Raw genomic sequence first — 207,022 nt, 5'->3', positions numbered from 1 at the left:
TGGTGGAATTATACTTATGATGGGAATACAAGGCTTGAAGGATACAACTTATGTATAAGAAACAGACCTAATAAAGGGGAGGAGGTATTGTTTTGTATGTTAGGAGAACATTAATCTCCACACAGATTCAAGCTTCAGAGCATGGGAGTTCTGTAGAAACTGTTTGGGTAAGAATACAAGGAGAGAACAACAGAAAGGACACCATTGTAGGCATTTACTATAGGCCACCTGGACAAGCAGAAGATATGGAGGAACTCTTTCTACATCAGATGGCCAAGCTCTCAAAGGAGCACAACATGGTGATTATGGGAGATTTTACCTATCCAGATATTTGCTGGGAATCTCTCTCAGGTAAAAGTTATGGATCCAACAAATTCTTATCCGCTCTTGCTGACAACTTTATCTTCCAAAAGGTCGAAGAGAAAACAAGAAGATCTGCTATCTCGGACCAAAGTCTTACCAATAGGGAGGAAATGGTTGAGGGAGTAAGGGTGGCTGGGACCTTGAATTTTGGATAAAAAGGGGAGGAAGACCTGTGAAAACTCAGACCTCATGGTTGGATTTCAGAAAGGTAGATTTTAATGAACTCAGAAAGAGGATAGGAAGAATCCAATGGCTGGATGTTGTTAAGGACAGAAATGTCCAAGAAGGTTGGGAAATATTGCGAAATGAGATTCTCAAAGCACAATCGTTAACAATCCCTAAAAGAAGGAAGAATGGGAAGCATTTAAAGAGACCAGGATGGATGAACACAGGACTTACACACATGTTAAAAAAGAAGACGGAAAGAGGTAAAATATCTAAAAAAGAATATAATGTGGTCTGCAGAAACTGTAGGGCAAGTGCCAGAAAAGCTAAAGCTGATACTGAATTGAGGCTTGCAACAGAGGCCAAAAGCAATAAAAAGAAATTTTGGGGGTATGTCAAAAGCAAAAGAAAAGATGCTATTGGATTCTTACAAGATGGAATGATGAATTGGTTAAGAATTATGTTGAGAAGACTGAATCCTATTTTGTATCTGTTTTCTCTCAGAAAGTAGATGGAACATTAACTGATCTTCTCTGTGCTATTGGGGTTAAAGGAATGCAGGCTATCTATAAGCAGAGAGATGGTGAGGGAACACATGGCTAACTTAAATTAATTCAAGTATTAAGGTCCAGATGCATTACATCTAGAGATGAGCGAGCACACTCAGATAAGTCAGTTACTTGAGCGAGCCTCGCTCTTCTCGAGTAACTGCATTCTCATCCGAGCGTGCTCGGGGGATAGCGAGGGGGGGGGATAGCGTGGAAGAGAGTGATCTCTTCCCCCTGCTACCCCCCGCCGCCATTCCCCCCCCCCCCCCCCCCGAGCTCGGGCAAGAATGCAGTTACTCGAGAAGAGCTTGCTCGAGTAACTGACTTATCCGAGCGTGCTCGCTCATCTCTGATTACATCCTAGGATACTAAAGGAAGCAGCGGAGGTAATTGCTACCCTGTGTACATAACACTCGGCTTTACTATCCCGTATACATTAGACACACAGCTCTAGCCTATATTTATTATACACACAGGTCTACTGCATATGCATTACACACAGAGCTCTACTACCCCATATACATTACACAGACTACTCTACTACCCCGTATACATTACACACACAGCTCTACTACCCCATATACATTACACAGACAACTCTACTACCCCATATACATTACACACAGAGCTCTACTACCCCATATACATTACACAGACAACTCTACTACCCCGTATACATTACACACACGGCTCTACTACCCCATTTACATTACACACACGGCTCTACTACCCCGTATACATTACACACACGGCTCTACTACCTCATATACATTACACACACGGCTCTACTACCCCATATACATTACACACACAGCTCTACTACCCTGTATACATTACACACACAGCTCTACTACCCCGCATACATTACACACACGGCTCTACTACCCCATATACATTACACACACAGCTCTACTACCCCGTATACATTACACACACGGCTCTACTACCCCGTATACATTGCACACACGGCTCTACTACCCCCATATACATTACACACACAGCTCTACTACCCTGTATACATTACACACACAGCTCTACTACCCCGTATACATTACACACACGGCTCTACTACCCCGTATACATTACACATACGGCTCTACTACCCCATATACATTACACACACAGCTCTACTACCCTGTATACATTACACACACGGCTCTACTACCCCGTATACATTACACACACGGCTCTACTACCCCGTATACATTACACACACGGCTCTACTACCCTGTATACATTACACACACGGCTCTACTACCCCGTATACATTACACAAACGGCTCTACTACCCCATATACATTACACACACGGCTCTACTACCCCATATACATTACACACACGGCTCTACTACCCCATATACATTACACACACGGCTCTACTACCCCGTATACATTACACACACAGCTCTACTACCCCGTATACATTACACACACAGCTCAAACTCGTATATATTATACACACACAGCTCTACTACCTCATATATATTACACACATAGCTCTACCTACCCCGTTTACATTACACGCACAGCTCTACTACCCCATATAAATTACACACACGGCTGTACTACCCCGTATACATTACACACACAGCTCTACTACCCCGTATACATTACACACACGGCTCTACTACCCCGTATACATTACACACACGGCTCTACTACCCCGTATACATTACACACACGGCTCTACTACCACGTATACATTACACACACAGCTCTACTACCCCGTATGCATTACACACACGGCTTTACTATCCTGTATTCATTACACACACGGCTCTACTACCCTGTATACATTACACACACGTCTCTACTCCGTATACATTACACACACAGCTCTACTACCCTGTATACATTACACACACATAGCTCTACTACCCTGTATACATTACACACACGGCTCTACTACCCCGTATACATTACACACGCGGCTCTACTACCCCGTATACATTACACACACAGCTCTACAACCCCATATACATTACACACACAGCTCTACTACCCCGTATACATTACACACACAGCTCTACTACCCCATATTCATTATACACACGGCCCTACTACCCCATATACATTACACACACAGCTCTACTACCCCGTATACATTACACACACAGCACTACTACCACACCGTATACATTACACACACGGCTCTACTACCCCATATACATTACACACACAGCTCTACTACCCCGTATACATTACACACACAGCTCTACTACCCCGTATACATTACACACACAGCTCTACTACCCCGTATACATTACACACACGGCTCTACTACCCCATATACATTACACACACAGCTCTACTACCCTGTATACATTACACACACGGCTCTACTACCCCGTATACATTACACACACGGCTCTACTACCCCGTATACATTACACACACGGCTCTACTACCCCATATACATTACACACACGGCTCTACTATCCCATATACATTACACACACGGCTCTACTACCCCATATACATTACACACACAGCTCTACTACCCAGTATACATTACACACACAGCTCTACTACCCCGTATACATTACACACACAGCTCTATTACCCCGTATACATTACACACACAGCTCAAACTCGTATATATTATACACACACAGCTCTACTACCTCATATAAATTACACACACAGCTCCACTACCCTATATATATTACACACAGCTCTACTACCCCATATAAATTACACACACGGCTGTACTACCCCGTATACATTACACACGACTCTACTACCCCGTATACATGACACACACGGCTCTACTACCCCGTATACATTACACACGACTCTACTACCCCGTATACATGACACACGCGGCTCTACTACCTCATATACATTACACAGACAGCTCTACTACCCTGTATACATTACACACACAGCTCTACTGCCCCGTATACATTACACACACGGCTCTACTACCTCGTATACATTACACACAGCTCTACTACCCCATATACATTACACACACGGCTTTACTATCCAGTATTCATTACACACACAGCTCTACTACCCTGTATACATTACACACACGTCTCTACTCCGTATACATTACACGCGGCTCTACTGCCCCGTATACATTACACACACAGCTCTACTACCCCATATACATTACACACACAGCTCTACTACCCCGTATACATTACACACACAGCTCTACTACCCTGTATACATTACACACACAGCTCCACTACCCCGTATGCATTACACACACGGCTCTACTACACCGTATACATTACACACACGGCTCTACCCCGTATACATTACACACACAGGGCTCTACTACCCTGTATACATTACATACACAGCTCTACTACCCCGTATACATTACACACAGCTGTACTCCCCCGTATACATTGCACACACAGCTCTACCCCGTATACATTACACACACGGCTCTACTCCCCCGTATACATTACACACACAGCTCTACTACCCCGTATACATTACACACACGGCTGTACTACCCCGTATACATTACACACACGGCTCTACTACCCCATATACATTACACACACAGCTCTACTACCCCGTATACATTACACACGGCTCTACTACCCCATATACATTACACACACAGCTCTACTACCCTGTATACATTACACACACGGCTCTACTACCCCATATACATTACACACACAGCTCTACTACCCCGTATACACTACACACACGGCTCTACTACCCCGTATACATTACATACACGGCTCTACTACCCCGTATACATTACAGACGGCTCTACTACCTTGTATACATTACACACACAGCTCTACTACCCCGTATACATTACACACGGCTCTACTACCCCATATACATTACACACACAGCTCTACTACCCTGTATACATTACACACACGGCTCCACTACCCCGTATACATTACACACAGAGCTCTACTACCCGTATACATTACACACTCGGCTCTACTACCCCGTATACATTACACACACGGCTCTACTACCCCGTATACATTACACACACGGCTCTACTACCCCGTATACATGACACACGCGGCTCTACTACCTCATATACATTACACAGACAGCTCTACTACCCTGTATACATTACGCACACAGCTCTACTGCCCCGTATACATTACACACACGGCTCTACTACCTCGTATACATTACACACAGCTCTACTACCCCATATACATTACACACACGGCTTTACTATCCAGTATTCATTACACACACAGCTCTACTACCCTGTATACATTACACACACGTCTCTACTCCGTATACATTACACGCGGCTCTACTGCCCCGTATACATTACACACACAGCTCTACTACCCCATATACATTACACACACAGCTCTACTACCCCGTATACATTACACACACGGCTCTACTACCCCGTATACATTACACACACGGCTCTACTACCCCGTATACATTACACACACAGCTCTACTACCCTGTATACATTACACACACAGCTCCACTACCCCGTATGCATTACACACACGGCTCTACTACCCCGTATACATTACACACACGGCTCTACCCCGTATACATTACACACACAGGGCTCTACTACCCTGTATACATTACATACACAGCTCTACTACCCCGTATACATTACACACAGCTGTACTCCCCCGTATACATTGCACACACAGCTCTACCCCGTATACATTACACACACGGCTCTACTCCCCCGTATACATTACACACACAGCTCTACTACCCCGTATACATTACACACACGGCTGTACTACCCCGTATACATTACACACACAGCTCTACTACCCCATATACATTACACACACAGCTCTACTACCCCGTATACATTACACACGGCTCTACTACCCCATATACATTACACACACAGCTCTACTACCCTGTATACATTACACACACGGCTCTACTACCCCATATACATTACACACACAGCTCTACTACCCCGTATACACTACACACACGGCTCTACTACCCCGTATACATTACATACACGGCTCTACTACCCCGTATACATTACAGACGGCTCTACTACCTTGTATACATTACACACACAGCTCTACTACCCCGTATACATTACACACGGCTCTACTACCCCATATACATTACACACACAGCTCTACTACCCTGTATACATTACACACACGGCTCCACTACCCCGTATACATTACACACAGAGCTCTACTACCCGTATACATTACACACTCGGCTCTACTACCCCGTATACATTACACACAGCTCTGCTACCCCGTATACATTACACACACGGCTCTACTACCCCGTATACATTACACACGGCTCTACTACCTTGTAAACATTACACACACAGCTCTACTACCCTGTATAAATTACACACACAGCTCTACTACACGTATACATTACACACACAGCTCTACTACCCTGTATACATTACACAGACAGCTCTACTACCCCGTATACATTACACACACGGCTCTACTACCTTGTAAACATTACACACACAGCTCTACTACCCTGTATAAATTACACACACAGCTCTACTACACGTATACATTACAAACATAGCTCTACTCCATATATATTGCACACACAGCTTTACCTCATATACATTACACACACGGCTCTACGCTTAGGTTGGCTACTCCTGTCTGCCACCTTCTTTCTATTCCAAGCAGACACGGTCATCGCTCCTCCCCTCCTGTATGATTGGACTCCATGTTCTACTTTCCAGACTCTTGGACCAGTTATTTAGATATTCCTTGAACTCTGTCTGCCCTGACACGGATTTGTTACCCAGACTTGCTCAAACTTTGCCTGCCTTGACCCTCAGACTTGTGACCCAGATCTCCCTTGTACACAGCCAGTGGACCATATCCAGACTGTGCGCTTTGGTCTGTTTTGTTGTGCGTTGCTCCAGTGTCACCAGTTTCCGTGGGTCAGCCGCCAACTGCACATAGATATTCCTGAAGGTAGAGGCTTGTTTGGTTCCTCACTGTAAAGGACAGATCCCTGGACAGGGGTTAAAAGGTGAATGCTGGGGAGCCATTGGGATAACCTCTTAGGTCTAGCCCAAAGTCAAACTGGTTAGTTGGCACAGTGGGTCCACATCCACTGGTCATAACATCTACACCATATACATTACACACGCAGCTCTACGCCATGTACATTATTGAATCTAGAACATAGAGACATAGATCTCTATGTTCTAGATTCATTAGAGGTTGGTGCTATGGATGATCAGGAGTGCTACTCACCAGGAATGTAAGGAAGATGCTGGGATGCTGGATCATCATTAACACACAGCAAATCTCATGGCAAATAAGAAAAATGCATTTCATAAAATCGTAGAAAATGTAGAATTAGGTTTGGAGTTTTTATAGGCAAATTCTGCTGTTGATAAGTAGTCCACCCAATCATTCTGGAGGTGGGAAATAAAACAAAGGAGATATTGTTTAAGAGTCTGGTTAGTCCTTTTAGTCTGGCCATTGGATGGAGGATGGAACACAGAAAACAAATTAATCATAATTAGAGATGAGCGAGTATACTCGCTAAGGTACATTACTCGAGCGAGTAGTGCCTCATCCGAGTACCTCCCCGCTCATCTCTAAAGATTCGGGGGCCGGCGCGGGTGACAGGTGAGTTGCGGGGGGGGGGGGGGGGGGGGAAGAGAGGGAGAGCGAGATCTCCCCTCCGTTCCTCCCCGCTCTCCCCTGCCGCTCCCCGCAGGCCCCCGAATCTTTAGAGGCGAGCGGGGAGATACTCGGCTAAGGCACTACTCGCTATGAGAATCTTTCTTGTGAGAATGAAATGGGCCATTGTAGTGAGTCGGTACACCACAGCAAAGTTTCCAAAGCAACAGTTCCAGAGACTCCAAGATGACCTGCAAATTTAGCATGATTAACAAGTTTAAGGACTGCAAGTTGAATAGAATCAGAAATACACAGTCTGTTTTCCTGCATCCAAAGCCCCTCTTTAAAAGACAGATCTTCGTCCTTAGAAGTAATTTTGGTAGCCAATTTTAAACATTGTTAAGAATTCTTTTGAATCAAGTATTCCCAGGAAATTTTGGGAGGACACGATTGTACAAGCTGTGTTAGACCCCTTCTTTGGCTCAGCAAGAATCCTGGACAGGGCATCAGCCTTGCCATTTCATGAACCAGGCCAATAAGAAATGATAAAGTTAAATCTGGAGAAGAACAAGGCCCATAGTCCTTGTATTTCTGACAATATCTTAGCTTTGTGGATAAATTTTAGGTTCTTGTGGTCAGTAAGAACTACTACGAGTTGATTGCCTCCTTCCAAAAGATGTCTCATTGGGTGAAGGCAACTTTGATGGGTAAAAGTTTTTTATTTCCAATATCCTTGTTTCTTTTTGTAGATGATATGGTATGAGAAAGAAATGCACAAGGGTGTAGCTGCATTTCATCTCCAAGTCGTTGAGAAAACACAGCTCATACTGCAGAATCCAAGGCGTTCACTTCAACAACAAAAGCCAATTCAAGATTCAGATGGACCAGTAATGGTGCCGAAGTGAAAAGAGTGTTTAGTTTTTTTAAAAGCCTCCTGTGGCTCTGAAGACCATGAATATGCTTGGACTTTCTTTGTGAGAGAAGTGATTGGTAAGATTAATTTTGAGCAGTCTTTTATGAATCTTTTGTAAAAATTTGTAAACCCTATAAAAACGTTGAACATCTTTAAAATTTCTCAAGAGAAGGCCAATAAACCACAGCTCCAACTTTACTAGGATCCATACTCAGACCATCTGGGAAGATGATATATCCAAGAAATTGAATCCTGGTTTGTTCAAACTCACATTTTTCAAGTTTGATATAAAGATGATTCTTTTGGAGTCCCCTGACATGATTAGCCGGACATGCCTGCTATGTTCCTTCAAGCTGTCTAAAAATATAAGAAGGTCGAGATAAGCAACAACAAGTTAATCTAAGAGATCTCGAAACACATCATTAATAAAATGTTGAAAAGTGTCATTGATTGAACCCAGGCCCTCCAGTACTCCAGTCGGCAGCTCTCCCTGCTAAGCTATCTGATCTTCTGGACAGCTCCCTTGCTGGACCTTAGCCTTGTTCCCAGCTCCTGCTATCCAGTCCCTGTTTTAGCTCTGCCCCATTCCTGACTGGACATGCTATAAAAACTTGGCCTTGTCCCTCCTTCAATTGCATGATTATTGAGCTCCCAGCTTATAGTCAAGCCCCCCTGCCTGCTCCTCTGAACCAAACTGCTTTTACCTGTGTGGCTTCTCCTGTTACTACGCTATGTGCCTGCTCCTTTGCACCTGGGGAAGAAGCAACAAGCGAAATGTACGTCAGGGTTTTGGCACGGTTTCTGTGTTGGCTGAATGTGGTGGCAGTGTTCATTTGCACTGGATTTATATGTTATTAACCTTTCTATCCATTAATTATGATATATAACTTATATATATAGATATATATGTTTGGTAACCAGTCTTCAGACATACCTAAATTATGGACATTGCACTCTTTATTCCAAATTATTGTATGTAGTTTTAACTCTTTGTTTTCTGAATAAAGTATCTTTCTTTAACACTACGTGCTTTTTTGCCCTGTTTGCGGATTTTTCATTTGGTACTATATATGTATGTATGCACACAAGCAAGTTGTTGGTGATATATCAAAATTGTATGTGTAGCTTTCTGAAAGCAATACATATATATTTTATATAAAGTGGTTTCTAGATATGGGCATAGTCTAGCATAGCTGCATTAGATATTTATCTAGATGATACAGTCAGTAGAAACACCCTTCATAAGAAACGATTTGCATCATAGTGTGTGCTCGAATAGCAAAAATAAGATGACAAAGCAGAACAAATGTTCTATAAACATGTTTTTATTGGATAGGTAGATAGGCACACCCTTTGATATAAAATCATAAATGTTTGCTGTATGATAAAATAAATTAGAGATCATTCTGATTAAACCAAACTGATTGTGACATTTCATGATTTCAAGAGCAGCTATTTTTTTTTTATAACAAATTTGACACAAGCAAGGTATACCTGTTTCGTAGACTTTCTGCAAAATCCTTTTGGTGCCCAACGTGGGGCTCCAATACACATCCTTTGTCCAGCTGATAACCTAGAGACCTTACACCAAAGAGGATGGACAGATTTCTTGGAGATCCATTAAAAAGGTAAACAAATGTACTTTTTCTTACTTTTACTATACATCCCTTTTTAAGGCTGTGGGGGGCCCTAACCCCTGGCCAAAGGAAACACTGTTATCTCAGGTCCAAATAACCAGACAGAAAAGGTAAGGATAAATGCATGTACAGGGAAAAGGTGTTGTGTGCCTCTTAGGCCTCATGTCCACGGGGAAAATCAGGCCCGCTACGGATTCTCCATGTAGAATCTGCAGCGGGTCCCTCCTGCCCCGCGGACATGAGCACTTAAAATAGGAATTTAAAAGAATTAACTCACCCGCAGCGGACCGGGAAGGTCTTCTCTTCCTCACGCCGGATCTTCTTTTTCGGCCGGCGGATGAATTCGTCACGCCGGCGGCACGTCGCCGACGTGCCGCGCGCATGCGCCGGGCACATCCGCCGAGCCGAAGCAAGAAAGATCCGGCCGTGAGGAAGAGAAGACCTTTTCGGTCCGCTGCGGGTGAGTTAATTCTTTTAAATTCCTATTTTAGGTCTCCCGCGGATCCGGACGGCTTCCATACTTCAATAGAAGCCCGCGGGAGCCGTCCCCACGGGAGACCCGCACGAAAATGGAGCATGATCCAGATTTTTTCATGCTCCATTTTTTTTAAAATCCCTTTTATTGACCATCCGCGGGTATTTATCTACCCGCGGGTGGTCAATGCATCCCTATGGGGTGCGGATCCGCGTGCGGGAGAAGAGTTAAAATCCGCTGCGGATTTGAATTCTTCTTTTGCCCGTGGACATGAGGCCTTAGAGTTGTTGTGGTATTAATATTTTATGTGTAAATAACGTCAGGATTGTGTATGAAAGCATTCCTTTTTGACTAAGAATTATAAGACATTTTATGCAATGTAAAGAGACTGGCACACAGGGAAGAAGCCTGCAGACATAGATGGGTTGTGTTTCAGACTACAGGACTACCAGATATAAGACTTATAGGATCAAATTGAGCATCACATGGCACATGATTTAGGATACAGCCAGTAGTTTTGTTTGTTTTGAAGAAAGAGTAAAATATAGCTACCTGAATAAATTACTGTTTGATGAATGTTGCCTTGTGGCTGTTCTTTGCTAAAGTGATTAATGGGTAGGATATGAGATTAGAGTTAGAATTTACACTTTTGGTAATTTTTGGATTGTTGAGTGTTACTTTTATAGTATGGATAATGTGGAAAACTGCTGCTGATCAAAAGAAAGGTACGGCACCACTCGTTTTCCATAAAGTAGACACTAACAAAGTTAGTGTGATATACAGATGTTCCACCACTGGAGGTCTTGCCCCAGCACCAATACTTGCCCGATAGTGCCAAAAGTGGTGCAGTATAAGTCTGTGTTGTGATTCGCAGAGCTAGATGTTTTGTATTTTTTTCAAGTGCAACCAAAAAGACAGGGAATAAAACAGTAAGTGCTTGTATAGAGACAAGCCAGGCATGTGGCGTAAAATAGTGAGAAAAACTTAAGGGTAATTATGGGGAACATACAGGAAAAGGGGGGACAAAATGACAACCGTAAGACTGCTTGGCAGTTGGTGAAAGAGCACGAAGGCAAGGAAGCTGTAAAAGGTTGCAGAAAAATGTTGAAAAAGGCAGGTATGAAACCAAAATGTTCTGTAAAGAAAAGGCAAACATTCAATAATGAGCAGAGGGGGAGGCTGAGTGACAATGCTCTTACAGAAAAGATAAATACATGGATGAAAGTATCTGAGAAATTGATAAGTTGTGGATTTAGGGACTAATGACAACAATAAACTGACTTATGAATGGTGTAACAGTTCCCACGAAAAGACAGGAATAAACCCCTGTGCACCTCCCAGTTGTACTTTAGTGTTCACACTGACAGACGGACTCTACTGGATTTGCACATAACCCTGACTATATACAGACAAGTCTGGCCTGTGGGGCGACCACTTCCATCATGACCCATGTCAATATCCCCCAGATGTCTTATATGACATCATGGAGGACGTAGATCGTAAAAAAATATTACATAAATAAGTAAAATAAAATTACAGAATAAAATAAAAATATATACATAAAAAAGAAAATATCCCAAAGCAGACACCAACCAAAACAGTCACTGTATGCTCCCTGTAATCCAAAACAAAATGAGGAACCCATTCGCATACTTTATTTTAGAGTATACCAATTAAAAAAAATAACTATAAATGTTAAAATAATAATTTTTTTAGCTTTTTACCACCAATAAGGCTAGAAAATGCAGAAAAAATCACTGTAGAAGATATTTGAAAACTAGCCCTATACATCATGTAAAAAAACACAGCAAAAATAAGTTTGGTAGCTGAAGGAAAAAAATTGGGCAGTTAAACCACCACATGGGTAAAATCCCTAAAAAGTGTCTGGTCCTTAAAGTACAAAATAGCCTGGCCCTTAAAGGGTTAAAAAGGGTGCCAGAAAAACTATTGGCCATCAGTAAAACAGACATAGGATACCTTCCTATCCCTCCACCAATGGTAAAATTGCAGGTTGGGCGTAGGTCCCCAGTTGGCACAGTATCCTCTCAGTCCACCCCAGGAAGCAGCCATAGAGGAAGTTATTCAAGCGCTCCTACAGAGGTATATTGGATACCCCCTAATCAACACAATATATAGAGGATTTAGTAATTGTACTGACCCATAAAATAAAGCTATCATGTCATTTTTGCTGCAATGTGTACACCATAGAAACAAGACAAACCCCCAGTTGGCGAAATTTCATGTTTTTTTCCATTTCACTCCACTTGTAAGTTTTTTACAGTACTTCAGTGCATTACATTATATAGTGCCATTGACAAATGCAACTTTTCCCACAAAAAAACAAGCCCTCATACAGCTACGTCGATGGTTAAATAAAAGTTATTATTTTTTTTAAAGGAAGGGAAGAAGAGGAACCAAAAATGGGGGAAAAAAGGGCCACATCCTTAAGGGGTTAATATATAAGTCCATAAGTGCCTCTTCAGAACTGAATTGGTCCCTTTAAATATAGATTTTGGAGGTTTTCTAGGACTCTAATACTTATAGCCTATTCTTAGGATAGGTCATTCATATCTGATTGGTGTGGGTCCACTACGTGGGACCCTCACCAATCAGCCATTTGAAGAGGACATGGTGCTTGGGTGATTGCCATGGCCTTTTAGGTGCATAACAGGCACAGCGCCACACATTAAGTAGTGGTAGTGCCGGGTATAGCAGCAGATCATGGTGCTCGGTTATCTCGGTATTCCCATTGACAGTAAATTGAGCGCTGGTGTGCTTGCATGGGGATGCTTGCAGGAGATTGGTGGGGGGCTCAGCAGTTTGACCTCCACCGATCAGCACGTTATTCCCTATCTTCTGGACAGGGCATAATTTGCCATTTTGGTACAACTCCTTTAAGATTTAAACAAAACGTATGCCTCTTAAAAAATTTGGAACAACTCTTGGCAGGACTGATTGTCCATGTGAAAAACTCATCACAAGTTCTACCCCTCTCCGTATCATGGATGGATGACTATGCACTGTCTATGCACTCTGCCTGTGTAAATCGGGAGGCACACGGACACAACTCACACAGGTAAGTGTGCACCCAGCCAAAGGTGGATGCCTAAGCAATTTTGTTCTATGTGTTGCGTAAGCCTTTTCAGCTTTAGTGTGTTCTTTTGCTTTTCTGACTCCTCCATTCTTGACCTCTGCTATGTTTTCAGGACTGTGCAGCCTACTCTGACCCGGACTGTTTGTCATATCAAACCTGTTCTGCCAGCTCGACCTTCTGTCTATGTTCCATTTTGAAGTTTATGCTGCCTGTACTGACCTCAGATAGTTTCCTAATTATGTTTGCATTTATACCCTTGGGTATTGCCCCAAGTCTAGTGAAGCACAAGCAGCCAGTTTACTAAGACTATTTCTGTGAGTAAAGGCCTGAGGACTGCACAGTGAAGAACAGATCCAACTTGGCTCACTTGGAGAGATAGAGGTTGAATACTGAGGCACACCAGGTGCTGTCTCCGGCTCTAGCTTTAAGCCAAACCAGTAAGTGAAACGGCAGATCCAAATCCACTTGTTAGCAAAATCCTAAATCTGTTGGGCTGCAGTAGAGCATGCCTGTGTCTGCTAAGCCGATCCCTTGTTTAAACAGTGGAGAGTGTTGCATAAAATAAAAAACAGTCTCAGATTTTTGCTTGAAAATGAGTGGAACAAAGTGTGCAATATTTCCATCCTTCTCACAACTTTACTTTATTCTTATGCATTTGTCAAGAAAATGAGTTTAAAAAAGCTACTTTTATGCGTGAGTTTTTTGATGTGCAATTAGAGCCAACTTTTGGGTAAAATGCTTTTCACATATGGAACATGCAAATGGCTTCTTCCCAGCGTGACGCCTTTGATGTCTAATAAGATGTGTTTTACTTGAGAAACATTTCCCACATTCTGAACATGAATATGGCTTCTCTCCTGTGTGAGTTCTCTGATGATTAACAAGATCTGATTTCACAGTGAAACATCTCCCACATTCTGGACATAAAAATGGCTTTTCCCCTGTGTGAATTCTCTGATGTCTAACAAGATTTGATTTCAGAGCAAAAAATTTTCCACATTCTGAACACGAAAATGGCTTCTCCCCTGTGTGAATTTTCTGATGTCTAACAAGATTAGATTTTAGAGAAAAACATTTCCCACATTCTGAACATGAAAATGGCTTCTCCCCTGTGTGAATTCTCTGATGTTCAACATGACATGCTTTAGTTGAAAAACATCTCCCACATTCTGAACATGAAAATGGTTTCTCTCCTGTGTGATCTCTTTGATGTCTAACAAGATGTGTTTTTCTTGAAAAACATTTCCCACATTCTGGACATGGAAATGGTTTCTCTCCAGTGTGACTTTTCAGATGTCTAATGAGATCTGCTTTCATAGTAAAACATCTCCCACATTCTGAACATGAAAATAGATTCTCTCCAGTGTGAATTCTTTGATGGACAGCAAGACGTAATTTCTTTGAGAAACATTTCCCACATTCTGAACATGAATACGGTTTCTCCCCTGTGTGACTTCTCAGAAGTTCTCCCCCTCCGTGACTTTCATTCTGCTTATCAGTCTGAGATGAATCAGAAGGTGGGACTTGTATAAGAGGATCAGATGATGGATCTTTGTTGTGAAGGGCTGAGTGAATATCTGTGATAATGGCAGGTTCTTCATATGTATCTTGTGTGATACCACAGTCTTCTGTCTTAAAATTTGACAATGTCAAATGTCCCTCTGAGCTCCCAATACAGTCATCTGCCAAGAATAGAGCTAATTTTAGTATTTTTATAACATTTTCATACAAACTACAAATTATGTAGTAAAATTCAATTATTGACTAAGATGAAATGGCGGAGGCAGAGACTATATATTAATGACCTGTCAGATGCTAACAAGAGGCAATGGTTGCACTGCCAGTAACAATTAACAATACATACTTTTACAAAAAGATAGAACCAAGAAAAAAATCCATCCCAAGAAATGTGGTTAGGTTTGTGATGGGTGACAAAAGTGGCAAACTTGGTTTTTCAGCACAGTCTGAAAAACCATGCACATACAACCATCCCTTGCATTATGTTGCCATGTGGTACCTAATACACCAAGCTTCCGTACATAAACAGGGAATACTATGTTGAAATAACAGTCCCAGTCAAAAGTTTGGATACACTTTTTCATATTGTAGATTCATTTTGGAGACATGAAAATAGGGAAAAAACACATATGAAATTAAGTAGTTAACAAAATTCTCAGCTGTATGAATAATCCCTCAGAGTGTAATGCACTACAGGAAAATCCAAAGATTCTGCAACTAGAAATCAGTAGGTACATCAACAGGCCCTCCTAACTGGATAGAAGTGTCCATTTTCTGTTCACAGGGGTATATTTCAGATGCATTTGACATCCGTACTGTAAATGCTCATCATGCTATCCGTTATAACGCTATCACATTTCATCCATTTTTAAAATGCATTTTAGCTGAATGCAGGAGCGTAGAGTGGCCACTCCGACAGAACATGGAGCTTAAAGATCTATATAAATATCTGCAGCCGCTGACTGAGGAGAATCTGTGATCGTCTGCTGTCTTTAGTGGTTACTACTCACCTGGGTGGTTACCTGTAGGAATCTCCTCTTCAAACTCCTGTTTGACCATAACAATTGTCTCTATAGTATTAATATCGGTCAGATCTTCATCCTGATACAAAAGCTGTGAGACAAATATTGTAAAAGTCAGCAGGCGGTTGGAGAAGTCGTGTGGAAGGTTTTACATGACCAGAAAAGATCATTAATCATCATGATGACCAAAAGTGACCTGACAGGAGTAGTTATCTGAGCCACATGGCTGCAGGTCTAGAAGCCGGACATATATATTAGATGGTGGCTCAATGACCCCTCAGGATCCTCATACACATGTATATCCGGCATGGCTAGACACGCTGCACGTTGTCTCAGTGGAGGAGATCAGCGTCTACCAGACACATCCGCTGTTTGTCTCGGGGGACATAAAGGAGCAGATAGATATAAATCCAACCTGTTGGCTCCTTATTCCCACCAGCAGTCTCCACCGCCAGAAAACGGGAAGAAGATCCAGACAACATGTAATGTCTCTGGTCAGCGGTAATCCTGCCATCTCCACCGGCCTCATCACACAAGTAGAAGACATCTAATAAGACTGAAGACAAGAGCTTCACAGCCTTCTACAGATCAGAGGGACATCTCCATCTACCTGGTGGTCCTGTGGAAGAGGACGGGGACATCTCTCTGGTAGGCTTCTCTTACTGGATGGAACTGGAGGAAACACAGACAGACACTGAAGTCATTCTTTACATACAGATAATAAAGTCCCCGTGTATTTAGTCCTGTCTATTACCTGGTGATCGGAGCGGCTGGCGGGTCTCCATCATGGCCTCCTTGTACAGATCCTTGTGTCCTTCTAAATACTCCCACTCCTCCATGGAGAAGTAGACAGCGACATCCTGACACCTTACAGGAACCTGACAACACAATATACAGTCATCACCCAGACGCCTCCAGTGCTGTTACTGTATAATGCCCTAGCATTCAATGAAGCGTCACCTCTCCAGTCAGCAGCTCAATCATCTTGCTGGTGAGTTCTAGAATCTTCTGTACATTGATGTCCTCATGTATCAGGGGGTGAGGTGGGGGCCCTGGGATTGGGCTTAGGGGTCTTCCCCATCCATCACACACAGGGGCCCGATAGCCATCACTAGGGGTCTTCTTCACTACTGCGTAATCCTGTATATGGGGAGACAGTAATAAATATTACTATAGACATTTCAGGAGTCCATCACTTCTCAAGTGACATCATCTATTATTACCATAGATGAGAATGATGTAATGTGATATCATCACATTCTCTCCCCTCTCCAGTCATATCATCTGTTATTACCATATAATTATAGAATGGTAGAGTTGGAAGGGACATCCAGAGTCATCGGGTCCAACCGCCTGCTCAATGCAGAATCATTAGCTCATCCTAGACATATGTCTGTCCAGCCTCTATTTGAAGACTTTCATTAAAGGAGAACTCACGACTTCATGAGGCAACCTGTTCCAATCATGATTATCCTAACTGTCAGAAAGTTTTTTTCAAATGTCTAATCTGTTTCGCCTCCTTTTCATTTTCATCCCATTGCTTCCAGTCTTTCATTGTGTCAATGAGAATAGGGCTGATCCCTCTGCACTGTGACTGAACTTAAGAGATTTGTATACAGCTGTTAAGTCTCTTCTCAGCCTTCTTGTTTGCAAGGGAAACATTCCCAGATCCTTTAACCGTTCCTCATAGAACATGATTTGCAGACCGCTCACCATCCTGGTTGCTCTTCTCTGAACTTGCTCCAATTTGTCTGTCTTTTTTAAATTGGGGCACCCAGAAGTGGACACTGTACTCCAATCGATGTCTGACTAAGGAAGAGTAGAGGGGGATAATTACCTCACGTGATCTAGACTCTATGCTTCTCTTAATACATCCCAAAATTGTGTTTGCCTCTTTTGCTGCTGCATCACATTGTTGACTCATGTTCAGTCTGTGATCTATTAGTATACCCAAGTCTTTTTCACATGTGCTGCTGCTTAGCCCAATTCCTCCCATTCTGCATGTTCATTTCTTAATTTTTCTTGCCCACATGTATTACTTAGCATTTCTCCTTGTTAAATACCATTTTGTTAGTTGCCACCCACTGTTCAAGCTTGTCTAGATTTTTTTAAATACTCTCTCTTCCCCAATATTAGCTATCCCTCCTAGCTTTGTGTCTTAGTCAAGTTTGATCAGTTTCCCCTCAATTCCCTCCTCCAGATCATTTATAAAAATGTTGAACAATACTGGGCCTAGGACAGAGCCTTGTGGTACCCCACCAGATACATTGTTCCACTTGGATGTGCAGCCATTTATTAACATTTTTTGAGTACAATCACTTAGCCAGTTGTGAATCCACCTAACAGTTGCCTTGTCAATCCCATATTTGGTCATTTTTTTCAATAAGTATAGTATGAGATACTTTGTCAAATGCTTTACTAAAGTCAAGATATACCTACCGCATTTCCCTGATCAACCCAGTCGGTGATTCAGTCATAGAAGGAAATAAGATTCGTCTAGCATGACTTGTTTGTTACAAACCCGTGTTGGCTCTAGTTAATTACTCAATTACTCCATTCTCAATCAAGTACTTGCATATATGCTGTTTAATAATTTGTTCAAAGATCTTTCCTAGAAGTCAGGCTCACAGGCCTGTAGTTTCCTGGATCCACCTTCTTCCCTTTTTTGAAGATAGGGCCAACATATGCCCTTTTCCGATCTGCTGAGACTTCTCCTGCTGTCCAGGAATTTTCAAAGATTATGGCGAGTGGTTCAGCAATTACCTTTGCAGCTTCCTTTAGTATCCTCGGATGCAATTCATCTGGACCATGAGACTTGCATTCATTTAAGTTATCCCCCCAATAGCACAGGAATGATCAGTTGGTGTTACATCTACTATCTGAGAGAAAACAGATACAAAATACAAATGTAAAAGTTTGGCCTTCTCAACATCATTTTTAACCAATTCACCATTTTCATCCTGTAAGCATCCAATAGTATTCTTTGACTTTTCTTTTGCTTTTGACATTCCCCCAGATCCCTTTTTATTGTTTTTGGCCTCTGGTGGAAGCCTCAATTCATTATTGGCTTTAGCTTTTCTGACACTTGCCCTACAGTTTCTGCAGACCACATTATATTCTTCTTTAGATATTCCCCCCTCTTTCCATTTGATAAACATATTTTTATTCATTTTTAACATGTGTGCAAGTTCTGTGTTCATCCATCCTGGTCTCTTTAAATGCTTCCCATTCTTCCTTCTTTTAGGGATTGTTAACAATTGTGCTTTGAGAATCTCATTTCACAATATTTCCCAACCTTCTTGGACATTTCTGTCCTGAAGAACATCCATCTATTAGATCCTTCCTACTTTCTTTCTGAGTCCATTAAAATCTGACTTTCTAAAATCCAACCTTGAAGTTTAAGTCTACTCAGGTCTTCATCCTCCTATCAAAATTTCAAGAATAGCATGATGAAGAATGATGTAATGTGACATCATCAGAATCTCTCACCTCTCCAGTAAGCTGGAAGAGTATCTCTAGGGTGAGATCGAATATGCTCTCTGCCATCTTGTTCTTTAACTTCTCTATTCTTGTTGGTTCATTGAGAGAAATGTTCCTCTATAGAAGATAACAGAGGATCCTAAATGTTAGGAACCTGAATAGGAAAGATAATGAGACAATGTAAAAACCACACAAATTCCATGTACAAAAAAATACAAATACAGGAGATAATAAGGGGAAGCATTTGTGTAGATTTTGAATTTGCTCTCTCTCTACGGTTTTGGAACATGAGTTGAGCAGCTTCTCAAGTCTGTTCCTTCATCATTAAAAAGTAACTGTTACTTTTAAAAACTTTGGACACGTGCGAGTGCCATATCAATATCTTGATCAGTACGGTCCAGGTGCTGAGAACGCGGATGTCTGCCTAAATGAAGAAGCTGTCATTGTTGCATACAAACAGACTTCTATGAATATAGCGGTGACTTTTTTAGGGTTAGACCTTACCAGTATTTCAAAAACTGTGCGGGCTGTTCATAGCCGGTCACTTTTACTATAATTTATGCCAGAGTCTGGAGTAGCTTAGGCTATGTTCTCACAAGTGTTTTTGTTTCTGCCTAGTGGTTCCACTGTAATAGCAACTAAGTAGATAAAAAGTGGAAACGAAAAACGTAACCAAACTGGCTTTCAATTTTCTTCTGTTTTCCATTGACAGTAATGATAAAAAAGAAAAAAAACACAGAACCGTTGCAATTAGAGATGAGCGAGCACGCTCGTTTAAGGCTGCTTGCTACTCGATCAAGTATCAGTCTTATCGAGTAACTGTGTACCCGCCCGAGCAGCATGCGGGGGGGTGGCGGGGGGAAAGAGTGAGAGAGATCTTTTTCTTGATGATGGGTGACTAAAAAGAAGTTCTGGCATTGTGTATTTTTTATGATAACATTCACTGTGTGGGATGAATAACACGTCATTTGGGTAATTCCAACTTTTATGAACATGGCAATATCAAATGTGTTTCAAGGCTTTTTTGTTTTAAATTTGTTATTAAAAATATGGGTAAATGGGGGTTTTAAATGTTCATTATTACTTATTAGTAGAGATGAGCGAGCACCAAAATGCTCGGGTGCTCGTTACTCGGGACGAAATTATCGTGATGCTTGAGGGTTCGTTTCGAGTAACGAACCCCATTGAAGTCAATGGGCGACCCGAGCATTTTTGTATTTCGCCGATGCTCGCTAAGGTTTCCATTTGTGAAAATCTGGGCAATTCAAGAAAGTGATGGGAATGACACAGCAATGGATAGGGCAGGCGAGGGGCTACATGTTGGGCTGCATCTCAAGTTCACAGGTCCCACTATTAAGCCACAATAGCGGCAAGAGTGCCCCCCCCCCCCCAACAACTTTTACTTCTGAAAAGCCCTCATTAGCAATGCATACCTTAGCTAAGCACCACACTACCTCCAACAAAGCACAATCACTGCCTGCATGACACTCCGCTGCCACTTCTCCTGGGTTACATGCTGCCCCCCCCCCCCCCCCCGCACGACGCAGTGTCCACAGCGCACACCAAATTGTCCCTGCGCAGCCTTCAGCTGCCCTCATGCCACGCCACACTCATGTCTATTTATAAGTGCGTCTGCCATGAGGAGGAACCGCAGGCACACACTGCAGAGGGTTGGCACGGCTAGGCAGCGACCCTCTTTAAAAGGGGCGGGGCGATAGCCCACAATGCTGTACAGAAGCAATGAGAAATATAATCCTGTGCCACCGCCATCGGGAGCTGCACATGTGGGCATAGCAATGGGGAACCTATGTGCCACACACTATTCATTCTGTCAAGGTGTCTGCATGCCCCAGTCAGACCGCGGTTTTTTATAAATAGTCACAGGCAGGTACAACTGGGAATCCCCAACTCCGCAATGGGAATTCCGTGTGCACCCACAGCATGGGTGGCTCCCTGGAACCCACCCGCTGTACATAAATGTATCCCATTGCAGTGCCCTGGACAGCAGAGCTAACGTCAGATTAAATGCAGGTGGGCTTCGGCCCACACTGCATGCCCCAGTCAGACTGGGGTTCTTTAGAAGTGGACACATGTAGTTACAACTCCGTGTGGACCGACAGCATGGGTGGCTCCCTGGAACCCACCGGCGGTACATAAATATATCCCATTGCAGTGCCCAGCACAGCTGATGTAACGTCAGCTGTAATGTAGGTGGGCAAAAAATTAATTGGATTACACTGTAGGCGAGGGCCCCAAAAAATTGGTGTACCAACAGTACTAATGTACCTCAGAAAAATTGCCCATGCCCAACCCAACCAAGAGGGCAGGTGAAACCCATTAATCGCTTTGGTTAATGTGGCTTAATTTGTAACTAGGCCTGGAGGCAGCCCAGTTAAAATAAAAATTGGTTCAGGTGCAAGTTTCAACGCTTAAATGAGCATTGAAACGTATAAACATTGTTTACAAAAATTATATGAGTGAGCCTTGTGGGCCTAAGAAAAATTGCCCGTTCGGCGTGATTACGTGAGGTTTCAAAGCTGTCAAAAGCCTTAGGCCTCCTTCCCACGAGCGTGACGGGCTCCGCCGCGTAATATTCCGCAGTGAAGCCCGTCACGGCGCCCCCCAGAGACCCCATACTTACCAGCGGAAGATAGCGTGAAGACGCTTCCCCGCCCACCGCCGTCGCGTCATGTGACGCGCCCACCGCATCACATGACGCGGCCGGCCGTGTCACGTGACGCGCCGGCCGCGTCATATGACGCGCGGCGGTAGGCGGGGAAGCGTTTTTTCACGCTATCTTCCGCTGGTTGCAGCGGGAGATAGCATGAACGGACGGCTTCCATTGACTGCAATGGAAGCCGTCAGCGCGTACACCCGCAGCAAATAGAACATGCTGCGGGTGAGAACGGGAGATTTCACGGTGCGTAATTCCGCGGTGGAATTACGCATCGTGTGCATTGTGCTATTAGGTTCAATAGAACCTAATAGCAGGGGGCAACGCAGCGGATTTTTGCCGCGGATTTACGCGGCGTAAATCTGTTCGTGGGAAGGAGGCCTTAGAGAGTGTTCCCCTGCCTATGCTGTACATGCTGCCTGATCTCTGCGCCTCCCCTACCTGGCCCTCGGAACTGCGCCTTCGGCCACTAGCGCTGTCAGATGGGAATGTTACCATCAGTTTGTCCACCAGGGTCCTGTGGTATAGCATCACTCTCGAACCCCTTTCCTCTTCGGGTATGAGAGTGGAAAGGTTCTCCTTATACCGTGGGTCGAGCAGTGTGTACACCCAGTAATCCGTAGTGGCCAGAATGCGTGTAACGCGAGGGTCATGAGAAAGGCATCCTAACATGAAGTCAGCCATGTGTGCCAGGGTACCTGTACGCAACACATGGCTGTCCTCACTAAGAAGATCACTTTCAGGATCCTCCTCCTCCTCCTCAGGCCATACACACTGAAAGGATGACAGGCAAGCAGCATGGGTACCCTCAGCAGTGGGCCAAGCTGTCTCTTCCCCCTCCTCCTCATCCTCCTCCTCCTCAACGCGCTGAGATATAGACAGGAGGGTGCTCTGACTATCCAGCGACATACTGTCTTCCCCGGCCTCTGTTTCCGAGCGCAAAGCGTCTGCCTTTATGCTTTGCAGGGAACTTCTCAAGAGGCATAGCAGAGGAATGGTGACGCTAATGATTGCAGCATCCCCGCTCACCATCTGGGTAGACTCCTCAAAGTTTCCAAGGACCTGGCAGATGTCTGCCAACCAGGCCCACTCTTCTGTAAAGAATTGAGGAGGCTGACTCCCACTGCGCCACCCATGTTGGAGTTGGCATTCCACTATAGCTCTATGCTGCTCATAGAGCCTGGCCAACATGTGGAGCGTAGAGTTCCACCGTGTGGGCACGTCGCACAGCAGTCGGTGCACTGGCAGATGAAACCGATGTTGCAGGGTGGCAGCGTCCGTGTGGGACTTGCGGAAATCTGCGCAGAGCCGGCGCACCTTTCCGAGCAGGTCTGACAAGCATGGGTAGCTTTTCAGAAAGCGCTGAACTACCAAATTAAAGACGTGGGCCAGGCATGGCACGTGCGTGAGGCTGCCGAGCTGCAGAGCCGCCACCAGGTTACGGCCATCGCCACACACGACCATGCCCGGTTGGAGGCTCAGCGGCGCCAGCCAGCAGTCGGTCTGCTCTGTCAGACCCTGCAGCAGTTCGTGGGCCGTGTGCCTCTTATCTCCTAAGCTGAGTAGTTTCAGCACGGCCTGCTGACGCTTGCTCACCGCTGTGCTGCCATGCCGCGCGACACCGACTGCTGGCGACGTTCTGCTGCTGCTGACACATCTTGATTGCGAGACAGAGGTTGCGTAGGAGGAGGAGGAGGGCGGTTTAGTGGAGGAAGCATACACCGCCGCAGATACCACCACCGAGCTGGGGCCCGCAATTCTGGGGGTGGGTAGGACGTGAGCGTTTCCGTTGTTAAGTGGACGTGAGCGTGTCCGTTGTTAAGTGGTCCTTGGCAGTAACCGCGTTGGGACGGCACATCGGGAAAAGTAGTGGCGACTGGGAACTGAGTAGCGCGGGGCCGCCGCCGCCATCATACTTTTGAAAGCCTCCGTTTCCACAACCCTATACGGCAGCATCTCCAGGCTGATAAATTTGGCTATGTGCACGTTTAACGCTTGAGCGTGCGGGTGCGTGGCGGCGTACTTGCGCTTGCGCTCCAACACTTGCGCTAGCGACGGCTGGACGGTGCGCTGACAGACATTGGTGGATGGGGCCGAGGACAGCGGAGGTGAGGGTGTGGGTGCAGGCCAGGAGACGGTAGTGCCTGTGCCCTGAGAGGGGGGTTGGATCTCAGTGGCAGGTTGGGGCACAGGGGGAGAGGCAGTGGTGCAAACCAGAGGCGGTGAATGGCCTTCGTCCCACCTTGTGGGGTGCTTGGCCATCATATGTCTGCGCATGCTGGTGGTGGTGAGGCTGGTGGTGGTGGCTCCCTGGCTAATCTTGGCGCGACACAGGTTGCACACCACTGTTCGTCGGTCGTCTGCACTCTCAGTGAAAAACTGCCAGATTTTTGAGCACCTCGGCCTCTGCAGGGTGGCATGGCGCAAGGGGGCGCTTTGGGAAACAGTTGGTGGATTATTCGGTCTGGCCCTGCCTCTACCCCTGGACACCGCACTGCCTCTTGCAACCTGCCCTGCTGCTGCCCTTGCCTCCCCCTCTGAAGACCTGTCCTCAGTAGGCGTAGCAAACCAGGTGGGGTCAGTCACCTCATCGTCCTGCTGCTCTTCCTCCGAATCCTCTGTGCGCTCCTCCCTCGGACTTACTGAAATTACTACTACCTCACTGATAGACAACTGTGTCTCATCGTCATCGTCCTCCTCACCCACTGAAAGGTCTTGAGACAGTTGCCGGAAGTCCCCAGCCTCATCCCCCGGATCCCGGGAACTTTCAAAAGGTTGGGCATCGGTCACGACAAACTCCTCCAGTGGGAGAGGATTCGGAACCCTTGCTGCCCATTCTGGGCAGGGGCCCGGGAACAGTTCCTGGAAGTCTGCCTGCTCCTCAGAATGTGTCATTGTAATGGAGTGAGGAGGCTGGAAGGAAGGAGGAGCAGCAGCCAGAGGATTCAGAGTTGCAGCAGTGGACGGCGCAGAACTCTGGGTGTTCGATAGATTGCTGGATGCACTTTCTGCCATCCACGACAGGACCTGCTCACACTGCTCATTTTCTAATAAAGGTCTACCGCGTGGACCCATTAATTGTGAGATGAATGTGGGGACGCCAGAAACGTGCCTCTCTCCTAATCCCGCAGCAGTCGGCTGCGACACACCTGGATCAGGAGCTCGGCCTGTGCCCACACCCTGACTTGGGCCTCCGCATCCTCGCCCGCGTCCACGTCCTCTAGGCCTACCCCTACCCCTCAGCATGGTGTATTACCAGTAGTGCAGAAACAGAACGCTGTAATTAAATGTGCCGCTTATTGGCCTGTGGTTGGAGGCTGACTTCGCTTACGGAACGCACAGCAGAGCCAGGAAAGAATTTTGCGCAAGCCTGCTGTAACACTTAGCTGGCTGCGTATGAATTAGGAGGACAACTACCCCCAGCACAGACCCAGTACACTGAGGACAGTCACAGGCAGCCCAAATAGATTTTTTTTCCCAAATGTTTTTGGAAAGGCCCACTGCCTATATTCAATAAATATGTCTTCTGTCCCTGCCTCACCACTACTGGCCCTGGAGTATGTAAAATAACTGCAGACTGTTGCACTGTGGACTGGAATACAGCGGTGATGTAACAGCCAACACAGAGCCAGGAAAGAATTTTGCGCAAGCCTGCTGTAACACTTAGCTGGCTGCGTATGAATTAGGAGGACAACTACACCCAGCACAGACCCAGTACACTGAGGACAGTCACAGGCAGCCCAAATAGATTTTTTTTCCCAAATGTTTTTGGAAAGGCCCACTGCCTATATTCAATAAATATGTCTTCTGTCCCTGCCTCACCACTACTGGCCCTGGAGTATGTATAATTACTGCAGGGCGCAATGCTCTGCACGGCCGATATACAAAAAAAAAAAATGTGCAACACTGCAAAAAGCAGCCTCCACACTACTGCACACGGTTAGATGTGGCCCTAAGAAGGACCGTTGGGGTTCTTGAAGCCTAAAGTAACTCCTAACGCTCTCCCTATAGCAGCTCCGGCACCAGCAGCACTTTCCCTGATCTCTGTCAGAATGCATCTGTGGCGAGCCGCGGGAGGGGCCGATTTTTATACTCAGGTGACACCTGATCTCGCCAGCCACTCACTGCAGGGGGGTGGTATAGGGCTTGAACGTCGCAGGGGGAAGTTGTAATGCCTTCCCTGTCTTTCTATTGGCCAGAAAAGCGCGCTAACGTCTCAGAGATGAAAGTGAAAGTAACTCGAACATCGCGTGGTACTCGTCACGAGTAACGAGCATCTCAAACACGCTAATACTCGAACGAGTATCAAGCTCGGATGAGTACGTTCGCTCATCTCTACTTATTAGTTCTAATAATTAAACTTTTTTTTTTATTGTGCACTCTTATTTTTTTAGGCTCCACAGGGGACTTGAACTTGTGATTGTTTGATGGCTCATACAGTATAGTGCAGTACCATAGTATTGCATTGCACCGAATTCTGACAGGCGGTCTATGAAACATTGCGGGGGGATCATTCGCAAACCCTGCACAATGATCCCTGCATTTAAATGCTGTTGTCAAAACTGTTTGATTGGGGGAGTATTGTCTACGGTCCAGATAGGTGATAAGGGTCTCACCTGTGGAGGGGAGGGGGATGCGTTGCTGGGAAGTTGAGGCTGATTAAGTGGCAAGTAAAAAGGATGGGTCTGTCTGGGATGATCAGTGTGGGGGTCAGAAAGATCATATAGTGGAGCTTAACCACTTTCAGTATCACAACATACCTATATAATATGGTTTGGACTGACTTCCTGTACTGTGGCATACAGTTACTTTGCAGGGATGGCAGAGATAGAGGAGCATGAAGAGTGATTGTCATGAGGAGGCAAGTCCCTTCTGTCATTCCCCTAGTGATTCATGGCCTGAGAAACCCATGCATGCGAGGTGTTTCCGCATGGAAACGGCCTCGCACCACTGTGGGGCTGAAGGAAGCATCGTCCGCGACTGTCACAGCCGAAGCAGAGGATCACGATGTTCTCCCATTGTTTTCAATGGGGCCGGCGCTGATGCCTCCCCCAAAAATGGAACAAAAAAGTCATTACAAGCTTGTACGTATCCCATTACAGCACCAATGAAAAGCAAACAAAAATCTTTAAAAGGGAACTTGTGACATTGAAAATCCTGTCCATTCTGTGGGCAACATGCTATAATGCAGGAGGAGCCGAGCGGACGGCTATATTGTTTTATTGGGAAAGATTCGGTATAACCGGTTTTAATTAATTTACATCCCTGCTCATTCTGGACTAAGAGGTCCAGTAGGCGGTCCCATCAGTGATTGACAGCTGGTTCTGTAATTACAGAGAGCTGTCAATCACTAATAGAGGTCCAGTAGGCGGTCCCGTCAGTGATTGACAGCTGGTTCTTTAAGTACAGAGAGCTGTCAATCACTGATAGAGGTCCAGTAGGCGGTCCCGTCAGTGATTGACAGCTGGTTCTGTAAATACAGAGAGCTGTCAATCACTGATAGAGGTCCAGTAGGCGGTCCCATCAGTGATTGACAGCTGGTTCTTTAAATACAGAGAGCTGTCAATCACTGATAGAGGTCCAGTAGGCGGTCCCGTCAGTGATTGACAGCTGGTTCTGTAAATACATAGAGCTGTCAATCACTGATAGAGGTCCAGTAGGCGGTCCCGTCAGTGATTGACAGCTGGTTCTGTAAATACAGAGAGCTGTCAATCACTGATAGAGGTCCAGTAGGCGGTCCCGTCAGTGATTGACAGCTGGTTCTGTATCACTGATTGAGGTCCAGTAGGCGGTCCCATCAGTGATTGACAGCTGGTTTTGTAAATACAGAGAGCCATCAATCACTGATAGGACCGCCTACTGGACCTCTGATTCAGAATTAATAAAAACAAGTTATACTAAATCTTTCCCCATAAATCTATATATTCATCTGCTCGGCTCCTCCTGCTCTATACATGATCCCTGCAGTTTGGAAACAATCTTCCGGATGAAAAATTCCCTTTAGAGGCATTGTACCAAGGGAATACCCGCCTGTCCTATGATATCCTGTGCATGGGGAATAACTTACAGCCTTGGTACAACCCGTTTAAAGTTTTTCAGTACATGTTACCATCTAAAGAAAACCCAAGCCCTTACACAGCCGTGTGATGAAAAAATAAGGTTATGGTTCGTGGAAAGTGAGGACAAAATAATGAAAATCAAAAAAATCATAAAATAGTGTCTCTGTGTCGCAAGCTATTCCCTATCCACAGTGTAGTGGCCCAGGGCTGGGCACTACAAAAGTAAATATGGTTACTTTTCTCTTTAATACGGTGATTTCATGTCTGGTACCAACTGGATAATCTGCCCAACAACCAACTGTATTGCTAATTGGCTGCCCTTTGTTCCACTCCTAATGGACGTTCTATCTCCCAGCAGCCGAGTATGGATTGGCTGACAGAGCACTCAGGAGGGAGGCAAGATGTGATTGGAGGATTAACTGTCCAAACGGGTTGGCTGAAAGAATCCTCTCATAGCAGAGGAGGGAGAGCTAGGAGTTGGAGTTTATCTGTTGAAGAGAGAAGAAGCAAAGACCAGAGCAGGAGAGAGAGAGACAGTGTGGTGAGAAGGAAGAGGTGTGAGTACAGAAGAGCGTTATATCAAGGAGGGACAGAAAAAGGAAAAATAGTTCATTTAGTAATATAGGGATTGACAGTCCAGGATAGAAGAAGAAAGAGGTATAAGGAGAAAGCAGATCTATACCAAGTAAAGGAGATGGAGAGAAGCAGAAAGGTAAAGCAGCATACAGATGCGGTTCCTGTAACTCATAAGTAAAGCGGCCTACAGCAGCCTGTACTTTCCTATACTTGTTTTACAGATTACTGCATACAGAAGTGGTTCTTGTACTTACCTGAAATATCAAGCTCATGATGGGAATCACAGATGTTTTGCCTGTACGCCTTAAAGGGGTTTTCAAGGGAAATACTATTGATGATGACCTATCCTCAGGATAAGTCATCAATAGTTGATTGGCCAGGGTCCGTTGCTGGAGACCCCAACTGTTCAGGTGAGCGAGCACAAGCTGTCAGCGCTGCAATAACACGGAAGCCGGAGCGGAGGCCTCTGTGCTGACCTCCATGTAGTGACCGTCCCTTATAATTGCAGGCACAGGTCTCATTGAAATCAATGGGAACCGTGCCTGCAGTTACAAGCACCGGCCACTACATGGGAGGTCGGCGTGGAGACTTCTGCTCTAAATACACAGAGGTCAGTGCGGAAGCCACTGCGCTGACCTTATAATGGCCAGCGCTTGTAACTGCAGGCATGGCTCCCATGGATTTCAATGGGCAGTTACAAGCGCCGGCCCCTACACAGAGGTCAGTGCGGAGGCTTCCACGCCAACCACTGTGTTATTGCAGTACTGACAGCGTATGCCCGCTCAACTGATCAGTCAGGGTCCAGAGCAACGGACCCTGTCCAATCAACTATTGATGACCAATCCTGATGATAGGTCATCAATTGTATTTCCCTGGAAAACCCCTTTAAGAAATGTCCAATGTATGAAATTATTTATTGAAGATCTCTCAAATAAATCGTTTATATGTTTTCCCATTCATCCTCACTCCTGGAGTTCCCTTCTCACCACCATAACAGCTGCACTGAAGTACCACACCGCCCTCCGGGGGAAAGGTCTACAGTCCCTGATTTATTTTATCTTATTATTTCGGCTTGTATACAGGCTGGCATCACAAACTTGCTGCCATCGTGTATGAGGAGCAAATCGTGCAGTCACCGCTGGCATTACCACACAGACAACACCCCTGACATGCCCTAGCATGCCCACCACACACAGGATAGGGGATAGCTTGCTGAGACCCCCATCTCAAAAATAGGACTCCGGTGTCCCCCTCACTGTGGGGTTATTGCTCTTGCGCAGTGAGGAGACTGAATGAGGCGCTGGTTGTGGGGGCGCACGGATGCCCCCTCACTGTTAGTGGGACTGCAGAGATACCTGGCCGGACTTACTCGGGTTTTTCCATTGAAATGAATGGAGCGCCAACTTCATGGGCTCGGCCACCAGCGCACCCTTCATACTGCAGTGACCCCCGTAGTGGCGGTAGAGCAGGAGATGGGGGTCATGTTCTGGAGATCGGCGAGGGGCTCAGCAGTGATGGGGGATAACTTGTAATTGTGGTACAGTCCCTTTAATAAAGGATACTTGGCGCCCGCACGCTGTTTACGGTATTGCTTCAGTAGGGATCACCGAGATCAGGAAATGAACACGTTATCTAAACCCAGTGAATGGGAGGAAAAATGTTAAATAAAGGTAGAGGTATGATTTTAGACCCAAACTTCCCTAATCCTGAAGGGGTTAATGCTTCTATAACATGAGGGGGGACACATACCTCCACCTGACAGAGCTGGCAGCAGCTTCCAGGACCTGTGATGATGTCACTGTCATGTGATCAGTCACGTGTGTGGGAGGGGCCTGGGAATCACATGACCAGGGGGTGATCAGCGTATGCAGGACTTCACTTTCCTGGTTGTCGTCACTGCTGGATGGGATGAAGTGATTTGATGCTAGCGGATAGAGGCTGACGTCCGCCCGGGTGTTGGTGCAGACATCTACACTGTTTATTGTAAGAACATCAGCTGGAGATGAGCCACAGCTGCGATGTTCTGCAGGGACTCTGAATGCCGCCTTCTTGTAGGGATGAGATGTTCTGCAGGGACTCTGAATGCCGCCTTCTTCTAGGGATGCAATGTTCTGCAGGGACTCTGAATGCCGCCTTCTTCTAGGGATGCAATGTTCTGCAGGGACTCTGAATGCCGCCTTCTTCTAGGGATGCAATGTTCTGCAGGGACTCTGAATGCAGCCGCCTTCTAGGGATGCAATGTTCTGCAGGGACTCTGAATGCAGCCGCCTTCTAGGGATGCAATGTTCTGCAGGGACTCTGAATTCAGCCGCCTTCTAGGGATGCAATGTTCTGCAGGGACTCTGAATGCAGCCGCCTTCTAGGGATGCAATGTTCTGCAGGGACTCTGAATGCCGCCTTCTTGTAGGGATGCAATGTTCTGCAGGGACTCTGAATGCTGCCTTCTTCTAGGGATGCAATGTTCTGCAGGGACTCTGAATGCCGCCTTCTTCTAGGGATGCAATGTTCTGCAGGGACTCTGAATGCCGCCTTCTTCTAGGGATGCGATGTTCTGCAGGGACTCTGAATGCCGCCTTCTAGGGATGCAATGTTCTGCAGGGACTCTGAATGCCGCCTTCTAGGGATGCAATGTTCTGCAGGGACTCTGAATGCCACCTTCTTCTAGGGATGCAATGTTCTGCAGGGACTCTGAATGCAGCCTTCTTCTAGGGATGCAATGTTCTGCAGGGACTCTGAATGCCACCTTCTAGGGATGCAATGTTCTGCAGGGACTCTGAATGCTGCCTTCTTCTAGGGATGCAATGTTCTGCAGGGACTCTGAATGCTGCCTTCTTCTAGGGATGCAATGTTCTGCAGGGACTCTGAATGCCGCCTTCTTCTAGGGATGCGATGTTCTGCAGGGACTCTGAATGCCGCCTTCTTCTAGGGATGCGATGTTCTGCAGGGACTCTGAATGCAGCCTTCTTCTAGGGATGCGATGTTCTGCAGGGACTCTGAATGCCGCCTTCTTCTAGGGATGCAATGTTCTACAGGGACTCGGAATGCCGCCTTCTTCTAGGGATGCGATGTTCTGCAGTACTGGGTCTCTGTGCGCGCTAACATGCAGAACTCTGCATGGGCTCATGTGACTGGGATGCAATGCTCTGCAGGGACTGGGTGCAGTGGGAAGGCCCCAGCAGGAGCTGTAGTATACAGACATATATACTTACTATAAGGATTCTGCACACCGCTGCTCCTTCTCTGAATATAATGATAGTCACATGACCACGCCGTGCAGCCAGTCACATGACCGTCATTCAGTGAGGCTCTTTTAGCGCACGACGCGATGCCGCGCTGTAGATGACGTAGACGCTGCAGGGATGTCCCGTGGGCAGATATGAGATACAGATTAAGTTTGACACAGGCTCCTCCCAGTGACGGGACTCTGCTACACACACAGGGATTTAATTGTCTATGATGAGGTCTATGTCTCCACCAATGGTAAGCCTCAGGGTGTGTTCACACGAACGTATATCGGCTCAGTTTTCACACCGAGCCGATATACGTCGTCCTCATCTGCAGGGGGGGCGGAGGATGGAAGAGCCAGGAGCAGGAACTGAGCTCCCGCCCCCTCTCTGCCTCCTCTCCGCCCCTCTGCACTATTTTCAATGAGAGGAGGCGAAACGGGGGCGGGGCTAAGTTCCGGTAATTAGCCCCGCCCCCGTCCCGCCTCTCCCCATTGCAAATGGTGCAGAGGGGTCGAGAGGAGGCAGAGAGGGGGCGGGAGCACAGTTCCTGCTCCTGGCTCTTCCATCCTCCCTGCACATGAGGACGACGTATATCGGCTCGGCGTGAAAACCGAGCCGATATACGTTCGTGTGAACGCACCCTAAGGGCGCGGGTAGACGAGCGTGTATACGGCGCTGAAAACCGTCACATCGTGTATACGTTCCCTTAGTTATAGGCATCATCTAGTTAAGTAGTGCACACGAGTGAATGTACGTCGCGTAAAGTCGTCGATGTAGAAAAAATACGTAGATACGCGACGTAAATACGATAATGGTGTACGAAAACGGAGTTGGCGACGTATTAGCGTAATACTTTCAGAAAACACACAGTGTATTGCAATTATACTGATTACAATTGTGTAGTCCTTGCAGCAGGTGAGAATTGTCGATGCGTAGCCGAAGTAGCGGCGAAAGTGTTAACTACTTAATTATACAGACACCTGTCGTTGGGCGATGGTAGCAAATAAAAAAGTGACAGGGCCAGTGTACATTGGGCTTCAGAACGATTTCAGTGCCTGTCGCCTAAAACGCATTATGAACAAATTAATCCCCGCCGTCGAGGCACGTCCACCTCTGTGGGACATCAGGCACAGACATTATCGCAATACAGCGAAAAAAGAAACGTTGTGGCGAGAAGTTGCCCAAATCTCCCACGACCTGGAATGGAGGGCTGCAAACCAGGAGCTGCGTGCGAAGTTTGGCAAGTCCGAAAATATATTGTTTTTTTAAATGCTTTGTGCGCATAGCCTGTGTAGATGCTGCGGTGCAAACTAAACAAGACTTTATGGAATTGACCGAAAAACGAATGTTCTCGATTTCCTCGTTTGGCTGCGCTAATTTGTCATTAGCCGTTGCGTGTGTTTTAAATGTAATGATAATGAATTGTCGCAACTAATGCGCACCTTTTTTTTTGCCTTATATACACACTTTGAAACGCAAAATGTTCGTTGAAAATGGTGTATGCGATTCTTTCATGAATGCTACCGTTTGCACCGTTAACACTTGCTTTACATAGTAGTCCTGCTTCTTTGCTGTATGTAGATGTATAGTTCAATGTACAGCCTTGGTTGAAAAGTATTGTTATCTTTTTAAATGCAGTTGCCGGTGTGCAGCGCCGATGGAAGTCAGCGCGAGACCAGTATCGGCAAGAAGCACGCATGGCGCATACTACAACTCATAGAGGCAAAAAGCCTTACAAGTATAGCCACCTTCTGGGCTTCTTGGACGTGTTATTGGATGTTGGCCCGTAAGTTGTCTGTACATATTGCATGGCCTTTTGGATTTGTATATCAGCATTATGTTGTATTGCTTGCAGCCCCACAGTTCCCAATTGTAAAAACACAGACACAAAGCTGCAATTTGCATAAGACCAAGATTGTGTCCGTTTATGTTTTGCACAACTATGACGAAACCGTAAAGGTTAGCACATGCCTGTATTTTAAAAAGGTTTTTGCACACTTCATTGCAAGATGCAATTACATGGTTGTATAACTTTTATAAACGTTTATGCGTTATCAATCTTTGCTGCTTGTTGCACACGTTCATACCTGCAATCCCAAAATGTATAACTACCGTGGGTCAATTGTGAAGGCACATAGCGCAGTGTTATCAATTATAATCACCAGAATTCAATGGGATATTATTTTTTTGGGCCGGAACATTTTACAATTTAAAAAAAAAAAAAAAAAAGGGCATGCTTCCAGCTACACATAATGGAATGGTGTGGAGTAACTGAAGTGGTGGCATATGCTCTGCTTACATTTACCAAACAGCGTCCAGAGTGCAGCAAGTATAATTGTGTTGTGTAACACGGCAAATAGTCAATGTGTCCACCTTATCTGTTTTAGTACATGTTTTTTATTTTACATTCTGCAAAGCCACAGTACATTTTTTGTGGATTTGGGGAAAAGCCTTGTACAACTTTGTCTGTTTTATCCCCTTTGTGTTTGCCTGATTTAATTCTGGTTTGTTTGTTTTTTTTCCCCCTAACTATTACTTTACTTTCTATCAAAACATGCAGTCAATAATCACTTTCGCCAACTTACTACACACTTTGCCAAATTAATCTAGGGAACTACAGGTAAAACTTTAACTGACCAGGTGTGCTTTTTCAACCTCACGTAGCAATCTTTCTTGTAAAACATTTAAACTACACGTGGCATGCTGTGATCGACAACAATAGTATGATTGCATTTGTACAGTAGTGTTTTGCCTTCTGCACTAATGCGTGCGTAAATTATTACCACAACTCTATCATCTTGAAGTGTCGGAGCCCACTTTCAACATTTCACATTGCAGGTGCATTTTTAGGGTGCGTTTACACGAGCGTAGGCGTATTTACGTTCGCACGTGCGCAGCGTATAATCGCCGGAAAGAACGTTTTTCGCCGATCACGACCAGAGCTAGAAAGCGTATTTTCGTTTGTTCCTACTTTGCAAACTATCTTTTCGGCGATCGAATATGCGTTGGCGCGTATTTCGGTCGCATATGTTCCGTTTTTTTTTGGGTTGCCGTTTTTACGCACCGTAAAATCGCCCATACGAACGAATACATTGGAAACCAACGCCTCAGATGGTCACGTTTATAAGATTGGGTGCAAAAACGCGCCGTTTATGCGCTCGTGTGAACGCACCCGTAGACATTCTGCAGTTGTGTTTCAGAAGCAATGTGCAGTTAAGTTGCTTTGCACTTTACTTTATTGGCCCTCATCACATAATGTTAATGTTACTTTGATCCCACTTGTGCAAGTAATATGGCAATTGTGTTTGATGTCCGAACGCTGAACCCTTCTAGTACTTTGCATAATTTTGTGTACCTTTAATGTGGAATTACTGCCTATTAGGGGTGCAAATATAGGAGTGTAAGCGTTCACAGTCATGTTTTATGACTGGACTGTTACACATTTGACACCAAGCGCACAATGCTACTCGCATACTTACAAGTATGACACTTGTTTGCTTGGACTGTTGCACTTAGGGGCAAAAAACTAAAACACACAATGCCTAAGTAATGACTAAGTCATAACACCATAACATAATGCAAAATGTGAATAGCTTATCCTGATTACCACCCAAAAAATGTGCACCTTTGCTGCAATGACAGCCTATTGCTCAGCCCCACAACTGTAGTCTTATATGTACGTGCTTTTGGTGTTGGTTGCATAGATGATAACACAACTTTGATGTTGATCATTTCTTTCCTTTTTAATGCCTTGCTCTAGACAGATTTTCTAACCAAATTTTGTCATTTAACTTTAGAACAACATCAAGTTTGCCAATAAGGAGCCAAGACTCTGATGCACCAGAAACCAGGAGGCAACAGCCTAGCAATGTACGGCCCAACAGCCAAAGATCCAGAGAGAGCAGGCAGTCCGTAACGGAGGAAATGGGCAGTGATTTTACAGATGAAGCACAGCCCAATGTAAGACCAGCTCGTCACCAGACTCGGGAACAAGGCACTAGCCCACCACCATTGCAGGAACAAACAAGGAGCTTGTCACCATGCTCTCGGGTTGACCAGGCGGTGCTTGGGTATCTGCGTGGGCAGCAGGGTGCGGATTGGGCAGAGCTCTATTGCGCTTCATTAGTACCCAGTTTTCGCGCCCTGCCGCCACACATGGTACCCAAGATGAAAGTGGCCGTGGAGACTCTATTTGACTCAACATTGGGCAGTACTCCTACTGAGGAGTGTTTTTGGCTCCTGGCTCAGTGGAGTCTCCACGGCCGCGGACGCTTTCCAAACAGGGCAGAGTTTTCTATTCCACCACCTGCTCAACCCGTCTCTCATGAAGATACAAGGCCGGACCCTGTATCTGATTTTTTTTCCCCATTCCTGGACAACCTGCTTCAGGAGCATAGTGAACCAGGTAGGCCGGTGGCCTCAACAAGTGACGTTCCCTTAAGCAATGTCCCAGTTTTACCAGCAGCTGAAAACAGTGAAATACTGCCCCAGCAATTGGATGCTCCTGCAAATCCTGGGACCAATGACCAGTCTGTAGTCTCAGCATTACATACACAATTGCCGATCAGCAATGCTGGCAAAAGAACCCCAGAACTTTCTGAGACCGTTCCCCACATTGCCATGGTGCAAAAAGTTAAGTGCCTCCGAAAAAAGGCTTCAAAAAAGCCACCTGCTCGGTATGGCCGGAGCGAATGGCAGACTACTTCCTCCGGTAATGACACAAGTGGTCCCATCGTTTATGAGCCAAAATTACGCGCAAAAGAAACTTATGCTCCAAAACCAGTGCCCACTGCAGGAGCGGGTGGCACATTACCTTCCCAAAGCATTGTGCCATTGTCAGCTGCGCTGTCCGAACAGCCAGGTTGTTCGCGAGATGTCCATCAATTTTTCCGCAGACAACGCAACTATTCCAGGGGGGGAAAAGGACTCGTATTCTTCAGCCAAAAAATATAAAGCTCAATTGCAAAATATGTCGGACACTGAATATTTATCAGATTCAGATTAATTGTACAGCTACAGACTGTTGGGCTTTATAAATCTCCTTTGGCACTTTGGATGATTGTGTTGGAAACATTAAAGGGGTTGTCCCGCGGCAGCAAGTGGGTCTATACACTTCTGTATGGCCATAATAATGCACTTTGTAATGTACATTGTGCATTAATTATGAGCCATACAGAAGTTATAAAAAGTTTTTCACTTACCTGCTCCGTTGCTGGCGTCCTCGTCTCCATGGTTGCCGTCTAATTTTCGCTGTCTAAAATGGTCAAATGGCCAAATTAGACGCGCTTGCGCAGTCCGGGTCTTCTAATCTTCTCAACGGGGCTCCGTGTAGCTCCGCCCCGTCACGTGCCGATTTCAGCCAATCAGGAGGCTGGAATCGGCAATGGACCGCACAGAAGAGCTGCGGTCCACGGAGTGAGAGGATCCCGGCGGCCATCTTCAAGCGGTAAGTATAGAAGTCACCGGAGCGCGGGGATTCGGGTAAGCGCTGTTTAATTTTTTTTTTCTTAAGTCCCTGCATCGGGGTTGTCTTGCGCCGAACGGGGGGGGGGTGGGGGGGGGGGTGAAAAAAAAAAAAAACCGTTTCGGCGCGGGACAACCCCTTTAATGAAAATGTAAATATTTACTTATTGCTTTAATTCTGGCTACCGTATTCTTTTCTGACGGAAATGTGTATTATTTCAATAATTTAGATGTAAAATAGTTTTTATGTTTGCCAAAGGCTTCTCAGTTCTGCTTTTTTCCTTACATGTATATCTTTATTTTAACCCCTTCATGACATGGCCTATTTTGGCGTTGAGGACCAAGCGATTTTTTTGGTATTTTTCCATCTCCATTTTTCAAAAGCCATAACTTTTTTATTTTTCCGTGGACGCGGCCGTATGAGGGCTTGTTTTTTGCGTGGCGAACTGTAGTTTTTATCGATGCCAATTTTGGGTACATAGACTATATTGTAAATTTTTTTTTTTTTTTTAATGATAGCAGAGAGAGAAACCGCATCAATTCTGCCATAGATTTTTTTATTTTTTTTTTACACCGTTAATCATGCAGCATAAATGAGACTTTCCATTTTTTCTGCAGACCGGTACGGTTACAACGATACCAAAATTCTAACATTTTTTTTAGGTTTTCCCACTTTTCTGCAATAAAAACCCTTTTTTTTGGAAATCTTTTTTCTATTCTAAATTGCTGCATTCAAAGTCACGTAACTTTTTTTATTTTTTGATGTACAGAGCTCTATGAGGGCTTATTTTTTGCGAGACGAGCTGTAGATTTTATTGGTACCATTTTAGCGTATATACGATTTTTTTTGATCACTTTTATTGCGTTTTTAGTGAGGCAAAATGCTAAAAATGAGCATTTTGCCTCAGTTTTTTAGCTTTTTTTTTAGCGTTTTTTTCGGTGCACAGTCAAAAGCATGTGCAACTTATTGTACGCATCGTTACGGACGCGACAATACCAAATATGTGGGGTTTTATTTTTTTTTTTACCTTTTTTTTATGCTAATCTGAGAAAAAGCATAAAAAATGGTTTTTTTACTCTTTTTTTTTACATTTTTTTTAATTCATTTTTTAAATCTTTCTTTTTTTCACACTATTTGAGTCCCTCTGAGGGACTTTAACCACTGCCCTGATGATCGCTGGTATAAGGCATGGCAGAGCTACTGCTCTGCCATGCCTTATCGCTCATACAGCGATCTCAGGCATAGGCAATACAGGACGCCAGTGTCTGGCGTCCTGTTGCCATGGTGACAGGCCGGGCTCTCGCGATGACATCGCGAGTCCCGGCCGGAGACACAGAGGGAGCCGCGCTCCCGCTGTGAACTCTTCCCCTGCCGCGATCTACTTAGATCGCGGCAGGGAAGGGGTTAACAGTGGCGGGCGCATCTCTGATGCCCCCCCGCTGTTGCAGCGAGACGCCGGCTGTGACTGACAGCCTGCTCCCGCTGCGGGATAGCGCTGGATCATATGTGATCCCGCGCTATCTCCAGGACGTAAGTTTACGCCCTGTTGCGGGAAGTACCCCGCTCCCAGGACGTAAACTTACGCCCTGCAGCGGGAAGGGGTTAATGTCTGAAGATTGGACATACTCTTATTTTCTACAGTAAAAACCTTTTTCCCGCAGTGTGTATTGTCTGAAACTTTCCTTTAAGCCACATTATGCGATATCAACTTCATTGCTGAATTGCAAGTACCAGTGCTTGTTATAGGTGTTAATGATGTATTGGCGCGTACCTCTGAACTTAGAGACATCAGATTAGCATAGCATGCATGTAGCTGGCGCATTACAGTGCTGTACATAACTTTTAACTGTTGGATGTTTCTGAGAAATAAGCAGCGTATTCTTGTATTCCCTATTTGCTGACATGTGAATTAGCATCCGCCGAAATGTTAAGTTACACTTTGACTCACTTACCTACTAGCCAAACACTTGTAAAACCTTTAACACTGCGCTATACCATTTAAGCCCATATAAGGAGCGAAAGAAATGCAATTCCACTGTAGACGTTAATACGTTCTGAAGAGTTACGTACTTGGGCTGAAGCAGCATACTCGCAAAAGCACTGTGCGCTAACGTAATGGGCTTTATCCGTGTATTCCAGTGTTCATTCCTGGAAATTTGGGGGCAGCTGCGGCTGTCAGGTGAGTCGCTGCAGGGAACTGGGGAGAGCGGCCGGAAGAGTGTGAGAGAAAGTGCTCCCCTCCTTTCCTGAATGCTGTTCACTGCAGTTCCCTGCGCCGTGTCGCCAAATAAGTCTTCATGGACTACCACAGGCATACTCACAAATATTATTACAATCAAGCAATTTATTGTTTCTCAGACAGCGCGCTCAGGTTTAGTAACTACACAGAGCTATGTATCTCTTTCTGTAACACAGCTGAAAAGTAACGGCACAGGAAATAGAAAGAAAATATCGGCTTCTTCTATATCAGAATGCATACAAAATAACTAAATATTTCCAAGGTTTCCAAGTTGTAACGGCTCCTGCATTTTCTAAAAGCACTGCAAGTATCTCGCATTTGGCCAGGTAACGTGGTTTCATTGAACTTGTTTAGTGTTTAAAAGCCCCAAAAAATTAAAATAACGAAAATAAAAAAAAATTTAAAAAAAACATCCAAAGACCACGAATTAAAACATCAACACCGCAAATACAGCTTTCTAAAAGATACTCAATGTTGTATTAACGACTGGAAAAACAAACCTGGAGACGTAAATGTACAATGCTGCTTGCCACATGTTTATTAAAAGGTACAGCTGTTGCTTATATGACCATCCGTTTGGTCTGTAATACAGATTTTAAGGCAGACATCTCTACAGTAAGCATTGAATATGCACCAACAACACTGACATGGAGTTAAGGCAAATTGTTTTTTATTTACACTAGCTAAACATGTCGTTCAACATTTTGCTACAAATGTACGTAAAACATTTACGCCTATAAAGTACCCAAACAATTGGGCAATGCACATAAACATTTGAATAACACCACACAGTTGCATAGCGGTGGTGTGGCAACACTCCTAAAACAGAGGTTCATATCCAAAGTTTACAACACAGACTCGTTTTCCTTCCATATGGCTATTAGGCCTCAGTCAGATGGGCTTTTTTCCCGCGATTTGCGCATGTGTCTGGCGATTTTTAACAACCATTTCTTTGCAATGGTATCGGACACATGAGCGTTTTTTATGCGCTCGTCCGATATATTACAGAACAGAAATCGCAGTTCGCAACTACCTGCGAACCGCGATTCCTGTTCTCTTCTCCATATGTGCTCAATGGGGCCGGCGGCAGCAGCGCCAACCACATTGAGAACATATAGAAGACAAATCATTCTTCTCTGCCACAGCTGTAACAGCTGTGGCAGAGAAGAGCGATGTGTGCCCATTGAATTCAATGGAGCCGGCAAAAAAGGCCGCGGCATTGAAAGCAAGGGCCTGCCGGCGTGCGCGGGATGAATTGTTGGGAAGGGCTTAAATAGATAAGCCCTTCCCTGCAAGTCATCCAGAAATGTGTAAAAAAAAATTAAAACTATTTATGTACTCACCTTGTCCCGGCAGAGTTCAGAGCGGCCGGCCAGCAGTGGGTGTGAAGGGGGTGTTAGTCAGGCTTGCCCCTGATTGGCTCAGCGCTGAGCCAACCAGAGGCAAGTCCAAATCGCACCCCCTTCACACCCACTGCAGCCCGGCCGCTCTGAACTCTGTCTGCCGGGACATGGTGAGTATATATTTTTTGTGTTTTTCACACTTTTCGGGATGAATTGCAGGGAAGGGCTTATCTATTTAAGCCCTTCCCGACAATTCATCCTGCGCTCGCCCGCAGCGCATTGCTTTCAATAGAGCCACCTGTATTGCCGGCTCCATTGCCTTCAATGCGCTGGGCAGCTCCCGCGCGTTTCTAAGCAAACGTGCCTAGGACCAAATTTTCCTTTTTTTTTTTTTTTGGCCACAGCCACGCGATTTGCGGATACACATCCGTCATGCGATCCGCAAAACACGTGGAAAAACGCCCGTCTGGCTAAGGCCGTAAAGTGTATGTATTCCAATATATAAATGAAGGTGAAAGGCGTATTTTCAGTGATCCATAGGCATTCAAAAAACTAAACTGTCTAAATTTCAAGAATGGGAATGATCATTTTGAGCCACATTGTGAGCCTATGCTGTTTCTTGGGAAAATTGCCAAAAATACAACAACATTAATAAAACTATGACTGCTATGAACCATTGTAAACAGAACTTGCAGTGCATACATTTTACATTATACATTACGTTTGTGGCACAAATTGAACTACTACAGTCTAGTGCCAATGTGGATTTGCCTCCATTCTTCAAGGTCGGCCAGCCTTTCCAGAAGCGATTTAAGAACATTCTGTTGCGCTAGTACCATTCCAATACACTTTACAATTAGGTTCCGAAGATGATCTGACATTTCCGTGCATGGCCCAATACCTAAACCGTGTGAAAAGAGGGAACAAATACTTAAAAGTAATGTCCAGCTGACAAAGTAAATCGAAAATGTTTATGGCTTTGTGTCTTCAGATAAGAGTCGAGTGCATTGTAGTAAAATGTTTGACATTGTGTGTCAGTTAAACCTATTTTGGGGAAAAATGTAGCTGAAAAATGGTTGCCATTATGCATACCTTATCGTCGTGTCATTTTTTGTTTGTTACAGATCAATAACGCAACACATCTTCTGATCTCCAATGTAGCTGTCAACTGTCAAAAGTTATTACGGTCATATGTTCAATGCTTGGGGTGCTCCTACGTTACACCCGTTGTCAAAATCATTTTCATTATGACAGTTAAGTGCTTAGGTTCCTGCTTTCTGCATGGCACTACGCTTTCAAAAGTCTAGTATTTCTCTGCACATTTCCCATTCGTTAGTTTTAACTGTCAAACTGTATGCATTACTTTTCCTCTGTGTAGACACCTTGGAAATTAGCAGTAAGCACCCTCAAGCGTGATTGTATTCAGTTACACACCGACGTACCTTTTTTTTCCCCATTGTCAGAGGACTGCGTGACACTACAAGATTATAAGTAACCGAATGTTGTTTGCCGATATATATTTTTGAAAGAATATACTCTGTCGCATGCCTAATGTCGAGTACAGTATGGTACTAGATTGGTCAAGAGGAGAGTTTACCTAGTACACTGCATTCGCATACATATAAACTTGTGGTTGCACCGCCAAAAAAACCAAAAGGGGTTCACACACCAAAACACAACAAACAGCGTGGCAAGAAAAAGGTAGGTGTGTGACACGGTTTGCATTTTGGTTAGAGGTGGTTAAAATGCAGGATAAATGGAAACATAGCACGGCGACTGGCTAATATAACTCATTGTAGAAAAAAAGCTCCCACAAAAACCATTGAAATTAAATTAGTTTTCAAAAAAACAGGGGTCCATACTGCTGCAGCGCGCACAGCAGTCAACTATGTAAGTCGTTAAAATTACAAAAGGTAAGATTTTGCTTTGCAACATTTCAATGCTTTATTTCCATAACTATTATTAACTGTTTTATGTACACGCTACAGACCTAGTAAACCTTGTCCTGGCTCCATAATAAACCTTTACAACTATACCGATGGCCCAAGCTAATTTTTGCCCTGTTATGCTGGCCTCCCAGACAAATATGCACTATTAAAAAAAAAAGGTGCTTAGAATAATTAAGCAGATTATGTTTGTTAGCCAAGCAAATTTTGATTCATACATTCCTATTATTTAGGCAAATACTAGTATGAAAAGCGACTGGTGCTAATCAGTACGTCACAATTTGTGCGTTATACAGCAGTGTCGCATATATTTCGCAGCTTGGGTCACCCAATTTTTGGGTACAAGCAGAAGTTTGCCTTTGTTTTGTGTTACTACCGTTGCAAGTAGGGTGCAGCAAAATGTTTTCGCTAGGCTCTTTGTCTTGCTATAATGCTGCTCAATCAACAAAGCTATACAGCCACCACATATTCTATTCTGTCGTTGTGCTCATAATGGCAGCATTCTGTACGTTTTCACTCCCATAAACTAGAAAGCTCCTTCAACTGGGGTATGTAGCTAGCAAACCGAAATTTTGGACAAAGATGTGTAACAGTGCTGCAAGTGTGCTGGCCATAATGGGTCCCTGGCCTGCTCCGCCATTCGAGCAAAGCGCAAATTTCCAAAACTATTTTTCCTGCCGTAACGAGTTCAGCAGCTAATAATTTGGCACTTTGTTTTCAAACGTTGGCATCGCCGTTCATTAGTTAGTTAAATTTTGCTAACTGGCTTTTTTTTTGGTGTAAAACCATTTCCCCTTTGTCATTCTCCTTGAAGGTTCTTGAGGCAATGTCATCTAGCCTTTATGAGTGGCAAAATGGATCTTTATCTACTATATCGGCGCTACAGTAATGCATCAAAACACTCGATCGGTGTTTAACATGTAAGCAAAAGACAATGTAACGTGTCTCGGTGTGTTATGCGCACGGAAAGCCTGAGTTATAACTGATATATTTTGTTGCCTTGCCTATGGTACTGCGTTATTTCTTAAAGGGGTTGTCCCGCAAAAGCAAGTGGGTCTATACACTTCTGTATGGCCATATTAATGCACTTTGTAATATACATTGTGCATTAATTATGAGCCATACAGAAGTTATCAGAAATTTTTCACTTACCTGTTCCGTTGCTAGCGTCCCCGTCTCCATGGAGCCGTCTAATTTTCAGCGTCTAATGGCCAAATTAGACGCGCTTGCGCAGTCCGGGTCTTCTTCTTTTCTCAATGGGGCTCCGTGTAGCTCCGCCCCGTCACGTGCCGATTCCAGCCAATCAGGAGGCTGGAATCGGCAATGGACCGCACAGAAGCCCTGCGGTCCATGAAGACAGAGGATCCCGGCGGCCATCTTCAGCAGGTAAGTAAGAGGTCACCGGAGCGCGGGGATTCAGGTAAGCGCTGTGTGGTGTTCTTTTTTAACCCCTGCATCGGGGTTGTCTCGTGCCGAACGGGGGGCGGGTTGAAAAAAAAAAAACCCCGTTTCGGCGCGGGACAACCCCTTTAAGGGACCGGTCAATACGATGCAAGAGGGCTAGAAATATTGTAAATCTTTATAAGCAAAACGTTTTCTTTAGTGCCACAACATGATAGTGTTGCGTGAAGTAAGGAGCAGCATTGTGCTAACTTCATACGACTAGAGGAGTTGTGTTAAGTGTTGCATTACTTACCACCACATGACACAAAAGGGCCGTGTTCATTTACATTCAACGGACTATTGCAAGGGGAAAAGATGCAAGCGTGCCTCTCCGCCGAGTGTGTGTTATCTTCGGAAACCTGTGGTGATGTAGCCGTTGGAGATCCTTGATCTGTGGGGTAGAAAAAAAAGAAATTATCTATCAGTTTTTATGCGTTTTGTGGACAGTTGCTTACAATCCAAAACATTTACCTGCTTGTGGCCTTTTTTCCCCCTCCTTGCTGCATGTTTGTCTTTGCGGACAACTGCTCTACTTCCAGAGGGAATCTCTGTTGTCTTTTTCATCATATAGCGCGTTGAAGTTTTCCCTGTCAAAAAGTTTGAAGTAGTTAGATTGGCAAACGTGCAAAAGCAGTAGTCAGGCAATAATTGTGCCTTCAACAATGTCAAAACATACATTTTTGGACATCTGCAACCTTAAATACCATAAACCGTGTGTCCTGCAAATGGACGTTTCCACAAAGCAAAGCTAAGATGTGCACATAACACCTGTCTCCATTTACAGGAGTGCACTTCAGAACACATATTAGTGTGTACTGACATCGCATGCTTTTGCTGCTCACCTGTGCCAGTGAATGTGCTGCAGGATTGTGAAGGCGCGTGCCACTGCTTTGTAATTGTTATTTTTTTTTTCTTTTAGTCATGCTTGTGACGCGATGAAAAATTCCCTTGCACAAGCAAAACTGGGCAGCATTTATATGACAAGAAATAGGAGAATGCAAGCCGATAAGTTTCCAACCCCCCCCAAAAAAAAAAAAAATTATGCCGCCAACAGGCAAAATTCCAAGGTGAGAATGTGAATGCAAGCAGCTCTTAGCACGTCAGTTGTGTGTGTGCAATTAGGGGTTGTCCAAAATGACGCTATCCGTCGCTGTTCTTTGCCTTGGCAAATATTATGAGCAGGTTCTAAAACGCTGACAGTTCACTTCAAGAAGTGCGAAATGTTAGTTCAAAAGTTTGTTTAAACATGTCAGCGCAACTATTAACAATTAGCATTCATGTGGTGAGAAAAATTAATGAAATGTTAGTTCTTGCATCGCTGTTCACTAGTTGTAAGAATAATATTTGGACTAATTAACATGAACGTTAAGTATGCGACTGTTCGTGAAATGTTCGCTAAACTAAGGATTGCAGCATATTAACATGACATTAATGCTTGTCTGTAAGCAATATCGAAGGGCAGTGACAGTAGTTGTTCAGTGATATGCCGTTAACGTACCTTGTTTCTTTGTTTGTAGCTTGGAACGAAGGTGCTGGAGAGCAACTGGGCTTTTCAATTTCAGGTCGCTCCATTTCTTCTGGACCTGTCCCACTGTTCGCAACACTCCATACTTCTTGCGGAGGGCTCTTCTTACCTCCGCAATTATCTTTCTTTTATGCAGATACGGCTGCATGTATGGCCCATGATGTCCGTGGTAGTCCCGCGAATCCATGATACGGACTAGTGTCCAAACTTCTTGTGGCCCTAGAGCTGCAGTCCGGCGTGACATCGTGTCAGGGCGAGAGAGTGCACTAAAATGGCCGCTGTTGTCGTTTCCGTCAGATTTCCCGCCATAAAGTTGTGGCGCGAAGGAACGTTCAGTTGCAATACGCCTACTGGGCGGTGCCCGACGTCAGTTAAAGCTAGCTCCTGTTGCGCAAGCGAATAATCACATCCTTTGTTCGCTGGCCGGTACAGTAGAAACGATTCATGAATGTGATCTTTGGGAGCGTGAACTAGCGAATTTAACTTAATTCGTATGCTTAGTTGCGTGACACTGGGCATTTGCTAGAGCTGCCAATGGCTCGCAAGATTAAAAAAGAACCACACCTCCACGATTTTTCGGGATGCATATCGATGTAGCCACTGCAAACGCAACGTTATCCAAAATTTTTTGGCCTATGCAAAACTTTATGGATAACATAATGAGTTGCTGCCGCTGCGAAGCTCCACATTCGTTCATACTTGTCAAGTACTTGTTGCGAAACACAGCCAAGTGCGTTCGTTAATGTGTTCTCGCCACTTAGCTAATCAACGTGTGCATGACTGCTAGTCGACAGAATCATTTGCTCTGGAATTGTGAAGTGCACATATTAAGAACTCTGCAAAGTATGTCTGATTTTAGCAATGTTAGCGACTTTTTCAAACGCTTCCTTAAATTTTTCGCGCTTAGATGTCACTTTAATCACGTGAGGGGGCGGGCGAAATTTGCACCGGAAGCTCTAGAACTTTTGGCGGCAAAGCATTACAGGAAGTACGCAACCCTGCACCGGACACAGCTATTTTTCCCTCTGGACACCATCGCACATCACCATGGCCAAACGTATATCCCCATTGGGTAAGCGAGAACTCCGGACATTTGTCCATATTATGGACCGTCGTGATTACGACGGTCTGCATGGCCCCTACCTGCATCCAAATTCACATAAAAGGAGCATCCTGGCGGAAGTCGCACAAACCTTGGAATGCCGCTTTGGCACCACTCGCACACGCAAGCAGCTGCAAAAAAAATGGTGCGATTTAAAGGCCAAGGACCCGGGCGGACTTCGGAGGATTCGGAGACAGAACCGTCATCGTGAGCGAGGTAGGCCTATGCGTTATTGACTTACGTGTTAGGTCGATTTTTCGGCGAATGAAATAAGCACTTCGAATACTTTACAGCGGGTACGATTATAAGCAGCAACTTATTTCTTACAATCAATGCTTACATAGTCTATGTTTTAATTTGTATACTTGATTACAGTGCTCAAAAAATATACATGAGTTTAGCGTGGGATTGTGTCAGCTTAACACATTATTATGGAGGAAATTAAAGGGGTTGTCCCGCGCCGAAACGGGTTTGTTTTTTTTCAATAGCCCCCCGTTCGGTGCAAGACAAACCCGATGCAGGGGTTTAAAAAAAAAACCAGGCTAGTGCTTACCTGAATCCCTGCGCTCCGGTGACTTCTTACTTACCTTGCGAAGATGGCCGCCGGGATCTTCACCCTCGGTGGACCGCAGGGCTTCTGTGCGGTTCATTGCCGATTCCAGCCTCCTGATTGGCTGGAATCGGCACACGTGACGGGGCGGAGCTACGAGGAGCCGCTCTCCGGCACGAGCGGCCCCATTCAGAAGAAAGAAGACCGGACTGCGCAAGCGCGTCTAATCGGGCGATTAGACGCTGAAAATTAGACGGCAACATGGAGATGGGGACGCTAGCAACGGAGCAGGTAAGTGAATAACTTCTGTATGGCTCATAATTAATGCACAATGTACATTACAAAGTGCATTAATATGGCCATACAGAAGTGCTGAACCCCGCTTTGTTTCGCGGGACAACCCCTTTAATGCTGCAGCAATAACTAGAATGGTTGCAGAATGCAAAGTGCTGCGCTACATTAACGAGCATGTACTACCCGACAATAACAGCAGCAAACAGCTTTAGGAACGATGTATTAAAATGTGATTTGCTAGCTTTAAAAATGCAACCAACAAGTCAATTATATGGGTCTGGTTAAATGTTTTTGTTCTTAGACGTATATGTCCAAAACAAACCCCGCAAACCATAGCATTCTGCATCCGGGGTAGCCAATATGGCAGTTTTATAGCTTGTCGCCTTTCAAGTCTTGGTTCCCGACCACCCTTAAATAATTATACTGCGCAGCTTCTATGTAACCGCCATTGTCGGATTTTCATACGGCTGCATGTATAATGTATTACGTGTGGCAACCTTGTTTTTTATGTCTTCATTTGTATTTTTATAATTTCTTATTCCCAACTTGGCATTGTTAACAATAACAGTAACGTTAGCACAAATGATATGAAATAAACCAAACGGCTGAAAAGGGGAAATGCAAATACTGATCGTGTCTCAGAAACGTAACAATTCCAAAACTGGGTACTCCTCAGCTACGTCACACTAAAGTGTATGGTGTGTACCGTTAGTCATATGATTGTGCTGTTTATTGTAAAAACATACAGAACGGCGTTGTTCAAGAATAATACCGCCCTTCTGAATTGGATAAAACTTGTAACGTTATTATTTCCTTTTACTCCCGCCTACACCTATGCGTGTTTGTAGACAAGGCTGTAGTGCACCAAATGTGTTCATGCAGTGGGCTTCAGCATGCCCGGCATCAATGTTGCCTTACGATCGTATGTTATGATATTAATATGGGCTGCAATGTTACACAGCCATGCTGACAGGTGACGATTGTGTGAGTCACAAGTATGTCTAAAAGTTGTATGGAAGCTCGCAACAAATCCAAAAAGGGCAGACATTAACCAAGTAATCAGCAATTACTCTTAGTAAAGTTACTGAGACAAAGCATTTGGTTCTGATAAATGACACACATTGTTCATTATGCCCATACAGCTCGACGACAGCAACTTTCAGTGTGTCAAGAGGAGCAGAATCAACCTCGACGTAGAGGTGAGTGTGGAATATTTGCTGGGCTTTTCCTAATTCAGGTAAATTTTGATGCTCTGACACAAATGCTTATGCCTAAGCTGTAGTTGGGCAAAAAAATGTAGTGCACAAATTCCCTAAAGCTGTGCAATGCTTTTGTCACATAGTTATGCTACAAACAGGAGGCAGAGGAACACGGCAGGATCGTGTCATTGGGATGTCCAGCAGCCCTCCTCCTGAAGCTGAAGTGCTACGAATGGCACCACCCTCGGCAAGCAGTGCCAGCCCAGAAGGTATGCTATGCACTTGAGGCGTGTATTGTTGAACTTAAAGTAATATTGTATGAAAAATGTTACAACTTTTACGTCATTGCTAAGTGAATGAAATTGAACACTCATTTGTGTCGTGCGTTTATGCGATTTGCCAAACTGGTGTTAAGATACAGCAGTTTTAGAGAGCAAATCGAGCTTCTACAACCCATTATATAAAGTAAAGTACAGCAGTATGATCTATATAGTCATTAACAAACTCTGCATTCATTCCCACCGTCGACGTTATAGAAGGACTAGTGTTTGGTGAACAGAAGCATTGTACACCGCTACGTGCATGTTGTTTGCGGTACTATGCGTTTGGATGCCAAGGTTCAGAATTACACATTGCCCATTACCAACATTTATCTGTGTCAAATGTTTGCAGCACAAACTTGCAAGGGGCTAAACTACGGCTCCTAAACATGGGTGTAGCATTTATTTTGCAGCAATTATTTGCATTCAAAACAATACATACCTGTAATCTGTCTAAAGTACTACTGTTTTTACCTTATATCATCCACTAATGGGAAATTCGCTATTTTCATGCATGAAATTTTTTGCATACTATCCCAACATCCCTACTTGTCGCTAATGTTCAACATGTGAGTGTTGATGGCATGCAGGTAGCAAGATTGACAATACCATGACAGCATGATGTAATGTTTGTGCTGAAAGGTGTATAAAGTGCATGCACAACCCTTTTTTTTAATCGTTTTGGATGTTGAATGATAGCACAAGCGAACAATTCTTATAATACGGTTGTTGCACATTAGCTGACCTTTCAAGGTTGTAAAATCTGTAACGCTGAGCGTAACTTGCCACCAAATGAGATGGATGCGTTTTGTAGCATTGCTTTTCTACATTCCACATTTGGAAAGTTTCAGGGGAGATATGCTGCAATTTTTAGGCCCCTAACAGTTTTCACGCATGAAATTTGGAACAGAAGCTTTCCATAAAATATATGGTGCTGTTAATGCGCGTAAACTCGCCAAATAATATACATGCCTATGTACGTAGTGCGTTGGTGGACCCCTACGTATAATGTAAATCTTACATTTTGAACCTTTGTCATTTACTAATAAAAGATGCAGCTTTGCAAATGTGCACGTTCTGTTAGTCTCCCAAAAGCATACACAATCGCCTAAGGCCTTACTGCGACGGGCGTATTTTCGCACAATTTGTGGATCGCATGAAGGATATGCATCCGCAAGTCGCGTGAGTGGTGCCCGAAAATCTGCTCGTAGCCGCGTTCCATTATAAACGGGCCAGAGCTGTCCAGCACATTGCATTCAATGGAGCAGGCAATACAGCCGCTCCATTGAAAGCAATGCGCTGCGGGCGAGTGTGGGATGAATTGTCGGGAAGGGGTTAAATATATAAGCCCTTCCCTGCAATTCATCCAGAAATGTGTTAAAATAAAAAAAAATTGTATACTCACCTTTCCGCTGCAGCCGGAGTCCAGCCGCGGCCGCTGTCAGTTCTCCTGAACTGCTTCTCTGCACTATTCAGCCGGCGGGGCTTTAAAATCCCCGCCTGCTGAATGATCTGCCTCTGATTGGTCACAGCCCTGACCAATCAGAGGCAGGTTTCACTCACACACCCATTCATGAATTCATGAATGGGTGAGTGACTGCTGCCTCTCAGCGCTGAGCCAATCAGGGGCAGGTCTGACTCACATCCATTCATGAATTCATGAATGGGTGTGAGTGAGACATGCCTCTGATTGGCTCAGCGCTGAGCCAATCAGGGGGCAGGTCTGACTCACACCCCCTTCACACCCACTGCAGGACGGCCGCGCGGAACTCCGGCTGCCGGGAGCAGGTGAGTATATATATATTTTTTATTTTAACACTTTGCTGGATGAATTGCAGGGAAGGGCTTATCTATTTAAGCCCTTCCCGACAATTCATCCCGCGCACGCCGGCAGCCCATTTCTTTCAATGGAGTCGGCTGTATTGCCGGCTGCATTGAATTCAATGGGCAAACATCGTTCTTCTCTGCCACAGTTGTTACAGCTGTGGCAGAGAAGAATGATTTGTCTTCTATATGTTCTCAATGGGGTCGGCGCTGCTGCCGCCGGCCCCATTGAGCGCATATAGAGAAGAGAACAGGAATCGCAGATTGCAGATAGGTGCGATCTGCGATTTCTGTTCTATTAATTAAGTGTCCGATACCATTGCAAAGCAATGGTTTAAAAAATTTGCCGGCCGCATGCGCAAATCGTGTCTGACTAAGGCCTAAGCGTCAGTTTGTGCATTGCTACTAAAGGCAATGGTTTGCTATTGATATTTGTTTGTAACAAATAATAGTTGCACATGTTTCAGTAAGAAATTTTGTAACTACTATTGAAATATTAAACGTATTGCGTACTGCATAAATGTTGAGGGTCCTCATTGCGCAATGCATGCTTTTTTGGGAACTGATAGACTGTAAAAAGTGCAAAGAAGAGGTGAGCTTTATCATTACTTTGGTTCTACTTGTTGTATTATAGCAAATCCTTTGCCATTACAATTCTTTGTAACTCCCTATTGTTGCTCCTCTATTTCCCCTTCTTTCAGATCAACGGTTTAATACACACCACGAAACCGCAAGTACGGGTCAGGAGTTAATTCTCTCGTGCACGGCTGCCTTATTAGCCACTCAGCACCATGTTGCGGTGGCACTACAGAAGATGGCAGAGTTGGAGGCCTGGCGGCAGGAGACTATCGGCACCCATCTGTAGTTTTATTTATTTTTAGATCACCTAGTTAGTTACAGTTTTAATAATTGTTGTTTCATTTTAAGCCTAACAATGCGCACTATGCTGTGTTGGACATAATTTTATAAGGCACACCTACAGGCACAGTTGTGCTACAAATCCAGCAGTGCCTGACCGTTTAAAAACATGAAAATAAAACACCAGTTTGTTACGACGTGCAGTTTCTGTGCTATCTTTTTTTCCTTTCACCATTTTAATTTTTCTCCTCCTTCCCAACATTCACACAGGCTGCATTATTATGGCAGACTTAGGTCTGTAACGTATACTTTCAATTTAGATAGTAGGTTTAGAGATAGTACGGCGCTCTGAGTTCCGTAGCTAACCTGAGAGTTCAGTGGGATGACAACGTAAGGACTTAAACCGTTCCCAATTTGATGAAATGTCTTTACACCCATGACCCCTAGTGTGTAGACACTGTGCTTTTGTGGACATGCATTATTGCGCTAAACGATGGTCAAATGTAGAAATATTATTTGAGATGTGGACCATTTATTTGAAGATTGGTTGAGCGCACTGATTACGTTAAAATTAGCATTACAATGAATATGAAAGATGAGGTGGTGTTTTTTTGGCGCAAATATGAATGTAACATCCTGTAACCCCAACACAAAATGTAGTTTTGGTAGCATGCCAAAGTGGAGCAGTGCTAATGTGTGTTTTTTACAACTGTAGGAACTGCATGACTTGAGTTGGGATCAACACAGCAATATTAGTTGAAAATCGATGCTTATTAGAGTGACTAATGTGTATTTTGGCGGCAAGAAATAGTCTACATTGAGTTACAATATAGCATTTTAAGACCACAATCTAACGTCTAACAATTAATCATAGAAGCCATTTAATCCTTTTTTTTTGGGAACGACATGTGTCCTTACACAATTTTTTTTTGGTTTTAAAAATTTTGTTGGGGAGTTAAGCCGAAAGAAAAGAAGAGTGGGAAAATACCAACATTGTACAATAATAGGCAAAAAAAACCATGTGTTCTTAAATATGTCTGTTTAGGCATCGCCTTGAACTTTAAAGTAAGTAATCCTTGACATTTGTCTTTTAAGGGTGCAGTTGGTGCAAAACAATAGTAACAAATAACATTTACAGTAAAAGATGTGGATGGGAAACCAAAAACAAAACGATGTAACATAGAACTCTATGAACTGCTGCCAAACCCAATTCCTAGGAGAGTTGGAAAAAAACCCTAAAAGATTTAGCAACCATTAGGTCAATTTTTACAGCAAAAACCTACAGTATGCCGTGGCCATTGAAAATTGAATGTTACATTTTAGGTGTATGTGCCAATACACTCCACTACACATTCATTCAGAGTCTGAAGACAGTGTTAAAAAAAGGACGAGAGTATCACAAATGTTATGTGTGGTTGGCGTGACTATTATTGCAATTGCTTGTCAGCCAGTCGTGCAGAAGCAATGGAGTGTCCAATTGCTGAAAATGTTTTGCAACATAGCGCTGTTGTGGCCAATAAAGCAGGCCCTACTGCATATGTACAAAGGCCCAGCGTGCACATTGGCGTTGTATAACAATGCCAGACTACCACATCTAGAAATTTTTTCTTTATTGTCATTAGTTTGTGCAATGCATTGCTATGCTGCAGTTTCTGAAAACTGAAAAACTGTGCAGCTTTATTAAGCAAGCAGAAATATAAACATTACTTACAAAAATAGACAAGTACATGACAAAGTTACGTGTTTAGGAATCAAAACAACACTTTACGCTGCTTTTATTTGTTTTTTAGCACGGGTTTTTAGTAAAAAAGTTTTAAACAAAATATATAGTGATGAAATTTAGATTATGTCGTAATTACGAAATACAACTATCAAAATAATTGTAGAAATGCACCGTGGTTACAAAGTTCCCGTACAAATCCACAAACAATGACAGCACTACATATGTGCCCTCAAAGAAGTACATAGGTTGTTTCGCTGATAGCATAGGCAAGCATATAGTAGTCAGCAATAAACATTACGTAGCTGCATAATGAAAATGTTGGGCCACACGCAAATAATGATGGCACTACTGCAATGGTGATATGTTGAGTGGTGCCATTACTTTTGTGACTGTGCAATCCTGACAGTGATGGAACAGTGGCAATGTGTAGCTGTGAATGGGTGGATGATTGCACACAAAATAAGTTATGCGTGCAAATGCCGGCAGCAAACACTAGACCAAACTGCAACGAGAAAAGTGAGTCTTTAAAAAAAAAAAAAGAAGCCACAGCATATGCCCTTCATTAACATTGCTCTCCGCCTAGCAATGAATTAACAAAAACTGTGCCTAAGCGCCTAACATACGCTGGTAGTGTTAGGTTTCCCTATCCATGGGCTTGTTCTACTGGGCTTGGCAAATGCATCAAGATGGTTCATAGTCATTGATACAAAGAACATACAGTGTAGTAACATCTTGAAAAATGTTACACCAAGTGTACCGTTAGACTACAGTTGGCACAATGAGTGTGGCATGTTAAGTAATATGTAAGGCGCATAAACGTACCTGCATGGCCAAAGGAATACATCCCCATGTAGCTTTACCACCCCTCAACTGCATCTGCGTTTCAACTCAACGCCTAGTCGTGGGGCACATTTGCAAAGTTGCGTACCAGCTAATGACTATTACAAGAATATATATAACATGATAATGTCCAGTACAACTAGGGCTAGAAAGCAATTATTGCAATCATTGATAAATTGGTGCTGGATCATTTCCAAAGCAGGATTTTGTGAGTGGTGCATGAGTCTGGTCTTCATCAGTGGTGTAAAAAATCCCAACACTATATAAAAACAAATACACAATTAGGAACTCATCCACCTTTGTTATTGACCAAGCACGCCACTCGGCGACAAGCCCTTATTATGGTATAGTTTGAGCTATACTACATAATAAGAAGTGCATTAATAATAAGGATTATGGATAGCGCTTTGGCAAACAGCTAACAGTTTAGCTTTTACATTTGCCTTACTATACATACAGCTGTTGCGTTCGGCTACGTACTTAGCCATAGCTGAAAACCGAGGTATTAGTTCCATAATGAGCCACATAGCGCAATGCTGAGATATTTGTAGGCGGCCCGCAGCAGAGCGGCACTGTTGTGGAGCATTATGTTAAGCTCGCAACCCACATCAAGGATCCTCGGTGCTTGCAAGTCCCTAACTTTTGAGTACAAAATTGTCAATTGCGCTAAAAAAAAATTCAAGGTTTAGGCTTAAAAAAAAAATGCTGCAAGGGACGGGCTAATCAACTGCCTCCCTGTACATGGTCCAGCTGCCAGGGAACGTGTCCAAGCGGAGTTTGAAAAAAATCTGCAAATTGCTCACGCACTCGCACAGCAGACGGAGCAGCCCGTTGCGACTGCATTAGGCGAAGATGTCCGATTAGGTCATCTGAGTTACCCTCTGCAGCATCCCAAGCAACATTACAGCGCCTACAGTAATTATGCAGGACCACGGCTGCCTTAATTACAGCGCACACATGCACAGGCGCTAGTTGCATAGATGTGTGAAAGACACGCCAGCGACTGACTAGCAAGCCAAACGCACATTCTACGTAGCGCCTGGCACGTGTAGGGCGATAATTAAAAGCTTGCTTCCTGGTCGAGATGCCCCGACGAGCAAAGGGCCGCAGGACATGATTGGCAATGCCAAAAGCCTGATCAGCAACGAAAACAAAAGGCAGTTGCATATCTGGCATACCAGGAAGCGCACATGGTTCTGGCAGGGATAGCTGGGCAGCCGAAAGCCTCCTAGTCATTCTGGATGCGCTGAACATCAGCAGCACTTCCATAGGCCACAATGTCAACGATTCGAAAGCAGTAATTGCTGTCGGCTACGGCAAGAAGGACCACAGAAAAAAAATGCCGATAGTTGAAGTATCGGCACCCTGAGTTGGGGGGCTTTCGAACACGTATATGTTTGCCGTCCAGAGCCCCCAAGCAATTTGGAAAATTGGCCCTCTCCCAGAAGGCACTCGCAACTTCATGCCAATCTTGCTGTGATGGAGGAGCCATGACTATTGGAAGAAGGTACTCCCATATTGCATTGCATGTTTCCACAACGATTCTTCCTATCGTTGTACGGCCACGTTGAAAGGTGAATTTTAAGGATGCATATGAATTCCCAGTTGCCAGAAACCTATAAGACAAACAAACGAGAATGAAAAAAAAAAAGCATTCTGTACAGTAAAAAGGCTGTAAGTACACAAAGGTTCAAGCAAACGTTCCCTAATTGGCATTGCAAGTGTCCTGAAAAGTAGTAAAAAGCGAACACTACATTTACTGGTTCATAGATTCTATGATCAATTGCAGCGCTATCTACAATTGTTCAGTCACATTGCCACAAAATCCTATGTTTTTGTCCCAAAAAAGGGAAAAAATCACTTTGGACTGTTGATATGATGAGAAATAAAAACAAAGCACCAAAAAAAAAAAACACAAGCAGCTAGACAGTTATAATAATGGTTCCATTTCTTAATTTAGATAGAAACATAGGCCACTGCATAAGATCAGAATGCGATGTGCTATTGTAACTCAGTATAACATATCGTCATTTTGAATGTCGGCTATGAAAGATATAATAGTTAATGCAATGCGCTTGGGCCTTAGATAGTCAGGGATTAAGACTACACATGTCTGCAAGACCACTACTACACTGAACGCAATTAACATTACACATAACTGAAACAACTCTAAACACTGCATTTTATTGGTCACTTTGGTACTACTTAACAGTGGGACAGATTGATCCTTTTTAAACACCACATTGCAATTAACGGTGTGCATGGCAGACGTGATACCAAACTAAGCTTCTGCTTTTGTACTATCTTGAAGACACCAACATACAAGTATGCCTGGCATACCAATATGTACTGTACAGCATAGTAGTTTAACATGTGCAATACTCTGCCACATTACATGTAATAGCACTTCTGTTTACAAAAATAGCGGCAAATAAATAGAAAACCAAGTACTAACATGTGCTATTCGCGTGCCACCTTACAGCATTGAGGGATGCACTGTCAGCAATTACAAAATGTACAATCACGTCCAAAGCGTGGGAGTTACATGGAGCAAATATTTACCTTAGTGTTATGAGTAGCCTTTCTTCAGGTCGAATAGATTCTCGCATTGTAGTATCGTGATGTATTATCGAAGATTCTGTTCCACTCAGAAGCTCGTCAAAAGCTGTAACTGATAGTCAACAAAACAGTTGAAACTGTTCGGGATACTCTCGGAGAGCAGCATACATATCGATAAAATATCCTGAAGCGTGCGCTGCCTGCATAATCGGGTGAACCCAATATCGCCGCTCGTAACCCATTCTAGTAGCGGCGTTGGGCGCCAAACTCGGAGGAGCAGCTTCACTTGCGGCCACAATGCGCCGTCTTCTACGCCTGGAACAGAAGCGACGATGCACCAGCCATGTGATGGCTGCCTCTTCCCGTGTCACTGGAAACATTTTCATCCAGAACAAACTCTCACCTACACACAAGAACTCTCTTGTGGGTATAAAGTTCGGCAGATTAACAAACAGCTGTTCTTAAAAAGGTTTAACAATGCTCCGCCCAACAGCATTACTGCATTATTCGAAACAGCCGTGTGCCGCTAAATCGCTACACGACGTATTATCGTTGACGCTTCGACGCTCGTGTGCTCTGGCGACACACCGTTTAAAAAAATCGCCGAAAGATACGACCGTCGAAACGTTTTTACGACGCACACGCTGCAGCGCAAATACGACGACGCTCGTCTGCCCGCACCGTAAGCCTCAGGGTGTGGTTAACGATCACACCTATTCATGATGGACAGCGATAGTGACCATAGACGGCCTAACACCATACAGGTGAGGGGGTGTTCTTCTGTAGGTGGAGTTATGCTACCCTTTATATTCAGAAGGGCAGCCTCCTCTGGTCGTCTCCAGCATGGATCCTTGCACGGTCACATAGGATAAGCGGTATGGATGATACTTACCTCTTTCTTATATGGTTTTAATTTGTCCTGTGGTTTATGGTCAGTTTTATATTGTTAGTGACTATTCTCACTGTTTTTAGGCTTGAAAAAGGCCAGTTATTGGCCGAAACGTTGCCTGAACTTCCCCTATGGAATAAATATATATATATTTTTTCTGCACCAATTTCTGCTGCCATGACTCCATGAATCGGATACCGCACAGGTTGACTGTTCACAACCAGATCGTGGCTATTGCATTGATTTAAATTCTACGAGGTTCCTCCCTGTAGTGGTGTTTGTGCCACATTGCGAGTGCTGTGGGTCTCCACACGTTTGTAAGCCTGCACAGTCATGGCACACTGGTGCTTTTTCCTGATAGCAGCTGGTAAAGTCTAGGGCAGCAGTAGTGGTGCTGCTAGGGGGACATGACTGTGCTGCTAGGGGGACATGACTGTGGTCATGTCACAGTCCATGGGCTGCAAGAAATCCTCTACAAGGCGCATATTGTGCAGGCCTGCTCTAGGTTGTGTAAACGTGTAGGCTGTTGATGTCCCAGATGGCCTCATATGTTTTATTGATGATAAATCTGGTGGCCAGGCAGGAAGTGTGACAATGTTGTGGGGGCTCCTGTGACCACCGTGTGTGTGTGTGTGTGTCCGTGTCCGTCCGAGCATTATCCTGCTGGAAGCCGCCATGAGAGGAACACGTGTGACTGCAGGAGGTCCTGAACATATCGCTGAGCTGTCATTGTCTCTCATACCACTACTGGGGGTGAGCAACTGTCTAATGCAATGGCCCCCCAGACCATCACACTAGCTGTGGGGGTACTGTGCTGCTCTACAGCAAAGGCAGAAATGACACTCACCCCTAGATCTTTAGACACGAACACGGCCGCCGTCAGTGCCCAAACTAAACCTGGTTCCACTCCGCAGCAGTCCAGTTTTGCCATTCACGACACCACTGCAAACGGAGGCAACAGTGGATGGGCCTCAGACAGGGCATGTAATGGGTCCCAACATCTCCTAACAGTCTGGTCAGATGCTCTTCTCTACTGGTGGTGTCTTGTGGGTGTCCTAAGCCCAGTTACCTTGTGTGCCCTCACACATCCACTGGTCCCAACACCCCCTAATAGTCTGGTCAAATGCTCCTCTCTACTGGTGGTCTGTCGAGGGTCCTGAGCCCGGTCACCTTGTGTGCTCTCACACATCCACTGGTCCCAACACCTCCTAACAGTCTGGTCAGATGCTCTTCTCTACTGGTGGTGTGTTGTGGGGGTCCTGAGCCCGGCCACCTTGTGTGCCCTCACGCATCCACTGGTCCACAACACCTCCCAACAGTCTGATCAGACGCTCCTCTCTACTGGTGGTCTGTCAAGGGCATCCTGAGCCGGGGCATCTTGTGTACCCTCACACATCCACTGGTCCCAACACCCCCTAATAGTCTGGTCAAATGCTCCTCTCTACTGGTGGTCTGTCGAGGGTCCTGAGCCCGGTCACCTTGTGTGCTCTCACACATCCACTGGTCCCAACACCTCCTAACAGTCAGGTCAGATGCTCTTCTCTACTGGTGGTGTGTTGTGGGGGTCCTGAGCCCGGCCACCTTGTGTGCCCTCACGCATCCACTGGTCCACAACACCTCCCAACAGTCTGATCAGACGCTCCTCTCTACTGGTGGTCTGTCAAGGGCATCCTGAGCCGGGGCATCTTGTGTACCCTCACACATCCACTGGTCCCAATACCTCCTAACAGTCTGCTCAGACGCTCCTCTCTACTGGTGGTCTGTCGGGGGCGTCCTGAGCCCGCTCACCTTATGTGCCCTCATGCATCCACTGGTCCCAATGCTTCCTAACATTCTGGTCAGAATGGCCCAGGTGGCTAATTGTCAACATGACCATCCAACCTCTCGCATTCCAATAATGTAGTTTCTGAGAGCTTTTAGGACCTCCAGGCTGTTCATCTAATCATGCCACAATGCTAATAATTGGAAATCTGCCTGAGATGTAACTACATGCCAGGTTTTGCAGCAAAATGACAACTCCTTCTAGATGTTTGCTTGTTTTTACTACACTCTATGTAAAAAAAAAAAAAAAAAAAAAATCGAATGATCACAGATTCAAATCCCCTGTGGAAATTAAAGTCTGAAAAAAGTGTAATTAAGTGTTTTTAATTGGAAAAAAAATATTTCAGTTTAAAAAAAAAAAAATTCCTGTTTTTTTCATAAAATTCTAAACAATTTAAAGAACTGCACATAAATGTAATCACTGTGTACGTAAAAGTCACAACTATTAAAATATTATGTTATTTACCCCAAAACATTTTGAAGCCCATTTATAAAATGGTATGCCAGAATTGCATTTTTTTTCTAAAACATTTAAATAAACAGTGATCAAAAAGATGTATACACCCCTGAATAGTAATAACTACAGCTCACCCTACAAAAAAAACGCTAAAAAGGATGGGCAAATCAACCATATTTAGCTCCCTGGGTAACCAGTCTAAATTCTTGGGTAGCTTTTGATCTGCCAATGTTTGGACCAGCTAATAGTCAACCTTCCCCTCACTGCCCATTACACCCATTAGAGAACAGTGGCAAACCACACACCCAAAACATCAAAAGGAGTGCCAACGTCTCCCAAGTCCTAGCCAATCTGAGTGTGGGTTCTCATTAGCACCCATTATTCCTGTAATAATAATGGCCTTAGATCTGTGTCTGTCTTCTTCAAGAATTTAGAGTTACTTACTTACTACAATAGCCTGTTCTGTCAGATATAGTTATGGTGTGTCGCTCTTGATTGGTATTGATGTATTTTAGTCCTTCCAACGGGGTCATGCTCTAATGGTAACCAATGGTGCCCTTGTTATGTAGATATTTCATAATTGGCCTGGTGTTTAACACATAGCTTGCTCTGATTTCAATTTGCTAGTTAGGAGCTGGATAAAATGCTCAGCTGTCATTTCTTTCCTTCCTTCCTTCCTCCTAATTAGGCCAGACAACTCTATGCACTGTCTTAGCACTAGTGCTTGGCTAGTGGCTAGCCTGAATAATACGGGATCACTTCCAGCTGTATAAAGCCCATCCTCGTTTCTAGTTTTCCTATTCTTCCCTTTTCCTTTTTTGTTTTGCGACAGCGGCCTGGGTGATAAAACTGATTGTTACAGATTAGGAGTGTGGACCCACTGGAAAACCAACCAGCTTGGCCTAGACCAGTCCTGAGGTGGTTGGCAGCTGACTCCTACAGAAAGAGGGACTGTTACCAGGAAATGAGAGCTGAATCTGACCCTTGGCTACAAAGGAAATGGGAAGATTTCTACCTACAAGCAAGGCGATCACCGTAATAAGGATGGCCCTGCATTGGAACCTTGTGTCTGACTATCCCTGATGGGGTACCGAACGCAGGCAATGACAGCAGACAGATGTGCACGCAGATGCAGGAAAGGTCACAGGGAGGCTGAAGAAGACACAGAGCCGACTAACCACACAGAAGCAGTCAATCTAGGAAAGCTGAGTGTCACAACCGAACACACACCAATTCTCAGGCAAAGAGGAAGTGCCACAACCCAGCTTAAATAGAGAAATAGTGCCTATTAACCCTACATGTGAGCTGAGAGCCAGGGAACTGGTTTACCCTCTCAGTGCTGGGCAAAAAGACATGTAGGATCCATAGATACTGGGAGAGCAGAGTGATGCTTGTGGCTGCCCACAACCGCAGGAGGGCAGCAGACATGCAGGGCAGACCTTACACTGATACCTTGGCACGCATAACATTTTGTTCCTTGAATAAACCACCATAGAGGGGTCAGATCCTAGATCACCTCCATAAAACAGTGATGATAGCTCTATTACACGAGACCCACTTTCGAAAATCTAACGTCCCCAAATGCACATCACATTATTATACAACATGGCACCACAGTCCCTACCCTAGTAAAAAAATCAATGCTGTATACATTGCCATTCATAAACAACTCTCTCACCAAACAAACTCCTCAAATAGTTCCCAAAGGATGTTAAATTCTCCCTAAAATAAACAGATACTTAACTATAGCTAATGCTTATTTTCCTGCATTGGAGGTACTATCACGATTCACAGCTGGCTCCAAGATTATACTTGATGGCGACTTCAACTTCTGCTTTGACCGGTTGTTGGGCTCCTTTGTGGCTAGATCTGGTGTGTTCTCTGCTGTGATACATAAGTCAAGAAGAGCTCCTGTTATTTTCACAGACCTTTGAAAGGGATGGGTGGGAATAATTCCCTGTGACAACCTTTTTAAATGATGCGCTTTCCTAAAAATCAAAAGAAGTTTGGTACCGTGTTAGCCTTTAGAGCAAAATGTGATTGTTCTCAGTATGAAAAACAAAGTAATCTTGTAGATATTATACATTTTTAACAGCTAACAAAAATACATGATGTTAATGTGAGTTTTCAAACTTTTGCAGGGTTCTTCTTCAGGCTTAAATGGAATAGCTCAGAAGAGATCTAAAGACTTCGACTCAGAGCAAACCTGTACCCTCACACAGATCAAGAACACCCAGAGTCTGACAGGATCAGACAAAACCCCCAACAGGACACGGACACAGATAAAATCAGCTGTTATCAATCTGTCATCTCACAACCCCACTAATAAGGAGCCCAGTCTCCTCTCCAGGGGGCTCTCATTCTGTCCTACTAAAACACTTGACAAAACAGAACTGTGCAGTGACATGGAGGAATAGGAATATTTCAGGAGACTGAGACTGAAAGAGTTCTTCCATGACAAAGAAGAGACAGGACTTTCAAGCACTCAAACACAGGAGGAATTAGGGCCAAGAAGAAGTCTAATTGGACATCCCCTCCTGGCCACAACCCCACTTTGGACAAATATATAGACTCCTGTAGACATTTGGTGCAATCTACTATACTGGACAAGAAGAGAAAGGAAACCTTCACTATCAATATGCAGAAAAGAAGGACCATCTATGCACTCAAAAACAATAGGGAGATCACCATTAAGCCTGCAGATAAAGGTGGTGCTATAGTCCTGATACCTGGCCTGGTGATTCCCCCCCATAACATCAATTTAGAGACCATAAAACATTCACATTCCTTATCAGTGGACTAATTAAGTACTTACTCCTCTATTAATTCTGTTCTGGTATTGTTTTATCCCCTTAGTGACCAATCTTTTTAGTTTTTTCCCATTTTGTTTTTTTCCACCCCCTTTTAAAATAAAACTCCTTTATTTATCAATCAATGTAGCTGTACGAGGGATTGTTTTTTGTGGGACAAGTTGTATTTTTCAATTGTACGATTTAATGTACTGAAACGTTTTAAAAAAATTCTAAGTGGCGAAAAATGGAAAAAAAATAAAATTCTTCTCTGCCATCCTTTGGTGCGTCTTGCTTCTACAGTGCACAAACTGCAACAGAAATTATATGGTATCTCTATTATATGGGTCAGTACAATTACCACGATACCAAACATAGTATTTAAATTTTTTTTCTGTACGGCGTGTATTTGTTTTTTTTTTTTTATGTTTTTTTTTTCAATTTTCTGCTGCCATCTTCTGAATGCAATAACTTTTTTTTTTTTACATTTTTTTATTTTTTATTTTTCTGTCTATGTAGTTGTGCTAGGGTTCATTTTTAGCAGGATGTCCTGTAATTTGCATTTGTACCATTGTGGTATACAAATGATTTTTCTGGTCCCCCTTTTTTGCTATCTCAGGGGCCCAGTCGCAACTGCAACTCCTATAGTGACCCCATTGGTTATTATCACAGCAAGTGTTGCAAGTCAAATTTGAAAAGTACAACTCCGTGTGTCCTTAAAGGGGAAAAGAAAATTATAAAGAGATTTCCAGAACTGTTTACTCAGAATAGGTCATCAATATCTGATCAGTGCGAGTTTCTCGCACCTAGTCAGTCAGCTGTTTGAAGAGGTGGCATACAAGACACAGAACTGTACATTTCATAGTGGAGGTGCCTGGTATAGCAGCTCAATTCTCTTCACTAGAATAAGACTGAACTTTTTATAAGCCATGTGACAAATGAATGTGATATAACTGGCCTGAGAAGAGACCACAGCACTCACCCAAATGTCGCTGTCTCTTCAAACAATATCCTAGCGGTGGACCCCCAACAATCTGATATTGATGACCTTTCCAGAAGGATAGGACATCAGTGACTCATTTGGTTACTTTGAGTCCATAAGCCCAGTTTTTTTCCATACTTAACATGTCTCAGTCTGAATTCTTTATGCCCACATATACCAGAGTTTGAAATTAGGAGGCTACAGAAATTTTGATCCAGAACAAAGCTTAGGTTATAGGGCTCAAACTAGTTAACAGATTCCCTTTAAAATGATTGATAAGTTTTGTGATGTAGCAATAAAAATATATTTTTTGCACAATTAACATAAAGGGGCGTTATCTGGATTGTAGTTGCATTCCCGGTTGAATGAAACGTTTATTGGTTTATCCGTAGTTACATACATTTCTCAATAACTTCAGCCATGATTTTAGATTTAGTGATACGCCTCTTAATAAATTTGGAGTATATTTTGGAAGTCTGAGCAGGACAGAAATCAAACCTACACCTGCCGACTTACATATATGCTATAACTTAAGCTAATTTTCTATGTAAATCATAAAACTGTCAGGCCACAGCAGACTATGCTTGTCCCAGCTGTGCTTGTCCATTCTTTAGAACATTCGAGAGTCTGGCATAAAACAAAATAAAACTCAAATTTTTGCTCAAAAACGAGGGGAATGTTTGCAATTTTTTTGAATGTCACAAAGCTGATGCAACAGCTTTGGCAAATTTTTCTTTATATCATACATAACTTTACTGTCGCTTTTATATTCTTGTGTGCTTTGCCAAAAAAATGAGTTTAAAGCGCTACTTTCCTGTATGAGTTCTTTGATGTACATTTAAATATGACTTTTGGTTAAAACTCTTTTGACATACATTACAGGAAAATGGTTTCTCGCCAGTGTGAATTCTGTGATGTTCAACAAGACGTGCTTTTCTTGAGAAACATTTCCCACATTCTGGACATGAAAATGGCTTCTCCCCTGTGTGAATTCTTTGATGCACAACAAGATTTGATTTAGCAGTAAAACGTTTCCCACATTCTGAACATGAATGTGGCTTCTCATCTCTGTGAATTTTCTGATGTTGATAAAGATTTATTTTATCTGTAAAACACTTCCAGCATTTTGGACATGAAAACGGCCTCTCCCCTGTGTGACTTATTTGATGTCGCTCAAGATGTAATTTCACAGCAAAACCTTTGCCGCATTCTGAACATGAAAATGGCTTCTCCCCTGTGTGATCTCTTTGATGTTCAACAAGACGAGCTTTCCTTGAGAACCCTTTCCCACATTCTGGACAGGAAAATGGCTTCTCCCCTGTGTGAGTTCTTTGATGGTTAACAAGATCTGCTTTCATAGTAAAGCATCTCCCACATTCTGGACATGAATGTGGCTTCTCTCCTGTGTGAATTCTGTGATGTTTAACAAGATTTGATTTCAGGGTAAAATATTTCCCACAATCAGAACATGAATATGGCTTTTCCCCTGTGTGAATTCTCTGATGTTTATCGAGATTTGATTTTAAAGTAAAACACTTTCCACATTCTGAACATGAAAATGGCTGCTCCCCTGTGTGAGCTCTTTGATGGTCGACAAGATGTGCTTTCCTTGAGAAACATTTCCCACATTCTAAACATGAATATGTCTTCTTTCTTGTGTGAACTATTTGATGATCAAGAAGACGTCCTTTCCTTGAGAAACATTTCCCACATTCTCTACATGAAATTGGCTTTTCTCCTGTGTGAACTCTTTGATGTTCAACGAGGCGTATTTTCCTTGAGAAACCTTTCCCACATTCTGGACATGCATACGGCTTCTCTCCTGTTTGGGCTTTTTCATGCTCTTCCCTTCTGTAAATTTTATTCTGCTTCTCAATTTGTGATGAATCAAAGAATGGGTTCTGTATAGAAGGATCAGATGATGAATCTTTGCTGTGAAAGGCTGAGGGGAAATCTGGGACTATGGCATGTTCTTCATATGTATCTTGTGTGATACCATAATCTTCTGCTTTACAACCTGCAGATATCAGATATCCCTCAGAGTTCCTGGTACAATCATCTGCCAAAAATAAAGCTGATTTTAGCATTTGTGAATAATATAACTTTGAATGTGATATTTTATAAAACGTTTCAAAATAAATAGTTAAAGGAGATGTCTCGAGGAAGCAGTGAATTTTTTTTTTTGCCCAGTCCCCCTAATTAAACATACATTACTAATTACCCCTGTAAATTACTTTCCTAGCTGGTTTCTACTTACCGTTCCAGCGTTTCAGCAACTTAAAAAACTTTTTCCCAAGATGGCCACCAGCTCTTTTCGCATCGCTTGCTGTAGCCCGACGTGCGCGCTCCCGAGACGCTACCAGCTGTGTCTCCATGGCAACCAGACGCCCCGCAGCCGCCGACCGGACCCCTGGAGTGAACACGGCCGACCTGTCACCCACCGCCAGGCAGAAGGTAACCGGCGCAGCCCCCCCCCCCCATCACAGCGACAGCCCCCCCGGCCCAGCAACAGCCCCCCCCAGCCCAGCGACAGCCCCCCCCCGGCCCAGCGCTAGTTGCCCCGGCCCAGCGACAGCCCCCCCCGGCCCAGCGCTAGTTCCCCCGGCGCAGCGGCAGCCCCCCCAGCGCAGCGGCAGCCCCCCCGGCACATCACTTACCAGGACAGCTGGGCGGCTTCTCCGGACAGCTCGGCAGCTCTGCACCTTCCTCTAACAGAGGAAGGTACAGAATGGCCGCTCCAGCGCGCTCCCGAGCAGTGACAGCTCGTCTGCGCATGCGCAGAAGAGCTGTAGCGGGGAGCACACTGAAGCGGCTCGTGCTGAATGGAGAAGACCGGACTGCGCAAGCGCGTCTAAAAAAGCAAGCTGCCGGCGAATTTAGACGGAACCATGGAGACGAGGACGCTAGCAACGGAGCAGGTAAGTGGAATAACTTCTGTATGGCACATATTTAATGCACGATGTATATTACAAAGTGCATTAATATGGCCATACGGAAGTGTATAACCCCACTTTGTTTCGCGAGACCACCCCTTTAAGTAAATTTTACTACATAACTTGCAAAGATGGAATGATGGAGGCAGAGAGAAAATACACTAATGAGCTGTCAGATGCTATTAAGAGACAATGGTTGCACTGCCAGGAACAATAAACAATACCTACTTTTACAAAAAGATAAAACCAAGAAAGAAAAAAAAATCTCCAGACATGCGTCAGTATTTGAAATGGGTGACAAAACTCCTTGCTTATTTAGTGCACAATGTACATCCATGCCCTACTCCAATCGACATAAAATAGGGTATTTAGTAGAGATGAGCGAACGTACTCGTCCGAGCTTGATACTCGTTCGAGTATTAGCGTGTTCGAGATGCTCGTTACTAGCAGCGAGTACCACGCGATGTTCGAGTTACTTTCACTTTCATCTCTGAGACGTTAGCGCGCTTTTCTGGCCAATAGAAAGAGAGGGAAGGCATTACAACTTCCTCCTGTGATGTTCCAGCCCTATACCACCCCCCTGCAGTGAGTGGCTGGTGAGATCAGGTGTCACCCGAGTATATAAATCTGCCCCGCCCGCGGCTCGCCTCAGATGCATTCAGACATAGCTCAGGAAAAGTGCTGCTGATGCTGGAGCTGCTATAGGGAGAGTGTTAGGAGTTATTTTAGGCTTCAAGAACCCCAACGGTCCTTCTTAGGGCCACATCTGACCGTGTGCAGTACTGTTGAGGCTGCTTTTTGCAGTGTTGCACTTTTTTTTTTTGTATATCGGCCGTGCAGAGCATTGCGTCCTCAGTCTGCAGTAATTTTACATAGTATAGGGCCAGTAGTGCTGAGGCAGGGACAGTGAAAAAGGTGAAAGACATAAACTGTCTATATAGGCAGTGGGCTTTTCCAAAAAAATTTGGGACAAAAAAATCTATTTGGGCTGCCTGTGACCGTCCTCAGTGTACTGCGTCTCTGCTGGGGGTAGTAGTCCTAATTAATACGCAGCCAGCTAAGTCTTACAGCAGTCTTGCGCAAAATTCTTTCCTGGCTCTGTGTTGCCCATTACATTACCGCTGTCATCCTGTCTAGAGGGAAACAGTCTGCAGTAATTTTACATAGTATAGGGCCAGTAGTGCTGAGGCAGGGACAGTGAAAAAGGTGAAAGACATATACTGTCTATATAGGCAGTGGGCTTTTCCCAAAAAAAATTGGGACAAAAAAATCTATTTGGGCTGCCTGTGACCATCCTGAGTGTACTGCGTCTCTGCTGTGGGTAGTTGTCCTAATTAATACGCAGCCAGCTAAGTGTTACAGCAGGCTTGCGCAAAATTCTTTACTGGCTCTGCTGTGCGTTCCGTAAGCGAAGTCAGCCTCCAACCACAGGCCAATAAGCGGCACATTTAATTACAACGTTCTGTTTCTGCACTACTGGTAATACACCATGCTGAGGGGTAGGGGTAGGCCTAGAGGACGTGGACGCAGGCGAGGACGCGGAGGCCCAAGTCAGGGTGTGGGCACAGGCCGATCTCCTAATCCAGGTGTATCGCAGCCGACTGCTGCGGGATTAGGAGAGAGGCACGTTTCTGGCGTCCCCAGATTCATCTCACAATTAATGGGTCCACGCGGTAGACCTTTATTAGAAAATGAGTAGCGTGAGCAGGTCCTGTCGTGGATGGCAGAAAGTGCATCCAGCAATCTATCCACCACCCAGAGTTCTGCGCCGTCCACTGCTGCAACTCTGAATCCTCTGGCTCCTGCTCCTCCTTCCTCCCAGCCTCCTCACTCCATTATAATGACACATTCTGAGGAGCAGGCAGACTCCCAGGAACTGTTCTCGGGCCCCTGCCCAGAATGGGCAGCAATGGTTCCTATCCCACCGGAGGAGTTTGTCCTGACCGATGCCCAACCTTTGGAAAGTTCCCGGGGTCCGGGGGATGAGGCTGGGGACTTCCGGCAACTGTCTCAAGAGCTTTCAGTGGGTGAGGAGGACGACGACGATGAGACACAGTTGTCTATCACTCAGGTAGTAGTAATTGCAGTAAGTCCGAGGGAGGAGCGCACAGAGGATTCGGAGGAAGAGCAGCAGGACGATGAGGTGACTGACCCCACCTGGTTTGCTAAGCCTACTGAGGACAGGTCTTCAGAGGGGGAGGCAAGTGCAGCAGCAGGGCAGGTTGGAAGAGGCAGTGCGGTGGCCAGGGGTAGAGGCAGGGCCAGACCGAATAATCCACCAGCTGTTTCCCAAAGCGACCCCTCGCGCCATGCCACCCTGCAGAGGCCGAGGTGCTCAAAAGTCTGGCAGTTTTTCACTGAGAGTGCAGACGACCGACGAACAGTGGTGTGCAACCTTTGTCGCGCCAAGATCAGCCGTGGAGCCACCACCACCAGCATGAGCAGACATATGATGGCCAAGCACCCCACAAGGTGGGACGAAGGCCGTTCAGTGCCTCCGGTTTGCACCACTGCCTCTCCCCCTGTGCCCCAACCTGCCACTGAGATCCAACACCCCTCTCAGGACGCAGGCACTACCGTCTCCTGGCCTGCACCCACACCCTCACCTCCGCAGTCCTCGACCCCATCCACCAATGTCTCTCAGCGCACCGTCCAGCCGTCGCTAGCGCAAGTACGCCGCCACGCACCCGCACGCTCAAGCGTTAAACGTGCACATAGCCAAATTGATCAGCCTGGAGATGCTGCCGTATAGGCTTGTGGAAACGGAGGCTTTCAAAAGCATGATGGCGGCGGCGGCCCCGCGCTACTCGGTTCCCAGTCGCCACTACTTTTCCCGATGTGCCGTCCCAGTCCTGCACGACCACGTCTCCCGCAACATTGTATGTGCCCTCACCAACGCGGTTACTGCCAAGGTCCACTTAACAACGGACACGTGGACAAGCACAGGCGGGCAGGGCCACTATATCTCCCTGACGGCACATTGGGTGAATTTAGTGGAAGCTGGGACCGAGCCAGAGCCTCGGACCGCTCACGTCCTACCCACCCCCAGAATTGCGGGCCCCAGCTCGGTGCTGGTATCTGCGACGGTGTATGCTTCCTCCACTAAACCACCCTCCTCCTACGCAACCTCTGTTTCGCAATCAAGATAAGTTAGCAGCAGCACGTCGCCAGCAGTCGGTGTCGCGCGGCGTGGCAGCACAGAGGTGGGCAAGCGTCAGCAGGCCATGCTGAAACTACTCAGCTTAGGAGAGAAGAGGCCCACGGCCCACAAACTGCTGCAGGTTCTGACAGAGCAGACCGACCGCTGGCTTGCGCCGCTGAACCTCCAACCGGGCATGGTCGTGTGTGACAACGGCTGTAACCTGGTGGCGGCTCACCGAAGGGACAAAAGGTTTCAGCAGCGACTTATGGAATACCCTGTGAACCCTCCATGTGGTTGGCAACCCCAGCTCGTAGGCGAGTGGGTTCACCACACGTGTGATGGCAAACGGCCCCACGTAACGTGGCGCCAGCTTCAAGGACGGGACCCGCAATTTGAGATTTTTAGAAGACAGGTATACCTTCTGTCCCACCCTGTAAGGTTCAGACACAGACAGACTCTTCCCACTGCGCAACTGCATACGGGCCCCCGCTGCCTCCAAGTTTCTCTGCACCTCTTTCCATACTCCCCGAAGCGTATCTGTGGCGTCATCCGCTGCCGGACAGAGCGACGGAGTAGGGATTGCTGTAAGGAAGCGAGGATGCTGACCGTATACACTAAAAAATGGAGACACCCCAGTAGAAGAAGAACAAAGGCGGTTGTTTAGTGCAAACTCTGCCAACGGCAGGAACTCTGCCCACTGGTAAGCCTTTTCGCTGGCAAACAACCGTAAATATTGCACTAAGTCTTGGTTCTTCCGCTCAGTCTGACCATTAGTCTGCGGGTGGAACGCTGACGAGAAGGAAAGCGACGTTCCCAGGTTTCTGCAGAAGGCACGCCAAAACTGCGACACAAACTGAACCCCGCGATCAGATATAATATTTTGGGGAACCCCATGTAGGCGAATTATTTCCTTTACAAAAATCGTGGCAAATTCTTTTGCCGAGGGTAGCTTTTTTAACGCCACAAAATGTGCCATCTTTGAGAACCGGTCGACCACCACTAAGATAGTGGTGCATTTCTGGGATTCTGGTAGGTCAGTGATGAAATCTACTGATAAGTGAGACCAGGGACTGGAAGGAACCGGTAGTGGTCTCAGAGGACCCTCCGGAGGACGCCGCCGACTCTTATTGCGAGCACAGACCGAGCAACCCCTCACAAAGTTGCGGATCTCCTGAGACATGCCTGGCCACCAGAAGTATCGGGAGCAAAGCTCCAGGGTCCCCTGGAACCCTGGATGCCCGGCGAGAGCCGACGAGTGGGACTCATCCATGACTCTAGGGCGTAGGGTCTCTGGCACAAACCATCTGCCCTCCGGCACCCCTGACGGAGCGTCCTGCTGAGCATCCTGTAGTTGAGGGACGAAGTTAGACTCTAACACTGCCACCACCACGCCGGGGGCTAAGATATTCTCGGGAGTCATGGTCCCACTGTCTGGTACCCCGAAACTCCGTGACAGAGCATCCGCCTTCACGTTCTTCTCTCCGGGGATATATGTCACGACGAAATTAAACCTGGCGAAGAACAACGCCCACCTGGCTTGACGAGCAGTGAGTCTTTTCGCATTGGCGAGATATACCAGATTCTTGTGATCAGTATATACGGTAATTGGGTGTCTAGCACCCTCAAGATGGTGTCGCCACTCTTCCAGAGCCCATTTGATAGCCAACAATTCCCGGTTACCCACGTCGTAGTTGCGCTCTGCTGAATTGAACTTTCGCGAAAAGAACGCACATGGGCTATAGCCAGACCTCCCACTGACTTCCTGCGACAATACTGCTCCTGTCCCCACTTCCGACGCGTCTACCTCAATAAAAAAGGGTAGTCGTGCGTCCGGCTGTATTAGCACCGGGGCAGTCGTGAATGCCTTTTTTAGACGGCTAAAGGCCTCAAGGGCTGCAGGCGACCACTTACCCAAGTCAGACCCCTTCTTAGTCAGGTCGGTCAGAGGTTGAGCAATAACTGAGTAATTTCTAATGAATTTGCGGTAGAAATTTGCAAAACCTAAGAACCGCTGGAGAGCCTTGAGGTTGTCGGGTCTGACCCATTGGGAGATTGCTGCTACTTTATCAGACTCCATCTGAATCTCTGTGGGGGAAATTACATAACCAAGGAAGGATACTTGTTTAGAGCCAAATGTACATTTCTCTAATTTGACAAAAAGTTGATACTCGCGCAAACGGGTCAGGACCAACCTCAGGTGCCGCACATGTGAATCCCAGTCAGGTGAGTACACCAGGATGTCGTCCAGATAAATGACCAGAAATACCCCCAGGAAGTCGTGGAAGACTGCGTTCATAAAACCCTGAAACACAGCGGGGGCATTACAGAGTCCAAAAGGCATGACCAGACATTCAAAATGTCCTAACGGGGTGTTGAACGCTGTCTTCCATTCATCTCCCTCTCTGATGCGAATTAAATTGTAAGCCCCCCTTAAGTCCAGTTTGGAGAACCAGTGAGCCCCTACCACCTGATTCAACAAGTCAGGAATTAGGGGCAAGGAGCACTGGTTCTTCACAGTGATTTTATTCAAGGCCCGATAATCCACACAAGGCCTTAGTGTCCCGTCCTTCTTCTCTACAAAGAAGAGACCTGCCCCGGCCGGGGACCTGGACGGCCGGATATGTCGGTTGGCCAGAGCTTCCGAGACATAGGACTTGAGGGATTCATGCTCACGACCTGACAGATTGAAAATGGCTCCCTTAGGGATGGGACCGTCGGGAATCAGGTCGATACCACAGTCCCACTCCCTATGGGGGGGCAGAGCCTTAGACAGTCGTTTGGAGAATACATCCTGAAAGTCTGACAAATACTCCGGAATGAGCACCGTATCTGCGGAGCACACAGCTATGGTAGATAGGTGATTGTGACACGATGACCCCCAATGAGTCAATTCCCGGGTGGACCAATCAAATTGGGGGTTGTGCAGTGCCAACCAGGGCATACCAAGCACCACATCAACCGACATTTTTTCCATAACCAAGAAAGACAGTTCTTCCGAGTGGAGGACCCCCACCGTGAACTGTAATCTTGGGGTCCTCCATCGTACCAAGCCTGTAGAGAGAGGGGTAGCATCAATGCTGGTAAAATGAATTGGCGTCTTCAACGCCACAAATTCCGCCATCAGAGAACGGACAAAACCCAGACTTATCAAGTTAGCGGCTGCTCCGGAATCAATAAACGCCCGCCCTGATCGGGAAAAATCCCCGAATCTAACATGACACGGTACCAAAAGTTTAGGAAGTACCTGAAGTCCTAGGCGATCCTCCCTGCAATCGCCTAGGACTCGGAGTTTTCCGCCGGTTCCGGCTGCGGGCGTTGGAGACCTCAGTGGGCAGGTTATCACCCGATGTCCAGCTTTCCCGCAGTAGAGGCAGAGACGATGCAACAAACGGATCCGGCGTCGCTCTTTGGGGTCCAGCGGGTCCACCTCCATCGGCTCGGGCGCAGAGACTGGTAAGGAGGAGGAGGGACCAGGGCCACTGACCTCCCTGACTCTACGGGTCTGCCTGTCCTGCTTCCTAGACCTGAGCCTCCTATCTGCTCTCACCGCTAGCTCCATAGCCTCCCTTAAGGACCCGGGAACGGGATGGGAAATTAACAGGTCTTTAACTGCGTCCGAGAGGCTCTGCAGAAAAACGTCCTTCAGCGCGCTATCGTTCCATGTCGTATCCCCCGCATAGCGTCTGAAGTTGGAGCAATAATCCTCCACACACGACAACCCCTGCCGCAGCGCCAACAACCGTGAAACCGCCAACCCCGCTCGGTCCGGTTCGTCGAAGATACCCCCGAGTTCCTGAAAAAAGGAGTCCACGGACTGCAGGCAGGAGGAACCCTCGGGGATGGAGAAAGCCCATGTCTGTGCCGAGCCCCGCAGCAGGGACATTATCAGCCCGACCCTCTGAGCCTCCGACCCAGAAGAACGGGGACGCATGCGAAAAAACAGGCGACACGCCTGTCGGAAAACAAAAAACTTGTTCCTCTCCCCAGAAAACACCTCGGGAAGAGGGCACTTGGGTTCGGGGCTGGTTGAGGCGTCCGACCCCTGCGACACCCCCCGCTGCTCCTGGGCCACCATGCGGGCGGATAAATCCTGGATCACAGGCACCAGGGCCTGCAGCTGGTTCGTGAGGGAACTGATCGCCTCCATGACAAAAACGGTTTTAAAGGGCCAGTTATTATGTTACGGCACTCTGCCCCCCGAGCGCCAGTTGGGGTGCCCTGATCTCCTGCACCCCACTGTCCCTGCCTACTTGCCTCGGCCCTGGCTAACCCCAGGCGGACAACTGGGCGGCAGTCCCTGCACTGGCTAGGGACCTGGCGACTACCTGGATGGCACTACTAACAGGGGACAGAGTGCCGACAGAAGAGGCAGGTGGAACAGACCAACAAAACTACTAGGTGAAAAAAGGCTGGAGGTGTAGCTCACAGGCAAACGAAAGGAAACTGACAAGCAACTAGGACAGACTAGAATAGACCTGACTAGAGGCTAGCAGAACCAATAACTGGCAGTGAGTTCAGGTCACTGCCAGCCTTTTAACTAAAAGCCTCCGCCCCGGGGCGGAGAGTGGGAGGAGCCGACTCTCCCCCTGTTGCATAAGGGAGGTGGATGAGAGCGGGCGGCACCCTACGGGCGGACACGCCCACGCCGCAGCACACTGGCTGCTCCACGCTGCTGCACGCTGGCTGCTCCACGCCGCCGGGAGATCCCTGACAGCACAGCTCCGGGACGCCGAAGCCGAGCTCGAAGCGGCGCGCGCCGGCCGCGGGACCCAGCGCCGCCCTGCATGGTAACAGAATCGTTCTCTATCACCATAAAAACGGGGACCTTTTAGCTTCATCAATCTGTGTATTATATTCATCCTCCTCCTCCTGCTCCTCCTCCTGAAACCTCACGTAATCACGCCGAACGGGCAATTTTTATTAGGCCCACAAGGCTCAGTCATATAATTTTTGTAAACAATTTTTATACGTTTCAATGCTCATTAAAGCGTTGAAACTTGCACCTGAACCAATTTTTATTTTAACTGGGCTGCCTCCAGGCCTAGTTACAAATTAAGCCACATTAACCAAAGCGATTAATGGGTTTCACCTGCCCTCTTGGTTGGGCATGGGCAATTTTTCTGAGGTACATTAGTACTGTTGGTACACCAATTTTTTGGAGCCCTCGCCTACAGTGTAATCCAATTAATTTTTTGCCCACCTGCATTAAAGCTGACGTTACATCAGCTGTGCTGTGCACTGCAATGGGATATATTTATGTACCGCCGGTGGCTTCATGGTACCCACCCATGCTGTCAGTCCACACAGAGTTGTAACTGCATGTGTCCACTTCTAAAGAACCCCAGTCTGACTGGGGCATGCAGTGTGGGCCGAAGCCCACCTGCATTAAACATGACATTACCTCGTCCTACAGGAATATTGGAAAGACGTGCTTGTCTTCATGGAAACGCATCTAGGGGCACCGAGGATCATGCATCCTGGAACATGCCTCTTTGGGCTTGTGGGAGACCTGCCAGTGGCCGCAGCAACACGTACATTATACAAGCTGCTACTCTTCTATGCAAAAAAAGTGATCCTACTTAATTGGAAACACCCTGGGAGGCTGACTAGGAGCGCATGGGTCCGGGTCGTTAATGCTGAAATCCCAATGTACAAATTGACATACATGGCCAGAGGGTGCCCTGAAAAATTCGACAAGATTTGGGATAGCTGGGTGAGCTGCCCCGCGACTGCGTCGGGAGAGCCAAGCCAGGCAGTAGGGGGGGAGTGAGGGAGAGAGAAGGATAAAAAGAGAGACACCTGTTAAATCTGCTTTCTACGATAAAACCCTATGCTCAGAAAACTATTTTTCTCTCCTCTATTCCCACAGTTCTTCTTAAGAGAGTCGTGCCAAGGGGTTGGGGGAGGGGGGTCTAAGTTTAAGTTTTTGCTTTTTTCTCCTGATTGATGACAGCTGATCTATTCAAGGTTAGCAATAACTGATAAAGTTAAGAGTTTAAAGGGGGGGGGCAAAAGAAATAAAAAGTACTAGCCAGGTATAGCATGCCAAGAAGAAATATGTATATGTACGCAGGCGAAGGTTACCTCTACCCTGTTTTTCATGCAATGTACTATCTGCTGAATCTGACACCTGCGGTGCCAGTTATCCGTGTTTATATGCTTTTTAATTTCTGGCTAAATAAAATTCCTTTAAAAAAAAGAAACTAAAAATATATTAAAATATATTTATGTACCGCCGGTGGGTTCCAGGGAGCCACCCATGCTGTCGGTCCACACGGAGTTGTAACTGCATGTGTCCACTTCTAAAGAACCCCAGTCTGACTGGGGCGTGCAGTGTGGGCCGAAGCCCAACTGCATTAAACATGACATTACCTCAGCTGTGATGGGCAATGCAATGGGATATATTTATGTACCGCCGGTGGGTTCCAGGGAGCCAATCATGCCGTGGGTCCACAGGGACTTCACAATAGGGAGTTGTATCTGCCTGTGTCTATGAATTAAAAACCCCGGTCAGGTTGGGGCATGCAGTGTGGGCCGAAGCCCACCTGCATTTAATCTGACGTTAGCTCTGCTGTCCAGGGCACTGCAATGGGATACATTTATGTACAGCCGGTGGGTTCCAGGGAGCCACCCATGCTGTGGGTGCACACGGAATTCCCATTGCAGAGTTGTACCTGCCTGTGACTATTTATAAAAAAACGCGGTCTGACTGGGGCATGCAGACACCTTGACAGAATGAATAGTGTGTGGCACATAGGTTCCCCATTGCTATGCCCACGTGTGCAGCTCCTGATGGAGGTGGCACAGGATTGGATTTCTCATTGCTTCTGTACAGCATTGTGGGCTGTCACCCCGCCCCTTTTAAAGAGGATCGCTGCCTAGCCGTGCCAACCCTCTGCAGTGTGTGCCTGCGGTTCCTCCTCATGGCAGACGCACTTATAAATAGACATGAGGGTGGTGTGGCATGAGGGCAGCTGAAGGCTGCGCAGGGACAATTTGGTGTGCGCTGTGGACACTGGGTCGTGCAGGATGGGGGGGGGGGGGCAGCATGTAACCCAGGAGAAGTGGCAGCGGAGTGTCATGCAGGCAGTGATTGTGCTTTGTTGGAGGTAGTGTGGTGCTTAGCTAAGGTATGCATTGCTAATGAGGGCTTTTTAGAAGTAAAAATTGTTGGGAGGGGGGGGGCCCACTCTTGCCGCTATTGTGGCTTAATAGTGGGACCTGGGAACTTGAGATGCACCCCAACATGTAGCCCCTCGCCTGCCCTATCCGTTGCTGTGTCGTTCCCATCACTTTTTTCACAAACGGAAACCTTAGCGAGCATCGGCGAAATACAAAAATGCTCGAGTCGCCCATTGACTTCAATGGGGTTCGTTACTCGAAACGAACCCTCGAGCATCGCGAAATTTTCGTCCCGAGTAACGAGCACCCGAGCATTTTGGTGCTCGCTCATCTCTATTTATGGCATACCTCAAAAGAAATACCATCAATTTGAAGTTGACCACAGAAATACAAGAGACATCTATTACATTTCTTGATGTCTTTTGAATCCGGACAACAAGAGGTACACTTTCAGCAACTTTATTTAGGAAACCCACCACTACGAACAGTCTCCTTTCATGGGAGAGTTGCCATCCATACCCCCTCAGAAGCGGTATCTAAAAAGGACAATTGCTAAGGGTCAGAAGAAATTGCTTAGATCTGGAGGATTTTAGATCAGAGAGCCTCCAGTTGGGTGAAAGATTTGCCAAGAGGGGCTACCCTAGGTCCATTATTGATGACGCATTTAAAAACACAGATAAACAAGAGATCGAGCCCTTTGGTACCAAGAAATAAGAACCCAGACAAAACCTTAAGGATTATTTCCACATTTGATAATGGGGCACCATACATGAGGGACATTCTGAACAAATATTGGGGAATATTACAGGAGGATGATGATCTAAACACTATACTCCCAGATGCCCCCCTAAAACTATTGAATTCCTCGACCTGGTGGAATAAACTCCAACCAAGAGGGAATGTTTCCATGTTCCGATTGTCTTGCATGTGATTATATCCAAAGGGGAGAAATACAAGAATTATTTTCTTACCAATAATTCCTTTTCCATGAGTCCATCATGACAGCACAAATGGAGGTTGCCCCACCTGTGCTCGTTGGGACAGGAAGGAGGACAGTTCTTAAGGCCACCTCCCATATCCATCTCCAGTGACTTTTAAATCATCACAACGGACCTGTGGCCTCAATCATTCTTGCTGAAAAATATATCAATAACATGTTATGGTCATACGTATAATCGTAGAAGAAACTCGTTTCTTTCTTTTCCCCTCTTTTTTTTCTGGGTGGGAAAATATGTGCTGTCATGATGGACTCATAGAAAAGGAATTATCAGTGAGAAAATAATTCTTGTATTTCCATAGTGTCCATCCTGAGAGCGCACATGGAGGTAAATACCAGATCACCAGCTACCGCCTGGAGGACTTTCTGTCTGAAGGCCAACTCTGAGTTAGAGTGAAGATCTACTCGATAATGTTTTGTAAACGTATTAGACGTTCAACCAAATTGCCGCTTTACAGATCTGATCTGCTGACGCACCCCCGCGTTCGGCCCACGAGGAGGCAAGGGCCCTAGTGGAGTGGGTCCTTATTCCCTCTGGAACCGGCAGGTCCCTAACCTTGTAGGACTCTTGGATAGCTTGCTTGATCCACCTTGCTATAGTATCTTTTTATGCCGCTCTACCCTTGTTGAGACCTTGAAACTGTAAAAAAAAAAATTTCCGATTGACAAAACGACTGTGGTTTTAAGTAACATAGGCCGATGTACATCTAAGTTATGTAAGTGTTGCTCTTTTTGATTTCTAAAATTTTGGCAAAATGAAGGTAGGATTATCTCCTGCTGTATGTGGAAAGAGGAAACAACCTTTGGGAGGAAATCTGGAGAGGTTCTAAATATTACAAGTCGTCTAAAATCTTTAGATAAGGTTCCTTACAGGATAATGCCTGTAATTCCCCAATTCTTGTAGCGGATGTTATGGCTACTAGAAAAGCAGCTTTTATAGATAAGTTTTTTTAATTGAAATTTCATTAATGGGCTCAAAAGGGGGATCACATAATCCCTCGAGTACAATGTTGAGGTCCCATGAGGGGATCAAATTCCTTAAAAATGGTTTTATCCTTTTCGCCCCTGTGCCCCCCAACCGGTTTTACTGGCATCCATGGTGACGGTTATACAAGATGTGGCCCATCGTACCCGCTTCCTAAGCTTGTACGGTGATAACCACCAAATTAACGACTGCTTTACGCCACTTGATACTTTAAATTGTTTATCCAAAGAGGCTTGACTCTTATCCCAAGTCGACAAGATTGTTTGTTGGAGTACTTGAGAATGGAACTGTGGGTATGCAAGATATTATATGCCCTAAGATCTTCATTGCCTCTCTAACAGAGACATCATTTTTCTTTTTGAATTTTTGGAAATAATTTATAATATGTGATATTTTAGGTCCCAGGAGGAACGAGACTTCGTTTATTGTATCTAGGAGCACCCCCAGAAATTTTTTTTTCTAGTATCGGGAAGCAAACTGGATTTCTGGAAGTTCAGTATCCAGCCTAAGTAAGAGAATAGACTGACAGTTTGGTGTTAGTGAGACTGCATAGACTCTGTATCCTTTGCTGTTAACAAAAAAATCATCCAAATAGGGGATAATGTTGATGCCCTTTTCACATAAATAACTAATCGGTTCAATCATGACCTTAGTGAATACCCTCGGGGCAGAGGAAAACCCAAACGGCAAACAGACAATCTGAAAATGGAAGATATCCCCTCTTATCCTTACCGCAAACCACAAATATTTCTGGGATGTGGCATGGATAGGTATGTGATAATAGGCGTCTCTTAAATCAATTATGCACATAACGTGAGACTGTCCTATTAACGGAACCGTGGATCTGATAGTTGAATAGTAACCCTGACCTTGTTCATCTACGGGGACGGGTTTAATGGCATTCAATTTCAGTAAATTAACAATCCCTTCCTCCAATCGCTCTTGGAGAAAAGATGTTTGTGTTGGGGTGATGACGTATTTTCTAGGGGGAATAGACGCTAGCTCTATCTTATATCCCGATGTGATGACTCTCAGTACCCAGGGATTACCAGAAATCTGGCTCCATCTCCCTGGATACTGAGAGAGTCTACCCCCTACCGCAATCTTTTTATCTGGGTTGGGGTTTAACAGAAAAGCCGGACCTTTTACCTTTCCCTCCTTTCCGGTAGGACGATCTGCCCCATTTCCCTTTATTTCTTGCTCTGGGTTGTTCAGGCTCCTTTCGGAAGGATGGCGTTCTCCTTTGGAAAAATATTGTTGGAAAACCTTTTTTCCTGTCTGCGGCTCTTTCTATAATTTTATTCAGAATTGGTCCGAATAAATATTTTCCCTGAAAAGGGATTGTGCATAATCTGTTCTTGGATACTGTATCACTTGACCAGGCTCTAAGCCATAAGGCTCTTCTGGCCGAATTTCCCACCCTGCGTTTCTTGCTGCAAATCTTACTGAATCGGCTGAGGCATCCACCAAAAAGGCTGTTGCATTTTTGATTAATGGGATGCAGTCTCGGATTTCGTCTCTGGGAGTTGGCTGCTAGAGATGTGATTCTAACTGATCCAGCCATATGTACATTGACTTTGCTACAGACGTCTCTGTGATATTTGCTTCGATTACAGTTGACGCCGATTCCCAGACTCCTTTAAGGAAGCCTTCTATCTTTCGATCCATTGGATCCTTTAGCTGAGACCCATAGAGTTGTATCTTCAGGTGCAAATAAGAGACACACCTTAAATTCCCTGGGAATGGCTTGACCTCTCAACTTTCTGCCATTCATCTGTCACCATTTTCTTCAAATTTTCGTTAAATCTGGAAATTTTTCTTCCGTCTGGTCCTCAGCTCCCCAAACATGTCATCCTGCACTGATCTTGCTTGAGGAACGTCTATGACTTCCATAGTGTTTCGGACTGCGGTGAGAAGTTCATCCAGGTTCTGATTGGAGAAGTAGTATTTCTTTTCATCATCCTCTCCTCGGATTGGCACTGAAGTTTCTGAAAATTCATCCTCTGATTTGTCAAAGTCCGACGCTTCAGGGGAAGATATTACATATTCGCTGGTATGCACTCTTTTCATTTGTCTGGAAGATCCCTGTTGCGGGTCAGGTATCTGTTCTGACCGTAAGGCCTGTACTTCCTCACGGACCATAGTACAGATTCCTTGAAGTAGATTTTGTTGTTCTTCCTTCACTATTTTAGAAGTACAGTCAGGGCAAATTGGTCTTTTGACATTTTCTTCCAATCTTTTTGCGCACAGGACGCACCTTTTTATGCGTTTTTTATCTCCCTTGATTTTTAATGCTTTCTCCTATAATAGGAGTAGCCATTTTTACCAACATATCACAAAGAAAAATACTTTTCCATTTTGTCCAAGTGGACTACTTACATTTGGCATAATCCCCCATCGGCCTCTGCACTTTCCATACTGCCAGAAGTTGCTATGGAGTCCCAAACGCTGAGAAAGCGTTTTGAAATTTTGAAAATGGATGGTGCCGGCTGATGTGCTCCTGCCGCTCTGAAGCACCTACCCCCGGCTGGGAGAAAACCTGCGCCCGATGAGTGGATCCTGCAGCTTTCCCTAGCGTCCTTCCTCCAGCACAGAGAACTCCTTTTGTGTCCGTTGGGACAGGAAAAAACACTGGAGATGGATATGGGAGGTGGCCTTAAGAACTCTCCTCTTCCTGTCCCCTGTCTCAGGCGGAGCAACCTCCATGTGTGCTGTCAGGATGGACGCTATGGAAAAATTTGTAAGTGCACATACAGGAATCTCATATGATATTAAAGAATTCCTAAATTGCCGTAGTTCCAATCTGGTTTATATTGCTACCTGCCCATGTCGGAAAAACTACGTGGGCAAGACCATCTACCAATTTAGGAAATGCATTTTAGCGCACATTGGCAATATTAGACGAGGGAACAATACACTAAATTGCAAACCACATGCAACAATTCCATAATGGAAACCCGAACCTCATTAAATTCTAAGGTATCGAATCCATAAGAAGCTTTGGGATTCATGGTAACATCAATAAGAGACTGATGCAGAAGGAGGCTGAATGGATCTTCAGGATAGACTGTGTCCAACCAAGGGGACTGAATGAGTTTTTTGTAGATTGACTGGGGTCATGATCAAATCAATGGTTATTTTGGTCAGACTCATTCTCAGCATTTCCAGTGGGCGTGTTAAGTAGTCCTCTCAACCTATGTATAACATAAAAGGACTACTTACCACTAAGAAAAAGTCAGCTCACCCAATACTACATTTTCCAATGCTGGAGAGTGCAAATGGATGCTCTAATGGACCTTTGGAAATATATAATTGTACGGCGCTGTTATGATCACACTACCTCAATCATTTTTATGATACCATGAATAACAGTTAATTGTTTAACAGAAATGCTGGGATTTTTAGTGGCTGGCTTGATGGCTGACACAGAGGGAATGGCATAAAGTCAAATATAAATCTTACATCCCCAGACTCAGCATGTCAGCTACTTTGGGTCCATATAAGCTGAGCTTACCTTAAGGAGCTTAAAGTAGCTGCAAGATTCTTAAAGAGACCAATTCAGCTCCTTTTCAGAGCTGAGAGTCAATAATATTCATATAGCGCCAGCATATTCCACAGCAATTTATGGGAACATATCCAAACTATATTACATTAAGTATTAAACCAATAGATGATTTCAACAATAGGGGGGCCGTGCTTGCAAGAGCCTACAGAGTATGAGGAAATAGGAGTGAACCAGGGGATAGCAGTTCTTGTTCTGTACAATACTTATTCTGTACATACAAAGCTGTACGAGCTGCTCACCAGTCAGTATCTGTGTATACACAGATATGAAGTACATTAGGTTGTATGGGCTGTAGGGACATACAGTGGAAAGAAGCAGGGGATCAGGTTTTTACGAAGGGGAATAGAGAAGTGGGGTAAATGATGATATTTTGGATCAGGGAATATGTTAGGCCTCCCTAAAAAGATATGTTTTTAGGATACACGTAAATCTGGGTATTTTATAGTAGTGAGGATGTGATGTCACAAGAAGTGCATAATTGGGTTTTGTCAATGTAGGAATGGTACTGAAAGCCAAATCCGCTAATAGTTTGTCCAGTAGGGACTGTGTAGATGGAAGAGAAGAATGGACTGAACCACCAAAGAACCTCAACAGCAAGAGGGAAAGAAGTAATACAGCTGGCAAACGATATACTGAAAGCACGGTCAGACGTCGGAGAAAACCAGAAGAGAGCAGCATCCTGAAGGCCAATAAGGTGGAGCATACTGAGGAGAATGTAGTGATCTATGATTTCAAATAATGCAGAGATCCAGAAAAATCAGTATAGAGTAGTCACTGGTCGAAAAAGCTATCAGAAGATCATTTGATACTTTCGTAAATGCTCGTTTGCAAACCAAAATGTAAATAAAGATAACAGATAGGTGAGAGTAGATCAGATGTTCCAAGAGTTTGGAGATGAAGGGAAGATTAGAGATGGGTCAATAGTTGGCAACGCAGGACGAGACAAGACAAGGTTTCTACAGTAATGGGGATATACATAGAAACAGCAGGTTTAAAAGGAGAATGGAAAGCGAACAGAAAATAACGGTTAAATATTGTAATAAGATGACTAATGAAAGCTGGGAGATAGACTGGATAAGGTGTGAGGGAACAAGATCACTAATGCAGGTAGTAGAGTGAGAAGAAAATCCTGGAGAATTCTTCTATTGTTGGGTCAAATGCCTATAGTGAACTAGAGAAGGCACTGGAGTGAAGGGGATCAAAGGGCAATGGAATCAGAGGAGGTGTAGGAGGGAAGGGAATCAAATTACTCTGAGATTGGAAGATTATTTCCTGATGGATGTTGTCAATTTTCTCTTTGAAATAAGTGGCCAAGTCTTCAGCACCGAGATCCATCATAGACTTCTGCATTTCAGGGCTTAGAAGAAAATGAAAAAGTGTCAGTCATTTTGGGCTATTGGATAGTGGAGATGGAGGTTTGTTTGCCATGGTGTATAGCAAAGTTGTACGTTCTGAGCATGAATGTGTAGTGGATGAATTATGTAGATGTCTGTGATTCTCTCAAGTGTTTGACACATCTAGAGTACTGCTGAAGGGAATATGTTTCAGACGAGTGCCAGGGTTACCACAATATGCATCTGAAGGGTTGGAGTGTTGAGGGTACTGCTTCATCCAGGAAACTTTCAAAAATTTTATTTCAGTGTTTGGCACCCGATCAGGCAAGAGAATAAAGAGACTGGGGGCAGCGATGACTGTAAGGAGGCTATAAATTACTGAGCATTAATGGCCTGTCAATTTCTGTGTGTAATTGACAGGGATGAAGAGGCGGCAAGGTATCACCCTTCTGGTCGTTAGTTCCCTTATTCTGAAGAACAAACTTTAAAGGCTTTGTACACCTTTGCACACTATTTCTTTTAATCATTGTGGCTTTGGAAATGAAGACTTTTTGTAATTGATATTGCTTAAAAAGTTCTGATTGTTTGGTTTGTTTGATTGAATTGTTTGCCAAGGCACTACAGATTAAAAAAAATTGACATATTAGCAAAATCCATCAGTGAGAGTAGATGCCTCAGTCCCTCCCCTAGCTTGCTCTCCTGCAAGTTGCTGTGAAATGGACATATTACACAGTGAGGGATTTGTTGGACACGACTACTCAGGGGCTTTTTGCAGTGACAGCAAGAAGGTAGCACATTGTCATTTGTAAGTTCATCTTCCATTAGTTTTCTACACATGGAAGTGCAGTCAATGGAAAGCAATGTCTTTTTTTATTACAAGTTATACATAGTAAAAGAGGATAAAAAGCATGTGAGGTGTCTGAAGGGAGAAAACATCTGCCAGAGTGCTGTATGACAGTGCTGGAGAATGCTGGTCATCTAACCAGTCCCTATGCCCTAGCATGATACACTTTCTAGTACTACTCTTTTGCTATGCTCTGCATTCAGATCATCTGCCCCTTCCCAATTGTCCATTGTACAATTAGGCTCTACTTTTTAGCTCATCTACCATTACCATCTGACTTTATCTAGAGATAGCACTATATTGTAATCACTTACACCATGCTTATCTGTTCCACCACCAATCTCTTCCCACTTGTAAATACCATAGTAAGGGAGATAGACAAGAGCATTGTGTAGTATTGAGGGGGAATAGTTACACAGCCTCTGACAGAGGAGACAGGAGCGCAAGCTGATCAGTGCTGGGAACCTCCCCCATACACAAAAACCTGAATGTAGCAGATTTTGCGTGATCGCGATTTTAACATTACAAGTCCCATAGACCCCTGCAGAAAAAAAAAACGCTGCGAATTTCGCAGTGAAAAAAACCTGTAGTGGGTAGTGACCCTCATAGGAAACTAATCCTAGCTGCAACCAATAATTTGGGGGTATTTATGGAATTGGAAAAAGGCTATGCAAAACAAATTGACAGCAAATTGAGCGGGACTGTGCACAGAACTGCCATGAGATGTACCGGAGTACCACACAGTAAGATTGTTGCAGATTGTTTAAGAAAAGACGGTTGGATTTTTCATAACCTGCAGTCTGCAGCCATGGTAAACTGCCCCTTGCACCCCATTGACCTCAATGTTAATGCGAGGTTGCAAGTTACTGTGAAGCCCTTGCCTAAAGCCCATTTAACATGGCACGATTATCGTACAAAGTGCTTGTTAGATTTAATGATGTGTACCATACTGGTGCCATGTGAAAGCATGCAGCGAAAGACCAATCTGAGATAAATAGCTGATTAGATCTTTCACGCAGACCATAAAACCATCGCTGGTCTGCTGCTGAATCAGTTTAAATTGGCGGTTGTTCAAGCTCTGGCCCGCTCCATGCTCCATTCACTGAGTGTTGATCCTCCTGTGTAAAAGCACAGGAGCAACCATTGCTGCGACGACTGTCAGCCGCTTTAGCGCCCCACAGTTATCCCGTGCAAAAGCGGCTTCAGAGTGTATGTCCTGCCGCAAATTCAATAGATTCTGCAGTTAGAGACCAGCAGTACCATGAACAGGCCCCGTTTTCGAGTCCAAGTCTCAACTTTCTGTATTCCATATGGATATATTTCATGTTCATATTATAAATGTTCATCATGTGTTATGACCTATAACGGCATCACATTTTCTTTGTCATCCATACTTATTTAGTATTTTGGCTGAATGGGGGAAAATTCAGCGGAAAAATCTGACAGGAGTTTATAAATCTACATAAGCCGCTGACTGAGGAGAATCTGTGACTCTTCTCTATTGTATTAACTGGTTACTACTCACCTGGGTGGTTACCTGTAGGAATCTCCTCTTCAAACTCCTGTTTGACCGTCACAATTGTCACAACATCATTAATATCGGTCGGATCATCTTCCTGATACAAAAGCTGAGAGACAAATATTGTAAAAGTCAGCAGACGGTTGGAGAAGTCGTGTGGAAGGTTTTACATGACTACAAACAATCATTAATCATCATGATTAGTGATGAGCAATTAGTTCATTTCAATATTGGTCCAACTGAAAAAAAAAAAATCACTGTGAATTGGGATGGTCATTTATGACTCCCATTAAAGTCAATGGGTGCAAAAATCGGATTCATTAATTTGCTTTCCAGAAGGTCCCTAATGCAGCCAAAGCCCCCCAAACTCATTCGAAAAATTGGTCAAAATAGTGTACGGTGCTATAGAGGTCAATTGTAGCACAGGGGTGTCATCGAAAGCAAAATAGGGTCTCCAATATCTAAAAATTGCGACAAAGGAAGACAGCAGTTTTACTGCTCATTTTAAAAGCAATGTCATTAGTTTTACAGGGACAAATCCTGCACTGTGAACACAACACTCCAGCATGGGCCTATTCTAAAGGAACAGATGCAGAGCTACACAAATTTTGATACATAAGACAGCAAATGTGCTGCTTGTTTTAAAGGCCAGGAATTAAAATGGTGTATGTCCTGTAGTTAACAAAGAACGGGCTCTGGGCAGTAGAACTATATTGGGCATTATTATTTGTGAACTTTGCTATCCCTAAATATTCCATTTAATTGTCCTGTAGATGGGAGATGAAGCAGCAGAGATACTGTTCCAGAGTCTGGCCGTTAGACTGCAGATGAAAGGCAGAGAAGAGACTCACAGTAGTTCCCAGGGCCGTACAGAAATCTCCAAAACATTGAGGAGAACTGAACCCTTCTGTCCGAAACCATAATTCCATGATAGATCCAGAATTCCATGTAGTCGGAAAATGTCCCGGATCATCAACTTCGCGGTGTGCTCAGCAGAGGGAATCTTTTCAATGGGGATGAAGTGATCCATCTTTGTAAGGCAGTCAACAACAACAAAGATGGTAGTCATTTCTTTCAGGGGGGCAAATCCTCTATAGAGTCCATCTATATAGATCCCCATGGCCTGGACGGGATTGGCAGAGGTGGTAGGAAATTTGCATGGTCTTGTTCCAGGCACATACAGCACAATAGGTGACATCTCTTCACGTCCTTCCTGTAGTCTGACCACCATAAGGAACCAAACAGGAGTTCCAGCATCTTTGTGACCCCAAGGTGACTGGCCAGCTTGGAATCGTGGACCAGTTTGAGGACTTTGGAGGCAAGAACACCAACTATATGTGCCCGCAGCTGGTTGACTCAAAGTCCATTCTTGAAAGAAAGCATCACATCCTTAGGACTACTAAGGAAAGGGTCACTTTTGTATCCTCCCTTAAGCTTTGTTAGGAGGTACTCAGAATGCAGGATACCTAAAAAATTATTTGAGGACAGAATGGTTTGGTCTGTATTTGCCTTCTTTTCAGGCTCCGAAAATATCCTAGACAATGCATCTGCCTTGCTATTTTGGGAACCAGGGCAGTAGAACATAACGAAATTGAGCCTGCAGAAGAACAGGGCCCATCGTGCTTGTCTTGCAGATAACCTCTTTGCAGTACGGAGAAATTCTAAATTTGTATGGCCAATAAAGGACATTTACGGGATGAGGAGCTCCTTCCAAGTGGTGTTTCCATTCAATGAAAGCCACTTTAATGACCAGAAGTTCCTTGTCTCCGAAATCATAGGTTTTCTCCGTGGGTGATAAGCTGTAGGACAGAAATGCACACAGATGTAATTGCATCTTATCTCTGACTCATTATGATAGGATAGCCCCCACAGCGGTGTCGGAGGCATCCACCTCCATGACAAAAAGCAATTCTGGTCTTGGGTGGATCAGCACTGGTGCTGAAGTAAAAAGAGTCTTTAGTTTCTACGGAGCGATTTGTGCCTTCGGGAGCCAAGAAAACGTGTGTGCATTCTTTGTGAGGGAGGTGATAGGAGAGATGACTTTTGAGAAGTCCTTGGTAAATCTTCTGTAGAAGTTTCTGAAACCAACCAAGCGCTGTACTACCAATTTTTTGGAATGGGCCAATCCAGGATGGCTTTAATCTTGCTGGGGTCCATACTTAAGTCATCTGGGGAGATAATTTATCCCAAGAATTGCTTTTTTGGTCTGCTCAAACTTACGCTTCTCTAATTTGATGTAGAGGTTATTCTTTTGGAGTCGTTCCAAGAACACCTGATCATGCCTGCAATGTCCCTACAAATTCTCAGAGAAGCGGAGGATGTCGTTGAGATATGCCACTAGAAATTGATCAAATAGGTCTCGAAATATGTCAATAATAGAGTGCTGGAAGGTAGCAGGAGCATTGTAGAGACCAAACGGCATCACTAGAGATTTGAAGTGTCCATATCTTGTTTTGAAAGCAGTCTGCAATTCATCTCTGGGGTGGATCCGTGCCAGATTATATGCCCTTATATGTCCAGTTTAGTAAGGACCTTGGCTGCCCAAAGCCTCTCCAGTAGTTCTGGGATTAACAGGAGAGGATAGCGATTCTTAATAATAATCTTGTTTAGTTATTGGTAATCAATGCACAGTCGCAGAGTAGAATCTTTCTTTTCAACAAAGAACATGGGTGCTCCTGCCGGTGAGAAAGGCGGCCAGATGAAACCCTTTTTAGATTTCCATTCAAATATTACCAAAGGTTCTTTAACTCTGGTTCTGAGAAGTTGTAGATATGCTCAAATGGGATAGAAGATCCAGGGAGCGGCTCAATAGGACAGTTATATGGCTGGTGAGTGGCAGCTAATTAGTTGTCTTCTTGCTGCAAACATCCCTGAACACCTAGCAGTGAACTGGTAATTTCTCAAAGTTCTGTTGACCATCCTCGAGGTTTTGCACTGGTTTATGGGTGGATGGTACTATCTAGCAGTTTTCCTTACTGTATTCTGAAGGGATGGCAATTGTCCTGGTTTCCCAGTTGATAGAGGGATTATGAGGTAGAGAACCAGGGGATCACAGGATCAATGGAAATTTAGGGGATGAGATGAAATGGAAGCTGATTGTTTCTTGATGGTTAGGGTTCATGTGGAGCTACAGTTCAATTGTCTCCTGTGTGGTGGGACCCAAGGACAAGGGTGACCTATCCACAATTTCCATATCAATCGGTACGGGCTTAGGTTTGGTTACAATGTTTTTGTCACTGGCGTATGTTAAGTCCATGAAGTTTCCTGCCACTCCGTAATCCAACATCACTGAGCACTGTGTCTTCTGATTGTTGTTGTCAGTTGTTTACGACCCTCTGTGACTCTAAAGGCTTCCTCCCTTCATGTTTTTCGGTTTTGCACTGCTTCTTTCAGTTGGTCGATATCCATGCCAATATCAGCTTTGACAGTATCAAGCCATCGTGTTCATTGTTGGCTAGGTCTTCTTTTGCCACTGATCTGTCCAAGCATTATAGATTTTTCTAGCAACTCTGCTCGCATTACATGGCTAAAATACGTGAGCCTGAGCCGGGCCATCTTCCCCTACAGTGATATATTGGGTCTTATATGATTTAGGACTTCTTTGTTTGTTACTCTTACTGTCCAGGCTATACACAGCAGCTTTCGCCAGCATCACAGCAAGAATGCATCAATCCTCCTATCAGCTTTTTTTCACAGTCCAGCTTTCACATCCATACATGGCTATGGGGAAAACCAGACCAGCTTCTATTTCTGCAAGCAGAATTGTGTCATCTGCGTAACAGAGATTGTTGATGTTTTTGCCACCTATTCTCATCCCGGTTTCCAATTTGTCTAGGTGCATTTTCCACACGATCACATCAGCATACAGGTTAAACAAGAAGCGTGAGAGGATGCAGCCCTGTTTGACACCTTTGCCAATCCCAAACCAATCTGTGTCCCCATAGTGGCTTCTTGATTGGTATAAAGTGATTTTATCAGCTTGACTAGATATCCAATACACCCAACTCATGTAGGGCCTGCCACAGCTTGTCATGGCCAACGCAATCAAAGGCATTGATGTAGTCAATGAAGCACATGTAGATATTCTTTTGGTATTCTCAAGCTTTTTCCATGGTCCATGACAGGTTTGCAATATGATTGCGAGTGCCGCATCCTCACCGGAATCCTGCCTGCGCATCAGGGAGAACTGCTTCAACTACTGATTTGTCTTTCCTGTATAATTATGAGAAGAATCTTGCTTGCATGCAGAATGAGGGCTATTGTTTTGGTAGTTAAAGCAATTCTGGGAGTCGGCTTTCTTTGGTATAGGGTTGAAGACAGATCTTTTCCAGTCCTGTGGCCATAATAGGGATTTCCATACTGCCTGGCACAGTGTTGTGAAGGGGATTCACTGGTATTGGCAGCAATAGCTCTGCCAGTATGTTATCTATGCTTGGCACTTTATTTTTGGCTAGTTGTTTCATTGGCATAACCACTTCTGACTCCATAATGGATGACTCACAGGCTCCACATCATGCAATGGTCCAGGTATGTGATTGCAAGCATATAGTTCCTCTGTGTATTCCCTACACCTATCCTTGATACCCTGTTGGTCATTCAGTTCCTTCCTATTTTTGGCTTTGATTATGCCATTGCGTGCCACAGATCAGGTTACCACAGAAGGCGAGGAGTTCTTCTTCAATAGAAGTGTTCAAACAAAGGCTGGATAAATATTTGTCTGGGATGATTTAGTGAATCCTGCCTTGAGCAGGAAGTTGGACCAGATGACCCTGGAGATCCCTTCCAAGTCTACCATTCTGTGATTCTATGAAAGGTTTTTGGGCCATATTGACCGGAGAGACTAGGCCTAAGATATAGCCTTTCATGGCATCTAATTCGAATTGTTTGCAATGCTCATTCCTGTCCATTTCCTCGTCTTTCCTTACTGCTCACTGAAAATCGGCATTTAGTTTCAGAACTTCATCTTTGTTGCCGGCCGCCTTTGCTACTCCTTATTTAATTGGCTATTCAGAGGGTTTGCCCGGACAACCAGCAGTGTTGTTTTTCCTGCTTGTTAGGTGTAATGCTTACTGGCTGTTTCCATAACTGTGGACTGTATATCATTTCATAGTTCGTCTGGCTGCTTTTCCGATGTGTCAAGCAGTTCAAATCTGTTTACTACCTCAATAGCGTATGATTGGGGGATTTTAGAGGTGTCAAATTTTCTCAATGGAAAGCCTTTCTTAATGCTACAGAATTTAATCTTGAACTAAGCTACAAGGAGTTCATGATCAGTCCAGCAGTCGGCCAGGAAACGTTTTAATTGCAATGACTGAACTTTGCCAATGATGAACACACAGGATGTAATCAGTCTGATTTCAATGGAGGTTATTGGGAGATGTCCATGTGTACAGTCAGTGTTTGAGTTTCATAAACCATGTGTTTGTTATCCTGAGCCGATTTTCTTTGTAGAACTGTACCAGGCGATCACTGGCTTCGTTTCTTTCACCAAGCCTGAATCTTCCTGTGATGGTATGCTACATATGGCTAGGTCATGTGAAATTCGATTTTCCCACAATTTTCACCAAAAATCGGTTTGAACTATTTTACAAAAATCGGGACACGTTTAGAACCTGGTTGATAAAGATCAGCAACACTAATCATGACAACTGAAAATGACCTAACAGGAGTAGATATCTGAGCCATATAGCTGCAGTCCTAGAAGCTGGACAGATAGATAATGGCTCAACCTCAAAAACCACATGCACACGTATATACACGTTGTCTCAGTGGAGGAGATTAGCATCTACCAGACACATCCGCTGTTTGTCTCGGGGGACATAAAGGAGCAGATAGATATAAATCCAACCTGTTGGCTCCTTATTTCCACCAGCAGTCTCCACCGCCAGAAAACCGGGAGAAGATCCAGACAACATGTAATGTCTCTGGTCAGCAGTAATCCTGCCATCTCCACCGGCCTCATCACACAAGGAGAAGACATCTAATAAGACTGAAGACAAGAGCTTCACAGCCTTCTACAGATCAGAGGGACATCTCCATCTACCTGATGGTCCTGTGGAAGAAGAGGACGGAGACATCTCTCTGGTGGGCTTCTTTTACTGGATGGAACTGGAGGAAACACAGACAGACACTGAAGTCATTCTTTACATACAGATAATAAAGTCCCCGTGTATTTAGTCCTGTCTATTACCTGGTGATGGGAGTGGCTGGCGGGTCTCCATCATGGCCTCCTTGTACAGATCCTTGTGTCCTTCTAAATACTCCCACTCCTCCATGGAGAAATAGACAGCGACATCCTGACACCTTATAGGAACCTGACAACACAATATACAGTCATTACCCAGAAGCCTCCAGTGCTGTTACTGTATAATGTCCCAGCATTCCCTGCAGCGTCACCTCTCCAGTCAGCAGCTCAATCATCTTGTTGACGATTTCTAGAATCTTCTGTACATTGATGTCCTCATGTATCAGGGGGTGAGGTGGGGGCCCCGTGATTGGGCTCAGGGGTCTTTCCCATTCATCACACACAGGGGTCCGACAGCCATCACTAGAGGTCTTCTTCACTACTGTGTAATCCTGTATATGGGGAGACAGTAATAAATATCACTGCAGACATTTCCAGAGTCCATCACCTCTCCAGTGACATCATCTGTTATTACCATAGATAGGAATGATGTAATGTGACATCATCAGAATCTCTCACCTCTCCAGTAAGCTGGAAGATTATCTCTAGGGTGAGATTTAATACACTCTCTGCCATCTGGTTCCTATCCTCCTCCATCCTTGATGGGTTAGTCAGGTAAATTCCCTTATATAGAAGATATCAACAAAGGATCCTATAATGAAATGGAAAAATGTGAAAATGTAAAAAAAGGACAAAATACCATTTTAAAAAAATGCAATGGAAAAATATTTTTTTTTAAATTATTAAATGTTTTATCAGCAATAGGGTGACCAAAATAAGCACAAATCTGGCTCTCCTGGACTGATTTTTGCTGTCAGCATTCACCATGTGTCATAAGTAATGCATTTTTAAAATAGATCATACTTGTACCAATGCAGCAGTACCAAATTTTTTCTTTTAATCCTTTTATTATAAATATGTGAAAAGTGATTTTTTTTGAACACTTAATATTTATTTATTTTAATTCCACTTTTTCCATTCACGTTTGCTCATTTTTTTTGGGGGGGGGGGGGAGGGGAGGGGACTTGAACTTGCAATCGTTTCATCACTTATACGATATACTGCAATGTTTCAGTATTGCAGAATGTAGTATTTCTGCAGCCATTCTGTTAAGCTATGCCACAGGCTCGCCTTAAAAAGTGAAACAATACATGACAGCTCTTGGAGCCTTCAGTAGGCTCATAGCTGCAATGACAAGTGTAACCATTTTGGCAGTTGCATCAAGATTGCATCTTTCTAGTATCAGAATTCAGAAGATTTATGCCTCAGAGTCTCTGTGGAAGTTGGAACAGATAGAGACTCATAGTGAAGCCTCATAATACTCGCAAGGTTCCTGCTCACATTTGATTATACTCAAAGCATGCAGTATTAACCCCTCAGGCCCCCTTCACATGGGCAACAAAGCCACATGACCCTCTTGCGTTGCGACAGCATTACAAATCGCATGTATGTGAAGCCCATGCTTTACTATGGGTTACTTCACATTTGCGATGTTTTGTAATATGCAACATTGCGAGTCAAAAACCTTGTAGGTTTCTCGATGTGTCCGCGACTTGTGAGGCTTTGTAGCCCATGCTTCCCTATGGAGCCTTCCTCTCTGTTGCATCACATTGCACAGATAACACTGCTGGCCTGGTGAACCCCCCAACAGTAATTCAGAGACCATAAAGCCATCACTCCCTTATCAGTGACCATTAAAAGAGGTTTGTATTTCTGTTGTAGTATTCTTTTAAGTGCAAATTATTCACATCCATGTCTGTGTCGTAAGTATGTGTATATAAATATGCATGCCTCTTTGGATCTATTTCATTTAAGCCTGAAGAAGAACCCCACATTGGTTCGGAAGCTCGCATTAACATCATGTATTTTTGTTAGCCTTTAATTGTATCACAGGCCTGTTGGAGGGCTGAAACCCGTTGCTGCATTCCTGCTATCCTTCTGAGTCCAATACGCTGTAGGGGGACGTCATGGAGAGAAGTGTCACCTTCCTCAACATCTTTCACATATTACATGTGCACTATTCTAGATGACCCAATGAGCATAAGCCATCCTTTGCTTTTTAACCTATATCCGTTTCTCCTGAATTGCTACACATGCTCTCTGTGGTTCGGGTTGCTTGCTCTCCACTTCTGTGGATATAAGGACATCTGGGACACTTGCTGCATCAAGATTGCGCAGTATTAATCTATGGTCAAGTTTACTTGGCTATAGATCTTAAGGTGAGCGGTCTCCCTCTCAAAAATATCACCAGATGAATCTCTGCTTGTTTATTTGGTATTTGCAGCGCCGTTCCTAAATTTTTCTTGTCTTGGATAGAGAGACATATGTTTATTCCCTACTTATGATAGGATAAGTCCCTGTGTATGAGACTTTAGAATTCATGAAGTCATCTATATTTGAATAGTATAAAATGTTCACATTTCTCAAGTCAAATGGGAACCTTTGGTGACGGGATGAGGAGGTGTTATGCCTGTTGAACTCCTAAAAGTGAGGGAACCTTTGGTGACAGGATGAGGTGGTGTCATATCTGTGGAACCCCTAGAAGTGAGGGGTATCTTTGGTGACAGGATGAGGGGTGTCATATCTGTGGAACCCCTAGAAGTGAGGGCAACCTTTGGTGACGGGATAAGGAGGTGTCATATCTGTGGAACCCCTAGAAGTGAGGGGAACCTTTAATGACAGGATGAGGGGGGTGTCATATCTGTGGAACCCCTAGACGTGAGGGGTATCTTTGGTGATGGTATGAGGAGGTGTCATATCTGTGGAACCCCTAGAAGTGAGGGGAACCTTTGGTGATGGAATGAGGAGATGTCATATCTGTGGAACCCCTAGAAGTGAGGGGAACCTTTGGTGACAAGATAAAGAGGTGTCATATCTGTGGAAACCCTAGAAGTGAGGGGAACCTTTGGTGACAGGATGAGGAGGTGTCACATCTGTAGAACCCCTAGAAGTGAGAAGAACCTTTGGTGATGGTATGAGGAGCTGTCATATCTGTGCAACCCCTGGAAGTGAGGGAACCTTTGGTTATAGGATGAGTAGCTGTCATATCTGTGGAACCCCTAGAAGTGAGGAGAACCTTTGGTGACGGGATGACGAGGTGTCATATCTGTGCCACCCCTAGAAGTGAGGTGAACCTTTGGTGATGGGATGAGGAAATGTCATATCTGTGGAAACCCTAGAAGTGAGGGGAACCTTTGGTGACAAGATGAAGAGGTGTCATATCTGTGCAACCCCCTAGAAGTGAGGAAACCTTTGGTTATGGGATGAGGAGCTGTCATATCTGTGGAACCCCTAGAAGTGAGGGAACCTTTGGTGATGGGATGGGGAGCTGTCATATCTGTGCAACCCCTAGAAGTGAGGAGAACCTTTGGTTATGGGATGAGGAGCTGTCATAGCTGTGGAACCCCTAGAAGTGAGGAGAACCTTTGGTGACGGGATGACGAGGTGTCATATCTGTTGAGCCCCTAGAAGTGAGGGGAACCTTTGGTGATGGGATGAGGAGGTGTCATATCAGTCGGTCTACTGGAGAAGATACTCTGTCTTAGTACTGTTTGGTTTCCCCGATGAGTCGACTTCCCAGTGATGTTCCTGGTAACATGTAAAGTGTACCCTCTTACCTAATGATGTACTGTAATTCCCAATCTTTATACTTTGTGAGGTGATGTAAGCTGCCACCTGTATGCTCTGATACAATAATCTACAAAAGAGGAACAATTATTCCCCACTACGCTAGACTTCATTATTATTGCTGAAGCCTCCATATTGTTGGACTTTCTTACAGTCTTGCTCCTTGCAGGGATACACTTGTTAGACACACAAATCTCACATGAATACAAACCCCATTCTTTTGAATGGAGTCATGAAGATGAGCATTTTTTTTTCTGTTTTCCCGCATCGTGGTGCGAGAAAAGAAATTGCAGCATGCCCCATGTTTAACCCTTTCCAATCCACTGTCTGATGTCTGAAGACATTCTGATTGAAGGCTCTACAGCTCTGATGTCTGAAGACATCCAGCATGGTATTCTTACTGTAGATTACTGGCAGCTCTGTTGTCGGGGGCCTCTCCAGCATGTCACATACCACAGTACTAGCTCTAAGCAGTAGATGGCGCCATTGTATAATGGCAGAAAGGGACAGCCCCCTAGGAAACCTTGAATCAAAATTGGATTGCAAAGGGTTAAGTGTTCCCTCAGAACGCCTCGCCCATTGTTTTCAATGGGGTCAGCATAAACATTGCATGGCGTGCGAGGTAGACGCGAGTGCGATGCGAGGTTTCTAATTGAAAACAATGGGAAACACTTGCTAGTCTTCCAGCACAGCTTTCTGCCGCGTCGGAGGATCGCTACTTCTTGAATTTACATGGTGGTTTTTTTAACACAAAAATTCCTCACATATGTGAAGGGGGAAGGAAAAAAAAATTGCACGTTTTTCACCTGATGCGATAGTTAGTATACAAACAAGGGGGGAAAACAATTACAATGTGAGATACATTGGGTTAGACACAAATGGGTTGAGGGTGGTACAGGAGGTGCAGGGGGTGGGGAACACAGGCAATAGGAAATGTCATGTACAGATCATTTATCAGAAGACAAACAGGGTGGGGCACCATAGGGAGGGGCGAGGGACTAGGTCAGGAGATTTGGTATGCTTCCCTGAAGAGGTGCGTTTTTAAGGCACGTCTGAAATTTCGTGCATCGGGAATTGTCCGGATGCCTTGGGGTAGAGCATTCCAGAGGATGGGTGCTGCTCTGGTGAAGTCCTGTAGGCGAGCATGTGAGGTTCGTATTACAGGGGTGTTTAGTCTGAGTGTGTTAGCGGATCGTAGTGAGCGGGCTGGGTGGTGTACTGACAGGAGGGAGGCGATGTATGGTGGCGCAGCGCCATGCAGTGCTTTGTGAGTGAGGTAGAGGAGTTTAAATTTAGTTCTGCAGTGGATGGGCAGCCAATGCAGCGACTGGCATAATGCAGAGGCGTCTGAATAACGACTGGATAGAAAAATGAGTCTAGCTGCTGCGTTTAGTATGGATTGGAGCGGAGCGAGTCTAGTGCGGGGGAGGCCCATGAGTAGCGAGTTGCAGTAGTCAAGCCCCATGTTTCCCTATGGAGATTTTACGATTAGAAAGTCCGTTGACATTTGTGTTTTTTTCGTGTGTGGAAGCGATGCGAGAGGATTCTCAAAAAAAGAAAAAAAAAGCATCGCTGATGCTTAAAGATCATGGCAACAGAAACGTGATTCTCTCTTGGTAAAATCGTGATCGCCTGTGTGAAACTAGCCTTAGTCTGTTGTCTCACGGCCAAAAAAAATTGCGCAAGATGCACAAATCTCGCACAAAAGTAAAGCTTATTCTTTTGGATAGAGTCAGACACGATGTGATGTGGGAAACAAACCAGGGAACGCTCTATCTTTGGGTGTGCCCTCATATCACATTGCCCTTTGCTTTCAATGGGGCCGGTGGCATCATCGTACCACATGCTAGGTGCCACCGCTGCCATGCAAGGTCTCTCCATTAAAAACAACAGGATTATACCGACACATCAGCTTGCCACTATCCTCCACTAGATGGCGCCTGACCACTGAGGCACACATCGCAGCTACTCGTCTAGGACACAAGAGGAGGAAAGCCGCTGCTATCAGTCACCTCACAGCCGGGACGTCTTATCGGCCACGAATAGAGGTCAGAAAGTAGCTAAGAGGTTAATAATCTCATTCCCAATAGCCCAAATATGAGGGGGGCACATACATACCTCCACCTGCAGGGCCAGACCCCAGCCGTTTGTATACAGGACCTGTGGTGATGTCACCATCATGTGATCAGTCACATGTGTGGGAGGGGCTAGGCTGCAGGCTGGGAGGAGTTTCACAGAGATCTTTCCACCATATACATTACACACACAGCTCTACTACCCCGTATACATTACACACACGGCTCTCCTACCCCGTATACATACACACACGGCTCTCCTACCCCGTATACATTACACACACGGCTCTCCTACCCCGTATACATTACACACACGGCTCTCCTACCCCGTATACATTACACACACGGCTCTACTACCCCGTATACATTACACACAGCTCTACTACCCCGTATACATTACACACACGGCTCTACTACCCCGTATACATTACACACACGGCTCTCCTACCCCGTATACATTACACACATGGCTCTCCTACCCCGTATACATTAAACACTCGGCTCTACTACTTCGTATACATTACACACACGGCTCTACTACCCCGTATACATTACACACACGGCTCTCCTACCCCGTATACATTACACACACGGCTCTCCTACCCCGTATACATTACACACACGGCTCCACTACCCCGTATACATTACACACACGGCTCTCCTACCCCGTATACATTACACACACGGCTCTCCTACCCCGTATACATTACACACACGGCTCTCCTACCCCGTATACATTACACACACGGCTCTACTACCCCGTATACATTACACACACGGCTCTACTACCCCGTATACATTACACACACTGCTCTAACCCGTATACATTACACACACGGCTCTCCTACCCCCTATACATTACACACACGGCTCCACTACCTCGTATGCACTACACACACGGCTCCACTACCCCCTATACACTACACACACGGCTCCACTACCCCGTATACATTACACACACACGGCTGCCCTACCCCGTATACATTACACACACACGGCTCCCCTACCCCGTATACATTACACACACACGGCTCCCCTACCCCGTATACATTACACACACACGGCTCCCCTACCCCGTATACATTACACACACACGGCTCCCCTACCCCGTATACATTACACACACGGCTCCCCTACCCCGTATACATTACACACACGGCTCCCCTACCCCGTATACATTACACACACGGCTCCCCTACCCCGTATACATTACACACACGGCTCCACTACCCCGTATACATTACACACACACGGCTCCACTACCCCGTATACATTACACACACACGGCTCCACTACCCCGTATACATTACACACACACGGCTCCACTACCCTGTATACATTACACACACACGGCTCCACTACCCCGTATACATTACACACACACGGCTCCACTACCCCGTATACATTACACACACACGGCTCCCCTACCCCGTATACATTACACACACACGGCTCCCCTACCCCGTATACATTACACACACACGGCTCCCCTACCCCGTATACATTACACACACGGCTCCCCTACCCCGTATACATTACACACACGGCTCCACTACCCCGTATACATTACACACACGGCTCCACTACCCCGTATACAATACACACACGGCTCCACTACCCCGTCTACATTACACACACGGCTCCACTAACCCGTCTACATTACACACACGGCTCCACTAACCCGTCTACATTACACACACGGCTCCACTAACCCGTCTACATTACACACACGGCTCCACTAACCCGTCTACATTACACACACGGCTCCACTAACCCGTCTACATTACACACACGGCTCCACTAACCCGTCTACATTACACACACGGCTCCACTAACCCGTCTACATTACACACACGGCTCCACTAACCCGTCTACATTACACACACGGCTCCACTAACCCGTCTACATTACACACACGGCTCCACTAACCCGTCTACATTACACACACGGCTCCACTAACCCGTCTACATTACACACACGGCTCCACTAACCCGTCTACATTACACACACGGCTCCACTAACCCGTCTACATTACACACACGGCTCCACTAACCCGTCTACATTACACACACGGCTCCACTAACCCGTCTACATTACACACACGGCTCTACTAACCCGTCTACATTATACACACGGCTCTACCCTGTATACATTACACACACGGCTCTACCCTGTATACATTACACACACACAGCTCTACCCTGTATACATTACACACAGGGCTCTACTACCCATCTTTCTAGAAGTTAGGTAAGGCAACATGTTGCTTAGTGGTTAGCTCAGGTTTCTGGGATGAAAAAAGGGAAATCATACTAACTGTGGGAGCTAATATGAGGAAACAGTCGCAAAAGGGGGGATTTGTGAGAGAAGCCATAATATTTTCTATTCTCCATTTTTTGTCTTGTAACTTGCGCTTCTTCTCATAGAATCGTACAGTTGGAAGGGACCTCCAGAGTCATCGGGTCCAACCCCCTGCTCAGTGCAGGAGTCACTAAATCATCCCAGACAGATATTTGTCCAGCCTTTGTTTGAACACTTCCATTGAAGGAGAACTCACCACCTCCCGTGGTAACCTGTTCCACTCATTGATCCCCCTCACTGTCTAATATCTAATTTGTGTCTCCTCCCTTTCAGTTTCATCCCATTGCTTCTAGTCTTTCCTTGTGCAGATGAAAATAGGGCTGATCCCTCTGCAGTGTGACAACCCTTCAGATATTTGTAGACAGCTATTAAGTCTCCTGTCAGCCTTCTTTTTTGCAAGCTAAACATTCCCCGATCCTTCAACCGTTCCTCAAAGGGTATTTCTCTGTCTTCCCTTAGCACATTGTCAGATACTATGATTATTTCTATCACAGGAATACAAGGCTGGTTTACAAGGCCATTTACTGAGGTCTTATGAGAAAAAGCTTCAATCTGCCTGAGAGAAGTCCTGCCTCTAAAGAGACGTCACTGCACTTGTTGAGCTTTAATAACTAATGATAATAAATGATTGATAATAAATTCTAAGTGCGTCATCTTCGAACCACATTTCTAATGTCTTAATGTATAAATAATATAATAAGTATTGTGCTAGAGTAAGATGCACCGGCTAAGGAGGGTGGTGGTGGTAATATGGCATGTCAGTGACAAAATGGAGGCGGCACACATTTTTGCAAGGCAAACTTTACTTAACATTAATGGAAGGGGGGGGGGGGGGTTCACGCCATTGGAGGGTATGTGATACATAAATGCTGCTGAACAGAGAATGGCATTCGCCTTTTCATTCAAACATCATACTGGTACCATAACATAGCAGAACCAGCTGATCAAAAATAAATTTGTTTGTTACATTAGTCTATCCGGGCCATAACAACTCGCCTGGTAGCTTCAATGCCCATGAGCAGTAATCAGCCTCATCACACGTAGCTTAGACCTTTTCACCCTGTAGGGGTGGCATCTCTCCTACCGAGATGCGCAAAAATGTGAACGTCTCATATCACAACACTACTTTATCACAAGTCTATCTTCAACTAAATCCCATTTCTCTCAGTATTGTAGATGTGATTTACACCCTCACATCATCAGCATTATACACATATTACCACCCATCAGAAAAAAAACTGTATATCTGTTACCCCTATCTCAGGCCTACGTAAACCTCAGAGACTTAAGGAGTGAGCACCAAACAGAGCCCAAGCCCCATTACATCCTGGTTTTGCAGCAGTGTCCATAGTCCTCTGATAGCCTGACCCACCACCTTTGCAACTTTCCATCATGTTGTTATGATTGTGTGGGAAAACTAAGCACGGGGTCCACACGATCGCGACCAAGGGGAGGACTGGGTACGCACACTAGTTTCTGGCAAACTGACCCTCTGCTACACGGGAGGGTGGCAAGGCCCTACCTAAGCGGGGACATTGCCCCAATAAGGGCAGCCCAGCGGTCTTCAGATCTGGGCCCTAGCTGATCCTAGGAGCCACACACCAGAACAGAACACATTCACAGATACATCCAAACAGTACAAGACCAGCTTCAGACTGACCAGGAGCTGGGTTTATATGTGAGCATAGACCCAGGAGATTGGCTAGTAGGAAGAACCACACCCAGCCAGCTCAATCATTAACCCTGAGAGTGCTGTGCTGCTGGAAGCACAGTAGTACAACATATCTCAGCAGCACACGTAACACATGTGCTTGCTTGCGTGGGTCACCACAACCAGGCCTGTCCTTCGGTCCTCAAGACCTTTTTCGTTGCTCGTAATGCGGTCACTTGGACCAAACGCCTGTAGGACTTAATGTTACAGCAGTCCTAACCGTTTCCCCAGCAGAGGGATCTGGTCACACATGCAGCTCACGTCCCTCTCACTTCCAAGTCACATAAAGCTACTGCCTGGCCACTCCCCATTGTGAGGAGACGGTCACTGTCTCATTTCCCATCTGCAGCAGCTCCAACGTCAGTTCACTTGCTGCTTGCTATTCTGGCTGGCTGTCCTGTACTCCCTTGTAATGGCACAGCTACAAAAACATAAAAACTTATAAAGTCAATATGTTCACTTATGAGAATAAACATTTGTTTGGGCAAATAAACGTTTGCATGAGTGAATAAATATTTGCTAATGCCTTTGCATTAGCCCCCCTTACACACCAAATTTATTAAGAGATGCAAGCCTCGAAAAGAATTCATCAAGTTTTATCAGCCTGTATACCAGAAAAATAATTCTGCATCAGCTATTGTAGATCTGCGCTAGAATTTTCTGCAGGGTTTCAAAGAGACATTTTCCATCAAGATAATACTTGGTCACAAACAGCAAGTGAGTCATTGGAATGCCTCTACAACACTGCCACACTTCGTGGCCTGCTCGGCCACCAGATTTATTGCCAATGGAACATGTCTGGGACCATCTGAGATGCAAACTTCAAAAGCCTACAGGTTTGCATAATCTAGAACAGGAGTGCACACCATTTGGCTCTCAATGCCATTCTGTACAGCACCAATTATCTGGACACAGAAATATTAATGCGTGGCTTCCCACATGTAGCTTCCATATCAGGGTGAAGAGGAGTGGCACATAGCAGGGCAAAACGAATGACCAAGTACTAAGGGTGCACTGTGTAGTTATGTCTGGGTCCCCTATACATTAGTAGAATAAAGTCCCTTCATCCACTTGGTACTCCAGAAATGATTATATGGGTCAGAGACATTGTATATGCATACAGCTCTCTCCATTACAGTTCATAGGACTTATGAAATGCCATGCCGTCAACTCAACTTTCATCATCTACAACATTAAAGCCTGGTTTAGACACAACGATTATCGCTCAAAAAATCTTTTGAGCGATTTTTGAGCGATAATCATTGCGTGCATTTTACAGCACAAGGCGATCGCTCAAACGTAGTCTTCGGTGGCGGGATACAGCTGAAACAATAGTATCAGTTGTATCCCACTGTGAATTTCCTGATAACTTATCACTCAGCACGCTGAAAGATCAGCGACGGTTAATGAAAACTGCACAATGTCAGCGCAGTTAGACAATGATTATCGCTCGAAAGATGGCTTTGAGCAATTTTTGAGGGAAAATCGTTGTGTCTAAATTAGCCTTTAGAGCCACATGCATTACCTCCTCTCTGGAGTGCCGTATCACAACTTGCATCCAAGCTAGAAGCATCCCAATAGCGCAGGGGTCCCCAACTCCAGTCCTCAGGGACCACCAACAGGTCATGTTTTCAGGATATCCTATGATAAGAACATCTGTGGCAATGTCTGAGGCACTGACCATAATTACATCACCTGTGCAATACTGAGGAAATCCTGAAAACATGACCTGTTGGCGGTCCCCGAGGACTGGAGTTGGGGAACACTGCAATAGAGTACAAAAGCCTCCATTGAAGGGGTCATTTTTTCGCAATAATTCATCCTTTTCCTCTAATATTGTAGTCACTTACTCATATCAAAATTACAATCACACAAATAAAGTTTCATCCCACTCTGACAACTCCTTCTAGGTGCTTGATTTTTTTTTTAAATAATGGGTATTTTTTCTATGCTATTTGTCATTAACAAAAAAGGTGGAAAGAGAGAAAATGGCGACTTCCACATGTGAGATTGTGCGCAAGAAAAATCCCCACATTCTTAACATGAAGATGGCTTCTCCCTTGTGTGAGTTCTCTGATGTCTTACAAGATTTGATTTCATATTAAAACATTTCCCACATTCTGAACATGAAAATGGCTTCTCTCCTGTGTGAATTCTCTGATGTATTTTAAGTTCTGATTTTTTAAAACAGCGTTTCCCACATTCTGAACATGAAAACAGATTCTCCCCTGTGTGCATTCGCTGATGTATAAGTAGTTCTGATTTCTTAAAACAACCTTTCCCACAATCTGGACATGAAAATGGCTTCTCTACTGCATGAGTTCTTTGATGTTGAGCAAGATCCGATTTCACAGGAAAACATTTCCCACATTCTGAACATGCAAAGGGCTTCTCCCCTGTGTGAATGCTCTGATGTCTTAGCAGATGTGATTTTGCACTGAAACATTTCCTGCATTCTGAACATGAAAATGGCTTCTCCCCTGTGTGGCCTCTTTGATGTAGAACAAGGGTTGATTTTGAAGTAAAACATCTTCCACATTCTGAACATGAAAATGGCTTCTCTCCTGTGTGAACTCTCTGATGTTGAGCAAGATGTGATTTTGAAGTAAAATATTTCTCACATTCTGAACATGAAAATGGCTTCTCTCCTGTGTGAGTTCTTTGATGTAGAACAAGAGTTGATTTAGTAGTAAAACATTTTCCACATTCTGAACAGGAAAATGGCTTCTCCCCTGTATGAATTCTCTGATGTGCAATAAGTTCTGATTTCTTGGAGCAACACTTCCCACAATCCGGACATGAATACGGCTTCTCTCTTGTGTGAGATCTTAGATGTTCATCCCTTCTCTGACCTTTATTTAGCTTATCAGTCTGGGATGAATCAGAAGATGGGACCTGTATAAGAGGATCAGATGATGGATCTTTGCTGTGATGGGTTGAGGAGTTATCTGGGATAATGGCAGGTTCTTCATATGTATCTTGTGTGATACCACAGTTATCTGATTTACAGTCTGTAGATATCAGGCGTTTCTCTGAGCTCCCGGTACCATCATCTGCCAAGAATAAAACTGATTATTTTTAAGTGCCATAATCTTAAAAATAAAATGAATATTTTATAACAATTTTATACAAATTAATGTCATGTAGCAAAATTCAGTTGTTAACCAACTAAGAACAGTGGTGGTACTGATCTTGCAAAGCAACATATTGCCAAAAACAGTCAAAGCCACCATCTAACAATCCAGTAATAATACAAGCCTAGGCCCAGGTGGCTTCCCTAAGGAATACTACTCACTACTAGAGATGAGCGAGTATACTCGGTAAGGCACATTACTCGAGCGAGTATTGGCTTAGCCGAGTATCTCCCCGCTCGTCTCTAAAGATTCGGGGGCCGGCGGGGAGTGGCGGGGGAGAGCGGGGAGGAACGGAGGGGAGATCTGTCTCTCCCTCTCTCCCCCCCGCAACTCACCTGTCACCCGTGCCAGCCCCCAAATCTTTAGAGACGAGCGGGGAGAGACTCGGCTAAGGCACTACTCGCTCGAGTAATGTGCCTTAGCGAGTATACTCGCTCATCTCTACTCACTACTATTAACAGAATTACTTCCTGTGCATTTCTTCACAACTCTGTTGGCTTAGAACTTTGGAACACATTTCACAATTTCATACAATTTAAATATAGCCTGGCCTCCACCATGAAATCCGTCAAAGGAGAAAAAAAATGCTTATTGGTATTTTCAGAGGGACCAGGAAAGATTTCTCTCTTTCCCCACTTCTTGCCAATATTACAATAGACCACTTGGTGTTACATGTTCAAACTACCCCTTCTTTCTCAGCGCTCCTATTGCATAACTCAGATTAGGGTGGTGGTCTTTATAAACATCATCCTTCTGGTTCTTAGAAATCCTAAACAAACCCACCTTGAGGTGCTGGACAAGGTAGAGAACTGGGCACTCTGATTGTGAATCTAAATAAAACTCAAGCCCTCCTACTTAAAGGTCCAGGTAGACCCCCATAGTCACATGCCATCTAGTTGCAATCTAATACCATATAATACTTGGGTGAATAAATCCCCAGATGTCTTTCAGAAATACCAATGTACAGGGTGTAGTCGAAATTCCTGATCCAGCTCTAGATCTCAAAACTGGTGTCCTATATTGAAATAATAACAGCATACTTGAATAGGAAGACATGGATGCACTATGTAAAGGTGTGTGCCCAGAGATGACATTCGGGCTCCCCTCCAGTTTCTTATGGAGATCCAGGTTAGAAATGGAACAAAGTTCTGTATCCCCTTCCCATGGAGTGGGCTCCACTACTAGGATCTGCTCAGGAGAGGCGGTGCCTGCCTTCTGTGGTGTGCCTGATCACAGGCATAAAACGTCACACACAGTGGTTGCTGTTGTTGCATCATAAGTCTTTATTTAACAAGGCTTTATTCAATTCTTCTGAATGGCTAGAGTCATTAAATATGTAAATGTTGCTAAACTGATGTTAATCAAGTCTCTACATCCTGTGCCCCAGGTTGAACCGTCCCTTGGCACTATTCCGGGATACACAGTGAACTGTTCAGAATTAGTCCTTATATTGCTCTCTGCCTTTGATGGGAGCAGCACACTCACCACCAGTCGCAGGTTCAAGATGTCCACGTAGCACAAGGTCAAAAAGGCTGCGAATGAAGCTCCAACAGTGAAGAGGAGCGTGGCAGGAAAGCAAATGTTGCAGAAACAGTTCTCATGAGATGTCAGGTAGTACGAGCTGTTAACCACTCTTTACCAGTCAGTAACCATGCAATAATGCACAAACTTATGAGCCCCGATACGAGGCGTCGTCAGCCACATAAACACTCACTTCCTCTGGAATTCCTGCGCTACAGCTCCTCTTCCTGAAAAAAATATCCCACCCAGCCTCCCTCGGACAATCATAACCCCTCCTAGGAAAGGAACAGTGACTGCAATATCACACGAACCACCAAATAGCACCCTAACATTATCACACATATATTCTTACTAATATAACTCACCAAAGAGTCCTGAAAAACATGTGCCTATGTTGTTGTAGACATGATGATTAGTTAGCGTAAAATGTCTATTGATTTGTAATAAACTAGATGTGTTACCCAGCTGTAGTGATTTTACTCTGTAGAGGCTAATGGCTGCATAATTTCATTATGGTAATTGCTGGACAATGGCATGGTGAAAGATGTGTGTTTTATAACTTTAGCCTAATGTGAAGCTCTTCTCCAGCCTCTAAGAGTTAAAGTCACATTCCTATACTGTATTACTTGTATGCATTTTGGGCGTTTCCCCCTCCCCCCTTCCCCCCCTTCAACTTCTGGAACAAAGGAACTACTTTTAACTGACAGCATGCTTGGAGGAAAAAGACTGGCTCATACACTGGACTTGAGAGGTGTGGGGAGGGGCAGGGAGAATTCTATATGGCCTAACGAATGAGAATATATATATGTTACTGATGTAATCTGTTAAACACCCATAAAGGGCAGGTACTATGTGTTTTAATAAATTAGGGCTCTGGGATTGTAACTCCAGAGAGCTCGTTGAGATTCAAGACTGATAACTTGTGTCAGATTGGTTTCTTTCAAAAGGCATGCACATGCCATACTATACAATTAGGAAGCTACAGAATACCCTGAAATCTGCTGGAGAAAAATATAATCCAGTTCAATGTGCCCCTCTTCACACTACATGATCGTTTGGCACACAGGCCCCAGAGCATGGATTTCAATTTTGTGTTGTACTCCCTGTAAGGCCGCCTGCAGATGGCCGGGTCGGATCTGGCTGCGAGAATTCTCGCACCGGGACCCGACCCGAGCGCCTGCAGAGAGCAGCGCGGAACTCACCCACTCCCGCAGCTCCGGCTTTTTCATGTGCCGGACGCCGGCGCATGCGCAGAGCAGAGCCGGCGGCCGGGGAGTGACGTTTCTGTGCGGAGCATGCCGCGGTTTGTTTTCTGTGCGTGATTTCGCGCGGACAAACCGCAGCCGTCTGCATAGGATTGCGTATTGTAATGCAATCCTATGCAGGAGTGTACAAGCGGAAATTCTGCGGGGAATCCCGCCCGTCTGCAGGCGGCCTAAGAGAGAGAGAGTAAAACCCAATTGCAAAATTGAAGAGTAGCGTCTGATAAGCAGAAATCCATTTACATACTGTGGGACCGCTACTATGACTGAAGTAAGGAAACGCACGTTCTGGTAACATGGCTTATGCCAAAGCACACTGGAAGGAGGCCCAACATAGATCAGTACCTGAATCTCCTGACGACAACTGAAGATGACTTACTGGATGAAATGCCAATGCCATGGCAGAAGGAGGCCACTTCAGGGATGCTTTGGCATAGGCCATACTACCAGAACTTACATCATAGCAGCGGTCCCACAGCACTTAGAGAGCCATGACAAGTGGATTTCCGCTTATAACATGCTACTCTTCAAATTTGCAATTGGATTTTACTGTCTTTCTCTTACGGAGGGCCACAACACAAAATTGAAATCCATATTCTGGGGCACACAAGGGCCAATGCACCATACCATTGTTTAGCTTATCCACGCTTTCCTATTCATGTGTGCTATTATTTCAATATAGGACACCTGTATTGAGGTATAGTGCTGGATCAGATTTTTGAACTATACAATGTATAAACAATCTAGAAACTTCCCTTCCCATTTGCAGAAATCTCCTGCTGTCAAACACTGAGAGAACCAATCTCACCAAAATGATTAAAAATGAATTTCCTATTACACTCATTCATATGGATCGGGGGGGGGGGGAGTCAAATATTGCTTTTCATATTGTTCAGTAGTCCCAAACACCAGGGAGACTTAATTTCCTGTAAATGTCCTGGAAAATTAATTTGGCTAAAGTCACTTGATTAATAGGAGATTGGATAGAAAACTCCTCCATATTCTGACTATAGTATTGACCAGACCATCTTCCTGGATATTTCACTCTCAAACTTACTCCACCAACCATACCCTTCTCCATCTGAAAAGGTAACATTTAATCCATTGTTGTTGACCACCTGGAAAGCCTGGCAATGCTTGAGAGAAATAAATCACCTTCTAACAGGAGTGTACATAAAACTCATGGGGCCCCATAGCAAAATTTTGAATGGTACCCACCACTGTGGCTCCCACTCAGTACCTGTACCCCACCTGCTAAACCTTTATTCTCCGAATTACCGGAGGACAGTAAAATGCGATCACATACTCTGTCACGGTTGACACCAGCCGGAACACTCAGGGCACCATCTGACTCCTCCTCCAGTCTCCTGCACACTGTACACTAAAGGCAGGAAAGGGAGGAGTCAGACGGTGCCCTGAGCACTCCAGCCAACATCAGTGTGACACAGCATGTACTAACATTTTTATGGTCGGCCAGTGGTTCAGTGGATGGAGGTTCCACAAATGGGGCAAGGGTCAGGCCATTTGGCTCTGGACCCCCTGTCCTGCTGGACGCACAGCAGTCGTGTAGTGTCCCAGAACAACATCATGATTTCACTGCCCGTGAACTGTGATCTCCTCTATTATACCTGTGTGATCATCATCACTAACTGTGATTAGACTACCTGTATCCCGCTCTAAGCGGTTTCTGTAGTAGGGTCCATGCCAAAACATCACAAAACTGAAAAAATGACTAGAAACTGAACATATAACCCCAAGTAGATCTGAGTTGTTCAGAATTGAGATCACATGACCATTTGAGAAAAAAGAAGCCAGGAGTTTAAGGCCTCATGTCCATGGGCGGGCCAGATTCTGTGTGGCGAATCCCGCACGGAATCCAGCCCTGCCCTAGGCCAGTGACCCCGGCGTACCTGTATTTTACCGGCAGCGGAGTCTGCACGGACCTCTCCACTTCCAGGTTTGCTGTCCTGTGCATGGTCCTCACGGCTCACCATCAGACATGCGCAGTACAGTTTTTCTTTTTGCTTTCCTACAGGATCCGTGGCACATCCACAGTGTCAGTGTTCCTGTGGGTGTTCTGCGGATCGACGGCTTCCATTGACTTCAATGGAAGTCGTCGATGTGGAACCGCACAAAAATAGAGCGTGCTGCAATTTGTTTTCTGTACCAAAAAGTCCGCAAAACAAATCTGCATGCTTTAATTAATTTGCGGACGCCCATGCTTCCCTATGGGCGTGCTTGATTTGTGGATTCCTGTGGACATTGGTCCTAGGATAGAAAGAAACATTCACTTAAAACGGCATTGTACTTACTAACGAGGGCAAACGTGAACCACCTCAACATGCAGACAGGCAAAACTGCCAAATGAGGGAGCCAACTTACTCATTCAGGGGTACTCCGTGCAGAATGATGGGAGAAAATCTTGTACAAGGCCACAACATAGCAAAATGTAAAAAAAATTTAAAGGGTCTGAAGACTTTCCAAATACATTGTATCCCTCCCCACTTGACCAGAGCTGACCTGATGTCCCAGCTGTGAGCCAAGAGTAGTGGAGAGCCCTAATCAGAGTTAGTGCCACCGAGGAGCCTGATATGGAGTCAATGCTCCGGGCCTCTGTTATAGTCACTGAAAGCAGCATGGGAAGAGTACATGTTACGTCCAAACCGGACACGCTGGATCTGAAACCTGAAAGGTTCACGGGTAGTCAACAAACAGACCGCAAGTACTCACAAAACGGTCATAAACAAAGAAAACAGAACCAGGAAAACACTGTCCCTATAAACATTTTACGCAGGGAACCTTTTACAATAGGCAGAAAACCCGCCCTAACAAGGGCAAACATGACTACGTATCTTGGCCACTAGCAGACCCTACGTGGGATAGGAGAAAACCACAGAAAACAAGATATTAAATAGCAATTGTAGTACTTAGCTTTGTTAAACATCAGACAAACAGGAGATTCAGTACCAAGCTCTGACATCTACCACAGTCAGAGGAAGACTGAAAATAAACAGTAACGAGCTAAGAGCCAGCCCAGGTTAAATAGTCCTTCCAAATTACCCACAGGTGAGACCAAGCAAGTCTCACCTAGTACAACTCCACCACAGCTAGAAGATGAAGAGAAACACATAAAGACCTAAACAAGAAAGAAAGAAAGAAAGAAGAGAAAGAAAGAAAGAGAAAGAAAGAAAGAAAGAAAGAAAAGAAAGAAAGAAAGAAAGAAAGAAAGAAAGAAAGAAAGAAAGAAAGAAAGAAAGAAAGAAAGAAAGAAAGAAAGAAAGAAAGAAAGAAAAGAAAGAAGAGAAAGAAAGAAAGAAAGAAAGAAAGAAAGAAAGAAAGAAAGAAAGAAAGAAAGAAAGAAAGAAAGAAAGAAAGAAAGAAAGAAAGAAAGAAAGAAAGAAAGAGAAAGAAAGAAAGAAAGAAAGAAAGAAAGAAAGAAAGAAAGAAAGAAAGAAAGAAGAAAGAAAGAAAGAAAGAAAGAAAAGAAGAAAGAAAGAAATCCCAGAATTGCTGCAATAGTACATGTCTGTTTCAGTGGCGCCTGCTTCCTGGTTCCGGCGGTACTCGCTGCTGCAGTCCATGGAGCTTAACAAACTATATAAAATATCTGCAGCTGCTGACTGAGGTAGAATCTGTGACTCAGTAGATGATTTGTAGATGACAGCACAGGCTCCCGGGATAAAGCAGAAGAGCAAGGAGATTTACTTAAATTCCATTTCATTTATTCATGTCAGACAGTCCAGTAGATGTCAAAGCATGGCGGCGACGTTTCGACAGCCAACGCTGTCTTTGTCAAGTTCATATAACAACAGAAAAAGTGCCCCATATAACAACAGTTTGTTGCCCTTAGTGGTGTTGCCCTGACATGACATACTTCCTGTTGGAGCTGCGGTCATGTGGGTATGCCCTTGCTAAACCTGATAGTGTCTTCCGCACTTCCGCCCTCAGTTGTTATGGGCACTGATGCACTTCCGGGGCTGTGTAATACAGCTTGTAGACGCCGGAGGATCTTTGAGAGCCGTGATGGATGCGCACCGCCCAGGATACAGGTGATATTCATTGCACTTATTTTATGGGGAGGTACTTGTACTATTTATGGGGCACTTGTTCTGTTGTTATATGAGCTTGACAAAGACAGCGTTGGCTGTCGAAACGTCGTCATGCTTTGACATCTACTGGACTGTCTGACATGAATAAATGAAATGGAATTTAAGTAAATCTACTTGCTCTTCTGCTTTATCCCGGGAGCCTGTGCTGTCATCTACAAATCATCTACTCTGCATATTCCTTTGGGTTCTGTGTGTCCAGGATCCGGAAGGCGAGCACGGCGAGTATCAGTGATTCCTACACACCTGTAAAGTGGTGATTCTGCTTGGTGTTGCTGTTTGACTGATTTTCTGTAGAGAATCTGTGACTCCTCTCTGCTGTATTTAGTGGTTACTACTCACCTGGGCGGTTACCTGTAGGAATCTCCTCTTTACACCGCTGATCGCCCCTCACATTTGTCTCTGTAGTATTAATATCGGTCAGATCTTCATCCTGATACAAAAGCTGTGAGACAAATATTGTAAAAGTCAGGAGACGGTTGGAGAAGTCGTGTGGAAGGTTTTACCTGACCAGAAAAGATCATTAATCATCATGATGACCAAAGATGCCCTGACAGGAGTAGTTATCTGAGCCACATAGCTGTAGGTCTAGAAGCCGGACATATATATTAGATGGCGGCTCAATGACTGCTCAGGAACCTCATACACATGTATATCCGGCATGGCTAGACATGCTGCATGTTGTCTCAGTGGAGGAGATCAGCGTCTACCAGACACATCCGCTGTTTGTCTCGGGGGACATAAAGGAGCAGATAGATATAAATCCAACCTGTTGGCTCCTTATTGCCACCAGCAGTCTCCACCACCAGAAAACTGGGAAAAGATCCAGACAACATGTAATGTCTCTAGTCAGCGGTAATCCTGCCATCTCCACCGGCCTCATCACACAAGTAGAAGACATCTAATAAGACTGAGGACAAGAGCTTCACAGCCTTCTACAGATCAGAAGGACCTCTCCATCTACCTGGTGGTCCTGTGGAAGAAGAGGACGGGGACATCTCTCTGGTGGGCTTCTCTTACTGGATGGAACTGGAGGAAACACAGACAGACACTGAAGTCATTCTTTACATACAGATAATAAAGTCCCCGTGTATTTAGTCCTGTCTATTACCTGGTGATGGGAGCGGCTGGGGGGTCTCCATCATGGCCTCCTTGTACAGATCCTTGTGTCCTTCTAAATACTCCCACTCATCCATGGAGAAATAGACAGCGACATCCTGACACCTTATAGGAACCTGACAACACAATATACAGTCATTACCCAGAAGCCTCCAGTGCTGTCACTGTATAATGTCCCAGCATTCCCTGCAGCGTCACCTCTCCAGTCAGCAGCTCAATCATCTTGTTGGTGAGTTCTAGAATCTTCTGTACATTGATGTCCTCATGTATCAGGGAGTGAGGTGGGGGCCCCGTGATTGGGCTCCGGGGTCTCCCCCATCCATCACACACAGGGGCCCGGCAGCCATCACTAGAGGTCTTCTTCACTACTGTGTAATCCTGTATATGGGGAGACAGTAATAAATATTACTGCAGACATTTCCAGAGTCCATCACCTCTCCAGTGACATCATCTGTTATTACCATAGATAAGAATGATGTAATGTGACATCATCAGAATCTCCACCCTCTTCAGCGACATCATCAGTTATTACCATAGATAAGAATGATGTCATGTGACATCATCTCTCGCCCGAACATGTCAGCTGCACCTCAAGAAAATCGCTAGAATACACCCTTTTCTCACCGTGGTCACGCAAAAAAACGATAACTTGCCCCACTCTCGGCACGATTATTGCAACTCGTTGCTGATCGGCCTCCCCTGCTCCAGACTCTCCCCTTTCCAATCCATCCTGAATGCGGCAGCCAGGCTCCTCTTCCTGTCCATACGCTACTCGGACACCTCTGCCCTGTGCCGGTCACTGCACTGGCTGCCCGTCAAATAGAGAATTCGATTCAAACTCACTACCTTCATCCATAAAACTCTCCATAGCACTGTGCCCAGTCTGTGCCCTCCGCTCAGCTAATAAAATCAGATTAAGCGCCCCTTTAATTCGAACCTCTGTCTCCCGCCTCTAAGACTTCTCGAGAACAGCACCAATCCTCTGGAACGTGCTACTCAAAACTATCCGGGCAATCCTTGACATAAACAACTTCAGGCGTGCTCTAAAAACGCACCTCTTCAGGGAGGCATACCATATCCCCTAAACCAGTGATGGGCAACCTTTTGAGCTCGGTGTGTCAAAATGCGCCAAAAAAACGAGCAGAACTCGGGTGGTGTGTCACTTCGAGAAAAAAAATCCATAAATTCGCGATATTTATAGTTTAAATAACAAATATGTATAATTGTACTGTATAACTGTATTTAATAAACCCAAAACCCCCATAGCACAGGCCCTCGCCTCTCCCAGCCTCCCCCTCACTTATCTTAGTAATGATGAGCCACCAGCAGGGATAATGCTCCTCACAGCAGCCCCCCACAGCGGCCCCCCAGCAGCACCAGCGCCACCCACAGCGGCCCCCCAGCAGCACCAGCGCCCCCCACAGCGGCCCCCAGGAGTATCTGCCCCCCACAGCGGCCCCCAGCATTACCTGCCCCCCACAGCGGCCCCCAGCATTACCTGCCCCCCACAGCGGCCCCCCAGCAGCACCAGCGCCACCCACAGCGGCCCCCCAGCAGCACCAGCGCCACCCACAGCGGCCCCCCAGCAGTATCTGCCCCCCACAGCGGCCCCCAGGAGTATCTGCCCCCCACAGCGGCCCCCAGCATTACCTGCCCCCCACAGCGGCCCCCAGCATTACCTGCCCCCCACAGCGTCCCCCCAGCGGTGACTGCCCCCTTACAGCAGCCCCCCCAGCGGTGACTGCCCCCTTACAGTGGGCCTCCCAGCAGTGACTGCCCCCTTACAGTGGGCCCCGCAGCGGTGACTGCCCCCTTACAGTGGGCCCCGCAGCGGTGACTGCCCCCTTACAGTGGGCCCCCCAACGGTGACTGCCCCCCTTACAGTGGGCCCCCTAGCGGTGACTGCCCCCTTACAGTGGGGCCCCTAGCGGTGACTGCCCCCTTACAGTGGACCCCCCCAGCGGTGACTGCTCCCTTATAGTGGACCCACCCAGCGGTGACTGCCCCCTTATAGCGGGCCTCTAGCGTTGACTGCCCTCCATGAGACCCACGTACTTACCTCGTGGATGCTCCGCTTCTCCTGTGACGTCAGTGTGTTGCAGGCGCCTCCTCCCCCGGATGCGGAACCAACAGGTAGCAGACGTCGGGCGACGGGGGAAGGAGGATCCCGGGATCAGCGCTGCTAGTAGTGCTGGTTAGTGAATACCAGCAGGGGAGTCACGGCCCCTGCCGGTATTCATTAACTGGGTGAGCGGCCGTGTGTCAGCAACTATGGCTACGTGTGTCAGTGCTGACACGTGTGTCATAGGTTCGCCATCACGACCCTAAACCAAACCCCTCTGTACTCCCGCTGATAACATGCTCCCTGGCCTACTGACTGCAATGCCTGCTAGCCATAATCAACTGCCCCATGTCGTCATAGAAATTCAGCCACCGTAGCATCCGACACTCCCCTACCTTCGACACCTTCTGTATCACCCCATTATTTGTAGTATGTAAGCTTGTTGGAGCCCCCCACCCCTACTGTTGCCCTCAATTGATAACTACATGTAACAGTGGTTTTTGTATCTTTGCTTTTTGTTTCTGTTCCTCATGTCTTGTAAGCGCTGCGAAATATGTTGGGGCTATATAAAAAAAGTTTATTATTATGATCTCTTTCCTCTCCTGTGACATCATCTGTTATTACCATAGATAAGAATTATATAAAGTGACATCATCAGAATCTCTCACCTCTCCAGTGACATCATCTGTTATTACCATAGATAAGAATGATGTAATGTGACGTCATCCGAATCTCTCCACTCTCCGGTGACATCATCAGTTATTACCACAGATAAGAATGATGTAATGTGACATCATCAGAATCTCTCCCCTCTCCAGTGACATCATCTGTTATTACCATAGATAAGAATGATGTAATGTGACATCTTCAGAATCTCCCCCCTCTTAAGTGACACCATCTATTACCATAGATAAGAATGATGTAATGTGACATCATCAGAATCTCTCCCCTCTCCAGTGACATCATCTGTTATTACCATAGATAAAAATGATGTAATGTGACATCATCCGAATCTCTCCCCTCTCCAGTGACGTCATCTGTTATTACCATAGATAAGAATGATGTAATGTGACATCATCAGAATCTCTCACCTCTTAAGTGACATCATCTGTTATTACCATAGATAAGAATGATGTAATGTGACCTCATCAGAATCTCTCCCCTGTCCAGTGACATCATCCGTTATTACCATAGATAAGAATGATGTGATGTGACATCATCAGAATCTCTCACCTTTCCAGTGAGCTGATAGAGTATCTCCAAGGTGAGATTTAATACACTCTCCGCCATCTTGTTCCTGTCCTTCTCCATGCTCGATGGGTCTACTAGGAAAAATATCTCATATAAAATATATGAACAGCGAATGCTATATTGTGGAAATGTGACTGAAGATGAGAAAAAAAAATAAAAAGCTCACAAAATTGCATTAAAAATATAACACAATAACGGCAGCCTGCACACGCACGGATTTGCATTGCAGACGCCGCTGCTGCCAGGGCCGGATTCCGTATGCAGAATCCGACCGCCCGCGTGCTGGGGGCCTGCAGGAGATAATGAGGGGAAACATGTGAGGAGGTAATAAAGTGTAGATTTGGTACTCTTATTTTTGTATGGATTGGGACACGAGGGGAAGAGATTTTCGAGGCAGTTTGAGGTTAAAGGGAACCAGTCATCGAGTTCTTAGACTATTACGGATGCAGCAATGCCATTTTTTAAAATCAACTAAAGAAGGTAATTATGTGCCATTTTTGGAGGTTAGGGGGAGGTATGACGGCAGCCATCGTATGTTCAGCGGGGTCATGCAATCTAGAAATGTCTGATTTGGAGGGTCTCACCCCTGGAAGCATATTTGGGATTTCAGCCGCAGTTCAGTAGCGGTGAGCGATTCCAGCGACCTCATTGGTTGTTGGGTACACCCCCCCCCTTGGAGATGTGCAAGAGTGGCCGGCCCATTAAATAAGCAGCAGCAGGGCCGTAGGAGGGTCAGCAACTAACCCCAACCCTAACCCTAACCCTAAACCCAAAGCCTAACCCCCCCCCCCCCCCCTCGTGCAGATCTCCAAAGGGGTCTGTGTACCCAACAACCAATGAGGTCACTGGAATCGCTCACCGCTACTGAAGTGCAGCTGAAATCCAATATATGCCCCCTGGAAGGGCTGTGAGCAGGACAATAACAATGGCTGACTACATGGCAGGGAAGGAGGTGGAGATGTACATCTGGGGGCTGATGCATGATTGTGAAGGAGTTAATAGTCCCCTCCCCCAGCGGTTCTGAAACACACTTACCTCCACCTGAAGAGCTGGACAACAGCTGTGTGTCTGCAGGACCTGTGATGATGTCACTGTCATGTGATCAGTCACATGTGTGGGAGGAGTCAGGGATCACATGGCTTACGTGTCACTCGCCTGCTAGAGGTTTCTAGAAGGTGTTGTTTCCCCGGGTTTCATCACACATTACAGGAGCTCCGTGCCTCGTGTCATGTGATCACCATCACGGGTCCTTCAAGTTTAGAGGCAAATGCTAAATCCTAGTGAGCTAAAGGACCTCTGCTGACGTCAAGAACTCCGCCCAATTATGTCACATGATGGTGACCGCAGGTCCTTCAGCCACCACTGATCCTCTTCTCTTCTGAGCTCCTCCCCCTCAGGTACTGATGATGTCATCACAGGTCCTTCTCCTCTGTAGCAGATACAGAACAGGCCCTGGTGGGGTAGTTATGGCTGGTGGTCACTGTGGATGTGGATGAAGACCTCTTGTTCTCTCTGTTATCAGTCAGCTGTTTCCCATTATTCATTGACTTGTATACACAGGAGGTACGTACACAGACCCCACAACTTTGGGTCAGTGAAAAGAGGGGTAATTGTTTGGTGTACGTGGTGGGAATTTATTTATTTTTTAACATTAAGCTATGCCTCTGGTGTCTCTCTCATAATACTATTGCCATCCTGCATGCACCGCATTGCCCCACTCAGTAATAATGCTTCCACTCAATCATGCCCCCACATTTCACCGCTCAGTTATAATGCTCCCTGCTCAGTGATAATGCCCCCCTGTGTGCCCTGACATTCCCAGTCAGTATTAGTGCTTCCATTCAATAATTCTCCCGCTCATGCCCTCTCATTTCCCTGTCAGTAGTAATTACCCCACTTTGTAATGCCCCCTGCATGCCCTCACATTCCCCAGCTCAGTAATGCCCCCCTGCATGCTCTCACATTCCCCTTCCCAATAATGCCCCCCTGCATGCTCTCACATCCCCCTTCTCAATAATGCCCCCCTGCATGCCCTCACATCCCCCTTCTCAATAATGCCCCCCTGCATGCCCTCACATTCCCCTTCCCAATAATGCCCCCCTGCATGCCCTCACATTCCCCTTCCCAATAATGCCCCCCTGCATGCCCTCACATCCCCCTTCTCAATAATGCCCTCCTGCATGCCCTCACATCCCCCTTCTCAATAATGCCCCCCTGCATGCCCTCCCATTCCCCTTCCCAATAATGCCCTCCTGCATGCCCTCACATTCCCCTTCCCAATAATGCCCCCCTGCATGCCCTCACATTCCCCTTCCCAATAATGCCCTCCTGCATGCCCTCACATTCCCCTTCCCAATAATGCCCCCCTGCATGCCCTCACATTCTCCCACTCATGCCCTCTCATTTCCCTGTCAGTAGTAATTACCCTTCTCAATAATGCCCCCTTGCATGCCCTCACATTCCCCTACCCAATAATGCCCTCCTGCATGCCCTCACATTCCCCTTCCCAATAATGCCCTCCTGCATGCCCTCACATTCCCCTTCCCAATAATGCCCTCCTGCATGCCCTCACATTCCCCTTCCCAATAATGCCCCCCTGCATGCCCTCACATTCCCCTTCTTAATAATGCCCCCCTGCATGCCCTCACATTTCCCCGCCCAGTAATAATGCTCCTGCATTCTCCCCCCTCAGTAGCAATGCCTCCACTAAATAATATCCCCACATTTGACCGCTCACTAATAATGCCCCTCTGCTCAGCAATAATGCTGCCACTCAATAATTCCCCCTGTGTGCCCTCATATCCCCCTTCTCAGCAATGATGCCCCCACACAATAATGCCCTCCTGCATGCCCTCACATTCCCCAGCTTAGTAATAATGCTGCCACTCAATATTGCCTCCCTGTATGCCCACATATCCCCTGCTCAGCAATAATGGCACCACACAATAATGCCCCCTGCATAACCTCACATTCTCCTGCTCAATAATACACCACTGCATGCCGGCAAATTCCCCCACCCAGTAATAATGCCCCTGCATGCTCCCTCCTCAGTAATAATTTACCCACTCAGTAATCACGTCCCCTATTATGCCCTCACATTCCCCCATTCAGTAATAATGTCCCTGCATGCCCAGAAATTCCCCTGCTCAGAAATAATGCCCCCACACAATACTATTCCCTGCATGCCCTCACATTCCCCTTCTCAATAATGCCCTCCTGCATGCCCTCACATTCCCCTTCTCAATAATGCCCTCCTGCATGCCCTCACATTCCCCAGCTCATTAATGCCCTCCTGCATGCCCTCACATCCCCCTTCTCAATAATGCCCTCCTGCATGCCCTCACATTCCCCAGCTCATTAATGCCCCCCTGCATGCCCTCACATTCCCCTTCTCAATAATGCCCTCCTGCATGCCCTCACATTCCCCAGCTCATTAATGCCCCCCTGCATGCCCTCACATCCCCCTTCTCAATAATGCCCTCCTGCATGCCCTCACATCCCCCTTCTCAATAATGCCCTCCTGCATGCCCTCACATTCCCCAGCTCATTAATGCCCTCCTGCATGCCCTCACATTCCCCAGCTCATTAATGCCCTCCTGCATGCCCTCAAATTCCCCAGCTCATTAATGCCCTCTTGCATGCCCTCACATTCCCCTTCTTAATAATGCCCCCCTGCATGCCCCCACATTCCCCTTCTCAATAATGCCCCCCTGCATGCCCTCACATTCCCCAGCTCAATAATGCCCCCCTGCATGCCCTCACATTCCCCAGCTCAGTAATAATTCCCCTCTCAGTAACAATGCATCCACTCAGTAATCATGTCTCCTTTTACACCCCACTTAGTAATAATGCCTCTTTGCATGGCTCTACATGTTCCTCTCTCAGTAGCAATGTCCCCACTTAATAGTAATGCCTCAGAGTGCCCCTCATTAATAATGCCCATGCTCATTAAAGAGGTTTGCCAAGTATATATATTTTTAATGACCAGGCATGCTTCAAAATAACAAAAGAATAGATACTTACCTTACTTCTTAGCTCTTGTTGCGCTTACTTCTGGCTTGTGATCATGTGATCACTATGGCCAATCCTTTCTCTCGGTGTTGGCTAGGGATTGGCTGCCAATCCCATGCTAGACAGCATGTAAGTGTGCTACCTGGAAGTGAGCGGGTGACTGAAGCAGTAGGGGGAGTAAAAGGAGTGAGTCTAGGATGTTTTATTATTCTTCTCCATTCCCAGTCGCTCCTGCGGGGTATGTCTCCTGGGAACTCATTCCGGGATGGTGGGAATGTCCTGCCAAATCCCGGACAATCAGGAGACATGTATACATAGACCAGGACAATCAGGAGACATGTATATATAGACCAGGACAATCAGGAGACCTGTATACATAGACTGTCTGCTTTGTTGCAATATTTTGCTAGAAATTTGCAGCAAATACTGAAAAAAGTCCTAAAAACTTTACCTTTAATTCCAACCTCATGGCTTTTATGAAAAATGAACCGTTTTTAATCTATACACTACCAGCCAAACATTTTTAGAAGTTCTCAATTTTTCCAGTTATTTTTATATTAACAAGTCCAACAAATAATGTGAAATGGTTCAAAAGTAAGTGAAAAACATAAAAAAATATTGTGGCATTTTAACCTGAAATGCAACAATTGTATGAATTTATGATTTTAACCAAAGGTGTTTCTTTTCAGGGAAGGACAACTGCTCTGCAGCACAGAGAGTAAATCATGGTTTGAAATTGGATACAAACTGTTCCTACAGCTGTCTCAACTTTTGTAGATTACTTTCAAACCATCTGATTCTAAATAAGCAGTGTTGGAACAGACTGCATTACAACACCCTCTAGGGCAGGATTTGGACTATTTTGCTTTTCAGGATGGAGCATATGGCTATCATAATGGCAAGAAAAAGATAATTACCCAAAGAAGATGATTATATCTGTTTGAATTGTAGCGCTGTCCTACAGAGAAATTGCCAAGAACGCCAAGGTGGCAGTCAGTACAGTTTCCTATAACATCAGAAGTCACTTGGAAACTGGAGGAAACTCTGACAGGAGGAAGTCAGGCAGACCAAAGGTCATCACAAAGTCAGATGACAAGTTTTTGAGAGTCAACAGTTTGCATAACTGATGCCTCGCAGTACAAAATATTCAAGCACAGCTTAATGCAACAAAATAAGCAAGTTAGTATTTCAACTGTGAAGAGTAGACCTCTATCTGCAGGTTTGACAGGTAGAGTATCAGTAAGAAAGCCACTGATAAGATTGCAAAATCAAAAGAAATGGCATACCGGGAGACAAGAGGGTGTTTAGGAGGCCAATCTTGAACAGCCAGAACTGGGTATATGACGTGGATGCAAGGTTTCCCTTGGAGGACTCAGAAACCCAGGCTACAGGTAGGCCCCTCACCTGTCACCTACCCCTCACCTACAGAATATATCATACCCATCAGCTAATCCCAATCCTGGAGAGTTGACTCCAGGTCATTCTCACATCTGGAAAACCAAAAGTGGAGAGCGCTCTCTTGGATAGTATTTCTCAGTAAGTAGTTCAATCAAAGGAGAGATATCGTATTCACCTTATGACTTTATACAGAAAGCACAACATCTATAGAAGGTTTGTAATCAAGCACAGGGTTTGCGTCATCCTCGGCATCTTTAGCGTTTCTGAGTTTGGAGTCCCAGGTGTAGCAACCATGCAGGTCCAAAGAGTAATCAGGGGGGAGTCAGAGGTCAGTATAAGGTGATCTCAGGTTGCAGTACAAAGAGGAGGCAGGTATTGTGGTCAGGAGGGAAGCTAGAGGTTGGTATCAGGTGGCCTCAGTTAGTTTGTAGAGGAGCAGGCAGGAGAGGAGCTTGACTAAGGCTGTGAAGCACAATAATCATGTACTGATGCAGTGGCAGGTTCAGGCTTTTATAGTGACCTGATTACAAGCAGGGTAGGGACAGGAACAGGAGGCAGAAACTAGATAACTGGGATCATGGAACAAGGCTAGGTTCAGCAGAAGAGCTTGTCCAGCAAGCTGGATAGCTTACTGGGGAGGGAGAGTGGTCAAAGCACAGGAGGTCCTAGGTTGGAGTCCTGACAGCATCCTTAAAGTAGTCCTGGATATTCATGAGCTGCAGACTAGCCACATCCACCCTCCAGCCATTGACTGACAGCTTTCTGCTTATTACTGTGTATAGAGAGAGAAAGCTGGCAATCAGTGGCTGGCAGCAGATGAATATCCAGAACAGCATTAAGTACCCCATTTAGTGTATATTGGTAACATCCGTTTTTGCTACCCATGTGCATAACCTTACATTTATCGATGTTGAACTTCATTTGCCATTTTTCAGCACAAGCCCCTAACTTATCTAGGTCCGTTTGTAGCCGCACATTGTCCTCTGCTGTATCTTGTATAATTTTGTGTCATCTGCAAATATTGATATTTTACTGTTCAGCCCCTCTATCAGGTCATTGATAAATATATTGAACAGGATGGGGCCTAATATTGAGCCTGTGGCGCCCCGCTGGCGACTGTGGTCCAATCAGAGCATGACCCATTTATTACCACCCTCTGCTTTCTATCATTGAGCCAGTTCTTTACCCAGATACACATGTTTTCACCCAATCCGAGCTGTCTCATTTTATATATCAGCCTATTATGTGGCACGGTGTCAAATGCTTTAGAGAAGTCCAGATATACGAGATCAACAGACTCTCCCAGGTCCAGCCTAGAAGTTACTTCATGGTAGTAGCTGATCAGATTGGTCTGACATGACCGACCCCTCATGAACCCATGCTGATGAGGAGTTATTCCGTTGTTCTCCTTGAAAGCAGTATTCCTGCAAGTCAATGTCAAACCTTTCAACAAGCCTTGAAATAATGACTGGGAATAGAAGCCAACGCCAGAATCTTCTCTAGAAGTAAAAAAAACACATGTGCAGACAGACTGGTTTTTTTTCTCCTCATCAGTGTGTAGTAGGTGTCTGAGTCTGAGTCCGGAGGCCTATGATGTGGGTCAAGAGGGGTACAATTTCTCCTTAGGGAGAATACCTAGAAAGTGTGAGGAGATGTACAAGGCCATGAATCCCTGAAGGGGACCTGAACCATAGCAGCTATGACCACAATGATAAGACATTGCAGAACTTCTGTACTGCAATGCCTTATCGCGTGTAATACTGATCATAGGGAATGGCAAGCCGGGACGCTAGTTTCTGGTGTCCTGTTGCCACGGCAACCCGTCAGCCCTCCACGGTTACATTGCAGGGGTCTGATGACGTCACAGAGGGAGTGCCCTCCCTTTGTGAACCCTTTTCATGCCGTGATTAGTAACAGCCGGCTCCCCAGACCTTCGCCTGACTTCAAAGGCTTTTTATACGGCCAATTTCCAGAACCTATTAAACAAAATTTAGATAGGATTTGAACAATTGGAAAAAAGCCTATTCTCATGGCTGGGCAGATGTTTCAATTTCAAAATGAACGTCCTCCCATGTGTCCTGTATGTCTTTTAGGCACTACCCATCTCTATTCCCAGGCTCTACTTCAAACACCTAAACTCTTTAATTAACAAATTCACGTGGCCAGATGAATCTCCATGTATTGCCAAGAGCTAAACTGGAGGGAGGTCTGGGACTACCAAACTTGATGGCATACCATCAAGCATCAGATCTAGAACGAGTCATAGATTGGCATAGGCATGAGGATCTAAAACATTGGATATCTCTAGAATAAAGTGCTACACCTGTACCTTTGACCGCATTAGCATGGCTTCTAGATAAAACTCCCATTCATATTAAAAATCACATCACAGTAGGACCCACATTGAAAGGGATATTGAAGACCTTTCCAAGGTTGGAGGCATCTCCGGCACCTTCCCTTCCTTTTTCCAGTCCTGCATAATGCGGGCTTCCCCCTGGGTATGGAGAAAGGGATATTTCAACATTGGTAAGTTAACCACAAAGACAAAGCACACCATTTCCTCCAAAATGGATCATGGATGCCCACGTTCTCATTTCACTACCCTCCCCACAAATTTTCTCTCATATTAAGACGCCTTTAGAACAACTGTGCAACACACAAGGCCCAAATAGAAACTACCTATATCTCACGTACTTACACCTTACTGAATTGACAGTCTGAATCACCAGATCCCATCTACTTAAAAACATGGTAGAGAGATCTCTCAATGTCATTTACAGAGGAACAAAAGCAAAAAATCTACACCTTCCCGGATTAATCCTCTATATCCAGTAGATTTCAAGAGTCAGGGTTCAAGATTCTGTCTCGTTGGTACATGGTGTCCTCCGCCTCCACACCATGATGCCTGCTGTATCTCTACTTTGCTGGACATGCGGGAGAGAACGAGGTACTCTGATGCATATCGTTTGGGAGTGTCCTGTACTGGCCGGCTTCTGGTCGGAGGTCTGACGCATTACATCCAAATTTCCTATTACCTAAATCTCCGTAGTTGTTTTTGCTGCACTTAGGTGGATATTGGAATGTCACTTATTAGTGCTCTGTGGCAGAGGCGTAACTTGAAGCTTCCGGGCCCCAATGCAAAACCTGTAACAGGGCCCCCAACTATAATACTTTATTCATTGTACTAGGTTCCCTATATTGAAAAGAGGCCTTATGGGCCCCCTGAGGCTCCTGGGCCCGGGTGCAGCCGCATCCCTTGCATCCTCTATAGTTACGCCCCTGCTCTGTGGTACGTCATCTGGTGGATGCGGCTCGGGCATGTATCCCAAAGCTTTGGCGTGAGTCAGTGCCACCTCGGCTCTCTTTAGGGAATCAGAGAGATGGAAGACCTTATGGCATCTCTTAAAGGAACACAAGTCAAATTTCTAAAAACATGGTTTTATTGGAACAAATTCCAAAACTCCCCCAAATATAGATTTTTACATTGTGTCTTATACACATATATAACTGATGGTCCTATTGGCTACCTACTTTATTTCTCTGTCCCTGTACATCCCTAACCCTTTGCCCTCCCTCACCCAATTTACCTCAATTCCCTTTTTCTCCTCCCCTATACCCCCGCCCCTTCCTCCCCACACACACGGTTCCTGATTAAGGTTACTGTTGAAATAATATCTATAAAGAAGAAAACACTGGCATGCCTGCAAATAGTGTTTTCATTTTGATTCCTGAATATACCACTTATTTTACTCAAATGTCGGGACATAATAAGTTCTAATTGGCTAGACATGCGTGCCACTCCACTGTTAAATAAAAATTACAAATAAAAAATATATAAAAAAAAAAACAGCTGGTTCCTGCTGCCGGATGGTGCGGGTTGACTTCTGAACCCACGCCATCCACAGGACGTAGGCTTACGTCCTGTTGCATTAAGTACCCTGCAGCCAGGATGTAAAATTACACCCTGTGGCATTAAGGGGTTAAACGGCCCTTGTAACAATAACAATGTAACTCTCCTCACACCTATGTAACCGTTTTGTCTTGTAATGTGATGTTGGATGATATATGTGATTGCAAGTGGTATGCAATAGAGTAGTTCTTCTGGGTTCTGGAGAGAGAGTGCCAGCCACATGGTGGTACCTTTAACCCTCTTGAGGTGAAGTATGGAGGAAGAAGAAAGGTATCGGATGTCCTTATCCAAGACTGCATCTACCTAAGGAGTAGGAAAGGGAAGTCTGCCGTGCAGTGTCTGGCAGAAAATGTGAGTGTGCAGTGGAGTGTCTCTTTTCCCTCCTCCGGAGTGTTCTGTTTTCCAGGAGTGGTGCTACACAGATAACTTGGACTGTGGGCCCGGTATTATCCTGTGTCCTCCTCTCTGACCTCAACTGTCTCCTGCACTGGTGTGTAATTTATCAACACGTTTTCCTGTAAATTCACCTGTTAGAAAACTTCAAGTAAAGTTCCTGTTGCTGTGTGTGTGTCTGGACTTCATTTCTTCCATTTGGATTTCACCGCGGAGTAAGGAACAAGGGTCATCCATGACAACTTCCTATACAGGTAAACTGCACCATCAGCGTTTGCCTGAAGAGGCCTGTCAGTGCCTTGGCAAAGGGTTACATGCGTCCCTCAAGGGAGGAGTTGGTAGAGCCACCTTGACAAGTTTCATCTCTACCCCTGCCATCTCCTCAGTGCTGTGCCTGGCGACCCGGCCGCTGCACACTGACGAGGGGCAAAAACAATCTGTCCGAATATGGTTCTCTTTTCCTTCTGGAGAAGACTCTGGCTTTGGCTTATATTCCCAGTCATTGTTATAAGGCTTGTTAAAAGGTCTGACCGTGACTTGCATGAATGCTGCCTTCCAATAGGTGGCGTGTAGAGGCATTTTTGCATCTTCCCATTTGGATGGGTGGGTCTACACAGGATAACTGTCATTGTAATAGTTGCTGCATGCAAGTTGTTCGTATTCAAACTACTGTTTGTGTGCTTTTACATGCTAGTGATCGCTGAAGTGCATGTTTTCCTGCAAAGTTTATTGGCTGATCCTGTTTACACCGGATGATAATTAACTCCTTCTCAACTGCTGACGGTAAATTAACATCGGCCAGTCGTGCGGTGTGTATGAAGCGGGCTAGGGAGCCGAATCCACTCCATACCCGGCAGCTATCAGCTGATTCTGACAGCTGCCAGTAAGTGCTGCGATTAGAGCTAACTGATTGCAACAGTTAACTGTTTAGAGGCTGGGGTCAAAGCTGACCATGCTTCTCAACAGTCAGTGGGAGAGGGGACCCCTTCCTGTGCCCCATCAGCACACCACACAACATGATCTGGGGGTCCAATGTGCTAGCATGGTAGGCCATAGCCCACTGAATCTCCTATAGCTGCCATGCATAAATGCCTATCAAGCCCTGTCCGCTGCAGTCCTTGATAGGCAACATCAAAAATCGTTATACAAATGATCAAATGATTGCAAGTTCAAGTCCCCTGTAGGGACAAAATAAAAATGTAAAAACAAAAGATTAAAGTTTTTTTAACAGTAAAAACTTTTGTTTTGAAATATTAAATGTTAAAAAACCCCTTTTTCTGATTTACCATTAAAAAAATCTAAACAATTAAAACAAACCCATGTATATAGTATTGCCGTGTACATAAAAGTTTGAACTATTAAAATATAATATTCAACATATCGCGGATCGGGTTGACAGATTACTGGGAGGGGCTGGTGAGAATCCAGCGGTCATGGTGCACATTGGCGCCAATGAGCAAATTAGAGGTTAATGGAGGGCACTCAAAAATGATTTCAGGGACCTAGGATCCAAGCTTATGGCAAGGACCTTCAAGGTAGTTTTCTAGGAAATACAACCTAGGCAGCAGGATCTTAGGGAGATAAACAAATGGCTCCAGAGTTGGTGTAAGAGCAAGGGGTTCGGGATTCTGGAGAACTGGGCTGACTTTGCTGTTGGCTATATGCTTTACTGTAAGGATGTGCTGCATCTAAATGGGGAGGGTGCAGCTGTGCTGGGGGAAAGAGATGGCTAGAAGGCTGGAGGAGTGTTTAAACTAGGGACGGGGGAGAGGGCAACCAGAGAAATAGGGGGGTAGATAGTGTAGACAGCTACCTCGGACCCAGTAATGGGACTGCGGATTGAGCAGGGGATAGGGTTAGCACAGTTAGAACTAACAGAACAGATAATAGGACCAGAGGCAGAACAATGAAAATAAACAATAACAACCACCGTCTAAATGTATGGCAACGAATGCAAGAAGTCTGATCAGTAAAATGGGTGAACTCGAAGCAAGAATGTCTGAAGAAAATTACGATATAGTGGGAATATTGGAATCATAATTTGATAATAAGTGCAATTGGGCGGTGAATTTACAGGGTTACAATCTCTTCAGAAGAGACCATGAGAACCAGAAAGGGGGAGGGGTATGTCTAAACTAAACTTCAGTAAAGCAAAATTTGATCAGCTCAGACCCACTATCGGAAACATTAATTGGGACAACATCCTCAAATATAACCGTACAGACGACAAATGGTAGACGTTTAAAAACATCCTAATTACCTCATTTGAGCAGTTCATACCCTTTAAAAATAAAAGAACTACAAGTAGAAGAAAATCAATGTGGCTAGACAAGACTGTAAGGGGGCCAATAAGGAAAAAAAAAAAAAAGTTTAAATTACTAAAACTAGACAGCAGCGAAGAAGCGCCAAAAACATACCGGGGAAAAAAATAAATTATGTAAGGAAAAGATCAAAACTGCCAAGGAGGAGGTAGAAAGACTGTTTGCCAAAGAGAGCAAAAATAACCCTGAACTGTTCTTCAATTATATAAACAGTAAATGGATTTGAACTGTTGTACTGGCCCCTTAACAAATAATGAAGGAGAAACCGTAGAAGATGATGGGGAAAAGGTGAATCTATTAAATAGTTTGTTTCTCAAGTGTATTCACAAATGAAAAAGAAATGTCACATGAGAGGCAGGGGAATAAAATGAACCTCCTCGCTAAGTATTGCTTGCCTAACACAGGAGGGAAAAAAATGAGCTGCACAGACCCAAGTTGATGAACAATTAAAAAAAACTATAGTTCTCCGAATATGACTATGGAAGGCAATTTTTAAATAATAGAAAAACATTAAAAACTCTAAATTTGGTATCACAGTAATCATACTGACTCATAGAACAAAGTTCTTATGTTATTTTTACCACACCATAAACACTGTAAATACTAACACCCCCCCCCCACACACACCCCAAAAATGGCACAATTGCATTTTTATATTTCTTGTTTTAAGGTTTATCTGTACATTTGATGGTACAGTGAATTGCACCATTAAAAATACAGATTCTCCTGCAACAAACAAGCTCTCATACAGTTATGTTAATGGAAACATTGGAAAAGTTATGGTTCTTGGAATGCGGGGATGAAAAAACGAAAATAGAAAAATTAAAACATTCTGGTCCTGAAGGGGTTAATAAACTTGTGACTATTTCTAGCTGAGTTGAAAGGAATCAACTAGTGAATGAACCAGAAGTCCTCACTCTGTTGGTGATCATGTTTACATGAAACAACTTTTGCTTTCAAATAAGTATGTATAACCCTATGCCAAAAGTATATGTCAAGTAGCTGCAACCGTGAGTAGGCCACTACCCCAACCTACCAGAATATACGAAATACACAAACAATGTACAAACGGTGCGCTAAACTTAAAAAAACATGCCAAAAAAAATCCAACAATATGTCAATCTAAAAAGCACTCACTGAGCAATGGCAGGTGTAGGATGGGAGCAGTGACCAGCAGTTAAAGGGGTTGTCCCGCGGCAGCAAGTGGGTCTATACACTTCTGTATGGCCATATTAATGCACTTTGTAATGTACATTGTGCATTAATTATGAGCCATACAGAAGTTATAAAAAGTTTTTCACTTACCTGCTCCGCTGCTGGCGTCCTCGTCTCCATGGTTGCCGTCTAATTTTCGCCGTCTAAAATGGTCGAATGGCCAAATTAGACGTGCTTGCGCAGTCCGGGTCTTCTTATCTTCTCAATGGGGCTCCGTGTAGCTCCGCCCCGTCACGTGCCGATTCCAGCCAATCAGGAGGCTGGAATCGGCATTGGACCGCACAGAAGAGCTGCGGTCCACGGAGGAAGAAGATCCCGGCGGCCATCTTCAACCGGTAAGTATAGAAGTCACCGGAGCGCGGGGATTCAGGTAAGCGCTGAGCGGTTTTTTTTTTAAGTCCCTGCATCGGGGTTGTCTCGCGCCGAACGGGGGGGGGGGGTTGAAAAAAAAAACAACCCGTTTCGGCGCGGGACAACCCCTTTAAGAAAAAAAGCACAGAGCACACATGTGAGACAGTTTTTCTTCCTATAGGGTTGATTCCCTCTGAGTAATCACTATATAAGTGAGTTTCAAAACAGGACACTGCATTTCTCCCTGAGGAATAGACCAGTGTTTAAGTCTCGATACGCATCCAAATTTTGGGGGGCTTTTTCAGCTTCCTTAGTGAGGCTAGGTGACGTCACCCCCAACCCACAGTATCTGTGTATACAGCTGCTACCGAACGGATTGGCTGCGTCTCACATGTGTGCTCTGTGCTTTTTTTTATTAACTGCTGGTCACTGCCTTCTGCTCCCGTCCTTCACCCAGCATTGCTCAGTGAGTGCTTCTATATTATCATATTGTTGTTCTTTTTTGGCATATTTTTAAAGTTTAGCGCACCGTTTGTACATTACTGTTTATGTATAACTATTGCTTTAAATTGTGATTATTTGAACGATAGTTATCCCATGTAACATCACCGTAAGTTGAGCAGGTTGAACATAACCGGTGAAGGCAAATGGGAACAGCTTGGCGGGGAACAGGGGTAATGAGTGGCAAGGATGACTGAAAAACAAGGTAACTAAAGGCATGGGTAGGTTAACCATGCACAGAGGTTTCTATAATGATGCCACGATCCACTATTTCTGCAGCCTATACAGAGGCAATGGAAGCATATGTATTCAGCCTATCAGGAGACTAAACCTGCCCAAGGGAAACTACAAAGTCACCAGTCATGTGGGCTGCGCAGGAGGCAAAACGGGGGTGGGAACATAACTTTAAAGAACTAAATTTGCATAGCCTATAGGAAAAAGGGAAATGGTAGCATGCTCTGTGTCTAGAGGAAGGAGGTTTTTACACCAACATACATGGGGGTTCTTTACAGTTTTTTTTTTGTTTGTGTTTGGTTTTCTTTAAGGTTTCAACAGTATAAGATCTTCCGTTGATATCATCTATTTAATGGAATTTTCCTGATTGACCCACCAAGGATGGAGAAGGACAGGAACAAGATGGCAGAGAGTATATTAAATCTCACCCTGGAGATACTCTTCCAGCTTACTGGAGAGGTGAGAGATTCTGATGATGTCACATTACATCATTCTTTTCTACAGTAAGAACAGATGATGTCACTGGAGAGGTGAAAGATTCCAATTATGTTACTTTACATCATTCTGGTCTATAGTAATAACTGATGATGTCACTGGAGGGGGAGAGAGATTCTGATGATGTCACATTACATCTTTCTGATCTATGGTAATAGCAGATGATGTCACTGGAGAGGTGATGGACTCTGGAAATGCCTGTAGTGATATTTATTACTGTCTCCCCATATACAGGATTACACAGTAGTAAAGAAGACCTCCAGTGATGGCTGTCGGTCCCCAGTGTGTGATGGATGGGGAAGAACCCTGAGCCCAATCACAGGGGCCCCACCTCACCCCCTGATACATGAGGACATCAATGTACAGAAGATTCTAGAACTCACCAACAAGATGATTGAGCTGCTGACTGGAGAGGTGACGCTGCAGGGAATGCTGGGACATTATACAGCAACAGCACTGGAGGCTTCTGGGTAATGACTGTATATTGTGTTGTCAGGTTCCTATAAGGTGTCAGGATGTCGCTGTTTATTTCTCCATGGAGGAGTGGGAGTATTTAGAAGGACACAAGGATCTGTACAAGGACACCATGATAGATAGCCACCAGCCACTCACATCACCAGGTAAATATAAAATATACATACAATGAATGCCATTTTATTACAGGCCCTATTTAGTAGCATTTTGAGCCTCCTTTTTGCTTTTGGAACCGCCTGTTTAACTGGTTTAATTAGGAAAAATTGACTTCCAATGTGTGAAAGTATTAATTGGGAGGAAGGCTGCATTTTGAGATCTAGGAAATATTATTGGTGGCCATTTTGAATTCAACTCAAGTTTTACAAATAGTAAGGGGGTCATGTGATCTATCGACCTTTTATGGAATTCTCAGTTTTGTCCTATCTTTAATTATTTGATATTAAGCTAGATGTTTTTAGATGAAGAGGAGACGGATATAAGAGCCAAGGAGAGGAAACTTTCATTGTGTAGTGTTTCTGGCGCTAGGTTTGGAGCTATGGGTGTAGCAGCCATGCAGGTCCAGAGAGTAGTCAGGATGGTTTCAGGTTCGCAGTACAAATGGAGTAGGTGGGTATTGTAGTCAAGAGAAAAGCCAGAGGTTGGTACCAGTGTGTCTCTGTTCACAGTACACCTGGATGAGGCGGATATCGTTGTCAAGAGTGAAGCCAAAGGTCAGTATCAGTATGTCTCAAGCAATTTTATCGAGAGGAGCAGCAGAAGCTAGACTAAAGGCAGCAAGCACAATCATCTTGCACTGGGGTAGGCTTTTAGAGTTTGCTTGATTGGGAACTGGGTGGAGCTAGAACTGGGGAAACAGACTGTTGAGCCAGTCAGGAAACACAGAAGCATGGCTAGGTGTTCAGCAGAAGAGCTGTCCAAGTCCTGAATGGCTTAGTGGAGAGAGCTGCCCACTGGAGTGTAGGAGGTTCTGGGTTTGAGCCCTGACACATTGGATGTAAAAGAAAACCTATTTTGAGTGCCACCTTATTCTATGTCCATCATCTGATCACCACATGCAATCTATTCCATAATGGTGTGTTTCCTACAGATGGATTGAGTTGCAAAAATCCACCAGCAAGAAGATGCTACCACCCTCAGTATTCCCAGGACTGCCCAGAGGAAAGTCGCAGTGTCCCAGAGAATCATCAGGTGGATAAAGCTGAGTCCTTTCCCAAATCTCTCTAGTCTTACTGGGATAGATTTTGTCATTAATTGTTGGTGGTTTGTAACACTGACTGACCACTTTATTAGACTCCCTCCCGCATCACCTAGTAGCACGTTGGGCCTCCTTTGGCCTTCAGAACCACAGAATTTAATCATGGTGAAATCTATTAGGTTAGGAAGTCCTTCTGCAGGAATATTGGCCCCTGCAGACAGGAAGCTTCTTGTAGTTCCGCAAATTTGATGGAGATGCTGACATATTCTGACTAGCTAAGAGGAAAGGGTCATCACTTCATGCCACTGGCACCAAATTTCGCCCCTCCTATCAGTTTAGTGCAACAGAAGCCTGGGTCCATCGGACCAGACAATATTTTTCGACTGCTTGCTGATCCAATTCTTGTGCTCCTTTGCCTCATGGAGTCTCATCTTTCTGGGATTACAATTCAAAATTGTGTACTTTTACCATTCTGTACTAAACCAGTAGCATAAACTCTTAAAGTGACAGTAAATAGACATCTTCATCACACGGCATCCCTCGCCGATGCTTACATTGGTTCTTGATTAGTTTCTCCTGGCAGCAGTAAGACACATGGCATTTCTTTCACTTCTACTTCTCATTAATGCGGCATGACCGCTAAATACATCAATAAAGCCGTAGGTCCCGACCTCAAATGCCCCGTAGGAGGAGCGTTCTCTGACTACGGAATGCGTCACACATCGTAGACTTCATCTATATCTCCAGAGGTTGTCACATCATTGTCAACTAGCAGTTTCTCTATCACGTTACACATTTCCTAAATCCCATTGCTTTACGCTAATCCGTACTGCTGCTCTGACCTGTTCCTTAATGCGCCATTACACTTACTGCGTCACAAACTCTTCGTACATCTCATATACATTACACTCCCTTACATCACATCGGGTATATTACACTTGAACCTAACATCATTAACCTCTGCAAGGCTTTGCATTCACCTGATAACAATCGCTCTATTACTAAATTACGCTAAAGCTTGCACAGTCCTGTACGTCCGTTTGTCCCCCATCCCGATCTGAACGAAGTCTTCTGTCACCCATTGTGACATGGTGATTACAAGGTACTAATGGGCTCTCATGGCAGTTGGAAGACTGACAAAGGCCTCCATGTCTGCCATGTAACTCAGCCTATTAGACCCTGCCTCCTGTGGAGTCTAATAGGCTGCTGACATAGGCTTAGTAGAATGCATTACTCAGTAATGCATCCTCAAGTCCCCTTCAGGGACGAAAAACTAACGTCACAAAAAGTTCAATAAAGTGTAATTGAGGAAATAAATTCACAAAAACCTGTTTTAAATGTCTAAAATATGAAAAATAATTTCGTGGAGTGAAATGGTAAAAAAATGTGATTCCGCTATTTTTGGGCAGGTCATATTTTTATGGTGTACATAAGGCAAAAATGACACGGTAACCTTTTTCTGTGGGTTAGCACGATGACGATGATATCAAATTTATACCTTTTTTTTTGCTGTACTTTTAAAAACAAAATATCTTCAGGAAAGAATAAAATTCTGGAGAGGGAGAGAATCCTTAGCCTGGGCCGTGCGATGATCTGATGTCATTGCCTGCTTGTGAGTTTTTCCCAAGCGGACAGTACACTATCCATACACTTACATCTGCGTGGAAAACCGCACACATACGTGACCATTCGCATTTCATTTTCGCAATCACTCGCAGGTCTTCCACTGTGGATATCCACAAGAGGAATCTGACCCGTTCATGTGAGTCCGGCCTTAGAATGCGGCGATGCAGATTCAAGCGTCTTTTTCTTTAATAACTTGTAGTTATTGTGCAAAAGTAATTTTAAAAAATCCTAAAATCTCTATTCGCTGCTTATCCAGATGAGAAGGGGATCATGCTATTTTTACCCAATGGTGACCGTTGTATAAACAAAACCCAAAAACAATGATGGAATTTCTGTACGTTTTCTCCCCACATCACCAAAAATGTAATAAAAGTTCTACAGCACATTATATGTACCCCAGAGTGGGGGTATATAATTCCTCCCCCCCCAAAAACAAGCCCCTCATATGGCTATGCCAGGCAGTTATGGCACTTGTAATGTGACAGTAAAAATCGCTTGATCCTTAAGGCACAAAATTGGCTGGGCACAAAGAGGTTAAACCGCCTCAACGGCAAGCAGCAAATACACTAAAAATGCTAGTTTGCTAATGTAGGGTAACATCTGAGCAGGTCACCTTCTTACTAGCCAATGGGCTCTCGGAGTTTGATCAAAATGTGTGCTAAGGACCTCAGGACACAATAAGTTTTCTGCTTCTGTTAGACAGCAATGGCGCTGGACCGGGTTTATCTACTGTTACAGCCCATCTGTGCTAAGAAACATCTACTTGTACAATTAGACTGTGGAGCACACACTGCTCTTATGTTCTCTCTTATGTCTGCTAGGCCTCTGCTGGGTGCTGCAGAGCACACACTGCTCTCATGTCCTCTCTTATGTCTGCTAGGCCTCTACTGGGTGCTGTGGAGCACACTCTGCTCTCATGTCCTCTCTTATGTCTGCTAGGCCTCTACTGGGTGCTGCAGAGCACACTCTGCTCTTATGTCCTCTCTTATGTCTGCTAAGCCTCTACTGGGTGCTGCAGAGCACATACTGCTCTCATGTCCTCTTTTATGTCTCCGAGCCTGTGTTGGGTGCTGCGGAGCACACACTGTTCTGATATCCTCTCTTATGTCTCCAAGTCCTGTACTGGGTGCTGTGGAGCACACACTGCTCTCATATCCTCTCGTATGTCTCCAAGCCCTGTTTTGGGTGCTGTGGAGCACACTCTGCTCTCATGTCATCTCCTATGTCAGCTAGGCCTCTACTGGGTGCTGTGGAGCACACTCTGCTCTCATGTCATCTCCTATGTCAGCTAGGCCTCTGCTGGGTGCTGTGGAGCACACACTGCTCTCATATCCTCTCTTATGTCTCCAAGTCCTGTACTGGGTGCTGCGGAGCACACACTGTTCTCATATCCTCTCTTATGTCTCTAAGCCCTGTTTTGGGTGCTGTGGAGCACACACTGCTCTCATGTCCTCTCTTCTGTCTGCTAGGCCTCTGCTGGGTGCTGCGGAGCGCACTCTGCTCTCATGTCCTCTCTTCTGTCTGTTAGGCCTCTGCTGGATGCTGCGGAGCACACACTGCTATCATTTCCTCTCTGCAGCCCCTTTCTGCTCATGTGATGTAGTTTTGTCCTATTTATCTTCTCCCCACAGGCCTAGTAGTGACCTTGTAGCACCTGACATTGTGGTTGGGCTCAGCCCTGCATTATTCCCTATGGAGGAGGCGTGTTAAATGGTCCTTAGCCTCTAGGAGACTTCTACAAAATAGCGATGTCCAGCACTTGTACCATATGGCTGCTGCCCGCAACTTACATTGTAAGCAGCACACAACCCCCTCTTCCCTCGACACTAGCTCGATGATTGGGCTTCGGTGAAAGTCGCTCAGATCGCTGGATTTCCAATCTAATGAAACTGATCCACAGAAAACTTGTCGCGTGACTTTATGCTGCACTCCAAGGGTCACGGTGATAATTTTCATACAGAAAAGGAAACGAATCCGGGGTCTCTAATAAAGTGGCCATTTTGTGTATGCTTATGTTTTTCCACCTGTTGCTGTCTTGTACTGAACAATTGCATATGACCAATCAGGGTGAAGATTTGACTAATATTAAAGTGGAGGATGAAGCAGAAGAAGAGAGGATGGGTGATCAGCAATGTAAGAAGGAAGTGAAGGAGGAAGTTCTGGTAGATGTTACCACAGGTAATACTGAATTTAGAATGTTAATTCTGAGATTTATTTGGGCAGGCTCCCACGAGGGTAATTTAATCATGTATTGCGCGTGCGATGTATGTTCACATAATATGTGGTGAATGGATCCAATGAAAGTACGTTGGTTTTCATTGATCTATGCGTATATACATTGCATATAATATGCACGGAACAAATAATGCAGAATGTTCTATTGTAACCCGTATAATGCCTGATAAAGCCCTCTTGTTCTCTATTGGCGTGTAATAAACACCATACATACACAATTACACGACATATGCAGTGTCACTAAGCGACAGCGGGAAATTCAAAAAGAGGAAGTAATCTGGAAGACGGCAGATGACAGCGTCAAAAATCCTTGCCCTATGCAGCGAAATGCCAGCTCACGCAACGGTAAAATGCTATACAGCCATAAGTTTTACGCATACTCTCGTGTGAGCCTGCCCTTACTGCTACATTAACCCTGTAAGGACACAGACCACTATTTTTTTTTTTCATTTTCGTTTTTTCCTCCCCATTTAAAAAAAAAAAAAAAATCCTATCTATCTCATATCTATCTCATATCTATCTCATATCTATCTCATATCTATCTCATATCTATCTATCTATCTATCTATCTATCTATCTCATATCTATCTATCTCATATCTATCTATCTCATATCTATCTATCTCATATCTATCTATCTCATATCTATCTATCTCATATCTATCTATCTCATATCTATCTATCTATCTCATATCTATCTATCTCATATCTATCTATCTATCTCATATCTATCTATCTATCTATCTATCTCATATCTATCTATCTATCTATCTCATATCTATCTATCTCATATCTATCTATCTATCTATCTCATATCTATCTATCTATCTATCTCATATCTATCTATCTATCTATCTCATATCTATCTATCTATCTATCTCATATCTATCTATCTATCTATCTATCTATCTCATATCTATCTATCTATCTATCTCATATCTATCTATCTATCTATCTCATATCTATCTATCTATCTATCTCATATCTATCTATCTATCTATCTCATATCTATCTATCTCATATCTATCTATCTATCTATCTATCTATCTATCTATCTATCTCATATCTATCTATCTCATATCTATCTATCTATCTATCTATCTATCTCATATCTATCTATCTATCTATCTATCTATCTCATATCTATCTATCTATCTCATATCTATCTATCTATCTATCTCATATCTATCTATCTATCTATCTATCTATCTCATATCTATCTATCTATCTATCTATCTATCTATCTATCTATCTATCTATCTATCTATCTATCTATCTATCTATCTCATATCTATCTATCTCATATCTATCTATCTATCTATCTCATATCTATCTATCTATCTATCTCATATCTATCTATCTATCTATCTCATATCTATCTATCTATCTATCTCATATCTATCTATCTATCTATCTCATATCTATCTATCTATCTATCTATCTCATATCTCATATCTCATATCTATCTATCTATCTCATATCTCATATCTATCTATCTATCTCATATCTCATATCTATCTATCTATCTCATATCTATCTATCTGTCTCTCTCACATCTGTCTCTCTCACATCTGTCTCTCTCACATCTGTCTCTCTCACATCTGTCTCTCTCACATCTGTCTCTCTCACATCTGTCTCTCTCACATCTGTCTCTCTCACATCTATCTATCACCGTCGCTGTCTGAGAGCTTGTTTTTTGTGGGGCAAGTTGTATTTTTCAATGGTACTACCGTGTTTCCCTGAAAATAAGACAGTGTCTTATATTAACCCCTTGAGTGGCAGGTTTCCTATCACCCTGTCGTGCCCACCAGGGCAGGTTTTTTTAAATGGTCTAATCATTGAATTTCAACTAGTTTTGTAGTTGCGTCTCAAGAGCCATAACTTTTTCATTTTTCCATTGACATGGCCATATGAGGGCTTGTTTTTTGCGGGACAAGTTGTGATTTTTTAAACAGGGGGGAGGAAAAAAAGAAATGGGGAAAAAAGAAAAAAAGGGGCCATGTCATTAAGGGGTTAAATAATGTATTAACTTCCTTCTCTGGGTCATTACGACACATGGATACCACATGTGTGATTGTATTTTTGATTTTTTACAAAGTAAAGGGAGACAAGTGTTTTTTTTATTTTTTTAATAATTTTTTTACTTTTTTATTTTATTTTTTTTATTTTTTTATTTTTTATTTTTTTGTCCCTATAGGGGACTTCCACAGGGACCCATCAGGACCCCTGATCACATTCCAGGGGTCCGATGGTGACAGCCCTTTACATGCTGCAGTGACAACCCTTTACATGCTGCAGTCACATAGACTGCAGCATGTAAAGGGTTAACACAGCAGAGATCGGAGGTTTTCTCTGATCTCTGCTGTAAGAGCTAGTACCTAGCTGTCCTCTGACAGCTAACAACCAGCTCTCCCTGCCACAGAGACCATCGGCTTGCTTCTGACAAGCCGATGGTCTCTATGGCAACCTGTAAACAAAGCAGGACATTGCCGACATGTCGGCAATATCTTCTGCTGGTTTTTCAAAGCCCTTGCACTGCTCTGTGTGGGTCTGTGCAGGCAGAGCACACTGTCACAGCTTGTGGCATTGTGCTCTGCAGCTCCCATAGTGATACATAGCCCGGAAATCTTCCGGGCAGTATCGCTATGAGCAGTGGAGCTCGGCCCCGGAAATTTTCCGGGCGTGCCACTCAAGGGGTTAATTTTTGTTTAAAAAGGTTTACCTTTTTTACATGTATAGCTGCCTGGACACTATTTAAATTGACTTTTTTTAATTAACTGTTAGCAGGGCTTAATTTTGAAGTAGGACTTAGATTTCAAGCATCCTCAAAAAGCCTGAAAAATCATTTTGCATCCCCCAAAATTCTGGAAAATCATGCTATATGTCTTATTTTCAGGGTATGTCTTATTTTCATGGAAACAGGGTATGTAATGTACCATATAATGTACTGAAAAACTTTAAAAAAAATCTAAGCAAAGTGTAATCGGAAGAAAAGAGCAATGCCACCGTCTTTGGGGAGGGGTTGGGCCTTTTCCAAGGTGTACACACTGCAGCAAATATTACACACACAATATATTTAGTCTGTGGGTCAGTGTGATTACTGCGATACCAAATATTTATATTTTTTTATTTTCGCTTTAGCACTTTTAAAAATTAAAATATATTTTGCATAAAAATAAAATTATTTTCTGTTGCCATCTTTTGACCACCATTACTTTTTCATTTCATTTTCATCGACGTAGTTGTGCGAGGGTTCGTGTTTTGCGGGGCATCTTGTAGTTTTTATTGGTACCATTGTGGAGTGCATATAACTGTTTGATTAACATTTATTCTTGGAAATGGGGTGATCAAAAAAGCGTGTTATCGAACCACACCAGTACCGATCTGATGACCTCGTTGCCAGGTGCCAAATTGGTAGATATGGAAGCTAGCAATATTGATGATTCGTCTAGACATGGAAATCACTGCAGTCAGGGTATTGTTATCTCATTATACACTATTTCTGTTGACTAACTATATCCTTATGTTAACATAATTTAGTATTGCTATTCTTCCTATTGACTTCGCTTTATCTCTTAATCCTTAACTCCGAGACTAGATAGCATAGATTTTAGTTTGTATGTAAGGGCCAATAGCCAAATCAGATAAGAAATACATACACTAGTTGCATTCTGAAACGTAACAGTATATGTGCTGTGACAAGCGCAATTCTCACGTTATGTTTTTTTTTTTTGACAACATTCACTGCGCGGGGTGAATAATGCGTTACTTTGGTAGATCAGATTTTTTTGGACTCAGTTATTCTGAAATGTGTTTTTTATTAGAAGTATGGCAAAAGTTATTTTTTGAATTTTTTTATTTTTATTGCTTTTAATTTTTTAAAAATAAATCAATAAAACGTTTCAAAACTGAATTTTTGCATTTTTTTTAAGTCCCCATAAGGGACATGAACATATGATTGTTTGGTCACTCCTGCAGTATGATGTAATGCCATAGTATTGATAGACAATCTGCAATGGCAGCCCCAGGAAATTTTAGAAGGCCCCAGCTGCTATGACAATTGAACAGAACCCTGAGATTGTGGAGGGCCATCTGGGACCCCTGAACTCTGATTGGGGCATTTAAATGCTGCTGTCAGAATTAATGATGGCATCTAAAGGGTTAACAGCCACGATCAGTGGGAGTGCTGATCGCAGCTGTTGTGGGCAGTTATCAGCTATAAGAAACAGCTGGCACCATACAAACCCCAGACCTCCTTGACGTAACTGTACATCATGGAGCATTAAGGCGTTAAAGTAACACTTGGGACAAAATTCATCGATAATGCAGCATGAGTTGTAAGTTGATCTATGAATCCTTTCATGCACAATGTGCTGTAAAGGCCAGGTTTGTGACTTGATGTGAGCAAGACTGTATGAGGTTGACCTATGACTGGGGAATTAAAGGGGTTTTACATGAAAATACTCTTGATGACCTGCCCTGTGTAGTGACCAACGCTTGTAATTGCAGGCTGGAGTCCCATTGATTTCAATGAGAGTTGCAGTTACAAGCGCTGACCACTACAAATGTGTCCGAGCAGCGGCTTCTGCTCCAATCACAGTGTATACCAGCACTGTTCATGCATGTCCAATCAGCTAATCATCCGGGATCCTGAGCGGTGGGCCACAGCTGATTAACCATTAATAACGTATCCTAAGGATAGGCTGTCCCCCAGCAGCATTAGCATGCTGTTTCTGCTCAATCATTGGTCAGTTCTACTGGGTGCTTAAGCCAATTCTGGTGAAGGTGCCTTTAATTCATGCTAATATTCCTTGAGCAGGCAAAGCAGGAAGACCTGATAAACCTCACCACCACCAATGCTGTATGAAGTAGAAGTGCAGATGTCGCGGCTTGTCAGTTGTGATAACATCGTGGCATGGTGGCTTTAACACAGGCAAAGACCTGTTGCCTTGTTATGCAGGTCAAGGGTTAATGCACCATGTGCAGAGTCTGCTAGTTCTGTCTGTCTTTTCTGCATGGATGCATGCTGGATTACTCATGCCTGGGAGTAGGGTGGAGGTGTGGTTTTCTATTCACTCTGCCAGTTTTCAGGTGCAGAGTGGCTTTATATTCTCACCCCTCCTGGTTATCAGTGCTGCTTGTTCCGTTCCATGGTGGAGATCTTGGAGTTTGGAGCTCTGCTGTGCTGGGCGTTTTCCTACTTGCAGATAAGTTGCTGTGGGTTCCTTTTCAGTTGTATTTTTGCTTGTTGTTCGGTTCATCTCTCCAAGGGTTCCTATAGGGACAAACAGGGCCCAGGAAGAAGACCATGGGGCTGCCTTTTATCAAGGTGATTACTGCACTTTAGGCAGGGACCCCTCACCTCCCTGCTAGGTTAGGGTTAGGCTTCCTTCTCCCTGGGGTGGTGCTACCGTTCAGCATAGTGTGGTGTGCGGCTATTTCCTACTGTGTGTGCATTCCCTGTCGCCTTGCTGAGTGTTGAACTCTGGTGTCGCACGGGCCTTACATCTGGGTTATGTACTCCATTTGTGGTATGCACTGTTCTGCAGTGCATAAGTCTAACAGCTACTGTAATTGCTATCCTCACCCTGCGTCCGTGCTGAGTGGGCTGCTCGTGTGCTGCACGGAGGTGACAGCAGACTGGCTTATGGGGAGAGGAGAGACTGGGCCATGGCACCAGCTCGACAGCAGCTAGCGGCTGATAATGTAGCCACTCAGTCCCCAAACTCAGTGTTCCTGTCGGCAGCTCTCTCACATATTAGGGATAAGTTAGTGAGCGGGCATATTTTTTTGCAAGTGGAGAGTAGAAAAAAATCTGCTACCTTAAGGCTGGTTTCACACAGGTGATAAAATCGCGCGATTTTAACGCATGAAAACGCAGAATTATGAAACCCATGCTTTTCAATGGTTTCCTTCACATCTGCGATGTTTTCACTCATGCAACGTTGCGTGAAAAAAAAAACCATGGCATGTCCTATCTTTGTGCGTTTTGCTCTTTTTTTTATCACCCATGTTTCCCCATGGAGCCTTTATTTTATCGCAACGCACAAATTTACAATTTCTATGCAATGTGTTTTTAACTTAGAAACTCCCATTGACTTTTGCGCAAGAAATCGCAAGCGGTAGTGATGTTTTTTCAAGAAAAAGCATCACTGAAGTTTAGACATGTCATGAGCAAAATTGCGATTTTTGCCACAATTTTCTTGCAGCGATATCCCAATTTGCCAGTGCGAAAGAGCCCTAGGGGTTAAACATTATTTTCAGCCTGACTGGAGATATTTATCTAACAATTGGGGTTACTGGTACCAGACTGGCTGATGGTTCAACCAAAACTGGCAGAACTTGTTCTAGACAAAGGTCACATGGTCCCAAATCTGGAAGCCTAATAAGATTTGCATATCTCATTATAACTGGAATCTAAAACAGGCAAAATCTAAACCGTTTCATGGCACATAACATATATGGGTTCTGTATACATTCAGAACACTTGAGGATTGACACATTACTTAGGATGCTATTTCAGTGTCACCAGCTGCGATTCTGTCAGCAGTTTTGCCCATGCAAGGAGGGTCAAGGGGGAGGGAGGGAAGCATACCTTTTTATTATCACTATCGGCAGCCGTATTTTTGCAAAATTCAACCCCTTAATCTCTGGAGCGCCCCCCACTGGAAATTTTTTGCAAGTAGGACTTCTTCCTCTGGTGTTCTTGCACTCTGTCTAATCAGATGCTCTTGTTTTTCAAATCCCAGACAACAACTATAACTCCATAATGCCTCAGGACATACATTTACATCGTATGAACAAATAACAGGTGAATTAGGAATGCGCCAGGTGTCTTCCAATGAATATACGAGCACAGAAAAACCTTTTCACGTTTACTTTACCGCATTTACATCTTAGGGGTTCAAAGTTTGTACGGAGTAGGATTGGAAGCCGCTCCCTTCCATACAATATATCTGATTTTCACCCCTGACACATGCCTGCAACAGCCGTGATCAGTGTGAATGCTTATTATTGACCCTTTAAATGCCCAGAGTGGTATTCCGTGGTTCCGAATGGCTCTTCATCTTTGTTAAGAAAATTGTAGATCAATGTATCAGTTAATTATTCTATATTGCATTGTAGACTAGGAATATATAGCATGATACTAGTATAAGTAGTGAAGGGGTTAAATGAAACCCTTCTATAGGCCTGCATGTCTTCTGAGGTAGACAGATAAAATATAAGACAGTTTAATGACCACGCATGTATGCCTGTTTATAGATAGTGTATACAGGAAACGGGAAAGAGTAAAAGACCCCCTCCCTTGCATTCCTTTCTCCTAGTTCATAACGGTTTTATTGTATGTAATAGATACACCTTAAGGGGTGTAACTTATGTTAATCATTTTTGTTTTAGCCTATTATGTATTCTTATTAATCTTGGAGGTATATACTTTTGCTGTGATGTCATTTATGGTATATAAGCTTGACCACCTTAGAATAAATTAGAAATCACTTGATACCGCACAGGCTGGTGTAATTTGTATTTCTCCTGGGTCCAGACTTCTGCACGAGATCTGGGATCGTCTTCTCTTTGATAAACACATAAATTCTCCTTACATTTTTTGTCCTTCGAGCCGGAAAGACTCACTGCAGAGGGAGAGGACAGCCTGGCTGTGAAAAGGTGGGTCTGAAGTACTCTCCGATCACTAAAAGACCTCCGTCTTGCTTAGACGTCATTAGAGGCCAGTCGGGCATCCTGTCTGAAACAGTGACGTTTTTCCGAACTAGCCGGAGAATTTAGAAGCCTCCCAGATAACGTGTAGTAAGTATAATAATGGTTAAACTTTTCTTCTCTCTTCTTCTTCTTCTGTATACTTTAGTGTTAGTAGAATTTACAATGTGTATTGTAAATGAGAGGCAAGTATAGACGAATGGGTTGTCAAGGGACAATAGCAGTAGTCTATGTGAAATGTGTAAGGTAAATGAGAAGTATAGACGAATGGGTTGCCAAGGGGCAATAGCAGTAGTCTATGTGAGACCATAGCCATTGTGAGAAGGCTACAGGAAAGAATTAACTCCGTGCGACACGTAAAAAGTGGTTAGATGACGTCATGGGACACAGGGGTGTCCAGGAACTTTACTTCTTATCTTTCTATTACTTTCTCTTTGATATTGTGTTATAGAGTAACTAAGAATATAAAGAGGGCGGCCGCCTACTAACATAATGTACTATTTGTATTGCTGTCTTATATTGCATGAAGCGAATGTGTGAGTGATTGAGATAAGTGGATCCGATACGTGGGCACTGACCTCTAGGACACATTAAGGACCAACCTCGCTGCGCAGGTTGTTTTCGGACAAGCCCCTTATTGTGTTCAATGTTCACAGGCCCTACTCGGTGAAATTATAAGGGGTCTTCATGTATATAGCGAAGCAGCGATTCTGGTAAGGGACCTTTGCGTTTTCACTAAACATTTTAGTGGCCAGAGGCTTGTTTTGTGTCGTTTGTCTTGTAAATCGGCGCCAAGAACATAATTACTAACAATGGGAAATACAAACTGTAAGGCATTTTCCTGTGCATGTCTATGTTGTTGTTGTCAACGACAGTAAGTCCTTGAAGGGAATAAGAAGTACATGCACAAGTTAGATCCTGACTATGTCAAATATTGTCACATAAGTGGGAAAAATATGGATGTAAAAAATAAATAAATAAATTAAAAGTTCCTAGTTGTAAAGAATTATGTGATAAAATACGGACAAAATCAGCTAAAAGATCAGCAGAAATACGGATTATCCGCTGCTGAAGTCTGGTTAAAAGAAGCCCCAAACTGTCACGCCCATATAAAAATAGACCCCCGACAGTTTGATGAACAATTCAAAGGGTTAATGAGGAGTTCCAATTGAATGAAAAATAGAGAGAGCAGATAGAATAATTCTATGGCCAGATTGGAGTTCTGTAGACAGAAATTAGAATGGGAGGGGAGGAGATGGTAGACCCCTTCCATAGTATAATCAGGGGGAATGACAGATGATCTTAATGCTGCATATAATCAGCCATTAAGGAACACGTTAGTAAGTGCAGTAAAGAAGGGAATAGGAGGTTATATAATGAGGGACATGGTTACCCTGAGGATGGGATCGTTGCAGGATGTTTTGCAATATGCAAAACATGCAGAAAAGTGTTACAAAGAAAAGGGTGAGAAAGTGAGGTTTTTTATATGGGGAGAAGAATGTGATATGATGGTTCAAGAAAGTCAGAGAGGTCATTGGACAGCAAGAGGATGTGAAAGTAGAGACAGAGGAAGAAGCAGAGGTGGGATGCAGCTCGGGGATTTAAATGTGTGTTGGAATTATGGGAAGTCTAGTGATTTTGCCCGAGAGTGCCCTGAGAAACAATGTTCTCAGGCACCTTGGGGAAAAATGACTAGGAGGGGTCGATGTACAACACTTGGAGGATCTCATGGCAATCTCCACTGCCTGAGATAGATCTCCAGGTGAATGGGCGGATGATTACTTTCCTGGTGGGCTCAGGAGCCATCAGGACATTAATACATCCCAATATGTAGCCAATGTTAAATGTAGTAATAGTCATATCCTGGTAAGAGGGGTTAATGGCCGGACCCACAGGGAATCCCTCTCTGAACGAGTTATAACAGACCTATAGACAAATAAGCCTGTGAATGTCAGATTATGTAGTCTCGAATATGTCCAGTAAATGTGTTGTGATGAGATATTATGATAAAATTAGGTATACCTTCACCAGAGTACCTCAGGGCTGCTGTGAATCTCCAACAATTTTCTCCCAGGCTATGTCAGCACACTTAGCCCAGTTCCAGCCTCTTAGAGGTAGTCAGCTACTACTGTATGTTGGTAGCCAGCAGCAGACAGTGGAGAGAATTGTGGGGGGGACACAGTCGCACTCTTGAGGTTTATTTATGAGCAAGGCCATAAAGTAAACGGGTAGAAACTCCAATACGGTCAGCAAACGGTTAAATATTTGGGGTATAACCTGTCAGATGAAGGTAGGCAAGCAATTCTGGAGGTCCCAAAACTATGAGCAAATTATGTCCTCTTTGGGAATGACAATGTTACGTGTGCTGCTGAGATATGTTGTTCTATTGTGTTTCCAGCAGCACAGCACTCTCAGGGTTAATGATTGAGCTGGCTGGGTGTGGTACTGTCTGCTAGCCAATCCCCTGGATCTGTGCTCACATATAAACCCAGCTCCTGGTCAGTCTGTATGGCCACTAAGGTGAGCAGTCATGAATGCTTGTCTGGTGAGGTTTGCAGTGTGACTTGGTTCATGTCCGTTTAAATTCTGTCAGTTTTGTGTTAGTTTGCTGTGTGTCCTGCAATCTGTGTTGTGTCCTGTTGCAGCGTGCGGTGTGAACAGTGTCCAGTTTTGCTGGACTCCTGGTTAGTGTAGGGACTAGCAGTATAACCAGGAGCCATGAAGTGGCCTGCTAGCTTTCAACATATTGTACAACATGTCAACTAATACCTGGTATTTATATTCAGCTTATCTGTTACTAGTGGTTGCATGTTGTGTGCAGTGTATTCTGGGTCTGTCATGTGGCATGTGAATGCATCCTGTTCTGGTGCGTGGCTCCTAGGATCAGCTAGGGCCCAGATCCGAAGCACCTCTGTGTTAACTCTGGAACACGGTGGGAAGCAGACCGCTGGCATACAACTCTGCAGACTAGATCCAGTGGCCGAGCGCTCCCAGCCTGTATACAAGTGGTAGTCAGACCTTCTGCCACTATAGTGCTGTCCCCCCACACACTGAGTACGGCACACAGTTAGTTATACTCATATCTTAGTCCTCCTAGACATCCCCCTGCAGGACACTACTGCTCTCACAGCCACACCTGACAACCTAGGGATGTACTACGCTCCATCCATCTACCTTACTGCCTATTTCTTCAGACGGTTCTCCATACAACTGTCTAGGAGAGATGGCACATGAGGTGTTACTCAGACCAGATCTGCAGGAGGTATCTCTTGTAGATGCTGAATACACTCTTTGTAGATGGGCTGTACATCTCCGCAGAGAAAAAAAAAAACCTATCTTACCTAAATCGTTCTTCAGATGTGCAGCAGTTTTGAGCCATGGCCTGTGTCATGTCTCAACAGGGGGGGTGGTAGCACTCATATGGACAGTATTCACAGCCTAGGGGTTTACAAACTACTCTAAAAAAAATTTTTTTTGTCTTGTATTATTTGTGCTAAACAATGCAGAAGGGAGTATAAGACCAGGAGGGGACCCGATCCTACACCTCAGTATCCCTTCCAACACATTTGTATGGACTACATAGAATTATACAAATGTGAAGGTAAGAAATACTGCCTAGTTATCATGGATGCTTTAGCCAAGTGGATAGAAATGTTTCCCACAGGTCAGTCTGATGAAGCCACAGTGGCTAAAGCATCACTAAGTAAAATAATACCAGGTGATTGGGTCCTCAAGGGGATAAAGAAAAAGAACTGGAAGACCCCAAAGTGAGAAAGACCTTCCCAGGTACCACTTGTACTTACCAGGTACTCCTAACCACTCCTACTGCAATAAGGATTGCTGAATGGCAGACCTGGATTCACCAATCTACCTGTAATAAGGTGACACAGGCAGAGCAGGGACAGTGTGCCGAGGGGGTCTGGTTTAAAAGCCCACTACAAAGGGGGGGGGGCCACATTAGGTGGTCTTCGTCTCAAACCGGTGAAGAAATCCACACCCCTTCCCCGAGGGCCTCCTCGGTAAGGACAAAAATGATAGGAATAGCATTTCTTTTTGGTGGATTGGTGAGTCTGGGGAAATGCTATTGATGACAGCCATGAAACTGTCAGAGGTCATCATCATATTACCCGATCCTACACATGGGGGATGCTGGGAGAGCGCGGAGTGTAACTTGTATAGGAGTGACAAGCGCCATACTGGTAGATCTGCTCTCTGACCTACTGACTGCAATCCCTGCTAGCCATCATAAACCGCTCCTGCAGTCACACAGTTTCTGCCATCACACGGCTAAATGTCTGACCATTGTGTATGTGTATAGCATCGCTCACTCTCCACCCCGCCATACCTTGCACATCTCCAGCCCCTTTACCTTCTGTATCCCCCCATTACCTGTAGTATGTAAGCTCATTGGAGCAGGACCTTCACCCCTATTGTTTCCATCAGCTGATTACTATGTAACCGTGGTTCTGTAATGTTTGTATTTTGTCTTTCTGTATCCCCCTATCTATGTAAGCGCTGCGGAATATGTTGGCGCTATACACAAAGATTATTATAGATGTGTGTCAGATGAGGGACTTGTTGGCATTGCACACGAAGGTATAAGGTGTGGCTAGATGCTTGCCTGGCTTGATCGTACTCCTAGTCAGGCCACGTCCCTGGCGGCCATCTTAGTGCTAGTCATGACCTGCGGCCATTTTAGTACCTGCTGTAAGACCTTCAGCCGCCGCCCAGGTGCCATCTTGGCTCCTTACATCCCATAGCTGTACCTTCTACCTGGCATCCCAATGCTTGCACTTGTAGTACACAACACCAGTGATTAGTGCCTTCTCTGAATTGTGCAGGAATAGTCAGCAGCCTCCATCACTGTCCTCTGTGTGTTGATGATATGTTGTCTATCTTATTAAGTGTGTGCTATAAGATAGGCTCAGTATGATATTTAGTCTAGCGAGGAATATGTAAGGTCTCCTTCAGATAAGTGTCAGGTAGTGAGGGGACAGGTTGCTATGGGTGATGGTAGGGAGGTGACAGGTTGCTATGGGTGACGGTGTTGCTGACAAGGACCAGGGATAGTAGGCAGCAGGACAGAAGGCATGATTACATGATGCAGACAGTCCTGGGATCACACAGTGAAGGAATGAAGGTTTACAGCAGTATTAGATGAAGATGACAACGGCCTGAGTGCTGCTCTGTGTGGTGGGGTCAGCTCACAAATGGTTAAATCATCTGTTACATGGGAATGCTTGTTTCATCCTCACCCCCGCCTTTCAGCTTTAGAGTTCAGTGAGGGAGGGAGGGGGTATGTGACTGACTAGCCATGCTCTGCTTGCTTGATATGAATAGACCTGTAATGAAGATGATCAGGAATGAAGTTTAGTATAAACCTGTGTGAATAGGGAACGTCCATTCTTGCTGTTATTTGTGTACATGTCAGTTCTGGGATTGGTTTGCAGTGATTTTAATTGTTAAATAATGTTTTCAATGTGATAATGTCATGTAAGAGAAAAATAATAATAATGAAGTTGTTGATAATATGAGACCTGAGTGTGCCTATTACGGGAAGGATATCACAAGGATACTGCAGTGAGCTGTAGGAGTCCAGACACAGCTAAAGCTCTGTTTATCTTACTCCATCACCTCTCCCTGATAAGAGAAATTGCAGAAGGGGGGTTGTTAACGTTGGAGGATCAAGCGACTGCAGATGATTGGAGTAGTAGTAGTTGTGTGAATCTTAATGCTATGCAGTAAATATTGTGTATAGAGAATTGTATGTTAATAATAATTATATGAGATAGGAAGACTTGACCCCACGATAGATAAAAGTTAATGACAAGTCCTCACGCTGTGATGAACGTAAAATGTGTGATTAAGCTTCTTAACTGTACCTACCCCCCACAGATAAGTGATCCATGTTATACATTGAGTTTGCTGTTTCCACCTGTGAGCAGGGACCAAATACCTGCTGTTGTCTCTGATCCTGGGGTCATACTTGCTTCGCGCTACCTGCTAATGGGACCAAGGCAGACTACGGGAGACTGCCTGAGGGATGCTGTGCGGAGAGGAGAACCGTAAGGGCACGCTGTCTCTGGGATATGGCCTGAGCTACAGAGAGCACGCGCAGACGTGTGATGGTTGTGTGGTGACCGGGCCTAGAACAGGTGCCAGGTACAGCCCCTAACGGGATTGTGCTTGGTACAACTGATAATGCCTATATACCTCATGACCTCCGAGGGTAACGGCAAGGGCCGTGTCTGGAGAACTAGGAACACCTCTCCCAAAGGTTCCTCTGACCCATCGGGGTCCCAAGGGGGGTACCGGACGAGTATGGGGCGAGAAATCAAATGGCTGCAGGGGGTTTGAGTCTCTTCTTGCATGGTGGGTAACAGTGAATAAAGATGTAGACTGGATTAATTACACATACTATAACCAACAGAGATTTGTTAATTATACAAGAGATGCAATCAGGGGCCTAGAGAAACAACTAGGACATACCTTACACTTATTGCATGGCAACATAGAATGGCTCTTGTTATATGTTACTAGCAGAGTTTGTAAAATGATTGGAGGATATTGTTGTACTATCATTCCTAATAACACGGCACCAGATGATACCCGAGTACTGGAAGGGTTAAATGCATAATAAAATGACCTAGCTGATAACTCTGGCATAGACGATCCATTCAGGGACTGGTTGGCAGCTTGTCCGGACACTGGTCACAAGTCATATACTCCACACTAGTCTGTGTCAGTATTTGCCTCCATTCTAGTACTCTGCGGTTGCTGCTGTATTCCGTGTATCTGAGGACTGTTAAAAAACCTTATTGACACTTTCATCACCAAAACGATGTTCCAAAATATACAAGATGACGAAGAACAAGATGGCTTACTGGGTCAGTGTGTCCTCATTGTACCGGAGGATTGCTCTAAATAACTGATTGACACTTCGATAAGTAAGATTTTATATCATGATGGGCAATCATTTATATATGAAGAAAGGAACATCAATCTCATAATAAATCAAGGCCAAGCTTCTCTTGGGGGCGGGCCTAATTGTGGGTACAATTGGCGGAATGACTTTATATATATATATATATATATATATATATATGCATCAATATAATACTTTTTATGAAATAATTACATACTTAGTCTTGAAGTGTGAACCCAGGCGTCCTGGAAATAAAGCTTCGGGCCTGAATAAGCCAGGGGGTCTATGGTAGAGTCATTATAGATGTGTATTTACTATTATACTGTGTTGATGTATTGATCTAAAGTGGGGAATGTTAAGAAAATTGTAGATCAATGTATCAGTTAATTATTCTATATTGCATTGTAGACTAGGAATATATAGCATGATACTAGTATAAGTAGTGAAGGGTTAAATGAAACCCTTCTATAAGCCTGCATGTCTTCTGAGGTAGACAGATAAAATATAAGACAGTTTAATGACCACGCATGTATGCCTGTTTATAGATAGTGTATACAGGAAACGGGAAAGAGTAAAAGACCCCCTCCCTTGCATTCCTTTCTCCTAGTTCATAACGGTTTTATTGTATGTAATAGATACACCTTAAGAGGTGTAACTTATGTTAATCATTTTTGTTTTAGCCTATTATGTATTCTTATTAATCTTGGAGGTATATACTTTTGCTGTGATGTCATTTATGGTATATAAGCTTGACCACCTTAGAATAAATTAGAAATCACTTGATACCGCACAGGCTGGTGTAATTTGTATTTCTCCTGGGTCCAGACTTCTGCACGAGATCTGGGATCGTCTTCTCTTTGATAAACACATAAATTCTCCTTACAATCTTCCCCACGCAATGAGGTGCCGTATGGTTGCAATGACAACTTGGGGTTGCCAGTGGCTGATTGCCTATCAAGCCATGACTGTGGTGTGACTTGATAGGCTGCCTGTCAGATCGCGGTATAATGTAATACTATTTATTTTATTTTTTAAAATTCGTGCAGCATAAAAAAACTATATAAATTTGGCATTGTAGTAATCGTACTGAACCGTAGAATATAGTTGTCATTTTTGCCACAAAGTGTATTCCATTTAAAAAAAACCCGCAAAGATAGCAGAATTTAAATGTTTTTCCCATTTCACTGCACTTGGAAATGCTTTAAACTTTTTCTGTACATTCAGTAGCACCATTAAAAAATACTAGTCATCCCACAAAAAACAAGCCCTCATACAACTATGCCGATAGATAAATAAAAGAGTTTTTGAAGGTGGGGAAGGAAAAGTGCAAATGACAGAGAAATAAGGAGCTGAGTAAGCAAGGGGTTAAACAACCACAGCAAAGATTGATTGTGGCTTTCTAGTCTAATATGGATGTTGTAAATGTCTCTATTTTGTAATCTATAAAACGAAATCCATTTTAATCTTAACAGATTCAAGTAAGAACTCTGAGGGGCACTTCATGTTATCACTGGATTATAAAGTGGAAGATGAATGTATCATGCAGAAGTCTATAGGAGAAAACCGCAATACCCTTAGTGTACATGAAGAACGTCACAGTACAGATCTGTCATATAATCCACCTAATCACGAGGACCCTACTCCTGTCCAATCGCAGATAATCACAGTTACGAGTCATAATGGGAGTAAAAGATATCAATGTGGTGAATGTGAAAAACAGTTTGCAAAAAGCTCATGTCTTTTTACACACAGAAGAACCCACACAGGAGAAAAGCCACACTCCTGCTCACTGTGTGGTAAATGCTTTACAGATAAATCAAATCTTCTTCGACATGAGAGAAGTCACACAGGGGAGAAGCCGTATTCATGTTTGGAATGTGGGAAATGTTTTATAGTGAAGTCAGATCTTGTTAAACATCACCGAATTCACACAGGGGAGAAACCATATCCATGTTCAGAATGTGGGAAAGGTTTTACTGTTAAAGCCAAACTCAAGGATCATCAGAGAATTCACACAGGGGAGAAGCCTTTTCCATGTTCCGAGTGTGGGAAATGTTTTATGCTTAAATCAGATCTTGTTATACATCAGAGAATTCACACAGGAGAAAGGCCATATTCCTGTTTGAAATGTGGGAAATGTTTTACATCTAAATCAAACCTTGTAACGCATGAGAGAATTCACACAGGAGAGAAACCGTTCCCTTGTGTAGAATGTGGGAAATGTTTTACATCACAATCAAATCTTCTCGCCCACCAGCGAAGTCACACAGGAGAGAAGCCGTTCCCTTGTTCAGAATGTGGGAAATGTTTTACATCACAATCAAATCTTCTTACACATCAGAAAAGTCACACAGGGGAGAAGCCATTTTCATGTTCAAAATGCGGTAAATGTTTTGTTACCAAATCCAAACTTCGGAATCATCAGAGAAGTCACACAGGGGAGAAGCCTTATTCATGTTCACTGTGTGGGAAATGTTTTGCACAAAAATCCCATCTTATTACACATGTGAGAATTCATACAGGGGAGAAGCCTTATCCATGTTCGCTATGTGGGAAATGTTTTATCAATAAGTCAAATCTTGTTATACATGAGAGAATTCACACAGGAGAAAAGCCATATTCATGTTCATTATGTGGGAAACGTTTCGCAGATAAATCACATCTTGTTAAGCATGAGAGAAGTCACACAGGAGAGAAGCCATTTACATGTTCAGAATGTGGGAAATGTTTTACGCGGAAATCAAATCTTGCTAGACATGAACAGAGTCATAAAGGGGAGAAGCCTGTTTGATGCTGCAGATGTGGAAAATCTTTTATATAAGGGTTCAGATTTTGAAACACTATAGATAACAGAAAAGAAACTATATTCTTGTCTAGAATGGGGAAAATACTACAAGATCAAAAGTAGAATTTTAACACATCAGACTATTCAAAGACGTGAAACAGCCGACAAGAGTGTATATTTTTGGCTGAGCTTCCACTTACATAAACTATATTTACATAAGGTAGACTGTGCCTAGGATCCATAGAGGAAATGTAATGTGAATACAAGGAAGAAAAGAAGAACCTTGCTTACTTTTAAATCCACGAAGTTGTATTACTATGAATCCTCTTTATTACTGTATCTATTAATTAACCCACCCTGTAGGAGGAGCCACAGTTACATAGGGAAACATAAGTATTCCCAATGTGACCTTTTTTTTATTTGATTACTTAAATTTTATTCTAAGCTTCCTTCTTTGCCATATTGACTCTGAAGCCCACCAAAAGTATTAACCCCTTAAAGGGGTTGTCCCGCGAAAGCAAGTGGGGTTATACACTTCTGTATGGCCATATTAATGCACTTAGTAATGTACATCGTGCATTAATTATGAGCCATACAGAAGTTATTCACTTACCTGTTCCGTTGCTGGCGTCCTCGTCTCCATGGTGCCGTCTAATTTCAGCGTCTAATCGCCCGATTAGACGCGCTTGCGCAGTCCGGTCTTCTCCCTTCCGAACAGGGCCGCTCGTGCCGGAGAGCTGCTCCTTGTAGCTCCGCCCCGTCACGTGTGCCGATTTCAGCCAATCAGGAGGCTGGAATCGGCAATGGAACGCACAGAGCCCACGGTGCACCATGGGAGAAGACCTGCGGTCCACCGTGGGTGAAGAGCCCGGCGGCCATCTTAGCAAGGTAAGTAAGAAGTTGCGGGAGCGCGGGGATTCGGGTAAGTACTGGACGTTTTTTTTTTTTTTAACACATGCATCGGGTTTGTCTCGCGCCGAACGGGGGGGCTATTGAATAAAAAAAAAAACCCGTTTCGGCGCGGGACAACCCCTTTAAGGACTAAGCGTGGTAAAAATAATTATGGTAGCTGAAGGAAAAATAATAGGGCAGTAAAACCACCACATGGTTGAAATCCCAAAAACGTGTCTGGTCCTTTGGGAACATACCAGCCTGAACCTTAAGGAGTTAAAGGGAACCTATCATCAAGTTTTTACAATGCAATCCACAATAAACCTTTAACCCTTTGCAATCCAATTTTGGATTCAGGGGTTCCTAGGGGGCTTTCTCATTCTGCCATTATACAATGGCGCCATCTGCTGGCTAGAGCCAGTACTGCAGAATGTGACATGCCGGAGAGGCTCACGACAACAGAGTGGCCAGTAATATACAGTAAGAATACCCTACCGGACGTCTTCTGACATCGGAAGCTGTGCAGCCTTCAATCAGAATGTCTTTAGACGTCAGACAGTGGATTGGAAAGGGTTAACAGCGCTGCTAATGAGATTTCCTGATCACAAATTTGCCTTTGTAATTCATGTCCTGGTACCTTTAAAATTTGCTTTTGAAGTTTTGCTTAGCTGTATACAAAAGAGTCAGATTTTGCAGAAACGAGTCAGATTTTTCCCCCAGTGCCACGAGAGGCACACCACTGTTCTTGATTGGCATGCATAGAGATTTCTCTTATCGCTGTTATCCCGCGCAGGCGCCGTAGCAAACGCTGCCCGCACCTGTGCACCACAGCTCTCCTTTACTAGCTGTAACTTCAATGACGTACTGCGTGTGCACCTTGACCATGGATACTCCCACTGCATCTAAGGTCAGATGACTGTGGGAGTAACGATCCTCAAGGCGCATGAGCACTATGCTGTTGAAGTCTCAGCAAGTAAGGGAGAGCTGAGGTGCACAAGTGCAAACGGGGTTTGTTATGGTGCCTGCACAGGGTCACAGCCAAGTAGAAAAATCGATTTGCATGCCAATCAAGAACAGGGGTGCACCTAGAGTGGCACTGAGAGAAAAATCTGCAAAATTTGACTCTACCTCATTTTAATAGATTGTAACAGTAGTGGGGCACATATTGTAAAACTAACTCGCGGTAAGGGAATCTCATTAGCTGCACTGTTAGAGGTTTCTCATTGATTGCATTGTAAAAAAATCAATGAATAACATAAGGGAATAAATAAATAAGTAATTTGGGGAAAATTGATAATTTTAAATAGACTACGTTTTATTCTCCCTGGAAAGTGTCAAAGTATTCCATGTTTTAACCTTAGGAGAAACATTGGTCCCTTGGCCTCACGTTGATGGCCTCTCACCAAGCCAATAAGAAATTTACTGCATATGGATGAGGGGCAAGAACCCCAAAGTAGTAGTGTTTTGGTTGGCTAAATCTCTCATGCTGCAAGCTCCATTAAAGGGTCAGATTATTGACTCATCGGGTAGCCGCCTTCCAATAGATGGCCTTGTGGATGATTATTTCATCACTCATTGGCATGGTTTAACTTAGTTTGACTATTCCTAAGTAGTGGCATAGTGTTCAGTTCCAAGTCACCTTTGACTTTGGAGGAGAGCGCCTCAAATACTTGAAGGAGTTGTACAAGGATCGCAAATGATCCCCTATCCACAGGACAGTTGATATCTTGTTGATCTCTGGAGGTCTCACCGCTGAGGCCCCTATCGATCTTGAGAACAAGGGTCCTGTGTCCTCCTCTTCTTGTCAGCGTTGGGATGCTTCTCCCACCTGTAGTGATGTCATAATGAATGGAATGCTGGCCGAGCATGTGCAGTCAGAGCTGCATTCATTTCAATGGGGTTGACGGAAATAGCCAAGAACTTGCTGCTTGGCTTTCTCTAGCAGACTCATTGAAACTGAAAGAAGTGCCAGCAATCCATTCAGTCTCCTCCTCATTGTGGGATTGCAGTAACCCTGCATTAAGGAGAACTGGGCAAACGGGACCCTTGCTGATCAGCAAGTTATCCCTTATCTTGTGGATAGGGAATATTTTACAATCCTGGTATAAGTCCTTTAAAAGAGGAGCCTGAATCTACCAAAAGAACAGCCAACTGAACCTCAGCCAAGGGTAGTTCTTTGGAAGAAGAGCAGACCACTCCCAGTTATGCAAGAGGCTGACAAAAAGACTGAATTGCACAACTATCTTTAGTACATTTGGTAAGTTTTCACGAGTCTTGGAATGATACAACAGCACATTTCTCCGTATAGAAGGAATCACCAATGGTTTTATTAATAGGGGGAACAGCATGGGGAGGAGAGAACAACCTTTTCGAATACTGTTTGAAAAGGAAAAATGTGCAGTCATTAATATTAAACTGGACCCTGTGTTGTTTATATTGCAGAGAAACCCAATAAAGTTTTTCCAAACCCACGTTTCTCCAATGAATGTATGGCACTGTGCTTGGTATGCAGTGAAGAGGTCACAATGCCTGCCTCCTCAAACAGCTGATCATGGGGTCCTAAAAGGTGAAACCCAATGATCAGATATTGATGACTTATCCCAAGGATAAGTTATCAATATTGGAATCCTGTTCTGGAAAACGTCTTTAACCCTTTTCAGGACATGGCCTATTTTGGGCAAAGGGCCGTTTTTTGGCAGATTTTCATCTCCATTTTTCAAAATCTATAATTTTTTTATTTTTCTGTGGACGCAGCCGTATAAGGGCTTGTTTTATGTGTGGTGAACTGTAGCTTTTGATTCTTCATTTATTTATTATTTTTTTAAACAAAGTAGTGAGAAAAAGAAAAATAGTCTAAAAGCATGTCCAAAATATACAATTGCTGGTGAGATCACATTCGTTAAATTTTAACACTTATATATATTATTTCTCACATTGGTCTAGCGTACAAGCTGGAGATAGTGCCACAGATAGTCGCAGCACTTACCCCCTAGGAGATGGTCAAACCAACCAATCCGTGGTTGCAAGCTGAAAAAAAGAGCTGGATCCTAGCTCAAAGTAAGCATAGTTGAAAAGCTGAATATTCAGCAGCAATCCAAGAAAGCAAAGGAATTTTTTCTTAATCCATCAACGCCTTTAATGATCACCGGACATGGTTTACAGTGACAGCAACGTTTCGATCCATAAGATAGGATAACTATCTCCAGCTTGAGAAAGATCCTAACATGCTCAAATTCTCATCGTCTAAAAGACAAACACATATCAAGTTTTCTCACTTCAAAATCCTTCTCATTCTTTACATTGTAGTTTTTTTTTTTCCAACAACCCTTTTTATTGAACACGTGCTTAGATGTACATTTAGTGCATTGGAAAATTGTGCATTTCTTAAGAAAAGCTTTCTATACAAAGAGAAACGTAGGGTCTCTAAGCAATTATACAAGCTAAAATTGCATTTGTAGATTGAATCGTGGGAAAAATTGTAAAGCCCACGTCAAGCATTTTCATCACTTATGGGGAATTTAAGAACAAGGTAAAGTGGGGGAGAGAGAGGGGGGAGAGGAAGGGGGAGGGGGGGCGGTTTAGATAGGATGGGAAGGGAAGTGGAAGTGGTGGGAGTGTACGGAAAGTAAAAGGGATGGAAAGAGATGTTCTGGAAAGTCAAAGATACAAAACTTAACGACCTTAACTAGGTCTCCCAGAAGTTATTTTGGTGAGCAAGGAAAGCTTTTCAACCAAAAGTTCCACATGTTGTAGTATTGAGCAATACCATCGTTTCGTAGGGCTTTAATTTTTTCATAAATACTGTGTTCTGAAATAAGTTGTTAAGTGGTAGGTGGTAGGTATGGATTTAGACTTCCAATTTCTGGCAATTAGGGATTTGGCTCCTAGCAGAATATGGCCAAGAAGTTTTCTTGGTGTGGGAGAAATTTTTCCCGGATCTATTAGCAGTAGAGCTGTCTTTGGAGAGAAAGGGAGTTCTTGTTTCGTGACTTTATTAATGAGTTTATATACTTCTTTCCAGAAGGGAAGGAGGATTGGGCACGACCAAAAATTATGTAGCAGGGAGCCTTGATATCCGCACCTTCGCCAGCAAAGGTCCTTAGAAATCAAGTTTCTTCTAGCTAATACCGAAGGGGTATAGTACCATCGTGTCAAGAGTTTTAGGTGGGTTTCTATCAGACTGGCTCCCTGTGACCATTGGCCCGCCCACTTAAAAGCTTTAAGCCAGTTGGAAGTAGGGATTTTTAGACTTAAATCTTTTTATCAATTTATGAGATGACACTTCCCCGAGGTTCTCAAATTCCCTGTGAGTTTGTCATAGAAGAGCCTAGTTGGAAATTTTTTATTTAGGGAATTTAAAAAGGAGAGAATTATATCTGGGACCTCAATGTCTCGCAAATTATGAATCTGTAAGAAGGATGTCACTTGGATATATCTAAATGTCTCGGTTTCTGGTAGGTTATATTTAGATACTAATGCTTCGAGAGTAATGAGGCCATTTTTAGTATAAAGATCAGATATGTATGTTATGCCTTTTTTTCTTCCATGTTTTAAGTTGTATGTTTGGTATAAAATACTCCACTGTTTCCAGGGGTATATTTGATAAGTGGTTTAGTTGTATTTTTGTCCGCGTTTTCCATTAGGTTTATCCAAGCTCCTATCGAGGCCTCCATCGGTGGAGAGAGCTTCAAGGCATCTATAAATTTCCTTAAAAGCGGAAATGAGGCTCCAATAATTGCTGCCAACAACTTTTTTAAGGGTTTTTGTTTGTTGTATTCTAATTCTATTGAGGGCCAGTTAAGCTTTGGATTGTATCGCACCCAAGGTAGCAAATGGCTCAGTAAGGTAGATTTATAGTAAGATTCTAGGTTGGGAAGACCTGTTATTTAAAGGGGTTGTCTCGCGAAATCAAGTGGGGTTATACACTTCTGTATGGCCATATTAATGCACTTTGTAATATACATCGTGCATTAAATATGAGCCATACAGAAGTTATTCACTTACCTGCTCCGTTGCTAGCGTCCCCGTCTCCATGGCTCCGTCTAATTCTGAGGTCTTCTGGCGTTTTTAGACACGCTTGCGCTGTGCGGTCTTCTCCCTTCGGCTCCGCTCGGCAGCATCGGCGTTTTGGCTCCGCCCCCTTGTAGCGTTATCGCGTAGCTCCGCCCCTGTCACATGCCGATTCCAGCCAATCAGGAGGCTGGAACCGGGCACGTCATGGGGCGGAGCTACGCGATGACGCATACAAGGGGGCGGAGCCAAAACGCCGATGCTGCCGAGCGGAGCCGAAGGGAGAAGACCGCACAGCGCAAGCGTGTCTAAAAACGCCAGAAGACCTCAGAATTAGACGGAGCCATGGAGACGGGGACGCCAGCAACGGAGCAGGTAAGTGAATAACTTCTGTATGGCTCATATTTAATGCACGATGTATATTACAAAGTGCATTAATATGGCCATACAGAAGTGTATAACCCCACTTGATTTCGCGAGACAACCCCTTTAAGGTTTCTTATTTTGCAAAATAAATTTAAAGAGTTGTCTTTGGAAGCTAATTAATGTATGTTTATGGATCTGTAATAGAGATGAGTGAGTATACTTGCTAAGGCACATTACTCGAGCGAGTGATGCCTTAGCCGAGTATCTCCCCACTCGTCTCTAAAGATTCGGGGGCCAGGGAGCGGGGAGGAACGAAGGGGAGATCTCTCTCTCCCTCTCTCCCCCTACTCCCTGCCGCAACTCACCTGTCACCCGCGCCGGCCCCCGAATCTTTAGAGATGAGCGGGGAGATACTCGGCTAAGGTACTACTCGCTTGAGTAATGTGCCTTAGCGAGTATACTCGCTCATCTCTAATCCGTAAGGGAAGTGTACGGAAGTAGTGAAGGATTTTGGGTAATATCAGCATTTGTAAATGGAGATTCTGCCCAACCACGATAACGGATGTGAAAGAAGGTTATCCAACTCCTTCTGAATATTTACCAGAAGTTGGGGAAAGTATGCCAGAATCAGGTCAGATGTAGGGAAAGAAAGATTTAAGCCCAAGTAAAGAACGTTTTTTTCCTGCCATTGGAAGGGAAATTCTGATTGTAATTTTGAAGTTTTAATAGTGTTTAAAATTTCTGAGAAGTGAAGGGGAATATTGAGCGATTCTATTTGGGATTCTGATAAAATTGGGAGTTGAATGTTTTTTAGGAAATTTTGGATATCTGTGTTAGTTGGTTGAAAAGTATCAGCATCATCTCTCAGATTATAAAGTCTCTCGTAGTATTGACGGAAGGAGTCTACAATTTGAGAGAGATTGTGTAATTTGACTGATGGATTTGAAGGGTCGAGGACATATGGTATTTTAGCTTTTTGTATTTTGACTAGTTTAGCCATCAATTTAGAAGGTTTAATATTAGATGCATAGAAAGAGGCTTTTGAGGAGGTCATTTCTCTATCGTAGTTGTCCATCAATCTGACCCTTAATTCTTGTCTCAGGTTAAATTTTATAATTTAGTTCCTGTAGCTTGCTGGATGTATTTATTTTGTGAGTCAAAGTATAGGCCTTTGCCCATGACTCCTCTGAGGGGGCGACATCTCGCGCCTTGAGATGGGGGTTACGGTTTCAAGGTCTAATGGAGTCAGAAGAGTTGCTGACTGTGTTCGTGTTGGGGGGTAACCCCCTTTCTAGCCAGAGGTCAAGGTCGCGGGAGAAGCGAAACTGATTCCACGCCATCCAGGTGGCCTGGTACTTGTTAAATCTCATCTCGTCCCTGGCACATAGCTCCTCCATGTATTTTATGTGGTCTAACTCCTCTAGCCACATTAGTCTAGAGGGGGGGGGGGGTCCATTTCTTAGGGATTATCTGGCGCATTGCCAGGATGAAGAATCTTAACAGGGAGCTTATTGATTGTGCCAGCATGCCCGGGAACATTGACAGTAATGCGATCTCGGGGGTTAGTTGTATTTGGTTTCTGCTAACTGCGGTGTAGAGGGAGTTGATCTCCCGCCAGAGGGGACAGATCAGTGGACAATCCCACCAAATATGTATAAATGTTCCAGTTCCTGTCATGCATCTCCAGCAGGTATCCGGATACTGGGGAAACATCCTTGCCAATCTTGCTGGTGTCTGATACCATCTGGTTAAGATTTTATAATTTAGTTCCTGTAGCTTGCTAGATGTATTTATTTTGTGAGTCAAAGTATAGGCCTTTGCCCATGACTCCTTTGAGGGTGCAGTGTTCATCTCTCTCCCCCATTCCTGCTCTAGCGCCTCATTACAGTGTTGTGTATCTTCGACCAAGAGCATCCGATATAGGTTTGAGATTTTGTGGTGGTCTGTGGGGGTTGGTGAGAACAACATAAAGTGTGAACCACTTGTGAAGCAAGAGAAGATAGTAATGCCTCCTCTTCACATAAAACTGGGGCTCATTATCAATTTACCTAAGCATTGGACCATAATTCTGAAGCTTTACAATACCTAAAGACTGTTTTGCTACAACTTTCAGAAGCGAAGATCAGAGGTGGAATCTTTGTTGGCCCACAGGTGAGGAAATTAATGCATGATGATGAATTCATGAAGAGGCTGCTACCAATTGAAAGGAAAGCAACAAAGAGCTTCATTGATGTTGTAGCAGGTTTTGGGCAATCACAACATGAAGAAACAGGGTAAAAACAGGGTATAAGAAAGGAAAACAAATCAGATAATGTATATCCCCATGTTTATAATTAGCCAAACTACAAAAATACTGTATTTATTTATCTTTCATGATGAATGATGAAAATTTTGTAAAAAATTGCCAATGTCAGAATTGCTGATTTTTGTTATTCTGCCTTCCAAAAAACACAATATACAGCAATAAAAAAAAAATGCAACCAAATATGATACCAGTAGAATCTGCAACTCGTCATGCAAAAAAATACCTTATAGAGCTATGCTAGAATAATAATATTAAGCTCTTGCAGAGCGTTAACACACTACAGCCAGCAGGGACACAAAACAATGTCCACAATGGATGAATAAACACCAGTAAGTCCCACATATAATGAAAAAAACACCACCAAACACAACCAAGAGGGAAACTCCTGCCTAAAGCGGGGTGATCGCTCAGATAAGAACGTCCCAAACATGGGAACCCTAGTTGTCCCTAGGTGCAAATAACAATAGACACAGCAGGGGAAATGGCAAAAGCAATATATACATACAAATACACCAACTACTTATCTCAGGCATGATGACAGCAACCTGAAGGATATGGACCAGACCAACTTCACCAACTTCAGATAAATAATCGTCCCCTTGTAGGGGGCCGGGCTGCAATATATAAACCCACTATAGTAGAGTGGCCAGCAGCAAAAACTCAAACACCTAAGGGAATCTCCACATATGGCTCCCAATGAACCTTTTGGAACTGCGGGAGAACCCTAATAGATAACTGACATATAACCTTAACAGTGTCATAATGCGGCTTGTACTGACATTGTGCCACCAGTCCGTCTCCGCATCACGGCCATTATACCACGATCCGGTCGCGCTGTAACAAATATACATCTTGCAGATTGTGGAACTTGTTCATGCAAATACAATTTTTTGAAAAATGATCGTATTGTGAAAATGTATTAAAAATATTAATTTGCTACTGCTGTAATCTTATTGACCCAAACAACAAAATGAATCTGTAAGGGCTCCTGTCCGCAGGCGGGTCTCCCGCAGCATGTGCATATACAGCCCATATGCTCTGCCGGCTCTCTGCGTATGGGCCAAGTAAGAAACTGCGTATGTTCAGGAATCTGACGTCACGGAAGTGCACAGTGTGCTTGTTTTTTTTTCAAATTTACCGCTCTGTCCATAGTGGGGATACATTTTCGAAACGCTGCCCTCTCGCAATGCCTGTGCAGAGACAGTGTTTTGTATGGAGCCCCTGAAAGGCCTACGTATCATACGCAGACAAATGGTGCATGAGGCAAATTACTTCTCTTGTATATGTAAGCACTGTGTCCACCCGCCGGTGTGCATGGAACAGTAAAAGTGCACTGACTTTCACTGCCTCCATTTACTGTGTATCTTGCACGCATGCGTAATACACAATGAAAAACCGCCTGTGGACATTAGCCCTTACTTATATTACGCAGTGAACACTAAAACTAAAAATGAAAAAATGAAACTAAATTGCTGTTTTTCGGTCATTTTCCTCTGAAAAATATGATAAAAAGTGATTAAGAAGTCAAGTCATATGGAAGAAATGCAAACGACAACTTGTGCCACAAGAAACCAAAACCTCAAACAGCTCTGTTGATGGAAAAATAAAGAATCTTATTTGTATTGGACGCAGCAATGCAAATACAATTTAATGTTATTTTCTTAAAGTGTTGTGCAAAAGGTAGTAACTAGAGATGAGCGAGTATACTCGCTAAGGCACATTACTCGAGCGGTAGGGCCTTAGCCGAGTATCTCCCCGCTCATCGGAGGAACGGAGGGGAGATCTCTCTCTCCCTCTCTCCACCCCGCTCCCCGCTGCAACTCACCTGTCACCCACACCGGCCCCCAAATCTTTAGAGACAAGCGGGGAGATACTCGGCTAAGGCACTACTCGCTCGAGTACTGTGCCTTAGCGAGTATACTCACTCATCTCTAGTAGTAAAACATAAAAAGATGTATAGATTTAGTATCATTATAATCATATTGATCCATAGTATCAGTGTAACATGTCAGCTATACTCTGCAGTGAATGTCGTAAAGTAAAAAAAATTACAGAGCTTCTATTTTTTTCACATTTAAATGTCTAAAAGTTAAACAACACATTATGTTTAACCCTTTCCAGTCCAATTTGTATCCTGGTTTTCCTAGGGGGCTTACTCTTTTTCTGCAATTATACAACGGCGCTATATGCTAGCTAAAGCCAGTACTGCATGGGATGACACGTTGGATAGGCTCCGATAGCAGAGAGGCTGGCAATATACAGTAAGAGAACCTCAACGGCCGTCTTCCAACATCGGAGCTGTGCAGCCTTAAATCATAATGTCTTCAGACGTCAGACATTGGATTGGAAAGGGTTAATCTAAAGTGATGCCATTATAAATACATCAACCCTGCAATGGGTGGTCCCAGCAGGTGCAGCGTAGACTACAGTATTTCTCCCATGCTAATTAAAATCTCTTCACTAAAAAAAGGGCTTCAATAGTCCCTTTAAATGTTTCCTTTTTTTGTAAAGAAGCCTTCAAACAGAATTCCGACATTTTTTTGTGCCCAAGAAACCCACCTGGATGAAATAGATACTATTAGGCTCAAAAACAAAAACTTTCCACGTGTTTTCTTCTCTCATGCTATCAATAAAAAGAGAGGCGTTCTGATAAACAATCTGTTGCGTTATAATTCCTCCATGTGGACGCAGATCAAGAGGCAAGATTTGTCATTCTGGTATGTGTGATCAATAATGCCCCATACACTATCCTCACAATTTACTCACCAAACTCCAAACAATCTGCTTTTGTCCAGGGAGTCCTGGACCAACTCATTAATGTTAAATAAGGAGCATTGATACTCTGTAGAGATTTGAACATTGTTCCTGATGACTCCGTAGACATTTTTCTAAGCGATCTCTACGATCCCTGGAGAATTCAACAAGCTAGCGAAAGAGACTACACATTTCTTTCACACCCACATAAAGTTTACTCCTGCGTTGACTACTTTCTGGTAGAGAAATGGGTTTTTCAAAAACTTTATTCGGCAAATATAGGTCTCATAACCTGGTCTGATCACGCCCCTGTTTCCCTGGCTGTTAACGAGGTGTTTAACCTCACTCTATCATCCCCATGGAGGATGAGTAATTCCATCCTCGGCGTCTTGGATATTCAAGTGAAACTCAAAAATGTTTGGAAGAATATTTCCACTTAAATGATACTGATTATATCTCAATCACGTCTATTTGGTGTGCTCATAAAGCTGTAATAAGGAGTCACTTCCTAAAAAAAACTGCTTTTAAAAAGACAAAGAGAATAAAAGAAATAGATGACCTCCTGTTGCACATTAAGCAGCTAGAAGATATGAATAAAAATAATTTAGCTGATCCCATTAAATTATAAGATAAGTCCTCATTTCAGGGACCTGAGAATCCCACAACCTACCCCCGCCAACTTACTCCCTCCAGACCACTGGAGAAGAGGAAAAGCAATCTGAGTGACAGACTGCATCCCGTAGTGGCTGTGAAGACCAACAGCCTGCAAACTATCTGAGACTGCGGGCTTCGCTATAGACAGTCCCAGCACCTGCATACTCCCGATCCCCGGACATCCTGACAGAGGAGGAGAACCAGCGGCACCTTATACAGCTGGAGAATCACCTGCAAAAACTCTCTGGGATCTTGACATCCACATGGAATCTTATGCTTTAGATTTTACCCTTTAAATTATACCTGAAATAAAGACACTGAAACCAGGATGGCATTTAATGGCTGCAGCGTTTATTTTTCAAATGGGGGTTAACAATTAACTCAAACTCAAATAATTTTGCATAAAATCACATAGCCTTGGTCATATGAACCCAGACTAAACCAACAACAAAACTTTATCATACCATTGATGCCCTACTGCCAAAAGCTGGTGGAAATCCCCCACACGTCATTACGCCTCTCTGACAAGCCCCCCGCCAACCCAGGCGCAGCCTGTTTAATCAGACTTTGAAGTGTCATGTTAAAAATATCCAAACCCACTGCTGACAAATGAACGCCATCCGCCTGATATAAACTACCCACAAATCCCTCTAGGTCTATGTGCCTCACTGACAAACCTCCTATCATCTGTACACATTTTTCTACTGCTCTATTTAGCCTTTTCCAATTTTTTTCCATGAAGAAAAGCTTAGGAAAAGACCAAATCAGCCTAGGGACTATCTCTGAGATTACTAGCACCGCTTCTGGAAAGTTGTTCCTTACCCACCAAAGTCAAAAGGCCTTTTCTTCCCAATGTCATTAGCCCCCAGGTGGATCAAAAGGATGCTTGGTTCTGGCAGCCCCAGATTCTCAGAATAGCATCTGTCCATCGTTCTTTGCTGAGCCCAATGGATAAAGAAGTGTTCCACTATCCACACCACTTTTTTTAGTACCTCTGTAAGAAAAGACATTATACAGCTATGTTAATAGGACCTACATATAATTTAAAGGGGTCAGACATCCCTCTTTCTAAACTCTTAATCCTCTCCTCACTCATCCCCAACCTTGCTGCCTCTGTGGCTGCGCCGATTCGGAAAGAGTGAGACGTGATTTTGGCTGAACCACATACCACTTTAACCAGACATTTCCTTAACATCCCAAAGAATTGGAATCTAGATAATGAAGAACCGTCTTCATGACATAATAGCGATCCTATTTGATTAGGACATACCAGTAATTATTAGGACATTATAGTAGCAGTGTTTCTGGTGGCACATCACACACACACAGCAGCTTGATTACCGCACAAGACAAGCACAGCTTGGCTCCTCCCACAGCAGTGACATCACCACAGTTCCTTCAGCCCACTGGATCTCTGTGGTAGGTTGTTGTCTTCTGTCAGGACCACTGATTTGTGTAGGAAATTATAGTACCAGTGTTTCTAGTGGCACAATGTGCCACACAGCTCTGCTACATGGTCCATGCACACATACAGCTCTACTACACCCCACACATCACACACACAGCTTGGCTCCTCCGACAGCAGTGACATCACCACAGGTCCTTTAGCCCACTGGATCTCTGTGGTGGTGGTAGGTCAGTGTGTTCTGTCAGGACTGCTGAGTTGTGTCTTCTGAGATAATAACGGCTTAGTTGTATTCTCAGTGTGTTATTTTTATCCTCTTCTTCCATGAGCCCTAACTGTGTTGTTCTTCTGTCGGTCAGACTCTGTATTTTATATATGTTGTAGGACCTTCGATTGCATCACCAGGGGGTGTAGCGATGATGTTACCAGGGGTGGAGCATGAGAAGCACGCACACACATACATACAGACAAGTGGTCGTTAGTATTGATTTCTAAGAACTCACGTAAAGCCTGAAGTGGACACAAGCCCTCAGATGAGTTCTGAGAAACACAAATCCAAATCCCTTTACCCTATTTATCTGTTTTCGTATGTCTCAAAAATATATTGACATACCTTCCGTGATCCAATACATCAATAGCCAAAAGCAATGCACACACCAACTTTGATGCTGCTAAAAACTCTCCACAACGCAAAGCCCTGAAAAAGGCTAATAAAAAAAGTTAAAACATAGAGAAGCTCACCTGTCCAGGTAACCCGCACTTCATACATACTTTTTCAGTCCAAACCAAGTGCCCGGTCCTGGCGGCTCCCAGCATATGCAGTCCACAGAAAAAAGACTTGATTGACTTGAAAAAAAGCGTGTCCTGCTTTATTAAATAAGTGCCATAAAATCAGGATACAGAAAACTCGTTTGGAACTCTAAACTGAGTTCTTGTTCACCAATTAAAAATAAAAAGATATGGATTCAAAATTATAGCAAATATTTTTATAAAGTGTCACACAAAAAGTATGGCCATGTTTACTTACCAAAGTACTAGTAGGACAAAGATGGGAAGGCAAATGTACCACCTCCCAATAGATGCAGACAGACCAAATGCTAGATGGAGGAGTTTAAAACAGGTGCAAAGTACTGATGGACAACAGCTCACAGGACCACCCTACAAAGAGGGGAGTGGCTACCCAGTGCTACACCTGCATATAGATAAAGCATACAAAGGGTGCCAGGCCAAACTTGCATTACTCAATACAGATCCAAAGCCCACAATTTAAAATTGAGTGAAACCACAACCTAAAATCAATTCCCATTGGCACTGACACCCAAGCTCCCACAGCACCCAAAGTCATACCGAGTGTTACAGAAGATACTGACAAATATTAATAAAAACGGAATTCTAGTTTCAGCTTCTTTAGCTTTAATTTTATTTGCTAGGAGTTTTGATTTTTTCCCCTGGCTGTAGTTAATGGTCTAAGATTTACGAAGGTGTAGTTTGTATTTATTTTGTATAGCTGGACATGCACTCTCTTTAGTTCTAGTATAGTTTTATTGGAAATTTTTTTTTTTTTTCTTCTAATCGCTATATCTATTAAGTCCCACAGGAGGGAGTCCCGCTGGCTCGCAGCAGAGAGGCTGGAGGAAATTTCAGTAGTGAATGGCTGGAGAGGCTGGAGGAAATTTCACTCCTCGCTCTCGCCCCTCTCCATTTACTTAAGCAGTGGCCGTTCAGTACTGAACGGCTGTTGTTTACACGGAACGATCATCGTTCAGGATTTGATGCAACTTAAAGTACTGAACATTGATCGTTCAGTGTAAACAGCAGCCGTTCAGTACTGAACGGCCACTGCTTAAGTAAATGGAGAGGGGCGAGAGCGAGGAGTGAAATTTCCTCCAGCCTCTCCGCTGCGAGCCAGCGATACTCCCTCCTGTGCAACAGCGTGGGAGTGAGACCATGCGGAGACAAGTGTCGGGCATCGTTTGCCCAACAGTCGTCCCATGTAAATGGGGCTTTAGTCGTCTTTTTTTTTTAAATGCCTACTTTTTAGCGGCCTCTCAATATCACTTTGTGCACACACCAAATAGATCTAATCAGTATGTCCTCAACATCATTAAAGTGAAAATATTACTCTATATTTCTATAAAAGTAATATTACTACGCTCCTCGATGCATAGTGGTCACAGGTGAAAATAAGGTTGTCAGTTCAGGAAGATTAACTCTTTTTACCTTTTGACCTGTTTCTAATTACAGAGCGGAGATCCAAATATCAAGTGAAAAGGGTTTAGTTAAAGTGAATGAAGGCTGTATGCCTTCAAATTTCAATAAAAACTTATTGAACTACGAAAGTGAATGAAGGCGTCGATACCTTTACTTGAGCTATGTGATAACACAGTGTTCTTTTTAAAAAAAAATTCTTTATTTATAGTATTAACTTGGGTACAGAAAGAAAAAGGAAGGGGGGGGGGGGATGCAAAAAATAAAGCACAATGAGATTTGTCCTCATATACAATTAGCAATAACAGTTAAGCTATGAATAGTAAAAAGAAAAAGGAGTATGGGAGAAGTATCATGAGTGAAAGTGGGGAAGGTGGGGGATAACAGAATCAATTTTCTAGTAACTTTGCTTTATGATCCAAATTGGGGTCATACAAAGGGGGTAGCATGAGAGTCACTGTATTGAAGGAGTGAATTGGTTGGCTGATACATTCCTAAATGGAAGATTGTTTGTTCCTGTAGGAGATCCACTTGTTCCAATTTTTGAAGTATTTTTCTGGTTCTCGTTCTTGCAGGCATCTACTTCTTTCAAAGCTCTTTATTAAACTAACTTCATTCAACCATTCATGGATGTTAGGGGGGGTCTACGTCTTTCCAATGTCTCGGAATTAATATTTTTGCTGCGTCCAAGAGAAATGGGAGTAGTGGGTTTCTCCTTTCGGGTGTCCTCAGGGGGAATATGTTTAGTAGGAGCAGTTTGGGTGTGAGTTTTACTTCAAGACCAAGAATTGATTATAGAATCTTCTGTATTTCATGCCAGAAGGTGACCAAAGATGGGCAAGAGAACAAAATATGTGAGAGAGATCCCTCAGCTTTAGAACATCTCCAACAGGTCGAAGGATATTTCGGTTCTATTCTGTGGAGCAGCTCTGGGGTTTTGTACCACCTGGAGATTATTTTGTAGTTCAATTCTAGGAATTTTATTGAAATTGAGCTTGAGTGTGAATTGTTTAAAATGTTCTGAATTTCCTCTTGAGAGAGTATAATACCGAGATCTTTCTCCCAGCTGGAGATATAAGAGGGATTTTCTTTATTGTGGATGAGTGTATTATATATTTTAGAGGTGATCCCCTTAAAGAGGCGATATGTCCTGAGGAGTTTATGGGGGAGTAAGTTATGGTTAGTGTTGAGAATATCTGACTGGAAAAGGGATAATGCATCTCTGATTGCATTGTAGTCCTTAAAGGGGTTGTCCCGCGCCGAAACGTTTTTTTTTTTTTTTCAATAGGCCCCCCGTTCGGCGCAATGCATGTGTTAAAAAAAAAAACGTTTAGTACTTACCCGAATCCCGGCGCTGCTGCGACTTCTTACTTACCTTACCAAGATGGCTGCCGGGATCTTCACCCACGATGCACCGCGGGTCTTCTCCCATGGTGCACCGTGGGCTCTGTGCGGTCCATTGCCGATTCCAGCCTCCTGATTGGCTGGAATCGGCACACGTGACGGGGCGGAGCTACGCGATGACGCGTAGAAGGGGGCGGAGCCAGAACTCAGCTCGTGCCGAGACCCAAGAGAAGGGAGAAGACCCTTCTGCGCAAGCGCGTCTAATCGGGAGATTAGACGCTGAAATTAGACGGCACCATGGAGACGGGGACGCCAGCAACGGAGAAGGTAAGTGAATAACTTCTGTATGGCTCATATTTAATGCACGATGTATATTACAAAGTGCATTAATATGGCCATACAGAAGTGCTTACCCCCACTTGCTTTCTCGGGACAACCCCTTTAAGGTGAAGTTCCGGCAGGCAGAGTAAATTTTGGAGATCTTGGTGCGAAATAAACAAATCATTATGGAATAATTTCAGGGCAGGCACATTATGGAGATTTGAGTATTGTAAAAGATATTTTTTGAGACGCTTCAGCTTTTTCGGCAGTAGATTTAAGAAGGGAGTATATCCACTAATATTGGGTAAAAAACAGTTTCTTGTTAATTTTGTGCCAGATTTTGAAAGAAATTGCGGTGAGAGGATTGGTAATTCCTTTTAGTGAAGGTTTATTGTATGGGGTTTTCCAGGGGTAGGGAGTGGAGTTCCATCTCTTTCACTAATTAACAACGACATCCAACTCTATGCCAAAATCCTTGCCAACAGAATCAAGCTTCTTCTCCCAAATCTTATTAATTCTGAACAAGTGGGCTTCACTCCCTCTAGAGAAGCAAAAGACAACACCACCAGACTTATTAATATGTTACATCACACTAAATATCCTAACACCCCTCTAGCGTTATTTACAACCGATGCAGAAAAAGCCTTCGACAGGTTTAACTGGCTATTTCGTAAATCGACCCTACAAAAATTTAGCTTCCCTGACAAATTTATCGATAAAATTATGGCACTATGTAAAAAACCCTCGGCCAAAATCAAAATCAATGGAAGCTTCTCGTCCGCCTTCAATATTGGGAATGGTACAAGACAAGGCTGCCCACTCTCCCCTCTTCTATTTGTCTTGTCAATGGAGGTGTTTTTAGAGAGAATAAGGCAAAACCCGCAAATTACGGGCCTTAAACACAGTGTTCTTTTGTTTAAATAATGTAGATCATTTTTTTGAAACAAGGAGCATAAAGTTAATTAAGAAGAGACCTCTGGTGTAGAAGTCCTGAAAAAGGGGTGTCATAAAAAATATTGGTATACAAGTTCTTGGAATGAATCTCTTGTACAAATTAGGACCAGAATCTCTGTAGTTGTGGCCAGTGTCTTTTAGCCTATATGTATCTTACACATACATCTTTCAGGGCCTTCTAGAGACTTTCAGGGAGTGTAGAACAGCAGATTTGTACAGGCCCTGAAGAGCGGGATCTACACTATCTGCTAAATGGTAACCAGCAGCTGCTGATGGTGCTTTCCGAACTGGAGTGTTGGGCCTCCAGAGCCCGCGGCCTGAGATAGATGAGGGATCAGCAACTGTGACACACTCCCAGTGCCACATCGAAGAAGGAAGAAGGTCCCTCACAGAGCTCAGCACCACAAAAAGCATGGCCTCTTCAGTCATCTACTCCCCCATGAGGCGGTCCCATCGATATGCACAGAGTAGGCCGCAATCAACCCGCAGTGATCCTCTACCAGCACAGCTCCCGGAGATGTTCGCATTTAGAAAGACAACTGTTCTCACCTTATCTTGTAAAGAGCTGTGATGTAAATGAGCCCCTTTCATTCTTTTTGGCCTCATGGCTTCAGGTGTCTGTTTAGCTTAGAATTAGCATGAGGAAGCCACATTGTGCGATCATTTATTTGTTAATGAAGTCTAAGCAAACTCGTTCAACTAGGAGCCGAGTTCTCATAGACATTTTGGCACGGAGATTCAAATTAAATGAAAATCTGTTTATAAAGATTATCGGTTGTGTGAAGTTCCTAGCCCCATATGAATTATATTTTCAGGATCGTGTGGGCCAGCTGAATAAAACTCATCTAAACTCATTGAGGTTTGGACCCCAGAACACCCCCAAATGTTGTATCTGTATACCTGGTCATAAATTACGTGTCATTTTTGGTATCGCTGAATAGATAAAATCATGACCGGAAATATGACAGGCATAATTCCTGATTGGAGGATCTCCTGTAAAGAAATGGCCAAAATGAGCAATTATGGTTTTCAAAGGTCGGACGAGTGGGATGTATGTTCTGGGAAATCTTTAAAAGCTCGGCCTCAGTGAGACCCAATTGTTAGAGTTTAGAGAGTCACTTAGTTGAAGGGCTGCCCATAGTTCCCATGACACCGCACTGCCAGGACTTGGAATGATCCCCAGCCTGGTATCTTTCTGGTATGTTATTCCTGTTTATTTTTACTACTGTTTGTGTGTATGCCTTTATGCCCTTATACTCCCGTGTAACAACCTTTTTGTATATCCTTTGTGTGTGTGTGTGTATATATATAATTTGTACTGCTGGTCTTTTTAAGAATAAATCTGCAATTTATTAATTAAGCCTTGAACGTTTTAAAACAAATCATTGTGTTCCTAATTCATAAGTCTGGGTTTCAGTTTATTCGTAAAAGCTAGTGGCGGCAGCAAGTGTTAGACCATATCAAGTGGTGATTTGTTTATTTTTTTAAAGTCCAAATATGGACATAAGCCACAAAAAAGAAACCGGCTGCAACAAGAGAATTAAATGGATGAATATGGCCCTGTCTCAAACTATGAAATATTCGCCTTCAACACTTCTCTCTCAGGACCAGAAACATTGTACAATCTACTCTTAAATCACATCCTCATAGCACCATAAACTAAGGTATGGTGCTTTTAGGGAAGATGACAAGGAGCCTGGTGATTTTTAGCAAATAAAAATAATAATAATAATAAACTTTATTTGTATAGCGCCAACATATTCTGCAGCGCTTACATAGACGGGGGATACAGAAAGACAATACAAACATTACAGAACCACAGTTACATAGTAATTAGAGATGAGCGAGCACCAAAATGCTCGGGTGCTCGTTATTCGGGACGAACTTTTCGCGATGCTCGAGGGTTCGTTTCGAGTAACGAACCCCATTGAAGTCAATGGGCGACCCGAGCATTTTTGTATTTCGCCGATGCTCGCTAAGGTTTCCTTGTGTAAAAATCTGGGCAATTCAAGAAAGTGATGGGAACGACACAGCAACGGATAGGGCAGGCGAGGGGCTACATATTGGGCTGCATCTCAAGTTCACAGGTCCCACTATTAAGCCACAATAGCGGCAAGAGTGCCCCCCCCTCCCAAAAACTTTTACTTCTGAAAAGCCCTCATTAGCATGGCATACCTTAGCTAAGCACCACACTACCTCCAACAAAGCACAATCACTGCCTGCATGACACTCCACTGCCACTTCTCCTGGGTTACATGCTGACCAACCGCCCCCCCTCCCCCCCACAGCACACACCAAAGTGTCCCTGCGCAGCCTTCAGCTGCCCTAATGCCTCACCACCCTCTGAGGACAAAGAGGGGCAGGGCGATAGCCCACAATGCTGTACAGAAGCAATGAGAAATAGAATCCTGTGCCACCGCCATCAGGAACTGCACACGTGGGCATAGCAATGGGGAACCTATGTGTCACACACTATTCATTCTGTCAAGGTGTCTGCATGCCCCAGTCAGACCGCGGTTTTTAATTCATAGACACAGGCAGGTACAACTCCCTATTGTGAAGTCCCTGTTGACCGACAGCATGGGTGGCTTCCTGGAACCCACCGGCGGTACATAAAAATATCCCATTGCATTGCCCAACACAGCTGAGGTAGTAATGTCGTGCGTAATACAGGTGGGCTTCGGCCCACACTGCATGCCCCAGTCTGACTGGGGTTTCTTTACAAGTGGACACATGTAGGTTAAACTCCGTGTGCACCTACAGCATGGGTGGCTCCCTGGAACCCACCGGCGGTACATAGAAATATCCCATGGCATTGCCCAACACAGCTGAGGTAACGTCAGCTGTAATGCAGGTGGGCTAAAAATTCATTTGATTACACTGTAGGCGAGGGCCCACAAAAATTGCTGTATCAACAGTACTAATGTACATCCAAAAAATTGGCCATGGCCAACCAAGAGGGCAGGTGAAAGCCATTAATCGCTTTGGTTAATGTGGCTTAAGTGGTAACTAGGCCTGGAGGCAGCCCAGTTTAACGAAAAATTGGTTCAAGTTAAAGTTTCAACGCTTTTAAGAGCATTGAAACATATAAAAATTGTTTAGAAAAATTATATGAGTGAGCCTTGTGGCCCTAAGAAAAATTGCCCGTTCAGCGTGATTACGTGAGGTTTCAGGAGGAGGAGCAGGAGGAGGAGGAGGAATATTAGACACAGATTGATGAAGCAGAAATGTCCCCGTTTTGGATGGTGAGAGAGAACGTAGCTTCCATCCGCGGGTGCAGCCTACGTATTGCTTACGTATCGCTGCTGTCCGCTGGTGGAGAAGAGAAGTCTGGGGAAATCCAGGCTTTGTTCATCTTGATGAGTGTAAGCCTGTCGGCACTGTCGGTTGACAAGCGGCTACGCTTATCTGTGATGATTCCCCCAGCCACACTAAACACACTCTCTGACAAGACGCTAGCCGCAGGACAAGCAAGCACCTCCAGGGCATACAGCGCGAGTTCAGGCCACGTGTCCAGCTTCGACACCCAGTAGTTGTAGGGGGCAGAGGCGTCACGGAGGACGGTCGTGCGATCGGCTACGTACTCCCTCACCATCCTTTTACAGTGCTCCCGCCGACTCAGCCTTGACTGGGGAGCGGTGACACAGTCTTGCTGGGGAGCCATACAGCTGGCAAAGGCCTTGGAGAATGTTCCCCTGCCTGCGCTGTACATGCTGCCTGATCTCTGCGCCTCCCCTGCTACCTGGCCCTCGGAACTGCGCCTTCTGCCACTAGCGCTGTCGGATGGGAAGTTTACCATCAGTTTGTCCACCAGCGCCCTGTGGTATAGCATCATTCTCGAACCCCTTTCCTCTTCGGGAATGAGAGTGCAAAGGCTCTCCTTATACCGTGGATCGAGCAGTGTGTACACCCAGTAATCCGTAGTGGCCAGAATGCGTCTAACGTGAGGGTCACGAGAAAGGCATCCTAACATGAAGTCAGCCATGTGTGCCAGGGTACCTGTACGCAACACATGGCTGTCCTCACTAGGAAGATCACTTTCAGGATCCTCCTCCTCCTCCTCTTCCTCCTCCTCAGGCCATACACGCTGAAAGGATGACAGCCCAGCAGCATGTGTACCCTCACCAGTGGGCCAAGCTGTCTCTTCCCCCTCCTCCTCATCCTCCTCATGCTCCTCCTCCTCAACGCGCTGAGATATAGACAGGCGGGTGCTCTGACTATCCAGCGACATACTGTCTTCCCCCGGCTCTGTTTCCGAGCGCAAAGCGTCTGCCTTTATGCTTTGCAGGGAACTTCTCAAGATGCATAGCAGAGGAATGGTGACGCTAATGATTGCAGCATCGCCGCTCACCACCTGGGTAGACTCCTCAAATTTTCCAAGGACCTGGCAGTTGGCTGCCAACCAGGGCCACTCTTCTGTAAATAATTGAGGAGGCTGACTCCCACTGCGCCGCGCAAGTTGGAGTTGGTATTCCACTATAGCTCTACGCTGCTCATAGAGTCTGGCCAACATGTGGAGCGTAGAGTTCCACTGTGTGGGCACGTCGCACAGCAGTCGGTGCACTGGCAGATTAAACCTATGTTGCAGTGTCCGCAGGGTGGCAGCGTGCGTGTGGGATTTGCGGAAATGTGCGCAGAGCTGGCGCACCTTTCCGAGCAGGTATGACAAGTGGGGGTAGCTTTTCAGAAAGCGCTGAACCACCAAATTAAAGACATGGGCCAGGCATGGCACGTGCGTGAGGCTGCCGAGCTGCAGAGCCGCCACCAGCTTACGGCCGTTGTCACACACGACCATGCCCGGTTGGAGGCTCAGCGGCGCAAGCCAGCGGTCGGTCTGCTGTGTCAGACCCTGCAGCAGTTCATGGGCCGTCTGCCTCTTATCTCCTAAGCTGAGTAGTTTCAACACGGCCTGCTGATGCTTGCCCACCGCTGTGCTGCTGTGCCGCGCGACACCGACTGCTGGCGACGTGCTGCTGCTGACACATCTTGATTGCGAGACAGAGGTTGCGTTGGAGGAGGAGGAGGAGGAGGAAGGTGCTTTAGTGGAGGAAGCATACACCGCCGCAGATACCACCACCGAGCTGTGGCCCGCAATTCTGGGGGTGGGTAGGACGTGAGCGGTCCCAGGCTCTGACTCTGTCCCAGCCTCCACTAAATTCACCCAATGTGCTGTCAGGGAGATATAGTGGCCCTGCCCGCCTGTGCTTGTCCACGTGTCCGTTGTTAAGTGGACCTTGGGAGTAACCGCGTTGGTGAGGGCGCGTACAATGTTGCGGGAGACGTGGTCGTGCAGGGCTGGGACGGCACATCGGGAAAAGTAGTGGCGACTGGGAACCGAGTAGCGCGGGGCAGCCGCCGCCATCATGCTTTTGAAAGCCTCCGTTTCCACAAGCCTATACGGCAGCATCTCTAGGCTGATCAATTTTGCAATGTGCACGTTTAACGCTTGAGCGTGCGGGTGCGTGGCGTCGTACTTGCGCTTGCACTCAAACTGTGGCACTAGCGACGTCTGGACGCTGCGCTGAGAGACATTGCTGGATGGGGCCGAGGGCAGCGGAGGTGAGGGTGTGGGTGCAGGCCAGGAGACGGTAGTGCCTGTGTCCTCAGAGGGGGGTTGGATCTCAGTGGCAGGTTGGGGCACAGGGGGAGAGGCAGTGGTGCAAACCGGAGTTGGTGAACGGGCATCGTCCCACCCTGTGGGGTGCTTGGCCATCATATGCCTGCGCATGCTGTTGGTGGTGCCTCCCCAGCTGATCTTGGCGCGACAAAGGTTGCACACCACTGTTCGTCGGTCGTCAGTCGTCTCTGTGAAAAACTGCCACACCGTAGAGCACCTTGACCTGTGCAGGGTGGCATGGCGCGAGGGGACGCTTTGGGAAACAGTTGGTGAATTATTCGGTCTGGCCCTGCCTCTACCCCTGGCCACCGCACTGGCTCGGCCTGTGCCCACACCCTCACTTGGCCCTCCGCGTCCTCGGCCGCGTCCACGTCCTCTAGGCCTACCCCTACCCCTCAGCATGCTGTATTACCAGTGATTTGATTTCCCAGGCAGGAAATAAATTGGCGCAAGCCTGCAGGCCAAATATAATTTTTTCGCTTTTTTGCAAAAGGAAGGCCCCACTGCGTATATTCAATGAACAAGAAGTTTAATATCTGTGGTGTGGCCCTCAAAAAGTGTCACACAACTATAGTGTAGCAGAGTTATTAACTCTAGCAGAGCAGGTATTTGCCAGTCAGGAAAGACAATGGCGCAAGCCTGCAGTAAACCGTAGCTGGTTGCGTCTGATTTTTGTACGTTGTCCACGCAGCACACACGTACACGGAGACCTTAGGACTGACACAGGCTGGCCAAATATAATTTTTTGTCCTTTTTAGCAAAGGGAAGACCCCACTGCGTATATTCAATGAACAATAACTGTGTTGTGGCCCTGCCTACACAATTCTGTCCCTGTAGTATCAATGGAGGGTGCAATGCTCTGCACAGACGATTTTTAGAAAAAAAAAAAAATGCAACACTGCTAACAGCAGCCAGCACAGTACTGCACACGCTTAAATTTGGCCCTAGAAAGGACCGTTGAGGTTCTTGAAGGCTACACTCACTCCTAACACTCTCCCTGCCTATACACCACTTCTGTCCCTAATGCCGGGTGCAATGCTCTGCACTGCCGATTTTGAGAAAAAAAAAAAAAAAAACACTGCTAGCAGCAGCCTGCACACAGGTAGATGTGGCCCTAAGAAGGACCTTTGGGGTTCTTGAAGCCTACACTGACTCCTAACGCTCTCCCTACAGCAGCACCAGCACGATAGTACTTTCCCTCAGCTAACTCACAAGGCATGTGTGGCGAGCCGCGGGAGGGGCCGACTTTTATACTCGGGTGACATCTGATCTTCCCAGCCACTCACTGCAGGGGGGTGGTATAGGGCTTGAACGTCACAGGGGGAAGTTGTAATGCCTTCCCTGTCTTTCAATTGGCCAGAAAAGCGCGCTAACGTCTCAGAGAGGAAACTGAAAATAACCGGAACACCGCGTGGTACTCGTTACGAGTAACGAGCATCCCGAACACCCTAATATTCGCACGAATATCAAGCTCGGACGAGTACGTTCGCTCATCTCTAATAGTAATCAGTTGATGGAAACAATAGGGGTGAGGGTCCTGCTCCAACGAGCTTACATACTACGAAGAGTGGGGTGATACAGAAGGTAAAGGGGCTGGAGATGTGCACGGTATGGCGAAGTGGAGAGTGAGCGATGTTATACACATAGACAATGGTCAGACATTTAGCTCAGTGTGACTGCAGGGGGCGGTTTATGATGGCTAGCAGGGATTGCAGTCAATAGATCAGGGAGCATGTTATCAGGCGGAGTACAGAGGGGTTTGTTTAGGGAATGTGGTATGCCTCCCTGAAGAAGTGCGTTTTTAGAGCACGCCTGAAGTTTTGCGAGTCCTGGATTGCTTGGGTAGCCTTTGGTAGTGCATTCCAGAGGAATGGTGCTGCTCTGGAGAAGTCTTGGAGGCGGGAATGAGAAGTTCGAATTAAAGGGGTGCTCAGTCTGGTTTCGTTAGCAGAGCGGAGAGCCCGGGCTGGGTGATGGATGGAGATGAGGGAGGCGATATAGGGTGGTGCTGCACTGTGGAGGGCTTTGTGGATGAAGGTAGCGAGTTTAAAGTGAATTCTGTATTTAACGGGCAGCCACTGCAGTGACCGCCACAGGGCAGAGGCGTCTGAGTAGCGGCTGGACAGGAAGATGAGCCTGGCTGCCGCATTCAGGATGGATTGGAGAGGGTAGAGTCTGGTGCAGGGGAGGCCGATCAGCAACGAGTTGTAATAACCGAGCCGAGAGTGGATGAGGGCAACAGTAAGCATTTTTAACGTGTCCACAGTGAGAAAAGAGCGGATTCTTCCTCTGTCGCTGGTCTGAGTACAGACAGTGAGCAGGAGCTAGATGCAGTGCTGACAAGACTAGGGTCAGGGCTAGTCAGGGATTGGGAAGTTATTTCCTGACGGATGTCATCAATTTTCTTTTTGAAGTAAGCAGCCAGCTCTTTGACACTGAGATCCGTCACCGGGGGCTGCGGTCTAAGGCTGAGAAGGGAGTGAAAAGTATCAAAGAGACGTTTAGGGTTGTGGGATAGTGAGGAGACTAGAGAGGTGAAATAGACTTGTTTGGCATGGTGGAGGGCGAGGTTGTAGGTTCTGAGCATGAATTTGTAGTGGAGGAAGTCTGCAGACGTTTGCGATTTCCTCCACAGTCGTTCAGTCCTTATAGAGCACCGCCGGATGAAGCGCGTTTGAGGCGTGAGTCAGGGTTGCCGCGTTCTACATCGGATGGCTCGGGTCCTGGAGGGCGCCGCTTCATCCAGGGCATGTTTGAGAGCGGTGTTGTAGTGAGCGGCAGCCAGGTTGGGGCAGGCGAGGAGAGAGATGGGGGACAGAGAGGACTGTAGGGATTCAGCAAAGTTCTGGGTGTGAATGGCCTTAAGGTTCCTGTAGGTACGGTAGGTAGGTGGGTCTGGAGAGATGTTAGGGAGCGTGACAGAGAAAGAAAGGAGGTTATGATCTGAGAGCGGGAGAGGGGAGTTGGTGAAGTTGGAAGCAGAGCAGAGCCGGAGGAAGACCAGATCAAGAGTATTGCTATCCCTGTGAGTGGGAGAGGCTGTGAGTTGAGAGAGACCAAGGGAGGAGGTGACCGAAAGAAGCTGAGAGGCAGATGGGGAGTTGGGGTCATTAGTGGGGATGTTAAAATCACCTAAGATGAGGGTTGGAATTTCACAGGATAGGAAGTGGGGGAGCCAGGCAGCAAAGTGTTCCAAAACAGGCGAGCAGCACCTGGGGGGCAATAGATAACTGCTACTCGCATGGACAGCGGGCGGAAAAGCCGTAGCATATGTACTTCAAATGATGGAAAAGTGAGTGAGGGTACAGGGGGGATGACCTGATAGGTACATTTCGGGGAGAGCAGAGCACCTACTCCTATGCCACACCTGTCATCTGGTCCCGGGGTATGGGACAACTGCAGGCCATTTTAAGACAGTGCAGCAGGGGAGGCCGTGTCAGACTGCTGTATCCACGTTTTTGTGAGAGCTAGCAGATATAAAGATTGAGCAGTAAAAAAGTCGTGGATGGTGGGGAGTTTATTACATGCTGAGTGGCAGTTCCAGAGTGCACATTTAAAGGAGTCAGGGGAGGGTATGCATGGGCTAGCAGTTGGGCTTGGGGATTTTATTAGTGAGTCCGGTAGGGGGTAATAGCTTGGAGCAGTGGAGGGTGGGCCAGGATTGGGAGAGATATCCCCAGCAGCTAGTAACAGCAGAATAGTGAGGGTTAGCAGATGATTAGGAGATTTATGAGGATGACTGTTATTTTTGTTAGTGGCACTAGGGGGTTTGAGGCTAAGCAAGAAGGTAAAGAGTGCCCCAGAGGTGGGCACAAGAAATAAGTTCTGAAACTGAGAGCAAGGATGAGGACAGAGGTGACAGCATTAGAAATAGCTTTGAAGTGTAAAGTATTTAGGCAGAGTTTGTGGCCTACCTGTCTCCTACCCCTCGAACTGCCATGGTCAAACTGTATCATACTTTCTCCAGCCCATACTTCATCCAGCTCAAATACGCGTGGCATGCATGCTTACACTGATATTATAGTGAAAGTTTAAGGTACAACTAGGAGACAGCTGGGAGTGGCTAATCAGGTTCCAATTGACTAGCCAGCTGACCTTAGCATTGCAAACCTAATGACAGCAAGGATGGGTGAAAGATGCCATTTGGGGGAGGTGGACGGCAGAAATGACTAAAAGTAAAGTTTCATTTACCGATGCAAACAGATGAAATGCAAAATACACAATTCACAGCAAGCAAGCAGCACAGATGATTTAAGCAGAGGGAGATAGCAGGAGTTCAGCTTGGAGTGGGATGATGCAGAAATGAAAGTACCAATGCAAACAGATGAAATGCAAAATACACAAAATATACAAAAATGCATACAAATTAACAGGTAGCTCACGCAGGACCTTAAACCGAACAAAAACAGGGTAAGACATTATTGAGAAACCTGGATCCAGTGTCATCCTTAACTCTTTCTGACAATCACAGAGTATTAAGCTATTCAATATAAAGACGAGGAAAATCCCTACATAACCTAGTGGATCCCAACATCAAGGTGGGCAGCTAACTTACTACCATCCAAAAAAAACCTACTAAAGAGGAAAAGCAAAGAACAAAGAAGAGAAGGGGGACAGAGAAGAGGAAAAAAAGCCGGACAAGGGAAATGTGAGGTGTTTTTTATACTCATCCAGCGCTGTGCCCCTCTGAATTTAGTGGGCAGCATAAAAATCTGACTCCTTTCTAAATCCTGTGCTTGTGCTCTCCCATAAACTTATATACAGCTTTCCTTGATCTGCTCCAAATGCATTTGCTAAACAAGCAGAGCATCTTCCCCAAAAAGGGCAACCCCACTACTGGAACCTAAGCTGAATTTCCTATATGTCCTTAGGTGTAAAATGAAGAAAGTGAATAGAAGAAGACTAGAGATGAGCGAACGTACTCGTTACGAGTACTTACGCACCCGAGTACCGCCATTTTCGAGTGCTGCAGTACTCGGGCGTAAAGATTCGGGGGGCGCCGTGGCGGCACGGGGGGTAGCAGTGGGGAGTGGGGGGGAGAGGGAGAGAGAGAGGGCTCCCCCCTGTTCCCCGCTGCTCCCCCCCCCCCCGCACCACCGCGCCTCTCCCCGCCCCCCGGCGCCCCCCGAATCTTTACGCCCGAGTACTGAAGTACTCGAAAATGGCGGGTACTCATGTGCGTAAGTACTCGTTACGAGTACGTTCGCTCATCTCTAAAGAAGACAGAGCAGGGCAGAAAAAAAAGACAAGGTCAAAGTATGTGAGGAAGATTCAACAGGACAGTAGCAGGTTGAAGTCCATAAATGGAAGGCACAAAAGAAACATTTAGAAGCTCCAAGGCAAACTCCCCCCCCCCCCAACCACTGAGCAGAGCCAGCAAACAAATGTATTACCAGCATTCTGTGCCAAGAGGGGCTAAATAAATACTCTAAAGGCCCTTTTAAATGCAAAAATAATATTTAAAACAGCTGAAAGATTTAGCGATCTATTTGCATAAAGTGTTAGTGGTCATTTAACACTTTATCATCTTCATTTACATATAAAATGACCTGCAGGAGTTGTTTGCAGAGCCCAGTGTGTGTTTAAATACATGCTCAACTGTGCAAACAGCTGCTGGCACATTCCATTGTTCTCCTCTTGGCTAGTGTAAACATGTCATGGGCAGAACAGTGTGCAGTCTATTGAAAGATAAGCAAAATGCATTGAAAGGCAATGTGTTTGTTCAGTCTTTCCACAGCTGAACAATGGATATTAAGGCTGCGTTCACACAGGGCGGATTTGCTGTGGAAATTCTGTGCGGAATATCGCTGCAGCAAATTCGCCTGCGGCCGCTAATCCTCCTGTTGGCGAGCCATGTGGATGAGATTTGTCAAAAATCTCGTCCATACGGGATGGCCAATCCGTCGTGGCAAGGCTGGCAGAAGATGGCGCTGCGGCGCGGATTCCCCAGTCGCAGCAAGTTTTGTTTTTTTTCTATTGCGGCTGCACTCCTCTCAATGGGAGCGCTAGCCGCAATGGAAAAGCATGTGGCCAAGCCGCTCCAAAACCTGCGGCTAAGTGCCGCAGGTTTTGAAGCTGTGCTTTCCCAGTGGAAATCTTGTGGTTTTTCGCTGTGGCAAAAGGGCAAGCTTTCGAGTGGGATTCTGCCCTGTGTGAACCCAGCCTAAGTGAACTTAAATCCATTGTTTAAATAAAAAGAGCACGATGCTCGCATTTACAATTAACAATTATTGCTCATTTTTGGCTGTTTGGATAAGTTTTGAGTGATAATTGTTGCATGTAAAAGGGCCTGACTGATAGGCTGACTAAGACAATAGATAGCTTAGCCTGCCTATCATTGCTGTAACAGAAGGAAGATGCTTCTCCCTCTGCATTCAGTGTCAAATGCCACCGCTTACTTGCAGGCAAGCGCATTAGTGGACCGCCACTGCCGTGTGACGTCACACCAGACCAGCACATGCAATCAAACCTCGTCAACGCAAGCTGCACCATGAAAGCTGGTCACTAAGATGTAACGTCCACTTGAGGGCCCAGAAAAAAATGCAAAAAACATTATTCTGAAAAAAAAATCTACAAAAACCCCATGTTTTTCTTTATAAAAAAGGAAAATAAACTCTGGTAATGTATATCGCCACTAGAGATGAGCGAGCACACTCGTCCGAGCTTGATGCTCGTTTGAGCATTAGGGTACTCGAGATGCTCATTACTCGAGTCGAACACCACGCGGTACTCGAGTCAATTGCATTTCCTTCCCCGCATGTTTAGCACCATTTTCTAGCCAATAGACATGCAGGGAAGGCATTACCACTTCCTGCTGTGACGTGCCAGCCCTCTCCCACCCCACAGTAGTGAGTGGCTGGCGAGATCAGGTGACCGCCGAGTACTTAAAGTGGTCCCAACCGCGGCTTGCCTCAGGCACAAGCTGGCAGAGGTTAGGGAAGGTGCTGCTGCTGATATAGGGAAAGTGTTAGAGTAGGATCCAGTCTTCAAGAACCCCAACGGTCCTTCTTAGGGCTACTCACTCTTCATAGTGTGCATTACTCTTGTGGCTGGCTGGGAGCAGTAGTGCACCAATTTGTTTTTTTTAAGCATCTCAGGCTGTGCAGGCCATTTCATCTATAGCGTTCTCAGTCTGCAGTGTATTATACAGAGTTTAGGGAAAGAGCTGCTGCTGACATAGGGAAAGTGTTAGAGTAGGATCCTGTCTTCAAGAACCCCAACGGTCCTTCTTAGGGCTACATCTCACTGTGTGCATTATAGTTGTGGCCTGCTGGGAGTTGTAGTGCATCAATTTTTGTATTACGCATCTAGGCCTGTTCCCAGCCTTTCAGTAATAGGGTTCTCAGGCTGCTGTGTCGTACAACCAGCTCTCACCATGAAACTGCACTCAAATATTTCCTAGCCTACTGCAAACGACTTCAGTTATACCGTTCTGTGTCTGCAGTGAATTAGACACAGAGTGTTGGGACACAGCCACTTCTATAGAGAACGTTATACACTATACTGTCCTGATCCTCCATGCAAAAACCCCAAAGCTCCTTCTTAAAGCTACATCTTACCATGTGCATTATACTTGTGGCCTGCTGGGAGTTGTAGTGCTTCCATTTTTGTATTACGCCTCTAGGCCTGTTCCCAGCCTTTCAGTAATAGCGTTCTCAGGCTGCAGTGCCGTACAACCAGCTCTCACCATGAAATAGCTCTCTAATATTTCCTAGCCTACTGCGAATGACTTTATTTATACCGTTCTGTGTCTGCAGTGCATTAGACAGCGGTCTCACCGCTAAACAGTACTGTAATATTTCCTGGGCCACTGCAAAGTACTTCAGCTCTGCCGCTGTGCAGAGCATCTCACAATACCCTTTCCTTGGTGGGGTTGAGTTACAAGCACTATCGACTGGCTTTAGAGTCTTCTCCCACTCCACACAGCCTCTATAATCTACAAGTCTCTGCGAGCAGTAAATTACCCCTAGGTATCAGCGCAAGACAGCGGGTTACTTTTTTCTAGTCACAGCATAGAAGCTCCGCTATCTACAAGTCTCTGTGTGCGGTGAATTAAGGCCCAGTTGTCAGTGCTGTACAGTGGGGTAATTTATTTGGGCCCTGCTCTATTCTTAATCCGCCATGATGAGGAGTAGGTGTAAGGGTCGAGGATGCGGATGTCCAAGTTAGGGTGTGGGCACAGGCCGAGTTCCTGGGCGTGGTGAATCCCTGCTGCGGGATTAGGAGAGAGACAAGTTTCTCGGGTCCCCAGCTGTTGACAAAGGCTTTTGCCGAAACGCGTTCAGCGTGCACTTGTGAGCTGTATGCTTTATTTTATTCAATAAAGAAGGACATTTTTAACGGTAGCAGCTCCCCTCCATCTCTATTTACTGCTCATATGGAATCTGGCCGTTTGCCGTCGGCTACTTGAGGATGGAGCTCCTGTTGGATCCCAGATCTTCCTGCAACATTGAAAGTTACTGCTGGTGAGGTGAGCCCACATCTCTCTTTTTTGTGTTATCTAACTAATTTTTTCCGGCCTTCGCCTACACTCATGGTACACCAATGTTTCAGGGGTTTGCCTATACTCTTGCTACAGAAATTTTATAGGGATCTGCCTATACTTTTGCTACAGAAATGTTACTGGAGTCTGCCTATACCTTTGCTGCAGAAATGTTACTGGGGTCCGTCTATACTTTTACTAAAGAAATGTTACTGGGGTCCGCCTATACTTCTGCTACAGAAATGTTATGGGGGTCTGCCTATACGTTTGCTACAGAAATGTTACTGGCGTCTGTCTATACTTCTGCTACAGAAATGTTATGGGGGTCTGCCTATACGTTTGCTACAGAAATGTTACTGGGGTCCGTCTATACTTTTACTAAAGAAATGTTACTGGGGTCCGCCTATACTTCTGCTACAGAAATGTTATGGGGGTCTGCCTATACGTTTGCTACAGAAATGTTACTGGGGTCTGTCTATACTTCTGCTACAGAAATGTTATGGGGGTCTGCCTATACGTTTGCTACAGAAATGTTACTGGGGTCTGTCTATACTTCTGCTACAGGAATGTTACAGGGGTCTGCCTATTGTTCTGCTACAGAAATGTTACTGGGGTCCGCCTATACTTTTACTACAGAAATGTTACTGGGGTCTGCCTATACCTTTGCTACAGAAATGTTACTGGAGTCTGCCTATACCTTTGCTACAGAAATGTTACAGGGGTCCGCCTATACTTTTACTACAGGAATGTTACAGGGGTCTGCCTATTCTTCTGCTACATAAATGTTACAGGGGTCTGCCTATTCTTCTGCTACAGAAATGTTATAGGGGTCTGCCTATACTTGTGCTACAGAAATGTTACTGGGGTCCGCTTATACTTCTGCTACATAAATGTTACAGGGGTCTGCCTATTCTTCTGCTACAGAAATGTTATAGGGGTCTGCTTTTACTTTTGCTACAGAAATGTTACTGGGGTCTGCTTATACTTCTGCTACAAGAATGTTACAGGGGTCCGCCTATTCTTCTGCTACAGAAATGTTATAGGGATCTGCTTTTACTTTTGCTACAGAAATGTTACTGGGGTCTGCTTATACTTCTGCTACAAGAATGTTACAGGGGTCCGCCTATTCTTCTGCTACAGAAATGTTACTGGGGTCTGACTATACTTCTGCTACAGAAATGTTACAGGGGTCTGCCTATACTTTTACTACAGGAATGTTACAGGGGTCTGCCTATACTTTTACTACAGGAATGTTACTTGGGTCTGCCTATACTTCTGCTACAGAAATGTTACTGGGGTCTACCTATACTTTTACTACAGAAATGTTACTGGATCTGCCTATACCTTTGCTTTAGAAATAAAGAAATTTTTCATTCAGTAAAAATTACTTCCTGCGCTCACAGAACTTTAAAATTGCATATTATAAAATTTTCCTTCAAATGAAGGAGACTCACTTTGAAGGAGGGGGTTATGATATCCAATATTCCCCCTCCTAATTCCCACAGGTCTTAGTGACTCTCAAAGGATGAGGTATCCAATCCAGGGTTTTCTCCTTTAGAGTTTATTAAAATACAGCCAAACAATGGTGCAACAAGCCAACTCATGCACGATATGACAAGTTCACCAAACGATCATAACAACGCGTTTCGGTACAAACAGTACCCTTATCAAGTTATGCAATTACTAAAATATAAGCGATTTATATAGGGAAGTTTACCTTTCACTCTTTGATGATACTGATTCCGAATCCCCTTCAGAGGGGTGGAGAATCATCAGCGCATTCACAGCGTCATGCGCTGCGACTCTGGTGAGTCCGACGTGTGACGTCATCGCGTATGAATGCATGTCATTGCGCTGTGTATTCCTGGGCAACGTGAGTCCGTGAAGCAGGTGATGCCACTGCGTTCTACGTATACACGTTATTTCAGACGTCCCTGTGTGGCGCTTCACCCTGGATCTCGTCGGACTACACAGCGTAACAGCGTCATCACGTTTCATGTGATGTGTACTTCACGAATGCGTTTCACTCTGTACCTCAACGTTCAATCATTGGGACATATGAGCTTATCATACCCTAATTTCATCGTTTTCTAACAATAAAACAACTTTATGTGTATTGTTCAATATATATTAAAGCAGATATCTTTATATTGCCAAATAAATTACTTCAACTAATTTATACCTGATAGTTCTAAAAAAGAGAGTGGATGAAGGGGAAAATTTTTTTTAAAAATTAAAAGAGGGGGAGGGAGTAAGGGAAAAGGAAGTGAGAAAAGAAAGGGGAAAAGGACACTATATCCTACAGAGGACAACCAAATGAATGTAATATATCTTATCTATATACTCTAATAAATACATTATAACCATAAGTATACATGAATGAAATTTACATGAATAAAAATTTTTTGAATAAAAAAAATTTTTTTGTTAAAATATTATTATATTTTTTCTAAAACTTCATTTAGTCCCCCCGGTTTAAGGGTTCCCAATCTGAATATCCAATACATTTCACGATTTTTTTAAAAAAGTAAATAATCCTGATTTAATACTCTCTAATGGTGTAATTTTCAATAACGAATGATCTTTATTATGATAAATTAAAAAATGTTTCGATACACTGTGTTTTGTGAATCCATTTTTTATGTTTGTTCTATGCTTATTAACCCTAGTCCTCAATGCATTAGTAGTGCGACCTACATATCTAAGTCCGCATGGACATTCTATAAGGTAAATTACATAGGTTGTGCTACAATTCATGTATTTTTTCAAAAAATATGGAGTCTTGCCCTTTCCCATTTCTATTTCTTTTCTCCCATGGGTTATGTTATGACAACATTTGCAATTCCCCACCCCACATCTGTAGGAGCCTAAAATTTGTTTTTTTATCAAAAAATTCCCTTTTCTATTATCACCCACGGGTCTAACGTCTTTCGAGTGTGGGCGAGAGGGGGCCACAAAATCTTTGATATTTTTATTTCTCCTAAAAGTAATCACCGGGTTACTCGCAAGGGAGGACTTCAAAAATGGATCCTCTTTAATGATGTCCCAGTGTTTTTTCATGATATTTTTGATTTCTTTATGTTGAGAGTTATATTTGGTTATAAATCTGGATTCTATCCCCTTTTTCTCTTTTTTCTCCCCTGGTTTAGCTACTTCTGCATTCTGGAGGGCTTTAATATAGGCTGCTTCTACCAAGTTCGAGGGATATTGTTTTTCTTTAAACCGTTTCTTTAGGATTTGCGATTGTTTATGATATAACTCCACATCCGTACAATTGCGTTTAATCCTTGCAAATTGTCCGTACGGGATGTTGGTTTTCCAACATCTAGCATGACAACTTTTAAAATTAACATAACTATTGGTATCGGTCTTTTTAAAAAAGGTTTGGGTCTTAATTTTACCTCCCCTAATATTCACTTCTACATCCAAGAAGATGGCCTTATTCGAACTGTGCTCCCCTGAAAACTCTAAACCCCAATCGTTTTTGTTCAATTCTGTTATAAAATTCATCAATCCTTCCTCCTCTCCTTTCCATATTAAAAAGATATCATGAATAAATCTACAATAAAATTTTATATTGGGGATTAAAATGTTTTTCTCGAATGCCCCCATAAATAGGTTAGCATATGCCGGGGCAAAACGAGTCCCCATCGCGGTCCCTCTTTTCTGAATAAAAAACTGATTTTTATTAGAGATGAGCGAACACCAAAATGTTCGGGTGTTCGTTATTCGGAACGAACTTCCCGTGATGCTCGAGGGTTCGTTTCGAACAACGAACCCCATTGAAGTCAATGGGCGACCAGAACATTTTTGTATTTCGCCGATGCTCGCTAAGGTTTTCATGTGTGAAAATCTGGGCAATTCAAGAAAGTGATGGGAATGACACAGAAACGGATAGGGCAGGCGAGGGGCTACGTGTTGGGCTGCATCTCAAGTTCACAGGTCCCACTATTAAGCCACAATACCGGCAAGAGTGGGCCCCCCCCCCTCCCAACAACTTTTACTTCTGAAAAGCCCTCATTAGCATGGCATACCTTTGCTAAGCACCACACTACCTCCAACAAAGCACAATCACTGCCTGCATGACACTCCACTGACACTTCTCCTGGGTTACATGCTGCCCAACCGCCCCCCCTCCCCCCCCACAGCGCACACCAAAGTGTCCCTGGGCAGCCTTCAGCTGCCCTCATGCCACACCACGCTCATGTCTATTTAGAATTGCGTCTGCCATGACGAGGGACCGCAGGCACACACTGCAGAGGTTGGCACGGCTAGGCAGCGACCCTCTTTAAAAGTGGCGGAGCGATAGCCCACAATGCTGTACAGAAGCAATGAGAAATAGAATCCTGTGCCACCGCCATCAGGAGCTGCACACGTGGGCATAGCAATGGGGAACCTATGTGCCACACACTATTCATTCTGTCAAGGTGTCTGCATGCCCCAGTCAGACCGGGCTTTTTAATTCATAGACACAGGCAGGTACAACTCCCTATTGTGAAGTCCCTGTGGACCGACAGCATGGGTGGGTGCCAGGAAGCCACCGGCGGTACATAGAAATATCCCATTGCATTGCCCAACACAGCTGAGGTAGTAATGTCGTGCTTAATGCAGGTGGGCTTCGGCCCACACTGCATGCCCCAGTCTGACAGGGGTTCTTTATAAGTGTACAGATGTAGTAAAAAGTCCGTGTGCACCTACAGCATGGGTGGGTGCCAGGAAGCCACCGGCGGTACATAGAAATATCCCATTGCATTGCCCAACACAGCTGAGGTAGTAATGTTGTGCTTAACCCTTTCCAATCCAATTTGTATATGGTTTTCCTAGGGGGCTTACTCTTTTTCTGCTGTTATACAACGGCGCTATATGCTGGCTAAAGCCAGTACTGCATGAGCTGACACGTAGGATAGGCTCCGACAGCAGAGAGGCTGGCAATATACAGTAAGAGAACCCCGACGGACGTCTACCAACAACGGAGCTGTACAGCCTTAAACCCTAATGTCTTCACAGGTCACACAGTGGACTGGAAAGGGTTAATGCAGGTGGGTTTCGGCCCACACTGCATGCCCCAGTCAGACTGGGGTTCTTTACAAGTGGACACATGTAGGTTAAACTCCCTGTGGACCCACTGCCTGGGTGGGTGCCAGGAAGCCACCGGCGGTACATAGAAATATCCCATTGCATTGCCCAACACAGCTGAGGTAGTAATGTCGTGCGTAATACAGGTGGGCTTCGGCCCACACTGCATGCCCCAGTCTGACTGGGGTTCTTTACAAGTGGACACATGTAGGTTAAACTCCCTGTGGACCCACTGCCTGGGTGGGTGCCAGGAAGCCACCGGCGTTACATAGAAATATCCCATTGCATTGCCCAACACAGCTGAGGTAGTAATGTCGTGCGTAATACAGGTGGGCTTCGGCCCACACTGCATGGCCCAGTCAGACGGGTTCTTTAGAAGTGTACAGATGTATTAAAAACTCAGTGTGCACCTACAGCATGGGTGGCTCCCTGGAACCCACCGGCGGTACATAAAAATATCCCATTGCATTGCCCAACACAGCTGAGGTAACGTCAGCTGTAATGCAGGTGGGCTAAAAATTAATTTGATTACACTGTAGGCGAGGGCCCACAAAAATTGCTGTATCAACAGTACTAATGTACATCCCAAAAATTGGCCATGGCCAGCCAAGAGGGCAGGTGAAACCCATTAATCGCTTTGGTTAATGTGGCTTAAGTGGTAACTAGGCCTGGAGGCAGCCCAGTGTAACGAAAAATTGGTTCAAGTTAAAGTTCCAATGCTTTTAAGCGCATTGAAACTTATAAAAATTGTTCTGAAAAATTATTTGAGTGAGCCTTGTGGCCCTAAGAAAAATTGCCCGTTCAGCGTGATTACGTGAGGTTTCAGGAGGAGGAGGAGGAGCAGGAGGAGGAGGAGGAGGAGGAATATTAGACACAGATTGATGAAGCAGAAATGTCCCCGTTTTGGATGGTGAGAGAGAACGTAGCTTCCATCCGCGGGTGCAGCCTACGTATTGCTTAGGTATCGCTGCTGTCCGCTGGTGGAGAACAGAAGTCTGGGGAAATCCAGCCTTTGTTCATCTTGATGAGTGTTAGCCTGTCGGCACTGTCGGTTGACAAGCGGCTACGCTTATCTGTGATGATTCCCCCAGCCGCACTAAACACCCTCTCCGACAACACGCTAGCCGCAGGACAAGCAAGCACCTCCAGGGCATACAGCGCTAGTTCAGGCCACATGTCCAGCTTCGACACCCAGTAGTTGTAGGGGGCAGAGGCGTCACCAAGGATGGTCGTGCGATCCGCTACGTACTCCCTCACCATCCTTTTACAGTGCTCCCGCCGACTCAGCCGTGACTGGGGAGCGGTGACACAGTCTTGGTGGGGAGCCATAAAGCTGGCCAGGCCCTTAAAGACTGTTGCACTGCCTGGGATGTACATGCTGCTCGATCTACGCACATCCACTGCTACCTTGCCCTCGGTACTGCGCCTTCTGCCACTAGCGCTGTCGGCTGGGAATTTTACCATCAGCTTGTCCGCAAGGGTCCTGTGGTATAGCAACACTCTCGAACCCCTTTCCTCTTCGGGAATCAGAGTGGGCAGGTTCTCCTTATACCGTGGATCGAGCAGTGTGTACACCCAGTAATCCGTCGTGGCCAGAATGCGTGCAACGCGAGGGTCACGAGAAAGGCATCCTAACATGAAGTCAGCCATGTGTGCCAGGGTACCTGTACGCAACACATGGCTGTCTTCACTAGGAAGATCACTATCAGGATCCTCCTCCTCCTCCTCCTCCTCAGACCATACACGCTGAAAGGATGACAGGCAATCAGCCGGTGTACCGTCAGCAGCGGCCCAAGCTGTCTCTTCCCCCTCCTCCTCATCCTCCTCATGCTCCTCCTCCTCCTCCTGTATGCGCTGAGAAATAGACAGGAGGGTGCCCTGACTATCCAGCGGCATACTGTCTTCCCCCGCCCCCGTTTCCGAGCGCAAAGCAGCTGCCTTTATGGTTTGCAGGGAATTTCTCAAGATGCATAGCAGAGGAATGGTGACGCTAATGATTGTAGCATCGCCGCTCACCACCTGGGTAGACTCCTCAAAATTACCAAGGACATGGCAGATGTCTGCCAACCAGGCCCACTCTTCTGAAAGGAATTGAGGAGGCTGACTCCCACTGCGCCGCCCATGTTGGAGTTGGTATTCGACTATAGCTCTACGTTGTTCATAGAGCCTGGCCAACATGTGGAGCGTAGAGTTCCACCGTGTGGGCACGTCGCACAGCAGTCGGTGCACTGGCAGCTTAAAGTGATGTTGCAGGGTGCGCAGGGTGGCAGCGTCCGTGTGGGACTTGCCGAAATGTGCGCAGAGCCGGCGCGCCTTTACGAGCAGGTCTGACAAGCGTGGGTAGCTTTTCAGAAAGCGCTGAACCACCAAATTAAAGACATGGGCCAGGCATGGCACGTGCGTGAGGCTGCCGAGCTGCAGAGCCGCCACCAGGTTACGGCCGTTGTCACACACGACCATGCCCGGTTGGAGGCTCAGCGGCGCAAGCCAGCGGTCGGTCTGCTGTGTCAGACCCTGCAGCAGTTCGTGGGCCGTGTGCCTCTTATCTCCTAAGCTGAGTAGTTTCAGCACGGCCTGCTGACGCTTGCCCACCGCTGTGCTGCCACACCGCGCGACACCGACTGCTGGCGACATGCTGCTGCTAACACATCTTGATTGCGAGACAGAGGAGGAGGAGGAGGGTGCTTTAGTGGAGGAAGCATACACCTCCGCAGATACCAGCACCGAGCTGGGGCCCGCAATTCTGGGGGTGGGTAGGACGTGAGCGGTCCCAGGCTCTGACTCTGTCCCAGCCTCCACTAAATTCACCCAATGTGCCGTCAGGGAGATGTAGTGGCCCTGCCCGCCTGTGCTTGTCCACGTGTCCGTAGTTAAGTGGACCGTGGCAGTAACCGCGTTGGTGAGGGCGCGCACAATGTTGCGGGAGATGTGGTCGTGCAGGGCTGGGACGGCACATCGGGAAAAGTAGTGGCGACTGGGAACTGAGTAGCGCGGGGCCGCTGCCTCCATGATACTTTTGAAGGACTCAGTTTCCACAACCCTATACGGCAGCATCTCAAGGCTGATGAATTTTGCTATGCGGACGGTTAACGTTTGAGCGTGCGGGTGCGTGGCGGCGTACTTGCGCTTGCGCTCGAACACTTGCGCAAGCGACGGCTGAACGGTGCGCTGAACTACACTGCTGGATGGGGCCGAGGACAGCGGAGATGAGGGTGTGGGTGCAGGCCATGAGGCGGTAGTGCCTGTGTCCTGAGAGGGGGGTTGCATCTCAGTGGCAGGTTGGGGCACAGGGGGAGAGGCAGGGGTGCAAACCGGAGGCGGTGAACGGCCTTCGTCCCACCTTGCGGGGTGCTTGGCCATCATATGTCTGCGCATGGTGGTGGTGGTGAGGCTGTTGGTGTTGGCTCCCCGGCTGAGCTTTGCGCGACAAAGGTTGCACACCACTGTTCGTCGGTCGTCAGGCGTCTCTGTGAAAAACTGCCAGACCTTAGAGCACCTCGGCCTCCGCAGGGTGGCATGGCGCGAGGGGGCGCTTTGGGAAACACTTGGTGGATTATTCGGTCTGGCCCTGCCTCTACCCCTGGCCACTGCACTGCCTCTTGCAACCTGCCCTGCTGATGCCCTTGACTCCCCCTCTGAAGACCTGTCCTCCTGAGTAAGCGTTGCACACCAGGTGGGGTCAGTCACCTCATCGTCCTGCTGCTCTTCCTCCGAATCCTCTGTGCGCTGCTCCCTGGGACTTACTGCCCTTACTACTACCTCACTGCAAGACAACTGTGTCTGATCGTCATCGTCCTCCTCACCCACAGAAAGTTGTTGAGACAGTTGGCGGAAGTCCCCAGCCTCTTCCCCCGGACCCCGGGAACTTTCGAATGGTTGGGCATCAGTGACGATAAACTCCTCTGGTGGGAGAGGAACCGCTGCTGCCCAATCTAAGCAGGGGCCCGAGAACAGTTCCTGGGAGTGTTCCCGCTCCTGAGCAGGTGTTATTGTAGTGGAGTGAGGAGGCTGGGAGGAAGGAGGAGCAGCAGACAGAGGATTCGGATTGGCAGCAGTGGACGGCGCAGAACTGCGGGTAGACGATAGGTTGCTCGAAGCACTTTCTGCCATCCAGGACAGGACCTGCTCACACTGCTCATTTTCTAATAACCGTCTCCCGCGTGGACCCATTAATTGGGTGATGAATGTGGGGACGCCAGAAACGTGCCTCTCTCCTAATCGCGCAGCAGTCGGCTGCGACACACCGGGATCAGGAGCTCGGGCCCACACCCTGACTTGGCCCTCCGCGTCCTCGGCCGCGTCCACGTTCTCTAGGCCTACCCCTACCCCTCAGCATGCTGTATTACCAGTGATTTGATTTCACAGGCAGGAAATAAATTGGCGCAAGACTGCAGGCCAAATATAATTTTTGCCCTTTTTGGAAAACGAAAGGCCCCACTGCCTCTAGTGAATGAATTATCTAAGTTTAATAACTGTGCTGTGTCCCTGCTTATGTGTCACAGAACGTGAGGGTAGCAGAGTTATTATAACTCTTGGAGAGCAGGTATTTTTTTCCCAATTAAGGAAAGCAAATGGCGAAGCCAGCAGTAAAGCGTAGCTGGGTGCGTCTGATTTAGCAATGTTGTTCAAGCAGCTCACACGTGTCCACCGCCCTTAGGACGGACAGAGGCTGGACAAATAGATTTGTTTTCAGTTTTTTTCCACCAAAAGGCAGCACTGCGTATATTCAATGAACATGAGAAGTTTAATAACTGTGCTGTGTCCCTGCTTATGTGTCACAGAACGTGAGGGTAGCAGAGTTATTATAACTCTTGGAGAGCAGGTATTTTTTTCCCAATTAAGGAAAGCAAATGGCGAAGCCAGCAGTAAAGCGTAGCTGGGTGCGTCTGATTTAGCAATGTTGTTCAAGCAGCTCACACGTGTCCACCGCCCTTAGGACGGACAGAGGCTGGACAAATAGATTTGTTTTCAGTTTTTTTCCACCAAAAGGCAGCACTGCGTATATTCAATGAACATGAGAAGTTTAATAACTGTGCTGTGTCCCTGCTTATGTGTCACAGAACGTGAGGGTAGCAGAGTTATTATAACTCTTGGAGAGCAGGTATTTTTTTCCCAATTAAGGAAAGCAAATGGCGAAGCCAGCAGTAAAGCGTAGCTGGGTGCGTCTGATTTAGCAATGTTGTTCAAGCAGCTCACACGTGTCCACCGCCCTTAGGACGGACAGAGGCTGGACAAATAGATTTGTTTTCAGTTTTTTTCCACCAAAAGGCAGCACTGCGTATATTCAATGAATAATAACTGTGTTGTGGCCCTGCCTATACAATTCTTTCCCTGCAGTATCAATGGAGGGTGCAATGGTCTGCAGAGGCGATTTTGAGAAGCAAAAAAAAATGCAGCACAGCTAACAGCAGCCTGGACAGTACTGCACACGGATAAATATGGCCCTAGAAAGGACCGTTGAGGTTCTTGAAGGCTACACTCACTCCTAACACTCTCCCTGCCTATGCAGCACTTCTGTCCCTAATGCCAGGTGCAACGGTCTGCAGAGGCGATTTTGAGAAAAAAAAATTTGCCACTGCTAACAGCAGCCAACACACAGCTATCAGTGGCCCTAATAAGGACCTTTGGGGGGTCTTGAAGCCTACACTAACTACCAATTCTTTCCCTACAGCAGCTCCGGTACAAACAGCACTGTCCCTCATCTAACTCACACCGCATCTGAGGCGAGCCGCGGGAGGGGCCGACTTTTATGTTCGGGTGACACCTGATCTCCCCAGCCACTCACTGCAGGGGGGTGGTATAGGGCTTGAACGTCACAGGGGGAAGTTGTAATGCCTTCCCTGTCTTTCAATTGGCCAGAAAAGCGCGCTAACGTCTCAGGGAAGGAAGTGAAAGTAACCAGAACACCGCATGGTGTTCGTTACGAATAACGAACATCCCGAACACCCTAATATTCGCACGAATATCAAGCTCGGACGAACGCGTTCGCTCATCTCTAATTTTTATATATAAAATAATTATTTTTTAAAATGAATTGGATGCCTTCTACAATAAATTTTTTTTGTCTCTCTGGCATCTCCATATCTGTTTGTAGATATTGTTTAATGGACTCAATTCCCTTATCATGGGGGATGTTGGAGTATAGCGATTTAACATCTAGTGTACATAAAATGTAATTTTCTTCCCAATCTATCTGGTTTAAAAGTCGTAAAAAATGCCCTGTATCCTTAATATACGCAGGAAGTTTTATAACCAACCTCTATAGGATATGATCAATATACTCAGACAGGGCGCTTGTTATGGAGCCTACTCCCGCTATTATCGGGCGCCCTGGTGGTGCTAGTCTATTTTTATGCACCTTTGGTAAAAAATTAAAATACGGGACCTCCGGTTGGCGTATTAATATAAAATTCCTCTCTTTTTTTGTCAAACAATTTAATTCCAAGGCTCTATTCACCATAATACAGAGAGATTATGAAATATCCACTGTGGGGTTATGGTCTAGCCGACCATAATACTCTTCATCATTTAAAATTCATAGGGCTTCTTTTTCATAATAGTCTGCATCCATAATGACAGTGGCACCCCCTTTATCTGCCTTTTTAATAATGATATCCCTATTATTTGCCAGAGTTATTAGGGTATTTTTTTGTTGTTTGACTTTAAAATTTACATAGTCATGTTGTGTTTCACATAATTTAGTGAAATCACTTAAAACTTTCTGATAAAAAGTTTCTAAATTATTCCCTTTGCTTTCTGTCGGATAAAATACACTTTTGGGTTTAAGTCCAGTCCTAATTGGTGGTAGTTCATCACTTTCGTTATATTCTAAATCGTTAATTTCTTTGGGATCCGCTATCTGTTTAATATTAAAATATCTAGTAATTGTGAGTTTTTTTAACATATTGATTCAAATCTATAAATAATTCGAACAAATTAGCCGGGGTGGGGGGGCTATATGACATACCTTTTGCTAAAATCTCTAATTCCTTTCTAGTTAAAATATATTTAGAAATATTAAAAATACCTGCTAATTCTTCATCTTTTTGGGTTACTTCTTGATTACTCGTTTTGGTATTTCGTGTTTTTTTGCCTCCTCGTCGGCCCCTTCTCCTCTTTTTTTGGGGTGGTGGATCACTACTACTTTGTTCGGAGGGGTTCTCATTGGTGTGTAAAATTGATTTATTTTGGTTTTGTGTTTTGGTGTAGAATTGATTTTTACATTTCTTGTTGTAGTATTGCGTGTTATCCTTGGATTCCCAATTGGTGGTGGTGTGTTTAAAACAGACTCTTTCTGATTGGATATCTCGTTTGCCAAAGTCCCTATGACCCCCTCTCCTAATATAACAACCTCCTGAATCTCGGATACTGCCGCCTTCATTCCTATCTCCTGTGTTTTCTTCTCCTTTTGATTTGGGGTCGATGGTAGGGGTATACGTCCCCTGGTTCTCAATTCTTCCATTAATTGTGTGGTGGATATCTGGCTTAGTTCTAATCCAAATAGTCCCTTTTCCCGCTTCCCTTGGATCCCTGGGGGAGGCGGGGCCTCTTCCCAAAAAAGAGGGGGGCGAGGTCCCTGTAGGTGACCCCAATAATTGTTTTTCTAGAGTATTGGGTGATATTGGACTCCTTATTAGTGTAGGGGTATTTGTTTCAGGCATGTGGTCAATTATATTTGGAATCGGTACTATTTTAATACGTGTTCCTATCTCTATAGTTTGTGTGGAGCTATTTGTAATTCTTGAATTTTTTACATTGTTATCCAAATTAGACGTATGTTGTGGATAGGTATCTTTCTGGAAATAATTCTTGGCCCTAAAATTATGATTTTTATTATTATTGAAATTGCCCTGCATCTTATACCTATTATTATATTGATAATTCTTGTTTGTGTATGTTCTCCTGAACCCCCATGTTGTGGATGTATTCTTAAATGTATTGGTATTCATATTACTATTCTTTATTCTTTTTCGTATGGATGTACCCTGACCCTCTTGTTGAATCTGGTTGTTATTGGGATGCTCTACTCCAGGTGTTGATGCATTATCTTCAGGTGTATTCAATGTCCTTTGTGGTTGATTCTTTAGAGCATGTATGCTTCTTTTATATTCCCTATATTAAAGTCCTCCAGAATACAGAAGTAGCTAAACCAGGGGAGAAAAAAGAGAAAAAAGGGGATAGAATCCAGATTTATAACCAAATATAACTCTCAACATAAAGAAATCAAAAATATCATGAAAAAACACTGGGACATCATTAAAGAGGATCCATTTTTGAAGTCCTCCCTTGCGAGTAACCCGGTGATTACTTTTAGGAGAAATAAAAATATCAAAGATTTTGTGGCCCCCTCTCGCCCACACTCGAAAGACGTTAGACCCGTGGGTGATAATAGAAAAGGGAATTTTTTGATAAAAAAAACAAATTTTAGGCTCCTACAGATGTGGGGTGGGGAATTGCAAATGTTGTCATAACATAACCCATGGGAGAAAAGAAATAGAAATGGGAAAGGGCAAGACTCCATATTTTTTGAAAAAATACATGAATTGTAGCACAACCTATGTAATTTACCTTATAGAATGTCCATGCGGACTTAGATATGTAGGTCGCACTACTAATGCATTGAGGACTAGGGTTAATAAGCATAGAACAAACATAAAAAATGGATTCACAAAACACAGTGTATCGAAACATTTTTTAAATTATCATAATAAAGATCATTCGTTATTGAAAATTACACCATTAGAGAGTATTAAATCAGGATTATTTACTTTTTTTTAAAAATCGTGAAATGTATTGGATATTCAGATTGGGAACCCTTAAACCGGGGGGACTAAATGAAGTTTTAGAAAAAATATAATAATATTTTAACAAAAAAATTTTTTCTATTCAAAAAATTTTTATTCATGTAAATTTCATTCATGTATACTTATGGTTATAATGTATTTATTAGAGTATATAGATAAGATATATTACATTCATTTGGTTGTCCTCTGTAGGATATAGTGTCCTTTTCCCCTTTCTTTTCTCCCTTCCTTTTCCCTTACTCCCTCCCCCTCTTTTAATTTAAAAAAAAAAAATTTCCCCTTCATCCACTCTCTTTTTTAGAACTATCAGGTATAAATTAGTTGAAGTAATTTATTTGGCAATATAAAGATATCTGCTTTAATATATATTGAACAATACACATAAAGTTGTTTTATTGTTAGAAAACGATGAAATTAGGGTATGATAAGCTCATATGTCCCAATGATTGAACGTTGAGGTACAGAGTGAAACGCATTCGTGAAGTACACATCACATGAAACGTGATGACGCTGTTACGCTGTGTAGTCCGACGAGATCCAGGGTGAAGCGCCACACAGGGACGTCTGAAATAACGTGTATACGTAGAACGCAGTGGCATCACCTGCTTCACGGACTCACGTTGCCCAGGAATACACAGCGCAATGACATGCATTCATACGCGATGACGTCACACGTCGGACTCACCAGAGTCGCAGCGCATGACGCTGTGAATGCGCTGATGATTCTCCACCCCTCTGAAGGGGATTCGGAATCAGTATCATCAAAGAGTGAAAGGTAAACTTCCCTATATAAATCGCTTATATTTTAGTAATTGCATAACTTGATAAGGGTACTGTTTGTACCGAAACGCGTTGTTATGATCGTTTGGTGAACTTGTCATATCGTGCATGAGTTGGCTTGTTGCACCATTGTTTGGCTGTATTTTAATAAACTCTAAAGGAGAAAACCCTGGATTGGATACCTCATCCTTTGAGAGTCACTAAGACCTGTGGGAATTAGGAGGGGGAATATTGGATATCATAACCCCCTCCTTCAAAGTAAGTCTCCTTCATTTGAAGGAAAATTTTATAATATGCAATTTTAAAGTTCTGTGAGCGCAGGAAGTAATTTTTACTGAATGAAAATTTTCTTTGTTTCTTATATGGGGGTTCCATTTATGGATCCCTGAGTGACTTCCAGCGTCTCTCCTGCAGCGAAGAGAGGATATTTGTGTACGAATACAGAACTTGGGAAGATCCTCTTTGAGGTGAGATCTTGAAGGTGATATACTGAAATTTTTTCTTTTCCTCTTTTGGAAGAAAAAGGAGAAGTTTATATATCTTTTTTTTCTTTGGCGCTGTTTCCCGTTTTTATCTTCAAATTGCTTTAGAAATGTTACTGGGGTCTGCCTATACTTTTACTACAGAAATGTTACAGGGGTCTGCCTATACTGTGGGTACACAAAGACTTCCCATCGCGGTGTTTTACCTATCTGGCACAAATACACTGACTGACTAGGGCAGAAATGTGGGCCGAGGCTAAGGTTCTTGGCGGGGTGAAACTCTCCCATGTTTGGGCACTCTGATTTCTTCCTGTGTAATACCATCTTTGTGCACTGACAGCATAGGTGAGCCCAAGGAACTCAAAGACTTCCCCTTGCGGTGTTGAGCTATCTGACACCTACACAGAATGAATTGTGTGGGGACACATGGATTTCCCATTGCTATGTAACTAAGGGCACCTTGGGTCACACAAGGTGGAGGCTGGTACCGAGCCTGACCCAGGGCCCACTCACGTGCTTCCCACACAGAGTATTGCAGGTCCTACCTCGGTCATGGTTTCTCGGGCTTATTATGCCACCTCCTCCTCCTGCTTGGGGTCTGGGGATCTGCGTTGGCCGGCATGTATTATCTCTCGTACTACAAATTACCACAGTTATCCGATATACAGGATTGGAGCATTCACAGGAAGCGTTAGTGATTTCATGATACTTTCACAGGGTCACTGTATACCTGTGGTGGTTACTTTTGTGACACCTCCTGCTTCAAACCAATCTTTGGTGTTAGTATGTGCTGCTGCATTGTGGAGATGTGTAGAAGTGCTGGCACCTGAGTCCCCTTTATGCCCACATTTGCGGCTCCTGACAATTTTGTGACAGAGGTGGCACGGGATTGGAATGATGATCGTACGTCAATCTATCATCAATTCTCAACAGCATTGTGGGCTATCGCCCACACTTTCAAAGAGGTTCGCTGCCTGGCCCTGCCAACCCTCTGCAGTGTGTGCCTCCGGTTCCTCCTCATCGCAGACGCACTTATAAATAGACATGAGGGTGGTGTAGCTATGAAGCGAGCGTGTGGCATGAGGGCAGCTGAACGCTGTGCAGGAAAACTTTTGTGTGCACTGTGGACGCAGGGTCATGCGGGGAGTTGGAGAGCAATGTCAGCATGTAACCCAGGAAAAGAGGCAGCGGTGTCACCCACAGGCAGTGATTGTCCTTGGTTGCAGGTAGTGTGGTGTTTAGCTATGGTGTGCCTTGCTAATGAGGGTTTGTCCGGAGTAAATTGTTAGGGAGGGGGGGGACGCCAGACTCTTGCCCCCATTTTGGCTTAATAGTGGGACCTGGGAGCCTCAGATGCAGCCACGCATGCTGCCCCTGCCCTTCCCTATCTGTTTCTGTGGTGTTTCCATGACTTTTTGATGTTTTCTGGTGTTTCACAAGTCATCAGCTATGCGGAGCATCTGTCCCATACAAAAATGCTTGAGTCGCCCATTGACTTCAATGGGTTTCGTTACTCGAAACGAGCTCTTAAGCATTACGAAAAGTTCAACTTGAGCAACGAGCACCCGAGCATTTTGGTGCTCGCTCATCTCTACTTATAACATAGCTACTGGAGAGCTGGGTATATTAAGGTTTTACCTATACTGCTCTATTGTCTTTTCCGTTATATATTCCATATATGCTTGGACTGGTACTATTGTATCTTGACGCCATCGGAAGTATGGGTGGAGACAAAATTTAGGCTGCTTGACAGGCTGGTGATGCCCCCAGGAGCTGATTGGCTGGGATCAGTAACTAAAGGCTCCGGGGCCCAGGTGCAAAAGTTTAGCTCGGGCCCACCCACACACCCACACACACACACATACACCCACCCACACATACACCCACCCACACCCACACGCACGCACGCACCCCCCCCCCCACACACACACACCCCACACCCACCCCCCCACACCCCCCCCTACACACACACACACACACACACCCACACCCCCCCACACACACACCCACACCCCCACACACCAACCCACACACACCCACACCAACCCACACACACACCCACCCACCAACCCACACCCACCAAACCCCCCCCCCCCACACACACACCCCCCCACACCCACCCACACACCCCCACGCACAGACCCACCTCACACACACACCACCACCCCACACCCACCCACCCACACCCACCCACACCCCCCACCCACACACAGCCCCACACACAGACCCACACACAGCCCCACACACACCCACACAAACACACACCAACCCACACACCCCCACCCCCACACACCCCCACACACACACCCCCACAAACACCCCCCCCCACACCCCCCCCACACACCCACACAGCCACACCCCCCCACCCACACCCCCACCCCACACACACACACACCCACAAACACCCCCCCCACACCCCCCACCCCCAACACCCCACACCCCACACACACACCCACACCCCCCCCACACATGAGCCTCCATGCCCACCTGTATCACGTCTTGTATTCAAGCTAGAGATGGTACAAAAGGCTATTAGAGCCTCCATGCCCGCCTGTATCACACTTTGTATCCTAGCTGAAGGCAATATAAAAGGGTACTCGAGCCTCCATGCCTGTCTGTATCACATCTTGCATCCAAGCTAGAGACTGTAAAACAGGGTACTAGAGCCGCCATGCCCGCCCGTATCACATGTTGTATCCAAGCTAGAGATGGTATAGGAAGCAACAGACCGCATAGGGAAAGGGGCTAGGGACTGGGGGGCGAGAAGGTTCTAGAAAGGGTTAACAGAAGAAGCGACAAAGGGAGGGGTTGGGAGAAGGAAGTGTAGAGGGGAAGGGGAGGAGTCGGCAGTCCACGAGGAGAAGAGCCAGAGAGAAGACGTGTGGACCCACGCTACCTTGGATTACAATTGGATTACAAGTATAAAAAACAAGGATCTCACTTTGTGGATCGAAGGTACGGATCCTGCAGTTCCAGGAGACCCGACAGCCTGTGAAAGAAGCCGCGGCAAGCAAGTACGAAGTCCCAAGAAAGGAAGCTGCGAGCAAGGACCGAAGACCCAAGACAGAGGACGCTGCAGATAAGGAAGGAAGACCCAAGAGTGAGGTTGCTGCGATTAAGGATCGAAGACCCAAGACAGAAGAATTGGTACAGGCGGCATGGAGCAACTGATGCAGCAAATAAAGGACGCCGTGGCCAGTCAAGGACCGCAATGGCTGCTGCAGATGGCCGCGGAAGTAAGCGCCGCATCATCGGGAGAAGCCCCCCCGGACAGGAATATCCCGGAGCCGGTTCCCGCTCCGGAGCCCCGTGGGAGACCCATGAGAAGACGCCTCCCCCCTGCCAGGCTGAGCCCAAGTCCGGCCGCGAAGAAGGGGGGAAGAGGAGGGAGCCCGGCAAGCAGAAGATCTGGTGGGAGCGTTTTGGCGCGGTCGCAGCGCAAAGGGCAGAGGAACAGTCGGGGCGCACGTGGGAGCGGCGCCGAAGTGCCGCGGATGAGCGAATCGGGACTTACCGGGATGTCGGCGATCGGCGGTGGTAAGTCCAGCGCGGGTGGGGGGTCCCCTGCGGCTGTCCGACAGGTGGCTGGGGGGCAGCCGCCGCAAACTGTGAGTGGAGTCGGTGGAGGGCGGAGGGATCCGCGGCCGGGAAGTAGTCCCGGCGGAGAAGCGCCACTTTACCGCAGGAGCAGCGGGGGCTATGGGAGCGAGTCCCTTTACAGCCCGGAACCGGAGGTGTCGTGGATGAGCAAGCAAAGGGGCCGAACGGCCTCCGGAGGAGCCGTTGAAAGCGCGCGCCCGGTGCTTAGGAGCGGGGGGGTGGAAAGGGGGAGGGGGGGGAGAGAGAGTAGTGCGGTTAGTAGCAGCAGCAGCGCAGAGCAGGCTGTTCGCGGGCTTTCTCACCCAATGCAGCGGGACGTAGCGTCCCAGGCAGAGGTGGCTGTTAGTAAGCGACACAGGGTATATGCAGCGGGTAGGCATAGAGCGCCTTATGGGGGGGTACATGTGAGAAAGAATGCCTACCATCAGAGTACCTCTCACATGAACGTTAGGGAGGAGGGGGCGGAGCTGGGTATGCAGGTCAGGAGGGAGCGAGTTTTGCCAGGGCCAGGTGCAACGGGCGGGGGAAGGGGGGGTAGGTGCGCACAATCTAGCTCTTCGGCGCCATCTTCAGGCGACGAATGCGCAAGCTGCGGGAGAACCCCTCGTGCGGGGCTGCACAATCGTACAGAAGCGGGTCGGGACAACAGCGGGCGTAGCAGCCAAGCAGTGGAGGCTTGGGCTCCGTGGTCCACTTTTCATGTATTCCCGGCTTCTTCCGCAGATAGTATGCGAGCTGGTCGTAGTAGCAGGCAATGCGAAGCGATTGCAGCCTGCGGGGCTTCAGACGTACGGAGCCCTAAAAGCCGTGGTGTCGCTCACGATAGATTTCAGGTACGACAC

General features: G+C 45.0%; 2 protein-coding genes and 1 pseudogene across 2 annotated transcripts; 2 read left to right on the top strand and 1 right to left on the bottom strand.

The window, feature by feature from the left end:
- Positions 1 to 12,860: 12,860 nt before the first annotated feature.
- On the bottom strand, positions 12,861 to 114,142 carry LOC136628742 (zinc finger protein 850-like; annotated as a pseudogene).
- Positions 33,968 to 37,362, top strand: LOC136629191 (uncharacterized). Its single transcript, XM_066605359.1, has 2 exons — positions 33,968 to 34,108; positions 36,120 to 37,362. The coding sequence occupies exons 1-2, from the start codon at positions 34,020 to 34,022 to the stop codon at positions 37,273 to 37,275; spliced, it is 1,245 nt and encodes a 414-aa protein (XP_066461456.1). The 5' UTR covers positions 33,968 to 34,019; the 3' UTR covers positions 37,276 to 37,362.
- Positions 114,143 to 118,788: 4,646 nt separating the features above from the next.
- Positions 118,789 to 155,620, top strand: LOC136629150 (oocyte zinc finger protein XlCOF22-like). Its single transcript, XM_066605302.1, has 8 exons — positions 118,789 to 118,906; positions 122,044 to 122,745; positions 131,989 to 132,136; positions 132,407 to 132,586; positions 132,669 to 132,792; positions 133,734 to 133,834; positions 137,534 to 137,645; positions 153,815 to 155,620. Exons 3-8 carry the CDS (start codon positions 132,059 to 132,061, stop codon positions 155,131 to 155,133), a joined length of 1,914 nt encoding a protein of 637 aa, XP_066461399.1. The 5' UTR covers positions 118,789 to 118,906; positions 122,044 to 122,745; positions 131,989 to 132,058; the 3' UTR covers positions 155,134 to 155,620.
- Positions 155,621 to 207,022: the final 51,402 nt, after the last annotated feature.

Source organism: Eleutherodactylus coqui, chromosome 5 (genome assembly GCF_035609145.1).
Source record: "Eleutherodactylus coqui strain aEleCoq1 chromosome 5, aEleCoq1.hap1, whole genome shotgun sequence".
NCBI classification, from domain to species: domain Eukaryota; kingdom Metazoa; phylum Chordata; class Amphibia; order Anura; family Eleutherodactylidae; genus Eleutherodactylus; species Eleutherodactylus coqui.
The sequence above is the reverse complement of the archived record's forward strand: the minus strand, read 5'-3'. Positions and strand labels throughout refer to the sequence as shown.

What these genes read in the sequence shown, in the direction of transcription:
- LOC136629191 (XM_066605359.1), top strand. Translation starts at nt 34,020, where the DNA reads ATGGCGCATACTACAACTCATAGAGGCAAAAAGCCTTACAAGTATAGC. An exon ending in GTGTTATTGGATGTTGGCCC is followed by an intron (nt 34,109 to 36,119) that starts GTAAGTTGTCTG and finishes ATTTAACTTTAG; the next exon opens with AACAACATCAAGTTTGCCAA.
- LOC136629150 (XM_066605302.1), top strand. Translation starts at nt 132,059, where the DNA reads ATGGAGAAGGACAGGAACAAGATGGCAGAGAGTATATTAAATCTCACC. An exon ending in GTGTCCCAGAGAATCATCAG is followed by an intron (nt 133,835 to 137,533) that starts GTGGATAAAGCT and finishes ATGACCAATCAG; the next exon opens with GGTGAAGATTTGACTAATAT. An exon ending in TCTGGTAGATGTTACCACAG is followed by an intron (nt 137,646 to 153,814) that starts GTAATACTGAAT and finishes TAATCTTAACAG; the next exon opens with ATTCAAGTAAGAACTCTGAG.